The sequence below is a fragment of the Prionailurus bengalensis genome, chromosome A1 (assembly GCF_016509475.1).
Source record: "Prionailurus bengalensis isolate Pbe53 chromosome A1, Fcat_Pben_1.1_paternal_pri, whole genome shotgun sequence".
NCBI lineage: Eukaryota > Metazoa > Chordata > Mammalia > Carnivora > Felidae > Prionailurus > Prionailurus bengalensis.
Genome location: NC_057343.1, coordinates 20,435,724 through 20,724,081, shown reverse-complemented (window position 1 = coordinate 20,724,081; position 288,358 = coordinate 20,435,724). Strand labels below are relative to the sequence as shown.

The 288,358-nt window shown below is 42.4% G+C and overlaps 3 protein-coding genes and 1 long non-coding RNA gene across 5 annotated transcripts; 2 read left to right on the top strand and 2 right to left on the bottom strand.

Moving 5' to 3' along the window:
• Positions 1-64,968: 64,968 nt before the first annotated feature.
• DLEU7 (deleted in lymphocytic leukemia 7) lies at positions 64,969-136,451 on the bottom strand. The gene is given in 6 exon segments (XM_043570272.1): positions 64,969-66,327; positions 82,531-82,663; positions 82,665-82,795; positions 82,797-82,980; positions 136,145-136,267; positions 136,351-136,451. Coding segments are annotated over 6 exon segments (939 nt in total). The 3' UTR covers positions 64,969-66,060.
• On the top strand, positions 136,066-193,352 carry RNASEH2B (ribonuclease H2 subunit B). Of its 2 annotated transcripts, XM_043578265.1 has the most exons (11): positions 136,084-136,501; positions 160,976-161,047; positions 162,916-163,023; positions 166,537-166,613; positions 170,900-171,014; positions 180,893-180,957; positions 182,550-182,655; positions 185,001-185,082; positions 186,655-186,697; positions 191,115-191,195; positions 192,903-193,352. In XM_043578265.1, exons 1-11 carry the CDS (start codon positions 136,450-136,452, stop codon positions 193,008-193,010), a joined length of 909 nt encoding a protein of 302 aa, XP_043434200.1. In that variant the 5' UTR covers positions 136,084-136,449; the 3' UTR covers positions 193,011-193,352. The 2 variants fall into 2 exon arrangements, with proteins under 2 accessions (XP_043434211.1, XP_043434200.1); XM_043578276.1 differs by lacking the exon at positions 191,115-191,195 and having other exon boundaries at positions 136,066-136,501.
• Positions 193,353-220,516: 27,164 nt separating this feature from the next.
• On the top strand, positions 220,517-248,860 carry LOC122481955. Its single transcript, XR_006296965.1, has 2 exons — positions 220,517-221,781; positions 248,579-248,860. It is a non-coding gene; the product is annotated as an uncharacterized LOC122481955 (long non-coding RNA).
• LOC122481937 (guanylate cyclase soluble subunit beta-2-like) lies at positions 244,220-247,189 on the bottom strand. Its single transcript, XM_043578222.1, has one exon. It carries the CDS (start codon positions 246,509-246,511, stop codon positions 246,131-246,133), a length of 381 nt encoding a protein of 126 aa, XP_043434157.1. The 5' UTR covers positions 246,512-247,189; the 3' UTR covers positions 244,220-246,130.
• Positions 248,861-288,358: the final 39,498 nt, after the last annotated feature.

Here is a 288,358-nt window from a genome sequence, read left to right as displayed (position 1 = left end):
TGTTTCCCTTGCCTGAGGGGACATACCTAGAAAAATGTTTCTAAGGTCAATGTCCAAGAAATTACTGCCTGTATTTCCTTCTAGGAGGTTTATCATTTTAGGTCTCACATTTAGGCTTTAAATTTATTTTGAATTTATTTTTGTACGTGGTATACGAAAGTAATCCAGTTTCATTCTTTTGCATGTAGTTGCCCAGTTTTCCCAGTACTATTTGTTGAAGAGACTGTCTTTTCCCCCTTGTATATTCTTTCCTCCTTTGTCGTAGATTAATTGGCCATACAAGTGTGGGCTTATTCCTGCGCTCTTTATCCTGTTCCATTGATCTATGTGTCTGTTTTTGTGCCAGTACCATAGGGCTTTGATTGCTGCAGCTTTGTAGAATATCTTGAAATCTGGGATTGTGATACCTCTAGCTTTGTTCTTTCTCAATTGCTTTAACTCTTTGGGATCTTCTGTGGTTCCATACAAATTTTAGTACCATTTTTAGTTCTGTGAAAAATATTGTTGGTATTTTGATAGGGATTGCATTAAATCTATAGATTGCTTTGGGCAGTATGGACATTTCAACAATATCGGTTCTTCCAATTCATGAACATAGAATATCTTTCCATTTGTTCATGTCACCTTCAATTTCTTTCATCAGCGTTTTATAGTTTACGGAGTACACAGGTCTTTCACCTGCGTGGTTAAGTTTATTCTTGGGTATTTTATTCTTTTTGGTGTAATTTTAAATGGGGGGGGTCATTTTCTTAATTTCTCTGTTACTTCATTATTGTTGTATAGAAATGCAATAAATTTCTGTATATTAATTTTGTATCCTATAAATTTACTGAATTTGTTTACCAGTTCTAGTAGTTTTTTGGTGGAGTCTTTGGGTTTTCATGCCTTCTGCAAATAGTAAAAGCTTTACTTTTCCCTTTTGGATACTTTTCCCAATTTGGGTACCTTTTATTTCTTTTTGTTGTCTGATTGCTGCAGCTAGGACTTCCAGTACTATGTTTAATGAAAGTGGTAAGAGTGGACATCCCTGTCTTGGTCCTGATCTTAGAGGGACCCTTGAGTATGATGTTAGCTGTGGGTTTGTCATATATGGCTTTTATTATGTTGGGGTATGTTATTTCTAAACCTACTTTGCCGAGAATCTTTATCATGAATGGATGTTGTACTTTGTCCAGTGCTGTTTCTGTGTCTATTAAAATGATCATATGGTTTTTATTCTTTCTCTAGTTGATGTGATGTGTCACGTTGATGGATTTGTGAATATGGGTCTATCCTTACTTTCCTGGAATAAATCCCACTTGATCATGGGGAATGCTTTCTTCAGTGTATTGCTGGAGATAGTTTGCTAATATTTTGTTGATGATTTTTGCATCTATGTTCATCAGAGATCTTGGCCTACAGTTTCTCTCTCTCTCTCTCTCTCTCTCTCTCTCTCTCTCTTTGTAGTGTCTTTATCACTTCTTTGTATCGGGGTAATGTTGCCCTTGTAAAATGAATTTGGAAGCTTTCCTTTCTCCTCTATTTTGTGTGCTAGTTTGAGAAGGATAGGTATTAATTCTTCTTTAAATGTTTGGTAGAATTTACTTGTGAAGACATCTGGCCCTAGAGTTTTGTTTTTGGAGTTTTTTTATTACTGGTTCAACTTCATTGGTAGTAATCCATCTGTTCAAATTTTCTTTTTCTTCCTGATTCAGTTTTAGACAGTTATGTTCCTAGGAATTTATTCATTTATTTTATGCTGTCCAATCAATATGTATTTTTCACCATAATTTGGGCTAACACATTTAAGGGGATAAATAAACTTTTCAGTTTTGTGATTTGGAAGCTTATCGTTAACAGTGTCGAAGGAAAGTTAAAAACAATCCAAAGTTTGTTTTCAACACTGTGATACACACTGATCAAAGGGAGAAAGCAATTAACCAAGATTTCTTTCATCCTTATTTTCATCCTTGTATTAGTTACCTGTTGATGAAAACAAATTGCCCAAAACTCAGCAGTTTAAAACACTACACAGTGATTGTGTCACAGTTTCTATGAGTCAAGAATCTGGGTGCCACTCTCTGAAAGCCTTTGGCTCAAGAGCTTTTATGAGGCTTCAGTCAAACTGTCAATAGGGCTGTAGTCTCATCTGCAGACTCCAGTGGGGAGGGTCTGATTCCAAATCTATTCACTTGGTTGTTGTCAGGCCTCTGTTCCTCATGGGCAATTGGACTAAGGGCCCCTGTTTCCTACTGGCTATGAGCTGAAGGCCTCCCTCAGTTCCCTGCCACGGGATCCCCCACAGTGCTGACTGAAAACATGACAGCTAGTTTCCTCCAGAGTGAGTGCTGAGAGAAAGAAACTGAGACACAGAGAGTATACTCAAGACAGAGCCATTGCCTTTTTCTAACTTAATCTCAGAAGTAACACTCCATTACTTCTGCCGTTTTCTCTTCATTGGAAGTGAGTCACTGAGCCCAATACATTCTCATGGGGAAAAGATTACACAAGGAGGCTGGGATAATTGGAGACTTAGAGGCTTCCTACCACAGCTCTTATTTCTAATATTATAATGTGTACTCCATGCTGGAGAATGTCTCCTATTAGGGCACTGAGACTTCTGTAATAATTAGATGCCACAAGCAAATCTGAGCTCCTTTGAAAATTTGTTGTATCAGAATTTCTCCACCAACTTGCAAACACATGCTTTTAGATGAGGGTCAGTTTATCCCCATCCCCTCTTTGTCTCCTTCCTCACTTGCCCCCATATACATACTTTCCAATTAAAACCCAGTATTTTAACTGGGTTTAGCATTGTGAGGAAGTAAAAACCACCAATCCACCAGACAGAAAACCTGACTGACATTATCCCAACTAGCTGTGTGGCTTTAGTAAAATCATTTAAGTGTTTCGGGTCTCAGTCCCTCATTGGCTGAAAGGAATAGTTTGAGCCCACTGATCTCTCAGGTGTCTTAAAGCTTTAGAAGTATATGAGATTATGATTCCATGTGTGACAACTTGGAATGAAATAAAATGCATGACAGAAGTAAAGATCTCAGAGGTCTGCAGTGAAGGTTAAGGGGATGAGATTTAGAGATTTTTATAAAGTACTTTGTACACTGTAAAGTGCTATACCCATATAAGGGCTTATTATTGTTTAGCTGTTAACATGAAGGGGTCAGGGTAGGACAGACAGTAATGGAAACAGTCTTACTATTCAGCCAGTCAGTTTCAGGTGTTCCCTCCTTTTGGTCCATTTTTTCCCCCAGTGAAGAAACATCAGCATTAGTAAGGGAGTAACAGGGAAAAACTGGCCTTTTCCCCTCACACTGAAGTTCAAGATATCTTCCTTGACTTCCATGTATCAAATTCACAGTGTGCTTGCTTCGCACTCAGGAGGGTTCTTTGCCTTACCTGTCTTGCCCCTGACCTCTATTCATGTTTCTCTGGCCGCCCCCTCCACAACAAGAGCTTCTCTCCTGGACCCTCTCCTGCAGATTCTCTCTTCCCTCTACCATCCCTTCACTCAGCTTTCTGTTCTTTGGACTCCTTCTCTGTGAGATCTCACTCTCCCTTAGGTAGTGACTCCAATGTGGGTCATTTGTCAGTGTCAGCTCTACCTGGTCCCACAGCAAACTGCTAAATATGAAGGCATTTAATTATCTTTGACTGTAGATTTTATGCACAGAAAAGACCTTTCAGGGTTTGGGCTGATTATAGAAAGCACTATTAGATTTATTAAAGTCATGTTAATAAATGCATTTCCTCCTGAAGCTGTTGAGTGCATCTTATAAATCATATTATTTTATTTAAAAGTCTAGCAAATTTTAGGAATCACAGTTAAGGATCCCTTGAATAATATTTGGTCTCGTTTTATAAGCCAAATTAAATTAAACACCTTTGAATATTTTTAATTAATTTATGAATGTACATACCTTTAAGTACTTGAATTATCCAATGACAAACCTTCCCATGCATTTAAGTGTTTCCTTTAAACCTAAGTAAGGACATTTTTTTTGCTCTTTTCATTTTATTTTTTTATTTTTTTTCAATATATGAAATTTATTGTCAAATTGGTTTCCATACAACACCCAGTGCTCATCCCAAAGTTGCCCTCCTCAATACCCATCACCCACCCTCCCCTCCCTCCCACCCCCATCCACCAGTAAGGACATTTTTTAATGTGATGAAACCTAAGTTCAATAAAATATTCCAATATTGTTTATAAATTTAGCAAATATGTTCATCAGTATAAAGTAGGGTATGATGTGATAGTGAATGAGACCTGCAATCTTGATGACTTGGCACCATGAAAAAAAGTTAACCAGAACATCATTAACAGAAATCTTGACTCAAAAATTCTAGACATAAGTCCAAATGGGATTTCTACCTTGAAGGAGAGCAGAAATCTTTATAGAGCTTTAGAAAGAAGAGATCTGCTATAGTTAAACCAGTTTCAGGAATCATTAAATCAAGGAGAGTTTTCAGAAGAGAGAAGAATTGCTATTGTGGATTAGCAGCCATGGTTTGAACAATTTGAATTTATCAGAGAGGGTGGAGAGAAACAAGGGGGAAAAAAGTGGTCGGGGCACAGCTATTGGAGACAAGGATGTGTGGGAGTCACAGTGGACAATTCTATCTTTCATGGTCTCCCACAACACAATGGGGGTTTATTTCTCCTTCAAGTGGGACCAGTATGATTCACATAGTCCTCCTTCATCTGATACCAGGAGGTCACATGCTTCCAAGGTCACCTTTACAAGGAAAGGGGGAGGAAGAAGACATGCCTACTTTGACAGCTTCTACCCAGAAGTAAATACCAACTGGGCAGAGGTTTCTTAATACGAAAATATAAATGATAACATAATATAATGATAATATAAAAATAAGATAAATGGTAATTTTGATTCTTTAAAATAGTTCTACATATCATTTTGTGTCTTCCCAGGGTTTCTGGCCATCCAGGGCCAGGAATTTGGAGAGTTACTTTCTGAGACTGTAGCACAACTGGAAATTTTAGCCAAGGAGCTAACTGTACGGATTCGTGCTTGTCACTGAGGCATTATTTAAAAACAGGCTTGTCACGCTCAAAGCCTACATAGCACATATCCCTGTGGTGCTCATGGAATAGACCAGAACCCGGGTCATAACCTCTCCTGGCCACCGCATCACTTATTTGGACTTTGCATTTCTTCAACTCTGAAGACAAATGTCTTTTTTATCTAATTCGAATTTGAACCTTTGGAACCTGATGGAAATCTGCATTCTTTTCACCAGCATTTATAAGTTTTAAAATATTAAGTGGGGGAGAAAGAATGTGTAGTCATCTTCAAGGTGGACAATAAAGAGGGAAGATGCTACCAAGGTGGTTTAAGAATGAAACCCTTCTCTGGGGCGCCTGGGTGGCTCAGTCGGTTAAGCGTCCGACTTCAGCTCAGGTCATGATCTCGCGACCTCCCGGTTGTGAGTTCGAGCCCCGCGTCGGGCTCTGGGCTGATGGCTCAGAGCCTGGAGCCTGCTTCCCATTCTGTGTCTCCCTCTCTCTCTGCTCCTCCCCCGTTCATGCTCTGTCTCTCTCTCTGTCTCAAAAATAAATAAACGTTTAAAAAAATTAAAAAAAAAATGAAACCCTTCTCCCCAACCCCCAAAACAAACACCAAAAACACACTTTTACACTTAGAGCTTAACCCCCGGCCCCTTATTGTGCTTGAAAAAAAGAAAAAGTATCGGTTGCCTCCCCATCATTACAAAAAGTACTACCCTACCCTTGGAAAGATCCACATCCAAGAAAGGACACTGGATTGAGGATAGCAATAGATCAAAAATGAAAAGGTAAAGTCCTTCCCACGCATGTGTCTCAGATTGGTGAGGGGAGAGACCCGCAGACCAACAAGAACATATGTGATGAGAGCGTGGGGAGGGGAACCCTAAGTCTTCCCAGGCCAGTAGGAAAGGAGACAGTGCCCGGTGAAGAGAGGTGGGGGGTGGGGGCATCCGCCTGGCAATGAACTGGGTAGAGTGGGAGACAGAGCCAATTGCAGGCAGAAGGACAGTGATGTGAAAAGACACAGAGGTGCATGAAAATAGGCAAGAGTTCAGCAGTGCTGTGAATTGGTCCGGGAGGGGTGGGTAGAGGTCGAGTTATGAAGGATATCGTATGTTGTAATAAGGAGTCTGGACGTCATCCCAAAGGTGATTGGGAGGCACTAACAGATGTTAAGTAGAGAAATAACATGATTGAATTTTCATTTAAGAGGAATCAGTCTAGTGTTAAATGCTGGGGAGGGGATGCTGGCTAAAGACAGGGGGACAAATCAGAAAGCTGAAAGCTGCTGTAGTTGTCTGTGCAAGATGGGGTGAAGGCCTGTGTCAGAAATTATGCATGTACGGATGGAAGAAGAGAACGCATAATGCTTTTAGAAGAGGAACATCAAAAGAAAAGCAATTCTTTGGCTGAAGCAAGAATTTTCAGAGTCAGAAGTTAGGGGATTATACAAGTGCTCTAAACAGCAAAATGCGAAACAGAACTCTCCGAAAATTCTGTAATTCCCAGCAAACAGAATTCAGCCTCTGTAGTGAAATGCTCAGCTCCCCAAATCGCCCTGCCTGCCCCACTCCCTTTGACCTGGCTTTCATCGGTCGTAGCTCCCTGTTCTGCCCTGCAGTCTCCCCAGTGACCTGGCCCACAGCCCATCTTCCTTTTGGAATCGGCTCAGACGCTGACTTGCTCTCTGACAAAGAGCCAATTCCATCATCCCTCCAGATCCCAGGTTCCACATCTATATACTGCACACCTACTGATACTGCGTCCCAGGGTTGCTGTGAAAGCTCCTGATAAATATCTGTAAAGCACCATACAAATGTGAGGTATTGCTATTGATGAAAGCAAAGTAAGAAAGGATATTAGGGAGGAGTTCAGGAGGAGCAGGAGAAGTGTGGGTGGAGAAATTTCTGGAGATGTTCATTATGCACAGTTGTCGCAGAAGAAATAAGTACAGCCATGCTCATAGTCCCGCAGTGAGATTAATGCACCACAGAGTAGAGTGTGCTGGAAAGCATGTGGGCTTTGGACTTGGCCAGGTTTGGGTTTGAATCCTAGCTTAACCATTCCGTGACTCTGTGGCCTTGAGCAAGTGACCTAACCTCTCTGACCCCCCATTCCATTAACTGTGGTATAAAGAAATAACTCCTCCCTTCCTTTCAGTGTTTTGAGGGTTTGGTTTTGTTTTGTTTTGTTTTAAGAATTAAATGAGTTACGAGGAGAAAGCAGGCAAAAAACTCTTTGATCTTGGCCACAGAAACTTCTTACTCAACACGTCTCCGGAGGCAAGGGAAACAAAGCAAAAATGAACTACTGGGACCCCATCAAAATAAAAAGCTTCTGCACAGCGAAGGAAACAATCAGCAAAACTAGAAGGCAGCTGACAGAATGGGAGAAGATATTTGCAAATGACATATCAGATAAAGGGTTAGTATCCAAAATCTACAAAGAACTTATCAAACTCAACACCCCAAAAAACAAATAATCCAGTGAAGAAATGGGCAAAAGACATGAATAGACACTTCTCCAAAGAAGACATCCAGATGGCCAACCAACACAAGAAAAACTGCTTGACATCACTCATCATCAGGGAAATACAAATCAAAAACAAAATGAGATACCACCTTACCCCTGACAGAATTCCTAACATTAACAACCCAGGCAACAACAGATGTTGGCGACGATGCGGAGAGAAGATCTCTTTTGCATTGTTGGTGGGAATGCAAGCTGGTGCAGCCACTCTGGAAAACAGTATGGAGGTTCCTCAAAAAGCTAAAAATAGAACCACCCTATGACCCAGCAATTGCACTACTAGGTATTTAGCCAAGGGATACATGTATGCTGTTTCGAAAGGACACATGCACCCCAATGTTTATAACAGCACTATCAACAATAGCCAAAGTATGGAAAGAGCCCAAATGTCCAACGATGGATGAATGGGTAAAGAAGATGTGGTATATATATACAATGGAGTAGTACTCGGCAATCAAAAAGAATGAAATCTTGCCATTTGCAACTACATGGATGAAACTGGAGGGTACTATGCTAAGGGAAATTAGAGAAAGACAGATATCATATGACTTCACTCATATGAGGACTTTAAGAGACAAAACAGATGAACATAAGAGAAGGGAAACAAAAATATAAAAACAGAGAGGGGGACAAAACAGAAGAGACTCATAAATATGGAGAACAAACAGAGGGTTTCTGGAGGGGTTGTGGGAGGGGGGATGGGCTAAGTGGGTGAGGGGCATTAAGGAATCTACTCCTGAAATCACTGTTGCACTATATGCTAACTAATTTGGATGTAAATTAAAAAAAATAAAATTAATAAAAAAATTTTTTAAAAAGAATTAAATGAGTTAACACTTGGCAGTTAGTATATAGAAGGGGTTCAACAACATTGATTTCCTTCTTCCACTCCTAATTTCTTTCTCCGTGAAAAGTAATATAGTTCGTGCAGGAGCTCAGCTTCTCTGAGAGCTGCTTTCAAAAAGGAAAATATGCTGGCCTGAATTTTAATCCTCTCCCTGCTATTGCCAGGAGTGGTTAGCTATCAACCAGCGAGATCTCCAGATGGCCCAACGGTCCAGATTATTCAGAAACATGTGAATTGCTGATAAGAACACAGCGAGTCAAAAGAATAAGGGGCTGGAGCAAGTCAAGCATCTTTTAAGTGAAACTTTATATATGGGTACGAAAACCCATAATCTCAGTAATTTCTGGCACAGTGATTGTCCATAAGCATTTGTTCATTGTTCAATAGAAGATCTGACAAATTTAGCCCATGGGGAGGACTTTGGTCAAATGTCTTGTGTCCTCAGGACATCAGACGGTCTGCCAAATGTGGATGGAGATATAATAATTCTTTGTAAAGTTTGTGCCTTCACTAATTAAGAATACTGAAAGATTAGGTTTATTAAATGGATCGTGCTCCGGAGTTCTGGAATGAAGAGCATTTTTCCACTCAAAACTAAGAATCGCTAAGGATGGGGGGTTAATAGGAAATGAGAATTAGCTTTTGTTTCTCTTACTTGAATCGCTCTGCATTCTTCACATTAATGTTTCAACGTGGAGGACTGCATGCAGAGAAGGGAAGGAAGAAAAGAAAGGAAAGCAGGGGAGATAAGGGGCAGGACTGGGAGGAGTCACCTTCTTCACAGATCAGTTCCCAACTTGGTCCTCTTCTGGCAATGAAGTGCCTCCTCGGGCACTGGAGGAGGAGGGAGGAAGCCAAAGGAGGGGAAAGAAGAAACGGGAAGAAGGAGATAGAAAAAAAGAAGAGGAAAAATCTGGAAGGAGGAAAAAGAAATGTAGAAGACTTCAGGAAGAACACATGTCACAGAGATGCTAGACTCCAAGTTAAGCTTTGTCAATCTAACAAATGAGCTGAGCCCCTACTGAGTGTCAGGCACCGTGCTGGGAGTCTGGCAATACGGAGCTGGGGACGCATGGTTGCAGCTGTGAGACACTTGCAGGAAAGCATCAAGGCTGGAAACAACTCAAGTGAAGGCCAAGAAAACTTGGCCTTGCATTGATTATTAGGAGGCACAGAAGAGGGCAAGCAAGCGCTTTTTCTCTTGCTGGTGAATTCCCTTTCATCGAATGGGGTTTCTATTGACATTAACTTCTGGACTTTTTCAAAAGATTTCTTAAATACACTGTTTGGTAGAGAGGCCGGGAGAGAAAGGGACGTGTGTGACTTCGCATCTCAGCACATTTCATTCCCCTATCCAAACAGATGTTGTTTGGCCAGAGCAGCACAGAGTAAAACATGACTACTGGATTTGGCATGAAATGGACCCCTTAACCTAGGTTGACTGAGTCATTTGCAAGGAACAGGACTGCATTACCTTTGGATACTGTCTAAAGAAGGACAGCGTCAGCCGAATTGCTCATCACCTGTCACGTTCATCATCACACTCACTACAGCTGTGTGGCCGTGCTGGGCTCGTGGTGGATGGACCTCAACACACAAAACTCCCAAGATGAGCCCGACACAGCTGCTCCAAGAGTGTCAGCCTTAGGACTCAAATAATGAGAATAAAAGGTCTCCTTGCTCCTCCTCCTCCTGCACCACTTACCAAATTTCAGGAACCTCTCTTTCCCTTCTCCCTCTTTGCTCTTACCATCCCCCCTGTTCAGCACCTTCTCTTGATGCTGGTGACAGACTTAGAGGTTCCCACACTCCTTGGGCCTCAGACGCTGGGTCTCTAACTGTTCATGAGAAATCCCTGGAAAGCTAATTAAAAACTCAGGCAGTCAGGCCCCACCACTTATGATTCTAATTAAAAAAGTTTGGCATAGGGCCTGAGAATCAACATGTCTAACATTCCCCCCAACCCCAGGTGATGCTGAGACAGGTGACAGATAGACAAGACACCAGGAACCCTGGGAACACCCGGAGCCTGCTGGAGTGCACTGTTCAGGAGAGAGATGGGTGAACACCTCACACAGGCCACTCGGGTTCCCTCCAGCCTGTCGGACCTCTTTGCATTGGCTCTTCTTCCTGGGCTCACCTCTTTGACGTTGATGGTCCCACAGCTCTAGTCTCAGTTCATTTGGCTTATTCTAGGCATTCTTCCTCATTGCCCTCCACCACTCCTATGCCTGGAAGCACCTTGCAGATTGAAGACCGGAATGTTTATTTCTAGCCCAGATCTCACTTCAAAGCTTCAGATATATTTTCAGGTGGTTGGCCCACAAGTACCTCGGGTGTCACATGCTCACAACGTAATCCACGGGTTTTGATTCTAGGTGAGATGAATGTTGGCTTGCAACCTCCAGTGTGTTCCTGGGGTAAGTTGAAACTGTTCCCACTACACGAAGGGCAAGGAGAGGCTGAAGAAGAAGGAAGAACACCCCAGATGGTTAATAAGCAAGGGAACTCACACAGGAGGCTTTTGTTGGGCTGCTGCAAGACTAGTGGATCGCTGCACCTGCCAGCCAGAATCTCAAAAGTTTATGCAGAGGCCTAAGGGGACTCAGCCCTGTACACCATCCAGATGATCTCAACACACATTTCTCTCTCAAGGCTGCATCCCTGAAGTGGCTCCTGGTGCCACTTAAGGTGAACCAACAGTCTCATCCTCTTAACGACCTCCTCCAGCAATGGATAAACACACTCCATCCGCCCTGTCTTTCTCACTGAATGCAGCTCCAAACCCTGGACCAGCCATTGGAGGACTCTGAAAAGCAGCAGGTGGACTGGGAAAGAAGACCAGAATTCTGAGTGCCACTGAACTGGTGGTGGTGAGTTCCCCATTTGTACTTCTGTGTCCCCCAGCCTGGATGCAAGACAGCCTGAAACCCAGAAGTGGGGACCAGGATGCACCCAGAGAGCTCCAGGGACACCCTTGGCCCTGGCTCAAAGAGCGGAAAAATGGCTCCTGAGAGAAAATCTCCCGTTTTTCTTCTTGCTGTTCTAGCACCCAGCCCAGCCTCACGCCATCCCTCCTGAGTGGCAGCAGTGAGATCGGGGGCAAATGCTTTCTGCCATTCACTTTTCCTAATGGTGCTTTTTGAAGGACAAGCATTGATTGTGACAAAAATCTTATATATCCTTTATATTTCTTCAAATATTTACCATTTTTAATGTTCTTCATTTCTTCCTGTAGCTCTGAATTTCCATCTGGTATTATTTTCTTTAGCCTGAAGAACATCTTTGAGAATTTCTTGTAGTGTGGGGTCTGCTGGCAAAAAATTCTTTCAGCTTTTGTTTATCTAAAAATGTCTTTATTTCATTTGCATTTAAGAAAAATATTTTTGCTATGTATAGAATGTCAAGTTGGCAATGTTTTGCTTTCATTGCTTTAAAAAGATGTAGCTCTATATCTTCTAGCCCCATTTTTTTCCTAAAGGGAAGTTAGGCATCATAAATATAATTATTCTTCCTTTTATAATGTTTCTTTATTTTGATGCTTTGAAGATTTACTCTCACTCTTTGGTTTTTAGCAGTTTGACTATGACGTGGTTAGGCATGGTTTTATTAGCTTTAACTGTTTAGGGCTTGCTGTGCTTCATGGATGTCTGGGTTGCTGTTTTAATTTCTGGGTTGCTGGTTTTTTTTTTTAATTTTAACGTTTATTTATTTTTGAGACAGAGAGAGACAGAGCATGAACAGGGGAGGAGCAGAGAGAGAGGGAGACACAGAATCTAAAACAGGCTCCAGGCTCTGAGCGGTCAGCACAGAGCCCGACACGGGGCTCGAACTCATGGACCGTGAGATCATGACCTGAGCCGAAGTCGGATGCTTAACCGACCGAGCCACCCAGGAGCCCCTGGGTTGCTGTTCTCCAACCAGTATAATTGCCATTTTTTTCCTGCCCCATTTCCTTTGTCATCTCCTTCTTACATATGTGTTAAACTTCTGGAGACAGTCATACAGTTCAATGAAGCTCTGCTCATTTAAAAAAGTCCCTTTCTCTCTGTCCTTCAGCTTCAATGACCTCTACTGACCTGACCTGTCTTCGTGATCAATATGCCTTTCTTTTGTTGTGTTTAATATATTGTCAATGCTAGGAAATGAATTTTTTTTTTCAGATACTGTGTTTTCCAGTTCTAGGATTTAAATTTGATTCCTTTTTCCATTTACACATCACTGCTGACAATTTCTCATGTCGTCACTCATTATAACCATGCTTTCCTGAAATTAATTAACGTATTTACCATAATTCTGTTACAACTCTTGTCTGTTAATTTCAACATTTAGTTATTCTTTGGGTCTCCTTTTTTTTTTTTTTTTTTTGAATGAGAGAGAGAGAACACAGGCCCTTGCACAAGTGGAGGAGGGCCAGAAAGAGAAGTAGAGATAGAATCTCAAGCAAGCTCCACACTCAACATAAAGCCCCATCAGGGCTCAATCTCATGACTGTGAGATAAGACCTGAGCCAAAGTCAAGAGTCAGACACTTAACCGACTGAGCCACCCAGGCGCCCCTCCGTAGGTCTCTTTTTATGATTGACTTTTCTCTTGACTATGTCACATTTCCCTGTATCTTTGCATAACTAGTAAATTTTTGTTTTACAGTAGGTGCAGTGAATGGCACTTTGTAGGGACTCTGGATTCATGTTTCTCTGAAAAATATTGACTTTTGTTTTGGAAGGCAGTTAAATTACTGGCCGTGACCTTCTTTTGGGAAGGCTTGGTTTTAGGCTTTGTTAGGGTCGTTCTATTTCAGTTTTGCAACTATCTTAGGGTGAATCCTTTGACCTTAAGGCCTAAGGCATAGCTTCCAGGTTTTAGTTTTAAAATCTGGAGGCACTTTTCACATCTATTTAACTGGCAGGACTTGAATTCCAAGCTGTATCTGTGACGGGCACCTCCGTAATCTCTACTCAGCTCTCAGATGTTGTGCCTCCCTGGGCACCTCTGAGTCTCATCCCACCCATGTGTAGTCCAGGAGCACCCAGTGATTCAAATGGAGTTTCTACATTGATTTGGGGGCCATCCTATGTGGCTTCTTCCTTTTGGGAATTCTATCCTCGCTCTCAATTGTGGGTGTCTCCAGCAGTCCCAAACTCCATCTTCTGTTTCCGAAGTACTCGGAGACTGCCTTCTGCTTCCTCTCTGGCTGCCACACTCTGATGGGCCTGGGTGTACCCTTAGAGGAAACACCGTATAAGTGCACATCTCACTCTGGAAGGATCAAATCCTCGCCAGTTTCTGCCAGCTTTTGTTCTTCTCCCAGTTGTTTGTTTGCTTTTTACCCCAGAGTCTGTAATTGTTGTTGGCCGGAGAGTGTCTAAATGTTCCATTCTGCCATTACTCTTTTTCATACTTTTCATCTGTTTTCCCTCTGTGTTATGGTCTGGATAATTTCATCACATATATCTTTCCATGCATTAAATTTCTCTCTGGCTTTGTTTCAGTGACTATTTAATCTGTGGGTTGAGTTTTTAATTTCAATGACTGTGTTTTTCATTTATAGAAATTCTATCTTTTTGAAATCAGCCTTTTTTTGCCCCCCAAGGGCCTTGTTCTTTCTTATGTTTTTAATTCCTTTTTAAGTTCCCCATCATTTCAACTATACTTATTTTATAACCTCTATCTGGGAGTTGTATTATCGGCACATCATGGGTGGGGGGATCAAATCAAGTTACCTATTTGGTTAGTTGATTTCTGTTCATGATGGTTTGCATCATTGTGTACTTGAGTTTTTGACTCAAATTTGGATTTTGAATTTATGTTCAGCTGAGTTTTATCTGTGGAAACAATCCTTGGTGAAGGGTATATCCATCCAAAGAGGCTTTTCATTGAATTACCAAATATCCCAGTACCATTGCTGACCTGGGTACACTTTTAAACTAATTTCTTAGCCTCAGGGTTCTTGTACCTTAGCAAACTTTTTTCCAACCAGATAGAAATAGACAATTTTCCTTGACATATCCTTATGCTGATAGGTAGATTTACTTATAGTTCTTCTTTTTAATAAGGGATTAGCCATTTAAGAATACTGGTTCTGGGGCACCTGGGTGGCTCAGTCGGTTGAGCATTTGACTTCGGCTCAGGTCATGGTCTCACGGTTCGTGAGTTCGAGCCCCGCGTTGGCCTCTGTGCTGACAGCTCAGGGCCTGAAGCCTACTTTGGATTCTGTGTCTCCCTCTCTCTCTCTGCTCCTCCCCTGCTCACACTCTGTCTCTCTCTCAAAAATAAAGATTTTTAAAAAATTAAAAAAAAAAAAGAATACTGGTTCTGTAGAAGGTTTTGAACCTCTCGTGGGTCCAAGATCTCAATTCCTGTGTTTAAGTAGTCATAAACCCAAGCATCCTCATTCCACATCCATTAATGTGGCTGTTATAAACAAAATAAAACAGAAAATAGTAAGTGTTGACATTGATGTGCAGAATCCGGGACCCTTATGCATTGCTGATGGGAATGTAAAATAACACAGCCACTGCGGACAACAGTATGGCAGTTCTTCAAAAAATTAAAAAGAGAATTACCAGTTGATCCAGCAATTCCATGTCTGGGTATATACACAAAATAATTGAAAACAGGGAGTTGACGTGATATTTGTACAACCATGTTCATTGACAGCAGCACTATTCACAAGACCCAAAAGATGGAAACAATCCAAATGTCCATTGATGGATAAATGGATAAAGAAAATGTGGTCTATATCTATACCTCTAGGTCTGTATCTATATCTGTATCTCTGTATGATATTGTTCAGCCTTTAAAAGGAAATGAAATTCTGATACTTGCTACAACATGGATGAATCTTGAAGATATTATGCTAAGTGAAGAAAGCCAGTCAGTCACAACAGGAAAAATACTGCATAATTCCACTTATGTGAAGTACCTAGAGTAGTCAACCTCACAGAGACAGAAAGTAGAATGGTGGTCGCCAGGGTCTGGGCAAGGGGAGGAGGAGGAGGGAGTGGAGCCATTGTCTAATGGGTACAAATGTTCGGTTTTGGATGATGAAAAAGTTCTAGAGATAGACAATGGTGATGGTTGCACAACAATATGAATGTATTTGACATTACTGAATCGTACACATAAAAATGGCAAAGATGGTAAATTTCATGTTATTTGTATTTTACCACAATAACAAAAAAAATAACAAAAATTACAAAAAGTAAAATTAAAATAAACTTAAAAATAAGAAAAAAAAATTTTAATCAAACCTCTTAGATTCTAAAACTGGAAACTATCCCCAAATCCAGGGAAGGCACACTGTCAGCTCAAATGCTCACTACTCTAGGGACTTATTTTATTCTTTAAAGAGCTTAACTATACATTTAAACATTTTCTTTTAACATTTTATCTACAGTTACTCGATGTTTTGTTAAGGGACAATTTCTGTTATTTCTACGTTTGTTCATAAGTAGCCTAGTCAATGACGTGAGGATTTTAAACAGAGTTTGCAAATTGGTGGCTTACAAGTTTTATTTTGTTTGTTTCTAATCTGGACATTTCACACAAAACTCCAGATTTCTATCTTCTCTTGAAAATTTGGAATCTTGGTCCATATTGGGTCACATTCTCACCTGGCAATGACAAGCTGAAGCTGAGTAGTGGCCTCCCCTTTGAGATGGGATAAATGCCCTTGGGATTGCCAGTTGCCAAGGTAACTGACACACGAACCACTGCCCTGTCTTGCATTCCTGACTTCTGGAAGTATTAAATTTGGCAGGCACAGGGCTAATAGCACTCTATCAGATTTTTATGTGTGGCAATCAAGTAAATAATTTCTTCTTTTAAAACAAGCCTTTTTAAAGTCAAACTCATATCCATTCTTGAAAGTGCTCCTTTCTTGTTACCTAACAGAACTAGAAGTCTGATTGAAGATGTCCCCAAGAGTCAAAGAGGTGTCACAAAATTTCCGGCAAGGAGGGAGCTTTAGTCTTTGCAACCTCCATCATTCCATAGGCCTGCCTTCACCCTTCTAACCTTTCCTTCTCATGCGTTAGACGGTATTGTATTTGCTTTCATTAGAAGGGCTGTGATGAAGTAGATAGAACACTGCAACTGACAATCAGAACACCTTTGTCCTATTTCCAGCCCTGTTTGTTACTAGCTGGGGACATCGTTCCCGGAAAGATCAAGTGACAAGCCCAATCTCTCAGGATCCATCTCTGACTTCATCACCTATCTGCTGCCTCTTTCTTCCTTCCCTCCCACAGGTATTTTGTTAAATGACCCCAGTGGGTCATCCTCCATCAGTCTAATAAGCTTCTTTCAAGGGCACAATTGCATTGAGGGAACTTAAAAAATCAGAAAAACTAACCAGATAGTCAGTGTCCCTTGAAAAGCATAATTCTAGAGATTAAACAAGCAAGTAGACAAAAACCAGTATTCATGTCAGAAAATGGCATAGTTATCGCTGCCCTTAGCTGTCAGCTCTTTTAACTTTTAAGGTCAAAATCTCCCAGTTTTGTAAATATTGTCAACGAATTCACTTAAACAAAACCCTGTGTGGGCAAAGTGAAACATTTCTATGGACCCAGTGTGGCTTATGAGCCACTAATTCAGAGAAGGAAATCCTAGATAATGGAAGAATTGCTTTATAATTTATGTGTTTAATAAGTTAGATGTATTAAACCTCAAAATGTAGCACTTCATGCTACATTCCCTAATGATTTCCTACATAAATCTTTAGCGTCTTGTTAGTCCCAAAGAGAAATCAAACCATTCACTCATTTGTTTTTCCTCATGAGGACTCAGCAGGATGTGAGATAAAGAACAGATGCTTGTTCTAGCCAATGTTTTCATGAAATTGTAGATTTAGGAAGTACCTCGAGAGCTTCTGGTCCAGAGATGGAGAATAACATAGCACATATACAGCCGCCCTGTCTTCATGGCAGACATTGCCTGGCACAGTATCTGAAATTCCCACCCTTGGGGTTTATATTCCCTTAGATTAACCTATGAGTCTCCCCAGGTTCTCTTTGAAAAAGAGCATTTCCAAACTTGTATTCCTTGAACCACTCACTAGTTTTACAGGATATTCTTAAGTATTTAATAATTTCTGTGGTTGGAGCAGTCAGGGTTTACTTGCAACCTGGATTCCGTCTAGCTAGCTTAAGTAGCAAAATAACTAGTATGATTGCTATTGTTATTATTATGTCCTGGGAGGTCAGACTTGTATGTTACTCAGCCAGAAACAATGCAACCAGGGCCAACAACAGGCAGAGAACAATGCCCAACCACACCGTGGCAGTTTTCTGGTACAAACACCACTGTTGCTATCGCCTGCCGTTTGGCAACTATTGCACTTGAAAGTGGACACTGGGTACCTTGCCAAGATCCCTTAGGAAAATCAGACACTCACAGCCCTATGCTTGCCAAGAGATGCAATTTTGTTCTAATGCGTTGACTTCCTTCACCAGGTACCGCCTGGGCACACATCTGATTAGTTGCCTCTAGGCTATGTGCCGGCACCCGGCCTGCAGGGGAATCCTGGGAAATGTAATTTTTGGAAAATGGAGGTATGCACACTGTAAGGGGCAGTAGGGTGAGAGGTGAGTGAGCCAACCCACGGTATCTGCCACCTGATCAAATTAGTTTAAGCTAAATAGCCATCTTGGCGAGTCTTCAGAGCTTTTAAATAGCTAGTATTTTTCTGACACTGCAAAGAGGATTTTTTTTAAAGTTATGCTACCAGGAACACTTTTTTTCCTGACCTTCCAGAGCTGGCATGTTCTATGGGACACAATTTGAAGATCACTACATGATGCCCTTAAGACATCAAATATGATTTTTTCTGTCGGTGGCAACAAGCTCATGTCTACAAAGGCCTAGGTCTTGGTAACTTTTGACAGACAGCTAGCAGAAGGACTAGGTGGTTAGAGCCCTCGAGAGGGTAGACTTGGGTGGATAGCCATGGCGGGAACTCTGAGCAACTCTGAGTCACTCAGGACGGTATGGCCTAGTTGTATTTCCTGGGGGTAAAGGGTGACTCTGCATTATTCCCAAGTAGTAGTTTCTGTTACACCACAGATTATTGTTCTGTGAGAATTTTTGAGCTGAGCCCACCAAATGCATTTCATCGAGGACTTTTTATTTAAATGGCACCCCCAGATACGAAGGGTCATTTTCTTTTCTACTGATGACTCACTTGTTGAAAGCCAGCGTTAGTGCTCAGATTATTGAAAAGAGCATTTCCTAGTGATTTGCAATACATTATCGTATGGGACTCTGATTACAGCTAAGGATTTCCTCATAAAACCAGCTTGAGCATTTACTACATTTCTGGAGAAATATATGTGTTCTTTGCCTCTGTGAGGACAAGGTTATGGGTTTTATATGGGTTTGGGGTCGGGGGGAGAGCACCATCCTGACGCTGCATAGTTGCCGAGATGAAGTAAACTCAGTCCAAAAAGTAGAATCAGCCTTGATCTTTGTCCAAAAGGATTCTTGAAGAAATGAAATAAGACACAAGGCAGAGGGAGGATGAGAAGGCGTTTGGTTGATCTCATGAAAATGGAATCTGTGAGCATGAAGACAGAGCAATGAAAATCTGTAGGCAGGCAGAAAATACAAGCAAGTCAGTGAACGCAGTGCCTTTTCTTCCTCTCCACTCCAGTCCTTCCATTTTCCTTACTGATGAGTCTCTATTTGCCCACCCAGAGTTAGCACCTGACTGGGCCACTGGGCGCCTGGACGTCTGGTCAAACATTATTCTGGGTGTGTCTGTGAGGATGTTTTTAGATGAGATTAACATTTGAACCAGTAGACTGAGTAGAGCGGATTTCTCTCTCCAATACTGGTAGGCTTTATCGGATCTGTTGAAGGCTTGAATAGAATAAAAAGGCTGAAGAAGGGGTAATTCTCTCTCTCTCTCTCTCTCTCTCTCTCTCTCTCTCTCTCCCTCCCTCCCTCCCTCCCTCCCTCCCTCCCTCTCTCTCTGTCTCTCTCTCTGTCTCTCATTCTGTTGGTTCTGTTTCTCTGGAGAGAAAACCCTTGGGTTTGTCAATCATTCGCTGATGTTCTGTTTCCTTGTTCAAATAATTGGGACATTTCTGCCTACATTCCTTAATTCAAATTCCTTGGCTATTTTTTCCAAATCAAACCAATAAAAATCTATTAAGCAATGATCCTTATACTTTTTGGTCCCAGGACCTCTATGTCATCACATATCACTTAGTTTCTGGGAAATTCCAATGTACAGCAGTGATAGAATAAGTGTGAAAAGGAAAATACCATCTTAATATTACTATGAGTATAGTTCTGTCCTCACAGAGCTCCAGGAAGGTCTTGGGAACTCCCAGGATTCCCAGACACTTTGAAAACTGTTGCTCTATGGCATCTACAAATGGTTTTCTTGCCTCCTTCCCTGGGACCCTATTATCCCACATCATTGCCTCACTGATCTTCCTAAAACAAACCTTTAATTGGGATATTCCCCTACCTAGAGATCTTTTTGTAGCTCCTTATCAACCAGAGGATAAGTTATAAGTCTAAACATGGCACAACAGCAGCAACCGTGATCTGGGCCAGGCCCATCTTTGCCTGGAAAACTCCTGTCTGTGCTTTAAGTCTCAGCCCAGTTAACTAGGAAATTATGATAATTTTCACATATATTTTACCTAAAATGCAATAAGAAGTCTAAATTATTTTACGTGCAGACACTTTGAGGATAAGAAATGTATGGCTTTGATGTTAAGGTTTTATATTAGAGGTTAGAAAATTTTTAAATTTGATTCCAGATGTCCATTATACACTTTAATTTGAGCCTCTGTAAGACATTAGTGCCCTTTGACATTTTGTCAGTCCTCATTCGTATATATCCAAACTTTGGTTGTATTTATGTATCTCGGGGTTGCCTTCTAGGATAAAAGTATGACATCTATTAAAAAGCAAAAAGTGAAAAACAAAAAACCTTCACTCAAATGTCATCTTATGCCTTCCTTACAACCTCTTTCCTTCCTTTGGTTCCCTTCCCTTAGAGAGTCTTCCCGTGAGCTCTTCACATACCTGGATATCTACCTCCTTCATGAAGGGTCTGTAAGCCCCTTGAAGATATTTTTCATTTGTCTTTGTAATCTGACTTCAGTACAGTTGACTGACGTGGCCCCTAATACTCTTTAAACATGTTTGTTAATAAATGGCTAATGGAAATCAGACCTGTATGTATGTTGTCCATAGTCATCATTTTCCTAGTCTCCATGCTATCTTCCAATATGGCTTTTCTCGCTAATATCCAAGATTCTGTTCTCAGCAGCATAATATTCTCCAAGAGTCATTATCAAAACTTCAGCCATCTGTGAATCCTTCTTCACTCAACATATTCATCCAACTAGCTGCTGAGACCCCTTCAGTTTACCTCTGCCATGCCTCTCATGTCCATTGTCTGCTTCGTACCGTCCCTTGTCAGGCTTCATTTACTTCATCAACTCACTTGACCAGTAACATAGCTTCCTCATCTTCCGAGAGCAATAGGACAGTGAGCTTCTTGAGGGCAAAAGATTTACTCTTTCACATACTCTTGGCATTTTGCATAGGAGTCAAGAAGTGTCTTTTGAATGAAATGTGAAATGCCACCTATCATATACACTGTCTCCATTAAAAAAATCTTTCCAAAGAAACTTCTAATTATGTCTTTTTACCAATTTAAATTTTTTCTGTGTATTCCATTAATTACCAAATGTAGGGGATACTGTTGATTCCCTGGGCCCACATCCCCTCACTCCCGAGGTCTTCTGGAGCCATGGGGTACACTTCCCAAGACAATTCGCCATCTTAAAGTCTTCATCTCTTATTTTCCTGAAAGTTTTCTTCAGCATCAAGGGTGTTCTGCTAAAGGTATAACCCCAAATTTGGGAAAAGTTGACACCCTTGAGGGCAACCCTTAACCAATGTGGGTTTCGGGGGGGTTGTCACTGGCTAGATGTCTTATTCTCCTCATCCCTTAGTTGGTCAACTCTGAAGCATACTCCTCAGTTTCTCTAGCAGGATTGATCACCAGTTGCCTCAGCAGTAAATCACTAATAAACATTTCATTGGCTTCTCTCCTTTCCCTGTCTCACCCCCTTTCTTCCCCTATGCCTCCTAATATCGCCTCCCAAAGAAACTATTTGAACCCAAGCAATGACACTGAACAAAATCTAAACTTCTTGACTACCTCCTGTCATTTGATTCTAGCCTACCTGTTTAGGCTACATCATCTGTTCTCAACACATACTCCATCCTCTGGCCTGAGTGGTCCCCAAACCATCTCAGTCCAAGTTGTAATCATTCTACACTTTCATCCATTAGTAATGGAGTGAGATCTGTATGATTCCCTTAGACCAATATAACTCCTCTCCCTAGTGTGGGGAAAGGCCTAGCCTCTTGTAAAAGAGGCCTCTCAGAAGAGGGTGAATACATCCTGGTCCTCTAAGCAAAAGAAAATGGAGGTTATCACTGATGAATTGATAGCTGATAATGTCTGCCACAAACAGGTAAAAGGAAGGTAAAACAGAAAGAAAACAGATGTTGGAGATGTATTGGTAGACTGAGGTGAGTAATCTGACATTTACAACAGGAACAGACACTTTTTAGGTACCCACAGACCCAGACCCATCCCCATGGACTGCCTCCCTGGTCCCTGCCACAGGCCTCTCCCAATGCTGGCCCATACCTTGCCCAAGTGAACACCTGTGGAGGGGTAGCCAGGCCCCCTAGGCCTCTGCTATAACTGCTTCTGCCAGAATGAGGATCCCAAACCCACCACTCCTTGTTTTTCAGAAACTGACACCCCCCGCTGTAAAGTCTCCTTGCAAAGCCATAGCTTTAGCTTCAGTTCAGAAACCCACTGCCAAGTTGCCTAGGGTTGGGCCACCGAGAATTTCCAAACATGTCTGGAGCTTCCACGGGCTCTGAGATGTTAATCAAACACCCACCTGAAAGTGCTTTAGAAGCACCTCTGCTCTCTGGTTTATGATGTGCTCATGTTGAATGAAGATATATTTCTGGTCCAATCATGAGTTCATATCAAGACATATTAGAGAAGGATTTTTCCTAACGGCTTACTTTAGAATATTGTTCCCTAGAGACCAGGTGCTTTTCACAGCTCCTCGGAGGCCTGTAAGGAGTGATGGAAAAATGCAGCTCACATAGAAATCAGACATACTGGAATTCAATATGCATATCTACCTTAATTTAGCCTGCTTATTGATTCTCTTGGGGTGCTTACTTCACACCTTCGCTAGTCTCCCTTAGCTTATTTCCATCTCAAAGGAAAAAGGAATTCTCAAGCACATTTTCTTCAAGAAAGATGTGTGTGCTCCAACTAAGTAATAAACATTTCTTTCCATAGAGCATGTCACACTCAGGAGAAGTGTTCAAGGATGTTTTCATACGGGCATAAACGGCAGCCAGTCCTGGAGACACTCATAGATTAGATCACCATGCATTTGAGAGCCTGGACCTTCATCCCTGATCCTTTTTTCCCTAGAGGTGACCTCAGATAAACCACTTGAATTGACTGAGCTCCTTTCTCTGATCTGCAGTGGGGAATCAATCTAACTGTTCAATTTCCTTCCCTGGATCCCTACCATATAATCCCTTCCCTGAATCTGTGTAAACACTTCAGTGCTTTATAAAAGTAGGGGATTCATATTCCTACCTAACGGGTAGCTCTGGGTAAACTCTTTCTTTTCTTTTTTTTAAATTTTTTTTTAATGTTTATTTATTTTTGAAACAGAGAGAGACAGAGCATGAACGGGGGAGGGGCAGAGAGAGAGGGAGACACAATCTGAAGCAGGCTCCAGGCTCTGAGCCATCAGCCCAGAGCCTGACGCAGGACTCAAACTCACAGACCACGAGATCGTGACCTGAGTTGCAGTCGGACGCTTAACCGACTGAGCCACCCAGGCGCCCCTAAACTCTTTCTTCCTAGAGCTGTCAGTCACCAACCTGAAACTGGCAGTCTTCAGATGTACAAATTAGCACTTCCTCGGTGGAGGACAGTCCGGGATTCTTTGATCTCCAAATTTATATGATGGGCTTCCAAGGGGGTCAGTTATAGGAGGAGAAGTAATGACCCCTCAGTTAACATCATACACAACAGAAGTGCTATGACTCCTTTATGTTGCCAGCACACCATTCGGTTCACTATAGCCAGAGCTTGCCAAGGAGTAATCTACCAGGTAGCCTGTGTTAACATTCCTCCTGCTGACTCAAGTGGAAGAGTGACTCGTCCAGACACGATATGGAATCATTTGGAGGAAACTCAAATTCATGGGCACCTGGGGTTAGAACAAGTGAAACATGTAGATGGACACACCAGGAATCAGGAATGAGGCAGTCACTCACTAGCATTTCAGTTATTAACATCTTGGGGAATTTAGCTCAAGTCAGACGAGGTAACAGTTGATAATAGCAGCTGTTATAATGTCATTGTTTCCTTACATCTTGTTGATTAATTTGTTGGTGGGGAGGTTCTCCTAGAGTTTTGCTGTGTTAGAAGCCTAATATGGTAGTAGATGCTGGAGTCAACATAACCCACTGGACACTGGAAATCGGAATGCCAAATAGTCATTACAGCTCTGTCTCCAGCTATAGGAAGGATCCCCCATGACAACTTGACCAAGAGACTGCAAAGCTAAAGAACAAATGGGGCATCTATCATTGTCAGACAGGCTGAGTGGAAAACACTCCTGACACACCACTTTTTTCCTCTCTTGGCTATAGTCAAATTTCCTGACTTCGGGAGTTTGAGTTGTCATCCATGAAATGGCGATAAGCATCTCAAAGTATAATGGGGAAAAACTGTTTTCTTCAAGAGCAGATCATTTATCACCAATACTCGCTGGAAGTTCTCAGGGGACAATCTGCTGGTAGTTCAGTCAGGGCAACAGCTATCTTTCCCAGGTCTCTTTATCTGATGCTTTCGTAGCCTAAAGGCAGAGACACGGTTAGAACAACAATAGAACAATAGAACAATAGACCAATAGCTTAAATAGAAGGAAACCACCAATTATAATTGCTTCAAAAGATTCTAGCATAAGAACCAGAATTAACGTAAGAATTAGGTATGGCAACTGAATGCAGCTACTACATTATTTTCAAGGAGAACGTGGATGCTGGAGAGTTGGCAAAAGGGAATCTTTATATAACATCATTTTGCATGTCCAACTTTCCAAATATGAATTCCATGGGCACAGGGTTCAGAAAGACACCTAATCCTTGGAATTTTCATAGGCCCTCACCCCATCATCAAGGAGCCTGCTTTTTACTTTTTCTGGTTTCTCCCTCTACAATGGCAAGTATACTCGGTTCCCCATATGCAGAGGCAGCCATAGACACCAACTGAAAGAAAAAGGCAAATTCTATGAATGCCCAGAAGAGTCCTTGCCTGGCTGCTTCTAGAGCCTGGGCACATGGACAAGAGCTTGCTTTTAAGCTTGTGCTATACAGCCTTAATACAATATACCATGAAGTAGATTAATTCATAACCTGCCACATAGTAGCAGATCCATATATATCTGCTAAATGAAATACAAAAATCTTTGCATTCAGTAGGAAGGGAAATATAGAAAAGTCAAGAATAGAGAAAAGTGTTCAATAAATATACATGGGGAATGAATAAGGAGACTTTTCTGGAACTAGAATACCTGAGTTTAAATCTCAGCTGCAGTACTTGTATCTCATTGACCTTGGGCAAGTTCCATAACTTTTCTGTGCCTCAGTTTACTCATTTGTCAAATGGGGATAATGATTTTCAAAATGCAATTTTCAAAAAATATGAAATCATTGATTTTTACATTCATTAAAAATGAAATAACTAGTAAGATGTTATGACTGGTTCAAAGAGCATCTGAGAAACTAGGACACTGACAAGAGAACTTAATAGAGAAATAGTAGGATAAGGTCATTGGGTTACATATGACCTGAGTAATGCCCAACATGTCGTAAATCACTGGGGCTATGTGTTCCACTTATGATAAATTATTTGTAAATCTCCTGGGTCAAAGTCTTCAAGTGCACAAATGACTCCCTAAGTCTGGGAACTTGGATCAAGATTAAGCAATGTGGCAAACCAAGAACATTCCTGGAGAAAATCCTTGGGCGGCCTTTTCTCTCTTGCATTGAAAGGACATGTTGTCCACCTTTTTGCCTTCATTCTAACTTTTGGATAATTTTTTCTGACAGCACCTCCCTTAACGGGTTATTAGGATTAGAAGGCTATGGGGATTAAATGAGTTAATATGCGTACAGTCCTTAAACCGGGGCCTGGCATTTACTTAGTAAAAGCTTTTAAAGTTACTCTCTGAGTTTGGCCGGTTAAGTCATGTCCACCTAATAATGCCCAGGAGGGGATTTAGAGCAAGACTCAGAAGTGTTATGACTAGCTACATTGCCTTCGCTTCGCTCAGGAGACTCCCCACTATTTAATCAGAGGAGAAATGAATACCATTATCTGTTGTTATTACCAATATTAAAACTAGCATTTTGGGATGGGAGTAAACCAAACATCAGAAGATGTGGAGGGTGAGCAAGAAGGGGTCAAACAGAGAGAGAATCAAAGGGCCAAGGCCTTCCCCATCCAACCAGCCACCAAATCCTTGGAGAAGTCTTCCATCACCTCCCCACTATCTGCTCTGACGTTTGTTGCCCAGGGTGCTGAGGCGGGTTCCTCACCTGGCTCCCTCCTCCTGCTGCTCTCTGACCACCCCTTCATCCTCCACACACCCCCAGAGCCTCTGCCTGTAATATGGATCCATCTATTCTTGGCACACCAGTTCCACCCTCCGTGTCCCCCAGCTGGTTCGGGTGGCCTCACTCCCCATTCACGCTGAAGTGCCTGCCACCCTCACCTCTCCTCATAGCCACGGCCCCCTTCTCCTCCCCACAAAGTCATACTCACAGACCCACTTGAAAGCAACCTCTGCATCGAGACCCTCCCTAAGCCCAGGGAACAGGCAGTTCCCTCCTGTCTAGTCTCACGTCTCTGTTGACACCACCATCTTGCTGTATTATGTACATGCGCTTAGAGGAACTGAGAGCCGGCTCTGCCTCTGAACTGTGAGTTTCACTTCACCTCCTATTTCCCGCCTGTAGCCCAGTGCACGCAGTCACCAGCAGTAAATACTCACTCGCCGAGTGGTCTAGCCTTGCACCGGTGCTCTCACTAGGGCACAGCCTGGCTGGATGCTTAGCAAACGTGTGTTCTCATCTCTCAGGGTGCCTGGCGAGACCACATGGCTCAGCCTCCCTTTGGAATATGAGCGGAAAAGTGTGCCTCAGTTCCAGGCTTGCCCTTGACGTCACCTACATTCGCCTCACCCCTAGTCCCTCTGTGTCTCCGTGTGTTTCTGGAAATGCTGACAAATAATACCGAGGCAGTGAGAAGAAAGGATGAAGGCAAGAAAAGCAACTCCTGGCCTCTAATTGAAGGAATTCTTCACTGCAGGTATACTCTTTAGATACTGGGCCTCTACCACCATCATGCTTTCTGTGTCTCCGGCTCCCATACGTCACTTAGAACACGGAACTCTTAACACCGCCCTCTGTTCTCCGGACTGAAAAGAGCAGTGGAACTATATCATTTTCGTGGGGTCAAGAAGTGAAAATATTATAAGGGGAAAAATATTTCCTGAGAGGAAGAGAGCATCAAGGGCCTGAGCCTGGGGTTTTCAGATGTGGGAACACAATACATGGGAAAGAACCTCATGCAGGGCTGATAGACAATCGGTGGGTCCAGACGTCTACCGGGACTAAAGACTTGCTTCTAATGCAGGTGATGTGAGAAGGGCAGTCTGCTCCCTGTTTGTCAGAGTCCTCACTGAGGGCCGCAGCCCAGGGGAAAACACGAGGAAGCAAATCCCGCGGGCTGGGGGATATCCTCTACGTGACTCTCCCAGGGACAGTTGGGGACCGCCACACCACCAACAGCACCTCACTGTCAGCCCTAGACAGAGACGGGGAGCTCGGGTTATGTCAAGGGGGAGAGCAGCTACTAAGAAGTCTGCAGCAGATGGACGTTTATCTTCCCTTGGTATGTCTGTAAATAAATGGTTTTAATTTGGGGAAACATACATCTGGAGTATCGCTGCATTGCCAAACAGACAGAGTCTTGTCACAATACGACAACGGCATCCAGAAGGTTGTCTGTTTCTCGTGAAATGTCGCCTAGAGGGTGCTCGGTGTCTCAGAATTCGGCGTGCTCCGTGGATGCCCGTCACGTGGGCACGTTAACATGTTATTTGGGGGCAAGAGTTAGCCAGGGAAGGACTCGGGGGATGTTAGGGTCAGGGTGTGGGTCTAGAGTCTCCAGGGTCCTGGAGCTGCCCTGACTTCTCAGTAACCCCATTTAACCTCTCTGTGCCTCAATTTCATGCCCGGGGAAATGAGATGTAAAGCACCCTGGATTAACATACCTCCTTCTTTAAGAAAATTGAATTTGACATCCGAGACAAATAAGGCTCTGCAAAGCTTCATCATGAGATTCTTGAAAGCAGAAAACCCCATGGTATATATAAAATGGATGTTGATTCCTTTTCAAAATGTAGATTTCATTCACATTCTCAAGAACACAATTGTTTCCTACAGAAAAGTGCTTTTCTGAGTTATACAGCCCTGTTAGTGGTTAATCAATGCCTGGCGACTCGATTACAAGGCACTTAAAAATATATGAAACAAGACAAATGTTAACCAAATGTCAAGATAATGTTAACATTATTCGTATGAGATCATAGAGCATTAGCCCTAGAAAGGATCTCGAAAATTGTTTTGTTCTAACTTCTCACATTGCCGCCGAGAAAACAAAGTAACATGAAATCACTGGCCACTTCTCCTATATCAAAATATGTTGCCTGTATAAAATTCTGCATGATGCTAGTTAAAGTGCTGCTCAGGTAAGCTGAAACATCTTAGAATGGAAGAGACTTCCACAAGCCTCTGTTTCCCCAGATTATCTATTCACACAACTATTGGGTGTCCACTACCATTAATATATCTTCCTTTGGCTGAAAAAACAAACAAACGAAAACAACAACAAGATCTGAAGGGGGAAGGATCCAGAGTTGTGGGGAGAGAAGTGTGTTTTTCTTCCTACAGATCCTTTTTTACTGCTTCCGTGGAACATTGTGGATGTTGAGATTTCCTCTTCAGCCCACAGGGTCGCGTGTGAACCCAAATAATGCTCCTTGTCTAAGGAGACCCCTGTTGCGTTTGCTTGTGATCTCTGAGGCATGTGCCATGAAGTCTGATGTCATCCTTGCTCAGAGTCAGCTCTGAGAAATGTTCGGTCTCACAGACACTAGTGGAAAGGAAACACGTCCAGGGAAAATCGGGAATGGCAGGGAGTGTGGAAAAGTGGGATGGCCAGGCCATGGTTAGGCTGGGATGGTTGGCATGGGGGGTGCAGACTTGCTGGCTAGGAGAGGAAGAGGACAGTGGATGCCATCACTAAGCCCCTGTTACAGATGAGGCAATAGCAGTCAAAGAGGCTGCGTGTAGAGATTTGTCATGGGTGCTATCTATGGGGTTTCCTGCATTCTGGAAGGAACGGCCAGGACTGAGCTTCGGTGCCCATTAGAAAAAAGTGTCCCCTCCTCAAGCTAAAAAAAAAAGTGTTTCGTGTATTACTGGCCAACCTAAATAAACTGACTCGAGCTGTACGCAAGGAAAAGCATGATAGGTGGTAGAGAAGGAGTCAGGGCGAGCCCCTCCTCCATCTGAATTAGTGGCTCTGGACAGTGGCCTGTGAGGGGGAAAGGAGTGGGGGAGGGGAGGGGAGTAAGGACTTAAAGGAAGAGTCAAGGGCAGTTCTGGCTCTGGGGCCTCAGGGGTAAAATTTACCATAAATGTACCCAACCTCTGGTTCCTTGAGTCACTCTCTTTATTAAATCCATATATGAGTCCCATTGGATTCGGGAGAATTTCTGCTGCATAGACACGTCCTGGGCTTGGCCAGGCTCTTCCCTGTGCCATCTACAGGGACAGGCAGGGCTATGCACATGCCCAGGAGCCCCTGAACTCTTTCCCACTCACAGACCCAGCACCTGCCCTGTGCCCCCGACCCCACCCTAGCCTCCTACAGGAGGCGACCTTATGGGGTGCAGGGAACATGGGCAGTGAGGCTTGTAGCTCCAGAAGAAGCAGCCCTCGGGCCACCTGAGGAGTAGCTGAGAGAGAGTAGAGCAAGGTGCTCGCGTGGAGGTCCGAGTGGGTGTGTGCACCCTCTCGGCCACACCGGATACACCCGAATCTCCCCTCAGCTCCCCGAGGGGGCAGCTGCAGGGGTGGATTTGAGCTTTGTGGAGTCTTAAAAGTACACAGTTAAAGGGCTCTCGTTAAGAAAAAATTATAAAATTATGAATAGCAATTTGCGTGGAAATACTTATCTAGAATGAGCAACGAAATTGCCACAGATGACAACTTTAAACAGCTGGCAATGAAATATATTTTAATCAGTTAAAACCTAGAAACGTATTTTAATCAGTTAACAGCCTGACATCTTTATATGTTTCCCACATTTTCTTGGCTGCTTACTGATCTTCTTTTCCTATGACAATGATAATGTCATAGCATTTTCTACATAGAGAATGGGAAGATGATTCCGTTGCAGCCCCTCCTTTCGAGTTGAAAACTTCAGCTGCACAACTTATTGGGAATATTTTACATTTTTTTTCTTTTTTTTTTTTTAGAATTGCCACGTGTGGGAAAACCTCTGTGAACTTCCTTTCATATGTGAGCTGCAGGATTTAAGGTCATTTCAAGTTTTCTTGCGCAGTGGCTAAGCCTAAATATTCTTTAAATATAACATTCATTAACCAGTGTATCATACATCCTGTCGTAGTGGTGACTCTATTTCCTGATTTCCTCATCGGTGTCCATATTTATGTCAAAGAGGCAAGAAATGAAAACCTTTTCAATGTGTTTGAGGAATCACGTGAATGATTTACTCCGCTTCATTAACTGAATTATCAAATAATCCAAGTATCTGCCCATTACTTCTATTCGAAATTCCATCCCGGAGGATATGTCTACACAGGAAATGTACTAGCTCAATAACTACACAGAGAAGTGACCGTGTGTCACGTAAATATACCTCACCAAACCCAAACTAAATGAATCCCCCGGGGCAACTTCCCTTTAGCTGCTTCCAAAAACGTCCTCAGCCACTCCACCACCGCTCAACACAGCAGAGGTGTGATGGGGGGAAAGACAGAGTGAAAATAGACAGCAGGCTTAACTGATCGCAATTTAAATACCCGCCCTCTGCAAATCGTACTAAAACGTATGACCGTAGGACTGTGTGAAGACATTTCCTCCTTCCGGGGCCTTGGAAGTTCCCTGGAGATGAGGGGGCCCTGGGTCGCCAGCTCCCAGCTTCACAGTGAGTGTGCCCTGGCTAGTAGATCAGTGGCAGGTAGACGATGGAACAGGCAGTCTTGGGCAAAGCACCCCCCTGACCATACAGACGACCCGTAGGAAGGAAGGGAGGGGTGGAGGAAGCCTTTCTGAAATAAAGCTCACCCTGCTCACTGGTCACTGGCAATTGTAGAGCCTGCTTGGGCAGAAATGGCAGTCAGACTCTGAAAGATAATTTTGTCAACAGGCAAAATGTCATGTCGACACTAGTCTCCTTCTCACACCCCAAACATGGCCTGTGGCTCTCTGGAGGGAAGATAACTCCCCTATCCTGGTAGCCGAGGCATTACACGAAGAGACGGGGATTTTAGTGACAAAGCTTGCCCCACAGTTCACCACTGGAGGTGCCCGGTCTCACGAGGGAGGGAAGGTGAGGCCACACCAAGTGCTTGCTCTGCACTGCCCCGCCCTGGGGCAGAGAAGGGTGGAACCTCCCTGAGACACGATGGCCCCCGGGCACAAGGGTTCTGGGACATTGCTGACCCCCACTAGCAGTACTTTCTCCTTGCCCCGAGGGGGTGGCTGATTCTCAGAGTGTGCGTGATAATCATACCCCTCAGAGCCTTGGTTACATGATTGCATCTAATCACGTAACACACGCAGAGGCATGTCAAAGACTAGAAGGGAATCTAAGAAAAATGGAAACATCTGTGGTGGCGAGGTAGAATTATGGGTGATTTTTAAGAATTCTTTTAATGTCATTATAGTCTTGCTACAATAAATGAAAATTGAGAAAGGACAAGTAAAAGGACTAGGAGATTTGGATGCAGAGAGAGAGAAAGAAGGACCGTAACTCAGACAATCCTAGAAATGTAGGTAGTAAATCGCCAAATTGTGAGATGAGAAAGATTTCTCCCTGGGGCCCTTCTGCCTTCTTTTCCTTGGTCTGTTTCTTCCTTTCGCTTTCCCGCCCTGCTTCTCTGGCCACTTCCAAGAAGAGAATTTAACTAATATTTGTGGAGAGTTGCTTGCACAATCACTTTCTGTCACTCTGTTGTGTATAAAGTTCTAATAACCGACTATGTCCTTTGTATCTCAGCTCAAATGTCACCTCCTTAGAAAGGTCTTCCTTAACTAACCAGTTTAAGCCAGACCATTTTCTCCATATTCACTCTTCACACTGTTCAGTTTTTTAAAGTTGATTTATTTGTTTTGAAAGAGGGAAAGAACGCGCAAGTGAATAGCGGAGGGGCACAGAGAGAGGGAGAGAGGTGGAGAGAAAGCAGGGGGACAGAGAGAGAGAGAAAGAGAGAGAGAAAGAATCCCAAGCAGGCTCCGCGCTGTCAGCACAGAGTCCGATGTGGGGCTCAAACTCATGAATCATGAAGATCATGCCCTGAGCTGAAATCAAGAGTTGGACACTTAACCAACCAAGCCACCCAAGTGCCCCCATGTTGCTTAGTTTTTGAACTACTCATAAGTATTTCAAATCATCCAGTTTATCTCTTAACTGGCTTATTGTTTATATCCTTCCACCCACCTTGCATCCACCACTGCATCCCAGCTCCTCAGTGGTGCCCAGCACAGCAGTAAATATTTGTTGAATGAACAGGTCACACCCCTTGGGCCCTTGTCATAAAAGTTTGGGTGATTTTTAAAGTTGCATCAAAGGACCCAGTTTAACATGAAGCGATTGATAGGAATGATAGAATTACAAGCACTGAGCCTTAGAGAAGCCCTGGGAGGTGACTGGAGCGGGGATTATGTTCTTTATTTTACAAATGAGGAGCTAAAGTGACTTGCCCAAACTCACACAATTGAATTGAAGCCAAGTTTGGTATAGAACCCTGGGGTTCTGACCCCTATTCCTGTGCTTTATCTACCCCATCAGGCTGTCTGACTACCGCGGGCTTGTGGTAAAAAAGTTTAATTCTTTTTCAATGAGGATCATGGCACTGACTTGCCACTCGTTGGAATTGTGCTTGTAATAGTGGTGAATTTGTGCTCAAGAGGAAAGAGCAGGTGTTCTTTACAGGCTCTCCATCCATTCTCGCAACAACCTTTGGTGTGGACATTGTTAAGTAGTTCCACCTCACGGAGGCTCAAATGGATGAATTTGCTGCAGGGCACGATAAAAGTCAAATATAGCATTCAGATTTGCCCCCCACAAATGATTCTCACATACAAACAAACCCCTTGCAGATTAAGGCCTACATTTAAAAGCCGACTGGCTGACTTGGGAATTAAGTACATGGTTATCCGATAAAATAAAATTATTTGATGAAAACTAGACTGACTGTGATCTCCATCAAATTAAGAATTAAGTGTGGGGGCCCCTGGGTGGCTCAGTCAGTTAAGCGTCCGACTTCAGCTCAGGTCATGATCTTGCGGTTCGTGGGCTCGAGCCCCACGTCAGGCTCTGTGCGGCCGGCTCGGAGCCTGGAGCCTGCTTCAGATTCTGTGTCTCCCTCTCTCTCTGCCCCTCCCCTGCTCACGCTCTGTCTCTCTCAAAAATAAACACTAAAAAAATAAAAAAAAAAAAAGAATTAAGCATGATAACACCCACGGATCTGGCTTCAAAAACAATACACAGTGGTCCTAAGCTGTGGTGTCCTTGGACTGCTTTGTGAATTACCATTATTAACCAAAAGTTGGAACTATAGCTCCTATCACGTGTAGAAAATCTATGCATGCTTTCCTGGAGAAGGGGGGCTGACGTGAGGAAACCAGCTTCTGGTCAACGGGTTATATATCTTTAGAACAAGATCTTCGTGAGCTCCAGTGGCCTTCTCCCAAGAGTCCTTGACTGTGAAACTAGGGACTACAGTGAGATGAAAGAAGGAAATTCACCTTGAACTTGTGCTGCCACGATCCCCCCAATGCTGTCCAGTACCTTGCTTAATCTCCTAGTCATCAAATGCAGCTTGATAGTAAAAGAAGAGTGGTAATGTGGGATGAGTCTAAACTAGGAAGGGACATGACTTCATCCTGGTTTTGTTCAGCATTTCTTAATTCAAATTATAGTTAAAATATTGAAATTCTCACATTTCGAACCATTAGGTACCATAAGGATGTAACACGTATTTGGGTTTTTATTAAATTCATTAATAAATGGCAAATGCTCCTTATTTCCTTAATGTTTATTTATTTATTTTGAGAGAAAGAGAGAGGGGGAGAGCACGAGTGAGGGAGGAACACTGACAGAGGGAGAGAGAGAATCCCAAGCAGGCTCCATACTGTCAGCATGGCACCTGACATGGGGCTAGATGCCAGGAACCATGAGATCATGACCTGAGCTGAAATCAAGAGTCGGACGCTTAGCCAAGCAAGCCAGCCAGGCGCCCCACAAATGCTGTTTAATATGCTCTTAGATCTAAAACCTTAAGTGTTAACTCGCGTTGAAATTCTTTCAAAGCAAGTGACGGAATTGCGATCAAGTACATAAACTGGAAGTTGAAGATAATTAACACGATTGCTATGATTGATCTATGCTCACTCCTTTCTCTGTTCTTACAGTGAGAAAAACGAGACCGCGAATAAGCGTTAGGCGAGATCACGCGGCCATATCTAGTTAGGGGATAAGTTGTCTTATGCATCACCAGACACTCGCGGCCTAAAAGCGTTTGGAACTACTTAACTTTAGCGCCTCGGTTTGCTAGCACTCACCAACACGGACTCTCCTCTACTTGGTCAGCATGCGATCAGATTAATACTCCTTCCTTTTGAGGGTGGTTATGGAGTCAAGTTCTAGTCAACGCGGCGCCAGTAGAAGTGAGGAGTGCCACTACTCGTCCTGCTCATAAAAGACTCCCATGTCCGGTCCTTATTTTTCCAGCATCGTCTGGTTGACCGGAGAGGTGTCTGAAGACCCGCACTGAACGGTGTTGTGAGCAAAAAGTAAACGGTTTGCGTTCGGCCACTACAAATTTGGGATGCGCCGTTTGTGCAGTCAGCCTATCCTGGCTGATGCATGGAACAACGTGTGCCGCAGACATGCCTCAGGGAAATTCTGCACTTGAAAACGGGATCCATTAGAGGTTTTGCAACAGACTTGGGACACGGTCAGGTTTGAGAGGATGTAAGACCTGAACACAGAGCACCGTAGATGGAGTCGGTTGTTCTGGGACACCAGTATGCGGGCCCCAAGCTGGGCCCAGACAGTAGGCCTAGAACCTGGATTCAAACCAAGGGAAGCAGTTGGCATTACAAAGTGTGCGGAGATTCATCCCCCCGGAAACTGGGGCTCTGTAGTAAGAATCCCAGCCTGGAGTCCAGGGCAGGAAGCTGGGTCACTGGGGGAGTAGGGCATGAGGGAGGAAACTCAGCCAAAGTCAACCTTGAGAGAAATCGAATCCTTTTCTGAACCATGCTAATATAATAAGGGTTCCAGACACAGGGGCCTCATAGCACACTTTCAAGGCTTTAATCACAGAGCAGCACTTAAACAGGCATTTTTTTTTATTTGCAAGTTTTTATATTTTAGTAACAGAAAGTTACTAAAGTTACTAAAGTAAGTAAAGTTACTAAAGTAGGCATGGGAGATGGAAAAAAGGCAGGTGTTAGTTTCTTCTTTGTAGTATTTAAAAAGCATTTTTTTGCGTTTTGTTGGGGCTTGAGTTCAACAACAATTGTTTACTCCCAGGGAAGGAAAGATATGAAAAGATCTTTAGTCATGTAAGTAAGGAAAAGGGACAGAGATGCAGATTCACTTTCCTTTGAAAAGGGCTGAGGACACCGAACACCCCTTTGGCACCACATATTTTCTCTCTCTCTCTTTTAAATTATTTGCTCATTCACTCAACACATACTGGACCCTGATTCTGTGTCCCCAAATCTGCCAGAATATCATGGGGTGCAAAAGAATTGTAAGGATAAATCACTGCCCCTATCATGGGGAGGGTTCTTCAACTCATTTAGCAAAGCCCCCCCCCCTTCTGGGTCACACTATCTGAGCTTAGGGAAACACATGACTAAGAACTAAGAAGTTCGCACTCTATCAGGTGGGTAGATGAAGAATTAAGCGATTGTAAAAAAACAGAAACAAACAAAAACCACAAGCCTCGTCAGAAACTCAATGGTGCAAAACACAAAACTTTTTATATCTTTAATTACTTTGTATCCTAAGTCTCCTTTCAGCTAGTGGGACATACATTGCAACCTGGGCAAATTGTGATTCCATGTAAGTTCAGGGCAGCAGGGCGGGGGGGGGGGGGGGGGGGGGGCGTCCAGTACAATGCCAGGGCTCCCACAGAGCACTTGGTTCTTCATCATCATGTTCTGTGCTGGCTTCCACTGACATGGTCACCATGCATCAGTCATGTGTACAAGGTCTCATCCAGCCCGGAGTCTCTTTATGCTGTCTGGGTGGTTCTTGAGCTCACGAGAAGTATTGGCTACTCCCAAACTGCACCAAGGCATGAAAAACCCTTGGAGGCTGGCCAGGTCCTAGCTCTACTTCCAGGCCGTGGCAGAACTTACAAGCAGGATAATTCTTTTGCTCACTGTCTGCATTGGAATGCGGGGAACTCCGTGCAACTGTCAAAGCCCTCATACCGCACAGTCATTCCTTCTCCGGAATCTTCCTGCATCCTGGGACCCTGGGTCCCCACTTGCTCTGGGGTCTCAGTCCACTTGCAGAAAAGATACCTCCTCGCTAAGCACTCCTTGCTTCTCCTCCAATTCCTCTCCTTCGCCCAAGCTGGGAAAGCTTTATCTTTCTCCCGGACGTTGGAATCTTTGTTTTTGCTTTTCATCGTCTCAACTTTTATCTGGTTTCGGAAACTGAGAAGCCAGAAGAGGCTCCCCTCTCTCTGCTTTTGGTTAACACTTCCTTTCCCTAAGTCAGTAAACCACCAACAGTCAGCGAGCTTTGCCTGGTCGGGGTAGGGCAGCAAATGGGTCAAGATGTAACAATATTATTCTACTTACTATAAACTTGCACACGGTGCGCATACTGGGGCCTCCAAATTACACAGAGATCACTGTGGTCTAGATTCACCAAGTGCCCCTCTTCACTGATGCACTGATAAAATCTACACCACGAGTGACCATGTGAAACACTTGTGCCCTGTCCCTGTCTGGATTCTTGTATTTGGCTTTACTGTTTTGCGTTATTTGCTGATGCTGTTTTCTCTTCTTGTTTGGTCTATGCCCCAGCTTAGCCTGACAGATTGGTCAGACAAGTGACTGTCAGAGAGGTTTTGCTAACTACAGAGAATTCTGCTTCTCTGCGATGGTAAGAAGTTCTAACATTACAGTTAGTTCTAACTGTAAGAAGTTCTCAACAGTTCTAAATGTAAGAAGTTCTAACATTACCCTAAGCCTTAGATTCTTTAACGACGATATTTCTATAACACTTAGCTAATTCCACTCCTAGGTTATTCTGCACAGGTGTGGGCAAAGGCAGACACTTGGAGGAGGCTTGAGTCTCCTCCAAAATGGATTCTGTAAAAGGATTGCTACAAAATGTCTTATCTCTCTGCACTCTGATGGGGAGAGTAGTATCCCTAGGCCACTCTGATTTGGGGACCGCAGTTGAAAATGTTTCTGTTTAGAAAACTATTTAGAAAGGCTGTCTCCTCTTTCCTCCACTCATTTGGAGTCATTTACTCTCTGATTACAGCCAGCATCGCATTGTCTTCATTCTCCCAAGGGCAGCAATGGCCTGGGGGGTGTGGGGGGGGGGCGGGGGTTGATGATCTCTCTCCTGCATTGCTGAAGTTGTGTTCTTTAACTATTTCAAGTCTACACACACGTGTGTAAACACGATCGAGAAACACTCTTGGGGGATGGAAAAGGGAATGATGAATTCTGCCTGGGGACAAAAGGATTGGCAAGGGGCACTGGAGGCTCTGTGCAGGAGGTGACATTCGAACTAAGTTTGAAGAATGGATAGAATGCCACCATTCAGGGAGGGTACATAGCTTGGAGGTGGCAAGTCATAAAGAACGCAGGAAGGTGGCAAATGGAAAGTAGTATGAGCGAAGGCACAGGAGCGTGAGAGGGAGGCTGCGGGATGAAAAGAACAGAGGCAGTTTCTGGTAACTAAAGTACGTGGTATTTGTATCAGATGAGAAATATCTCTGGCCGGTACTCAGCCCTGGTTGACTGAACGGAGAAAAGAAACGGAAAATCTCCCAAAACACCAAAGTGTAAAAAAAAAAAAAAGAATACCAAACTCAGAAACGAAGAAAGCATTTCTTTCCCTTCTATTTGGGGGCGGGGGGGGGGGGGGAAGCCTTTTGCTTATCAGAGTTTTGAGCAGGAATCACATGCTCTGAAGGAATAAAGAGCACTTTGTTCAGCACTCTGTTAAGTTACTGATTGCTACCTATACCCCCAGGCATTAACACACACAGAGAGATGCCTTTGATCCTCCTCAGCTGCCCTTTGACTACGTAAGCATCTGAAAATATAGCCACTAGCAACCAGAAAGTTAAAAGCATACACCCTGGGGTTTTCCTGTACCCCGCCTTCCCCCCCCCCCCCCACCCCTTCAGCCAAGTCACTTCAGTAATGAAGACCGAAATAACAGTGCTGATATTCCGCAGAGTTCTTTATACCCTCAAGTCTCCAAATTACTAGGTTGGAGAGGTGAGAACTGTCAATGGCCCCTTGGAGTTTTCTGTCTCCGCATGTCCTCCCCATGTTAACGGGTTCGCTGGAGCTCCTCCCTCTTCCTTTCAATTTTCCCACACGGTGCAGTATCTAGAGGTGAATGAGGCAGGCCCACCCAGGGAGGGACACCAACAAGCCAGCAGCGCGGGTGGCTCTTCTTTTGGAATGATTGAGGAGGCTTTGAAACTTCCTAGAAATAAGGATTGTGGCCGTGAGAAACATGCTGCCTGAAAGTTACCTTTATTCTTGGGGAGCAGCTTTCAGCCTCTCCTCCCTTTTAAAAACTCACATAGATAAGGAGGAGACCAGCATGCTCCCTTTGGATCCCCAGCCCGGAGGAATGTGGGGAATTAGTTTAAAAGACAGGGCCTTCTCTCAGGAGCTGAAGCTGCATGTAAACATGGTCACCCCTCCACCCACCTTCTCGCTTCGCAACACCCTTCATGAGGTTGCCCCAAATATCATCAGCTACTCCCGGCAATCATTCTTCAGTAGCGTGGAGTTGCATATACACTTTGCAGGATGTCACAGCCCCACATTTGTCATCTGTACGTGTCCTCTTTATGTCTGTTTTATGAGCAAGAACCTGTCCACCTTAGTAACTTCTGCATCTAGCTACCACAAGAGATCAGTGACTCAACACTGACCTCCACTGGCTGGCATAGAAATCCTTAATCCCTTTCTCTCCAAATGTTGCACATTTTCACAGGCTGAGCGGGGAGCCTGCCAGCGCTGCGCGTGGAGATGCTAGCATTTCACTGTGGACTGAAATTTAAAATGATTATAAATCCACCTTATGGGGGTATGTATGCAGATTCTGAAAAACTCTGGTCCGATGTTGAGCTATGGGACCACAGACGTCGGAGCGCCCAACATTGCCAAAATCAAAACAGCGTGTGCCACCATTTTGTCTACCCCAGGTTTGGATGCTCAAGGTTGAATTCGCAGGGATCTGAGAAATCTAGGTCAATCTATTCCCAGGACGGTATTACTGACTATCCAATTGCCAAATGAGATTTTTTTTTTCTGTTAAATGCCTTGAACTTCAGTTGGTGATTGTAACCCCATTTTCAATTGGTATAATAACCTCAGCTACAAACTCAGTCTGCTCTAGATGCAATATTGCAAATGCCTTTGTTGGCTGCCAGGAGGTGGGCAAGGAAGGCCCACTTGGCTCAGTGCTGCCAAGGTTCGGTTGTGATTCTCTTCATGGGGACCAGCCAAGGTTTGGAACCAGCCAGGGTTTTCTGGAGACATGGAAAGCCAAAGTCAACAAGGGGACCTCTGCACCCTGAAAAAAATGCAAGCTCATTGCCTTTCCTGGAAATATGTCAGGAAATAGTTCCTGTGTACCCCTCAAGTCCAGAACAGCCCTTTAAAATTTGGGCACTTGCTGATTATAGTGGAAGCCTAGCTGAGGCCTCCCTACTCAGGAGCTTACAGTAAGATTAAGGGAGCGATTGGTGGAGGAGATTCTGATTTAGAAATAACTGTCATTTGGTCACAGTGAACAGAAAACTGTAAGAAGACAATACACCAGGTGTTCCTGACTGTTAAGAACCAGAGTCAAAAATGTAACTCTCAGAGAGCAAACCTGTGTTGTTCAGGTTAGTGCCTGCATTTGGAGCAAGATGTTGCCTTAACACTGCTATGTTGAGGTGAATTTTAACCAGAAATTTAAAAATATCCATTGCAGTAGATATAAAAAAAATTGAGCAAAACAGCTTCAGTAAATATCCTTATTGGTTCACGCCTTTTAACGGATGTAAATATTTTATGTAAAGGTTGAATAGGTAATACATGTTCATGGTACTAAATTAAAACCCATAGAAGGATACACAAGAAAAAGTAACTCTCCTTGTTATCCCTGTTCCAGAGTGAAGCAGTTCTTCGCCCCTAGACAATCTCTATTCCTAATTACTTATGGAACCTTCTAGATAGATTCAATATGCCTGTACATATATATATATATATACATTATTTTTTGCACAGTTGGTACTAGCCTTGGTATTTATACTTGTCTGTGTCTTGCCTTTTCCCTCTCATATGACAGTAGCTGGAATAGCTTCCCATAGCATCACCTGAAACACTTGCTAGTTAGTTTTGATTGCATAGTATTTCATTGTATAGCGTTCCACAATTTATTTAACCTGTACTCTACTGATACATTTCTAGGCAGTTTCCATTTTTTTGCATTTATAAACAATATCCAATAAATCGTTGGTACATAAATAATTTCTTGCATTTGCAAACACATCTGTGGGGAGAATTCCTAGAATTGGAGTTCATAGGTCAAAGATATAGACGCTGGTCATTTTGATAGATACTGCCAAGCCTCCCTCTACTGACACCAATTTACCCTCTTACTGTCAATGTATAAGATGGCTGACTCTCCTCTTCTTCATGGACACAGCATGTTAGAAAATGTATTGATCTTTGCCAATCTGAGATGAAATGTAATATTCTTTTCTTTTTTTTTTTTTTTTTTTTTAAAGTAAACTCTTGTGGTGGTGTCTGGGTGGCTCAGTCAGTTAAGCGTCTGACTTCAGCTCAGGTCATGATCTTTCAGTTCACGAGTTTGAGCCCTGCATCAGGCTCTGTGCTGATGGCTCAGAGCCAGGAGCCTGCTTTGGATTCTGTGTCTCCCTCTCTCTCTGCCCCTCCCCCATTCATGCGCACACACATGCTCTCTCTCTCTCTCTCTCTCTCTCTCAAAAATAAACATTAAAAAAATTTTTTTAATTAAAAGTAAAAAATAAAGTAAACCGTTATGCCCAATGTGGGGCTCAAACATACAACCTGAGATCAAGAGTTGCATGCTCTACTGACATAGCCAGCCAGATGCCCCTGGAATATTATTTTCTTACAGTATTTTAACTTGGAATTCTCTAATTTTTAGCAAATTAATAATGTTTTGGGGCACCTGGGTGGCTCAGTTGGTTAAGCAGCCAATTCTTAGTTTTGGCTCAGGTCATGATCTCCTTGTTGGTTTCATGAGTTCTAGCCCTGCATCGGGTTCTGCAACGTCAGCATGGAACCTGCTTGGGATTCTCTGTCCCTCTCTCTCTGCCCCTCCCCCACTCACACTGTTTCTGTCTCTCTCAAATAAAATTTAAAAAATTAAAAAAATATTAATATTTTGTCCTTTTTCGTTAGATTTTCTTACAGGTTTATGAGAACTCTATGTTAAGATATTCTATGATAAGGAGATTAACTCATTAAAGTGTCAAATATGATCACCAACTGCTACATGTTGCTATTGAGCACCTGACCAGTGGCTTATGCATATTGTGATGAACAATAAGTTATAAAATATACACCAGGTATATTACTACAAAAATAAAAAGTTTGGAAACATGTCATTTATAATATTTTATTATTGATTACCTATTGAAATGAAAATACTTTGGATATGTCAAGTTAAATATAATAAATCATTTAAATTAATTTTGTCCATTTCTTTTTACTTTTTTGATGCCACTAGAAAATTTAGACTTGCAAATGTATTTTGCATTATATCTTGATTGGATGGTGCTTTTATGAGCTGCAAAGTTTTGCCCAGTTATATTTTTATGCGGTCAGATGTATTAGTCTTTTTTTTTTATGACTTCTGAGTTTTGTGATATTCCATTTCCCATGGAAAGTCCTAGTAATTTTATATTTTTATTCTTTACATAAAAATCTTTGATTCATCAGAAAATTATTTTGATGCAAGGTGTGAGGTAAGAATCCAATATTACTTTGTCCAGAAGGCAACCCAATAGAATAACTGAGTCCGATTAAGCAACATTTATTGTTTAATCTCAACTTTTTTTCCCACTTATTTGAAATGTCACACTTATTACATCCTATGTATGGTAACGTGTGGTAGGGCTAGTACTACATATTTTCTTTCTCTTTTTTGCTGAATTTTTCTGGTTATTCTTGCTTGTTTATTTTTCTGTATGAGCTTTAGAATCATATATAGATCCAGAATTCCATTGTTATAGTAACTATATCAATGTTTACATTAATTTGGAGAGAAATGAAAGCTGCACGATATTGAGTTTCCCTTGCCAAGAACATCATATATCTTTACATTTATGCTAGTGCTTTTTTGTGTCCATGAGTAGCATTGTAAAAATTTCTTCATATAGCTCTTCCACAGCCGATAAATTTATTTCTAAATATTTTCTAGTCAAATTGTTATTAAAAATCAAGTCTTTTCTTCTATTAATACTTCTTTTTTTAATATATGAAGGATGATGACTTTATATATTAATTTTGGAACCAAGGGCCTAACTACATTTCACTTTGTTTTTAAAGTTTATTTATTTATTTGGAGAGAGACAGAGATGGTGTGAGCAGGGGAGGGTCAGAGAAAGAGGGAGAATCTCAAGCAGGCTCTACACTGTCAGTGCAGAGCTCATGTGGGGCTTGAACTCATGAAACCATGAGATCATGACTTGAGCAGAAATCAAGAGTTGGACGCTTAACCAACTCAACCACCCAGGCCCCCCTGTTTTGTTAATATTTTTTAGTTGGATTACTTTTTATTGTAATTCAATATTAAATCATATGATCTATGAACAAGGATGATTTGTCTTCTTTTTTAAATTGTATACATTTTATTTCCTTATTTTATGTAATTGAATTGGCCAGGATCTCCAGGTCAGTGTTTATTAGTAGTAGTAATAGATATCCTTGTCTTGTTCCTGATTTTAAGATGAATAGTTCTGAGGTTCCCCACTCAGCATGATGCTAGGTTTTAGATTGAGATAAATGCATTTAATTATATTAAGGCAGTGTCAATTGCCATTTTATTGATAGGGATTTTTTCAATTAAATTAAAAATTTTAAATCTTAATTCTAGTAGAGTTAACATACAGTGTAATATTAGTTTCAGGTATACAATGGAGTGATTTAACCCTTCTGTCCAACACCCAGTGTTCACCGGGACTAGTGCACTCCTTAATCCCCATCACCTATTTAACTCGTCCCCCGCCCCGCACACGCACCACGCCTCTAATAACCATCACTTTGTTCTCTATAGTTAAGAGTCTGTTTCTTGATTTGTCTCCCTCCGTCTCTCTTCTTCCTTTGTTCAATTGTTTTGTTTCTTAAATTCCACATAGGTATGAAATCATACGTTATTTGGCTTTCTCTGAGGGATTTACCTCACTTGGTATTAGATAGGGTTTTTAAAAAAAGACTCGACGTTGGGTTTTATCAAATGCCTCTCAACATATAGGCAAATGACTTTTAATCCATTTGTGTGGTGAAAAGAACAGATTTCCTAAATTGAACCATCCTTGCATCCCTGGACTAAATCACACTTGGTCACGGTGTATTAGTTTTCTAATGTGCTACTGGGTTTTGTTTAACGATGTTTTGTCTTGATTATTTTTGTGTAATATTTCTCAGATTGGTGTCTGTTATTTCAGTTTGCTTCTTTAGGGACACCAATTATGTATGCATTTAATTTATTTTGTATGTATTCCATATCTATCACATCATCCCTTTAACGTCTTGTGTGTTGATTCTTTATATTCCCTTTTTCCATTCCTGTCTTCCACATCCCCAGCTGTGCTTTCATCAGTACCCAGTCTTTATGCAGCTTCCAAGCTGCATTTGACCTTCATTTCTGTGATTTTTTTTTTCAGATCTTCCCTTAATCCTGTCAGCATATGTGTAATCTACTTCTGTTGCTTTGTCATTGTTTCCTGTGAAATTGCATATAGGTGATTACTACTCATTTATTTTTAAAAATTCAGGAATATATTTAGCCACAATTTTCATCTACCTCATTGAACATTTTTCCAGTAAATGTTTTCCTTTTTTTCCTGCTTTTTTTTCTTCCCTTAATATATTTTTATAGATCCTGAGTTGATTCCTTTTTGATTAATCACCCTGGAATAAGGCAAGTTTTTCTGAATCAGCTCTTTTCAAAAGACTTCTGTGAAAGAGAGGTGTGGGCCATATTCTAGCTAGCAAGAGTTGTTCTACTGAAAAAGCGGGTTATTTCAGCCTTTAACTTTGTCCAGCCAATTGATTATCAGCAGATTTGGGCCATTCATAAGGCAAAGTAACTTTCTTCCTCACCGGCAAACCAACAGATTGTTTCCAGCAAGTATGGCTTTTTTGTAGAACTTTTCATTCAACACCATCTCTTCTCCTTTTTCTAGAAACCTCACCAGCTTGAGATCCAAACCAGAGAAGCTCACACTCAAGCTGGTATACTTTTATTAGCATAAGACAAGGGTCAGCAAACTGCAGCCCACGGACCAGCTGCCTGTTTTTATCAATAAAGTTTTGTTGAAACACAGCCATGCCCATGTGTTTGTCTATGGCTGCTCGGGCTCTACAGTGGCAGGGCTGAGTAGTTGAGACAGAGACCATATGTCTACAAAGCCTAAAATATTTACTATTTGGCTGTTTAAGAAAAAGTTCACTGGCCTCTGTTGTAAAAAGCTCGGTTTACATTTCAATATGTATCGCTTATAACTCTTAAGACTTTTTCTGAACTCAGCATCCATGGACACCTTCACTCTGGAGCTTGCTATGTTTCAGTTTGACCTTCACTGATTTTGCAAGTCTTTTATTTTATTTTTTGTTTTGGGGTCTCTGTTGTTTCCTAGATTTATAAAGGGTAGGCTTTGCATTACTGTTTTTCTTGTTTTCCTTTCTGCTTTTGGGTGGTTTTTCTGAGATGTGAATGAGGAATTGCTGAGTTTACTCTGTATATTAAAATTAGAAATTCTCAGGGTGCCTGGGTGGCTCGGTTAAGCCTCTGACTTCAGCTCTGGTCATGATCTCACAGCTTGTGAGTTTGAGCGCTGTGTCAGGCTCTGTGCTGACAGCCAGTATCCCTCTCTCTCTGCCCCTCTCATCCTCTCTCTCAAAAATAAATAAACATTTTTAAAAAATTATAAATTCTCAAATGATATTCCAAAGAATTGGTTTTTTGTTTGCTTCTTTGGTTGGTTGGTATTTGGTCATTGAAGAGAGATCCCAGCATACGAAATGTCTTTGTCCTAGATACATGTAGATTTTTTTCTCTTTAATTTAATTTATCATGACACGTATCATGATATACGCATTTTCTCTTTAAATACATACATTTATGAGGCCGGATGTTGGTCCATGAAAGGTGAGCATATTTCTGGAGGAAATGTACCCGAATGTAGTTGCTATGAGAACAGGGATCCATATGTGTCTTGTCCGTGACTTTATCTCCAGTACTGAAAGCAGAGTCTGGCGCATAGTAGGCACCCAATATGGTGGAAAGGAAACCCTCTGGCTACAAGGTCTTGCTGTTGAGTAGGCAGCGATGCCTAAAGATAAGATAAGAACTCCAGAAGAGGAGTCAGTCTGGGATGGGTAGAAGTGAAGAGGAGGATTGGTTTACAAATTGGGTTTGGGAGTCAAAAATTAAGCTCTAGCAACTAGGAATAACATAAGGTATTCAAATGAGAAACTGTTGATATTCTTGCAAACTGAGTTTCTTTTAATCAAATCACGAAATTAAATTCTTTCTTCATCTCAAAACAAAAACAAAAAAAAAAAATAGAAAAGTCAATAGGAATAACAAGGGAAGTAAAAAAAAACACAAAAAGAAACTATATGGTGTCTTTGAGGTGTATTTCAAATTAGAAGGCACTTAAGCAAAATGTCTTCTCTGTGAGGACATTTTTAAAAATAAGATCAATTTCCAGTTTCCCAGGCAATTCCACATGTCGGGAAGCTTATCTACCTACTTGACTGACTCAAGTATGAAAATGATAGTAACAACTTGATGGATAAGATAGTCAGATAAAGCTTGGTAATTTTTCCTCACCAACCACTGGCCCCATAGGAGATATTAATCACTCCGGTTTTTATTTTGTATCTGATGTTTTAAAAGTAAAACCTAAGAAATTCATTTCCATGTGTTTAGGTTGAAAGAGAGAGAGAGAGAGAGAGAGAGAGAGAGAGGTTTCACTCAATCTATTTCAGAAAATATAGGCACCTTGAGACTGAACATTTCTTTCAGTCTTGGCCCAAAGGTAATCACATTAGGGACATTGCATGCATTTGGGGTGATAAAAATTGAGCTGTGGTCTATCCTATTGCATAATTTTCATTCTAAAATTACTTGCACTGGACATAATGACCCCATCAGTCAACCTATCATCTGGTTAGTTAAATGAAGTAAAATAATCTCAGCTGGTCTCAGAGGAGTGGGGCTGAGATTTCCTGTGGGTTTGTTCTAGATCTCTGTCAGCCAGCCAGCATTGGCTCTTACCTTCCGTCTCTACGGCAAAGACTACTCAGGCCAAAGGAGAAGCCGCTTTAGATGAGGTCTGTAACCCAAGATGGAAGCACTTAACTAAGCCAAGTTTTTTTTTTTTTTTTTTGTCCCCACCCCCCCTTCTGGTAGATCTAATGCACAGTGATTGTTCCTAATTAGGTGGTCTTACTTGAAAAGTACCCCCCCCCAAATGCCAAGAGGGAGCTCTCTTTAAGTGTCTTTGAAACAAAGATACATTGGGGTAGAAAGTCAGTTTTCACTTAAGAAATCACAGCTGCGTAAACAATGTTTGTTCACTACAAGAAGAAAATTTATAGTATTTGTCAGGAAAAAATAAACACATTGGGACTGTGTGTGACAGTGTCACACTTTGTGATCCTTTGAGCCAGGCAACACAAGAAACAGATCAACAATGGAGGCAACTTTCTCATAATGTTTTGGAGCAGCTTTTTGTTTCCTTACCCATCTTCTATTTCACTTTTCAAGAGGACCTATATTTCTATGCATGTTGGGAAAAAAAGAATAGAGTAGTAATGGACCCTTTACTATCCTCATTGTCTATGTTTTCCGGAAGAGAAGTTCTCCTTAAAAACAAAACAAAACAAAACAAAACAAAACAAAACAAAACAAAACAAAAAAAATAAAAAGATAAATTCTCTTATGAATTTTAGCGGTTGTAGGAATTCACTCCTGGTCTTGGGATTTGACCCAGCCTTAGAGCAATGTTTTCCAGACTAAATTTCATGGAGAGTTAAAATTGGTTTTAAAACCAATACAGAGTTTTCATCTTTTAATTTTATAAGGAAAGGTCATTTAAACAAAACAGAATATTTCTATCATCTACTATAACCCTCATTTTTTATAAGAAATGAATATTTTGAGGCTCCTGGGTGGCTTAGTTTGTTGAGCGTCCGACTTCGGCTCAGGTCATGATCTCATAGCTCATGGGTTCAAGCCCCATGTCGGGCTCTGTGCCGGCAGCTTGGAGCCTGGAGCCTGCTTCGGATTCTGTGTCTCCCTCTCCCTCTGCCCCTAATCCACTTACTTTCCGTCTCTGTCTGTCTCAAAAATAAGTAAACATTGAAAAAATTAAAAAAAAAGAAATGAATATTTTAATACCAAAAGAGAAAGGACCAAAATACCAAAAGAGAAAGAAAAAGCAAGTGTAAAAACCTCAAAACGAAAGACAGAACCTTTCACGGAATACATTTAACTCTATGAGACAACTGAATCTATTTTCCCAAATTTCTCATTTCACTCCAACTTTCAGTTGAAGACCATGTCAACAGCTGGCCCCGAGCCACGACTGGCATTTGGAATTCACTAGATTAGGGCAAGGCCACAGAGAACTTCTGGTGCCAAGGGCTATAGAAAGGGGAGGCGTTTTGTTGAGTGCTGCCCATGCCCTTTCGTGGTCATCCATCATTACCCCATAGCTCAGCAATCTGTAAGTGTTTTTAAGGGACCTTGGGGGAATTCAACTGTTGTGGATTTTTCAGTTTATTTAAAGGTTTGGCAAAATTTATATTAAACACCCCAAAAGTTTTAAATCTTTAAGCCCCAGTGGAATTTCAAAGAGCTTAATGATATTTTCTTTTTAATGACTGGACCCTAGAAAATTATTTTTAAAAGTAGGGTTACTATAAAAAGGGTTCTGAACGTTTTTAGGACAGCTTATGGTACCAGTGAAAGCACATAGACTTCTTGGTGGTTTCATGCAGGAAGGTGTGCGTATGCATGTGTGTGCGTGTACGTGTGTGTCTGTGTGCACGTATGTGTGGCAGCTGGAAGCACCTGCCAAGGAGCGCCCTGCTTTTATTTGTCAAGGCCACAGAAACTTGCTACCATGACCCTAATAGATAAACTCCATGCTTTGGAGCCTTGATAGGGGGCACGTAAACAGAAAAGGAAAGGCAGATCAGAAGAGTGTAGGCAGAAAGTGAATGTTGAGGACCCAGAGAAAGCAGTGAGAAGGGGACGTATGCACAAGAAGGAAAGATACCAAGGAGAAGTAAGGCCCATATCAGACTTCATACAATGAGTCCTCGGGTCTCCATGGATAATGGCTGTACCGAGTGGAGCCTCATGAGTTTGGTCCTTTACATAGAACTCCTATCTGTTTAACAGAAATGCTGACAATTGGCTGGAACCTTCTGTCCCTAAAAGGATTGTAACGATTGGCATTTCTGAGAGGGAAATCTGCTCATCTACAAAAATTACCCAGCGGGGACTTCTATGGTTAGGCCCAGGGAGAAAATGGACCCATTCAACAGGTTTAGCATTAACGCTCCCTTCTGCCTATCACCAGCCAAGCTGAGTAGGCAAAGACTAGCTATACCGGCAGCTTGATGTGTTTGAGTTTTGGGGTCTACCAGAGGGAAGCCTGAATCAGAAGTCAGAAGAACTGAATTGGTCTCTATAATCTTAAATATATTTAATTTTGTTTTGAATGTTTATTTTCGAGAGAGAGAGAGACAGACAGAGAACGAGTGGGAAAGGAGCAGAGAGAGAGGGAGACACAGAACTGGAAGCAGGTTCCAGGCTCTGAGCCATCAGCACAGAGCCTGACATGGGGCTTGAACCCATGACCTGTAAGATCATGACCTGAGCCGAAGTCGGATGCTCAACCGACTGAGCCACCCAGGCACCCCAGTCTCTATAATCTTGAAAAAGTCACCTAAATTTTCTAGCCTTATACTTAAAAATCTATAAGAAAAAGAAGGTTGGTGTTTGTCAGTTTTTTGGTTTTGTTTTTATTAATTACAGTATTTATTTTGTGCTTTTTTTTTCAGTAGCAGAATCCTGTTTTCACTAGAAATGCTATTTGAAAATTGATATAAATAAATAACCACGAAGCCAACCTGATATTGTGGAAAATACCATGGGGATGGGTTCTGGAAGCCAGACCTGAGGCACCCCTGTGGGCTTGGCCTGTCTTATCTTTTCTGAGACACTCTTGGTGAAATTGTGGGGTAGATGGGATTTGACATCCTTCCAGCCCCCACAGCAGCTGACTCTATGCTCCAGCTACAGAAAATCTATTTGGGTGTGTATGTGTGTGGTTAACGTTTCAAAGATGAGTGTTAGTCTATACCTGGAGATATAGGGTAAAGGGCAAGCAAGGCCATGGCAAGATATTTAGCTTACTCCTAAATAAGCACAAGAAAAATAGCTATGAAGGTCCTGAGGTCTAGCACAGGGCAATACCATAAGTTACATCAGCAGAAAGGCATAAACTTTCATCTACTGAATAAAAACAAGTGTCTTTCAATCAACCACAGTTGGGATTCAGGGTGTAACTTGTTGATATATGCGAAGTTATATATAGTTTTACATGCATAAATCTACTTCGTAGATAAATATATTTAAAACAATGGAGAAAATCTTGATATGAATGTAGCAAAAGCTATGGAATTAATGCAAAAACAATATGTCTTAAAATTAAGACTTCTTTTCCAAGTTGAATATGACTTGTTGCCTATGAAAAACAAATGCTCTGAAGGGATAAAAATGAAATAAATTATTCCTTTCCCAGAGTAATCTACAGATACAAGAACTCTTCAGTGCGGTGGTATGTGTCCGGCGAAAAAACACACTTAAATTTATGCATCTGAGGGGCGCCTGGGTAGCTCAGTCGGTTAAGCGCCTGACTTCGGCTCAGGTCACGATCTCACAGTTTGTGAGTTCAAGCCCCGCGTCGGGCTCTGTGCTGATAGCTCAGAGCCTGGAGCCTGCTTCAGATTCTGTGTCTCCCCCTCTTTATGTCCCTCCCATGCTCGTGCTCTGTCTCTCTCTCTCAATAATAAAAACGTTAAAAATTTTTTTTAAAAACAAAAAAATTTATGCATCTGAGTTTTACCAAAAGTGTTGTTAACCTTTAGAAGAAGGATTTAAAGAAGAGTTTAAATATTCTTTCTTGATTAACTAAAAAGTCTCCATAATTTCTTTGAAATTTTTGATATCAAATACATAAACACTTTAAGATAAATAATAGAGATCTTTGGGTTAAATATTAAAGTGATGATTCTGGAATAATATGGTAAAATAAGCCAGTGCTCTGTTTTATGACTCGCCATCTTAGGAGACAAAATGCATTATTTATAAATCTAGTATTTATAAATAAATAAGTTCTATTTACTCTCCATGATACACTTACCTTATATAAATTATACCAAATCTCCCACTGATTAGATTGAATAGATTTTCTTTTTTTTTTCTCATTTGTGTTTTTATTTTTTTAATATAATTTTTGTCAAGTTGGCTAACATACAGTGTGTAAAGTGTGCCCTTGGTTTTTGGGGTAGATTCCCATGGTTCATCGCTTACATACAACACCCAGTGCTCATCCCAGCGGGTGCTCTCCTCAATGCCCATCACCCACTTTCCCCTCTGCTCCTCCCCTCCATCCACCCTCAGATTGTTCTCTGTATTTAAGAGTCTCTTGTGGTTTGCCTCCCTCCCTCTCTGACTGCGGGTGAAATAGATTTTTAAAGAGATATTTCTGTCCATAAAGGCATTCTTATTATCTATTTTACAATGAAATAGTAAATGCCATATTTTGATCTTTGAAATAACCAATTTATATTAAAGAGATTGAGCTTTTCTATTTCATGGCTAGAATAACAAAAAAAAAACCCACAAAAGATGGCATTTTAAGCAATGTGTATTTTTAAATTGAATTGAGGTTCAGCATGGAAAGTGTTTAAATTAGCAAAGTATTATCAGCCATACCTGGTAAGATCAAACAGGCAGTTTTTTACAATCTAATTTAAACTCCAGAAAAATGTATTAGAAATGTAAAAGGCTGGCTCTGCACCTATTTGAACAAGGTCATTGTCACCACTATAATATTTTAAGAGGCCTCTTGTGAAGTGAAAATACGGGAAATCACTTAAAAGGAAGAGTCACACTTGGAAACATTTAGTTCATAATATGTGTTGTATGGGTTGGGGGAGACTAATACACATATGGAAATTCATTCTACCAGCCCAAGAAAAGAAAATACTTTCACTCTAATGATTTTGATGAGGATTATGATGGCAGTCATTTTCATTAACTAGAATTTACCAACTTAGCAGAATTTCCAGTTATGAACATTGTATAAATTTTACAAAACTCCTTCATTTAGGAAATGAATTTTGAAAACAAGAAAGTGGAACAAATAGAAGCTGACGCCATGAGTCCTTAGCTCTCTTCTACAACCCAACTTAGTCTCAGTCTAGAAAAAAACAGGCCCAACATTGATAGAACACCAAATAACACAGGCTGTCCATCCATGCAACCACCCATCCATCCATCTATCCAACCAACTAGCCAGCCATCCAGCCAGCCATCCAACCATTCAATCATCCACTCAAATTTTTGAGAGAACTAATTTCGTGACTGAATTGAGTTCTAAATTATGTGGTTTATTCATTAATACTCAATGAATGAGTATTTATTGATATGTTGTTTATTCCCATAAATTATGTTGTTTCTACAACAAACTAATAATAAACAATTATACCTAACATATGTAAATAAATCACAACTCTTCCTTTTGTCCTGGTCATCTCAGGTAATCCATGCTTCGTAACAGTGGGACCTAGAATGGAGTCATTATCATTCCCTTACAAGATTGAAAAGCCAGAAGCTAAGGGACATATAGAGCACTCTGTAAGTTAGCCCTAGAGCCAGAGCTAGAACTCACATTTTCTGACACATGAAGCTCTCTACTTTTTATTTTGATTCCCTGGTTCCATCTTTACTTCAGGGAGACAAAAGAAGCCATACCATCTCTCCCATGTCCCCTTGTGAAGAGGGGAGAAAAACCAGCCATGAGCCACAATGAGCAAAACAATGTGACATGGGAGAAGACCACAAGCATTGGAATCAGGCAGAAACAGCTTTATATCTTGGTGTCCACACTGCTTTCTGCAGGAGTTTGGGCAGGTTCCTATACCTCTCTGAGCCTCAGTTTTCCCAGCTTTATGTTTTTTAATATAATTTATTGTCAAATTGGTTCACATACAGTGTGTACAGCGTGCTCTTGGTTTTGGGGGTAGATTCCCGTGGTTCATCGGTTACATACAACACCCAGTGCTCATCCCAACAAGTGCCCTCCTCAATGCCCTTCGCTCATTTTCCCCTCTTCCCACTCCTCCCCATCTACCCTCAGCTTGTTCTCTATATTTAAGAGTCTCTTATGTTTTGCCTCTTCCCTCTCTGTTTGTAACTATTTTTTTCCATTCCCTTCCCCCATGGTCTTCTGTTAAATTTCTCAGGTTCCACATATGAGTGGAAACATATGATATCTGTCTTTCTCTGACTTACTTATTTCACTTAGTGTAATACCGTCCAGTTCCATCCACGTTGCTGCAAATGGCAAGATTTCATTCTTTCTTATTGCCAAGTAGTATTCCATTGTCTGTATAAACCACATCTTTATCCATTCATCTGTTGATGGACATTTAGGCTCTTTCCATAATTTGGCTATTGTTGAAAGCACTGCTATAAACATTGGGGTACATGTACCCCTATGAATCAGCACTCCCGTATCTTTTAGATAAATTTCCAGTAGTGTTATTGCTGGGTCATAGGGTAGTTCTATTTTTAATTTTTTTGAGAAACCTCCACACTTTTCCAGAGTGGCTGCACCAGTTTGCATTCCCACCCACAGTGCAAGAGGGTTCCCATTTCTTCACATCCTCGCCAGCATCTGTTGTTTCCTGAGTTGTTAATTTTAGCCACTCTGACCGGTGTGAGGTGATAGCTCAGTGTGGCTTTGATCTGTATTTCCCTGATGATGAGTGATGTTGAACATCTTTTCATGTATCTGTTGGCCATCTGGATGTCTTCTTTGGAAAAGTATCTGTTCATGTCTTCTGCCCATTTCTTCACTGGATTATTTGATTGTTAAAATTATTTGATTATTAAAATGAAGATAATAATGCTATTTTTGCAGGCTTTAAAATAATAATTAAACTGTGTTTATAACATATACATAGCTTCTGGCACATGGTAAATAACAAGTGAATAAGTGGGAGATATTTTTTATTAATAAAGGGGAAGACTATGCCTGCTTAAATTAGATAATAAACATTTTATTATAAACACTTTTGTAGAGTAGCTCACTGGTCTCTATAGATTTCCTCTGCAAATCCCAGCTTTGTGGTCGCCAGACCCTTTGGGTGACACACAGTTAAGGCCAAACAATAGCCACTCTGCCAAACCAACTAAAGGCCCACAGCATACAGTGCCCATAACATGATCCCAGGAACATAAGATGAACACTTAACACTGTCTAGACCAGAAGTTGCAAGCTTGGGAGCCAGCCTCATAAATTAAATGAAAGAAGCAGGCTGAGGCTTGACCGTGGGAAAGTTGAAAGCATGCATCCTCTCAGGAGGGAGCAGCCCTGAATTCCAGGAGACTGGAAGCCTCATTTAAGGGGGGTGGAGCGGGGATAGCAGTGTTTCCACCTCAGTGTTTCAAGAGAAACTGGAAGTCCTGATTATATGAACTCTCCCAGTGTCTGAACGTGGCTGACAAAATCACTCTCTCTGGGTCCCATAAAAGATATTCACAGCCCAGTTGGGCCCACAGACTATTATTTGGGACTCTATTCTGCACCTCCAGGTAAGGGGAAAACTCACTGGACTTCAAAGGAAAGCATAATAGCTTTTCAGTTCATATTTGTCTGCCCCTCCGTTCACATCCAATCACATGAACGACTTTTTCTGAACCCAGACCAGAATATCTACATCCCTATTGCCCTAAGATACTAGAGTGAGAAAGTTGGATGATCAGAATCTTGAATTGCTCAAGAAAATTCCTTGTGCTGTTAACACGCATCCTTTGATAGAGTCTTGTCTTATTTCCGAGTGAGGTGTCCTCTGGCCATAGTCTCCTGAGCCTGGGAAAGAATCTTTCCTCCAGCTGGAGTGCCAGGAGTGGCGGAGCTGCCCCTGGGAAACTGGTTTGCCCGCATCTTTAGACTATGAGATGCCTCGCCGGCTGTTTCTCTCTTGTGGTAACTGCCAGGAAGCTGAAAGCCAAATTTTCTAGCAACTGGTTAACCTGTGTTTCATGTGCTTATCTTCGTCCTGACTTCATTTTAGTTTTCCGTTTTAAATTTTAAATTTATCGTTGAAGTACAATTGGCATACAATGTTATGTTCGTTTCCGGTGTACGACCTATTGATTTAACAATTCTGGGCATTACTCAGTGTTCACCACGACACTCGGATAAGTATAATCACCATCTGTCACCATTGAAAATTATTACAATATTATTGACTATATTCCCTATGCTGTACTTTTCATCTCCATGACTTATTTTATAACTGGAAGTTTGTATCTCTTAATACCCTTTTTTTATTTCACCCCCTACCAACCTCCATCTGGCAACCACCGGCTGGTTCTTTGTATTTAAGTGTCTGTTTATTTGTTTGTATGTTCATTTGTTTTGTTTTTTATATTTCACATATAAGTGCAATCCTCTGGTATTGTCTTTCTCTGACCGACTTATTTCACTTAGTATAACACTCTCTAGGTCCATTTATGTTGTCACAAATGGCAAGATTTCTTTTTTTATGGTGAAGTAACATCCCACTGCATATATATATACAACATTTTCTTTATCCATTCATCTGTGGATAGACACTTGGGTTACTTCCACATCTTGGCTATTATAAATAATGCCGCAATAAACACAGAGGTGCATATATGGTTTTGAATTAATTTCCACTTTCTTCGAGTAAATACCCAGTAGTGGCCTTACTGGATTATACGGTATTTCTATTTTTAATTCTTTGAGGAATCTCCATACTGTTTTCCACAGTAGTTGTAACAATTTACATTCCTACCAACAGTGCATGAGGGTTCTCTTTTCTCCACGTCCTCACCAACACTTGCTATTTCTTATATGTTTGATACTAGCCATTCTGATAGGTGTGAGGTGATACCTCATGGTGGTTTCGATTTGCATCTCCCTGATGATTAGTAATGTTGAGTATCTTTCTCTCGTGTCTGTTGGCCATGTGTATGTCTTCTCGGGAAAAAGAAATGTCTATTCAACGTTCTCTTCTCACTTTTTTTAATAAAAGTTGATTTATTTCTTTTGAGAGAGAGTGAGAGAGTGGGGAAGCAGCAGCAGAGAGAGAGAGAGGAGGAGAGAGAGAGAGAGAGAGAGAGAGAGAGAGAGAGAGAAAATCCCAGGCAGCCTCTGTGCTGGTGAGCCAGACGTGGGGCTCCAACACACGAACCATGAGATCATGACCTGAGCCAAAACCAGGAAGGAGTTGGATGTTTAACCTACTGAGCCACCCAGGGGCCCCTCTCTTCTTACTTTTTAATCAGATTTTTTTTTTTTTGGTGTTGAGTTAGATATGTTCTTTATATATACATTGGATATTAACCCCTTAACAGGTATATCATTTGCAAATATCTTCTCCCATTCAGGTTGCCTTTTTGTTTTGCTGATGGTTTCCTGTTCAGTACAAAAACTTTTTATTTTGGTATAATCCCCCAAATTTATTTTTGCTTATGTTTCCGCTGCCTGAGGAGACATATTTCTAAATACGTTGCTAAGGCCAATGTCAAAGATTGCTGCCTATGTTTTCTTTTATGGGTTTTGTGGTTTCAGGTCTCATGCTTAGGTTTTTAATCCATTTTGAATTTATTTTTTGTGTGTAAAGTATAAGAAAGTGGTTCAGTTTCATTCTTTTGCATGTCGCTGTCTAGTTTTCCCAACACCATTTATTGGAAATTCTGTGTTTTCCCCATTGTATATTGTTGCCTCCTTTGTCATAGATTAATTGGTCACATACACGTGGGTTTATTCCAGGGGTTTCAATTCTGTTCTGTTGATCTCTGTGTCTATTTTTGGGCTAGTACCATACTGTTTTGATTTCTATAACTTTGTAGTAGTTCTTGAAGTCTGGTATTGTGATAGCTTCCGCCTGGTGCTTCTTTCTCAAGATTGTTTTGGCTATCTGGGTTTTTTTGTGGTTTCATACAGATTTTAGGATTATTCGTCCTAGTTCTGTAAAACTACTATTGGTATTTTGATAGAGATGACATTGAATCTGTAGATTTCTTTGGGAAGTATGGACATTTTAACGATATTAATTCTTCCGATACATGAGCATATTAATTCTTTATGCCAGATTCTGATTTTCTCACTTACATCTTTTATTTTAGTGAGCCCCCCAAATCCCATGGTTGGAACGTGTTGTGGCAAAAATCAATTTGAAAAATACATAGAGATCGAATGCTGCTCAGCAATTTAAAGGAAGAAACCATTGCTACATGGAACAGTTTGGAGGGGTCTCAAGCAGACTTTGTTTAGTTTAAAAAAGACAATAACAAAAGGCCATGATTCCATTTACGTAAGATTCTTGAATGGCATTATAGAGATGGAGAACACATTAGTGATTGCCAGAGGACAGAGATATGGTGGGTGGAGTGGGTGCATTCAACTACAAAAGGGAAGCACAAGAGAGCGCTTTGGATGGAACGGCTCTGTTTCTTGATGGTGGTGGTGGTGACAGAAATTTATAGTGGAATCAAATTGTGTAGAACTACACACACGCACGGAAACACACGAGCATATGTAAAAGCTGATGAAAACTGGGTAAGGCTTATAGTCCAGTTAGCACGATTGTACCAATGGTAGTTTCCTACTTTTGCTGTCGTGTCACAGTCATATAAGATGGCATCACTGGGGAAAGTGGTGTGAAAAGTGCCCAAAACCCATGTACTATTTTGCAACTTCTCGTGATTCTGTAGTCTCTGGATAATCTGTGAATATAATCTATAGGCCTATAACTATTTTAAAGTAAAATATTAAGAAATAAGTAGATGCAGAAAGACTTACCTGGATGCCTATAAAAGGGCCCAAGTTATTTATTTGGCAAATTCTTTTCTTCCCTAGTGATACCGGTTTGCTAAGGGCCACCCTCACTTTCCAAGGAACTCACTTTATTCGTAATGAGCAGTTTTAAAACCTGTGGCCAAAGGACCTCTGGGAAATTATGATGTAATCATTAGTCAGTGCTCAAAAAACCCACTTGGGAACACGTTAGATATGTAACGATTGCTCAGAACTGAATGGCCCTCGGAAGTTTTCATTTTTACCCGTTGCTAATAGAGAAATCTCTCCACTCAAAGACCTCTTTAGCCTACTGAAACGAGTAAAGGAAAATGAGAGGGGATGCCTAGAAAGTATGTGTTTATTAATATAGAGAATTACGCATATGCACATGCATACACACTCCTACTGAATTGATGGGATTTGCTATCAATTATTTTCCAGTTATTGCCATACTAACCGGATCAACTATTGATCAGATTGATCAGATTCAGTCATCAAAACGCCTGGAAACCATGGAACGGCTGCAGTTTGCATCTAGAATAGACGGTGTTTTGTATAGAGTTAGATCAAACTTAATGAGTACATTTGAAGTGAACTGTCCCCCGGGCCCACTTAGGCTGCAGCGAGTTGTGAATGTTTTGTGACTTAACGTTGAAGCAGGCCCCGAGAACAGGAGCAAAACAGTTTTCAGTGCAGCTTCCTAACGGTAATTCCAGCCCCATTAACTTTATAGCTCCTGATACTACTAAATAGCAAAAGTTCCTACCTTTTTAATAAAAAATTCAAAAATTTGGTTTTGAGAACAGAATATATTATTAAGGTGCCTACGAAAATGCAGAATTCCAGAATATTGAGGAATATAGGTAATGAGGTAACCATTTAAATTTGATTGAGCCGAAGTACGAGGGACATTTCATCGAGTACGATAATTTTGAGCACCAATTCCACTGTGTGTGTATGTTTGCAGGGGAGTGGTTCCCCACGCCACTGAGAAATTCTCTGACACCAGCGGTGTGTCCCACAATTCAACTGAATTCTGACACTATCTACTAGAGGGAATATCAAGTTAACCCGCAGGTCAAGGGCTCAGTCCCACAAAATGCCTCCCCCACTTCCGATGCCAATCACAAGCCCCAGGTGATACCTGTGCTTCAGACCCACCTTATAAATCAGATGTTCCCATCACTCCCTCCTTGAGTTCTATAAATCTCTTAGCGTGGCTCACAGAACTCAGGATACTAACACTCACTAGATTATCAGTTTATTACGAAGGATACGAAAAGATATGAATTAATAGCCCAGTGAAGAGATCCACAGGGCAAGGTCCCAAGCAAAGGAACTCTGCCCTCTGGAATCTGGGACCTGGCACAGTAGCACATGGACACCCTCTCGTTTGCCAACCTGGAAGCTCTCAGAACACTGTCCTTTTGGGGTTTTATGGAAGCTTCCTTACATAGGCATGATTGGTTATATCACTGACCACCTGCTATTGATTCAACCTCCAGCCGCTCTCTCCTCCCAGAAGGTTGGGATGGGACTGAAAGTTCCAACTCTCTAAACACATGGTTGGTTCCATTGGCAATCAGCCCCCATCCTTTGGTGCCATTCAAAAGTCACCTCATTAACATAAGACACCTGTATAGTCTCAACAGTTTGGAAATTCCAAGGTTTTTAAACCTACAAGGCTTATCTCATTCTGCCATTTTTTTTTTGTCTTTTAATCAACATTGCCTCAGGACAGGCAGGAAAATGGACAGAAAAGTTTTATTCATATTCCTCTAGGAAGAACTATTCATCCAATGTGAGTGTAAATAGTGTTCCTGCTATATACGCTTACAGTTTAATTCTGAGTTACACAGGAAATAGATGACTGACAAATGTCCTAAAGTCTGAAACCAGAAGAGAGGCAAGAGAATATATGAAAAATGGAAAGGACCAGAACCAGCATCCATTTGTTTTTGCATAAAATAATGTTTAGATATAAAAGCCATAATGCAATTAACAGTCTTATGAATGCCTTTGCCCTCAAACTCTAGGAAAGATGGTCCAAGACGTGGAGAAGGTTGAGACTGAGAGAGGAGAAGGTACTGAAGACAGACTAAGGATTGAGTGAGATCGTGTATAAAACACCTGTCACGTCGGGTATACAGGTGGCATGAACAACTTCATGTGAGGCAAGTTCTGTATTTTTCATTTGGGCAAATCAGCAAACCAAACAAACTCATTGGATATGCTCTTCAAGGTGAGTCTGGATACCCCCAAGGACGTTAACATTCCCAAATTATTCCACAGCTTTCTTCATGTGTGAGATTGCAGCACCTTGGGTGTACTTCTTTGCCTTCCTTCTAGTCCCTCCACCCCCACACACTCCAGATTGTTCCAAGAATATCCTGTACGCGTAAGCTACACTCAGAGATACAGTGACACATGCAGGGAAGAGAAGGGGGTTTCGAAGAACCTCTTTTCTCCTCTTTGCTCCAAATTTAAGTCAACACAGTTTTCTGTGACTTGTTTCTGTGATCACTGTGAATTTATTTCTCTGCCAGATACCTTTTACACTCCACAGACATTTCATAATGCTTGTTTAAAGAAAAAGAAAATGAAGCCACGATTATCAAAGACTTCATCAAAGCAAGGGGAACAATCACTGTTACTTCTGTGCTGGAAAAATTTCTGCCAGTCTTGAAAGTGTCTCCTGACTTATGACTGTAAACTCAGATATAAACTTGTCTACCAGAGGAGAAATTTATAAACTATGGGTCAGCTTTAAATATCACTTCTATTGAGCATAGCAGTAAACAAGTCACATCAGACAAAGGTAAGCTCTACTGGTAACACATGCCAGGGCTACAATAGCCCAGACCTTTGCTTCTGTTGTATATTTAAGTGCAACCAGGACTGTGGTAAATTTTTTTGGCTGTAAAAGAGAACACTAGGATCCCTGATGAGGATACCCAGATTATATGGAACACTTCTTGTTTGAAGTTCTGCTGAATTAAATGTGTCTTAAAACTCATGAATCCCAAGAATTTATACTCCTCTCAGATAGATTTACTACATAAGTATCTGGCACTGGAGCATGAAGAACAATGGAAATGGTGCTGACTGTTGGAGAGAACTTTTAGACGTGAAAGACACATCTTTCTGGCAATCCTCTGGTCTATAGGAAATAAGTATCTTACAGTTTTCTACTCTCCGAAGGCCTTCATCTAAATCAAGAAAACTAATCTACTTTGGGGAGTAACTGCCAGTTAGAAGAGTAAGAGAGCATTTATATGGGGAAAGGGGACCAATTCTGAAGAGGCAAAAGAAAATGGAACACAGCCAAAGGGACCTGAAGATAGTTACTATGTCAGCATAAGGCATGCAGTCAAAAGGATGTAGGATCAAGCTGATCTGGAAGCTCATGGAACTTCCAGAGAAGTAGAGAAGGCAGTGAGGAGACCATCTAAGGAAAAGAAGCGTGTAGGTACCATGTTGTCATTGCTTGTCTACCTCTGCTTAAAAATTCCCAGCATGGCCCCTATTTTTATTCCATAAGCAAATGTGTTTCCACCGTCCAGAAATCTATTGTTGTGGAGCATTGAAACAGAAGAGTCCAGGGACGCCTGAGTGGCTTGGTCGGTTAAGCGTCCGACTTCGGCTCAGGTCATGATCTCACGGTCCTTGAGTTCGAGCCCTGCGGCGGGCTGTGTGCTGACAGCTCAGAGCCTGGAGCCTGTTTCAGATTCTGTGTCTTCCTCTCTCTCTGCCCCTCCCCTGTTCATGGTCTGTCTCTCTCTGTCTCAAAAATAAATAAACATTAAAAAAATTAAAAAAAAAGTAGATGAAACAGAAGAGTCCAAAGGAATGGGAGCATGAAGTATCCAAGGGAATCCAAGAGAGAAAATATCAGATGGCTCAAGTTTTTCTCAGCATTATGAAGAGACATCCAGAACCTCTCCTTAAACAAGTATCACGTACTGCCCAAGGCACTATACAGTCTTAAACAAAAACCACCGCCTGACTCTGAGATGATCAAATCTCTCCAAACATTGCTGGAGCCACAAAAATGTGGGAATTTTATTAAGATCGTTGTCGTTGATGATGATGATGATGATTATAGAGCTATGGAAGAAAGTAGCCCACAATCATAAGTTCTAAAATGTGCCTTTTTAAAGATACATTTATGTAGCATTTGGGGTAAAGGGAAGAGGCAAAGGACTGCATGGGAAATCTGAGGAGAAAAAGACTACTCTTCAGAGTGACTTGGACTGGCCCCATCATTGTTACAATGAACATTATGATTATTAACCGTTTATTGAGTAGTAGCTACATGACTGTTTTTAACCCAATACTTAACCAAAATGTTCTGGATAAATTAATCCTTAAAATTGCCCTTTTAACTTTTCTCTTGGTGTTTAGGTATTTGCTGAAAGATGGAAAGCTTGTAAGCATACTGGAGGCATTTAGGGTCCACTCAGATGACCTTAAAGAATCTAATCTCATTATCTGTGATGTAATCACCTCTGTTACCATCCAAGGTCATATTCGCTTTGTTGGGAATATATAGTAACGGACACACATTCTACTGACTAAGACATGGACATACTCTTCGGGGGCCACCATTCAATCCACTACGCTGGTCAATAAACACATAAATTTAGGCATTAGAAGATGGCTTTATGAAGAAAACAGAGCAGGGAGAAGGGATAAGAGAGTGACAGGGGATACTACTTTTGATAAGGGTTAGAGAGAGCATCTGTAATGAGGCGTATTGTAGTGGAGACTTACTTGAAGTAGATGGGAGAGAATTCTTTCAGGCAGAGGAAAGAGTGACACAAAGGCCCTAAAACTAGTTGTGTTAGAAGTGAGGACAGCAAAGAGACTGGTATTATGAGAATAGAAGTGTAGTAGGAGACGGGTCAGAGGCAGAATTTGAACTTTATTCTGAGTAAAAGGGGAAGCCATTGGCGTATTAAGCATAGAGGAATAATCAGTCTGACTTTTACTACTGTGCCTGATATACAATATGGAGAGGGCAGCAAAGTAGTGTGACCATTTAGGAAGATACCGTGATATTCCAGGCAGGAATAGGGCTAGGGTAGTAGCCATGGAAGTGGTGAGAAGTGATTTGATTTGGGATATATTCTGAAGGCTGAGCCATTAAGATTTGCTGATTGAGGGGCTATATGTGAGAGTGATAAAAAGAGTCAAGGATGATTTCAATGTTCTTTTTGCGCATGTGGCCGGATGGATATAAGCCAGCACCAAGTGAGACTTAGAAGATGGGGAAGAAGCAGATTTGGGAGCGAGAATCCTGTTTTGGATTTGGAAATTCCTTTTAAACATTCAAAGAGAGATACTCTTTTGTGAGTTGGCTATAGGAATCTGGAGTTCAGGGCGAAAGCTATATATCTTGGCATCATTGGTGGATAGCTGGTATTTAAAATCACTGTAGAGTAAGTGTAATATAGAAAAAGGACTAAGACTGAAGAACTCGAAAATCAAGAAGCCAGCGTGATGTGGAGGAATTAAGAAACAGATCCGTGAAGTGAGTTAGTGGTGTAAAACCATGAAAGTCTGCTGATCTGGAAACCAAAATAAGAAAGTGATTCAAGGAGGAAGTAGTCAACTGTGTCAAAAGCTGCTGATAGATACAATAAGATGAGGATTGAGGATCTGCCATGGAATTTATCCATGGCCAATCATTGGGAGTCATGAGAAGAACATTTTTGGTGGAGTGAGGACACAAAACCCATTTAGAGCGAGTTCAAAAGGGAACTGGGAAAAAGAATCGTAGACGACTAATTTGGGCAATTGCGATGATTTTTGCTTTTAAGGGGAGGAGAGAAATCGAGTAATAGCTGGGGGAATTGTTTTTTTAAGATTGGAGGAGACACTATAACACCACGCTGATGAAAATGCTCCTGTTGAGAAGCAAAAATGCAGGAAATAATGCAGGAAAGTGTGCATTATTAATAAGTGTGCACTTCTTAGTGTGAAGATGTGCCTTCTAAGGGCTTTTATTTTCCCTGTGCAATAAAAAGCAAGGCCATCAGCTAAGAATGAGGAGAATGGAAAAGGATCAAGTGTGAAAAGGTGTGGAACAGCCTTCCTAAGGGAGTAAATTGTCAAGCACAGCACTGAATTGTCTAGTGAATTTTCTAGGACACCACTATCCTATAGGTACACGCTGTAAGCCAAGAATGGAATTTCCAACTTTCCAGTAGCCACCTTAAAAGGGCAAAATAAAACTGGTACAATTAATTTTAATAATATATTGTATATAACCAAATATATTCAAAATGTTATTTCAGCCATGTATCAATATAAAAAATTGAGAAGATTTTAAAAGCCAAAAAGTGTGCATTTTACAGTTTCAGCATACCTCAATTCAGACTAGCCATATTCAAGTGCTTAATAGCCACATGTAGCCAGTGGCTACCATATTAGATATGGCAGTTCTAGGGCATGAAATAGTACTAACTATTTGGATAGTGGATAACATGAGGGCCCCTTGAGATTAGTTGCCATGAACTGAAGTGAAATTTGCATGACTATGTGTTGTTCTTAAGTCACATTCAGAACTCACATAGAGATGGGGAGTAAGCAGAGTTGGTCTTGACCAGGGATGGAGTTTTGTGAGCAGAATTCAACCAAAGGAAAATGGGAGAAGGGAATTGGTGGCATGTACAACCAAATGATTATACAAATTAAGCAAAGAACATAAGCCACAGAAGTAAGGGAGGGGGGCAGTGTGAAAAGTGATAGAGACAATGGGAGTTCTAGTAGGGTCAAAGAACTTTCAGAATTGTAGCTGCTATGCAATATACAAATCTGTCCAAGCACAACATGTGTTTTATGTGAGTTCAGAGGAAGAAGAGACCATGCCCTACCAGGATGATCCAGGAGAGTTCAAGGAGGAGTTGATGGGTAAATCAGGGCTTGAAGGATGAAATAGGGTTTTTATTGTTCTATGCGAAACATTGCAAAATGAGGAAAAAACACAAGAACTGATACAAAGAAGCAAAGATATTCAATATTTCCTGGGTATGAGAGTTTAAAAAGCCTTAATATTTATTGAGATAGCTATTGATTACAATGGGCAAAGTGGCCTATAATGATGGGTCTTTAGAGAAAGAGTCCTGGGGTAATTTCACTGAGGAAAGAAAGACTTGACTATATAATATGGTGATAGTCCCAGAATACAATGTTTCTTAGGAATTGGAGAACCAAGGGCTAACAATTGTTTCCAAGAAATACATGCTCTTCTCTTCTGGCCCACCTCACCCTTATACACACACACACACACACACACACACACACACACACACACAAATACACACCTTTCATCTTCCATTTAGAATTCAGTCTCATTAATGTAATTCTCTTCTATGGAATAGTCAGTTACATCCAAAGAGAATCAATATATATACCTTTCATCATTATATCCTGGAATAAATTTTGGAACCAACTAGGATTAGAACATGTGGGATTAAAAAGGCTTTGATTACTACTAATACTTTATTTTTTAATAGCAGATCAACTCTCAGCATACAGACCTAGTTTTTCATTCCTTCAGAAAACAAGATGCACTGTTTACAATATACATTGTACTCTTTTTTTTTCTAAATACAATGCCATTTCTATTAAAATTTTAAGGGTAAGGCATCACTTTAATTTACTTTGGTTCTCAATACAGCCATTAAACGATACAATCATTAAGCAATAGGAAATTTAGTTTTTCCTAGCATGTTCAGATCATTGTTGCAAAAAAAGTTAGCCTCTCTTTTCCCAGCTCTAAGTATTTAGGGAAACCTGCCAGTATATGCACTCCCTCCTTTTTTTTCACAAGAATTTCCTACTTCAATTGGAATATTTAGAAACAGTAAGAAGAGCTACATGTTTCCACATGAGACTTTAATAATACTGTACTTTGTGTTTACATATCATATATCCTTGGTACTTCATAGCTCATTATCATTATAAATTTACAAATCAGTACATGAAAGCACAAGGCTTAGAAGCAACTCTTTTCCTGTCCAACAGTAAGTTATTAATGCCAGGATTGGAACTCATAATTATTGACACATGTGGTCCTACAACATCTAAAGATCATTTTCATAACATGAAATGAAGTGCTCAGTAAGTAGAACATATCAATTATCAAATATCCTATTTATTCAAGATAATTTTAAGAACCATGAAGCTTTAACCACATAACCATATATAAATAACCATATTAAATAACCATATTAAACCTCATAGGCCTACATTAATATAAGTATAGATTAATGTATCATTTGATCAAAACTAATCCTTCTATGGATTGGTAAATATAAACATATATGATACAATCAGCTCTACCAAGTGGAATACCTTTCAATCGAACAGTAAGCAAATATATCAACATACTTAAAAATGTGGACTACTGCTTTAAAAACCTGTCACCAACATGCTGTGATTCTGAAGGGTACAGATGCCACTGGTCAGACTGCTATATATGTCATCACCTCTCTCCTTCCTGGGAATAAAAGCACCCACTGTCTGCTGATTCAATTAGGAATGTCAGGTACCCAGTCCTCTTAGCAGTACTGGCTGTGGTTCTAATTCTGGTGTCTTGAGCATCCATATGTCTGGGAGATTCTGTAAGATCTGTCTCAAAGAAGCACAGGCTACCATGTGGGCATCTGAAGGAAGATTAGCAAGTGACTGAATCAGCTTCATGACTATTGTCTTCAAACACCGGTGGGCAGTATCCAGATCTCTGTCAAACTGTTGTCCTTGAATTTGTAGAGCCAAATGACTGCAGATGTGTCTAAACTCAACACGATCCTGAAATAAACAGCAAACACGTACAATTAGACAGGTTATGGGACATTTGTTATGTTTTGTGTACCTAGCTTCCATTCCCGTCTCTTCTCATCACAGGACCTCATTTTTTCTCTCAGAGAACCTCTCCCCTCCATTTTCAGCCTATGTGGTTTGACTAAAGCTGACCCCAATTCTACGACTCCAGGGACCAGACCAATCGGAGACCACCCCCCTTCAGCCACTTGGAGTGGTCAGGAATGGACAGGTCTAACACAGACCAATAAGCCACAGTTCCAGAATGTCTGTTAGGTTGCGAAAAAGAAGCTCTCTTGAACTGGGGCTTTTAGAAAGCATCTTGTCACTCTAAGGGGAGAATCCAAATGAGAATGAAGACAGCACAGAAGAAAGTAGAACAAATGTATTAAAAGCGATTGATTCTAATGACATTGTCTGAGCATATTGACCCAGCAATACTTGAACAATAAACCGCAGGATTTTGGGGGTATCTGAGTCAATAAATATGCCTTTTTACTTAAGCCATTTGGAGTTGAGTTTCTGTTATTTGTTCCTAGCAGAGCTTTGAAGAATACACAGATAGCCTTTGTTGCTATTATTCCATATTCACTGTCTTCAAAATTCCAATACAGGATTTGTATTTGATAACATCATCTCAAGAAGTTTCCAATGCAAATTTAGAAAGAACAGTTCCCAGGTAGTTAAAAATAATGAAGTAACTAAACAGATTTTTAATCCCCAAATGGTTCACATTCTAAAATCCATTATATAGACATGGTATACTAAAATTATTCCAATAAATAATCAAAATTATTCCATCTCAGCGATAATGTTAAATAGATAACTTATTTTAACTACATGTAAATGACTCTCCACAGGCTTCCGGCTCTGGTAACAAGGCACACTTAGTTTCCCCGAAATCTTTTGCTAACTGAATTCTAAATAAAATAGAACAAGCATCCTTTCTGATATTGCAAGAAAGCAATGGAAATTCCTAACAGCCAAAGATAAAGGAAGAGTAGATTATTTGAGCTGTGCATCAATACTCATCAAAAAAAGAAAGTCGGTCTCGAGCTGGGTTTGGGATAGAGGATAAAGTTGCCCCGAGGATGCATAACTATTGACCTTTACTACACGGCAGCTTAAGTTTGGAGCTGCCCTCTACACTCCATACCATATATACGTTACGGAAACACTCACGCTAAGAAATTAACTTAAAAAATTGGAACTGGGCTGAAATATCCACAGACACGTTGGTAAAAGCAAACAAGAGCCTAATCCATGGGGACACATCCACAGCCCATGCCCCACAGTAGTATTCTCATAAAGCTTTGTCAAAGACAAACTCAGAATATGAAATTTAAAACATAGTCCACCATGATACAGCAGATACCAATGCAGGGCAGGATTAAACTCCGAGTATTTCAGCTAGAAACTATACAATCTGTTTAAAGTGATTAAAAATATAAAAAGGAATCAAAACTATTTTAAGTAAAAACAGGCTTGAAAAAGAACCAAATACCATTTCTAGCATGACAACTATCATGACAAATTAAAAACTCAACAGACAATTTATACACCTGAATAAACCTCGGAAGTGAGGAATGGTAAACTGGATGGTTAATAGGAGAAAATTACTCAGAATTCAAGATGAAAAGTCAGGCATGGGAAATATGAATGAGATGTTAAGCAACATGGATGACAGAATGATGAAACCCACCAGATGCACTTCCAGGAGAGACGAGAGAGGCTGGGGGAGAGGTGGGGAAGCAATATTCAAAGAGAAAAATGGATAAGAATTATTTGAAATTGATCCAAAACATGAATCCAAGTTCATGAACAGAGATTCAGGAAGTAAAATAATCCGAGAACAGAATAAGTTAAATGAGATTAAAATCTAAACTTATTAAGGCAAAAGTACTTAAAAAAAATTTTTTTTCAATGTTTTTTTTATTTTTGAGAGACACAGAGTGAGTAGGGAAGGGCAGAGAGAGAGGGAGACACAGAATTCAAAGCAGGCTCCAGGCTCTGAGCTGTCAGCACAGAGCCTGATGCGGGGCTCCAACCCAGGTACCATGAGATCATGACCTGAGCCGGAGTTGGACGCCCAACCGACTGAACCACGCAGGGGCCCCAAGGCAAAACTACTCTTAAAGGCAACCAGAGAGAAAATGGCTGATGGCTTCAGGAGATGACAAGTCAGACAGCCAACTACTGAGCTACAACCACTGAAGACAGAAAGGAATGAGATAATTTTTCAAATAATTGTCAACATAGAGTGGTTTTTTTAGTCCAAATAAGCTATTATTTAAATGTCAGGGCAAAATAAATATACCTTCACTTAATAGCACAACAAGAGTTACCCCACTGTCATATTTTTCTAGAGCTCTAATTCAGAAAGGAAATTTAATTCAAAAGGAAAGAATGAGATATAAGAAGCAACAGTGAACAAAGGAACTTAAAAATATGACGCGAATCTAAAGAACTGATTAGACAATTAGCTAACAATGAACTTGGGGCTTACAAAAGCAAGATGCTTCTAAGACGCTGAATAGGAGTAGCATGTAGGATGGAGTGGCGTTCTGAGGCTTTGTACGTATTCAGAGAAAAGTGGCAAAATTGATAAATATCAGACTTGTTAAGTATGCATGTGGGAAATTCAGTGCTATCATTAAAGCACAGAAATAATACGTAAAGTTAAAACTCAGCAGACTTAAGAGGTATATTAAAACTTAATTGATCCTATCATTCGTCAGTAAAAATGAAGAAATATAAATCGAGGTGAAAAGAAAACATCAAATAAGCCACCTTTTGAAATATGGTGTTCACCAGATTGGATTTTTTTAAAAAATCTATTGGTACGTTCTTTATAAGAAACACATTTAAAACTAAAAACACCTAAAAACTTAAAACAAATGGATGCTAAAATATATACAAAGCAAACAGAAGCCAAAACAAAGCCAGAAAATTCATTATTGGGGATAAAATAAACAACAATTAATAAAAGAAATTATACCCCAAGATGTTATAACAGTTTTGTACCTGTGTGTGCCTAATATGATAATGTCAATTTACATTCAATCCACAAACATAAAAGCTGATTTTTACCCGGCTTCCTCAGGAACTAGTAAGTCAAACAACAAAACAATCAATCAACCTTGAGAGAAAAGATGGAAACACTAATCACAAGATGGAAACACTAATCACAAGCTTGGTCCAATAAGATAAGCAGATACACTTATTCTCAAAAACATACAGAAAAATTATGAAAGCTGATTATATTATAATAGGCCAAAAGCAAATTCTCAATGAATATCTAGAAGTCTATATCATACAAGTCACAATGCAAATAAACGAGAAATCAGTAACATAATCTTCCCAGTACATATATGACTTAAAAGTCGACTTCTAAATAATTCATAGATCAGTGAAAGAATAACTGAAATTTTAAAATTCTTTATACTGAACAATTATGGAAACAGTAGATCGCGAATTTGTGGGATCCAGCTGCGTTGAGAAATACATACACTTAATGCTATAGATAAGTAAAGAATAATCACTGGAAAGTCCTGAGCTAAGAATTCAACTCAATAATTTAGGAAAAGGAAAAAAACAACAACAACAACAGATAATCCCAAAGAAAATGAAAGAGAGAACTGAAAGCTGAAATTAGAGTTTGGAACTAGAGTTTTCTTCCTAATTCTGTACAGAAAGAGAAGGTATTCTTCTCCCTAACAAAAAATGCTGTCACTTGGGTTAGAAGGACGTGGGCTTCTGGCAAAGTGTTTATTACAGAACATCTTCTGGGAAACAAAACAAACATTCATCTATTCGATTCAGCAAACCATGGCAAACCATGGCAGCAGGACCCAGGTGACTTAGGTGCTGGGATAAAGATAAACACAAGACACCACAGTTCCCTTACTCAACTATTCACAGACACCCATGCTTCTTGTTTTGAATTCCTCTTTAAAGCATTCTCGCGTCCCTCCCTTTGTGTGTTGCTCCTTTCTGCTCAGAAGGTATCAAGGGGCTACTTAGATAATCTGTCCCCTACTTTATGGAGCAACCTATATTCCTGGAGCATATTGCTTGGGAATGGGAAAGTAGAGGGGGAAAAAAATGCCTCTGGACTACTTCCCCTAGATCCACATCAAGGGAAATTGTCCGCTTGCTTTATAGAAGTAATACAACTCTAAGTACAAAGTGGAAGGATCAAAGACAACATGCAAAGGGAAATTCAAAATTGAAGGAACCACCGAAATGTGTGCTGACGTGCGCCTATTAGCCAGTCTGCAAAGGCATTCATCACCCAAATAAGATTAAAATGCCTTTAAAAATATGTTTGTGGGCCTGAAATCTGAAGTCAATTTCACGTTTACTGTAAAGAATCAAAGAAGGCATCGTTTGAGGAAAGTATACATATAATAAAATTCCACTGCTGGGCTGTACTGGTCCCTGAGGCCCTGGGTAAACTTCAAATCCCTGGCAAGCTCTGCAAAGTCTCTTTATTTTACTCTTTTAGTACAGTATTTCTTTTTAATCCTTTCTCAAATATATTCACAGTCAAAGAAAACAAATTAATAGGCACAGGCTTTCCATGGGACTCTTAAGCCAGGGGATGGAAAAATAGAGCAGGTGGTTGCTTCTCTTCCTTTCTGAAGGGTCTGAAGGCCAACTGTGGATCCAATAATCATGGCCTCCAACTAAACCTCTACTGATTCTGTTGCACAGGCGGGGGCCAAAAATTCACAGCATAGAGGCAACGGAATATCGAATGGCTCATGGGCTTTCAGTAGAAAATCACATCATCAATATTCGTGATGATTTCCTGTATGGTGCTTTCCGTTCAATGACAGAGCACATCCTCCCGGCAGCCTTTATTTGACAAGTCCCAGATGCTTCCAGAAATGATGTAATATCCTACGTGGGGTTTTGAGCACATTGTCAGCATTAGCACTATGAGCAATCTAGAAGCAGGTTTTGGAGCTTCTAAAGCCTTGTGTAATTTCAGACTCTGGATATGAATTGTATTGATTGCTACAGTGGTCCAAACTGATAGCCAACATCTACATTTTATACGGACTCAACTAATCTACTGGGGTAATGGCCTCAGCCTGTTTGGCTCAGTTAATTTAAGTTAATAATTACGTTTATTTCAAACGTGTAAAATCTCCACTACATGCTTGCCCTCACTGGGTAAAAAGCATTAAGACATGAGTGCCTACTTTCTAAGGAGCTTCTAACCTAATAGGAGGATTGAGACACATAGAGCATATATCCAAGTGTCTAGGGAAATGGGATGGGGGCTATGGTAAAAACACGGAAACCCAATCCTACAGAAGACAAACATTTATAGACTCATAATCCAAGCACTGCAGAGGGTTCATACGAAGCTCGTTCCGATGTGTGAATCCTTTCTATGGCATACCTGGTGTCCCACCGCTTGCCACACTGGAGGCAACCCCTGGCTCTAGTCTTCAGAACATTTTTTCTTAATTCCTAGCCAAAGTCTGCCCTATAGTAGACAGAAGAGTGGCCTCCCGAAGATGTCTATGTCCTAATCCTCAAAACCTGTGAGCATGTTACTCTATGCGGCAAAAGGGACTTCATAGGTGTTAGTTAGGATGGGACAGCCCTCCGGGTATCTACAAAGACACCTGGAATGTGGGGTTGACTCCTTCCTGAGCACTGGATTTGCCACCAGAGCCCTGGTTCTGCCCCTCTAATCGGCCATCTGCGGACAAGACATTTTATCTATGGAATAGTCAGTATTCTAATCTGTAAAACGGAAACAGCGACCACGTGGAGAGACCGTGAAGGTCAAATAAGCTTACGGTCCCACAAACTCTGCATTTATAAGGCACTCCATCAACCTAAGCTTGTGCATAGGGTACTCTGCTAGATGGTGATATTAGCAAGAAGGACAGAAGGGGAAGGAAGGACAGCAAAGCATAGAAAAATATGTCCCATAGGAGTTGGGAATCTAATTGGTGAGATGAAACTATTTAAAGTGTTCAGCAGAGATGTCACACAGGATAAGATTAAGCCTCAAAAAGAGTGGTCGAGCTTACCTCATATCCGTTAGGATGACCACGGTCAGAAAAACCTGAACACAACAAGTGTTGGTGAGGATGTGGAGAAGCTGGCACCTCCGGGCACCGCTGGTGGGAAGGGAAAGTCACCGAGCCACTCTGGAAAACAGTATGGAGGCTCCCCCCAAAAATGAAACAAGGAATTACCATACGATTCAGCAATTCCACTTCTGGAACATACAAGTACAGCCAAAAGACGGAGTCAGGGTCTCAAAGAGATACCTGCACATCCACATCCACAGCGGCACTCTCCACCACAGCCAAGATGGGGAAGCAGCCCAAGTGCCCGTTGACAAATCGATGGATAAACAAACTGTGGTATATACATAGGAGGAAATACTATTTAGCCTTTAAAAGGTGCTATGATGTGAATGAACCTGGAGAACATTATGCTAACTGAAATAAACCAGACACAAGACGATAAATACCGTACGATTCCACCTATGTGTGGTACTTAGAGTCAAAGTCACAGAAACAGAAAGAATGGTGGATGCCAGAGCTGGGGGGGGAGGAGAAATGGGGATTTGTTGGGGTTTTTTTTTTTTTCATTTTTTAAAAATGTTTATTTTTTTTTCATAGTAGAAGCCTTTATTTTTGTTTTAATTTTTTTTATTTATTTTTGAGACAGAGAGAGACAGAGCATGAACAGGGGAGGGTCAGAGAGAGAAGGAGACACAGAATCTGAAACAGGCTCCAGGCTCTGAGCTGTCAGCACAGAGCCCGACGCAGGGCTCGAATACACGGACCGAAAGATCATGAACTGAGCCGAAGTCGGACGCTGAACCGACTGAGCCGCCCAGGCGCCCCATAAGCCTTTATTTTTTTAATGTATTTTTGGGAGAGAGAGGAGAGAGAGAGCGAACGGGGGAGGGGCAGAGAGAGGGAGGGAGACACAGAACCTGAAGCAGGCTCCAGGCTCTGAGCTGTCAGCACAGAGCAGACGTGGAGCTCGAACCCACCAACTGTGGGATCCTGACCTGATGTGAAGTCGGAGGTTCAACCCACTGAGCCACCCAGGTGCCCCTGGGGATTTGTTGTTTAACGTGTACAGGGTTTCGGATGTTCAAGATGAAAAAATTATGGAGATTAGTTGCACAACAATGTGAACGTTCTCTATACTGCTGAACCATACGCTTAAAATAGTAAACTTTATGTTATGCCCTTTTTTTTTTTTACCACAATAATCTTTTTTTTAAGTGATCAAGACCATCAGAGTTCTGTCCTGCCAGCTCTTGCAGAAGAAATGAGGCATCAGAGAAGTGGTGGGAAGAGTGTACCGATATTACGAGGCAGGTGATTCTAGGGAAAGCAGTATCGGCCCCCCAGGGAAAAGACGGCCCCCACAATCAGAATGAATAACATGAGCTACGGCCTGAAGTCAAGGAGGGGCTGGTACTGGGAAAGGGCCAGTCTGAAAGATCTCTGTGCTCCGAACCAGGACAGAAATTAGTGTGTGAGCCTTGAGCGCCACAGTAACGTCCCTGGACTCTTCCAAGCGTGAGGATAACAGGGCGAGCCAGAGTTTTAAGAACGCTGGTCTGGCCTAACCCACTAGATGCAGGATCCAAAGCCAGGCTCCTGACACACCCTGTCTCACTCAGTCCTCACAACAGTCCGTGAATGACAGGGGTTTAGAGAGATCAGGCAATGTACCCACCTCGCACAGCAAATGAGTGGCAGGGCTTGAGTTATCCTCTCTTCCCAAACTCAGATGTTCATCAAAGACCCGCCCCCAGATCAGAAACCGGGCTGGTACAGCAGTGATTCGCAAAGCAGAGTTTACTCTCCAGGGCAGGCAGCAGAAGGGGGTGGGGGCCTGGATCCCCCCCCCCCCTACCATAGACGCCACAGAGGGGTGAGCAGGGATACCATGAAAGCACGCAGCAGAGGCACCGCACTAGCTTCGGGATGGAACAACAATGTCTTCAAGTGAATGTTTCTTCTTTGGCCACAGTCACTCTATTTTTCTTAAGGCTGAGTGTTACGAACCTCAAACTGGCATTGGTCACATACAAACTGAAAATTGGTCCATTGGCCCATCCCTCCTCCCTGCAACATAATTGAGAGGGTTTGGCTGTCCGGAAGACGGTCAAGGTGTGGAACCTTCTACACCCCATGCAAAGCCAACCCGTAGCTAATCAGACACCTCCTAGCTGGAGCTCACTCTTCCGCCGCTCGGCCCTCTCCTACCTGGGAGAAAGGGAGGTCTCTTACAAAAACTGCCCACTTGCCCTTGGCTGCCTTCTGCGTTGTATTTATTAGGAACGCGCACATCTGGCACCCTGGAGCAACCGTAAATGCACCTGCAAAATCCAAAAGGGAAGAAAAGCTAAGCCTTTTTTTAGCTTCTTACTGAAAATAAGCACTCCCATCGAAACTGAAGGCTTGAAGGCAAAAAGAGTCTGGCAGCAGCAGTTTCAAGGCTTGTTTTCTGAAACCAACACCAACGGATAGTAAAGTCAAAAACACAATATGACTTTATAGGCTCTACAATTCAGATAACTTTTAAGCAATCCATGAGGAAGATTTTTGGCTTTCCCCCTACCTCATCACCTTCAAAATCACTTCTAGATCTATAAAAACTAAACACCAGTTCGTATAGGCTTAACCGCCGGCTTTAAAATAAGTCCATTCTTTTGGAAACAGCAACATTTTAAGCTATATTCTCTTACAAGGGCCTCCGCAACCTTGTTTCTTTTCACATTTTCCTTTCTTGCTCCCCATGAACCTAATGCCCTCTACAGAGAGGATTGAAGAAAGAGCTTTTTCCCAGCTTTCTGGGATGAAGCCTGACCTTAATGAACTTCAGCTTGGCCAGCAGGCCGCTCTCCACTAAAGGAACACAAACCCCCTCCCCCAGACCCATCACAACCTTCTGCACTGGATGTGTACATAAAATGGGAATGCCATTTCTTTATTTAGAGGCGTGTTGTGAAAACCACGCTATCAGAAACAGTGTACTACAAACTGCCCCTTGGTTCATCAACATCTGGCTTTGAACTACAAGTTCACAGGGCCCAGAGCAGCCTCCAGTTGCCTGGACCCCAGGTCAATCTCAAATAGATATGCAACTGTGTTAATAAAACACTCAGTGAAGAACCAAAGTATCTGCCAGTCACCATAAAAAGTCTATCGTCCACAGGAAATTAAACATTTTTACGTGTGGGATACCCAGTTTCAACACTCAAAAGTAACTAAGGTTCCTTATGCATTTGCTTTGGGTATGGTACCGTTTTCGTTAGAAAAGTCCAGTTAAAAGCACTTTGCGATGGATACAAGCACTTGATTCAGGTACGTTCACAAGGCAAACCTCGAAACTGTAAAATAAAGCACGGCAGCATTTCCAGCAAGATGTTATATATAAGTAGTTTTGTTTTAGGGCCTTCCTGCCCTATCTTTCCCCAAAGTTTCATTTTGGAAGCATAAATGCCCTGATTTTCTTATCATTCACATTATGAGCAATAACAAAGCTAGAGTTAAGCTACTTGAAGAGCAGTCACTGGGCCTTTCTGTCACAGAAAAACATGATTTTATCCCCAGTGAAGGGCAATTCTGTGGCTGTGCTACTAACCCTATAACCCTGAGCATTTATTTCTTCAATAGTATGTTCGTAATTTTTAAAGGCACAGTTCCCACATTTGCAGAAATTGGCTTCACAACTGATGTTAATGAGGAAAAAAGCCGTCATCACCAATGTCTTCCTCTGAGTGACCCAACATTCACACTTGCAGTTTGCAAAGAACATTAGCAGGGACCGCGAAGCCAAAGCCAATGGTTTTATGACCACCGCACTCGGTATGTAGAATGAGAAAACCAGCAAAGACCACTGAACATGAAGGAATGACTGCTAGTGGAATTAGCTCATTGAAATGAGTGAACCCACAGGCAGGTTTTTTTTAAGCTTTATTTATTTTGAGAGAGAGAGAGAGAGAGAGAGAGAGAGAGAGAGACCCAAGCAGGCTTCACAGTGTCAGTGCAGAGCCCGATGTGGGTCTCGAATTCATGAACAGTGAGATCATGACCTGAGCAGAAATCAAGAGTCTGACACTTAGCCGACTGAGTCATGCAGGTGCCCCTCCAAAGGCAAGTTGAATCTGTAACAGCAGGAATGTTCTCTTGCCTCCGAAAGTTGGCATCAGCCATAGTTTCCATGAAACTATGCTCCAGAGCAGAACTCTTGGAAACTGTAAATGGTTTTAACTCCTCAAAGGAAGACAGACAAACTCAATCAGAGTGACTTCATAATTGGCTTGGTTAATGGTGTCTATGTGAGTTGGTCATTTTCAGCAGCTCTTAAAATCCTAGACTGCGTGTTTCTATGTTCCCTTTGAGTGGTGAATGCCTAAAGCATCCTTGATAGTTATTACCAGTTTGATAATGATTTCCTACATTTGTCTGGTGCTTTTTGTCACTATGTAAAGTGGCCATCACATAAAGGGACACACGACCCAATATAATGAGCTAAATTGTGTCCCCCCACAAAAAAACTCATATGTTGAAACGTAACCTCTAGCGTGACTGTACTGGAAAAAGGACATCTAGGGAGGTAATAAAGGTTATATAAGCTCGTAAGGGTGAAGTCCTAATCTGATAGGATTGAGGTCCTTGTAAGAAGAGGAAGGGACATCCAAGATCGATCTCTCTCTCTCTTTCTGCATGTACAGAGGAAAAGCCATTCATGACATAGCAGGCAGTCTACAAGCCAGGAAGAAAGCCCTTAACAAAACCCAAATTTGCTTGCACCTTGATCTTCAACTTTCCAGCCTTCAGGACAATGAGGAAATAAATGCCCGTGGTTTAAGCCCCCCAGTCTATGGCATTTTGTTACACCAGCCCACGCTGACTAAGATACCCAGTCTATAAGGTGACTGTTGTAGTCCAAGCAGTGTGCAGTGCATGGCACATACGACTGTACCCCGTCAACTGTACACACTCATGTACTTGATTTCAGCATGATATTCATAGCCCCTCTCTAATTGATTTGGTAGAAAAAGTCAGCTAAAACCACGTTTGGATCATGGGCCATGACTTCCCAGCTATGAGATCTTTAGCAAAATCCTAAATTCCTCTGAACCTCAGTTTCCTCTTGTAACAGACGTTTGTCAAGCTGATTAACTCTAGGCTCTCCAACAAATTTAACAAGACTCAGTACCGTGAAGCATTTTTTATCCACTATAAAGAATCTCACTTCATGTACGTTTGGCGTGTGTTTGATAATCTCTAAATATTCAAAAAGAATATTGTGTTGGATTCTTTAAGAAAAGACTAAAATACTATTAAAAAATATCCATTAGTATTGTGCTGAGAGTTTCTCTGCCTTCGAGCCTAAAAATTTCACTTCCTTAATTAATCCTCAGTGGTTTGATCAGGAAGTCATTCAGTGATAACGTCTCTACGCTATTCATAAGAGACATGGGCTAAAGCTGACCTCTGGAGAGCGGAGGCTTCTTAAAAGTCTCCTTGGGTCATCCTGACTCTGCTTCTGTAAACTCAGAAAATTAAATAGAGTCCATGGGTCAGATCCATCAATATCAAGAATGCAACACAATAATAACAGTTGACAAGAACATGAGGCATCAACTTATTAATAATAATAATAATAGCTCAAAGGTATTGGGACTTTATATGGGCAGCCACTAGCTAAGACTTCATGTGCATTATCTTAATAACCCAGTAAGGTTAGATCCCTCTACCCCCACTTTACAGGCAAGGGGATTGAGGCACAAGAAGGATACTCTGTCCAAGGGCCTACAGCAGGCAGTGGCATAGTAGGTTTGAAATATTCTGGAAGACCAGATCACCGAGCTGTGCTGCACTGTCTCTGCTTTGGGTCCCTGCTGCCTATCACCTGGGCTGTGGGCTTCAGGCCAAGTGAGTCCTCCTCTCTGTGGCAAGTAACACTGTGAAAGAGACCTGATGTTGGAGACATTTCCACACACTTCCAAGTGACACACAAGTGTTATTTCCATTAGTACAAGTCCTCCTGAAATCATTCTGTGTAGAAAATCAATCTGCGTGTCCTTAATTTGAAAATATAGAAAACATGAAAGGAATTGGAGAAGACACACATAAATGGAAATATATTCCGTATTTAGGGATTGAAGGAATTAGTACGGTTAAAATAGCCATACGAACCAAAGCAACCTACAGGCTCAGTGCAGTCCCTATCAAAATTCATGGCATACTTCAAAGAACTAGACCAAATAATTCTAAAATTTGTGTGGAGTTATAAAAGACCCCAAATAGCCAAAACCCGATTAAAAAAGAACAAAGCTGTAAGGATCATGCTCCCTGATTTCAAGGTATACTACAAAGCTATACCACAATGCTGGTGCAAAAACAGACACACAGATCAATGGAACAGAACTGAGAGCTAGAAATAAATCCATACATATATGGGCAATTAATCTATGACAAAGGAGCCAATAACAATGAAGACAGGACAGTCTCTTCCATAAATGGTAATGAGAACCTTGGAGAGCCACAGGCAAAAGAATGAGACGGGGGGTACAAAACATAGGCAGTAAGCTCCCTTGACATCAGTCTTAGGGACACATCTTTGTGGATCTGACTCCAACAGCAATAGAAACAAAAGCAAAAATAAACAAATGTGACTACATCAAACTAATGAGATTCTCCTCCACAAAGGAAGCCATCACCAGAATAAACGAGCAACCTATTGAATAGGAGAAGATATTTGTAAACCAAACATCTGAGAAGGGGTTAATATCTAAATATATATAAAGAACTCATACAACTCAACAACACAAAAGTAAACTACTGGCTAAAAAACGTGCAGCGCATGTGAATAGACATTTCTCCAAGAAAGCATACAGGTGGCCAGCAGGCACAGGAAAAGATGCTCAACATAATTAATTATTAGAGAAATGCACATCAAAACCACAGTATCTCCTAACACCTGTTACAATGGCTAGTATCAAAAAGACAAGAAATAGCAAGTGTTGGTGAGAGCGTGGGGAAAAGGGAACCTTTGTGCACTGTTAGTGGGAATGTAAATTGGTGCAGCCACTTTGGAAAACGCTATGAGGATCCCTCAAAAAATAAAGAACAGAACTGCCATAGGAATCAGCTCTTCCACTTCTGGGTACTTATCCAAAATATATGAAAACACGAATGTGAAAAGATACATGCACCCCTGTGTTCACTGCAGCATTATTTTTAATAGCCACGATATGAAAACAACCTAAATGTCCATTGATACATAAATGGTTAAAGAGGTGGCTCCACACATGCACACACACACACACATAGCCATAAAAAATAATAAAATTTTGCCATTTGCGACAGCATGGATGGATTCAAGGGTACTATGCTAAGTGACATAAGGCAAACAGAGAAAGACAAATATTGTATGATTTCACTCAGATGTGAAATCTAAAAAACAAAACAAAAGGACAAACAAAATAAGGCAAAGACAAAAATCAGAGATACAGAGAACAGACTAGTGGTTCCCAGAGGGGAAGGGGGTAGAGGGGTGGGTGAAATGGGTGAAGGTGGTCAACCGTGTGGTGATGGGTTATAACAAGACTTATGGTGGTGATCACTTTGTAGTATATACAGGTGTCAAATGATAAAGCTGGGCACCTAAAACTTACGTCACAAAAAATATATAGGAAGACAACTCTCCCGACTTTTTCGAGTTAACACCAGTGATAATGAAGCCAACTCTGCATAACCAGCCCCCTGGAAAGACAAACTACTGTGTCCTTAAGTCTGAGTTCTTTATAATCATTACTCCACAACCAAATGGAGATACTACCTTCTCTCCAAATAGAAAACCAAGAAAAATCCCAAGATGTTAGTTAGCCAGGAGGCAAATCATCCAGAGAAACCTCTGCCTGTTTCTCTCCCTTCTGAAAGTACTGGCTCTTCTCAGGAGCTCTAAGAACTCACCCTTGCAGGTGAGCAGCAGACTCCGGGAGTAAGAAAGTTGACAGCTCTGTTCCTAATGAGCACTCTGGACACTTCTAGAAAGTGGAAGCAACACATGCAGATGTCTACTTGTTTTCTCGGAAGGTGAATAAAGGACTGGGACTCAAGGTGCGGGGAGGTAAGGGAAGCTTGAGCAAGTTTATGGACTGAGGAACCGGCAGAGTGCAGGCAGCAGAGACTATATGGATGGGAAGGGAATTGATAGAACGAGGTCCAGGGCAGATGAAGGATTTGCTCTAGCAGCTAAGAGGAAGGCTACTTTGGTTGGGGGTCAGGGGGACCAAACAGCATTTCTTTATTAGCGACGAGAAGGAGGATGAGTGGAAATGAGATTCTTCAGGTCGAGAGGAAGCTGTTTGTGTCTGTCGGCCTCCATTTTCTTGGAAAAGGAGTAAGGGGGTTGAGGTTTGGATAAAGAAAGCTTGAGGATGGTGGAACATGTTGAGGACAAAAGTCAAGTCGAAAGCGTTAAGAGGGTCACCAAGTAGAAGTGACAGCTGGGTGAAGTTCTGAAGGTGTGATTTGTAGGCCAGAGCAGAGAGCTCAGTGCGTCTGAGCTGGGTCAGGCCCTCGGACCACGGTCTCTGACCTGACCCTCAAACTGCGACCTCCCCGGCTGTGATTTATCCAGGGTCAGGTCCTCGCCTCAGTCATTTCAACAGTTGCCTTTGCCTGCAAGACGATTCAACGTCCTCTGCGTGACACACAGGCCTTTGGCCACCTGACCCCAGCATCAGACCCCTTAGTCTCCAGCATCCTTTTATACCTTCTGCCATAGCGAGCTCATTTCAGGTCCCCCAAAGGCCCAGGCCCTTTCCTTGCTTCCGGGCCTTGGATCACACAGCTCCCCTGAAATGTTTTTTCCCTTTCATGTCTGCGAGGCAAGCATTCATTTTGTTTCTTAAAGATCACTTCCTCTGAGAAGCCTTCCGAGATCACCTAAGGTGGAACTCATCACTCGGTCTCTCCTCTTGCCAACCTACCTGTGCCCCAGATAGGTTCCTGACATCACACAGAGCTTCCTATTCCGTCAGTTCTAAGATGCACCTCTTTTCACGAAGTTTCAAAAATCTCGGAAGTGGCGATACATCTTAGAAACGGTGCATCATAGTTTAACTGGCAGGAGTTTTTATTTCTTTGGGGTGCCAAATACAAGGTGCATTTCACACGAGAGAGCATTAGTGAAATGCAGCTGCTTTTTTAACTTTCTAACATGAGTAGAGCAGCACTTCCCATTTTTGCCCCAAACCCTGGCTTGTAGAGCAAGAAAAGCAACTCTTGAGGACGGCTCTAGGCTTTCTTCAACATCCCTCCCTCATTTCCTTCTGCTAGCCGCCTGGGAGGCAGCAATGAAGCAAAACTGGAAAGCCAGAAGATCTCAAGATCCGTGACCTTCAACCAATTAAGGTTAGTTAATGACAAAGCGGAGACTGGATCCCAAGCCCCCCCCCCCCCCCCCCCCCAGGTTTCCACAGCCCCACTCGGCCTGAGAGGCTGAGAGGCGGCTGCTATGTTCCCTGGCTCGACTGACTTAACAGTTTGGTACCGTAAGAGGAAACGTGCCCTACAGATATGAGCTGCGTGACTTAGCAGGAGTTTAGCATTAGTATTCACGCTTCAACACCCGAAACCCACCCCGCTCTCACCCCACTTTATGAGAATTTAGGTTGACTCTGTAAGGCCTCTGAACTCTGCGGGGAGTTGGATTTATGCAAAAATAATCGTGAGTCTTAAGTGTGAAGGAACTTTAAATAAATCTAGGTGATTTTGTCATGCAAAAGACAGAGGGGACCTCATACGTGTATGCAAGGCTCTGGAGAAAGGGCTATTAATTTAGAAGGGGGGCAGGGGGAGCGGTCCTCCATCCACAGACCGCTGCACATGTGGAAAGGGCCTTCAGCTGGGGCAGGAAGCTGATTTATGTGAGAGACAGAAAGGAGTTCCAGAGGCAGGTTTTGGCAAGGCTTCCCTGCGTCTCGGCTCCGCAGTCAGGTGGGCTCCAGGTGGGCCCGAGTTCCTGGACTCAAGTCCCCGGGGGTGTCGCCTCCCGCGTTCTCTCTCGCCCCGGCGGAAGGTCTGTGGCCAGCGCGGCCTCGCAGTGGGCGGCCCCGCCCTGCCCGGGGATCCTGCGCCCCACGCGGGTGCGGGAGGCCAGACTCGCCTTCAGATGCTTGGGGAAGGACCTCTCCTGCAGGAGGGGGCCCAGCAGCGTCTGCTCCACGCTGACCAGCTCCGAGGTCGAGGCCACCACGTGCGCCAGCGCGCTGCGCATGCCCATCTGGGCCAGGGTGCAGCTCCGCGCCCCCCTCGGCGCCTCGCACCGCTTCCGCTTCTGGGGAGCTGACCCGAGCCCCAGACCCCCCCCATTCCTGCCCCCCCTCATCCTGGCGCCCCAGGACAGGCCCGGCCGGCCGAGGGCCTGCCTATGCGACGCGCTGGAGCGGCGGACACGTGGTCTGGATCGCGCGGGCTCCCGGGGTCGCTCGGACCGTCCCCTCAGCCCCACTCCTGCTGCAGCAGCTGCAGAATCTGCAGAGCCACCATTTGGTGGCTGATGGAGGCCACTAAGGGCGCGGGGCTAAGCCGGCTTCCCTGTCCGCGGCTCCGCGCGCTCCGCGGGCAGGTGCAGCAGTGAGCGAGAGGGGCGGGGGCGTTTGGGGTCGCCAAGGTCACATTTCCTAACCCGCGGCCTCGCGGCCCCCTGGCCTCTCCCGGGTGGGGCCGGCCCCGCCCCCGCCCCCGCCCCCGCCCCCGCCCCCGCCCCCGGCCCCGGCCCCGGCCCCGGCCTGCAGTGGGTGACCCCGGCTGGCCGCTGAATTCGCTCCGTCCGCATGGGCGTGTGCAGACCCAAGGCTGCCCGAAGCGCTGCCTCTGTGCGCTCGAAAATCAGCCAAATGCTGAGCGCTGGTTTTACACCGACTCCAGGACTTTGCCGGGGGGGGGGGGGGGGGGGGGGGGGGGGGGGGGGGGGGAAGCGTGCTGCTTTGAGCGGATGCATCTACCTGCAGGGATGGCCAGCCCCCATCTCCTTTGAAAGAGGCCTGTCAGTGACCATTCGTGCCTCGGGTGCTGGAGGTGGCCGGTGAAAGACCCGCCCGGATCAAAAGTGCGAAGAGCCAGAGAAAGCTCACGAAAGGAAGACAGTGCCTGATCATGCCCCCGCCCCCCTTTCCCAACCCTGAGAATTTTCAGGAACTTCGTCAAGGCCTTGTGTTCCCCCAAACCAAACAAGGGGACTCGGGTATGGGAAGTCCTGCCCCTCTCTGCCTTGCCCCATGCCACGTGAGCTCAGAGGATCTGACCCCTAAAGTAGCATCAGGGCACAGCATGGCCGGGGGGGGGGGGCGCTCCTGAAGTGACTGGGGAAGCGCGGGTCTGGTAACTGCCCAGATGAGGGGCCTAAATGGCTTTGTGTGAAAGTCCCAGAGGACAGGGGCAGGGAGGTTTGAAGCTAAATCCTTTTACGAGCCATGAAGCCCGAGACAGCTGTACAAATAGTTGCTGCTTTTAATTAAACTTAACTTCGCCGCGTCCTTGACTTAGGAGAGAAGACTGGGACATTTAAGCTTTGATAGATTGGAAACTATTGGTGTGTGGTTACATGTTAGGAGGGGGGAGAAAAGCAACACACGCTTGAAGAGAATGGTTGGAAGAGTGTTACAGAGCAGCATGGTCTCCGCTTTCTTCCCGCATGGGAAACTGTTTGCATAACTTAGCAGGTAAGGAGGGTACAAGCCCAGGGACAGACCCATAGACCCTAGCCCCGGGGGAGGGGGGGGGGGAGGGGGGGGAGGTGATGGAAAATGGGATTTCATTCTTCCTTTAGAAGGGAGAGTCCACTCTTGGTGCCGTCCAGTAAGAGCTGGAGAGACCTTTGTGTGGGAAGGCTGCTCCAATGAGTCTGTTAGTCTAAAGGGGAGTCCTCAGAGCTATGGGGTGAGATTCAGGGTCCTTTAAGGTTTCTTCAACTCTGGGATAACATGACCCCATATAATCCTCCCAATTCTCCAGCGAAGGTTCCTTCTAGTTCTCAGTGTTTTCTTCGCCTATGAAAACAAATCTGAATGCCAAGGTAAAGAAAACCTTTCTTAAACAAAAACGAGCATGTTCACACTAATTATAACTAAGTAAAAATGCATGTCTGTGCATTGACAGAAAGGAAATTACTTTGGAAGGAAGTAAACAGCTTAACATTGATGAGATTCTCTTGATGAAGTTACTTAAGTTCATGATAAAAAATTAAAAAAAAAATCTTTGAGTTTGTGTGTGTTTTAGTCCTCAAACACTGAAATACATTAGGTTTAGCGGAGACTGACCAGGAATAGCAAAAACTAAGCCCTAATTTGCACAGAGCACGTCAGATCTCCAGGCGTGCTCCTCTTTCTAGATAGGCAGGAAATCCAGCCTCGTGGGCTCACTCTTCCACTATCAAATGGCTGACTGCAAAACCTCCTTGACAGATGAAATTCCAGCCAACAGCAAAATTGAAATGGCTAGACACAGCCTGACCTGAGGCCCCACTGTTCTACAGAGCAGGCTGATTCTGAGACCCAGGAGACCAGCTGAACTTCAGGGACTATGAGAGAAGGGGCCACAGAACCGTGGGGTCCAGGGGCTGGTACATACTGCTTATACTGTCTGGGTTTCCTCGTATCTTTCAGAGAGCCCTGGATCGCCCAGCAACTCAGGGCCATCTCCGGCATCTGTCTTAGCCATGGACCACATTTTTCTTTGCTAGGACCTTCTAATGGCTGATGTCCCAAAGCTGGAGATATGAGGCCCTAAGTGAGGAAAAGTATTCATAGGCTTATTGAGATGGGTCAGCAGCACAGCAGATCTACCTTTGGTTTAAACACCCCCAACGTTACACATGCTAGGCTACCAGACCAAGCAACTAATTACACACTCCCAGCTCACTATGGTGACAGTTTGAGGCCCCTGTGTAACAGAAGGCACACTCAAATTGGATGAGGTACTGGACACCAGATATTGTTGCTTCACAGTATCTATTTCACTCTTTAATGGAAACAACACCCTCATCACCCAGTAGCTATCCGTCCTCCTCCATGCTCAGTCCATGTAGTCAAGTAGGATGAAGCTGTCCCACTGCACAAGTGGACAGGGGCATCTTAGGCTGGGGCCACTTACACATCACATTCTCATTGTGAATGATCACATGACCCAACTGGAGCAAGTTTGACAATAATATTTAGGATGCCTTCAGCTGAATGTACTATATCAAATAAAATGATGGAACTAGAAGAAAGTGTGGACCAAAAGATGAAATAGCAAAAAAGATGAATTCCTCTTTTAACAAGAAACCAATATAAAGGCATTTAATCAATCAGAATAAGCTATTGTCTCGGATCACACACCTTAAGGTAGGATGGTTCCAGGGTTGGTTAATCTCCAGGGGTGTCGCATCTCCAGGCATGCTCCTCTTTCCAGATACCCTGGAAATCCAGTTTCATGCAGCTAATCCTTCTTCTATCAAATGGCTGACTGCAATGATCCCTTGTGGATGTGGAACTAAGAAGACGTAAGCTCTGGAGCTTCTGCAGCCATCTTGTGAGTCTGAGGGATGAGCCTGTCCAGGAAGGAGCCAACACTCCAGAGAGAAGAGCAAGGGGTCCATAGAGAGAAGCCAGTGGCCTTACAACACACGTGAGCCCTACATTTGGCAGCATAACAAGATGACCCCACCTCTGAGCTCTTCAATTATATAGGCCACTGAAATCTCTTTTTGTTTGAGCCCCTTTAGGTTGAGTTTATGGCCTCTTGCAACAGAAAGTCACAATGAAAGCAAATTGCTTCACATAGCTTATAGGGTGGATACGATGTTACAATGTTAACAGGAGTGATCCTGTAACCCAGTGCCCCTCAGGCAAAACACTGCTAAAAGGTCCTTCCAACCAGTTCCAGCAACACCTCTGTCATTCACCTCAACTTTCTATTACTTCAGCACTCGTGGGGAAAACTCTTGGAGCAAGTCCGGTATTCCGGACAATTGATAGGAGCATTATGAAATGAGCAGTGGAAACACTCATGACCCTGGGTGATGTGGGGTGAAAAGGAGAAGAGGATAGAAAACTCGGTGAAATGAGAAGCAATGTTCTATCTGTTAAGAAACATGATAGAGTGTGGTAGAGGAATACGTATTCCGGCGCCTCTGTTCATCCGAAGGTTCTTTTCCACATGAGCAAAAGATATGAACTTCTTTCTTCTTTTCTCTCTTTTTGTCGTTTCTTCTATTGGCATACAGTCAATGCACAATGTTACACTTGTTTCCGAGGTACGGCGAGTGTTAGACATCTCTACACGTTCCACTGCGCTCACCAAGAGTGTAGCAAGATACGAACTTGGATGTGGAATCTTGAAGAAGCCTGGCACAGTGAGGGGAAGGGAGGTGCAGCTACATGAGGCCTTCCTCAAAGGACTTGGTAGAGCCCAGATACATTTGAGCTCTCCTTATATACTTTGGCACTTTTCTCCAAAAGGGATCCAAGAGCACTCCAGAAATGGAGCTGGTAACCTTCAACACACCCTGGCAAAGTTCATAGGCGGGAGCAAAACAAAACATGTCCAAAGAGACCAAAGAGTTATTATTTTTGAATGAAAATTATGGTTGAGGAGAAACAGATGCTGAAGAGATATCCCAAGATAGGAAAATGTAGCGTAAAAGAGAAAACAATGGCCCTAGAAAGGATGGAAACCTGAAGAAGAAAGAGCAAAAAAGATCAAATTCCCTTTGTAAACATACAATTGTAATGTTTGAATATGCCAGGTCATAAAAATGCACGTGCAACTCCAAGTTTGGCCCAAACATTTGATTTTCAGAAAAAAAAAAAAAAGAAAGAAAAATGCAGTCCTGCCACGAAACCTCTGAACTGCCAAAAACAATTGTTTACATAGGGCAAAGTGTTTTCAGGACATCATATACGCACTGCCTGCCCAGACCCTATTAAACTGGTGAAGCTAAGTGAAGTTTAGTAAAACTGAGTGGAGAAAAAAAAGGGAAGTATAGTAAAGGGAGGGGGAGAAAGAAGAAGTTTAAAACGCTGAGTCTCACCTGACTGTGCCGACATAATCTGATGTGCAAGTCACATCCTCACCAGAAAATGCAATTCTTTCTGGACATGTAAATCATTTTACTTGGTTCTGTCTTTCTGACAAATTTACCTCCAGGAGGAATTCTTGATGTTGGCAGAAAAAAAAAAAAAATCAAAAGGGGATTTTAAAAAGCACAGATAGGATTTTTCCTAATTCTTGTAGCTTTGGTGGATGATTTTATGTTGAAGAGTGACAGAGTTGTTTTGGATTTCATGCTGCCTACACATAATTTCAACAAGACAACCTGGCTGGGTTTCCCCTTCAATTTCTGGTTACAGAATGTAACCCTTGAAGAATAACCTTTCCCTTGGAGGAAAAAAAGTTAAAAGCTGCTTAATTCCCTGAACTATTTGCAGGTTCTTTAATGTTAGGGGCGGGGGGCTCGTGAGGATGTGACCACCCTCATCACTTCCCATGGCCATCCTGTATTTCCAGTAGGTACTCTCTTAATACGATCTAAAGAAATATACTATTCCTGTCCTTATATTTATCCTCATTCCCCGATGCATTTTTTTTTTTCTCTAAGGAATTTTCTGTTCTTGTTCCCCAATTCCTCTTCTGTCAGGCTTTATGGTGGAGCAGGCGTTGGTGTTTTTATCTACGTTCTCATTTCCTCCTCTCTCCCTTCTGTTTTTCCGGAGCTCTCTTTCCTAAGAGAAATAAAAGAAAGGCGGGGCAGGGAGGAGGGATTTGGGGAGGTACACAGTTCTATACAAGATCACTGCAAGATCACTATGCTTATGTTTCTGCGAAGTCAGAACTTCTTACTGGGAGCTTCAATCCGGTTTCCAACTCTTAAACCCTGCGTGAGGGGAGGGGGAACTTGAGCAGTTTCGAGAACTGGATTAGTGCCTTCCCACATTGGCAATCTGTGTTAGGAAAACAAGCGAGGCTGACAGATCTGCTTGTTTTATTTGTTTGGTCATTTCAAACCTTTGTTTCAAAATATTATTGAGAATAGTCAGAAGAGTTGAAATAAGGTAAAAGACATTTTAAAAATAAAGATGTGTTGAATATGACTGGAAGCAATCCATTTTCCCCCCCCTTGGAGGAAAAAGATATAAACTATTTTAAAACTTCTGTTTACAGAAAAACATGACATTGCGTATTTTGGCATTACGAATGTCTATATTTTAATCCTCATCATCTGTTTCTTTGTTTTTGTTTTTTTTTTACTGTTCACTGTTAATTAGCAAGTGGGGTCTTACAGATGCTAATCTGACCATAAAACACCAATGGTCCGTAGAAGTGATCAAATTTCAAGCATTTGTTCAAAAAACCCATATATAAATTTTATTTGGTCTGTACTTCCCATTTGAAAATTGAAACCACATCCAATAGGATCTATAATGCTTCTGTTCAAATATCTAAGCTTACTCATAAGCTTAAATTGTAGTCTTTAATGGATCATTCATAGATAATGGTAGATAATTTGTTAAAGAAGTGTTGAAGGAATTCTTAACATCTCCTTCATTTCAGCTAAGAATGAAATTTAATGCTTTCTGAGTAAATGTTAATTTTAATACATGATTCTATTTTACAAAGGCTTCGTTTTCTTTTTCTTAATTTTTTTTAGCATTTATTTATTTTTGAGAGATAGAGTGTGAGCGGGAGAGGGGCAGAGAGGGAGGGAGACACAGAATCCAAAGTAGGCTCCAGGCTCCCAGCTGTCAACACAGAGCCCGATGCGGGGCTTGAACCCACGAACCGTGAGATCATGACCTGAGCTGAAGTTGGATGCTCAACCGACTGAGCCACCCAGGTGCCCCAACAAAGGCTTCGTTTTTAAAAAAAAATTTTAAGTAAGTATTATTCCAAAGTCAGCATAAAATATAAAATGCGTGTGACGGGATGCCTGGGTGGTTCAGTCGATAGAACATGTAACTCTTGATCTCGAGGGCATAAGTTTAAGGCCCATGTTGGGCATAAAGCTTACTTAAAATAAATGTATATGATGAGCAAAAATATATACCCTAAAAACTCTTATTTATCACAATTTACACTATACTTCAAAATAAAACCTTTTTTAGCTTTCTTAAATTTCCATGTTAATATTTTAAGTTCCCAAATTTAACATTCATGGAAGCTAACAGATTGGGCTTTTGTGGATGATAGAAACACCTGCCTGTGGAATCCAAGAAAATCAACTTAAAACTATAAGAACAAGTGAAATTTATTTCAGATATATATAGAGTCAACATACAAAAACTGATTAGCTTTCCTATATACCACAATAACTGATTAGAAGTGTCAGGGGGGAAATGGTCCATTTCATAATAACAGCAAACCTAGAAAATAGCTGGAAATACAGTAAACATGAACATTTTCAAGACTTGTGACAAAAATTATATGTAAAACAAAATTACTAAAAAACTGTAAAAGAAGATGTAAATTACTAAACTGTAAGAGAAGACCTAAAAAGAGAAAAATACTCCCTTAAAGATTCAACAGTCCAAATGTATAAAGTTATAGATTTTCTCTAAATTAATCTAATAACTCAATGCAATCCCAATAAAACCTCAGTAGGATTTTTATGAAGCTCAGCCAACTCATTTGCAAGTTCATCTAGAAGAGAAAACATCAAAATAGCTTAAGAAAATTTTATTTAAAAACTTTTTTAATGTTTATTTATTTTTGAGAGACAGAGAGACAGAGCATGAGCAGGGAGAGAGAGGGAGACCCAGAGTCTGAAGCAGGCTCCAGGCTCCGAGCTGTCAGCACAGAACCTGACACGGGGCTTGAACTCACAAATCGCGCCATCAAGACCTGAGCCGAAGTCAGACGCTTAACCGACTGAGCCACTCAGGCACCCCAAGAAAATTTTAAAATGAGAAAAGTTAGGAGGGACTTTCTGTCCTGTGTATCAAAATGTGCTATAAGCTATACTAACTTTAAAAGTGTGATAATGGTACCAAAATGGACAAATGGCTCAACAGAGTCAGAGCCAGGTATGTGTATATATACTAGAAGCTGCACATATGGTAAGGGCTTTCAACAGGAGCAGGGATCTGATTTATGTGAGAGAGGAAAGCGTTCCAGAGGAAGCTTTTGGCACGGACTTCCTGCATCTCTGTTCTGCAGTCAGGTGGGCCCCACGTGGGCCCCAAGTTCCCTGCCTACACTGTGTTCCCATAAATGTATACAAGGTACAGTATATATACCCCACAAAGGAAAAACTGGATAGATTTTATTACATAAAATTGTAAAACTTTTATTTGATGAAGACCGTAAATAACATTTGAAAACTAGTGAAGTCTGAGAAAATATATTTGCAGCATAAAAAACAGGCAAAGGATTAATATATGGACACACAAAAAGAAGCGATACAATATTTTAATGAGATAGATTTTAATAAAATATAGGCACAAGAGGGGCACCTGGGTGGCTCAGTTGGTTACGTGCCTGACTTCTTGATTTCAGCTCAGGTCATGATCTCACGGTTTATAAGTTTGAGCCCTATGTCGGGCTCTGACTAACTGCAGAGCCTGCTTGGGATTCTCTCTCTCTCTCTCTCTGTCTCTCTCTCTCTCTCTGTCTCTCAAAGTAAATAAATAAACTTTAAATATATATATATATATATATAGGCAAAAGAGATAGAATCAATGGTCTAATAAATATATGAAAAGATGGTCAACCTCACTAGTTCTTAGGAAAATCATGATCTCACGGTTTACAAGTTTGAGCCCTATGTCGGGCTCTGACTAACTGCAGAGCCTGCTTGGGATTCTCTCTCTCTCTCTCTCTCTGTCTCTCTCTCTCTCTCTGTCTCTCAAAGTAAATAAATAAACTTTAAATATATATATATATAGGCAAAAGAGATAGAATCAATGGTCTAATAAATATATGAAAAGATGGTCAACCTCACTAGTTCTTAGGAAAATGCAGGTGCAATCAACATTGAGATATGGCCTTCTACTCCTCAGCCCCTCAAACTGGCAGAAATAAAAGCTGATTAAAATACATGTGGCCAACAATGTAGGGTAATGCCTACTTTCATATACCGTTAGTAGGAGTATACTAAGTCAACTGTTTTGGAGCCTTTTATCCTCCAGAAAGAGTCACATGCGAGGACAGTTGTACATACACTGTGTGCAATAAAGGAGGAAAATGCAAATAAACGAAATGCTTATCTGTAGGGGAATGGGTAAAGAAAATCATGGGACACTGAGAGTATATGTCTCTGTTACAAAGAATGCTGATACGAAACATAAGTAGAACTATAGCCCTTAATATGGAAAGAAGGAAGTCACAAGGCAATGCCCTCACCTGACAAATATTAATACTGATTGAGCTTCTCAACTGGTCAGGCACTGTCGTAGACTCTGGGACACAGAAATAAGCAAAACAGGTCAAGTTCCTTCCCGGAGCAGCTTACACTCTAAGGCAAGTTTGAAAATTAACAAATCAACAAATAAATGTCACCAGTCGTGTTCAATAATCCCTGTGAAGAAAAAGCAAGCATTGTGTGTCATTTTACTGCGTTCAGCGGTAGGAGAGAAACGCAAGCAGCCAAGGCTTGAATAAATAAGGATTATTTATTTATCAATGTGTAACGGAAATTCAGGCTAGGGAGAGGGAAGCTGAGGGTAGCTTACCAAAGAACGACGTTCCTTCCAGCTTTCTGTTCTACCATCCTCATTGGTGGCTTTCGTCCTCTTGCCTACAAGAAGCATACTGGCTGTGTGATTCGTCAGCATTCCAGGCGGGGACTATTCTTTTTTCAGTAAGCTCTACACCCAGCATGGGACTTGAACTCACGACCCTGAGATCAAGAGTCACGTGCTCTACCCACTGAGCCAGCCAGGTACCCCTCATGGGGCCTATTTTAGATATGGCAGTCAAGGCAGTGACATCTGAGTAGAGACCTATGTGAGGTGGACGGAGTGAGCCTTGAGCTGTTGGGCCTGAGGGAAAGGCTAGCAGTGAGGCCCATGGCAGGAGCAGGTCCATGTGTTTGAGAGCAGCAGGCTTTGTGGCTGGAGCAGAGTGAGGGCCGGGCTCAGAACACACAGGGCGTTCTGCATGGACCTTGGAGGTTTTTTCCTAAAGTTTTTATTTTGGAAAATATTCAACAGAAAAGTTCTAAGAATAATGAAAAGGACTCACGTATTCTTGATCTAGAATCTGGATCAGTGGTTGGCATTTTTGCCCCATTTGATTTATCTCTCACTCAAATCTCTTTCACTACATGTATTTTGTATAACCCATTCAAGAGTAAGTTGCAGACATCAGGACTCTTAATCCCTACACACTTTTCATGAGTCCATTAAAACAAGGACGTGTTCTTATATAATCATGGTGTGATTGTCAAATTCAGGAAATTGAACATTGATTAAACACCACTGTCTAATACATCCAAATTTCACCAGTTGCCTCAGTAATGTCCTTTTCTTTCTGAATCAAGATTCAATCCTGGATCATACATTACCTGTAATTGTCATGTGTGTTTAGTGTGTAAGCTGGAACCATTCCTCAACCACTTTGTCTTTCATGACATCAATCTTTTTTAAGAGTACAGGCAATTTTGGGGGAGGTTTTGCCTCAATTTGGGTGTATAAACGCTCTCTCGTGATCAGATTCAAGGCCTGTGCTTTAGACAATGATGCTGCACAAACCACATGTCCTCCCCGGTGTGTCGTATCAGGAGGCACGCAATGCCGGTTTGTCTCGTTGCTGGTGGTTTATGCTTCCGATCACTCATTTAAGATGGTCTCCTCTGCATAGACACCTTTTCCTCTTGGTAAGTAATAAATCATTTGTGGGGAGATATTTGAGACTCTGTAAATATCCAGTTCCCCCCTCCCTCACCACCACCACCAATAAACTTTGACCCAATGGATCCAAGGACTTTAGACTTTGTATTGTGGGAAGCCACTAGAGGGTAATAGTGTGATTCCAATATTTTAAAAAATTACATCTGTATGTAAGTGCTCAGTGCTAAAGGCTGGGAGCATTGTTAAGCAAGTGATTAACTGTAGACTTCTACATTATTTAGGTATTTGAGAAGAATAACATGTCCTTGAACTACCTGGGTAATTTTTTTAAAAAATGTGTGTTTTTTTTCATTGAAGTGTAGTTGACACACAATGTTTCAGTCGTTTTGGGGATACAACAGACTGATTTGACAAGTCTATACATTATGCTGTGCTGCCAGTGTCGCTCCCATCTGCACCATAGAACGCTACTAAAATACCACCGACTATATTCCCTACCCTGTACTTTTTATCCCCATGAATTAGTCATCCCCTGACCTGAAGCCTCTATCTCCCACTCCCCTTCACCCACTTTGCCTATCCCCTTACTCACTTCCCCTCTGGCAACCATCGATGCCTTCTTTGTATTTATGGGTCTGGGTCTGCTTTTTTTGTTTGTTTGTTTCTCTGTTTGTTTTGTTTTTAATATTTCACATGTAAGTGAAATCATGTGCCATTTGTCTTTCTGTACCTGACTTATTTCACTTAGCGTAATGCTCTCTAGGTACATCCACGTTGTTATAAATGGCAGAATCTCATCTTTTTGTGGTTGAGTCATATTCCATTGTATATATGCCATGTCTTCCGTATTCATTCATCTATAGATGGACACTTGGGTTGCTTCCATATCTTAGCTGTTGTAAATAATGTTACGGGAAACACTCGGGTGCATGTATCTTTTCAAATTAGTGTTTGCGTTTTCTTTGGGTAAATACCCAGTAGTGGAATTGCTGGATCATATGATATTGCTTTTTTTTAAATGAAATTAATTTAAAATTTAAATTCCAGTATAGTTAACATACAGTATTATATTAGTTTCAGGTGTACAATATAGTGACTCAGCACTTCCATACATCACCCGGTGTCCATCACAAGTGCACTCTTTAATCCCCATCACCTATTTAACCTGTCCCTCCGCCCACCTCCCCTCTGGTAACTATCAGTTTGTTCTCTAGTTAAGAGTCTGTTTCTTGGTTTGTCTCCCTCTCCTTTTTCTTTCTTTGGTCTTTTTTTTTTTTCTAATTACTGTACACAAGTGAAATCATATGGTATTTCTCTGAGTTATTTTGCTTAGCATTATACTCTCTAGCTCCATCCATATCATGGCAAATGGCAAGATTTCATTTTTTATGGCTGAATAATATTCCGTGTGTGTGTGTGTGTGTGTGTGTGTGTGTGTGTATAACCCATTCATTTTCTTTATCCATTCATCTATCAATCAATGAACACTGGCTGCTTCCATAACTTGGCTATTGTAAATAATGAAGTATCATAAACATAGAGGTGCATGTATCCCTTTGAATTGGTGTTTTTACATTTTGGGGGAGTACGTCCCAGTAATGTGATTACTAGATAATAAGGTAGTTCTACTTTTAACTTTTTGAGAAACCTCCATACCGTTTTCCATAATGATTGCATCAGTTTGCATTCCCACCAACAGTACAAGAGGGTTCATTTTTCTCCACATCCTTGACAATACTTGTTCTTTCTTGTGTTTTTGATTTTGGCCATTCTGACTGGTGTGAGGTGATATCTCAAGGTAGTTTTTTTTTTTCCTTTCATTTCCCTGATGATGAGTGATGTTGAGCACCTTTTCATGTGCCTGTTAGCCATCTGGATGTCTTCTTTAGAGAAATGTCTATAAATTTCTTCTGTGCATTTTTAAATTGGATTATTTGAGGTCTTTTGGTGTTGGGTTGTATAAGTCCTTTATATATTTTGGATGCTAACCCTTTATTGGATATGTCATTTGCAAATATCTTCCCCCATTCTGTAGGTTACTGTTTAGTCTTGTTGATCATTTCCTTTCCTGTGCAGAAGCTTTTTATTTTGATATAGTCCCAACAGTTCATTTTGCCCTAGGAGATCGATCTAGAAAAATGTTGCTATGGCCAATGCCAGATAAGTTACTGCCTGTGCTCTCTTCTGGGATTTTTATAGTTTCAGGTCTCATATTTGGGTTCTTAATCCATTTTGAGTTTCTTTTTTGTTTTTCCTTTGTGTTGGTGTAAGAAAGTGTTCCAGTTTCATTATTTTGCACGTAGCTGTTCAGTTTTCCAAACACCATTTGTTGAAGAGACTGTTTTTTCCCATTGAATATTCTTCCCTACTTTGTTGAAGATTAACTGGCCATATAATTGTGGGTTTATTTATGGGTTTTCTATTCTATTCTATTGATCTATGTTTCTATTTTTGTGTCAGTATCATACTGTTTTGATTACTAAGACTTTGTAATAGAACTTGACATCTGTAATCCTGATACCTCCATCTTTGCTGTCCTTTTTCACAATTGCTTTGGCCATTCGGGCCTTTTGTGACTCCATATAAATTCTAGGATCATTTGTTCTAGTTCTGTTGAAAAATGCTGTTGGTATTTTGACAGGGATTGCATTAAATGTGTAGCTGCTCTGGGTAGTATGGACTTTTTAACAATATGTGTTCCTTCAGTCTCTGAGCAAGGAATGTCCTTTATGTGTCATTTCTTGGTGTCACCTTCAATTTCTTTCATCAGTGTTTTATAGTTTTCAGAGGACAGGCCTTTCTCCTCTTTGGTTAGGTTTATTCCTAGGCATCTTATTGTTTTCGGTGCATTGTAGATGGGATTTTCTTTTCTTTTTTTTTTTTTTAATGTTTGCTCATTTGTTTATTTGTTTGTTTAGAAAGTGCAAGGTGGGGGAGGGGCAGAGAGAGAGAGAGAGAGAGGGAGGAGAGAGGAGAGAGGAGAGAATCCCAAGCAGGCTCCACACTGTCAGCATAGAGCTTGACACAGGGCTCGAGCTCACAAATCGTGAGATCATGACCTGAGCCGAAATCAAGATTCAGATGCTTAACCTGCTGAGCCAGTCAGGTACCTGGGACTGTTTTCTTAATTTCTCCTTCTGCTGATTCATTGTTAGTATATATAATGTAACAGATTTCTTCATATTGCTTTTGTATCCTTTGACTTTACTGAATTCATTCATCAATTTTAGTAGTTTCTTGGCAGAGTCTTTAGGGTTCTCCCTATATAGCATCGTATCATCTGCAAATTGTGAAACTTTTGCTCCTTTCTTACCGATATGGATACCTTGGTACTTCTATTTTTAATTTTTTGAGGAAACTCCATACTATGAAAATAATTCTTCCAAAACATGAACAAAGTCTGGAGTCAGGCCGATATGGAGTTAGGCCCAAAACATCTATCACTAGCTGCGTAAATTGAGGAATTTATTTACTCTCTGTGATTCAAGTTCCTCATCTGTAAACTAAGAGTAATATTAGTTTTGTATGAATTAAATAAGAAAAAAAATATGTAAAACACCTAGTACACAAAGCAATCTCTGAATTCTTTTTTATTGTTTTTTCCCCTCATAAATTTCCAATTGCACTCTTTATAGTGGCTTCTTTCCATCAGATATGCTTGTTATTTTTCACATCTTAAAAATTCCATCTTCCCTCAGTCCAGTTTCTTTTCTTCCTTCACCTCTTGAAAGACCTGCCTATTCTCTGTGTGCTCACGTCCTCACTTCTAACTCTGTTCCCATGCTGCAGGGATTTGCCTGCCAAACTTCCTCCACTCCAGAAACAGGCCCTTCCCCGGGTCCTGTCAGCCTCCTGCTGTCAGTTCAGTGGTCACTTGTCAGTCTCTTAACCTTTCCATTCTTGGAAATCTCTCTTCTCATGGCTTCTGCTACCTTTGTGTATCGATGCTCTCCCAGATCTCAGGTTGGGCCTTCCCAGTCGTCCTTGTGGGATCCTGTCTCTTTGGCCTTTAAAAGCCAGTCTTCCTCTGGTTTCAGTCCTTGGCCCTCTTATCTCTTGGCTCCGATAATACAACACCTCCTCAGAGAATTCCTTCCCTAAACACCTGATCTGAAACACAGAGTCATTCACTGTTATATTTTTAGCACTAGGACGAATTGAAAATCTTATTTATTGATGTGTTTACATGTTTATTTTCTGTCCCCAGAGGTTCCCCCTCTGGATTGTAACTTCAGTGAGAAACAGATCTTGCTTCTTTAGTGCTTTTTCCTAAATGCTGACAGTGACTGACCAGTTTGATGAATGAATGAACTCTACACATTCTTTTTGAGCCATTTCTTTACTTCAGGCATTACCTGCTACGTTTATGATAGTGACATCCCCAAATAAGACTCACTTAGCTCTCTCTAGAGTTCTGTGGATGAATATCAACTTGCCATGAGACATCTCTCCCTGGATACATCATGATCACTTCAAACTCAACTTATTCAGGACCGACCTAATTTTCTTCACTCTTTGTAACTACTCTTCCTGCTGTGTTTCCAGCTCCTCTTCCAGTGTCCCAGACAAAAAACTAGATGTCATTCTTTACTCTTCCCTGTCCTTCACCTTCTCCACAAACTCAAGCCTTGTGATTTGTCCATCTGCCTCTGAAATATCTCTGTAACCAACCCACTTCTCTCCACCCACTACCTACACCCTACTCTTACCCATCATCATCATCTGACCTCTGGGTGGCTACTACTTTGTCCTGTTTTCTCAGCTTCTGTTGTTACTACCAGCTAACTCATCTTCCATATGGCACTCAGAATAGTTTTTCTAAAATACAATCCAACATTTAGAAAAACAAATGTTCACTAGCTTCTCATTACCCTGAAGATAAAGTATGAACACAGTAAGACAGCTTATATGATCTTCATGAACTTGACCATGTTCCAGCATGTGTCAGTTTCCAGCATCATGTCTCTCTCTTCCTCTTTCTCACATTACACTTTGGCCACTTACTGTCCCATTCACACTCAGCTCTTCGGATTCAGTATACTTTCTCTTGCCATTGGAGCTTTTTCCTATGCCGTCCTTTTTGTCAGGAGCAGGGAGCCATTCTCTTCCTAGTCTAACTTCTATTTCATCGATGCTTAACTTAAGTATCACTACTTCCAGGACACCCTCTCTCACCTTCTAAGGATGGCTAATTGTCTCTTCTATATACTCTCAAAAACCCCTATCATACCATTATATTAATTAAAAGCTAAAACAAGTAAATTTCAAAAATTCAGTAATTTAACACAATAGCAGTTTGCTTCTTCCTTCATTGACTGTCCAGTGAAGATGCTCCTGGTTAATGGGGACAAGAAAGAAGGGCACTCACTCTGCACTTTAGGTGCCAGTGAAGATGAGAGCTGTGGAGATTTTTAGCACCCTCAGTAACTTTGAAAGCTTCACAAGAATATAGCACGGATTTCCATCTCAGGGATGCCATTGTTGCATTTTGGTCCTGCAGGGACCTGAGGACTTTCAGTTATGAAATTTTAGCTCCAACCTAAAACTTTAGTCTGTGTTGTGGTTTCATGGCTAAATATTTTGCGTAAGATAGGATGTTGAGCATTATATGGCTTAAAGAAGTATCAGTCAGATAAAAGTAATACCCCTCACAAAGGAAAGACAAGTGTATGTGGCAGAGTGGGGCAGGATGTTTTCTTTATCCTCATCAATATCACCTCTAACTTGCTAGTACCCTGGGTTCTCACAAGGCCCGAGGTCTAGCTATGTCTCTGTAACTCATCATGTGTGAGATCTTGAGCAGCGAATTAACTCTTTGGTCTTCGTCTTTCCGATTTGCAGCCTTTACATGTGTGATTTCCAAATATCCCTGCTGGTTCTGATTTCTATTTTGTTCATTTTTTCATTCTTTTATTCATTCACTCAACAACTATTACTGAATGTCTCTTATGTATAAGGCATTGTTCTGGATATAGCAGTGAACAAAACCAGACAAAATCCATACCTCTTGGAATTTATGTTCTATAAATCTGCTTCTTTACCATTAATGCAATACAAATTATAAGTGGTCAGAATGCAAATGTTTTGATGCCTTCGTTGATTATGACTTACATTTCTTGATTTTTCTGATTCTAAAATGAACCCTCAATTGATAATATCCTGGATTAGTGAGGATGTAGAAAACGGAATGAGCAGTCTCTGAGCCTGTAGGTACAATGTAAATTAAGTCAGCCATTTTAGAGGATGGTTTGGAGGTATTATTAAGTTGTCAACCAAAATTTTAAATGCACATGCATTTTGATCCAGCAATTCCCCTCTGTGGAATATTCCTTATGGACACACCATGTTACCATTCTAAAAAAGGGAAACTATATGATTGTATCAACAGATACAGTAAAGGTATTTGACAGAATCTCACATCCATTCCTGATAAAACTTGCAGCAAACTAAGAGTGGAAAGGAATTTCCTTAATCTGAAAAAGTACATCCTTGAAAAACTTACTGCTACACCATATGAATGGTAAAAGACTGAAAGTTTTCTCACTAAGATTTGAGATGAGGAAAGGATATTATTCACTGTTACCACTTCTATTCAATATTGTTCTAAGAGATTCTAGCCAGTGTAATAAGGCAAGAAAAATAAATTATGCATCTAGTTTAGAAAAGAAAAAGTAAAACTATTTTTCTGTTTGCATTCAACATGATCATCTATGTAGAAAATCCAATGGGAACCTATTAAAAAATCACTAGAAGTAACATTAATATAGCTTATTTACAGGATAGAGGTCAATATTCAAAACTCAATTGTATTTCTATACATTAACAACAAATCATTAGAAATTGAAGCTTTAAAAGAAGTGTCATTTATAATACATCAAAAAGTAAGAAATAACTAGGGATACATTTAACAAAACATGTACAACACTTGTGTGCTGAAAATGATAAAACATTGATCAGGGAAATTAAAGAAGATCCAAATAAATGGAGAGATATGCCATGCTCACTGATCAGAAACATTAAATATTATTAAGATGTCAACTCATTGTAAATGGATATACAGATTCAACACAATCTCATTCAAAATTTTAGTATTTATTTGTATAAATTTACAAACTGACACTAAAATTTATATGGAAATGCAAAGGCCTAAAATAGCCATAATATCTTTGAAGAAGAATAAGGTTGATTTCACAACTTTTTGTAAGCTACAGTAATCAAGACAATTTGGTATTAGAATAAGCTAGGCAAAGAGATCAATGAAACAGAATAGAGTCCAGAAATGGACCCACACATATGATCAATTGATTTTTTGACAAAATTGCTAACGTAATTATGTGGGGAAAATCATTTTAACAAATGGTGTTGGAATACTTGCAAAGGATTTATAATAGTGAGAATTAATTCTGAAAAAGAAGAATGAAACTATAGAACTTCTATACAGACATTTCAGATAATTTTTTTGACAAAACATCTATCCATGGGGGAAAGGAAAGTCTTTTTACTAAAATAAAGTGCTAAAAAAAAATTGGATATCTATATTTTAACAGCAAACTTCAACCCCCATGTCATTATAAAGAAGAAAATTAATTTAAGATGCACCACAGCCTTAAATGTAAACAATATGTACTTATACAGCTTCTAGAAAAAGAAATGTTCTTAGAAAGGGCTCCAAAAACACTAAAAATAGTTGCAAAACTATTGATAAAATGGACTTCATGAAAATTAAATTTTCTGCTATTTAAGAGCTATTGTTGAGAAAATAAATAGGTGAATCACAGACCGGAGAAAATATTTAAAATTAATATATGACAAAGGACTTGTATTCTGATACATACATGTTAATAATTGAGAAAATCCTATTTTTAAAATAGGCACAAAATTTGAACAGACATTTCACAAAAGAAGCCATTAATAGCCAACAGGCACAAGAAAAGTAGCTGAACATCGTTAGTCATCTGGAAAAGACAAATTAAAACCACAACGTGCTACAATTTCACACTCACTAGAATGGCTTAAAAAAAAAGAAAGAAAGACTGGCAATAACAAATGTAGAGAGCATATGGCACAGTTGAAACTCTCATACATTGCTAGTGGGAGTGTAAAAAAATTGTACGAGCAACTTGGAGAACTGTTTGGCAGCTTCTTATAAAATTAAACATACATGTCCCCTATGACTCAGCAGTTACATTCCTAGGTACTTACCCGGAGAAATGCAAACATATGTTAACTAAAGGACTTATAAAATTATATTCACAGCATTCTTATTCACAATAGCCAAAAATTGAAAAAACACACATGTCAATCACAGGAGAGTAGATAAACAAACTATGGTATATTCGTGGAACAAAATACTTCTCAAGAAAAAAAAAACAGTTTAAAACTATTTATGATTGCAAAATATGCCTAAATCGTACAGGTATTAATCTGATTGCAGCAAATGAACCAAAAAAGAGGACTCACCACAGGTGACGGAATTTTGTCCCCATGACCTTGGTCATATGGTTATGCTTGTGAATATGTTACATAACTTGGGAAAGGGACTTTACAGATGCAATTGAGGAAACTCATCAGTTGACTTTGAAATAGGGAGATGATTCAGGATTATCCTGGGAGGCCTAATTCACCATATGAGCCCTTAAAAGCAGAGGCTGAAGGGAAAGTCGGAGAGGTTCAAAGCTTGAGAGGAACTCCGACTGGTTTCAGGGTGGAGGAATCCATGAGGAAACTGTGCGAAGGAAATGCATTCTGCCAACAACCAGCGCTTGGAAGATGACCCTGAGCCCCAGACGAGAACTCCCCTCAGCCAACACCTGGATTTTGGCCTTGTGAGCCCCTGAGCAGAGAATTGAGCCATGCGGTGACAGATTTCTTACCTACAGAAACTGTGAGGTGATAAATGTCTGCCGTTTTAAGCTGCTCAGTTTGTGGCAAAGTTTTATGCAGAAATGGGTAACTAACACGCTATGTGATTTCATCTATTTTAATTACTAGAACAGCAAAATGGATCTATGATAATAAAAATCAGAAAATAGTTGCCTGTTAAAGGAGAGAGCTAACTAAAAGGGGCACAAGGCAAATTTCTGGGGTAATAGAAATAAGTGTTCTCTATCTTATTTTACACAGTGACTGCATGGTTTAGAAAACCTTCAAAATTCAATAAACTTTATATGTCCATCAAAAACAAAGAAACACAATGAATGCCCACCAGAATGCCTAAAAACAAAACAAAACGAAACCGAAACCAACCAGACAAAATACTGACAATAAGCGTTGGCAAGAATGTGGAACAGTTAGAACTCTCCGGCATTGCTGGCCAGAGTATAAAATGGTACAACCAATCTGGAGAATGTTTGGAGGTTTCTTAAAAAGTTAAATGCACATTTTCCCCATAACCCAGCGATTCCACTCATAGGAATTTACCTAAAAAAATTAAAACTCTGTCCACAAAAAGACTTGTGCAGGAATGCCTGGGTGACTCAGTCGGTTAAGCATCTGACTTCAGCGCAGGTCATGACCTCGTGGTTCATGGGTTCCAGTCCCAGGTCAGGCTCTGTGGTGACAGCTCGGAGCCTGGAGCCTGCTTCAGATCCTGTGTCTCCCTCTGTCTCTGACCCTCCCCTGCTCACACTGTCTCTCTCAAAAATAAACACTAAAAAAAAAATGTTTAAAAAATATATTTGTGCATCAATATTCAAAGCAGTCTTATTCGTAATAGCCACAAATTGAAAAATAACCTAACATTCACCAGTAGGAGAATGGGAAAACAAATTGTGGTATATCCATACCATGAATACACTGTATACTAAGTGGCAAAGAACGATACAGCCACATGGATGAGTCTTCAAAATGGCATATTGAGGGGTGTCTGGGTGGCTTAGTTAAGCATCTGACTTCCTTCTGCTCATGTCACGATCTCGTGGTTTGTGAGTTCGAGCCCTGCGTCCGCTCTGTGCTGATGGTGGAAGCCTCCTTGGGATTCTCTCTCCTTCTCTTTCTGCCCCTTCCACGCTCTTTCTCTCTCTCTCTCTCTCTCTCAAAAATAAATAAATTAACTTTAAAAAATTTAATAATAAAATGGCATAGTAAGTAAAATAATTTCGGCACAAAAGAATGTATAGTGTTGATTCAATTTACGTGAAAGTCCATGAACAGGAAAAACTAACTATGGTGATAAAAATCAGAAAATGGTTGACTCTGGGTTAGGGGGATGGGTAATGAATTGGAAAGGGCCAGTAAGAAACTTCTGGGGTGATGGGAGTATTCTATATTTTGTTTTGGGTGATGATAACACAGGAGTAAGTGATTATTAACAATTATTAGACTGATAGCATAATGTATAAACTTGTCAAATCACTAAATTGTACACCTGAAACTAATGTAACATTGTGTGTTAACTATACTCAGATTAACAACAAAATTATTGGACCGAGCACCTGAGTTCTGTATATTATATGTCAACTGTATTTCATTAAAAACGAAAAAAAAAATCCTAAGGAGGCAGGGATAGTATTTATTTAATCAGCATTTACTCTTTTACATAGTTAATTGAGTCCCTTCTATCTGCCCAGCCCTGTGCTGAGCTTTGCATTGGAAGACCATTTTGTTTTGACATTCTCTGTCCTGTTTTCCAGACAGATGTGCCTCACACCAGACATATTCCCTTCCTTAATGGCAATTTCATAATTTCAAACAGATCTCTATCACATCCATAGTGGAAAGCTACACATTATAAATACACTACTAACATGTAACATTTGTATTTCGCAACAACTATGGTATGAAACAGGACGTAGCTTATTTTCCTAGGAAATGGAAATTGTGTATCTGCGAAACGATTTGATTTAGAATTCTGGGTCCAAGCAAACCTTATGGGTTTGAAAGTTTTGAGATTTACGTGAAGGAAGACCGTGAGATTTATATTCCTTTTTCACCTATTTTTATGCTGGCGGGTGTCTACTATGGATTATTTATTTACTGCTTCCACCTTTGCTGATACCATCCAAGATGTTTTTAATATATTGCAGTGATTATAAAGATTTGAAAGTTTGCTGCTCAGTAGAGGGATTATTACAAAGATAGAAAGTTTACTTAAAAATTCCACTCAGCCTTTGCAGAGCATTTTGCTTCAAAATTTAAAGCAGTTCAGGAAAGGAGAGATACAAACGATTAATAAACCTATGACAGATGTTAAGGTCTTCTAACAATAAAAGAAAACTAAATTACGAATTAGATACTATTTTTTTGCCTCTCAAATTATCAACGATTTTTAAAAGTGACATTATTCAGGTTTGGCTGGGATGGACCATAGGTTGCATCCTATGGTACCACTTTGGAAAAGCAATCTCGCATGTGTGTCTGTAGCCATCCGAAGGCAGGTGGCCCTCTCTTTTGCACACTGTTGTGTGACACTGAAACGCAATCATATAAGAACCATACAAAGTGAGGGGTGTCTTCACGGCTTTAGACACAAAAACCTCCACCCCCAAGCATCTGTGTAGAGGTATTAAATAGGGATGCCTGAAAAGATTAACTATATTTATTGAGGCATTGTTTATAATAAAAAATGGGAAGTAATCCACATGTCCAACAATAAGGAATTGGTTAAATAAATTCTGATGCTTCCATACAGTGGAACAGCACACTGCCATAAAAATCATGTTTTCAAACAACAGCTAAAGACATTTGGAAATGCTTATGATACAGTATTCAATAAGAAAGCAGGATGCAAAAAATTACATACAGAATGATCTCAATTTTATGTGCATCCGTGCAATCGTGCTCCCAAGGAATATACACACATGATACTATTTTAAATTGAACCAAAATGTTAAGAAAGCTCTTTCTGAGTGATGAGATTATGGGTAATCTGTGATTTTTCTTATAAGTTTCTGTACTCCCTGAATCTTTGTTATGAAACCGTACCTTTTATAGTACATTTTAAAAATCTGGACCTATACGGAGTAAAAAGTTCAAATTTCCAGCCTACCTCCCTGTACAGAGGTGATGGTCCAAACCATTTTCTGTGCCCTTGCATATGCCTGAAGTTGTATATCCATATTAAAAAAATGCCTTCGTTGAGGTGTAAGTTACGTATAATAAACTGCAACTTTTTTTTTAGTTAATTTATTAACAGAGAGAGACAGCATGAAGGGGAAGAGCAGAGAGACGGTGAGGAGAGAATCCCAAACAGGCTCTGCTCTGTGCTGTGAGCACACAGCCTGAAGCCAGGCTGGATCCCAGGAACCATGAGATCACAACTTGAACCAAAACCAAGAGTTGGGCGTTTAACCAACTGAGTCACCCAGGAGCCTCTAAACTACATCTATTTAAATTGTACAGTTTCATAAATTTGACCGATGTGCATCCCTGTTCAACTGGCACCACAATTAAAACATAAAACATTCCTATCACCCCCCCACACAAATTTTTTCACGTCCCTTGGCAATCCAATATTCCCTCCACTAATCGATTTTTTGTTACTATAGATTAATTTTTTTCTAGAACTTTATAGAAACGAAATTGTACAGTATTTAGTCCTTTGCATTTAGCTTATTTTACTCATCATTATGGTTTTTGAGAGTCATCTATGTGGTTGTAAATAGACGTAGTTCTTTTTTATTGTTGAGTAGTATCTCAATGCATAGATATACTACATTCTGTTTATGTATTCACCTGCTGAAATACTGGGGTTGCTTCTAGTTTTTGACTAATATGAGAGCTCTGCTTTATCATTTAGTGCAGAAGCTTTTTATCTTGATGAAGTCCCAAGAGTTTATTTTTGCTTTTCTTTCCCTTGTCTCAGGAGACCTATCTAGTAATACGTTGCCACGACCGATGTCAAAGGAGTTACTGCCTGTGTTCTCCTCTAGGATTTTGATGGTTTCCTGCCTCACATTTAGGTCTTTAACCCATTTGAAATTTATTTATGTGTATGATATAAAAAAAATAGTCCAGTTTCATTTTTTGCATGTTGCTGTTCAGTTTTCCCAACACTATTTGTGGGAGAGGCTGTCTTTTTTCCATTGGATATTCGTTCCTGCTTTGTCGAGTATTAGTTGACTATATGGCTGTAGGTCCATTTCTGGGTGTCATATTCTGTTCCATTGATTCATGTGTCTGTTTTTATGCCAGTACCATGCCGTCTTGATTACTACAGCTTTGTAATATACCTAGAAGTCCGTAATTGTGATGCTTCCAGCTTTGCTTTCCTTTTTCAAGATTGCTTTGGCTATTCGGGGTCTTTTGTGGTTCCATACAGATTTTTGGATTGTTTGTTCTAGGTCTGTGAAAAACACTGGTTGTGTATTGATGGGAATTACATTAAATGTGTAGATTGCTTTGGGCAGTATGAACATTCTATTTTTCTCCCAGTCCATGGGCATAGAATGTCTTTCCATTTCGTGGTGTCATGTTCCATTTCTTTCATCAGTGTTTTATAGTTTTCAGAGGACAGATCTTTCTCCTCTTTGATTAGGTTTATTCCTAGGCATCTTATTACATTTGATGCAACTGCAAATGGGATTGCTTTCTCAATTTCTCCTTTGCTGCTTCAATATTAGTGTATAAAAATGCAACAGATTCCTGCACATTGACTTTGTGTCCTGTGACCTTACTGAACTCATTCATCAGCTTTAGCAGCTTTTGGGTAGAGTCTTTGGTGTTTTGCTTTGGGTAGTATGGACATTTTAACAATACTCATTCTTCCAATCCAGGAGTGTGGGATGTTTTCCCATTTCTTTGTCTCATCTTCGATTTATTTCATAGGTGTTTTATACTTTCCAGAGCACAGATCTTCTATCTCCTTGGTTAGGTTTATTCCTGGGTATCTGATGGGTTTTGGGGCAACTGTAGATGGGATCGGTTCCTTGATTCCTCTTTCTGCTGCTTCGTAATTGTTAATTACATGTATACTGGATGATTTGCTATTTTCCCACAGGTGTTTTAAAACAAACTTTCTTGGGGCGCCTGGGTGGCGCAGTCGGTTAAGCGTCCGACTTCAGCCAGGTCACAATCTCGCGGTCCGTGAGTTCGAGCCCCGCGTCGGGCTCTGGGCTGATGGCTCAGAGCCTGGAGCCTGTTTCCGATTCTGTGTCTCCCTCTCTCTCTGCCCCTCCCCCATTCATGCTCTGTCTCTCTCTGTCCCAAAAATAAATAAACGTTGAAAAAAAAAATTAAAAAAAAAAAAAACTTTCTTAAAGGAATAGTTTTAGATGACAAAAAAAGTGCAAAGATAACATAGTTCCCATATACCCCATATCCGATTTCCTCTGTTGTTAACATTTGGGCCATCTGTGGATCTGCTTCTAATAACATTATTTGTATCTTGACTTTGGGTCACATTGTCCTATTACTGTCAGTAGCTCATGATATTGTTGTTTTATACTGGCCATGTGGTCTAATAGAGCAACAAGGTTGGAGGTAAATAATATCTACTCCTGTGCAGCATGGATCCTGCTCTTTTAGTCCTCTGTGTTTGAGGGGCTGGTCAACCTGATCTTTAGTTGGGCGGGTTCCAAGCTTTGTTGCAAGTTTTTGGATTCAGTTTATGACTGGTTTCATGAGCTTTAAGAGTGGGATCAGGACTTTCCTTTCGGTATGTCTTGAAACCCTAGAGCCTGCAAGACTCTGGAAATTTCCTCAAGCTTCACAGGCCAGCTCCCAGATTTCCAAACTATGGAAACCTGTCTGTGCTTTAGAACCCAGCCACCAAATTTTGGGGGTTGTTGTAGCATTTTCTTTGCCCCCCCCCCCCCGCCCCGCTCCCACTCTGCCTCTTCATCATAGAAGTTTGGGATATCTATTTCCAGTCTGATGCCCTCCCTCCAGCTTTCAGTAGGCAGCTGCAATGTGTTGAGTAAGGGCCTGCTGTGCCTCCAGTAGGGGGCATTCCTGTCAGTTCTCCTGCTTTGCCTCAGTTTCTACAGGCTGCTTCCTGGCCCCGGGTGAGAGCCCGTGCTCTGAGGAAAGAACTTCTCTCAGCTTTGCTGGCTACACCCAAGCTTTGCAAGCCAATGCCTAAGAATCAATGAAATTCATGTACCTAAGAGAATCTCTCTTCCCGCTCCGGTCGGCTTCCACCTCCAGCAGGCTGCTTTCCTGTACTGGGGAAGCCTTGATGTACCTCTGGGGGATATTTTTTGGCACCCCTGCCCTGGCATGAACTTTCAGTGTACTCAGCCCATGTACTCAGCACAGGTATCATGCCTGCCCACATACGATCATTGAAAGTGTGTTTACAGATAGGCTGGTCTCTCCCTTCCTTTGCTATACCCCTTCCAGACTGCCCTAGGGGTGAAAGCAGTGTGGGACTCCTCTTCTAGAAAGTACCTGATTCTTTCTAACATTTAGTTAATTTAGTTATTTTTGCCTCACTAATTCTCTGATGGGTATAAAACAAGTAAACAAAAACAGCAACAAATCCAACTATGATTTTTTAGCATTTCTGGCCTGTTCTTGTTAGGGTAAGAGTGACAGACTTGAGGGGTTCCTGAGTGGTTCCATCAGTTGAGTGTCTGACTCTTGATTTAAGCTCAAGTCATGGTCCCAGGGTCATGGGATCAAGTCCCATGTGTGGCTCTGGGCTGAGTGTGGAGCCTGCTTAAGATTCTCGGTCTCTCTTTCTCTCCCTCTGTCCCTCTCCCCCACTCACTCTCTCTCTCTCTAAAAATAAGATAAATTGTAAAAAAGAGATGAGTGACAGACTTGTAACTTTCTGCATCTTATACAGAAATTAAGTCTTGTCCCCTCATTAGATGTGCATTGTCCTGAGGAGGTGGGTTGTATACCTGTCACAAGGTTACCTGAAATACACACACACACACACACACACATACACTCACACACACACATCCCTTTTAAAAGTGGCTAAACAATGCTTTAAAGCCTCAAAGTTCAACATCCATACTAATGTAAAGGAGCTTAAACTTCCCTTTGTCTTCAAAAATGCCCTCTAGAATCTCCCATATTAGTGATGGACTTTATTCACATAATTCTTTATCCAACAAATGCTTGTTGTGTGCCTACTGTGTGCTGGGGGCCATCTCAGGGCCTGAAGGTACAAGATAAAAGTCCCATGGAGCTTACATTTTAGTGTACTTGTAGAAAAATAAAAGGGTCATGATTTAGATGGGAGAACTCCCACAATGTACAAGTTCACCATGCTCTAACATTGGAAACAGCCATTTCAGGAGCCAAATTATTAAGGATAATTTATTCCAGATCTCTGCTGAAATAAACAATGCTTCTGAGTTCTGTACAAATGCGTAGCCAGCAGGGAGCCGCCTGACTCCATCAGTTTCTAGGCATCTTTCAGCAAAGTCAGAGCTCCACAAGGAAAGCCGAGTATTCAGGGCCTCTGTGCATATGCAGGCATGCCCTGGGGTCTCAGGCTAATGAGGGGATTACACTCTTCTTTGTGTGCCATTATTTCATTGGTGACAGACTTAATGTGGACAGTAATGCTCACTTAATAAGCAATGCAGTATAATTTAACAGGAGTTGTGAGTGTACGTTAAAGTGAAGCTTCATCTGCAATTTGAAGAGCTTCATGTCTATGACAGAACAGTGAATGGAGAACTCACCTAAAAATAGTGACATCCCGAATTATGTTATTACATTCAGTTCTTTTACTTAAACTTCTTAGACGACGAAAAGTGGAAAAATATATTTCATGATTCGGGTATAATACTAAGAGCTTAAACCAGAAGATGGTACGATTCACTGAACGTATCACAAGACATGAAAGCATGTTTACTCACACAGTTTTAGCTTACCAACTGAATCAGGGTCATGCGTAATTTGTATTGATCCATAGCTGGCTACAGGCAGAAATCAGTGGCTGTGTGTTATGCATAAAATATGACTCTATCATGCAGATATATATGCAGACGTACATGATGGAATTTATGAGTGAGTATCATATCAGTACATAATGATGCTGTGCCTGAAGGTAGTCAGGGAAATAGATTTTCAATAGACTGATGTAGTAGCTTTCCTCTGGGTGGGGAAGAATTAATTAGATTAAGGTCCCTTCAAAGTTAGAGATGTTTTCAACACCTGTGAACTGGTGTTGTTCACATCATGCTAGGATCTGGGGATTCACAGATAAATAGAAAACAGTATCTGCTCCCAAGGGGACACAGTCTAGTGACAGAAAGTGATGAAAAACTAAGACTTAGAGGGATCTGGTAAGTTCCGTAGTAAAAGCATGAGCAAGGTACTCTGATATGGAGAAATGGAATCTCTCGACTTTTCCTGAAGATATTAAGGAAGACTTTGTGACAAAGGTGTCATTTATTTGGTCTTACAAGAGTCAGTATTTGCCAGGCAGACAAAGGGAGTAGATAATTTCAGACAGGCGGGCAAGTTCATGTCTCTTTCTTCACTTTTCCTTAACTCCCTGCCATTTGGCTTTTGTCTCCATACCTTAAACTATTCTGTCCTGAAGGACACCAAGCCATTAACAGTTTCCCGGGCTGCATTCTCTCCTTGACCGTTCTGTCTCGTTTCACTTCATTAACCACTATCTCCCCCACGCTTCTTTAACCAGATTCCTCCTTTTGGAAGATCACTTAGCCTGAAGTATGACAATGACTGCAGGGAGTATTGGTTAGGATTTTATTGTGTTAATCAAAGTGAGAAATGATAGGGCCTGACCCGAGACTTGGAGTGCTAATACAGAGGGGGAATAGGTTCTAGAGTGAGTCGAAAAACAGACCCTAGGGAGGAAGGGCAGATTGGAGGTACACTGTGGGAGGTGGGTAGGGTATGACCCCACCAGACTGGACTTAATGTCTTAGAACCTTGACAGAGCACTTAACTTCTCTCTCAGACGGGCTGTCATCCCTGGACACGTTATAAAACAGCTCCAAAAAATAATGTTACTCATTTCTTTAATTATTTTTAAAACTGTCTTAAAACACACATAACAAAATGTATCACCTTCCCTATTTTTAAGCGTGCGGTTCAGTGGCAACAGTTACATTCACATTGTTGTGCCACCATCATCACCATCCATTTCCAGAACTTTTCTCGTCTTTTACAAAACGGATACCCTGTATTCATCAAGCAATAACTCCCCTAGCAACCACCGCTTACATTCTGTCTCCATGGATTTGACTGTTCTAGGCACCACATATAGATGGGAGTCATACAGTGTTTGTCTTCTGATGACTGATTTCACCCAGCACAGTGAAGCCTCCTGGTTCATCCGTGCTGTGGCACGTGTTCAAATTTCCAGCGAAAGCGGAACAATATTCCATTGTACCTATTTAATGGATTTTGTTTACCTGTTTAATCATCGATGGATACTTGTGTTGCGTCCGCCTTTTGGTTATTTCCTTGCTTCTTAAGGCTGAAAATAACATTTGAAAGATGCTTATACTATTCCACACCGAAAATATCTGCAAAGTACCCATTCTTTAGAAAAAGCATAAATCTGTTTTTTTTTTTTTTTTCTTACTAACTCACATCATGGAAAAAAGAGGAAAGCACCAAGTTTGATCTCAACCAGCACAGATTTCTCAGGATCTTCACCTTCTATTGAATCTTTCTGTTCTTCTCTCTGCTTTGCCCTTTCTTACCTTCTATGGTATCGTTAAGAAGAGATTGGCTGTTAAATAATGGTTGGAAGAGCCGACGTGTATTATGATCATTGCTTGATGGTCGGTGCTTGTTTTGTTTCAGTTACATCTTTGCCAAATAAAGCAAAGATGCACAGCTTTTCTTGTGTCTTAATTCTCTCATCTGGTTTCAATTTTCTTCTGCCAGAGGGGTATCTTTCACAGTAGTTCTTTTAGCAAGGATCTAGTAAATGTCCCAGGCTTTGTTTCTCTGAAAGTCTACTTTGCCCTCGCTCTTGAATGAAAATAATAAGACCATAGCTAGACCTGCGACAGTGAAACTTCAGAACGCCAAAGACAAAGAAGTCTAGAAACTTAAGAACTTCGATATAGACATTTGAAACAGCATTACAAGTTAGCAGTCTTGAGGAAATTGGCTATTCAGACAGACGAAACACCTAAACGTCAGAAAAGCAATATTGTAAAAGTTTGGACGAGAATAGAAAAATAATATCTTTATGGCATTAAAATAGAGACGTAATTATTATGTAAAATTCAAGAGCATAAACCATGAAAAATATAGTATACTTGAATATCTTAAACTTTGAAAAAATCCTCCACCCAGTACCATATAAAAATAAAAGAGCAAATAAAACAAAAACAAAAACAAAAACAAAAACAAGACAAACAAAACAGAAGTACAAAAGCAAGATGCACACTAGGATATTTGCATAGTACACAGAAATTATTAGTATGTAAAGAATTCCAACCAATCAATAATAAAAAAAAAGCCCAACAGCCCAATAGAAAACCTGGACAGAGGATGTGAATAGGCAATTTATAGAAGAAGAAACATGAGTAATCAGTAACCAGGTGAAACGGTGGCTAGTCTCACCAGTACTCAGAGCAATTAAAACTAAAACAACATTGAAATGCCCAAGACACTCATTGGCTTGACAGAGAATACATTTTAACCTGACAACACAGAATGTTGGTAGAGATGTGGGAGAAGAAGAGCTCCTGAAAATCACTGGTTCTAGAGTAAATTGCTACACTCACTTAGGAAACAACTTAGCACTACCGCAGGAAGTTTACTGGGGAGTGACCGCAGGATCGACACCTGTAAGGGAACGAGAGGCGCCGAACCGACAGAGGGGCAAGTTGCATCGCAGCTCAGCTGCAAAAGAGTCTGTGTTAATTCCATGGGGTGGTCTGGAGCTGCCTCTCCCTTCAGAGTTCCCCTGCATTGAGGCAACTTTCCATTGGCTCTCCTCCCCCATTCATATGCTCCCAGGCAGGAGATGTGACTTTGGGCCAGGTATCTCCCTTTGGCCAATGGAAATTTTCAGAGAGGGAATCAACCATGGTCAACACTACCAAGTAGAGGAAAAGTACCTTGCATCTGACTTCAGCTCAGGTCATGATCTCACAGTTCGTGAGTTCAAGCCCTGCGTTGGGCTCTGTGCTGACAGAGCAGAGCCTAGAGCCTGCTTGAGTTCTATGTCTCCCTCTCTCTCTCCCGTTCCCCCGCCTCAAAAATAAATATATTTTAAACAACTTTAATAAATAAAAAATAAAATGAGGATAATAATAATAATAATACCTATTCTATTCTACATGTCTCCCAAGGTTATAATGAGGATCCAAAGAAGCATTGTGTGTAAAAATATCTGGTAAATGGGAAACAAATATTCTGTAATAGTACAAAAAGTTTTCCATTTGTAGTCAGCAGGGCAGTATTGGTGACTTGACATCTGTTTTATCTTTTCTGAGAATGTATCATGACTATTGCAGCCTTCAGGCCTTCCCTGGCCTGGAATGGCTTCTTGTCTTTCCTCCACATAGTGAAGTCCTCAGTGTCCTTCAAGCACACTTTCCCCACCAAGGTGCCCTTCTCTTGAGCTTTTCTGAGTCTCTTTAGTGGAGTTTGTGGGATCACTATTGCATACTATCTTTCTCTGGCCATTGCTTTCTCTGGCCACTGTGTCATGTCACAGTACATGACAAAAACAGCGGACTCACAGTAAGTAAATGTTTGTTGAGTAGCGTTAAAAGGTAAACTGAGACATATCAAAATTTTTAAGAGCATCAGCCAAAATTAATTCGAATCAGGAGGTAGCCAGGAGGTAGAAAGGAACTCTGAGGAGCCATACAAAATGAGAGACTTTTATAGCCAATGTAGCAGGATCAAGGAAATGACACTAGGCAAAAAGGATGTTGGTGATTGCAAGATTACTTTCCTTTGGGGGAGAGCATTGTTCCATCAGGCAGTCTACCTAACTAGTACTGACCAGGTGATTCCTGATTGGTTCAAGATTCCATTTCTGGGAGAAGATTCCATTTGTGTAATTAAGTCTCAGTTTGGTGATGGGGGGCTTAGCATAAGCAACTCCATTTTGGATGTGTTGTTTTTAACAGTAGTTTAATAATCTCTGAGTTGGCTCGTATCCGTTCCCAAGAGCCCATTATACATATCACTTCCCAATTTTTCACTTAGTCATGTCAAGTTGGTAGCTTGAAAGTGGCAGTTCTGGGAGCGTTTCTGCCACAGGAATTGGTAAATGCTACAAATTATAGCCCCATGCTCTACTATAGCCAACTGTTGACATTTATCAGCACACCGTCCACGAAGGTTCTGCATGAAGATGGTCTGCAACGGAGAAGAGAACACAGTTCCTAAGATGGAGTCACAGCTGGTAAAGGGTGCAGAAGGGTGGCCTGAGCCTTTAAAGGTAGCCTGCACTGGGGTGCCTGGGTGGCTCAGTTGGTTGAGCATTCGACTTAATTTCAGCTCAGGTCATGATCCCAGGGTTATGGGATCAAGCCCTGCATTGGGGCTTAGGATCCTCTCTCTCTCCCTCTGCCCCTCTCCTCGACTGTCATTCATATATATGTGTGCGTGTATATATATCTCCATATTACAAGTACATGTGAGAAGGCTGCCTGCTCTTTCTCCTTGAATTCCACTGATGCCCTCTTTTAATCAAGAGTATTACAACTATGATAGATATATAGGAATAGGGGAGGCAAGGTATTTTTATCATTACTGTCAGGGGTGTAGAAACAAAAGAGCAGTTTAAAAAAATCTTTAAAAGTATAGGTGGGGGGAAAATATAAAGGTTTGACCAAACTGTACAATTACACAATTAGTTATGGGGGGAAATGTGATTGCTGGGTCTTCGTATTTTAGCCTTACTATTCATGGCATTGAATATGTTAGCATATAAGAGATTTTGTTTAGAGTGAACGGGAAGTGAGAGAGGATATAATCTCCTGGAGGGTGCAAATGACAGCCTAAAGAAGGAGGGCATGGCGACCAGCCTGGGGTGATCAGGAGGAGAGTAGGTTGGGGCAGCATGATCCACAACTTTTTCTACTAGGTTTCTCAGTCCCTTTTCTTAATGCCAGTTATCCATTAGCAAAAGCAAGATAAAATAGAGATTTTTCCCTCAAATCAGGGAATAGGGTTAATCTAAATCACATGTTCCCCTTTTATGAATTAATACACTTTTTAAAGGCATTGTAAGAGACGAGTACTTTTTGGCAAACCTCCAGCCAAATGCCTATCAAGATAATGCTTTCCACATAAGTTTAAATCTTCAGTCACCTGATTGATTTCAATGTAGAAATTACAGTATCATAACCTATCACCCTTAAGGGTAAAATCAAGAATAAATAAAGGCCAGCCTTTTGGTCCAACCACTTCCCACTCAATGAGTGATCTCATTATTGTCAAAATATTGGCCTACAGTTGTGGGCATCTGTGCTGCCGTGCACAGTCTCGTCCTCACTGCCACACAGGAAACAAGGTGGGGGGGGGGTCCCTGGGCAGTGCAACATAGCGCTGGGATGGTGCCTGTTGTCTGCTTGCTCCTGCTCTGCTGTGTGGGCACTTGGCTGCAGCTCATTTTCTCTGGGAAATCTCATTTTCTCTGAGAAACCTTTCCCTCTGTAAAAGAAACATGAGTCAAAGAGCGGAAAAGAAATTGAGGTGATGGAAGAGAAAAGCAAGAAAGGGAAGATGAACTACAGGGTGTGGTTTGAAATGCAAAGCCTGGGAAACAGAAAATTAAAACAGAATAGAGGAACACACATTTAAAAGCTTTGGAACAAAGTAATCAGAGAAACCAAATTTTAAATCTGGAAAAAGAATCATCTGATTATAACAACGGGAGATGGAGACTAGAGCATCCTGAAGTCTCCTTGATTACAGAGAAGGCAGAACTGGACCGAAGCGTTTCCCATGGTCGTTTTATGTCGTAAGGATGGTCACTAAAATTTTAAATGATGAAAAATAGCCTTGTAGAAGAAATCAAAGAACTCGTGTGAGTTAATATGGACCTGCCTGAATGAGTTAAATACATTCCCTCCCTCCTAGTGCCCTGCAGTAGTCAGCTTTCCAATTCTACGGGACCATGACAATCTCAGCTATGCTTGGGATTCTTTCACTTTATAATGTTGGTACCAAAGCCTTATAAAATGCTGTTTGCGTAGAGAACTCAGTGATGTTAAAAAAGCAATCATTCGTAAGAAAAATTCCGAAGGGAGCAGTAACACGAAATGATGAAAATGCCAAAGATATGAAAAATAAAGACAATTGTTACAAGACGCAATAGCTCTGAATGTTTGCTTTTATGTGACAGATGTTTTTAACCAAAGCTCAACGTTGGCTGTTTGAGTACACTTATGATTTTAATTTGTGCTCTATTCCCTTTTCATATCGATGTCTACTTACAACATCTGTGAAGGCTCTGTAACCTGAATTTGACAGGGGAAAGTGAACAGACTGCTTTTGGAGTGTTTCCATTGGTCCACATAACAGACTGTTAACAAAAATCTTAAATAGCTATTCTAATCATCAACAGCAATCTTACACAAATTAAATTAGACCCAAAGGGCCCGATTAACTTTAAAATGCCTTACAGGCATGTAACATAAATTTAACTTTTTTTTTTTCCTTTGGAGAAGAAATAGGATTTTTCAGTGTGAGTCAGATATACAGTTAAAAAAAAAAAAAAAGCCAGCATGCATGTTAGACTCATAATAACGTGGAGACAGGATTTCATTTTCTTTATCAGGAAACCACACTTATGTGCATAGAAATTCAGTTAGGCCACAACCAAGCTCCCTGTTTACATGCAAAGTAGATGCATTGAATGAGGTCTTATTGCTGAAGAAAAGAGGCATGTATCAATTGGCCTTAACGTTAAAATGATGCCATGAGCAGAGGTAAAGCTGAGCTAGAATTTCTGCGGTTCGTCAACCCCACCTACCAAGAAATAGGCTGAATTCATGATTTAAAGCATAATTAGACCATGAATCAAGGAAAAACCATTAAAAAAGATATCTTCCCTTCTCTGCTTTAGCTAAATCCCCAGGGGGTCTGTCCAAATTCATTTCTTGAATTTTCACTTATTCCAAATCCCAGCCAGCAGGTTCACCATCTATATATTTAATAGCCTCCATTCCTCACACACATTGGATACCTTCTCTTAGGCAACTTCCTTCCAGCTGCATGAAACATGTGACTTCTGCCCAAATCAGTAGCAGCAAATGAGAAACTTCGTATTAAAGACCATGAACTGTCAGAATTACCAAAGCTACATTTTGGACAGCCTATTGGTTTGAGGAAACCGTGTCTCTTGGAAAACTATCACAGACAACCTCCTTGGCAGGCAACACCCCCTGTGTTCTGGTGCCCTCAACCACTCGGAGGTGCTCTCTTCTCCCCACCTCTCCAGATGCTAGGTAAGAGTCTTGGGAGATGTTCATTGCCTGCAGAATATTCATTGGTACCTTACAGTACAAAAGTGCTTTTCAGAAACCTACCCTCTTCCACACATTGCTGGGGGCTTTGACCGCCACCTGGATCATCAACAATAGGACCTGATTAGTTCAAGTTCACGTCAATGGCCGTCTCCCAGGCACTGTGTTGGGCACATAATCTGAGATGAGATAGGCATGAGGTATTTCATGCCTCAGATAGACCAGGAAGCAAGTAGCTCCCGTTGCCACTGGCAGCCAAACTGGGACTAGAAACAGAACCAGTCTTAGGAGGAGACTAAGGCTTCTCTACCTTCAGGATCTGGGTAGAGAAATAAGTATTCTGGTTATTTATGCCAGGTGGAGTCAGGTAGTTTGATTCCTCACAGTCGAAAATACTTGGGGCACCGGGGTGGCTCAGTTGGTTAAGTATCTGACTCAGTTTCAGCTCAGGTCATGATCTCATGGTTTGTGAGTTCAAGCCCCGTGTTGGGCTCTGCACCAACAGTGCAGAGCCTGCTAGGATTCTCTCTCTCTCCTTCTTTATCTGCCCCTCCCTTACTTGTGCACACTCTCTCTCAAAATAAATAAATAAACTTAAAAAAAAAAAAAAGAAAAAACTACTCCACTGATTTAAGTGGTCTTCTGAGCAATTTGTACACCAATATCTCAGAAGTTTTCCTAGAATTCAACCACGAGTCCATAAGTGCTGGACCAAAGAGGCTCTAAATAGCAGACAATGCACGGCATATTGTCTCCATTCTGCAGTGTTGAAGAACTGATTGTGAACCATGTGTGTGCGTGACTCTCTAGGACTGAGTTCTTTTCCCAAGAGACTTCCTCATGCAACTAGACCTCTTCTGCCCACCATCAGATATGTCCAGTGATACCCTAGAATATGCCAGGTTAAACTCAAGCTAGAACCCTAGGTACATAAATAAATATATTTAATGTATTTTCATATCAAGTTTGAACTGAAAAATGTTGTTTTGTTTTGTTTTCGTTTATCAGACTTAATTCCCCTTCGTTTTAGATAAAACCTAGACTGGAGAAGTGACTTGACCTGACTTGAGTCCGGAAACACTGAGGAGGCACAGAGGTAGGACAGAGCCCACATTTCCTGCTCTCCACTCAGTGCTCAGCCTGCTGCTCTGCAATCCTGAACCTTCGAGCATAACCCTCGTGCCCTTTTCCAGTAGCAGATGAGCATTCTACAAGCATTTTGGGGGGATCTGAAGTAAAACTGTTGAGATTCTATATTTTAGGAAGTCTGAATTTTTCATGGCTCTGCCGTGTTAAAACTGTTACTGCTACTTTCCAAGAAATTGTCCTCGGATGCAATGAAAACTTAAAGAAATACTAACTGTCAGGAAAAGAGTTTTAGGCTCCAGGTTAAAGGTCAGCCTAAACTGAATGATAAGAAGGTTATTCAATCATACCTAGGCTTCTTTCCTTCAGTGTGTTCTAAAGTAATTAAGAGTAGTCATTTAACAATAACAAAAATCCCAAGTTTTAACATAAAAAAGAAGCAGAGGGGCACCTGGGTGGCTCAGTCCCCGGGTTAGACTTCCAACTTTGGCTCAGGTCATGATCTCCCAATTCGTGGGTTCGAGCCCCATGTCGGGCTCTGTGCTGACAGCTCGGAGCCTGGAGCCTGCTTCGGATTCTGTGTCTCCCTCTCTCTCTGACCATCTCCCAACTGTGCTCTCTCTCTCTCTCTCTCTCTCAGATATCTCTCTCTCTCTCTCTGAAATAAGTAAACATTTAAAAAAATGCAGAAAAACATGCAGACCTTTTATGTTGTACCTAATCCATACGAAATATTTAACTGTGAAAATTGCTGCCAAATAAATCCTGGACACACGCTTTTCAGTACATCCCTGCCCGACTCAAGAACACACACAGGCTCCTTTCCCCTTCCATCCTTAATTCTAGAATTCTCTGGCTGGTTTCCAAAGCATTCCGTGACCACACACCACTAATCAACCATCTCACTTCATCACCTCCCATGTCCTCTGAAGCATCTGCACGATAGCCAGAAGCCTCCATGAACAACATTCTCTGATACTCATGAATATTCCTCCCTCAGGTCTGAGCCCACATTTAGCTGACATCTGAAATGCCCTCAACTCTCCTGTGATTGTTCAAGCTCCATCCATCCCATAGGGACTCATCATAAACCCCTCCTCAGTGACAGTGAGCCCAGCCCATAATCTTTCCTTGCGTTCAGAAGTACTTGCCGTTGATTATCAGTCAGTGTGTTGTTTTTCTAATTATTTCAAACATACGAGTCCTTTCTAAGTTGAGCGTACACTTTTAAGGATAAGCAGTAATGTTACTCTTCCTATATCCATTCTGCAGAGCACTTTGCACAGTATGGATTTCTAACGCTCCTCTACAAATGCTTATTGATGGGTGAGTAGAAATAACCTGTGGTACGGATGAAACCACACCTTACCCTGCATCACGGGTTCCCCAGAGCCCTGGTCACCACTAGTCCGTCGGTGTATGACAGCTTGTCATTAATTAGTACAGGCTCTTATAAGGGCTGAGGACCAAGTTTCTTGTTCTCTTCCTCGGTGTTCTTCCTGCCTTGCTGTAGATTCTGAGATCTGTTGAGATCTTCATATCTGGAGAGTTCATAGACCAAATCTCAAATTTCAAAGGACACCTATGACATTGATAATCCTTTCTAGTTCCAAATAGGCTAGGATCTCGGCTATTTCAGCAAAGCTCTTGTTCTCCAAATCCCCAGGCAATCTTGAATGTCTTGCAGAGATATGTAGTTATTTCTAATGTCTAATCTAAATCTCTTTGGCTGCAACTCAAGTCTGTTGCCTTTATCCCAACCCTAAGTGGAAACAGGGACCAGGACTTTCTTTGCTGAAAAGCATGTCCACATCATATAACTGATTTCTTTAAATGTTATTTACCAGCCTGTCTTCTTTACAAATTAAGGATGTGGTATAGTGTTTTATATCTGGTCTCAGTTTTGTTTTTTTTTAATTTTTTAAAAATGTTTGTTATTTATTTTTTAAGGAGAGAGAGAGAGAGAGCATGAGCGAGGTTGGAGCAGAGAGAGAGGGAGACACAGAATTCAAAGCAGGCTCCAGGCTCTGAGCTGTCAGCACAGAGCCCTACGGGGGGCTCGAACTCACGAACCGCGAGATCATGACCGGAGCTGAAGTCGGACGTTTAACCACCTGAGCCACCCAGGCGCCCCAACAACAAATTATACTTTAAAAAAATAATAATAAAATACAGTAAAATCTTGGGGAAAAAAAGACATTCTAAAAATTTGTGTGCTATCAACAAATTCTTCATTCTTGAGAAATCATTTTGTACTTTGTGCTTTAAAGGCTCAAAATCTTTGGATAAAATTGCCTGTTGAATCCAAAGTGAATCACAATTAATAATCACTAATGATTTTTCTTGTTGTAATTATTCTCAAGCAACTATTTTGGGTTTTTTTAGACTTTAAAAAATTTACTTCCCCATCCATTAACAAGCATTTACTGAGCATTAATTATATGCCAGGTCTTGCTATGGGAAAATAAGACAAGATAGACAGAGCCCCTGCCTCATGGAGCTTACAGACATTAAATAAATATGTAATCACAGGGCCAAGCTTTCACTACCACTGTAATAAGTGCTCTCCAGTGCCCTTCTTCTTAGGCCTCACGTAATGTGGCTTCTTTTCCTTCAGAACTTCATTGAAAATGTCATATCCTCTGAGAATCCTCTCCCTACCTGCCATGATTATCTGGTTTGGTTCAGAGCCCAGATGTAAGAAGTTTATCACAATTTACTATTATTGAGATTATTTATTCTAAAAAGTCCACCATCCTAACTAGACTGTAAGCTCCACAAAGACAAAGGGCCTGTTTTATCGTGTTCTGTTGTCTTTGCTGTCACTTGCTAGCATGACGCTTGGCTCGCAGTTGGAACTCTAAAAAATATTTGCTGAACGAATGGGTAAGTGAACCAATAATAGAAAGAGACCTAAGAAATGAATAGGCTCTGGCCAAAGAAACGGAGGACGTGAGAGGCGTGTTGGGTGGGGGTGGAGAGAACGTTCCTGTCAGAAGGAGCAATCTGTGTCAGGTCCTTGAGGGTGAAAGGAACATGGCATGTGGCAGGAACAGAAAGAAGACCAAAGAACCCTGGCATTACAGGAGGAAAGTAGTGGGCAGCTCAGCTCCTCTTGGCCCTGAATATCAAACTGAGGACTTCAAATTTTATTTGAATCATCATTGGAAGCCACTGGTGTGGTTTAAGTAGGGAAACGACTTGTTCAGCTTTTCTTTGTAAAGCTGCTCTATCCAATATGGCAGCCATTAGCCCGGCATGGCTACTTAGATTTAGATTCATTAAGAATAAATGAAATTAAAATTTCAGTTTCTCAGTCGTACAATCCACATTTCAAGTGCTCAAAAGTCACAAGTGGTTAGTGGCTATCTTAACAGAAAGCACAGAGTGCTCAGTGGTTCAGAGGACGATTCCAGTTTACTGTAAAACTTGAACCTAAAAACCTAAATGTGAGACGTGAAACCATAAAACTTCCAAAAGAAAACATAAGCAGTAATCTCTTGTACATTGGCCTCAGCAACATATTTATGTGTATGTCTCCTCAGGCAACAGAAACAAAAGTACGAATAAACTGTTGGGACTGCAGCAAAATAAAGTTTTTTCTTTTAATTTTTTTTCTTTTTTTTTTTTTTTTTGCACAGCAAGGGAAACCAATAAAAAGGCAACCTATTGATTAAGAGAAGATATTTGCAAATGATGTATCCAATAAGGGGTTAACATCCAAAATATGTAAAGAACCTATACAACTCAACGCCAAACAATTAAATAAATAAAATAAATAATCCATTTAAAACTGGTTAGAGAACCTGAATAGACATTGCTCCAAAGAAGACATACAGGTGGCCACAGACCCATGAAAAGATGCTCTATATCCCTCATCATCAGGAAAATGTGAATCGAAACCATAATGAGATAAATCCTCTGACACCAGTCAGAATGGTTAGTATCAAGAAGACAAGAAATAACAAGTATTGACAAGGTTGTGGAGAAAAGGGAACCCTTGTGCACTGTTGGTGGGAACGTAAATCGGTGTTAACTCCTATGGAAAACAATATGGAGTTTCCTCAAAAAATTAAAAATAAAAATGCCATATGATCCAGTAATTCACTGCTGGATACTTACCCAAAGAAAACAGAAACTCTGATTTGAAAGGATACATTCACCTCTACAGCATCATTTACAATACCCGAGATATGATGATGAATAAAGAAGATATATATATATATATACACATATATATATATACACATATATATGTGTGTGTATATATGTATATGTGTGTGTGATGAAATCAAAAAGAATGAAATCTTGCCATTTGTGACAACATGGATGGACCTAGATAGTATTATGCTTGGTGAAATCAGTCACACAGAGAAATATAAATATCATATGATTTCACTTATATGTGGAATCTAATAAAGCGAATGAACAAACAAACAAAAAACAGACTCAACTACACAGAACAAACTGATGGTTGCCAGAGGGCAAATGGGTGAGAGGATGTGTGAAATAGGTGAAGTTGGTTAAGGGGTACAAACTTCCAATTGTAAAATAACTAAGTCACAAACAAATAAACTGGAACCTATCCAACGGCAAATGTAAGAACTTTTTTTGCAGTGGAAAAAAAATATTTAAAACTATAGCCCCGATTTAAAACAAATTTTGAGTTTTGACAGAGCAATTTAACAGTTCAGAAAAGTACCAGTGCTTATAAGCTCATAAAAAGAAGCTGCTCTCAAACATGTTGAGAATCCGTCAAAACATTTTGAGATACAGTTCTAAAATTTGTATTATCTGAAAATAAATACATCTAAAGACTGGTCTGGAGATAATGAACAGAAATCTATTAGCAAATTTACTAATTAGGGTTACATCTATGCTTTTATGGAAACACTAAACATTTGTTTATTTGAAGTCAAATCTCTTTAGCCAACTACCACGAACATTGGCTGCCTGTCAAAAATGATGTGCCCAAATTTCATATGTTTTACATCTCCTAGTAGTGATCCAGCCCACGCAGTATTTTTATATAATGACAGCTGTCATGAAAGCAGAATATCGTATATATACATTGGATTTTGATTAATGAGCTAATGGTAGTTCCCGGTCAAAGTCATTAGGCCCTGTGTGGTGTCTGGCATGCTCAGAGTTGATGATGTCGAGGACGTCATCCATGTGTTAGGATGTAGCTAAAATGAGCACATTACTGATAGCCATGCTTTTTCAACGGCAGATCACAACCTATTACTAGGGTATGAAATTAATTTAGTCAGTGCTATCGGGGTTGAATAAAGAACAGAAACCTAATAGACTAGAATTAGAGTCCATTGAACGTAATGCAAGTAAGTATTGGTTTGGGAAAAGTTTCAGTTGTGTGTCTGTCCTGTGACTGCTGGGTCATACTGTAGAACATATTTCTTACTGTGGGTTACAGTGAAAATAGTTTTTTCATGTTTATTTATTTTTGAGAGAGAGAGAGAGAGAGACACACACACAGCGCAAGTCGGGGAGAGGCAGAGAGTGAGAGAGGGAGAGGGAAACACAGAATCTGGAACAGGCTCCAGGTTCTGAGCTGTCAACATAGAGCCCAAGGTGGAGCTCGAACCCACAGACCGTGAGATCATGACCTGAGCTCAAGTTGGACGCTTAAGCAAGGAAGCCACCCGGGCGCCCCCAGATGTTACCTTTTTTAATGAGGCCTGCTGTGACTTCTTTATTCAGGACTGCAACCCTCCTCATACTCTTTCCTCGTAACCCCCCTTTCCCTGCTGATTTCATTCCTCCATAGTACCAGCCACCCTCAGTTGTACCATAGAATTTATTTATTATGTGTATTGTTTGCCTTTCTCCCTCTACTAGATGTAAACTTCAGGAAGGCAGGTATCCTTGTCCCTTGTATTTACTGACAACCAGAGCAGGGTCTGGCACATAGCAGGTGTCAATAAATATTGTAGAATTAATTTAGATTGGCCCCACATCAAGAGAGACCAAGCATCAAATTCAAAATTACCAGATGGATTTTGCATTCATAGGTTATTTTCTGCATTTTATCAGAAACTTCTAACCCTTCTTAAAAAGCAGGCATTCTAACTTACATTTGCTCCTTATAAGGCTCAGTCCACATCTGGCTCTATAAGCCATTAGACCAAGAGCCTCCACTAACTTCTTAGAATCCATCCCAGAGGAGTATAGCATAAGAAATGAGCCTCTGGTGATAATTTATAGATTTAATACAGCTAATCTAGGTAAAATCATCAAAACATGTGCCTCTGCTGAACGCGCTTATTTATCCAACATGGAAAATGAAATAGTAAAGGAGGTCAGAAAATAAATTACAGTGTCACGTGGTTTACAACTTAAAACTTAAGGAGAAAAGGGGATCAAGGTGATGGGCCCTGAAATTTTGGTTCCGAAGCCACCCAGTTCAGGGAATAAAGCCACCCAGTTCAGGGAATAAAGGTCCCCAGTTCAGGGAATAAAGGAGTTGGCTCTGCCACCCAGGTAGGAGGGTTATGTTCTTGGTACATTTCATTTATCTTTCACCTCAAACTTTCCAACATAGAAGCAGGGACTACTCCTGGCATCTAAGGGAATCTCCAGTGTCTTTTTGTACTTATTCCAAAACAAGTTACCTTGATCTGGTTAGTGTTATGAGCATCATATATGAAGTAGTTTCCATTTTTAAAAAGCTGGAAGACGGTTGGGGCACCTGGGTAGCTCGGTCGGTTGAGCGTCCGACTTCAGCTCAGGTCACGACCTCGCGATCCGTGAGTTTGAGCCCCGCGTCGGGCTCTGTGCTGACAGCTCAGGGCCTGGAGCCTGCTTCAGATTCCATGTGTCCTTCTTTCTCTGCTCCTTCCCTGCTCACACTCTGCCTCTCTCTCAAAAATAAATAAAGATTAAAAATTTTTTTAAATAAATAAGTAAATAAAAAGCTGGAAGATTGTGAAATAGATAAATAATTTCTGGAAGAAATGGTAGAAATATCATTTTGGGTTTGTGCATGATTGCAGTATGGATGCCATTTATAAAATGGCTCACAGAAGACATATTTGATGTTAGAAATAACAAAAGGAGACTTCAAATAGATTGACATCATATAAATAGCAAAAAACTCCAAAACAAGGGCACCAGGGTGGCTCAGTAGGTTAAGTGACCATCTCTTGGTTTGGGCTCAGGTCATGCATGATCTCATGGTTTGTAGGATCGAGCCCCATGTCAGGCTCTGAGCTGACAGCACGGGGCCTGCATGGGATTCTCTCTCTCTCTCTCTCTCTCTCAAAATAAATAAATAAGCATTAAAAAAAAAAACCTTCCAAAACAAAATATAACCAAACACTTCACAAAAGGGATGCCTACACATTTGGCCACTTATCTTAATCATTATCTTAATTTGTGCTTATTTACTTACCACACTGTTGTGAGAAACTTAAAGCTATATTATTTTTCCTTTTGTCCCCAAATCTATCCCCCCTTCCTCCCAATCTGTACTGATATTTGAGGAATTTGAACATAAACTCAACTTGAAAGCTTTCTTCTATCTCCGTGTTTATCTCCAAAGCCAGAAGAATTGCACCAAATCTTATTCATACTTCTTAATATTGTTTTTATTTTAAGCTACATTTTAAATAAATGGAAACATGTCTGCGTGGTTCCTGTCTACAAGAAAGATGACAGAATCTGTTTCATTATAGGCTTGTCACGGTTCAGTCAATATTGCCAAAGCTGTGGAATAAATACTGCAGCCTTTCAGGGTAGGGCAATTCTTTCACATCTTAAATCAATGTTAAACTTTTAAAATGTCTCTGTTTTTTTTTTCCCCAACTCCAGAACAAGGGGTACTTACTTGGTTACAAATTCTTCACCTCTTGGCATGATCTTGATAAGAAATACATGGGATTAGGGGCGCCTGGGTGGCTCAGTTGGTTAAGCATCAACTTCGGCTCAGGTCATGATCTCACGGCTCATGAGTTTGAGCCCGGCATCGGGCTCTGTGCTGACAGCTCAGAGCCTGGAGCTGTTTGGGATTCCGTGTCTCCCTCTCCCTTGGCTCCTGCCCCACTCACACTCTGCACTCTGTCTCTCGCTCTCTCTCAAAAATTAATAAATATTAAAAAAAATTTTTTAATAAAAAAAGAAATACATGGGATTCATTTGTTTTGTCTAGAGGTCTTGATAGGTTTTTTTTTTAGTGTGTTTCATATTTACACTAAAACGTAGAAAAAATATATAAGCACTTTTAAAAGATAATCATTTTATTAATTTAACTAAGTTCTTAAAGAATTAGGGATATTTATGAGCTAACAACATTCATTTGTTCTGTCTTGAGACCTAGATGATTTTTTTCGTAAATTTTCTCCATGGTTATGCTAAAAATAGAGAAGTTATAAGCTCTTTTAAAGGACAGTCTTTTTATTAAGTTCTTAAAGGATTAAGGATATTTCATGGACTCTGAAGAAGACTCTAAGACCTAAGAAAAGTTACATGGTCAATGTAATTACAAAGCTTAATGTGAGGGATGCCTGGGTGGCTCAGTTGGTTAAGCATCCAACTTCAACTCAGGTCATGAGCTCATGGTCTTGTGAGTTCGAGCCCCTCGTCAGGCTGGGTGCTGACAGCTCAGAGCCTGGAGCCTCCTTTGGATTCTGTGTCTCCCTCTCTCTCTCTGCCCCTCCCCTGCTCGCTCGCTCTCTCTCTCTCTCTCTCTCTCTCAAAAGTAAATAAACATTAGAAAGCTTAATGTGAAATTAAATATCCTGTAGAAGATGCAGAAGTTCCTCTTTAATCAATATTACTAATTTTTGCTGTTGAGCAACATGTCGGGTGGACGCCACACTACCAGGAAAATTGTTCCTCTTTGGTGATGCATTAGTCATATTTGGCAGTTGCAGTTCCTGTTTTCAGATGGCCGGACAGGATGAGTTCCTAAAATATCTCATTACTATTTGAAGAATATTTTACTTGTAGGCAGAGGGCAGCAGAAACGTACTGCTTTGAGGTAATCCGCGAACGTGTATCCTCAACCCTCTTAATTGTGAGACCATTGGTAAAGGTCATCAAGACCAAAAGGGAGTAAGAATGTTATTCTTTAAACAGATTGGAGCGGGGGGGGGGGGGGGGGGCCCTGGGTGGCTCAGTCGGTTGAGTGTTCAACTTCAGCTCAGGTCGTGATCTCGCGGTTGCTGAGCTCGAGCCCCGCGGCGGGCTGTGTGCTGACAGCTCAGAGCCTGGAACCTGCTTCACATTCTGTGTCTCCCTCTCTCTCTGCCGCCCCCCCTCCCCAGCTCATGCTCTGTCTTTCCCTCCTCAAAAATAAATAGCCATTAAAAATAACAACAATTACTACAAAAAAAAAAAAAAAAAAACAGGAGGAAGCACAGAGTAAAATGAAACTAGAAATTAATAATATATTTTTAGAGTACACTATTTATTTATTTAATTTCAAGTTAGTTAACATACAGTGTAGTATTGGTTTCACGAGTAGATCCCAGTGATTCATCACTTGCATATGACACCCAGTGCTCATGCCAACAAGTGCCCTCCTTAATGCCCATGACCCATTTAGCCTGTCCCCCACCTACCTCCCCTCTGGCAACCCTCAGTTTGCTCTCTGTATTTAAGAGTTTCTTTTTTTATATATATTAAATATGATTTATTGACAAATTGGTTTCCATACAACACCCGGTGCTCATCCCAATGTATTTAAGAGTTCCTTAAGCTTTGCCTCCATCTCTGTTTTTACCTTATTTTTCCTTCCCTTCCCTTATGTTCAGCTGTTTTGTTTCTTAAACTCCACATGTGTGAAATCATATGATATTTGTCTTTCTATGACTGACTTACTTTGTTTAGCATAATACACTCTAGTTCCATCCACATTGTTGCAAATGGCAAGATTTCATTCTTTTTCATCGCCAAGTACTATTCGTGTGTGTGTGTGTGTGTGTGTGTACCACTTCTTTATCCATTCATCAGTCAATGGACGTTTGGGCTCTTTCCATATTTTGGCTATTGTTGATAGCACTGTTACAAACATTGGGGTGCATGTGTCCCTTCAGACCCGCATTTTTGTATCCTTTGGATAAATACCTAGTAGTGCAATTGCTGGGTCATAGTGTAGATCTATTTTAAATTTGGAGGGGAACCTCCATGCTGGAGGTTCTGGAATCACATTCCAGAGTGGCTGCATCAGTTTGCATTCCCACCAACATTTCAAAAGTGTTCCCCTTTCTCCTCATTCTCACCAACATCTGTTGTTTCCTGAGTTATTAATTTTAGCCATTTTGACAGGTGTGTGGTTGTATCTCATTGTGGTTTTGATTTGTATTTTCCTGATGATGAGTGATGTTGAGCAGCTTTTCATGTGTCTGTTAGCCATCTGGATGTCTTCTTTGGAAAAGTGTCAATTCATGCCTTCTGTCCATTTCTTCACTGGATTATTTACTTTTGGGGGGATGTTGAGTTTGATTAATTCTTTATAGATTTTGGATGCTAATCCTTTATGTGATACATCATTTGCAAATATCTTCTCCCATTCCATCGGTTGCTTTTAGTTATGTTGATTGTTTCCTTTGCTGTGCAGAAGCTTTTTATCTTGATGAGGTCCCAATAGTTCTGTTTTGCTTTTTTCCCCCTTGCCTCTGGAGATATTTCTAGTAATAAGTTGCTGCAGCCGAGGCCAAAGAGGTTGCTGCCTCTTTTCCCCTCTAGGATTTCGATGGTTTCCTATCTCACATTTAGGCCTTTCATCCATTTTGAGTTTATTTTTATGTATGGTATAAGACGGTGGCCCAGTTTCTTTCTTCAGCACCATTTGCTGAAGAGACTTTTCCCATTGGATAAACTTTCTTGCTTTGTCAAAGATTAAGTTGGCCACACATTTGTGGGTCCTTTTCTGGGCTCTCTATTCTGTTCCATTGATCTATGTGACTGTTTTTGTGCCTGTATCATACTGTCTTCATGATTACAGCTTTGTAATACAGATTGATGTCTGGAATTGTGATGCCTCCAGCTTTGGCTTTTTTTTTTTTTCAACATTACTTTGGGTCTTTTCTGGTTCCATTCAAATTTTAGAATTGTTTGTTGTAGCTTTGTGAAGAATGCTGGTGTTATATTGATAGGGATTGCATTGAATGTGTAGATGGCTTTGGATAGTATAGACATTTTAACAATATTTGTTCTTCCACTCCATAAACATGGGATGTTTCTCCATTTTCTTTGTGTCTTCTTCAGTTTTTTTCATAAGCTTTCTATAGTTTTCAGCATACAGATCTTTTACCTCTTTGGTTAGGTTTATTCCTAGGTATCTTATGGCTTTTGGTGCAATTGTAAATGGGATCAATTCCTTGATTTCTCTTTCTGCTACTTCAGTACTGGTGTATTGGAGAAGCAGATGCAACCAATATCTGTACATTGATTTTACATCCTGCAACTTCGCTGAATTCATGTATCAATCAGTTCTAGCAGTTTTTTGATGGGGGTCTTCCAGTTTTCCATGGACAGCATCACGTCATCTGTGAAGAGTGAAAGTTTGACTTCTTCTTTGCTGATTTGTATTCCTTCTATTTCTTTTGGTTGTTTGATTGCTGAGACTAGGACTTCCAGTACTATGTTGAATAATAGTGGTGAGAGTGGACATCTTTGTCGTGTTCCTGATCAGAGGGGGAAAGCTCTCAGTTTTTCCCCGTTGAGGACATGGCCTTCGTGATGTTGAGATATGTTCCTTCTATCCCTACTTTCTTGAGTGTTTTTATCAAGAAAGGATGCTGTATTTTGTCAAGTGCTTTTTCTGCATCTATTGAGAGGATCAGATGGTTCTTATCCTTCCTTTTATAATGTGGTGTATCACATTGATTGATTCGTGAATATTGAACCAGCCCTGCAGCCCAGGAATAAATCCCACTTGATCATGGTGAATAATTCTTTTAATGTACTGTTGAATCGGATTTGCTAGTATCTTGTTGAGAATTTTTTCCTGCAGCTTCATCAGGGATATTGGCCTGTAGTTCTCCTTTTTAGTGGGGTCTTTGTCTGGTTTTGGAATCACGGTTATGCTGGCTTCATGGAATGAGTTTGAAAACTTTCTTTGCATTCTACTTTTTGTAACAGTTTGAGAAGAACAGGTATTCATTCTTCTTTAAATGTCTGGAAGAACTCCCCTGGGAAGCCATCTGGCCGAAGAGTCCTGTTTGTTTGTAGATTTTTGATACCTGATTCAATTTCCTTGATGGTTATGGATCTGTTCAAATTTCCTATCTCTTCCTGTTTCAGTTTTGGTAGTGTGTAAGTTTCTAAGAATTTGTCCATTTCTTCCAGATTGCCCAGTTTGTTGGCATATAATTTTTCATGGTATTCTCTTATAATTGTTTGTATCTATGTTATTTGCTGCCTGTGTGGCTCAGTAGGTTGAGCGCCCGACTCTTGCTATCAGCTCAGGTCATGATCTCTTGGCTCTGAGACCCAGCTCCATGTTGGGCTCTACACTAGTGTAAAGCCTGCTCGGGATTCTCTCTCTCTCCCACTGCCCGTCTCCCCACCCCTCTCTCTAAAAACAAAATAAAAATTTTAAAAAATATTATCAAATTAAAATATTAATTGCACAATTTAGAAAATACACCAAAGAAAGAAAGAATGAAAGAACAACTCTGGTTAGATTTTAGCCACCAGTCTTTTATTTGTTATTCTTCTTAGTTGTGACCATACTTTCTGTATAAGTTTGTATCCTGCTTTTGAACATAAATATTTAAATGAAAAGTAGCCGATATTTGAAACATTTCTCAATTTATTGACTTGCTAGGTAATTCATGGCTTAAAAACACACATCTCAAAAGCATTGTACTGTTGAAATATTAGTATTATATGAGAGTAAATTAAATGAGTAATGAAGACATCAAGTTATCAAAATTTTCTGAAGTGTATGATAATTGCTTCATCTCTCATGCAGCAAACTATGTAATTATCTAATTATCTGATTCATGTGATCACGGTAGCCTATCTTTACAGATAGTTCAGGCACAAAAGTATATTTTGGAGTTTGAGTTGCCTGAGATTTCTTGCTACCTTGATTTTATGTAAATATATATGATGTTTATAACTCTATATGCACACCCAGACTGGAATGTGTAAGCATAGTGCCAATAAGCTTCAGCCAAAGACTACTAGAAACACACCTGTAGTTGAACAAGTTCAACTTGTCACTTGTTGCAGGGAGGGTGAATACACGCCATGGGAAATCATGGGTCTTAGTAAGATAGTGTTAGAAGGAAGTTTCAGTTGTGTGACCCGGGGGAGAACCTAAGGAAGCAGACATGGCCTCCAGATTGGGTGCTGTTGGAAAGTGGGACAATTCTGTGATTGAGGGTCTTAATTGAATCTCATCTGCAGGAAGGGAAAACTGGAATGAGGATAAAGCTGTACATGGTAAAGAAGTAGCAGTCACTCATTTGGTCTAAGAGAGGGGAGGTGTGTGGCATTTTGTGGGTGGCACAGTGACCTGTTGTTGTCTGTGCTTGGCCCAAACCATGAAGTGGTCTGGCTTTGTCTCATTTTCTTCTGGTTTCAGGGCAGGCTTGTGTGAGGCTGGTATTCTGGGAAATTGTTTTTGTCTCCTGGCAGAGTCACACGGTCCAGCTGTGAGCCCCGGGCCAGCTTCTCAATGTCAAGGGTGGTTCTTCTTCCTTTCCTAATAGCTTCAGTCATTTTTCTTCTAGAACTGGCAGATCTCACTAGTTGACACGTGCCACACTGCCCGTCTGCAACAAGTATAATCCAATTTTAGGTTGGGTTGGATAAGAGAGTGAACATAAAGGAAACATTCTCCTCAGAAAGGATGGTTCACTACTACTCATTGGTCCCCTTTGTAAACAATTGGCTCTTTTGAGAGCTGATCCCTTTCTCCTCCCCAGCTTATGCTCAATGTTGTCTTCTCTGTTGTCACTAGATGAACACTTGGCAACAAGACAAAAACAAGGCAACAATCTTTTCTTATGGTAAAAGTGATGATAGATGTGAATTTTCATTTGCATTTTGTTTTGAAAGAAGCATTCTCATAAGTTTTTAATAATCTCTAAGAGAAAGAAATTGTTTCTCTGCGCCTTAGCTCAAGGATTTTCTGCTCTGGTCACCACTAAGCATTGCTACAGGTCATTTGATTCTGAATGTCTTCCTCCCAGTTCCTTTTTTTTTTTTTTTTTTAAACTAGAAAATGAACATCTCTTGCTTTTGGCATTTAGAAGAGCTTCTGTGATTCTCTATCGAATTCTCTACTTGCTGTTTCTTTCTTATTCTTTGGAGAATGACCTGCTTGACTTTTTGCATGTTAGCATGACTAGTATAAAAATTAATTTCCGTAATATTTTTTGGTATATTGGAAAAATCCGTGTGTTCTTGTTTGTAAAACTTAGAAATACCAGAAGCCACACAGTTACCATAACTGCCTATTTATCTACATACGTATTTATTCAAAAGATATATGCTAAGCACATGGTGTGCCCATAAACTTCGTCCTAGACATTGGACACCAGGGCAGGAGGGAGGAAGGGTGAAGAGCCATCTGTGGGTTGGTATTCCTGCTCGGGCACTTGCTGGTTGGGCATGCTGAGCAATTAGTTATCTCTCTAAATTTACATTCTTCCTCTGTACAATGTGGGGATCCCACTAATACTTCCCCTTAAGACTGCAGGAGGATGGAAAGAGATCATCTGAGTTAAATGTTTAGTGCGGTGCTGTCACAGTTAGTACTAAAAGAAAGCCATTGTTATTTTTTGAGGATTAAGTGGTGAATAACTAGATGCTATCCTTCCTCAAGGAACTGGTGGAGGCTTGGGCTCCCCCACCTAGTGATGTACCTGGGAAGACTGGAGGCATCTCATTCATTCTTGGGGAGGGTGTTGGGGGGCAGCAAGACGAGTGCTGTAGAGAAGGAATTGCCTAAATAAGACCTGGTGGGTGAGTAAAAGTTGACCAAGCGGTGGTGGAGAGAGAGAAAGTGAAGGAATGTGGCTAGTGGAGAGCAGGGTGTCCCTGCAGTGGGAACACAGTGTCAAGTGCTCGATGTGACAAGGGCAGTTCCTTGTGGCTAGGCTGTGGACAGGGAGGGAGGCAGTGGGAAGTGTGGTTGGAGGGGCAAGTGAGGACAAGATCTCAAGGTCCCTCTGTTCAAAGCTTAGTATCTTGGACTTTATTTATCCTGAGGACAATAGGACTCTGGAGTCAGTTTCCTATATCACCACTGGTACCCCTTCTAAGAAGGTACTCAAACATTTTAAGTGAATAAAGGAAATCGTTTAGAAATGTTTGTTGGAACAGATTTTTTAAAAATGTTTTTATCCCTGGACGGAAACGCCAGAAAGTAAATTATACTCATTCATAAAACATAGTGACAGTTGCCCATGTGTGCCCTGGCTCCTCTCTTATTTGACTTTTCTTGCCCCCTCACTCTTTACCTGTCCCTTATCCTATTACCCTCCATTTTGAAGATGCCATTCCTTATGTGTTCCATCCATGGTCTTAAAATTGCATGTATCCTTTTAAAAGATACAATGTTTTAAGTGGGTTTTATTTTTTAATGTTTATTTTTGAGAGAGCCAGAGAGCGGGAAAGCATGAGCGGGGGGAGGGGCAGGGAGAGAGACTGGAGACACAGAATCTGAAGCAGGCTCTAGGCTCCAAGCTGTCAGCACAGAGCCCCACGCGGGGCTCAAACTCACCAACGGCGAGCGAGATCATGACCTGAGCCGAAGTCGAACGCTTAACCCACTGAGCCGCCCAGGTGCCCCTTATGTGGGTTTTTGATTTATCTACTGGGTATTCTATTAGTCCTGCATCTTTTTTTTTCTCTTGATATGAAGCATCCATGTTGCTGTGTGTACATGTAGTTCATCATATGAACATCTAGTCCATTGCTTTGAACTGCCGCAAAGTCCATGTATAGTATGCACTGTAGCATTATTTATAATAACAGTTTGAAATAACTTAAATATTGCACACTAGGGAATGGCTAAGTAACCTTGGTACATTAGCAGTATGAAATAATGCCTCCTTTAACAATACTCTGGATGCCATGGGAAACATGTTTATACAATGCTAAGGGAGAAATGCAGACAAAATTGTCTTTACTCTGTGCAAACTACCTCCTGATAAATACATATTCATACAGCCAATGGCTGGAAAGGATCAGAGAATGAAAACAATTCTGTATGTCAGAGCAAGGGAACTGTGGGTAACGTTTCTCTTGTAGCTGTTAATAGCGATTATGGTGTGCCTGGGAGTTTAGCCTACACACGCTTTTCCCCTAGTATAATCTTGGGGGAGGGAAGAGATCAGAGCAATACTAATCTACTGCCTGTCCCAGCGTTGGCATCTCGACGTCCCTCCTGAGGCAGAAGGGTGTGTCCTCCAGTCAATTTCAGCTGCATTTGCCACCACCACTCCCCATGGGAAATTGGACTGAAATTAAAACTCCTTTCAGAAGGCTGAGATAGATGGAGTTCTGCCAAAGTTAACTATCTTCAAGAAAAGTGAAGTGCATTAAGCTATGTAAAATATTATTCTTCCATTCGTGCAAAAAGACACGGACTTGTACGTGCATGGAAAATTTTTGGAAGAACAGACAAGAAACTGTTAACAGTAGTTGCCCATGGGGATGGAGATTGGGGATCTGGGGTAGGAGGCAGACAGATTTTTCTTTAAAGTATAAGAGAATTATTTATTATTTTCTTTTAAGAAACCCTGTACCAGGTACCACTTTTTCAATTAAAATTTTATTTTTCAAAGTTTAAATCACCAAATTTCATGAACTTAACTTCTAAACATCGCTTTGATTAAAAAAACAACTTTTTTTTACTTTATTTGTTTAGAGAGAGAGTATGGGGGGGGGGAGGGGGGTTGTGCAGAGAGAGGGAGAGAGAATCCCAAGCAGGCTCCACACTGCCAGTGCATGCAGGGCGAACTTGCGAACCCTAAGATCATGACCCGAGCGGAAACTGAGTCCCACGCTTAAGGACTGAGCCACCCGGGTGCCCCTTAAATATCCCTTTTAAAATGTCTTACATTTTTAACTCATTACAAAGATTCTCCCCAAATAACAAATTCGTATTTTGAGCACCTCTTTTTAGTGGTGAGAGCTAAGCCCAATTCGAAGACTACTTACAATGCATTATGAATCCACAAAGCACAAAATACTGTGACCTCAATTCCAACGCAGAATGCAACCGACAAACAAGATATACTAACAAGAATGACATCAGGATTAGAATCTGATGGCAGTTGTCCTTAACACGGATCTGCTGCAGGCTTTTTCCTCCACGCTTGGTGTTCGCGCTCCCCAACCCTCCGGGTGCGGCGGCCTCATCCGTCCCGGCCCCCCCCCCCCCCGCCCCGGCTCCCGGGGGGGGGGGGGCGGCCTCGCTGGCTCTCCCACCTGGGACTCCTTCCGCCGCCGGCCGCGCCACCACTTCGCGGGCCGAGGCTCCCCCGCCCGCCGCCGCGTCCCAGGGTGGCCGCCCCGCGCGCCGCGTCACTCCGCGCCCTCGGTGAGGACCTACCACTGGCCGCGCAGCGGAGGGGAGAGGCCGCGACCCTTCCCCTGCCGGCGGGCGACGCGCCACCTCTCGGGTCGCCTCGGCCTGGCGCTAAATTTAAAAACGTTCACAGGCGCGGCCGGCTGGCTGCGGAAACGAAAGTTAATTCGTCCCGCGGGCCGCCTCCCGGGCTCCGCCGGCCCCTCCGCGCGCCGCGCTAGCGGGGATACACCCTTCCCCCGCCATCTTCCGCCGGCTCCGGGCAGGTCCCGGGCTCCGCGGGTGAGGCCTGCTCGCGCCCCGCGCAGAAGGCGGGCGGCAGGGACGGCATGGACGGCGGGGACCGGGCTCGCGCCCGGCAGCACGTGTTCCTGCTTCCAGGTAAATACGCCCGCCCCGAGCGGCGGCGCGCCTCGCCCGGCCCTCCGCCCGCGCGGTCCGGCGGCGGCGGCGGCGGCGGCGCGCGGCCGGACTTCCACCTGGGGCGGCGGGGCGCGCCCCACGTCGGCTCTCGGCGCTCGCGGCCCTGCGCGCGCACCCCAGCGGGTCCCACTCCCGCGCGGAGCCCGGGCGCCGCGGGCACGGGCGCTGCGCGTCCCCGGGCCCCCGGTGTGGGACCAGATTCTCTCCCCGACGCGTCGCACCCGCTCTCGGTCACTCCTTACAGCTGACTGCGGGGTTTGCAACCCAACGCCGAAAGCGCAGAAACGGGCCGAGCGTTATTTCTCCCGCTGCGGTGGGCTGCAAGGAGCGGCCCAGGCCTGTGGAGAATGACGCGGGCTCAGGGTCTCGCGGCACGCTGTGGGGCCCGGAAGTGTCTGTTTCGGGGGGCAGTTTGCTGTCCCCGTCTCTCTCCCCACTCGGCAGCTGGCCCAGCTCTGGGTTCCTACTGGATAGGATCCAGTGAGCCCGGAAAGGCCTCAGACGCTGTGCACCTTTCTAACAAGGCCCAGATGATGGTAGGGGTTAGGACAAGTCTTCAAAGAAAGTCAGGTGGGTAGTTAATGAAGTGATGGAGCCAGGCCCTTTGTCAGCCTCCCCCTAGGTGGTGAGGGGCCATCCGGGGTCTGCAGAGGATTGGAGAAATAGATACCGCACGCGATGGGCTCCAGGAAGTGTCAGAAAGGCGTTTGGGACTAGGGAATGCAAGCCCGTCAAGTTTGGCCCTCTTGTAGGTTGATACATTGATATGATGGCATAACATTGGAAATAAGGAGAATCCTTGGTTCACTGTGTTTAATTTTTAGGTTTAGCTCAGCAAATGCAGTGTTTTTACAGCAAATAATGGTCTGATGATGTTATAGGTATCTAGCAATCTAGACTTTCATGGTGAATATCGAAAATTCTTACCTGACAGTGTGTCAAGAATATTTTTGTCTGTATGTTTCACTTTTTCTCCCTTTATAGTTATTACACACAATACGGTATACAAATTTAAGTGTGCAATTCAGCAAATACACTCCTGTATTTTCATTATGTACACGTACGTGTACACCTCTGTAATCATCCCCCAAGTCAAGATGTAGAACTTTTTCAGCAAGCTCATGCTTGCTGCTAGATAGCCTCGGGTCAGTGCTGACCTTTGTCACTAGAGATTTGTTTTGCCTGTTTGGGTAAGTGTGTACTCCTATAGGTCTGGCTTCTTTCACTCAGTAGTATTTCTTGAGATTCATCCATATTATGTGTAGCAGTGGTTTGGTTTATTGGTCGATTTGTGTTTTCATTGTTGTGTGTATTTTATTGTATGAATATCCATACTGTTTATTTCCTCTGCCGTGGGTGGACATTTGGATTGTTTCCACTTGGTAACTATTGTGAATTGCACTTTTTTTTTTTAAGTTTATTTATTTATTTTGGGAGCAAGCAAGAGAGAGGGGCAGGGGCAGACAGAGAGGGAGAGAGAGAGAATTCCAAGCAGGCTCTGCACTGTGGGCACAGAGCCCAATGCGGGGCTCAAACTCACCAACCTTGAGGTCATGACCTGAGCCGAAACCCGAGAGCCAGATGCTTAACTGACTGAGCCACCCAGGCACCCCATGAATTACACTTTTAAGAACATTCTTTTTTGAGGCTTTTGGTAGAAAGAGGCACTCATTTCCCTGGCGTGTGTACCCAGGAGTTCCCATTGCTTCATATCTTCACCAGAGATTTGTATAGGCAGTTTTTTTAAAAATTTTGTACTTGAGAGAGAGAGAGAGAGAGACAGGGAGAAAGGCGAAGAGAGAGGGAGAGAGAGAGAATCCGAAGCTCAACATGGGGCTCCATCTTGCGACCCTGAGATCGGGACCTGAGCCAAAATCAAGAGTCCGACACTTAAACAACTGAGCCACCCAGGTGCCCGGAGATGTATATATACTAAAACCATTAAAGCAAATTTCAGGGTTTTGATAGAATCTAGCAAAGGCCTACTCGTATACATGTTTTACATTAGAAAAATCTTCTTGTTTTTGTGACATCAATTCAGTGAGATTTTAAGGGTAGGAACTCCAATTCTTTCACAATCAAGTGCATTATTATTATTTGGATACACACAACAGCTGCTGATAATTTGAGTTTCTTATTTTGTTCTGTTTAATTGGTATTGACATTTTCATTCTTGAAAATGCATATATCCTCATCCTATTAAACACAAAAACCTGGGGCGCCTGGATGGCTCAGTCGGTTGAGCTTCCGACTTCGGCTCAGGTCATGATCTCACGGTCTGTGAGTTCGAGCCCCGCGTCGGGCTCTGTGCTGACAGCTCAGAGCCTGGAGCCTGCTTCAGATTCTGTGTCCCCTCTCTCTCTGACCCTCCCTCGTTCATGCTCTGTCTCTCTCTGTCTCAAAAATAAATAAACATTTTTTAAAAACCCACAAAAACCTTCATTAACTATTGCATCCCTGAAAATTAAAAAAAAAAATTAATGTTTTACCTATTTTTGAGAGAGAGACAGAGACAAAGTATGAGCAGGGAGGAGCACAGAGACAGAGAGGTAAACACAGAATCCAAAGCAGACTCCAGGCTCTGAGCTGTCAGCACAGAACCCGACGCGGGGCTCGAACCCACAGACCGTGAGATCATGACCTGCACCGAAGTCAGATGCTCAACCGACTGAGCCACCCAGGCTCAGGAAATATATGCAATTTCCATATCCCTGAAAATTTTAGGTTTAATGTGTTTACTGCTGGACTGTGAGAAGTTCAGTCTGCTTCCCATTCAAAGCTGAGATGTCCTGTGGCCTATGAACTCCTTGGAGAGGGCTGAGCCAGCCGCTCAGGAGCTGCGTTGTCTGGCTGGCTTGTTCTTTACCACTACTTGAGCTTCCTGTTCCTGCCTGTCTGGCCGGCCTTTAGTGCCACCTGCAGGCTTTGAGCGTACAAACATTGGTGGTTTCACAGTTCCTGCAGTGCAACAATGCCACTCAAACTTGAGGGCGTAGGTCACCTGGGGAACTGGGCCCCACCGCCAGGGTTTTTGATTCGGTGGCTCTTGGGAGAGGCCTGAGAATGTGCATTTCAAACAAGTTCCCAGGTGATGCTGATGCTGTCGGTCTGTGGACACCACTCCGAACCCCTGCACTGAGACAGCCCTTGGGAGTGGGTAGAGAGGAGTAGGAATGGCCAGCCCCAGGTTTAGCTCTTTTTTCATGGGCCGAAATTTGTATCCTTAGGGGTGTGCGTGTAAGTCCAGGGTATGAGGCCCATCTTCACAGACACATATTTGTGGGTTTTTTCTAGCAGATGAGAAATCAGCTACGGTAAGCTATGCATTTGAGACAAGGAGACTATATCCTCCTTGGAGTGAGCACCATAGCGCCAGTGAAATTGGGCCCTTAATTAAGAAAACAAAGATTATAGATTTTTCAAGAATATTTGGTGGAAGCCGTTTCCACTCAGTTTTAGGAAATTTCTGGGATTGGAGGAACTTACTCTGTTACTGGAACACAAGCTCATTAACCAACAGATGAATAGAACTTTAGAGATTTACCTATGAGGCAAATGCAAAGCCACTGGTCCTTGGGATGACACTTTTTTCTTGCCATTTAGTTCATGTTGTTTATCAAGTTGTCTACAATAACATTGTGTTATATGTTGAAGGATATATTAAAAAGGACTATTTAGGCCTCTTGCTTTTTAATTCCTCTGGAGAAGTCAAAACTCCCAGAGAAACAAAAACTGAAACTTGGAAAGGATACTTGTGAGGTAGTAAGGCTTAGGGCCTTGACTTTCCTAGGCTGCCAGGGACAGAACTGCCTCCCATGCAAGCAAGACAAGCATTTCTTGTAGTTTGGGATGGTCTTCAGTGTTTCTCCAAAAAGTCCTGTGGGTTCTAGCCTATTCACAGTTTTAGTTACTGTAAGAGACCATTAACATCTCTATCTTTTAGAATTTGGTATAAGTTTCTATCTCTCTTTGCTGCCCTAAGAATAAATGTTTAAGTCGTATTCTTAATATTTTTCTCTAGTCTAGGTTTTGTACACTTGTCAGCTCTACTAGGTTGGGATAGACCCTAATGTGAAAGGTGGGCTGGGAACCAATTCACCAAGTATAGGAGTCTGTGTGGATTGTTTGTGTGGCTGCACCCTATGGCTGGACCATCTCCAAGGAGATGTCAAAACATTGGAAAACCGTAATGTTGTGTGAGGGAAGAAAGGAAGGACAGAAATGATCTCAGGACCACTAAATTGATTTGGGTTAGCTTAGGCTGAAAGCATCCCTCATTCAGCCCCCTGATTAAAAAGCCCCCAGATCAAGGTAGATGCCACATCACATTTTCAGCTGTAGACAAGTTTTGCAATGAAATTATTCACCTTTATCTCCAGAAAACACACATTCAAAAGCATTTTAAGAAGAATTGTATTTGTTCTTTCCCCACAGCATGAATCGTGCCAGCTTTTGCACGGTAGAGGATGGGTTGCTTTTGGGGGGGAGGTAAGAATCACAGGCCGGCCTGCCTGCCTACCTTAGACATTCCAAATACATTAATGAACCTTTTATGAGAGGCAGCATGATGATCACAAACAATACGATCCTCTTTGTCTCTCCAAATAGAATACAGAAATAGATTTGAAAGCATTGTGAGAATGCAGGCTTTAGAACCATGTTCTAATTAAAGGATTAAAAAAAATCAACTTTAAAAGGCAAAAGTAGTTTTTGTAATTAATGTTAGAGACAATTTATATTCATGTTATTTCTGATTCAAGTCTTGTAACTTTTTAATAAGCCCACAAGAAACACCTCTTATTTGAATTTTTTTTTTTTCAACGTTTTTTATTTATTTTTGGGACAGAGAGAGACAGAGCATGAACGGGGGAGGGGCAGAGAGAGAGGGAGTCACAGAATCTGAAACAGGCTCCAGGCTCTGAGCCATCAGCCCAGAGCCCGACGCGGGGCTCGAACTCACGGAGCGCGAGATCGTGACCTGGCTGAAGTCGGACGCTTAACCGACTGCGCCACCCAGGCGCCCCGAAACACCTCTTATTTGAAAAAAAAAAATAATAATAGTGTGAAGTATGTGGTAAAGGAAGAATTGCTATAGACCCAAATGACTTTTTTTTCAGTGACCCTAAAATGCATAAATAAATAAAACTTTTTTCCTCCTTTACCTAAAGGCACATGGTTAATGTCAGAAGAAAACTATAAGCAGATTTTTTGGTTTTTTGTGAACACTGTTTACACGTATGCATGTTTGTGTTTGGAAATCTAGCTTGTGGGCTGAAAGCTTCCTTACTTTCAGAAGAGCTTATTCACAGGGCAGGAACCTGTACTGTACTTGGTAGGAGATGGGGCACAATTCCAGCACTGGTTTTAGACAATCTCTGAATAACTAAGCTCCGCTTCTTGGGAGATTTGTCTTTTACTGAATAGTCTTCTGCAGGCCGTCAGCAGCACGGGAGTCTCTGAGTTCCCAGCATGGAGCATGTTTAACGTTTTCCACACAAATCCTGAGGCTGGTTTTGTCTTTACGAGGCTTTTTTTGGTGGCGGTTCCACCGACCTTTTCTCAGACGGCCACTGGATCTGCCCTATCTGAGCACACTCTGAAGCGGGTGGACTTAGTCGGTTGTCAGTTGTGCAGTCAAGCTGAGCCTGATACTGTCCCGCTAGTAATTGTTCCGAAAGATTTGGGATATTTATAAGAACTTTTAACTCTCACATATTTATCCTCCAGGGCAGAAAAGAGTTTTCATAAAAGGAAAGTAAGAAATGTTCACAATTTTTATTTGAGTATGGTTGTCACCTAATGTTACGTTAGTTTTAGGTGTGCAACATGGTCTTCCAGCCACTCTGTGCATTATGTGTGCTGTGCCCACCACGAGTGTAGCTGCTGTGTCACATTGGCTGTTCTCCCCATACCCTACCTTTTATTCCCATGACTTGCTCATTCTGCAACTGAAACCTGGATCTCCCACTCCCCTTCACCCCACCTCTTCTCCTCTGGCAACCGTCAGTTTGTTCTCTGTATTTATGGGTCTTTTCTGCTGTTTGCTTTGCTTTGCTTTGTTTATATTCCACATGTAAGTGAGATCATACGGTATTTGTCTTTCTTTGTCTATTTCACTTAGTATAATACCCTCTAGGTCCATCCATGTTATTGCAAATAGCAAGATTTCATTGTCTTTATGGCCAAGTAATATTCCATTGTGTATGTATGTATACACACACATTTTACATACACACACACACACACACACACACACACACAATCACATCTTCTTTATCCATTCATCTATTGATGGACACTTGGGTTGATTCCATATCTTGGCTGCCGCAAATAATGCTATAATAAATATAGGGATGGCCATAGCAACCTTTTTCTAGATAGGTCACCTAAGGCAAGGGAAATAAAAGCATGTCAAAATAAAAAGCTTTTTTAAAAAGTTTTGACTACATCAAAATAAAGAGCTTCTGCACAGTGAAGGAAACTGTCAATCGAATGAAAAGGCGACTCACTTAATGGAAAAGTATATTTGCAAATCATATATTCAATAAGGGGTTAATATCCAAAATATAGAGAGAACTTATACAACACGACATCAGGAAAACAAATAATTTGATTAAAAAATGGGCAGGAGACCTGAATAGGCATTTTCCCAAAGGAGACATCCAGATGGCCAATAGACACATGAAAAGATGCTCACCATCACTCATCATCAGGGAAATGCAAATCCAAACCACAATGAGATGTCACCTCACAACTGTCAGAATGACTAAAATCAAAAAGACAAGAAATAACAAGTATTGGTGAGGATGTACAGAAAAAGGAACCCTCATGCACTGTTAGTGGGAATGCAAACTGGTACAGCCACTGTGGAGAAGAGTATGGAGGTCCCTCAAAAAATTAAAAGTAGAATTGCCATATGAGGGGCACCTGGGTGGCCCAGTCGGCTAAGCCTCCAACTTTGGCTCAGGTCATGATGCCTGTGTTTGAGCCCTGCATTGAGCTCTGTGCTGACAGCTCAGAGCCTGGAGCCTGCTTTGGATTCTGGGTCTCCCTTTCTCTCTTCCCCTCCCCCACTGCACTCTGTCTCTCTCAAAAAATAAATAAACATTAAAAAAATTAAAAAAATACCATATGATCTAGTACTTCCACTACTGTGTATTTACCTAAAAAAAACATAATTTTTTATTTGAATAGCAGAAAAGTGGGGCACATGGGTTTTTCCCATATCCTCTAGGCATTACCATGATGTTAAGACACAAACAACTTATCAGTATTTTCTAAAGTGTTGTAATAAAACATACCTAAAACTAGATTTATGCTATTTGTTGGCTCTATGTCCTTGGACAAATTGCATCTTCTTTGTAAAGCCTCTATTTCCTCATCTCTACAGTGGAGAGAACAGCTCTTTCTCCTAAGCTCCCCTTTGCGACCCAAGATCTTAGTCGCAGACCTGGGACAGAGTGGGCATTCGGTAAACATTCACTGAAGGATGCATGTCTCACGTGCCATTTTTTCCTGCGGTCTTGGCTACACTGCCCTTTGTCCTCCTTTTGCACTTCTATCCAAATCCTACCCCTTTCTTCAAGGCCTGGTTCAAAGTTAGTTTCCACAAAGCTAAGCCATTTGTATAGACCACAAATGAATTCCAGTATTCTTCAATTTTTCTCATTTTTCTATTTCTGCCTTTATTTCACTCTGCACTCATACTACTCGCTAAAATACTCAGGGTTATTGGGGTTATACAACATATCTCTGTTTGAATGCCCGTGACTTTGGGTTTGCCTGGACTCTCCTGCCTGCTCGTGTTCACGTCCTCTGCCTGCCAAATGCCTGCCTGTCTCTTAACCTCAGCCCCTGGCTCCTCCAGGCAACCTTCCCTCCGAGCCTCTCCCCTGTGAGTGTGTGAGCTCGCGGTACCTTCTCGGCCACCTACGCATCTTGTGATTATTCTGTCCACTATCCTTTTTATGGAAAGACGTATTGAACCCCCAGTACATGCCAGCAGCTGGAGAGAATCCACGTGTGTTCCGCCTGCATCACCACCACCGGCTCCTCAGTGCTGGGCACCTTGGCCTGAGGCTCCAGAGCCCTCCCCCTGCCCAGTGCCTCTGAAAGCAGAGGTGTGCCACTGAGGACTCCCAGGCTTTTTGTTCAGAGGTCCTTTATCTGTGCCTTTTAAAGATCTGCCTTTCTAGGTATACCTTGCCTTTCCAGGTATGACTGTTGCTAAAGTGGAATGGGCTGCCTGCTGGAGTGGTCAGATCTGCATGTTCTCATGCCTGTTTTATCATCTGCCTCTGAAACGCCGAGGATCCAAGCTGGCCGAGGTCTCTAGGCGGAGCTAATTTCTCTGTAAGAGTCTAAGACATTTGGTGAGGCTCTGCTTTATCAGTATAGAATAGTATAGGTTAGACTATACTGCGCTATACTATGCTATATTATACTGTATATTTTAATAGTCGAATATTATTAGAACAGTAATACAGACCCAGTGCTGTATGGAAACTTTACCCAGTTCCCAGTATGGAAACTTTAGCGATGCAGAAAAATATAAAGAAGGAAATAATTTATCTATCATCTTGCCACTGAGAAATAACAATTTTGGGAATATTTCTTTCCAGTCTTTTTATATTGTATGTATCCTAGTGTGAACTCGGTGTTTTTCTTTTTTTTCTCATTTTTCTATTTTTGGCTTTATTTCACTGTTTATTCTTTCTACTTATACTATGAATTTATTTCTTTTTTAAGAAAAAAATTTTAATGTTTATTTTTGAGAGAGAGAGAGACAGACAGACAGAGCATGAGCGGTGGGGGAGCAGAGAGAGAGAGGGAGACACAGAATCAAAAGCAGGCTCTAGGTTCCAAGCTGTCAGCACAGAGCCCGGTGCGGGGCTCCAACTCACAAACTGTGAGACCATGATCGGAGCTGAGGTCAGACACTTAACCAACTGAGTCACCCAGGTGCCCCTGAATTTATTTCTATTGTAACAAATATACCAAATAAGTTTTGCTTCAGGGCACCTAGGTGGCTCAGTTAAGCCTCTGACTCTTGATTTGGCCTCAGGTCACGATCTCATAGTTTGTCCCTGCATCAGGCTCTGTGCTGTCAACGTGGTGCCTGCTTGGAATTCTCTCCCTCCCTCTCTCTCTCTCTGCCCCTCCCCTGCTCATTCTCTTTCCCTCTCTCTCTCAAAAAACAATTAAAAAAAAAAAGTATTACTTCACAGCATAGACTGCATATTTTGAATGGATTATCTTTAAGAGTGGGTAAAGACTGAAAATACAAACAGATGCAGGAGAGGTGAACGTAAATTCACAGAACCATAATGGCCACAATGGCAAGCTGGGATTCTTTGAAAGCCATTTGAGGTTGAAGTTTTTAGGACAACCATGGCCTCCTGCAAATATCCCTTGGTGTGCTTACCATAAATAGGATGCCAGTTTGAGTAGACCATGAATCTAGCTTGTTATGGAAATTACTATGCATTTAGTGTTGAGACATTCATCCTAATTGTGTTACAAAACCTGGCTTATACTTCCTTAGGGGTTCCCTAGCCAGTTCATTGATCCCTGGGAAGGGCCGGCTGTGTGTTGGGGGTAGAGGCGAGGTGGAGAGTATACAAGCATTGGAACTAGGGTGTTGCAGCACTTAGAGGTCCAGGGCTTCTGTCCCCCTGAGAGTTTACTTCCTCTGCTCAAACCAACTTCCTCCACTTAGTAGATAATAGGCTGCACGCTGCACCCACCTCTCAAATCCCCCAGTGTCTACTGGGAGAAGCTGCCCCTTTTCTCCTCTTACAGCCTTTTGACTGGCCCCACTGTGATCACATGCAACCCCAGCCTCACCCCCTGTTAGCTGTAGCCTTGGAGGGGCAGCCTCCACTACAGCACCAGGTGGGAGACGGGGAGGACAGAGGGGTTCTGGAGGGGTGTGCCTGAGCTCTGGCCAGAAGCCTGCACTGTGTGTGACAGGGTGGTCTCAGCCAAGCATTCTCAGTTTCCCAGTTCTTGGGGGTCTCTTTGGCTAGATGGTGTGTAGGTGGGGCAGAGGTTTATCGTATGAAGAAGTAGATTTGGCTGTAACTTGTGCTCTTCTTCGTTTACCCAAGGTTTGTGTAATTTCTAGGAAGCCCATCTTCTAGGTCCTGTGTCTTCTAGCTCTTATACCTTTGAGTACACTTTGATGTCTGCTGTTGTATTTGACCCTCAGGATGGCCTTGGGAATTAGTCAAGGCAAGCTTTATCATTTTACAAGACTTGGAGAAGTCAGACAATCTGTCCCAACACCCCACAGGAATTAAGTGGCAGACACTCCAGGCCCTCCCTGGGTGTCTAGGACCCCTGCTGTAGGCCAGAGGCCACTCTGCTGGCCGAGTGGTGGCATCCCACCAGGATGGGAGAGGCGGGAGGATCAGAAAGGGCTGGGGTTCCCTCTATCATCAGTTTGATGACCAGGGACCAGGCACACCGCCTGTCCTGGTGCCAGCCCTGGTTATCAGTAGACATCCCAGTCGGGTCTGTCCTTTCTGCCTCTCTAGAATATTCCTGCTTCGCAGATATTTCAAAAGCTTAGCTCCATCTGTATGTGTCGTTGGTCTTCGTGACTCTGAATTGCCCGCCATCCTGAAGTTCTTCATCAGTTTCTTCTTCAGCGCACAGGTCCGTCCTAGAAACATGGCTATTGATAGGGGCAGCCTTGAGAAAATGGAGAGTTTATCTTCTATGGCCTTGGTGAAGGCCGATTTTTGGTTTTTTCTTTTTTCTTCAAAGCTTTAAAATTAAAAAGACATTCTTAGAGGAACCCATTACTTGAGAATTATTTTTCTGGTGCGTGCCTCTGTCTAGCTTTCTTGGTTTGCCTCCTGTGGCGTTGAAGGAAACAGAGTGCCCCAAAGCCAGGAAAGTGACCCAGATGGCAGTGGTTAACATCTTGGGAAGGGAAGTGACTTTGATGGCAGTGGTTAACATCTTGGGAAGGGAAGACATATAGTCATTGCTTAAATTAACATTCCTGGAAGTGGCAAGTAACTTAAAAATTATGCTGATTTGTCTTGCGTGCATTGCAAGTGTCCTAGCCAAGTGTTCCCAAGGAGCTGTCCCTGGCGATCAAACCAAAAGGAACCAAGGGGGGTGAATATGTTCTAATGGCTGAAGACTGCAAAAAAAAAGAACCAGAACCTATTTAGGACAAGGTATCGCACGAGCACGAGAGTGATGCTCTCATCTTTTTTTTTTTCCTATTAGATCTTCTTAAGAAAACTGAATAGCCTTGATATAGTATCTAAAAATAAAGTAAATGGTGCTTTGATGTCTGTCCTTTCTTCCCCATGTAACAGCGGGTGTGTGTTTCTCAGAGCTTATCTGCTGTGTGCCAAAAATCAGACAGGGTCACGGACAAATGTCCGTTGCTTCCAAGTCATAAGAACACTTGGCAAAAAGGTGGCTCTTTCTGCTGCCTCATGTCTTTGAACTTTAAATGATACGAAGAAACTTGTCTTAACCAAGAGAGGGATAAGAAAGAGCTGCCAAGTTTAAAAACTGGTTGATAAGTAACTTCGTATCAACGGCACAGCCCATACCATGTAGTCTGAAGATGAAAAATCATGTTGCATTTTGGCTTCTACAAGACTTCCTGACTAACTTTTCAATATTACATAATGGTTAAGTCTGTGCAGTGATACATGCTGTGTACAGGCAAGTTTTCTGTGAAAACTTGGGGGTGTATGTAACTGTGTAGAGGATGTTATATTCTCCAATGGGAAGAGCAGTTTCCTTTTCTTACCTTTGGTCAGACTTCTTTATCTGTTTTTATCACCCGATGTTTCTTGTTTCCCACGACAGATTTCTCTCTTCGTTTGTTCATATATTTTTTGATCCAGCCCTTTTTGTCTCTCTCGCTTTCCCCAGCACCCCCGCCCCTCTCTTCCTTCTGCTGCACCCCTGGCAGTGTGGGAAGCCGGCTGGATTGGAGTGGGGGCAGCTGATTAGACGACCCTCTGGTCCTCAAAGCTGAACAGGACACGACAAGAGAAGACAAATGGGTCTGCGACGTCTTCGTTGTAAGAGAACAGGCGTGCAAGATAGTCACTGCGCCTCAGAGCTGCAGTTTGTGTTTTCTGAGTTAATGCGGATGGGATTTGAGATTAAGAGTTTCTCTCAAGTGTCTCTTAAATCTCGGCTCTCTGTCCAGCTACATAGCTCTGTGACCTCGAACAGGTTTCTTAACTTTGGGCAAGGTTTTCACCCAAAAGAGTGGGAATCAAAATAGCACCTACCTTGTAGAAATAGTATAAGGATGACATCATGTAACTTGTATCAGGGACGTTGCCTGGTGTGGTAGCTGCCCAATACGTATTAGCTGTTATTTGCTGTTTTACATTCATCGGACACAGTTGTCTCTTGATCACTGGCATGTTTTCTTTAAAGTTCAAATGTCAGGAAGGTAGCAATGAGACTTTCCTTTCTGTTGAGGTGTTTAGATCGGGATGGTCAACAGATGGAGAATTTGCTGCTAGAGTTAATGGTGACCAGTGGGACATAAAATTGGGTCTTTATAGAAAACACAAAGGCCATAAGAAAACTGCCGTGGAGTTGGTTAGACAAAAGCTAGCAGGGCTTGAGACAATTGGCAATTAGCAAGTTTGAGATATCACTGAGTCCAAAATGGCCCAAAATACCAAGTACCTATGTCTGAATTTTTTTATTTTTCTGAAAACACTTTTGGCCAGCATGGCTTAAGTCATCTCTTACGTAAGAGAAAACAGTCAGAAAAAGAAGGGTGGGAAGCTTACTCTTTAAAAAATGCAATTTGAATCTTATTTTATTCAGCATAGCTTTAGGTGTTTCATATGAGTCAATTTTCTAGATAAATGAAGTTCAACTTGTTGGGTATCAAAACTTGTTTTACTGTTTCTTACTGAGCTTTTTCTAAAGTCAAACATCACATTCATGTAACATTTATTGAGCACATTCCATGTGCCAAAAACTGCTGGGTACTTTACTATATATTGGATTATCTTCATTTTCGCACCTAAAATGAATATTGTGTTTTGGCTTTTAGAAAAGGATATCCTGGTCCTAACTTAGTCTCTTCTTAACAAGCTAATCATTAAGCCCTTAGGTAATTCTGTGTTTAGAATTTTTAACCTTTATATTTTGATCTTATTATTCCCTGCCTATTCTTAATGTTTCCATGTCACTGAGAGAAAGGGAACTGATTTTTAATTGTTTATTACATGTTCTAGGCACTTTGACATATATTTAAGCTTAAGACAAACTTATAAAATTTGGGGGCGCCTGGGTGGCTCAGTCGGTTAAGCATCCGACTTCGGCTCAGGTCATGATCTCGCGGTTTGTGAGTTCGAGCCCAGCGTCTGGCTCTGTGCTGACAGCTCAGAGCCTGGAGCCTGTTTCGGATTCTGTGTCTCCCTCTCTCTCTGCCCCTCCCCTGCTCATGCTCTGTCTCTCTCTGTTTCAGAAATAAACAAAACATTAAAAAAAATTTTTTTTTCTTTAAAAAAACCTATAAAATTATTTTATAAATGAAACAACTGAGGCACACAGTTCATACTGTGCCCAAGTTCATACTGCTGAGCAAGAAAAGGAACTGAGAGAGGGTTATGCGGACCTCTCTGTCTCTGGATCTTGTACTCTTTTTTTGTGCTGACATTGTCAAAGAAATAGGCCTTAGTTACAACTAGGTTAATAGAGGACCACCCTTCTCCAACTCCCACTCTCATACACTTCTTATTCTTTCTAAAAGCAGATTTTTTTTCCCTTCTTTAATTAATTTTGCTATCCTTCAGCTGTGCTAGATGCAGGTAAAAGTTAGAAAAAAGATAGAACTTTTAGGCTTGTGGGTAAGGAAATAGTCCATAGGATGACCCAGAATTTTCCAGATTTAAATGAAAATAAAAAAAAACTGTAACTTTTATAGAGCCTTTAATTTATAGTCGCAAGTAACTTTGTGTGCCTAAGGCCAGGTATAGACTAAAGAATTTATCAGAAGTCTTATAGCAATATGAGTTCTTTCCTCATGCTAAGCCTTCAAGATTCGGTGGGGGTAAATCCACCCCTCCATAAAAGCAATGAAAACATTGGCAAAGATGGCCAAAATCAACTTTTTCAAAACTCTTGAAATTAGCCAAAGTCTTCCAACAATCTGAGAAGTGTTTATTCAAGAAAAACTGCTGAATCTCATTAAGCAGGGTTTGTGGCATTGTAACTTGAACTGCTCACATCTCCTTCTCTCCAGGTCTACAGGAACCTTGAAAACCAACAGTCTTGCAAACATGGTACTTGTAAAAACCATCAGCATTGCAACCCCTGGATGGGACAGGCCTTGTTGGAGCTTCTCCAAATGTTCCATTCCCAGAGCATTGTCCCTATTTGACCTGTCTTGCAGTTCCCTAGAAAAGCTAGATTGGAGCTCAGAACTTGCTCTGCAAGAAATACCCTGTCCCCAGGGCCTTTGTCAAAAATAATCAGTGGCAATTGTTAATATATCAGCTCCTGAGGGAGCAATAGCAGTTGGGCAAATAAGAACCTGGCCAAAAACTTAAAAGGAAGATATGAGGAGAAGATATCCATAAGGGACTTTGAAAAGCTCTGACATATTCCTAGGAAATTAAAAGGCCGAGCACATATTCAGGACGGTATGCATGCCCAGGAAAGACCTGAGAGGGCCCTAATCTCTCACAGTTAGGTAAGCAGTAAATAAAAGGTAAGGTAGAAGTTTAAATTGGTTGAGTGTTGAGGGCATGTCCCAAAACACATGCAGAACTCCTTAGCAAATGTTGGAAAGCTTCTTTGTTCAAAACATTTAAGGGAATCTCTGACTACTCATTAGCTAACCACTAAACTAACTGAGACATCAGTGGTTACAAGCGTAACAGACTTTATAGGATTAGTCCAGGAAGGTCACTAAAAAAACAGCAACAACTACAATGATGACAAAAAGCAGCAACAACAATAAATCTTAGGGACTTGGGGCAGGGGGTTCTGATTTTCAGAATTGTCACATCAATCATTATATTATCTAAAATGTCTAGCTTTTTGTTTTTTTTTTTTTTTAAGGGTGTGGGACACCTGAAGAAATAGGAAAGTAGGTTTATACACAGGAGAAGAAAAAAGTAGTCAATAGAAACTGTCCCTGAGGGGGCCCAGTTGTTGGACTTATTCTGTGAAGATTTTAATCAGCTCTTATAAATACATTCAAAGAACTACAACCAATTATATCTAAAAAATTAAAGTATGGTAATGAAGTCTCACAAAATAAAGTATATCAATAAAAAGAGATAGAAATTATAAAAGAATATATAAATTCCAGAGTTGAAAAGTATAATAACTGAAATGAGAAATTCATGAGCAGGTTCAATAGCAGATTTGAGCTGACAGAGGAAAGAATTAGCAAAACTCGAAGATAAGCCAATTAAGATTATCTAGCCTGAGGAACAGAGAGATAAAAATATTAAGAAAACTGAACATAGTCTCAGAGACCTATAGCATACCACCAAGCATAGCTGACATATGTATAGTGGGAGTCCCAGCAAGAGAAGAGAGAAAGAGGTAAAAAGAATATTTGAAGAATGGCCAGACCCAAATTTGATGAAAAACATTACATATCTAAGAATCTCAACAAACTCTAAGTAGGATAAACAGAAAGAGATCCATGCCTACACACGGCATAGTCAAACTGTCAAATGACAAAGAAAGAATCTTGAACGCATCAAGAGCAAGTGATTTATCAAGTACAGAGATCCTCAGTAAGATGAATAGCTGACTTCTCATTAGAAATCAAAAAGCCCAGAAGTTAGTTGGATGGCATATTCAAGATGCTGAGAGAAAAAGACACTCAACCAAGAATTCTGTATCTGGCAAAACTACCCTTCATAACTGAGGGATTCTCAGATACAGAAGAACTGAGAGAATTCATCACTAGTAAACTTGACCCTCAAAAATCATGAAGTTAGTCCTTCCAACTGAAAGGAAAAGAGACTAGATGGTAACTTGAATCCACACAAACAATGCAGAGCACTGGTAAAGATAAATATAGATAACTACAAAAGACAGTAAAAATGTACTTTTGTTTGTAACTCTTTTCTATCTGATTTAAAATATAACTTCATAAGCAAAAAATCTAAAATGGTTGATGGGCTTATCATAGATAAAGATAATTTATGTGTATATGTATATATGTACACACACACATAGATATATGGCACATAGTAATAGCACAAAGGAAGGAGGAGAAAAGGAATATATTGTGGGAAAATTTCTAGATACTATTGAAATTTTCAAGTTAATATTAATTTGAGCTACACTGTTGTAAGTTAGGTTGCTAATTATAACTCTCAAGACAACAACTGAGAAAATTGCTCCCCCAAAAATATAGTAAAAGAAATGACAAGGGAATTAAAATAATGCCCTAGAAGATATCTATTAAACACAAAAGAAGCCAATAATAGAGGAATACAGGATCAAAACCATATGATATATAGAAAATAAAGTTAAATGGCAGATATAAATCCTACCTTATCTGTAATTACATTAAAGGTAAATGCATTAAACATTCCTATTAAAAGGCAGAGATTGGCACAATGGGGAGGCATGATGCAACTATATGTTATCTACCAGGTGCACACTTTAAATTAAAAGACACAAATAGGTTGAAAATAAACAGATGGGAAAAGGTATAATGCAAACAGTAACCAAAGGAGAGTTGAATGGCTCTACTAATCATATGAAATAGACTTTAAGACAGAAATTGTTGCTAGACACAAGAGTGGATACTTTATAATGATAATAATGTTAGTCTATTATATAACATATATACACCTAACAACAGAGCCCCAAAATATACAAACCAAAAACTGATCAAATTGAAGGTATATATACACAATTGAATAATATTAGTGGGAGATCTAAATAATCCATTTCCAATATGGCTAAAACAACTAAGAGGAAGATCATCAAGGGAATAGAAGACTTGACCAACACTGTAAAACGACTGCAGAGACATCTATAGAACACTCAATAATTGTGGAATACACATTCTCCTTAAGTGAACATGAAACATTCTCCAGAAAAGACCATATCACAGGCCATAAAACAAACCTCAGTAAATTTAAAAGGATTGATATTATACAGAATATGCTCTCCAAAAACACTGAAGTGAAAATAGAAAGCAATAACAGAAAGAAATTTTGGAAATTCACAAATACGTGGAAGTTAAACAACACACTCTTAAAATAACCAATGGATCAAATGAATCGAATGAAAATGATACATTATATATCAAAACCAGAAGAGATGCAGACAAATGAGTGTTTAGAGCAAAATATGTAGTTGTATGTGGCTATATCTAAAAAGGAGAAAGATCTCAAATAATCTAAACTTCCAGTTCAAGAAACTAGAAAAAGGAGAACAAACCAAACCCAAAGCAAGTAGAAGGAAGGAAATGAAGAACAGAGCAGAAATAAACAAAGGAGAGAATAGAAAAACAACATAGAGAAAAATCAATGAAGCCAAAGTTGGTCCTTTTGAAGAGATCAATGAAATTGCCTAATCTTTAGTTAGAATGACCACAAAAAGAGAGGGGAGGGGAGAGAAAGAGAAGATTCAAATTACTAAAATCAGGAATGCAAGAGGGGACATCACTAATGATCTTACAGAAATTAAAAAGGACCGTGGGGAACGCTATGAACAACTGTATGCCCATAAAATAGATAATTTAGATAAAATGCACAAATTCCTAGAGTGGCATAAATTACCAAAGCCAACTCAGGAAGAAATAGACAATCTAAATGGACCTATAGCAAGTAAAGAAGTTAGTAAATTAAGTTTCCCATAGGAAAAAAAAAATCCCAATCCTACATAGCTTAACTGATAAAGTCCACTAACCATTTAACATATTGGGGCGCCTGGGTGGCTCAGTCGGTTAAGCGTCCGACTTCAGCTCAGGTCATGATCTCACGGTCCGTGAGTTCGAGCCCCGCGTCGGGCTCTGTGCTGACAGCTCAGAGCCTGGAGCCTGTTTCGGATTCTGTGTCTCCCTCTCTCTCTGCCCCTCCCCTGTTCATGCTCTGTCTCTCTCTGTCTCAAAAATAAATAAATGTTAAAAAAAAATTTAAAAAACATTTAACATATTAATATTAATCCTTTTTAAACTTTTCAAAACAAAAAAGGAGAAAGAACATTTCCCAACTCATTCTGTAAGGCCAGTATTACTTTCATACCAAAACCAGACAAAGGCATAGGAAAAGTATAGATCAATATCCCTAGCAAACATAGATGCCAAAGTGCTCAACAACTAGCAAACTAAATCCAGGAGTATGAAAAGGATTATAGACCATGAGCAAGTGGGATTTATCCTAGGAATGCACGGTTAGTTCAACATACCGAAATCAATCAATATACCATTTTAATAAAATAAAAGCCCCAAACCACATAACCATCTCAATAGCCACAGAAACAGCATTTGAAAAAAATACAGTGCTTTTCATGATTAAAAAAAAAAAAAGTTAAAAAATTAGGAATAGGGAACTTTCTCAGTCTGATAGAGCACATCTATAAAAAAACAGGTAACATGCTAACACATTTCACGTGAAATTTTTTTACATGTTATGAAAATACTTTAGGTATATTGGGTTAAATAAAATATATCATTGACACTCATTTTACCTATTTTTAATTTTTATTTTACCGATTTAAAATTTTCTAAGTGACTCACATTTGTGGAATGCATGTTATTTCTGTTCTGGACCCAGGGCCTCCAGGTTCTGGTACATGTGGGCCCTATCCCCTGTCCTGTAGCACTGGATGATTGAGAGGCTAAGGGTAGAGCATGGGGATTGATGAAATGGGGTGGAGAAGAAGTAGACGGAGATAAAGGGGTGTAATGAATGCAGTCTTGCTCTGAGAGCCGGGGCCTTGTTTTATTCACAGCTGTATCCTCAGGGCCTAGGTTAATACCTGGGCTGGTAACAGAAAACTGGTAATAAAATAAAATAAAGATTGGCAATAAAACAAAAAAGATTCGGTAAGAGGGTGGTGTCTATTACTAAATGGTTATTTATTCAGCACTTGATACTTGTTAGGTCCTGCTGTGGGTACACAGAATCTAGCAGACAGGAATGCAGTTCAGTGAGGACATATGTGGCATCTGTCAATGGTCTGACCATGGGATGGATGTACCAGCTGCCATAGGGGAATACGGGAACTAGAGAGTGGTAGTTGGGGTTTCACAAAGTTAGCTTGTTGTTGCCGGGTTTCTTTGATTGCACAAGGCAAAATCTTTGCCTAGTAATTTTTTTTTTCACGTTTAGGGAAAATATACTTAATTTGCAGTCTGCACTTTATGTCAAATCACCTGATTTCTGAATATTGGCACCTAAATTCAGATTTTTTTTAAAGGCGCACATCAAACAAAACCCTTCTGTGGCTTGGGTTGGGCCCAGGAGACAAGGGAAGATTTAGCTGGTGAAGTGAATGCATAATTCCTTTGACTTCTTAGCCATCAAAGCAAAGTACTTAACCATTGCTAGGCACCGGAGGCCTTAGACCTCCTCGTCTCTGTTGTTATCCTCTGTCTTAAGGTCTCAAGTTCCATGTATTTTTTCATCTTAGCAGCTGTTATATTTGGAGTCCGCATTTGTGTGATAATTTCACCCAATATCTTTCTCTTCCATGGAAAGTCCAAAAGCGTCTCATGGGTAGAGGCTGGGTCAGCTTTGCTAATCAATAGTTAATAAATGAATGACTGAAGTAGGGAGGAGAGATTAGTTTTAAAATCCATTGTGTCGTTGAAGAGGAAAAACAACCTGAGTATAGCATCTCACTTGGAATTCTGTGTTGAAAGATTGAGTCCAACAGCAGTTCATTTTATTGGCACGACAGAAAAGATGACTTTTTTTCCCTACCAAATAGACATTTCAGCATTATCTGCACTAATACCTCTCAAAGTATATTCCAGAGAACCCTGGCATTTGCAGCAGAACACATTGTCAGTATTTATTTGTACTTAGTAAATCCAAAGTTCTTACAGTTTGACATTTTAGGCCATACCTAATCCTCGGACTTAGTGCTCTTCCTGAGAAAAATGGAAACAGTGCTTCCCTCGTCTAGTTGTTAAAAATATATTTTTTGGCCCTTTGGTGTTTGTAAATTTTAATTATTTTAAGCTCTGCAGGAATGGGAAGGCTGAAGGAGACCTGGCAAGAATCACCACAACTGGCACTTTCTATTAAAAAAAAAAAAAAAAGGAAACAGAAAAAATCAATAATGATTCACCGAGTTAACGGTGAAAGATTTACTGTGGTATTAGGGTGTATTGCCGAAAGAGAGAGGTCGCCTTTTCTGTGCCTGGAGACACAATGGAGATAAGCGAGGCTGGACAAGTGAGAAACGGCGGGGGCAAGGAGAGAAACCAAAACCTGTTTTCGTTTTGTGGAAAAGTTTTTAACAGTGCTAAACTTTATCCTGTACATTTTTACAAGTTGCAGAAAGGAAAGTCTTAAAAGATTCTTAAAATTAAATCGGTATGGTTCCATTTGTATCACATTCCCAAAAGCACAAAACTGTAGAGACGGAGAACAGATTTAGTGGTTGCCAAGGGTGGAAGATGGGGCAGAGGGTTCTCTGAGGGTCAGCACGTCCTGCGGCTCTGTATTTGTGAGCATAAACATTTAAGATTTTTTCCTCTTGGTCTTTTTCTCATTGTGAAATGACATGACCGGCTTTAAAAAAATTATTTTTTTAAATTCCAGTAGAGTTTTATTGGCACATACATACATTAGTTTCCGGGGTGGAATACAGTGATTCTACAATTCTATACACTACGCAGTGCTCATCATAGTACGTGTATTCTTTGTCCCCATCACCTATTTCACCCATCCCCCAACCCACCTCCCCTCTGGTAGCCGTCAGTTATCTGTAGTTCAGAGTCCGTTTTTTTTGTTTGTCCCTTTTTATCTTTTTTTGTTTTTTTTAAAATTCTAAATATGAGTGAAATCATATGGAAAACGGTATGGAGTTTCCTCAAAAAAATTAAAAATAGAATTACCATATGATCCAGTAATTTCACTACTGGAAATTGACTCAAAGAAATGAAAACACTAATTTGAAAAGATATGTGCACCTGTATGGTTATTCCAGCGTTATTTACAGTAGCCAAGATATGGCAGCAACCCTAGTGTCCGTTGGCTGATGAGTGGATAAAGAAGAGATGATAAATATATGACGGAATATTACTCAGCCATAACAAAAGAATGAAATCACCATTTTCAGCAACGTGGATGGAGCTAAAGGGTATAATGCTAAGTGAAACCAGTCAAGTAGTCAAGTCAGTGAGATGACCTTCTTCATTCCTGGTAATATTCTGTGTCTGTTATTAGCAGAGCTATTTCATCTTTGTTTTTATAAGTAGCATGATACGGGCGATGTATCTTCTTCCTTCATTGTAATCTGCTAGTGCTTTCAAGTGTGTCTCTTACAGGCAGCGTGTGGTATTACCTAACTTTTTTAACCAATCTGAAATCCTCTGCCTTTGAATTGGGGTGCACAGAGATTTATGTCACATGGGATGATTAATAGGGTTAGGTTTGAGTCTGTCAGCCTCTGTTTGTTTTCTCTTTATCTCATCTGCCCTTTGTAACTGCTTTTACTCTCTTTCTGCTTTTTTAAGACTGAGACGGCATAAGAAACTCACAACAGTATGCTTTCATTTCCCCCATCCTGGCCTTCGTGCTATTGTCGTCATGTATCTCATTTATATGTAGGTGGTAAGCCCCACACTAACTTGTTACTTTTGTTTAGTCAGTGATCTAAAGAGATTCAAGTAATAAAAAAATTCTTATTGATTTACCCCTGTAGTCACCATTAACGGCACTCTTGATTTCTTTGTTTAGATTCATATTTTCATCTGGTATCGTATTCCCTTTTTCCGGGACTTCTTTTAGCATTCCTTGGTAGTATGGGTCTGTTGGTGGTTATTGCTTTCAGCTCTTGCTGTCCGAAAAAGTCTATTTTAATCACCCTCATTTTTCGAGGGTATTTCTCTCGAGGCTCATCATGTTTTCTTTCAGTGCTCTAAAGATGTTTCTATTGTCTTCTGGCTTGCATTATTTCCAACAAGAAATTTGCTGCCATTTTTAGTTTTGCTCCTCTGTACATAAATGTGTCCTCTTTTCTTCTGTCTGTTTTTAAGATTTGTCTCTTTATTACTGGCTTTGAGCTATTGATTATGATGTATAGTTTATTCCTCTTTCTGTCCTTTGGGTTTATTGAACCTCATGGATGTGTGGGTTTATTGTTTTCATCAGATTTGAAAATACTTAGCCATAATTTCTTCAAATGTTTTTTCTGTTCCCCACATCCCCTTTCAGAACTCCAGTGACATGTATATTATTAGGATGCTTGAAGTTGTCCCACAGTTCACTGATACTCTATTTATTTTTCATTCTTTTTTCTCTGTGTTTTCATTTTACATAGTTTCTATTGCTGTGTCTTCAGTTCATTAATCTTTTCTCCCGCCGTTAATCCCATATAGTGTATTTTTCATTTTAATTTGGGTCTTTAAAAAAAAAAAAACTACGTCTCTCTATTTAATTTTTTGTGCATGAGGAATACTGTTCTTATGCCCTTGCCTGTTCATTCTAACATCTGTGTCTAATATCAGTACCCTTCCCTCAATATTGATTTCTTTATTTTTCTCATTGTAGGCCATATTTTCCCGCTTCTTTGAATGCGCAGTAACATTCGATTAGATGCCAGACATTGTGAATTTTACCTTTGTGGCTGATGAATACTTTTGTATTCCTATAAATAATCTTGAGCTTCATTCTGGAGCACAGAGGAGGTACTTAGAAACAGTTTGATCCTTTTAGGTCTTGCTTTTAAAATTAGTTTGCTGGGACCACAGCAGCATTTAGTCTAGGGCTATCTGCTCCCCACTGTTGAGGCAAGGCCCTTCTGAGTACTCTGAATTGTGAGGTTTTCCAGCCCATCTGGAATTTGGAGCCCTGAGTGAGTGTGAGGTCCTATTCCCTCTAATCCAATGCGGGTGGCTCCTCTCCTGGCCCTCAGGTAGTGTCATCATATGCCTGCACTGATCAGTACTCCGTTGAGTACTCAAGCAGTACCTTTGCACATCTATGGCGTTTTATTTCTTTGTAGCACTCTCCTTTCCTGTAAACTGCCCTGTGAACTGTAGCCGTGGTGTCTCTAGAACTCTCCGCTCCACCTCTAAAACTCAGGGAGTCTGCCAGGCTTCACCTGGGGGCTTCCATTCCGCTCTGTGGACCGGAATCTCTCTCAAAGCAATAAGCTGGGGCATTCACAGGGCGCACCTCGGTTGTCTCCCATCTCTCCGGGGTCACTGTCCTGCAGGGTTCAATGCCCAGTGTCTTGAAAACAGTTGTTTCATGTATTATTTTATTGTTGTTGTCATTGTTGTTACTGTTTTGGTTGCTTCAGGTGGGAGGATAAATCAGCTTCCTGTTACTCCATTTAGTTGCAAGTAGAAATCTCAAAATTAGGGTTTTTAAACCTTTGTATATTTAGTGTTACTATTATTTTAAGAAGAAAGTTGTATTTTAACCATGTATGAGTAAGCCGATTTCTAACCATGCTTGCTGTATTTAAGTTTATGAAGATCTGAAATGGGGTGAAGGGAACGTGGGCCACAGAAAAGAAAACACACCGAAGTGCCATTCCTTACCCCAAAGCTCTCCCATTTGCTGTTTGGTAGGTTGTTGCTCTGCTCGTTTAGTAGAGCCCCTTTGTTCCTTTTGGAGAGAGATTCTCCAAATGACTTCTATGAACGTGCATTTAAAACGTCTGGAAGAAATGTTATAAATAAAATTGTCATGATCTTTGTGTTTCGATCTACACAATTAAAACTTGGACAGGAAAATATTGTAGAGGAAACATACCGCGAGAACTTACTTCAACAGGTAATAAAGTGCATTTTAAAGCTATAATAATTGAAATATTGAAGTAATAATGTTAAAGCAGACACAGATTAGTGGACCAAAATAGAATTTCCATAGACAGACTTATAAATGTATTTTAAACATTCAGCATAAAGGAATTGTTTCAGTAATGAGTCCTTCAGAAGATAGTGTTGGGACAACTGGACAATTCACTGGAAAAAAAAAAAAAAGCTGGATCTCCTCTCCATATCTTACACCCAGATATATTTCAGATAGATTGAAGATACAACGTTAAGGTGTTTGGAGAAAATACAGGTGATTCACGTAAGCTTGAGGAAGAGAAGCCTCTCTAAGTATGACCCAGAAGGTCCAACTCTAATGAAGTTAAAGATTTTACAAAGAAAAACCATATAAACAGAAGGAAGAAAAACCAAGTAAACTAAATAAGGTGAGCAACAAAGCAAATGCCCTTTAATCTTACAGACTGATTGTTTCTTTCCAGAATATTTCAAAGATGCTTCAAAGAAGATGAAAAGTGGGCTTATGTTTGTCAAACTGGTGAACCCGTGTTCAGGTAAGCTTTCCTCCTCTCTCTTCCTCACCGCCTCCGAGAACTGTAACTTTAATGTTTTTTAAACACTGCTGCCCCAAAGTGTATATACTTATTACCGTGTATGTTTGTCCTTCCTTAATAGCTTTGAAAGGTAAGCTGCCATTACTGGATGATCAAAACAAGCTTGACCTATAAACATTTTTTGCTGTTGTAATTTAAATCTGTAGACCATTCACTCGTCAGAAATGCATGCAGGACAAAAAAGTGGCATGTTTGGTTTCTCTCGGAAAACGGACTAATTTTCTTTAGCTTTCTTAAGCCAACTCTTCTTAGAGTAGTTATCCAACATTAGCCTCCACTTATATTCATTTTATGTTGTAAAGTAAAATAAACAACCAGAGTGAAAAAAAAAAAAAGTTTTTACTTGACATGCCAAGATTTTGAGTGGTTTCATTTTTAGCGGTACTTTCCTTATTTTGTTCTGACCAAAAGGCAGTATATTCGTTCCCAGTCAAGGGGCGAATTTTTTATATTAAAAGCATTGCATACGGAGATACCTATTTTATTGCAAGCCGTTTTAGTTTAACTTTATATTCAGTGCATTTTGTTTCCTAATTTTTAGGCAAAAATGTTAAAGTATACCGTAAATATACTGTAATATTGATATTTGTCTTTATGTGGGATTGTTTTTTCATTAATTTATTTTACAAGGTTTATGTTATAAAGTTATTTTATAAGGCTTTGAGTAGACACCTAATACTTAGCAAATTAGAGCGTTGTGCTGGCGGGTACAATATTGAATAGTGAAAGCAAGGGAAAGCCAATGGGTAGTGCCTTGTTATTATTGTTGATGGAAAGACATACAAATAGAAGCCACAAGTGAGGCAGAATTTCCTGGCTTCCTCCAGTTTTCTTTCCTCAAGATGAAATTGAGTTTGAATTGAAAATGAAATCAGTCAGCTACGTTATGTGGCACTCCTCACTGGATGTGAGACTAAGCTGAGGTGGGCAGTTTTTTTCAAGAGAAGTCTTAGGTAGTGGTAAAGGTCGTAAAGAATCAAATGAAAATAAAGGTATAAAAAAAAAAGCTAAGCTTCTTGTAAAATTTCCATTTTGTCTAAATTGTCTGTAAACAACAGAAGAACAAATGTTTGCATCTTCTACGTTGGCTGTGGAAAAATAAAGGCTAACATTTGCTGAGCGTTTGCTATGTTCCGAGTACTGTTTTAGGAACTTTACATATATTCTGTCTTTCTACCCCTTACAAAAACCTGTGAGGTAGCTTCAGTATTGCTTCCGTTTTACCGGAATGGAAACAGAGGCACAGAAAGGTTTCCATAACTTCCCCAACGGCACACGCCAAGCATGTGGTACCCACGGACTCAAACTCAGGGTCCTTGACAGTGCTGCGGTTAGAAAAAGATTTCATGCCTTGAAGGGCCCTCGCCTTTTCTCACTTCGAGCTGGCCCTGGGGTGTGTAGGGTCCGTCCCTTTCTTGGGCCCTCTGTGTGCAGAGCCACACGCTGCACTGTTGACAAGGACCCACATGCCAGCTCAGTTCATCTGGCTGAACCATTAGGTTTGGGTAGTTTAATAATGGGCTTCCCCTCATGATCTAATGGAGGATTCAGTGAGAGGCTTTGTAGCAGTTAAGATGAATGGCTTGTACTTTTGTATTTATTGGTTTAAGTTCAGTGAGGATTATAGAGCTGGAAAACAAGCATCTGTATATAATAGCTATAAGCTTTCCTTGGAGTCAGTTTGTGTAGTATATATCTATGTATGTTTATGTTCATATTAGGAACATTCCTCAGAACTATGGGACAGTCTTTTGATTTTGTGTGTGTGTGTGAAAACTTACAAATAAAAAACAGATTTGTCTTAACAGGGGAAGGAACCATTTACTTGTTCAATATGTGTCTACAGCAGCTGTTTGAAATAAAAGTTTTCAAGGAAAAACACCATTCTTGGTTTATAAATCAGTCAGTTCAATCAGGTAAGTGACTAGCGTATACGTTTCCATTAACTAAACACATACTCTAACTTTTCCAACCTTCATGCGTGGTGGGGGTGTGGGGGTTGGTACAGGCCTGTCTGCCCAGTTTGGAGTCTGGTCCATGCCTTAGCCTTCCTTGGCACCAGAGCAGGGCTTAATCAAGGGGAAAGGAAAGATAATTTGAGCAAGTTTAAATCAATACCTACATGTCTTAGATAGTAGGAAAATTTAAACGAATACCTCTGCTTTGTCTCCTAAAACACTGACATGTCCTTAGTCAGAAATTAGAGGATCTTCCTACCACTGAAAGTACAAATCTTTCATTTTCGCTGCACATTGCGCAGACTGGGAACTCTTTGCTCTTCTGTTAGACACTTTTGAAGATTTTCAAGTTTTAACATCTTATTTCTTTGCAAATGGATACCGATATTGCTTCTAAAATAAGATAGAATATAACAGATTTTTTAATGCTTTGTCACATAAATCACTGCTGCCCCCACCCCAACATACCCCCAACACACACATACTCAACACCGAAGAAAGTTCTGTTTCTTTTATTAATGTTCTAATTTGGGGGTAGTATTGACTCAGAAGGAAAAAGTAAACCGCATGTTGTTCTGATGGTTCTGGCAGTTGCGGGGAGTCAGGGATAGTTGAGGTATTCTGTATTCTCTCTGCCTATTTTCTCATTGTTTCCAGAGAGTGCTTTCTGTTTCTTTCTAAGCCCTCTGCTTTCTGTCGACTGTGTATGTCTCCACTTAGTGCCAAGGTAGAAAAGCCACTTTGTCTTTCTTCTTCTCAGACATTCCAGAACAAGGGTTTATTGCTGGTGATAAATTTCACATGCTTGTGTGCATGAGAATATCTGAAATGGCTTTCAGTTGCCAAAATGCAATGGCAGTCTGTGTATAGTCTGGCAGGTGGAAAGTATATATTCCCTTTTATTGTCACTGCTATGCTTATTCATTTGGCAATATATGAGAGTTCTAACTTCTAACGTAATACACTTGCAGTTGGGTTCAGCTCGATAGACACAGTAATATCCAGATGAAATTGGGTTACATCGGGAGGCAGTGATTGATCATCTCTCCCTCTGAGCTGGTGCCTGCTTTTTTTTTTTAAATAGACCTTATTTATTTGAGTGGTTTTAGGTTCACAGCAAAGATGTCTGCTTTTTTCATCATTGTCTTCTTTTAAACTTAGCCTTGAAGAAAGAGCTGTTTTTAAGAATAGCCACCAGGATATTAGAAACCTGTTCCTAATTTCTGACTATCATGGATGCCTCCTATAAAATGAGCTTACAGCTTGTTTTCATAAGTTTCTCTTCTACTTTTAATAAAATAATCAACTAATATAATATGAAGTTACTTTCTTAATTTTTCTTTTACTTGCTATGAAATGGATTCACATATATAATTTAGGGTTAGAATTTCTTGGCTGTATAGATAGGTTGTTCTGCTAGGGAATAAAAGTAAGTACACGTGTTTCTGAAACCAAAATAAGGATTGGAGATAAAGGAATTGTTTATTGTTCCATTTGATGAAATTCCTCTTCTGGCTTACTCCCATGGGAGAAGGAGTCTTGGATGCTTGGAGGGGGCTGTGACAGAGGAAAGAAAAGTGGGGAATAGGTAGGCTAGTTTGTTTGATTCGCCTTTTTTCCCTTCAGCCTGGATGGTAGAGTTAGACTCTTACTGCAGAGTTTCCTGTTTCTTATGCTCAGTCTTGTTAGATTCCTTTCCTCTTGCCTTTTCTTCAGGAGTAGGATAGGGTAGGATGTGGATAGGGTAGGGTCTGGGGTGGGGAACCACCTTCTGAGCCTTCGATCATTGGAAGCTCCGAGCTGTGAACCCACAGACCATAGAAGGAGCTATGTATGGAGAGAATACTATTGCTTGCCCATGACCTCATCCTCAAAAGCGTAGGAAATTACATTTTACTGCAGCTTTATAGATAGACTTCTACAGGTTTCGTAATGTTTTGCTGGTTCACGTTCTGTCCATATTTCCCCCAATTCTTGCCTTTAGGGGTGGTGGGACGACCTCTGCTAAAAATGATTTCTAAATATTCCACACACACACACCCTATCTTCTTTATTCATTCATCCTTCAGTGGACACTTAGGTTGTTTCCATACCTTGGCTGTTGTAAATGATGCTGCAGTAAACATCAGAGTGCACGTATCTTTTCAAATTAGTGTTTTCATTTTCTTTGAGTAAACACCTAGTAGTGGAATTACTGGGTTATATGGTACTTCTATTTTTACTTTTTTAAAGCACCTCCATAATGTTTTCCACAATGGCTGCACCAATTTGCATTCCTGTCAGTAGTGCACAATGGCTCCTTTTTCTCTGCATCCTTGTCAACACTTGTTATTTCTCGTATTTTTGATTCTAGCCGTTCTGACAGGTGTAAGGTGATATCTCATTGTGGTTTTGATTTGCATTTCCCTGATGATGAGTGATGTTGAGCATCTTTTCCTGTGTCTGTTGACCATCTGGATGTCTTCTCTGGAAAAATGTCTGTTCAGGTCTTTGCCCATTTTTAAATCAAATTGTTTTTCTGGTGTTGAGTTGTGTAAGTTCTTTATGTATTTTGGATATTAACCCTCAATTGGATATATCATTTGCAAATATATTTTTCCATTCAGAGATTTCCTTTTGGTCGATGGTTTCCTTCACTGTACAAATCTTTTTATTTTGGTGTAGTCCCGGTAGGTTTTTTTTTTAATGTTTTTATTTATTTTTGAGACAGAGAGAGACAGATCATGAGCAGGGGAGGGGCAGAGAGAGAGGGAGGCACAGAATCTGAAGCAGGCTCCAGGCTCTGAGCTGTCAACACAGATGATGACATGGGTCTTGAACTCACGGACTCTGAGATCATGACCTGAGCTGAAGTCGGACGATTAACCAACTGAGCCACCCAGGAACCCCCCAATAGTTTATTTTTGCTTTTGTTCCCCTTGCCTGAGGAGAAATATTTATATACAATGGAATATTTTTTTAACTTGATTTGTTTGGGGAGAGAGAGCACAAGCAAGGGAGAGGCAGAGAGAGAGAGAGAGAGAGAGAGAGAGAGAGAGAGAGAGAGAATCCCAACCAGGCTTCATGCTGTCAGCACAGAGTCCAATGTGGGGCTTGAGCTCACGAACATGAGATCATGACCTGAGCCAAAATCTAGAGTCAGATGCTCAACCAGCTGAGCCACCCAGATGCCCCTCTTCTTTTTTTTTTAGATGTTTATTTAGTTTTGAGAGAGGGCACGAGCAGGGGAGGGGCAGAGAGAGAAGGGGCCAGAGGATCTGAAGCAGGTTCTGTGCTGGCAGCAGAGAGCCCAACGTGGGGCTCGAACTCGTGAGCCATGAAATCATGACCTGAGCCAAAGTCAGTAGGTTAACTGACTGAGCCACCCAGGTATATTTTTCAGTAAATGGTTTCCACACTGGGATTAAGATGAAATGACTAAGTTGTCTTTCCAAGACATTTAATTCCCTTTGTTCTCTTTTTAATCTATAGGAGGTCTTCTCCACTTTGCCACACCTATAGACCCTCTATTTCTGCTTCTCCACTACCTCAGAAAGGCTGATAAAGAGGTGAGTTCCCAGTTCGGGATATTAACAGTGAGGGAACAGAATACACTGTTTTAGCTTGATCTTCTCTCTCTCCTTTTAATGATCCAAATGTAGATTCCCCACAATTCACATTTGATTCAATTTAATTCAGGTTGGTATAGAACACCTGTATCACATGTGCCGGTATGGACTCGATCACTGACTCAGATCTGAGAAGCAGCACTAATCTCAGACTAGTTTTCCTGTGTCTTCTGAGAATCGCCTAGCCCTCCATGCTATGTACCTTACTTGTTTGACTCAGCCTGACAGTGAAACTTTTATCATTAACTACCCTTTGATACTACTCCAAAAATCAACAAGGAGTAGAGGTTTCTGAGAAGTTAGTTGCAGTGTGGAATCTGAAACCCTGTTAATGAACTTCTCATGCTCTGTTCACATGAAAATCGATTGGCCTGTCTTGCACTGAAAATGGATTTTTTTTCCCGTGTATGACTTTGTAATGTCATGCATTGATCACTTAGAAAATATTGTTTCACTGAATTATGCAGATCTTAAAAATGTTCACACATCTCATCACACACACATAGATTCTCCCTCTCTCTCTCACATTTGTTAATATTACCACTGGTCTCATCAGAAAACTATTATTATTATTTATTAGGAAGCTGTCATAGTGGCAGATATAACTTTTCTACAGTTCTAATTTTTGCTTAGAAGTTAAAGTTGTATCATTGGTTATAAGCACTGTCAGTCTTTTCCTTGAAGTGACAGGTTCCCTTCTTTTATGTTCTATCAAATACCTAAGTCTAAATAGCCATTGTCTGTAACGTTTCCTTTTTTTTCCAGTTAAAAATGGTATCCTACAAAAAATGATTATTTTTGCTTGTGACTCAGTGACGCAAGCACTTTTCCTTGAGGTGATCACTGGGCCTGGGTAGTGGCAGAAGGACTTTAGCATCTGTCTTAACACACAGAGTATTTATGTTTATTTATTTATTCTGAGTGGGGGCAGAGAGAGAGAGAGAGGGAGAGGGAGAGGGAATCCCCAGCAGGCTCTGCACTGTCAGTACAAAGCCCGCCATGGGGCTTGAACTCGCGAACGAGATCATGACCTGAGCCCAGATCAAGAGTAGGACACTCAACCAGCTGAGCCACCCAGGCGCCCCTAACACACAGAGTATTTAAAAGATTTGTACTCAGGCTCAAGGTTTAACTAAAAGTAGTTGCTTTTGCTCCTTGATCAAGGATATCCTTCAAGTGAAACTGGCTTTTTAAAAAAAATTTTCTTAACTGCCCTGCATGCCCATGAGGAGTACAGGGACTCCTGGGACAGTTTGTTGGCATGGCCGTAACTGGTGCTAAGGAGCCTGCAGTTTAACCCACCTTTGCACTTGAATCTTCAGTGCAAGTGTCAACACAGTGAAAACGCAGATAGCATCTTAGCATTATTGTGAAAATTGTTTTGAGTTTGCAGACCCCCTGACAGGATGCTGGAGACTCCCAGGGATCTATCAACCACAGTTTGAAAATCTGTGAATTAACAACTTTAAGGAGTAAGTTGTTATTCAAACTGCTCAGAAGAATCTGGATTTTCGTACCCTGGTGTTTACTTACAGTTTAAATGTTTATAGCTCATCTTATTTAGTCCTTAGACCAAATTTCCAAAACTTCCATATTGTAGGTGTGTCAGTTTAATTTGCCGTAAAAACTGGAAGTAATAAAACTGATTTCAAACTTCTCAAGTCCTGCTTTCTCCTGATGCAGCTTAACTTCTTTTGTTCTCCTCCTTTCCTACATCCTCTGTCCTTTAGTGTGGATTAGTGAAGTTGTATTCCTTACTTTATTCACGGTGCTCATTATCATGGAGCCAGTCTATTTAAGGCATGTAAGCAGTGAGGCAAGTAAGTCTTATATCTCTAACAAACAGAAATGGTTCTGGTCACCACCACGAAGGCCCTAGTAGTATTCAGGGAGGAAGCTGAAAACTTCCATTGGCTCCCATTTGCTTTCTAAGATACATTAACAGCGAGAAGGCCGTGAACCAGTACCTGTAATGATGCCCATTTAAAGTGCCTCCCCACCATGTTGTAGTGATGTTTCCCTAAGACCATGACTGGGGTGAATTAACTCTCACCTTGGCCATCTGTGAGTCCTGAGTGTGCTGTGGCTGGTTCAGAATGGCACAGAATGAAGCAGAAATCCTCCTGTTCAAAGTGGTGCTTGGCTTTCATTGTAAGCTGTCTTACTTCCTCTTCTGAAATACTTGAAATGCCCTATAAAATAACTCATGAGACATTTAGGTATTTCCTTCCCTGCATTTTAGACATGGTCTTTTCCTGTTTAGTTAAAAAATATCGGTATGCACTTTTAAAATGTTGACCATGGCGCCTGGGTGGCTCAGTTGGTTGAGCGTCCAACTCTTGATTTCAGCTCAGGTCGTGATATTGCAGTTCATGAGTTCAAGCCCTGCATGGGGCTCCGTGCTGACAGTACAGAGACTGTTTGGGATTCTCTGTCTCCCTCTCTCTGCACCTCCCCTGCTGGTACTCTCTCTCTCTCTTTCAAAATAAATAAATAAACTTAAAAGAAATAAAATTAAAATGTTGACCTAGTCTTTTTTTTTTAAGTTTATTTCTTTCTTTTGGGGAGTGGGGGCAGAAAGATAATTCTAACTAGGCTCTGTGCTGTCAGCACATGGACTATGAGATCAAGACTTGAGCCAAAATCAAGAGTCAGACGCTTAACCGACTGAGCCACCCAGGCACCCCAGACCTAGTCTTTTTTAATCCTGAGATTTAACATCAGGAAAATTCTTTTTTCTAGCTGTCCCAACTGTTGTTAACTTTATATTCAAAGCAAGTTGCCATTACATTTCCCTTTGGGGCATGTATGGTAAAGAAAATGAGAATAAAGCGTTAGTTAATTATGAAATTATTATATCATAACTGTGTGGCAGTCCATTGTATATAATTAAAATATTTTTTTAATTGCTAAATATTTAAGGTATTGGTTGATCATGGGATATAGATTAAGGTAGAAGTCTAAGAGAAAGCCACTAACCAGCCTTAGTACCTATAATGATGCACATTTAAAGTGTCTCCCTCCTATGTAGTGGTGATGTTTCCATATGTCCCCTTAAGACCACGGGCGGGGGATGCAGAATTAACCCTAACCCTGGCCGTTTGGAAGTCCTGAGTGTGCTGTGGCTGGTTCAGAAGGCACAGAATGAAAGTCAAATTAAGTAAGTAAGTGAAAGTAAGACTTGGAAAATCCCTGGGTTATTCTTACTATCTGAAGGAAAAAGATAGCATTTAAATTGAGGCACTTCTTGCCACTTGTTGACCTAAGAGAAAGTATGACAAGCTTTCACATGTGCTGCTGAATGAATGAGATTTCATCTCAAAACCAAAGAAAGCTGCATTTTCAGAAAGAAAGATGATCAGTTTTTCTGTCTTCAAATGGAGTTGTCACTAAAACAGAAAAGCATAGCGAGATAAAAGTGGGACACGGGCAAAAGAATCCATTTTTTATAAAGTCTGGTATCGTTAAGTCAGGGAACTAATCATTTAGACAGACTTCACCCCTCCATGCCCCTGTACAGTTAAGTAAAAATAAACCTGACTGAGAAGAAGAATGTTCTGAATTCCTATGTTCTGCCTTCTGGCCCATTGGCTACCAGGCCTTATACACGTATATAGATGAGCCTGATTTAATATACATGCACCTTCACTGTACTCATGCATCCGGCCATCTTTTCTTTTATTACGGTCTGCATTCGGAAGTACTTCAGACAGCTCTGGCAGGAGTGGATTCATTTTGATAATTTTCTTCTTGCTGTGGGATTTCTTTCTTCAACCTGGAGTAAGGATAGGGAGCAGAGCAGTTTGCTCCGGGCATGATCTGGGCTTATTCCCGAGTGGTGGTCAGGACTCCTGCTCTGTTCACTCAGCTGGTTCTTCTTCATGTTGAATGGGTCGGAACGGCCCCGGGTAATATCTGCCATCTTCGCAAGCTGCCGTGGCTTCTCGCATTTTTTTCAGAATTTTGTTCCCCTGTTTTATCCAGTGGCTATGCCTTTGATGTGGGTAGTATGCTGCTTGGAACCCCAGTGCTTTCAAGAGTTTGCTGAAGGGAGCCGAGAGTCCGTGCTGGCACCAGTCCCAGTGTAGGGGTTCCTTAGGTGGAACCAGTGGCTTTGAACTTAGTTTAAAGGTTCAGTTACAAGATGATGTATCTTTTCCTCTTTTTTATGTGTGAGTTTGCCGACTGGAGTGCCTACATTCTGACCGAATAAAGTCTTTTTTCAGGGCAAGTTCCAGCCCCTAGATCAAGTCGTGGTGGATGACATGTTCCCAAATTGCATCTTGTTGCTGAAACTTCCTGAACTTGAGAAGTTACTTCAACATGTGACAGAAGAGAAAGGTATAGTACGTGGCCTTTGAAATGAGGCTTTGGCTGCTGGAAAGGCTGGGCGTCCGTCCCACTGAATGTAATACTTGTTCTAGTTTGGTCATAGGAGAGGCCGACATTCAGACTTGCTTCCCCTTGTCAGTACTGGTCCTCTATTCTACTGGATTGTTCAGCCTGTGAAATTCCAACCAGTGGAATACAGTGGCCTGTCTCCTACAGGGCCAGGAATCGTGAAGCTTGGGCTTTGGTCTCAGTCCTTCTTTTAACTAGTCTGTGACTTTAGTTAGGTTTCTTGCCTACTTTCTGCCTTGGATTTCTCACTTGTAAAATTACATAAAATCTATACCTTCACCGAATCAAGAAGTGTTTATTGAGGGCCAACTAAGAAGCATATGTTGAGCACTAGGGTTAGACTCTAAGCTAGTTATAATTTTTTTTTTTTAACGTTTATTTATTTTTGGGACAGAGAGAGACAGAGCATGAACGGGGGAGGGGCAGAGAGAGAGGGAGACACAGAAGCGGAAGCAGGCTCCAGGCTCTGAGACATCAGCCCACAGCCCGACACGGGGCTCGAACTCACGGAACGTGGATCGTGACCTGAACCGAAGTCGGTCACCCAACCGACTGAGCCACCCAGGCGCCCCAACTAAGCTAGTTATAAATAAGACATCATCCTTTCCCTCACTAAGCTTTGAGTCTGCTGGGGACAAATGCAAGTAGGGCAATGACAGCAAGGAGTCACAGAAGTGAACTCTCGGTTTTCTGGGGATGCACAGGACAGATTCATACCCGGGCAGGTAGGGAGTGCAGAAAGTTGGGTATTGTGTTGCTCTCCTGGGGGAAATGACCTCTAAATGGATCCCTGAAGTGCCCTTAGAGCTCTAAGTGGAGCTCAAAGAGTAGCAGCATGACAGGGGCATCAATATATGGGAAAGTGTCATGTTTAGGAAGCTCCAAGGGGTTCAAGGTAGCCAGAGTATAGGATGCCTGGGATGCATTTAGGTTGGTAAGGAAGGAATGGGGTAGGATGTAGGGCAAGGGCTCACATGGTGAAGGGTCTTGTATGTGTCTGACTCTACCTCGTGGTAGTGGAGTGTCAGCAGAGTTGGAGCAGGGCAGAGCTATAACGTGGAAAACGTGCTAGAGAAGCCAAGTCCAGGTCCATGGAGGCTGCCACAGCGGTCTCGGCAGGAATGGTGGTGGCCTGAGCTTAGCACCTGCAGAAAGTAGCGCCGAAAGGGAAAACCGGCCTCATCTGGTGTTGGGCGGTGGTCAAGGAGAAGGAGGAGTCAAGGATGACTGCAGAGTTGTGCCCTGACCCGCAGTGAGGTTGGCGTCCTGGAGACACAGGTGAGAGGAGCAGGCTGGGGGTAAAGAAGAGATGAGTAGCAGATACTCTTCATTTGAATTCTGAGAGGAGGAAGTGAGTCGATAAGTTGATAAGTTAGAAACACTACAACCTTAGTGTCAGTGTCTCAAAAAAGTCATCCAGGTAGTTTCAGGGTTAACATGGAAATATAGCGTGGGAACCAAAACAACAGGCTGATGAGCTGTGGTTGTTCGGGGTCACGGTCGGTTTGGCAACCATGACGGATCTGAGACCAAAGTAGCAGTGGTTCCAAGAAGTGTAAGCTTACTGCGGGAGAGGGGAGAACCTTACTGACTGCATTTCACATTTTAGGTTCTGCTAAATTCACATTTGGCCAGGCTCAGGGCTCCCATTTTGGATATGGTGTGTGGCACCAAGGTTTTATTAAAACAGGCCCGTTAAAGACATTCCCTGATGCTGAGCTCGGAGAAGACGTCCATCGTTTTGTGGATGACAAATAGCCATTTCTGAAAGCTTAAGTAGTGGCGAATAATTACAAGTCATTTTAACTTTGCCAAGTTACCGGAAATTGAAAATGCAATTAATTCATTATCCCAGATTCTTACATTAGCTGAATAAAGAACAATTACCTTAAACCCAAACCCAGAAACCCAAATTCAGAAGCAACGTTAACACACTGGCATTTGTTAGCTTATAGCCTGCATTTCAAAGCAAGATCTTCCGTCTCTCTCATTCCTTCCTTCTTGTGTGCTGAACTTGTGACCGTTTACTGAGTCATTATCTGAACTCCCGTCGTCATCTCTTTCTGTCCTCGACATCGCCTGATCATTGGAAGTTCTACTGCAATAGAAAGCACGTGCCCTGCACTTCTCTTGTTTGACCAGCTCTAAGTAAACTTCAAAATACGATGCCTTTCCCTTTGGATCTTCCTGGAAAAAGATGTCTGACTCAGTATGCTGTCCTTGTATTCAGAACTGATGTAAAGAAAATATTTCACGTATTTGTGTCCTGGATTAGGGGTGAAATAAGTAATGTGAGATTGCTTATGTGTATTTTGATGAAGAGGCCTTTTTGAGGGTGAAAAATAAGAGGTCCTACTATTTCCTTTTTTTGTATTTGTTCTTAAAATTTTGGGTGTGGCTTTTAAGCCTTCCATTATTTGAAGATTTACAGAATGCAGTTCTTTAGGGGAAGAATTTGATTATGAAGAAACTGTCAAGGCTTTTAGAGAATTTCATACATCTTTTAGTATATGAAATGTAATCTGAATTACTTTATGTTTTGCCTTAACATCACTGAGACAGAAAGAAAAATTTGAGGCCTGGAATGTTTAGAAACCTGGTTTATGTAGAGGCTGATACTATATCTGCTTTGAAAATGAAAGTACATGGGCAGGTAAAATAATTATTTTAATTAAAAAAATCAAAGATACAGGAAAAACTCAAGAAAAAAACCCTGCAAATATTATTTGTACCCAACCCCAATAATCAACAAATGTTAATGTTTTGTTACAGTTGCTTCAGATATTTTTGAGGAAAGAATTTTTTAAGAACAGTCTGGTAATCTGATCTCAGGATCTGATGGCTTGCAAGAAAACTTAGAAGTGTATTTACTATATAGTTTTGAAGAAATCATTCAAATTTTTCATCATCTTTGGTTTGTAAGACGAAGAGTTTGAAGGGTTGAGAGTATCCCTCATACATTGTATTTACTACTTTGCAAAGTTGTTCTAAATCACAAAATAAAGCTTTTTGCTCTTAGCTTTATAGCATTGAGATTACTGAATGACCAGGAATGACCAGAATGTGAACATTATTTAAATATTGCAATTAATAGTGTCCGGTATCTACCTTAAAGAGATGTGTCTGGAATTAATAGTGTCTGGAATCTACCTTAAAGAGATGTGCCATGTCCTACAAGTAACTGAGTGCCAAGAGAGTACTGGATATATAGTAAGTGCTCAATAAGTGTTCATACCGTTAAGGCTGCTAAATTAGAAATTTTAAATTCTTTGCTGATGTTTAAGTACTATATACACTGATACACATGTGTTTTTGAAGGTCCATTGCTAAATTATATTCAAATGGTTTAAGTAGAATGGGGATAATCAGATAACAATAAAAATATCTACCCTATAATGAGAAATTATGATGTATCATTTCTGTGCCTACTGCTTTACATATGTTATGGTATCCTTACAGTAATTTCCTTTCACTATTATTACAACCTGCATTTTTACAAATGAGGAACAGAGGCTCAAAGAGTTGAAGTTACTGGACTAGAGTCACAGAGGTAGAAGTGGTAGAATCAGGATTTGAACCCGTGTCTGACAGCAACTCTTTCCTTTCCTTCTTGCAACTGCAAAACCCTTCCAGAACACTCCATTAGAATTGTCAGTTGGTGTCTCCTGTAAAAATAGAAACATCCAAAAAATCTTGTATACCCCGTCTTGAAAGGCAAAAAAAGATAGGAAAGAAGACAGAGAACTTCAATAACTTAAGGAAAAGACGTCTAAGTTTCTCATCCCAACAATGAGCTTTCTTCCATTCTCAGGTACCCATTCCCCTCTTTTTTAGTGATTGCCTTGGGTACTGGTTGCTTGTTTGAATTTGGCTTACTGTCCATTTATAAGTTAGTGTTTGGTTCTGTTCTGTGTTTTACTGCTAGGATTTTCAAAACAAGTAACAAAGAGGACTGCTAGGGAGTGGTCAGGTGATATCCATGAGAAGGAGCAAAGATAAAGAAGAGAGCTGATTATCTTTAATGTCCTTCTTTCCCCAGGCACTGTGCAGACAGAGCAAAACCTGAAACACTCACATTCCCCAGCCAGATGTTTTGATATTAGACTCCAGATGCTGTCTCAAAAGTCTATGGCATTAAAGACCTGGTTAAGCCTGCTAGGTTTATGAGAACCTCCCCCTGCTCGAGTCATCCCTGCTGTCCCTGTGTCCCTACCGAGTAAACCCAGCCATGGTTGTTTGCATCCCAAATGGTGATGGTGGTGACCTTAGTTAACATCGCCTGCTTTGTTAGTGAAGGAAATGATGTGTCTCTGTTTGCTAGCTCTGGGGCCCAGTATATTTTTTGCCAAAGAAGCTCACATTCAGTGGAGGGATGACAGAGGAAAGGCCTAATAAGGGCTTATGAACTTCATCTTGAGTGTAACACTGTTTCATATTGCAAGCCAGAGCTGCGCTGGGCTGTCCGATGTGATTAACAGGAAGAGCCAGGAAAACTTACCTGATTAAAATACCCCAAGTACAGTTGCCAAGTTTCTATCCCCAAGAGGCAGGAAAAAAAAGAGACCATATGAGTTTCTCCGTTATGGAAAACATTGAGAAAGTAGATGTGAGAATGTGCTCTAGGCAGTTTGTTCAACAGTGCATCAGGGAAATTCAAGATTGTGAGCCGATTACCCAATTGCTGAACATGTTATTTAATTGTGGACTCACTTTTATTCCATCTTTATTTTGTAAACCCAATCTTTCCAGATGTTTGAGACCAGTTTTATCGGCACCAGACACATTAGGGAAAGAAACCTTTCCAGCATGTGCACATATTATCTAACTCACCAACCCTTGCAAATATTAAATTTAAGACATGAGCAAACATGTTATGGTATTTTTCATAAGTGTGGGTAATTCATAATTGTGAGCCTTCGTGGATATTTTGAACTCCCTTGCTTATCAAAATTTGATAATTTCAAAATTAAGCAGTAGTTTAGCACTTGATCCTTTTGTAGCATTCTGGGATATCCGAGCTGGATGTTTTTTAGTGACCATCTTGTCCTGGGAATGTTTAGTTAGAAACAAATTTATAATTAAAACCTTCCTAGAAAAACTCCTCCAGGCCCAACTAGCTTCATTGGCGAGTTCTGCCATACTTTAAGAAGAAATAATACAGTGGAATAAAAACATACCATTCATAATATTATCAAAGATCATGCAGTTTTAGAAATAAATATAACACAGTATGTGTAAGACCAGTACACTAGATATTATAAAATATTGCTGAGAAATTAAAGAATTAAATAGAGAGATATACCATCTTCATGAATTTGAAGACTCAATATCGTTAAGATGTTCCTTCTCTCCAAATTGATCTATACCTTTAATGTAATGCCTATGAGGCTTTTTTTGACGGGGAGTAGAAATTGATGAGCTGATTCTAGAATTTAAATGAATTTGCAAAAACCTGCAATATCCAGAACAATTTTGAAAAAAAGAAGAACAAAGTTGTAGAACCTACACAATCCGATGTCAAGACTTACTCTAAAGTTATAATAACCAAAGTGTGGTATTGGTTTAAGAGTAAATATAGAGATAATGGAACAGAATAGAGAATGTAGAAGTGGACCCACACTTATATAGTCAACTGAATTTTTTTCAGTGGTGTCAAGATAATGGGAGAAAAGACAGTCTTTTCAACAAATGATCTAGAAAAACTGGATATTCACATAAAAAACAATGTTAACCCTCACCTCACAGTCATACAGAAAAATTAACTCAATATGGATCACTAACTTAAATGCAAAAATCAAAATTATTGAACTTCTAAGAGGAAACTTTGTGACCTTGGGGATAGGCGAGGATTTCTTAGGACACAAACCCACTAACCATACAAATTGTAAATGTAACCATAAATTACATTTCATCAAAATTAATATCTCCTGTTTTCTGAAAGATACCATTAAGAAAAAAGAAAAGAGAAGTCATAGTTGAAAGAAAATGTTTACATGGCACATCTGATAAAAAACATGTATCTCAAATATATAAACTCTTAACGCAGTACTAATATACATATACAGCCTAGTAAAAATGCAGCAAAAAGTTTGAACAGACACTTGGCAAAAGAAGATTTATAAATAGCCCATAGGCACATGAAAAGATGTTCAATATCATTAGTCACCAGGGAAATGTAAACTAAAACCACAAGGAAATGTCATTAGCATTCACCAGAGTGGTGTGAAATAAAAAGAAAAACTATAAATTGAGGAACAACTGGAACTCACCTACCTGGTTGATGGAAGCATAAAATAATATAACTACTTAACAATTTCTTATGACTCAGTAATTCTAATCCTAGAGATTTACCCAAGCCTTACAAAAACATATCTCCATGTAAAAAGACTTGTGCAAGGGTGTTCAGAACAGCTTTTTTGTTTTTATAGCAACTTTTCCAAAATAGCCCCAAACTGGAAAAAATCGAATGCCCTTCGGTTGGTGAGTGCGTAAACAAAATGTAGGATATCCATACACAGGATACTACTCCATAATACAAAGGAAGGAACTATTCCTAGCTGCAACACAATGGGTGAATCTCACAGAAATTATGTGGAGCAAAAGAAGATGATCACAAAAATATACTTACTGTATGATTCCATTTCCGTGAAATTCTAGAATCAAGCAAAAACGAAACTCTAATGACGGCAGATCAGTGGTTACCTGAAGTCTGGGTAGGTGTAAAAGCATTGACTACAGAACGGCTCAAGAGAACATTTTGGGGTGACAGTTACGTGACCATATGTATACATTTGGCTAAACTCCTCAACTTGTACACTTAAAATGGGTGTATCAACCATATGCACATTATTCCTAAATAAAGGTGATTTTTAAAAAACTAAAGTAGTTACTGATCCAGCACAAGAAGCTAAGCCTCCTCATTTCTGATACAGTGTGTTTTGTTTTGCTTTGTTTTGTTTTGTTTTGTTTATCCTACCCCACAGCTCCCACAAGGTAATGCTGGAATCCAGTGATAGAATGTGGGAAGCAAGGCAGGAGTGAGTAATGGCTTTGAGATTCAAGCCTGGTTGACCAGGAGGATGGTTTGGGAGGAAGCTGAACTGTCTGTCTTTAGATACAGAGCCTCAGCTCAAGCCTTTGGACTTCCTGATTGGGTTTGTTTAGTCTGAAACAAAATGAACTCCTCCCCCCCCGACCCCCCGGCAGAGAAAGGTATAGTTAGCCTTGGAGCAGGCGGAAGCAGAGCCAGGAAAGAATCAGAGGAAAAGTCATCAAAGACAGAAGAACCAAGAGGAAAATTTTTGTAGAACCTAGAGCCATGGAGGAGTTTTTCCCACAAAGAACAAGGTCAGAAGTACTGAGAAGGGTAGAAGACCTAATTGATCTCAATAAAATGAGTATCAGATCCACAGCTCTGAAGTCATCTGGAGTAGGAATCTGGTGCCTCTGCTTTGGACAGTGACTTTGGACAATCTAGTTAACTACACTCTAACCCAGTCTAGGAAGGTAGGGACAAGCAATGGTTTTGACCTGAGATCCATTCTGAACATTCAATGAGAAATGTATATAAAGAACTTACAAAGGCTTGACTGTATGTTTGTTTCTGATGCTGTTATCATTAACAAGCTGTCATTTAATCTTTTTTTAAAGTAATATTAAGTATTTGTTACATGCCAGGTGCTGTGCTATTGGCTTTGTATGGATCATGTCACATAATAGGTGACACTGTGCACTGGGTGGGTCGGAACCCAGGCAGTATGGCTCAGAGCCTGTGGTCTCTGCTTCTTCTGGTAGAGTATTAAGGAAGGGCCTACAAGGGGCTCAGGGAGTGGGAGAGAGGAAGGAAACTGTGGCAGATTGTGGAATGTTCTTGCAGGAAATGCGGAGGTGGAGGCCAGAGAGAAGTGAGCAGCCGAGTCAAGGTGGGATGTCTTAGGAGAGACCTGCACGCTGAGCTTCTCTGGAGATTTGTCTCAGGCAGTGACCAGAGCTTCTGTAGAAGTTTTAACCCATGCAGCAGCATACATTTATTAAGTGATTGCTGTATGCTCTCAGAATGCCCCTTACTCTTGCACATGGGTAGGACACTGTCTCCAGGGAAGTTGAGTCCAGCCTCGCCTGGTTCCACAGCAGACTGTTGGCCCCGGTGGTCCTGGCTCCAGCATGACAGACTTTGCCCCTTGGAATTCTCGGACTCCTGACAGTGCCACTTGCAGCGGTCTCCTTTTCATTACGCCAGTGACACACGCCGAGGGGATGGATGCAAAGGCCCAGCCCGTGTTCCATCACGCCTCCTGTTGCCCACAACGTGAACAACCGCAGGCTGCAATGGGGAGGAAGACTACAGGTGCTGAGGCCAGCCCCTCTCCCATCTAAGCCGTCCCAGGAATGCAAGCAATTTAACAAACTGCAGGAAACGATCCCTCCCTAAGCATTTCCACTTCCCACGATGATTATGGAAGAAAGAGAAATTGTCATTCTGCGTGGCTAGCAACATCACATGGGGCAAGTCTGCATCTGGCTTTAGGATATTGAAGGGTCCCCAAGATAACTCCTGCACTGGGCAGGAGGCTGGGAGTGCAAGCCCCGCCTCTGCTGACTGCACAGAAAGCAAGAAACTCCATGAATGAAGTGTTACCAAGGAACTAACAGCTCAGGTCACAGTATGCAAGGCTGGGTGGATTGTAAGGGGGGGCAGTATAACTTCCAAGAGGGGAACCTTTTATCCCACATTACGGGCCAAGTCAAGCCTATCATAAATCTAAATTCCCCTGAATAGCTATGGTTAGACTGGTGATGTGTTCAAAGATAGGCATATCTTTTCTTCCTTCTCACTAATCCCACCAGGACAGTACTAAGTAGTGAACGAGATTTTTTTTTTCCCTGAATGTTTGCAACACACTTCATATGCATCTCCTTTTAGTTTTTGTTTTCTTTCTTGGGATTTCCATTTTTATTTTAGAAAAGAAGTCTTTCGGGGCGCCTGGGTGGCTCAGTTGGTTAAGCATCTGACTTTGGCTCAGATCGTCATCTCACGGTTTGTGAGTTCGAGCCCCGCGTCGGGCTCTGTGCTGACAGCTCAGAGCCTGGAGCCTGCTTCAGATTCTGTGTCTACCCCTCTCTCTGTTCCTCCCCCTCCGACACTCTGTCTCTGTCTCTCTCTGTCTCTCAAAGATAAATGAACATAAAAAAAATAAATAAACATTAGAATTTTTTTTTTAAAAGGAAGAAAAGAAGCCTTTCATTGAAAACACTGAGGTAAGCTTAAACTTATGTCGACAAATGAAGGTTGCTTGGCATGTTCATTTGCTGAGTTTTAAAAATCACAGATTTTCTACAGATTTGTTGGTAACCTTTTTTCCAGTTTTACTGAGAAATAGATGACACACATCACCTTATAAGTTTAAGATGTACAGCATAATGGCTTGACTTACATATATTATGAAATGATCCCCACAATACGTTTAGTTAACATCTATCGTCTCCTATAGGTGCAATAAAAAGACAAGAAAGAAATTTCTCTTTGGGATGAGAACTATTAGTATAATTTGATGATTTTCTTAAATTCCCATTCATTTAACGGTTGGATGAAACCTGAGTCACCCAAGTTCTGGCTTGCGATGATTTTTTAACTTCTCAAGTATGTTCTCAGGCTTAGAGATTGACTTTTTTAAGAATATAAACTGTTACAAAACATTTTTAAATTATTGTGGATGTTACATACATATCTTGTATACGCTATAACCTTATGAGTCTATTTTTTTTTTTTTTTGCTTAATCCACGCTTCTGTTTTGTTTTGTTTTTCTCTTTAATCCAGAAATAGACAAAAAGAAATATTACAAGTACAGCAAAGAGAAGACGATAAAGTGGCTGGAAAAAAAGGTAGAGTACGCCTCCAGTACCTTACAGCAGAAAGTTTTAATGCTCCTTTTAAAAAATATTTACAGAAGGAGGTAAGTGTGAATCTAAAGGGCCATGTTGTTTATCCAGCTAAAATACAGAAACTGTATAGAGATACCCAAATACTCTTCATCCTCCCTAACTCATGTATCTCTGGGTTTAGCTCCATGTTTTCCTTTGACCTGCATCCTCATTTCCCATGATCCTCACCCCTGAATGAAAGAAGTTCCCACCATTTGGTGATGGATATTTGAGTCTTACAAGCCAGATAATACCAGGCGTGACACGCACTTACTGCTTTCAGTCCCTGTCTCAGAGGTTCCTTTTGCTCACACAGCGAGGCAGGGGGCTGAGGCAGACGGGATTCAGGCCTAGGGGAAGTGTGTTTCACCTTCAGCATCCGGATGCTGGAGGGAACTTAGTGATCCTAACATCCCAGAACTAATCTCAGGTCTGGGGCAATGGTTTTCAAATAGATTCTGTGGGTCACAGCCAGTATTTCTCTTGAATGGAATGGGATTGGGGTGGGATGGGATGGGATAGGATAGGATAGGATAGGATGTATTACAATGTAGCACAGAGTAAGGGCAAGTATTAAGTATGGTTCTATGAAGCATATATATGTGTTGAAGTGCTGGGTTGCTGGGTATTGCTTACTGTAGGTGTAGTAGAAACAAACTCCTTTGAAAGCCACCGGTCTAAGAATATTGTGGACTTTCATACTGATTAAGAATCTCACCAGTCTAGGTCTACTGATGACAGAGTTTTTCAAGTTCAGTATAGTACTGATTCTGAAGATTCTCTTCTGTCTTGTATGTGGGAAACACACTTGTCGTACCATGTTACTGGGCACACGGGGAACCCAGAAACATGGAAGTGAACCTTGCGGAATTAATCAGGCTCCTACTATACAAAATAGTGGAAAGATTTTACAAGTGCCCCCGCGGTTCAGTTTTCATTTGCATGAGTAGCAGGTGAAAAATAAGGGTGAGTGCTGAGCAGGGTCTCGGCATTTAGGTTTTGTTGTTAGCAAGTGATGATGATGTGAATCGCAAATTCACATGTATATTTATCAATTGTGTTTCTTTTCTTAAATTCCTACGAAGTGGGATATTTATATGATTTATTCCATTTAGAAAAAAAATTATTGCATATAAACTTTGTGCCAGGCTCTTTTCTAAAGGCTTTACATATATGAACTCATTTAAGCCTCACCACAATACCATGCATTAGGTACTATTTTTGTCCCCATTAGATAGAGGCACAGAGAGGTTAAGTAAGTAGTCCATGGTCACAGAGCACAGCCAAGTAGCCTGACTCCAAAGGCAGTGCTCTCATACTGCGTAGGCATTTAGAGGTCCATGTTTTGACATCATCCCCAAATGCTGCCGCTGTTGCTCAACTCCTGTCCAAATGTGCATCTCTCTCTCATCTTCTGGTATCTGGTCAAGACATTTCTAGGTCCTCAGTTACTTCTTCCTGGATCTTAAATGGATCGAGGATCATCTGGAAGGTTGTGGATCTCTAAAGTTCCTTGGAAATACCCTGATGTTTCCCTTTTGGTTACTTTATAGGTTAATCAGATTGTGGCAGCCTTAAAAACCAATAATGTAAATGTCAGTGCCCGGGTACAGGCAACTGCATTTTTCTCTGGTGACCAGGCTTCCAGTGACAAGGAAGGTAAGGAAATCAGTTTTTTTAATATTATGTATTTATTTATTTATTTATTTATTTATTTATTTATTTATTTATTTTTAATTTGAGAGAGAGAGAGAGAGAGAGAGAGAGAGAGAAAATGAGCATGAGTGGGGGAGGGGGCAGAAGGAGAGAGAGAAAGAATCTTAAGCAGGCTCCACACTCAGCGTGGAGCCTGATACAGGGCTCGATCTCAAGAATTATGAGATCATGATCTGAACCAAAATCAAGAGTCTGACGCTCAACCAACTGAGCCACCCAGGCACCCCGGTAAATCACTTTATCAGAAATTACTTTTGCCTGGAGTAAGTTGCTGATTTACAAATGCCTGCCTTATGATTTTAAAATCTTCATGTCCCAGAAGCTTCGCATTCGTGGCCATGTGTTCTCATAGATCTTGTGGCCGTGTGCACTTCGTTTCAGAACCAAGTGGTATTTCTACTATAGATCGCTGCTGTCACTAATCGATGCTTAAATAATTCCTTCGGCAAGTACGTATTTTGCAAAAACAGTAATAGCCACCCTAACAACTCTGGCCGTCATTTGTTGAGATCATGTTGTGTGCCAAGCCCTTGGCTAATTTGCCAGTATACACACAGTATCCCAGCTAACACTCCCCTTAAGCTTCACTTTACAATGAGAGTCTGGAGGCTGCACCCAAAGCCACACAGCCAGTAAGTGGTGAAGCCGAGCCTGCCTGACTCTGGGGCCCACACGCTTCCCCTTTCTGTCATACTGCTGTGTGTCCCTAGGCTTCCAACGGGCTGCTTCTGTTTGCATCTTGGTCTCCAGAAATGTATGTCCTACATGGATCTTAATATTTTGATCTTCGATGGAAATTGATGCCCTTGGCAATTTTTTTCTTTTAGATTCTTAAGGTACATTCTTTTGCTTTTTCCAGTGTAGTGTCCCTTATTTTTGTACGTATAGTTGAATAAAAACAGCTATGTAATACAATTAACATTCTCAACTGTGGGACAGAAATTATTCTGGGGGCGCCCGGGTGGCTCAGTCGGTTAAGCGTCCCGTTCTTGATTTCAGCTCAGGTCATGATCTCACGGTTCATGAGACGGAGCCCCACGTCAGTCTCCGTGCTGACAACGCAAAACCTGCCTGGTTTTGCCCCTCCCCTGCACTCACTCTCTCTCAAAATAAATAAATAAACGTTAAAAAAGAAAAAAACTTACTCTGAGTTTAAACTCCAATTCAATGTTCCCCTGTTCTAGACAGGCATACCACTCCAAAGCATCAGAATTTCATCATTAAAAAAATTAAAACTAGGACCAGGGATCTGTTTGTGATTGAAGGTAATTCAGGCAGTCCTTGATTTGCAGAAATGTACCTTAAAACACCTTACACATGTAGATGTTAGCAGGCTTCAGGCATTCAGGAAATGGTGGACAGCTCTGCTGAGCTGAGTTGACTGAGTTTACCAGCTGTCACTGGTTTTGACTGGCTTTAACAAAAGAGAAGGGGTTGAGTCAAATGGATGGATGGACCCCAGATTTTTTTTTTTAAGTAGGAGAAGGGATGTTAGACATTATTTAGATAGACCTCATTTTAAAAGTGGTATCAGAGAAGGAGATGACTTATCCAGTGTCACCTGTCATAGCTAGTAGACTTCTGTCTCTGAATTCAGTTGGGCATCCGACTTCGGCTCGGGTCACGATCTCGCGGTCCATGAGTTCGAGCCCCGCGTCAGGTCGTGTGCAGACAGTTCGGAGCCTGGAGCCTGCTTTGGATTCTGTGTCTCCCTCTCTCTCTGTCTCTGTCCCTCCCCACTTGTGCTCTATCTCTGTCTCTCTTTCAAAAGTAAAATAAACATTTCAAAAATAATAAAAAGAAAAAGATGATGAAAAAGATCGGCCCCTCTTTGTTATGCCTAATTTTTCTACCTTGAAGTCACAGCATTCACATACCACAGACCATAGCGACTATTAAAATATATAAAAACAGGGGTGCCTGGGTGGCTCAGTCGGTTGAGTGTCCGACTTCGGCTCAGGTCATGATCTTGCGGTCCGTGAGTTCGAGCCCTGTGCCGGGCTCTGTGCTGACAGCTCGGAGCCTGGAGCCTGCTTCGGATTCTGCGTGTCTCTCTCTCTGACCCCTCCCCGCTCGTGCTCTGTCTCAAAAATAAATAAACGTTAAGAAAAAAAAAATTTTGTTTTTTAAATAAAAAAAGAACAAATGATGAAACTGAGGCTGTGAGCTTAAATGAGTCTCTAAGGCCAGCTAGAGCCAGAATTTTAACTCTGGTCAATTTGGTTGTAAAACTATCATAATTGTTACTAATTTTTTTTTTCTTTCACTCTCCATTCTGTTTCTTTCAGAGGATTATATTTGTTATGCCCATGGTCTGGTATCTGATTACATCCCTAGAGAACTCAGTGATGACCTGTGTAAATATTTAAAGTAAGTATCATTCCTATTCAGTCGTAATTAGGAAGTACCTCGGCGCTTCCTGGTCTCCCAGCAGTAGGTCCTTTATGGCTCATCACATCACATCACTATTTTTGATAAGAGAGTATTCTCGACTTACCTCCTGGACCGTGTGGTTTGAAGGTAATTTTTAGTGGACACTGGTGGATTGGAACAAATTGATTTGGTGGATACTGATTGCGGAAACTTGTGAATGTTAGGACTGGATTTTTGGATTGGTACGATTTTAGAGGGTAAACAGTATTAAAATTGATCCCCAGTTACACTTAACTAATTTGGTTCTTTGTGATGATTTTAAGAGAAATAAAGGTTAGAAGGAAAGAAGAGATGGCATGTGGAATATTCTTGAAAGCTACATGTAAAGGCTTTGTACCATATTTACCGTCATTGGATACTCACCAAATACCTTCATTTTGCCCAGCACTTGAAGCTGAAAGGATGAAACACAATCTGTGTCAGAGGGCAGAAAACGGGTTTAAGAAGGACCTGATTTGTGTTATGTCCTTCATAAAGATATTTAATATACTATAAAGACTTTACCTTAGGCTGAAAAGAATGTGTTTATTTTCTAGATTTTAGCGACTATTGTTAAGATTTTATGGGTGTGATAATAGCTTTCCCTGATTCTTCTAGTAGCTTTCTCCTCCGATACATAAACATAAAGCGACTTCTTAACAGATGCATAGTTGCTGTTTTTAGCAAATTACTTAGGTCCTACTTTAAAAAACAATCAGTGGGGGCGCCTGGGTGGTTCAGTCGGTTAGGCATCCACCCAACTCTTGGTTTCAGCTCTGGTCATGATCTCATGCATCGGGCTCTGTGCTGTGGCACAGAGTCTGCTTGAGATTCTCTCTCTCTCCCCCTCGCTCTCTGCCCCTCCCCAACTCACGCTGTCGCCATCTCTCTCAAAAATAAACTTAAAAAAAAAAAAAAACAACAGCGGGAACTGGTTTCTAGTGTAGTTAAAGTGCTTTCAAAGCCTGCTTTCAATCAATAACCCTATCTTTCTGTTTAATATTTCCCTGGGTTTCTCAGTGCCTGTTTGTCTCATTGGAGACCTATGTCTCTGTACTCCCATTATTTTTTAGATTCTTTTCTTTACTCTGAAGTGTTTGAAGATTTGGGGAGAAAGATAGGTCAATTAAAGTTCTCTTTAATTGAAGAAAAGTAAAGTTTGTGTGACTTTTTGTCAACAATTAAAATAATTTTCAATTTCATATATGTGCTGCATTCGTCGTTTTTGAAGAAAAAAAAAAAATCCTACAATGCCAGAATGCAAATTTCTAGAGGCTAAAGTAAAGCAATTCCATTTCAACAATGAGTTCTAATTTTGTTTTTTAGTTCAGACAGTTTCACTACAAGGAAAATGAAGATTTCTTCATTTAGAGAAATTTCATTCCTTTCACTGAGGCAGTTGTACAGTCAGATACATGGAGGTGAAGCTGTTCCCTAAAAGTGGGACTTGTAAGTCCTAAGCTGGCCCAGACTCTCTGTTTGCTTGTCTATGAAAAACAATGACTATGATTCTTATTTTTCACTCCTTAGGCTTCCAGAACCTTCAGCTTCATTGCCAAACCCTCCATCAAAGGTAAGGAGCTGTGACTAAGCTATCTTTGGGGCCCTTGGAAAAATATTTCATTTTTACCACATAAGTTTAGTTTGTTCTAGTACATTTGAAAGCTTTTTTTTTTTTTTAAGTTTATTTATTTTGAGAGGGAGAGAGCACAAGCAGGGGAGGGGCAGAGAGAGAGAGGGAGAGAGAGAATCCTAAGCAGGCTCTGAGCCATCAGTGCAGAGCCCGACATGGGGCTCAAACTCACAAACTGTGAGATGGTGACCTGAGCCGAGATAAGAGTCGGATGCTTAACCGACTAAGCCACCCAGGCACCCCCATTTTAAAGCTTTCTAAATCCACCTTGCATGGACTGATGTTGTATGGATTAAAGATTGTAATGAGCTGTCCATCGGTATTTTTTATTTTTGTAGATTTTACCTGAATGATAAAGTGCTGTGAAAACCAGATAAGAGCTGGTTTTAGCCAGATACCTACGTAAAAGTCTTATAGATACGTGACGAAATCTTCTTGAGTCAGCCAGATCCTGTAATTAACTTTATTAATCATCAGGAAGACTCCATGTATAACTTAAACTCACTTTGCCAGATCTAATTGTTACTGGCACAGAGGTGAGCAGAGCATGATTTTTGTAACACAGAGAATCCTTTGAACGAAGATAGCCGAACTTTTTTTTTTCCTCCGCTTGAAATGATCAGCGCAACTTTTGTGTTGCACAAAACCCTTCCTCTTCCAGCTGTTCTCCGACCGCCACCCACCGCTCCCCTGCTCCGTGGGCCGCAGCTTGTTTTTGTCTCCCAGATACAGAGAGTAGAGAAGGCAGCCATGAACCACACCTGATGGCACACTGTGGCGTCCCTCAGTCCAGGCCTGATCTCAGACAAGCGAGCGCTGCTCAGAGACAGGGAAATAAACACATGCATCAGCTTGTCAGTGAGGCCATTCTCCTGCCAACAGAATAATGGATGCCCTGAGAATGTACAGTGGACACGTCATGGATGTTAAAGCACTTTCTGTCTTCCCGGCCTTCACGATGGCCAACATACTCAGGGTTGTTTTTGTTTGTTTGTTTTGTATCATGTCCTGTTAAAGTGCATCAGTAGTAGCTATGGGCCATTTTCAGCAGATCGTCCGAGGAGGGGCATCCTTTTCTCTGGAGGAATAACACTGGGCAGAGGTCAGTTGCTAAGGTCATTCTAGGTCAGACCCACACTTCTTCCAGTCTGGTAGTTAATCTCTGACAGTAAGTAGCTCTAGGGGACAGAGACATGATTGCCTTCCTGTAACTAAGGAGATGGGCATATCCGTTTCTCTCTCATATCTCTCCTTCCAAAACCTAAGCATCTTTCTCCCAAATATCCGTCTTCCATAGTAACTTAGAGATCACTTGTGAACAGATCGAAGCCTGTTCTTGAAGCTTTTGGCCTCTGATAGCATCCGGGGTAATGCATTTCATACGTTTGCTTTTAACTCGGTTTTCTGTTTTCCTATTTTAATTTCCAAAATGTAAATCATTTGTGATGTCATTCATCATTTATGATTTAGATCGGAGTTCAGCAGACTTACTCTGCAAAGGCCAGAGAGTGAATACTTGAGGCTTCACGAAGCAGCTGGTTTCTGTCACAACTGCTCAGCCCTGCTGTGGTAGCACAGAGACAGCCACAGACGATTCATAAACGAAGGCGGGCGGCCGTGTTCCAGCCAAACTTCATTTATAAAAACAGGCGGCCGGCAGGGCTTGGCCTGTGGGCGGTTTGCCAAGCCCCTGATTTAGATCTCCCAGTCCTGTTTCCCCTAAATCTCAGCCTCATCTCCTGGATTGTTTAGTTGCTTTTTGAGGTCTCCCGGTCTATTGTGTCTTCCTGGGGCTCCGGCGTGCAGAGTGTGAACTGCACTGGATGATGTACCACGGCTTAAACAGGCTTAGGGTAATGTCTTCTGCTAGCTTTCTTGTCTGCGTCCAGGATTTGATTGATTTTTACAGTAATAGAGTTGACCGTTTTCAGGAAATACGTTCCAGTGGCTATTAGGTATCTTTGTATCTGTCTGTAACGATGGCACGAAGCCTGTCATCCTTAATATGTTTCGCATTATTTTCTTACTATCACATGTTTGCCTGTATTGAAACCCTGCTTCCACCCGTCGCCCCCTTCCATCCTTTGAATTTATCGCTGGCAGCTGGCAGAGCCGAATGCAGTCAGTAGGTTGGAGACGCTCCTGAGCTCCTTCTTGCAGCTCATTTGTAAGAATCAGACCATCCTAGCATGAATCCCTGTGGTACTCTTCTGTTTGCCCCCTCTCTTTCCAGAACTGTACCCGCTTAGGCATACCCTTTGTTACTGTCTTTCTGAGCCCTTTTCTATTTCTTCTGAAACATCCCTCCAAACCTGTAGTGATTTGGTCTTTTAAATAACAAACATTCGGGGCGCCTGGGTGGCGCAGTCGGTTAAGCGTCCGACTTCAGCCAGGTCACGATCTCGCGGTCCGTGAGTTCGAGCTCCGTGTCAGGCTCTGGGCTGATGGCTCAGAGCCTGGAGCCTGTTTCCGATTCTGTGTCTCCCTCTCTCTCTGCCCCACCCCCGTTCATGTTCTGTCTCTCTCTGTCCCAAAAATAAATAAACGTTGAAAAAAAAATTTTTAAATAACAAATATTCAAGTGAGTGTAACAACTATGACTCTTTCAAGGGTATTCAACGTGAGCTGTGAATAACACAAGAAAACTCCAGGCAGAGCCTTCCACAATCAATTTCTGTTATTGTGAGCACTGACAACTGGTGTCTTGCTTAGCAGTGAGCCATTAAAACACCTGGACAAGTCAGTCATCTTACGAAACATTTTATATTTGTGAAGAAGCACTTTTCATCTTAACCTTTACCTTGAACATTTTTCAGTTGACTTCCTTTTCAGTGAAAAGTAAATACGCCCAAGGGTTTATAATGACATCTGTAGAACATTTTGCCACAGAGAAGGAAAGCAAACCACCTTATAACGTTAAGCTTTTTGCAGTTTGCATCCGAGCCTTCATCGTTATTCCCTGTGAGTTCCACTCTCCTGGCTGAAGAGACTTTTCTAGTAAAAATATGCATCACCTAAATACCCCTTACTGATCTTAATTTAAGTAGAAACATGTATTCTTAAGTTCCTTGTATACATACTTTGCTGGTAGGTAGTTCATTCGTGATAAGCTAGTCTTTTTCTTTTGAAGGTTCCCTTCTTAGATTGTGGTGTGCCCAAGAGAAGGTTTTGCCTTATAGATTTCCAGGATGCCCCTGGTTTTTTTTTTGAGTGTCACATAATGTTATAGATTCCCAGAAGCGCTCCCCCCCCACCCCCCGCCCTTGTTTAGAATGAAGTATTTCAAGACCTGTTGTTTTATCCCCTTGGGTTTCATTCATGTGCCAGGGAATCTTTTAGCCCTAGCCCTGCAGTTCTTTGTTTAGCAAAAGCTGGGATATGAAGAGGGAAGCCGGGAACAAATCTGCATTTCCCAGGGAAGAGTCACGTTAGATCTTGTCAACCCAGTGTCTCCACAAAGAACCCAAAGATCTATAGAAGACCAGGTTGTGGTCGCTGTGCAGTTAGTTCTCTGTGTTAATCATCAAGACTTCCCTGCCCTGTTGTGTGCCTTTTACATAGTAAATGTGTCACGATTTCTTCTATAATGGGACCATTAAGGCCACAGTCTAGCTCTTGACAAGATTCTCCCATTCCTTGGTGCACGAGGCTCATGTGGATGGTGAAAATATGAGGTAGAGGTGGGCTTGGTTGCACCGGGCCTCATGGAAAGAGCACTTGTTAAGAAATGGAGATCCCAGCCCTTGTCCTCTGCTAGGTGGCCTTGATCATTTGTTTAGTCTCTCTGTGCTTCCTTCTGCTGGCTTCATGCTTTGCAAGGTTGTCCTTGTGTGGACAAACTGAGAGAGTTCAGTTGAAAGGAGGTAAGATCATGAAGCTATGCAAAAATGGTAACAACAGAATCATGGTGTGCCTTCTTCCTCAGTGGACGTTACACCAGCCCAGATGGTGAATGCAGTGGGGGTTCTGGCTGGACACCTGGCCCCCTTAAAGGAAATTCTTGTCTTTGACCCCTGTGCCTGCCTTCACCCCGTTAGACTGTCCTGGAAGTCAGCAGTCACCTAGATGCCTCCTGGTCCTGGTACATACAAAATATGTGATCAGTACCACTAGACTGCCCAAGGGGCTGGGTCGTGGGCTCACCTGATCATATCCCCCCATCACCAAGGCTGCTTTTCAGAAGGGACGTGTGGCTTCATTCCCCAGACAATTGGCAAAATGCAAAGTAAAGCCCTTTGCCGGGTCTGTTGTTCCATTTGGCCTTGATGTGGGGCCAGATTGGCCCTGTTGTTTTCTTTAAAATGGAGTGATGTGTCGAGGTGACATTTTATACCACTTTACTGCTCTAACATTGCAGAAAGTAAAGTTATCTGATGAGCCTATAGAAGCAAAAGAAGATTACACTAAGTTTAACAGGAAAGATTGGAAGACTGAAAAGGTATGTGTGTCCAGCTGTAGTGGCATATTCTTGGATCCCGTAGGTGATCCTGCATGAGGACACGTAGGAACAATTACATGCTTGATGGTGATTTTACAGTTTTAACCATGAAGAATTGTTAACTTGCATTTCTGCGACTCAGTAATTCAAAATTGTGAATGGCAATGGGTATGTCAAGTCAAGAAGACTTGTGAGGCACGAAGGCAATATGCTTCGCAAGAGTGTGCCTACCCTTTGCTCTATATTAAGAGTAGGGGGGCACAAAGAGAGGGGGCCTCCACAGGTCATTTTTTGTCAACTCTACTGCCTGGAAGCTTCCCGGAACTTATGACGAGGACCATAATTACTAATATGAAATAGGGTACAAATAATTTTCTAATCTGTGTTTATCCTTTTCATTTGATTTTTTAACAGCTTTAAGTTTTTCTGAGGATTAAATAATAGGAATTGTTTCTTCTTGTGATTTTCTCATTATTTTTATGCTTAAAAAGACCTTGCCCAATCCAAGATAAATTAACTTCCACTTGGATTTTAACATTTAACCCCCCACCTTAGAGCTTAATGGGTTTTTTTATAATTTTTTTCTTTGATCTATACGTAATTCATCTGGGCATGTGACGTCAGGGGAAAATCCAGGTTGAGATCTGGCAAGACAGCTGGTCACCTCCATGGCTTCTGTAAGCAGGGAAGTTTTGGCATTCTCTGTGAGAACTGCTTCTGCCCCACCCTTGGAACTGCTGCTTTCTCTTGTATCTGTTTGGGCACCGCCCCAGGGAAATGAGGGGCTGGACCCGGCTGTCTGTTAAAGACAGGGGATAACTTGTCTCGAAGAGACTGCCACTTTTCACCATCCCGTGAGAAAATAAGCCTTCTAAAATATAAGTACAGAACGTGAGAAGCAAGGTTTCAGGGATCAGACACCGAGCCCTTAAAAGGTTCTCTGTCAATGACTATCTCACAGTTCACAGGGAGACACAGGAATTTTTTTTCCTTCGCTGCTTCCCATCGCGTATGCTTCTGCTGAGAAGTTATGATGCACTGAAGGAAACTCGGCTACTATTTACCTCCTGTTAGTGCCCGTTCCAGGATGTGGCAACAAACCAAACCAAACCAAAACAAAACAAACAGTGACCATAAAGAGAAATTTAAAAGGCAGAGTCACTTGAAGTCACCTTTTTGAAAAGTTCTTAGTTGGAGGAATCCCAGGCCAGTGGTCCTGCTGGTCTGGGATGCTCTGCAGTACAGGTTATCTTTTGAATATTATAGTGTTGGCCTTGGTTTCCCGGAGAGCCTATGAATAAACTCCAACAGTAAATTGTTGTGAATTATTCATCGTGCTATAATACCAGGCTGTAATTCCTCCTCTGACAACCGCAGCCTATGTCAGTTCCTTTGTTGGTGTTATTGCACTTAAAACACCCTCCAGAATTATTCCCCTAAAGTAAACCATTGGTTACAACATTCCCCTCCTTAGAAGGCGGCCGTTTTGCGTCCTGGTTCTTTTAACGTATTTTGTGTCTTAGGTCTGAATTCTGAATAGAAATCAGAACTTAAAAAAAAAAAAAATTATCATTCCCTTATGAAGCGCACGTTACCAGCAAATACTTCTCTTAATGAACCTTGAGACATGCGTGGTCTTGTTTGATTTGCATGTATGATTCATACACGTTACATTTGTAACAATTGTTCTCTTATTTTCCTTAACAGAAAAATAACAAAATGACCGCAGCTCAGAAGGCTTTGGCTAAAGTTGACAAGAGTGGAATGAAAAGTATTGATTCCTTTTTCGCTGCAAAAAATAAAAAAAAAATTTGAAAAGACTTGAAACTTTGAAAATGAAATCTAGCAAAAAATATTCACCTTTTCCAGGTTCCGTTTTTGTCCTTCCTCCATGCCACTCTACCTCCTGACCCTTAATTACCACCTTTTGAAAAAAGAAAACAAAAAAGCTTTTTTAAAATGAGGGCAATTTTCAGAGTCGAACATTTCTTGGCATTTGATTTTTGTGTTTCTGAACAAAATATGGGAAAGTAATTGGGTAACTTCATGGCCTGTGGCCTTCAGAGTCTTGTCTGACATCATGAAAAGTCATCAAGTGAACAGAGCTGATCTGTAGCTAGCCTCACAGTTTCCTCAATAAACGAACATGTGACCATATTTGAGTGTATGCCTGTAATTTTGCACAGCTTTGCCACATGGTACCTGTAGCAATCTGGTTTTCAGGGTACCAAGAGAATTCAGATAACAGCTGTCAGAAACTACTAGTTTTCTAAAAGCCTTTAGTTTTTGGTAAATCTTTTGTTTAACACTGTCTGTTTTATCAGTACCTGTTCTTTGCAGAAAATAGAGAAAAGTATAAAATTAAAATTCGAATCTCCCACGTTGACACTGGCTGGAGATAATATGGCATGTGTTTTTATAAGAATAATTTTTTAAGGAATCATAGTAGTAATTTTATAATCTTTTTCCTTGACAACATCATTTCGTGAGCATTTTCCCAGGCTGCCAAAGTATTTTTCATAAATATGCTTTTTAAATGATGGTCATTTTAGGGGCGCCTGGGTGGCTCAGTCGGTTAAGCGGCCGATTTCGGCTCAGGTCGTGATCTCGCGGTCCGTGAGTTCGAGCCCCGCGTCGGGCTCTGTGCTGACAGCTCAGAGCCTGGAGCCTGTTTCAGATTCTGTGTCTCCCTCTCTCTGACCCTCCCCTGTTCATGCTCTGTCTCTCCCTGTCTCAAAAATAAATAAAACATTTAAAAAAATTTTTTTAAATGATGGTCATTTTAAATTATTTGGATACTTGATTAGTTCATGACCATGACATTTAGATTACTTACACTGTTTCACTGTTTGAAGAATCACATTATAAGTAAATATTTGTCCAAGCCTTTATTTATTTTTTTATTTTTTTAATGTTTATTTACTTATTTTTGAGAGAGAGCAAGAGCAAGAGAGAGAGCGAGAGAGAGAGAACAAGCAGGGGTGGGGGCAGGGGGAGCAAAGAGGAAGGGAGACACAGAATCCGAAGTGGGCTCCAGGCTCTGTGAGCTGTCAGCACAGAGCCCGAAGAGGGTCTTAAACTCACGGACTGCACGATCATGACCGGAGCCGAAGTCAGATGCTCAACTGACTAAGCCAGCCGGGTGCCCTTTGTTCAAAACGTTTAGTTCTCCCTTAGAATGGATTTTTAGATGTGGGCTTCCCAGTTTATAACTAAACTTTCCAAATACATACTTACAGGAAGATCTTTCACAGAAAGTGTATGGGATCTTGTACTGTATCATATGGTAGTATCAGTTCTTGTCTTATTCATGCCACCTGGTTAGCTTTGAATGTTATCTTTGCAAATAAGTGGGGAAAAAGGCATTTTATTGTGGTTTTAATTCGCATTTCCCTAATTAGTAATAATATTTAATATTTTTTCACATTTCCTTCACCATTTGTCATCTTATAGAGAATTGTCTGATTATGTCCTCTGTTAAATTGTTGGAGTGTCGGGGCGCCTGGGTGGCTCAGTCGGTTAAGCGGCTGACTTCAGCTCAGGTCATGATCACGCAGTCCGTGAGTTCGAGCCCCGTGTCAGGCTCTGTGCTGACAGCTCAGAGCCTGGAGCCTGCTTCAGATTCTGTGTCTCCCTCTCTCTGACCCTCCCCTGTTCATGCTCTGTCTCTCCCTGTCTCAAAAATAAACGTTAAAAAAAAAAATTAAAAAAAAAAATTGTTGGAGTGTCAGTATTTTTCTTATGGACCCTAAAGATATTCTATAACTTAAAGACATTCTTGTTTGTCCACTATATTCATTGTTAATTTTTTTCTTGGCCTGTAAATTGTCTTTAATTTTGTGTATGACTTTTTTGTCATGCAGATGGTTTTGGTTTTTAAGTAGACTTGTGTGTGTGTGTGTGTGTGTGTGTGTATAAACTTTTCCTTTACATTGATGTTATACTTAGAAGGATGTTTCCCTTTGCAGGAAGGCTAACCACTTATTTTCTTCTAATTTTTCAATAATTAATTTTTTGTTTTATATTTAATTACTTAAATCATCTACAGAATTTGTGTTTAAATGTGCTGTGAGATAAAGTTCTAATTTAATTGTTTTCTCACCTGTTTATTTTTCCATTGGATCTGTTGGATTATTTTGTCAGGTTCTAAGAATAAGCTCCAATGAGATTTCTATTGAGATGTTGTTAAATCAGTAATATTTGGAGGCAAACAGATGTGTTTATAAAATTCATTGTTGTTATTCAGGCATGTAGTAGTTTTGCATATTTCCTAAAATCCTAACCATACCTTTCACTAACATTTGGTTCTCCATCTCCATATAGGTTCTAGATATTTCTCTTAAGGCATATCTCAAAGGTATTTTTGTTGCTATTAATGAAATCTTTTTTTTTTCCTTTAGTTAGATCTTCTAACTGGCTATTTTGTGGCAAAGTTTTACATTTTTACATATTTATCTTTTAAATGACCAATTTACTAAACTATTAATTTAAATATTTTTATTATATTCATATTGGGGTTTTGATGCATAAGATACGTATCTTCAAAAAGTTGTGTGTAACTCTAATTATTATATCTCTTATATCTTTTATGTCCTTTTACATGGGTTAATACCTGGAACACTTAAAGTATAATAATGGTAGTCATTCTAATTTGTGATTTGGTTAATGTACGTTTCCATTAATTCTGACACTAGCTGTAGTTAATATAAGGAATGTCTATTTTTGAAATTTCCTTTCATACTTAGTTTCCTTAAAGTTTTAATTAGTAATTGGTGTTGGCTGTTATGGTATCTTTCTGGCATCTCTTGAGATGACAAGAGAGTTTTTATCACTATTGAACTGTACTTGAGTTCCTACCATAAATTCCACCTGACATTAGATAAAGAATACCATAGTGTATGCTTTCTATGTGGTTTAGCCATGTCAGTTTGTTTTTCTGGGCTTTTACTTAGAATTTTTGCATCTGTATTCAAAAGTAATATTGCTCTTATGTTTAGCGTTAGAATTATGCCACCTTTCCATATTGACCAATGTTCTGGAAGGAATAATTTTGCATAGGAATATTCTAGTATTGAAACATATTAAAGAAAACGTTTGATAAAACCACCTAGCACTGAGACTTCTTTTTCATTGTTGTTACAGTCTTTAATCTGGAAGAACTTCCCACCTTTTCTTTGTCTTACTTGATCTTGACATTATTGAATACAGGCCATTACTTGGTAGAATGTTCTGTACTTTGAGTTTGCCTAATGTTTCCTCTTGATTAGATTTGAATGATACCTAATGGGCACCCACGGAGGTGATGATGTATCTTTCTCATTGCACCATCTCAGGAGTCACAGTGTGACCCAATACCAATGATGTTCACCTAGATTAAGGTGGTGGTAACCTTTGATACAGGTTTATCCACTGTAGAGTTACTGTTTTTTTCTTTATAATTAATAGATAATTTACAGATAAATACTCTGGGATTTTTAACTATACTATTCCTCATCAAACATTCGCCCACAAGGTTTAGAATTGACTGGTGATTTTTCTAACTCCTTCATTTCTTCTATATTTATTTCTTTTTATTTAGCTGGCGTTTTTAAAATAAGGAACAGCTTTCCCTTCTCTACTTATTTTTCATCTATGAATTTATATCAGTATGGACTTGTAGATTTTTTACTTTGCCCACTGTGTTATATTAAATTATTTTGTTATTCATATTGTCCCAGAAGGGCCAGTGGGAGCCCCTTTTAGCTGGCCTCTGTATCTTCTTGGTGTGTTTCTATTATTCTTTAATACTTCCTTTCTTCTTCTGTGACAGTTTATTCCAGGCTCTGGTACTCCTTCTGCCCAAGCCATGAATCGGCCTTTTTCCTAAAAATCCAGGGTTCCTTATCATGGAGAATGGTATTTAGAAACCAAAATCTAGGCACAAAATGTGCTCATTGCTTCTATCAATCGATGTGCATGGTTTTTGTGGATTTCTCTCCTACCCCCAGTTCACCAAGAGTTTTGATCAAGAATGGGTATTGAATTTTGCCACATTTTTTTCCTAATTTATTGAGATGATCATGTAGTTTTCCTTTAATAGAGGAATATCTCTTAATATGTGAAGTATAATGATTGATTTTGGAAAATTAAAATATCATTAAATTCCTGGGAAAACCCCTACTTGGTTTGTAGTGTATTATTCTTTTCACATACAGTATTGTGTTTTACTTCCTAATATTTTGTAAAGGATTTTTGTGTCTCTGTTCATGAAGGATGTTGCTCTGTGGTTTTCCTTACTTGTAATAATTCTGTCTAGTTTTAGTGTCAGAGTAAAACTGACCTTAGAAAATAAATTGAGAAATATCCTCTCATCACCTATTTTCTGAAAGAGTTTATATGAGATTAGTAATTGTTGCTTCCTTTTATGTTGGACAGAATTCGCCAAATGAAGCCATTTGGGCCTGGAATTTTCTTTCTGGGGAAATTTTTAATTACTAATTCAATTTCTGTAATAGATAGAGAGCTATCCTAATTTTCTTCTGTGTGTGTGCACCAGTGTAAGTAATTTCTGTCTTTGAAAGAAATATGTGTTTCATCTGTATTGTGAAGTTTATTGACATAAGTTGTTTCTCATATTTTTATTATCTTTTTTATATCTGTGGATCTGTAGTGATATTCTTTTCTCATGCCTGATTGGTCGTGTGTCTTTTTTTGTTTTTGTTTTTGTTTGGTTTGGTTTGGTTTGGTTGATCCAACTAAAAACTTTTTAACTTCTTTGATACCTTCAAAGATTCATCGTCTTGTGGCTTGTGTGATTTCTGATGAGACATCTGTGATAATTTTTGTATTTCCTCTAGCTTATATAAAGTGTGTTCCCTTTCCTCCCTGGCTTCTTTTAAGATTTTTCTTTATTGTTTTCAGCAAGTTGATTATGATGTGTTGATGTGGGTTTCTTTGTGTTAACTTGTCTGTGGGCCTATCGAGCTGCTTGAATCTTTGAATTTGTAATTTTTTATCAAATTTGGAAAATTTCTGGTCAGTGTTTCTTTAAATATTTTTCTGCTTTTTTTTTTTTCCTTCTCACCCCCTCAGCTTCTAGGACTTCTATCTACACGTATGTTAGACCACTTGATAATAGCCCACCAGTGCTCTCACTGAGTTTCTGGATTTTGTTTTATGTTCCATTTTAGACAGTTCTCCCATTGTGTTTTCAAGTTTACTTTATCTTATTCTGTGTCATCTTCCATTAACCTCAGCTAGTAAATTTTTATTTCGAATATGGTAATTTTCAGTTCTGGATTCTCCATTTGGTTCTTTTTTATGTCTTTCCATTTCTCTTCTCAAATACTTCACTATAGTTACAATAGTTGCTTAAATGTCCCTGTCTACGGGTTGCATCATCTCTGTCACTTCAGGGTCTCTTTCTCTTTCTTTTTTTCTTTACTTTTTAATTTTGGAATGATTTTAAATATATAGAAAAGTTGCAAAAGCAATAGAGTTTACATATACTTTTCACCCAGCTTCCTCTAATGTCAACACCTTATGTAAACATAGTATAATGATCAAACCCAGGAAATTTACAGTAATGCAATAGTATTAACTGATTTACCACCTTATTTGAGTTTCACCTCTTTTTACATTAACGTTTTTCTATTCCAGAATCTTTTGAAAACAATTTTTAAGTTTATTTACTTTGAGAGAGAGACAGAGTGAGCAGGGGAGGGGCAGAGAGAGAGGGAGAAAGAGAATCCCCAGCAGGCTCTGTGCTTTCAGCATAGAGCCTGACGCAGGGCCTGAACTCATGAACTGCAAGACCATGACCTGAGCCAAAACCAAGAGTCAGACGCTTAACCGACTGACACTCCACGGCTCCCTAGGCGGCCCTCTACTCCAGAATCTAATCCACCATCACACATTGCATTTAGTTGCCCTGTCTCCTCTGATTTTTCTAACATGTGAGTCTCTCAATCTTTCAATGACTTTGACAACTCTGAGAATACTGGTCAGTTATTTTGTAAAAATGCTCCTCAGTTTTTGAAACTATGCTAATATCCTGTTTTTCATGTGATCATTTCATAATACTAAGAACTGATGATTCTAATAACCACGCACACTGTATAGCATTTATGTATTTCTGCTGTTCTGAGCACTTTACATATAATAACTCCTTGAATCCCCACAACAGCTACAGTCGTAGGGCAGGGTGACATAGGAGCCAGGATAGTGACGTCTAACCCAAAGAGCTTACTTAAATCTCTTGGTCCTTTGCTTCTGTTACTTAACATTATTTATCTTTTTTGATTCATGTGCTGAGTTCGGGGTGAGCTTCAAAAACTTCTGCAAACTATAAAACCACTTAGGTACTTACACAAGAGCCTCCGTTTTCACCAAACCATACATAATTCTGAAGCGGATCTCAGATTACCAGCGTTCTTTTCTTTTTTATGTCTGGTTTATCTTCGATTTAAATGTTCCCTGTACCCCGGCTCTCAGGCTCTCTCGTCTTTCGAGGCTTATACTTCTCTGGTCCTGCGTTCCCGAGGAGATTCTCCTCCATCCGCTTTAATGTGGATGTCAAGTGGATTGTGTTGTGTTAGTTCGGGTGTGTTTCTCGTGTGCTGTGCCCATTCCCAGGATCATGTTTCTCTCATGAGGAGACTTGGCAAGACCCGAAGGCAATTTGGAAGTGAGAAACTAAAAAGCATCCCTTTACTTATCCAATGTACAGTGTTGCTTTTGTTATATGCGAACTTATGACACTAACAGGAAACAGATATCTGAATCTGTAAAAATGTAATAAAGTGAAAAGTGACCAACAACCACCGTGTTTCCAACTGAACTAAAAAGTTTTAAAAAGTAAGAATAATTGGTCTAAAAAGACCGGTTAATTTACAGTAGCTGGATTATACTGTCCCTGGAACCTGCCTTAACTCTGTGGGCCCGGGAGCAAATCACTAGCTTTGCTGGCCCACAGCCGTGTGTTCCCCGTGAAATGAGTGTGGATCAGTGAGTCCTTTTATGTCCTTCCCTGCAGTTGCTGCTGGGTGGGGAGCCTCAGCTCCTATATACCCAGGAGAAAAATGCTTCAGAGTTAGTATCCATCCAGTACTTAGCATGCACCAGGCACTCCTCTGAGTTCTTTAAGTGGATTATCTTACCTGTTTGACTGGAAGAAAGTCTGAAGGAAACCTGCCAACATGCTCGTTCTGGCTCTTGCGGTGTCCCTGGCATAGACTTGTCTCTTTTCTTCATTTTCCTTAGATTACATTGCCTTGCAGCGAAAAACAACCGTGAAGAACACCACTGGGGGGAAGTAATAACAAAGGCTCACCAAGTGCTCAGCAGATCCTTCCAGAAACCGTAGGGCACAATTGGCTATTATTTCCCCCATTTTACAGTTGGAAAAGCGAAGTTCACCTTCTGTGCCTGAGGTCACTCGGCTGATAAAGAGCTGAGCCAGAAGCTCACCTCAGGACCCTGACTCCCAGACCAAACTCCCTCTCTCCAGAGGAACTGACTTCCGTCACACTCTAGGAAGTCATGCCATCACTAGATTTGAAAGACAGTCTCCTCACATGGTTAGGACGGACTTCCTCCGTTATTAAAGGAGATGGAACTTGCTAGACGCCGTGTATCACATACGTCCTCCCACAAGCCCTCTCTCCAGGACTAATGCAAGCTCTGGAGAGCTCCAGAGTCAGCTGCATTGAAGAGTCAAACCTCTCTGTAGAAGACAAAGAGCTCCTGGTCCAGGAAGGGAGGTGTACTGGTATTTTCTTAGTGTCCTTAGAGGATGGCCACAGGCTTTGACTCGTCTGAATAATGGGAAGAAGCGATCAGGCTTATACACCTTGCATACACTGGTGTTTATACACTGCTCAGGGTCATTAGACTGACAGAGCGGTTTCCTACCTTGTGTTTGAATAGCCCTTTATGGTTTCCGCAGCCACCACTTCTCAGTAGCTGCACTGATCCTTACAACAACCCTCTGACGTAGACCAGAAAGGGAGGGTGTCCGTGTTCCCAGTTGGTCACGGTGGGTGGCACAGAGTGGCTGAGCCCACCGCTGCCCTTTTACCCTCCGGCCCAGGCCTCTTTCCTTTCAGCCTACCTCAAAGGTACCTTATTCATACCGTTGTGTGTGTAGCTTTATGGCCATTTCTCCTTCGCTAGTCTGTTTTAATCGTGAGTTTCATCTTAAGGAAGGGACACTCAGATTTGCTGGGCTTCATCTTCTTGCCGTATTCAAAACGGGTTCTGCAGGTCCGTGCATCCTCAGCAGTGGTGAGCCAGAATTTAAGGAAAGCCTCTACTTAGCTGGTGCCTCTGCACGTCAGATCTTCAATTCAGCCTCAGCATTTTAGCCTTTCCTGTACTTTGGTTAATAAATGTTATTTTGATGGCCTCACGTTAGTCAAGCCCGTGTGAGAGGGAGGAAAAACACCATATGTGATTTATAGAGGAATCGACTTCTTCACACATGTTAGAAGAGGTGTTACCTTACACGTGTGTTTGAATCAGAAGATGTGTAAAGTTAAAGTTAGTCATGGTATTTGCTCTTTGAAAAGAGAAAAAAGCCAAGGGACAAGCGCAGATCCATTTATTCCTTTAAAAACATATACCGAGCACCTGCTACACGCCAAATGTCCTGGGCGCTGGAAATGCTGTTGTCAACGTGGCCAACAAAAAACACCTGCCTTCAAGAAGTTTCTGGTCTGTGAGCAGAGAGGTGGGCATGTCATGTGGTGCCAGGGCTATGGCAGAAGGGGAAGGGAGGGTGATAGTCCTGGGGAGGCAGGTGCTTAGGGAAGGTCATCCCCCATTATGGCACGGAAATCTGATTTCCATTAACTTAAAAAAAATCTTTGAGAACACAGCTCCAGAATAAATGATGTTTGAACTTGGACACGGAAAACAGCGGATCGTAATTACACGTGTTCAGAGTCAAGTCTTCTTTAGGGATGACAACTTCCGCCAACAAGTCTAGAGATACCTATTTTTTTATACACTGGAGTCCACATAAGGCCTCTCGCTGTCTCATAAAAGGATCTGCATTTAACAAAAAAGAAAAGGCAAAGACTAGAAGGATTTAAGAATCATTCATCGTAGAACCTTGTTTTCATAGGTTTCTTATATTTTTTTTTTTTTGCTAAAATGATGGTGTCCATTCCATAAATTCGGGTGAACTGAAGATTTCGTCTTTCACTCCATTTGAACAGTGGAAAGAAAATACGCTTCCTCCCCACCCCTGCTCCTGGAGGAGACTAATACTAGCTCCAGAAGGAGCTTGGGGATGGAGGCTGGCCACGACGGGAGCCCTGGCCCTTACCTGAGGTCTTCCCTCAGAGGCGGAAGTTTAACCACTGCTGTTTCTCAGAACTAGAACAGCCCGCCTCGCTTTTCTGTTCTAGAAGGTGCAGATAGTGCTGGGGGTGTCAGGTGACTGCTTCTCCTCGGCGGAATACAACATATGTTTTCCTTTTCTCTCTAGGTGGCAGCACAAAGACAGAGAAGGGACAAGTGACAGCCGTTCCACTCAAAGCTTGGCTGCTTCTTCTAGAACTTCAGATACTCTCAAAGGGCTAAGACTGTTTCTTCTGCGCCTCCTGGAAATTCTCCAAATGCCAAAAGGTGTATTTTAAAGAACTACCCACTGATGATTCATTTCTTCTTTGACGGCTACCGCCCGTCCATTGGTTAATGGCATGCCACCCTGGAGGCAATTCCATCCCTGGAACTTGAGAGCAGCCTCTGGGTGTGAATCCGCCTGAGGTCTGAGGAGCTCCAGCCACACCGCCCCTCTGCCCGCAGCCTGTCTTCTCTTCCACAGACTCGTGCTTCTGATTTCAAAGCAGTGGGAGGAGGAGGCTCTTTGTGAGATGGGGGTCCTTTCGAAAACCTGACCATGCTGGCCTAGAAGTAATGCCTCCCTGGGGTCAGGTGAATGTGTTTTAGGGATGTGTGTGCCGACCATAAGTACTTGATTTCCACACACTAAAAGCTCTGTTGAACCAAGTTTCTACCCCTACTTAAAAAAGAAAGAAGGGGAGGGGAGGGGAGGGGAGGGAAAGCCTGACTTTTCTTTACTCCTTATTAATTTGTCAGCTGCTTCTAATTCAATGTGGTAGCTGAACATGGGTATCTTACGACCTGCTGGAGTTATAAACATTGACATTTTTAAAAGAAGCCTAGTATGTGTGTTATTACTATTTTTAAAAGTGAGGACCTAAGACATGGGGGAAAGTGGCAAGTACCTGCCAGAAAATTTCATGGGGAAATCGATGCACAGTGAGTATGTTGTAGGGGGCAGTGGAGGGATTTGTGCAAAGACATCCAGGGATTTGAGCAGGCTCGTCCATCGGACACACAAGGGGAGCAGAGTAGAAGCCACTCGGTGATCTTCCTGCATTCAGACAGGACCCCGAACCTCTTCTTAAAATAGCTTTGTTTCTAATTCTCTAACTCCAGCAGGTAAGTAGAGCCTGGTTCTGGAAAGTACTTTGTAATTTTTTTACCCATCTCCTTCCACACAGAGAAATTTGCATTAACCTTGAAGGACTTTTAATATTCCCGTGCTCTGTAGTTGGTACGTGAGCCGTCCTCTTCAGAAACCCAACTCTAGAGAGCCAGCTGTGGAACGAGGGTGTACCTACAGGCTTCCAAGAGGGAGCACTTGGCAGAAATCACCTGTTTGGAATCCAGGCCATTTGGGTAAGAACCAAGAGCCTGACACCTAGTTCAACATACGGTTGCAGAGTTAAAACCTGGCCTTTTCCGTCCTCTCCTTGCATAATCTCAAGCACTGTCCTTGGGGTCCAGTGTATATTTTGGCCCAGAGCAACTGCCAGCCCTGGAGTTTTACTGAAAAGTGTGCTATGTATCCGGGAGCAACTCGGTTAGCCTCTCAGGACCTCGTACCAGGGCAGGAGAGCCAGCGGATGTGACAGCTGTCCCTTATCTCTTTCTCCTCCAGAAAGACACTGCTGGGAAACCTTGCGTGGGCACCAGGCTCCCTCATGGACGAGGCTTCCCCAGCTTGAGAAAGTCTTGTTGGAACAGTTCTGAGTCTTCCACTGGATCCACTTATCAATTGTGTCCTTGCTCCTCTGCTGTTTTCTTTTCTCCTCTTCTCCTCTCCCTCGCCCTGTCTCTCGCTACACACACACACACACACACACACACACGTACACATACAAATACACACACAAATATACACACACATATGTACACATACAAATACACACACACACACACACACACTACCTCAAATATAACCCACTCCTTGGTGGCCAAAGTCATGAACACGGGTGACACCTAACTTGTCACCGGATTGCCCCACTCTCTTACCTGTGCCCCGACCTCATATTTCATTGACCTCGGAACTGTGAAGAACTACCATCACTTTAAATTCAACACACCTAAAATTCTAAACATTCGTTACCTTTTTAATCTTTACGCAGCAATTCATGAGACATTCCCAAACAGTTAAAAAGACAAGAGAAGGTGAAAACAATCCCCACCCTCACCACTGCTCAGGCTCCTCTAGGTGACTGTTTCATTGGCCCTGAACCAGCTCCTTTTCTTAGCTGTTCCATTTCCAATATCGAGTTTCTACCCTTTTCCAGCTGGCAACCCCACACTCACTTTTCATGCAGTCTCTTTCATTGTTTCATCTACGTGGTTTTCATGTCATATACTTATAAATGCCGTATATATTGTATGTGACTATGTTGTCTTACTGGTTCCTTCTTCAGAAATAGTTCACAGGGAAACTAAAACTAAAGTAGATCAATGGCACTAAAACCCCAGCATTTTCAAAAAAAAAAAAAAAAGTCCACTCCTCCACACGCCCGCTGCCCCCAGGTTTAAGACTGTTGCCCACCTGGATTGTCGGCAGTCTTGAGGGTAGAGACCATGTGGCCCGTGTCTCTAGTCCCCACAGAGCTGAGCGTGTCTCACGTGTTCCCCGCTCAGTACAGGAGTCGCCGATGCACAAATACAAGGAGATCCTCCTTCCTCGTCAAATTGTCAAGGACTTTTAAAAAACAGTCCCGCGTAGAGCCAGAGAGGGTGCTGGAAGTGAACACTGCTGGGAGGAATATAAAAAAGGACAACTTCGGGAGGCCAAGTGGGAAAATAACATCAAAGGCCTTCAAATGCTGCATTCCCTTTGCCTCAGCTGTGCCCACGGTGAGCCACAGAAGAAATAATCACGAATGTGTACAAAGATTCAGCCACACTGTGTGACCCCCTCACTGGAGAGAGAGAGAGAGGAGCATGAGGAAGCCTGCACAGGATTTCTCCCGACCACCTGTGTCTTTGTCCCTTATGATCTGGCTGTATTCCCTCCATATGCCGCTGTAATGAATCTTAGCTGGGAATACGGCTATTTGCCAACTCCCATGAGTCCTTATAGCAGATCTTCAAACACGGCAGTGGTCTTGAGGACTCTCCCAGCACCATTGTGTCCCCAGAAACTTGCACAGTATTTGACATTTATTAAGTGCTTTATTATCTATTTTTTAAATGAAAGTGAACATGACTTCAGAGGGCTGGGGCTTAATCTATCCTGTGGAAATTCTCAAAAGAACTAAGAAATATTATAATTTATTAACTATATCCCCATGACCCAAATAAAGAATGCACAAACCTCCCAAAAAAGCGGAATAAGAAATGATTCCGGAAATTTAATACAGTCAAAGCCAGTCAGAATTTTTTCTCAAGACAATTTTCTGTGTCTAAAGTCGGGGGAGGCACAGGGAGCAATGGGCTAGAACCTTCGCTCTGGCCCAGATGCATCTTCCCTGGCTTTCCTGTCTCCCTGCTGCCCCACCACCCATTGGCTATCACATAGAGTGACACTCAGCGTGGGGAGCAGTGAGTGCGTCCCAACTTCGACTGCGCATTGGGAATCATCTGGAAGTTTTAAAACACAATGACGCTGGGGCCTCTGCTCTAGGAATTCTGATAGAATTGGTCTGAAGTGTAGTCTGGGCACCAGGATTTCAACGTGCAGCCCTCCCTGACACCCGCACTGCCCTTCTCCCCCCGCCCCTCAGGCCATGTTTTTTTGACAATCCTATTTCACAAGGTCCAGGCTTCCCGTCAAGGCCAATTTATCCTTATTTTTGAAAGACTTCTTAAAACTTCTGTTTTCTGGCGTCTTCGCTCACAACCAATAGGCAGGCACACTGATAAGAGGAAGAAATAACACCTCGTAATCTCGGCAGGGCAAGAAGAGGGGAAGAGTTAGGACATGCAGTTAGAAGAACTCAAAACCATAAAAATCGGGATGATTTCAGAGTGGGTCACTCCTAGGAACATCCCTGTAGGGCTGAACATCCTTCGTGAGAACGTTGTGTTCAACAGTGAGCGGTCTACACCACCACTTAGTGCCATGCCCATCATACTATCTCACTTTACGTATAAGCTGAGGCCAATTAATTTTAATATTGGTTGCATTTGGCAAGAGCTCAATATCAGTGATAAGGATGCGTATGTTACATACTGTCTTGGGGAAGCTCTCTCCTCCAGTAAATGTAAACCCATGCATTTGCTATTTTTAAACTTTTCTCTAGGGAAGACCGCAGACCATGAGGCGCAGCAGCCGTTAATTGGCAAAGCTGTGAGCTCTCCTTGCAGGACCCAGCATGGCTGCTCAGGGAATCCGGGAGCGACGTGTAGTAAATTGGGTGAGGTCAGGTTATCCAGGTCTTGAAAGCCAGGCAGAGGAGTTTGGCTTGGAAGTGGATGGAAACGTAGGTTCTCAAACAGAATAGAAGAGCCACAAAAAGAGATACGGATTGTGGGATACAGACTGGAAGGTTCCATGGCGAAGGTGCACCTGAGCTGGGATGATTGGGATCTAGGCAGGTGCGGCCTGAGGCGAGGCCCCAGGGAGAGTGAACTGTCCGTGCGCGCGCAGACTGCGTGCGCCGCAGCCCTTCCTCAGGATGAGAGGCAGATGAGAACTCAGGAGGAAACAGTCTCAGCACCTAAGGGCTTGGAGAACCTCTTTGGGATCTGATGTCTCTTTTCTCTGCCTGGTGCCATGGCCTAAAGGTGGCAGCGATAATTCCAAGTTGAGTGGTGGTTCGAACCCGTGCTCCAAGGAGACACCACAAAGGCTAACAGGTCTGTGAGGAGCGCCTGTCCAGGGGCCCCGGAGTCGGGCAGGCCCAGGCAGGGCCCCAGGAGACCCCATCTACCCAGGTGCGGAGGAGGAGTCAGCTTTCAAAGCCCCTCAAGTCAGCTCTCCGTTGTTAAGCCCAGAGGTAAGTAATCCCTAAATGGGCACTAATCATTTTACTGCTCATTTATCTTCCCAGGCGATGTTTTTCAACACAAGTGTTTATATTTCCAAAGAATAAAGACTTGTAAAAAAGGGTAGTGGAGGTTATGGCCGCAGGAAACTGGCTCCCAGTTTCCTCTGCTGACAGGTTTATAAGGCCAAGGAAGTTCATAAGGTAAAAAGAATTTCTAAGCAAATGTATTTTGAGGAAATGAATTTTTCGCCTTTTTATTCTTTTAATAAACATGAAGGTTATTTGCATTGATTTCATTAGTGAACAATCAAAAACGGTCGAAATGGGGTATGGAATAGTTTTTAAATGTGAACCAAAGTACCGATGGGTTTTTTGTTTGCTTTGTCTTGTTTTAAGAGATGAGCTCCGTGAAAGGTGCCTTGGGTCTTCTAATATATGTAGTTTGTCTAGTTTAAAAATGGCTGATTTGGCTTAAAATTAATTAAAGTTTTAGTAAATGAATACCGTGTTGTTTAGAATATAGTTTCCAGAGCATTAGCCTGAACAGGCATAATGTAGTTACCGTAACACAGCCTAGATGTGGCCATTGGGGGATTAATAGCAGAGTGGGTCCAATTAGCTTGGTTGCATCCATGATTGTATCAATATGATGTGTATTAAAACATCTGGTCTTTTAAATAATTACCATGGAGATGGGACGGAAGGCAGGGAAGCAGAAGGCCTTAGTGACTGGGAATGTTACCACGGCCCATGCAGTTCAGGCAGGACAGGCCTGCACACCAAAGAGAATTGCTCTAGAAAGAGCACTGAGCTCCAAAACCGAGGCCAGGATTTCTGTCTTGGTTCTGTCATCTTGAATAAGTTATCCAACTTCTTAGAACCTCATTTTCCATGACTCTAAAATAGAGCCGATAATAATACCTGCCCCCGTGAACATTAATGTATGTTAAGTTCCTAGCACAGAGCCAGGCAGATGGTAACTTCCCTGTACAACTTACTTCTCCTCTAATTCAGGGCCCCAAACCTCCCCCCCATCCAAGTTTCCTCATGCCCAAGTTTCACCGCTAGTCATTAATTTCTTGGAGTTAAGCCTGGGGTTGTCCACTCTGTCTTAAGGCTTTAGAGATCCTTTCCCTTCATTGGAGAAATGAGGTCCAGAGAGATAACTTGCCCAAATGATAAGCTAAGGAAATGTCCTGAATACTTTAAACCCATCTTGAGACTTCAGAACATCACACGCTCTGGAAAGTGAATCCCGTATTGTTTTTCCTTAAAAGATTTTCGAAATTAGCTGCTTGAATCCTTTAGACTGTTGGCATTGAATCTGAAATAGGAATGTCCACGAACTTTTCTTATAGGAGTGTAAAGATGGAAGGCCTGTCTGTCTCTCTCCCTTCTCTGAAGTTGTGGAACGCAAAAGTAAAATAAGAAATGAAAATAAAATACCCATTTTCAGCAAAAGGAGGAGGGAGTTAAGACTAAGAACAGCAAAACAGAGGGAAGGCCTGCAAATGCTGGAGAGCAGGGAAGGGGAGAGAGGAGCACGTGGCTTCAAATACCAGGACGAATCAGTAAAATACGTTTGTTAAAAGGGCACAATGAGGTGAGGAACAGAATCTGAGGCTCGTGTTTTCCTACAGAGGGAACAATGTACAAATAAGGGTGGCAAGAACTTTCTGGACCCAATTTGGTTGTGATAAGTAGAAATGATGGGGTTAACACACACACACACCCGCACGCACACACACACACACACACACTTGCAGGGAAAGCCCTATCTGCCAGCAGCAGGGAAGAGAGGAGTTTTTTGAAAACCCTACTGCTGCCTGTCTTTATTGGCTGGGGAGACTAGACCTAAAACTCACGCACAGGGGCGCTTGGGTGGCTCCGTCGGGTAAGTGTCCGACTTCGGCTCAGGTCATGATCTCACAGTTCATAGGTTCGAGCCCCGTGTCGGGCTCTGTGCTGACAGCTCAGAGCCTGGAACCTGTTTCCAATGCTGTGTCTCCCTCTCTCTGCCCCTCCCCTTTTCACGCTCTGTCTCTGTCTCAAGAATAAATAAACATTAAAAAAAATTTTTTTTAACTCATGCACAAACTCTTGATTCATAAAAAAAAAATTCCTACTAGGCTTGGATGGGACCCTGCAAATATTTGGTGCAAGAAAAACTCACTGGCTCCAAAAGCGAGACATCAAAAAGAACCCACCCAAATTATTCCAGAGACGCAAGACATAAAACAAGATCAGGAAAAGCAAATGGCAGATAAAATGTTGCCAAAGAGCAGATGAAAATAGTATAAAGTATTGTACTACAGATGTGAAATATTTAGTGATGAAGTCACCTCTACAAAGTTGGGGCACAACGCAGAAGCTCAGCCCTCCGTTAGCAGGGACGGCAAGACAAGAGACCGAGAGTGAGCTGGCGACATCCAGGGTAGAAATGGAAGAAAAAATGAACCATCAAAGAAAGGGATGAATTGGGAGAGAAAATGGATAATAATAAAACATAGCAAGGATCTTAGAGGGTCAAAATGAGAAAAGCAAACAAAATGAAATGGATATGGGTATAGAAAAGATGTATTAAGAAGAACACAAAAGTGAGCATAATATTTAATTTAAAAACCTGATAATAACTGTAATTTTTTTAATGAAATAATTTTAAAATACCGATGCAAAAATACAAAGCAAAGTTCTACCGAGTAGACTCAAACAACTCCTTAAGAGAATAGTATAGCATGAAAAAGTGGCATTTATTCCATGCAAAGATGGTTCAATTTCAGGAAGTCTACTTATATGAATTCACCATATAAGTGATCAAAGAAAAGAACTATGTATCTATCTCTTTAGGTGCTTTGAAGATATGTAGTAAAATTAAATTTCCATTCTTGATCTAAAAAATTCAGTGAAATAAGAATAGATGTGCACCTGCTAGGATAAGCCAACTTGAAAGTCAACATATGTTTAAAGGAGAAATACCAGAGCTCAGTCAGTTGAGCATTTCTTGATTTCAGCCCAGGTTATGATCCCAGGGTCCTAGGATTGAGCCCCACTTTGGGGTCCATACTGAACATAGAGCCTGCTTGGGATTCTCTCTCTCTCTCTCTCTCTCTCTCTCTCTTTCCCCCTCTGCCCCCTTCACACTCACGCTTTCTCTCTCTCTCTAAAAAATAAATAAAGTGGAAATACCAATATCATCCCTACTAATGTCAAGAATAAGCTAAAAATGTTACAAACAGGAAAGAGAAATTAGACACAGAAAAATTGAAAAGATATAAAATTATCATTATTTGCAAATTATATATTTGTATTTTTGGATGTCCCAAGAGAGTTATCTGAAAAAGATTCTGAAAATAAAACTTGAGTAAGGTGGCTTAATATAAAATCAATATATAACTTTCAAAAGCTTTCCTTCATTTATGCAGCCGATTAGGAGATGTAATGGAAGGCCTTTTTACACTTAGCATAACAACAAAAAAGCTAAAATAACCAAGAATAAGCCTAAGAAATGTTCCACATCTTTATGAAACAAAAACTTTAAACTGCTCCTGAAAGACACAAAAGCAGTTTTAAACAAATGCAGGCATACCATATGCTTGGATAAAAGGAGTGACTATCTTCAAGATGGCAAATCTCCCTAAATGAAATCTCCCTGTGTTGTAATTCCAACCCATATTCTGCCAGATTATGTGTGTAACTCAACAAGTTGACTCGAAAGCTCACGTAAGAAAATAAGTTAAGAAGAACATTCAGGAGAATCCTTTGAAATAAGAATAACAAGACACGGGGCGCCTGGGTGGCTCAGTCGGTTGAACGTCTGTCTGACTTTGGCTCAGGTCACGATCTTCTGAGATCTCATGGGTTCGAGCCCTGTGTCGGGCTCTGTGCCGACAGCTCAGAGCCTGGAGCCTGCTTCGGATTCTGTGTCTCCCTCTCTCTCTGCCCCTCTCCTGTTTGCATTCTGTCTCTCTCAAAAATAATAAACATTAAAAAAAATTTTTTTAATAAAAAAAGAACAAGACGTACACTAGCCGTCTCACGTATTAAACTATAGTTCTATGTTACAAAAATTAAGAGTGCAGTAGGAAATGAGTAGATGATAAAGAATCAGAATAAACATACTACGGGTAGACCTAAATGCATACTAAAACTTAGTATATGATAAAGGTAAAATTTCAAATCAGCAAAAATATGGATCTATTTCATACATGATTTTAAGACAAGTAGCAATTTAGAAAAAACAAAGTTAGATGTGTGCATCAGGATGAATTCTAAATGGATCAAAGATTAAATGATAAAAGATACAAGAAATGAAAGAAATATGGGAGACTTAAAAATAGAATTCTTCCTGGCAAAAACCAATATAAGCAAAGTCCAAATACAAAATAAATGGGAAAAACTATTTGTATCTCATTTCACAAAGACCCAAGTTTCTAGAAACTGAGAAGTAAAAGAACAAGCCAATAGAAAAATGCACAAGGAATTGGCACTTTAAATGAATGGAAATTCACCAAATTGCAAATGCATCTGTCCTTTGACTCACTATCCGGTTCTGAGAATTTATAAACCTGCAACTGTGCAAAACAGTATATAGGTAAGATTATTCATGACCTCATAGGCTGACACAACAGAAGACTGGAAACAACCCTAATGTGTGTTTATAAGGGGCTAACTAAATAAATTATGCATAGCTGCACAATGTGTTCCGGTTATCAGTTGCTATAGCCAAATGACCCCAAAATACAATAGTTAGAACAAAAACACATTATCACCTCTCAGTGTTCTGTGGGTTGACCGGACTCAGCTGGGCGGGTCTCACTTCGGAATTCTCGTGGGGTTGCAGTCAGATGTTGGCTGGGCTGAAATCATCTGAAGCCTCCACGGTCTTCATTGCCATGTCTGGTGCACAGGCCAGCATGGCTAAAATAGCTGGGACTGGCTGAGATCTCTCTGCACACGGTCTCTCCGCATGGCTGGCTTGGCTGCCACACAGCATGATGGCCGCAGGGTAGTCAGATTTCTCCCCAAGCGTCTTTCCCCCCCAGGGGAGTGTCCCAAGAGGCAGGAGGGGAAGCAGCCAACCTCTTCGCTCCTGACCTACATGCACGGCCTCACTCGCACTGTGTTCTGTTAACTGAGGAAATCACTACGACCGGCACATCTTCGAGGGGAAGGAAGTAGAATCTACCTCTCGGTGGGAAGAGGAGCGAAGAATGTGGGGCTGTCTTCAGCGTGTCACCTCATGAAAACCTACACAGTTGCAAGAAGAAGAATGAGGATGTTCTCCAGATGCCGACATGAAAAAATGTCAGGTTCTAGTGTTAAGTGAAAAAAGTAAGTGTAGAACATGTAGATAATATCTCTTGGGGAAGGTAGGTAGGTGTGGGGAATGAAAACACCTATGTGTGTGTGCTTCTAGTTTCATACAGAAAATATTAGCGAGAAGTTAATTTCAAATGCTGATCTATAATGACAGCAGTGGGTGGATAGGTTCAGAGATGGGAAAAAGACATCCTCACGTATGCCACGTTATGGTATTATTATTATTATTTTATGGTATTACTTATCTTGACTTTTGAAATAAATTGGAAAAAAATACTTAAAGAAATCCGAAGATGCTCCACCTTGCTCCTTTCCTCAGGGTGCCAGAGCTATCTGGGGACCCGTGGAATGGACTCTGCTTTGACAATCCCATTGGTTTCCAAGAAATCTTCATCTCACCATTGCAATAATAAAGACCAACCCAGAAAATAGTCCATTTGGCCACATGTTTAGTTATGGCTAATGGCCCCTACTAGTAATATTGTCCCCAAATTCACTGCCATATTTGTGCTGGCCCGGGGGTATGGAGAGGGGAGTTATTTTTTCTTCCCTGTCAATCCCAACCTGCCATTTAAAATGCAATGTTAGAGGTGCCTAGGTGGCTCATTTGGGTAAGCGTCTGACTCTTGATTTGGGCTCAGATCCTGATCTCATGGTTGGTGAGATCAAACCCTGCGTAGGCCCCCGTGCTGACAACACAGAGCCTGCTTGGGATTCTCTCTCTCCCTCTCTTTCTGTCCCTTCCCCACTTGTGCGCTCTCTCTCTCTCTCTCTCTCTCTCTCTCTCTCTCTCTCAAAATAAATAAATCAACTTTAAAAATAAATCCATCCATCCATCCATAACATGCAATTTTCAGATGTAGGAATCGTCAAAAAGAAGTTCACCAGTGCCATGTTGGTTCATGAGAGCAAATTGTTAAACATTCAGGAGTTCGCAAGCCGTTTGCGAAACCACTGGTAGCTTAAAACCAACCACGGTGACTACTTCCAGCACATATAAACAAATCAGCTAGGGTCAGGCTGCAGTGGGCGTATGAATGAAAAACACAGGGGAGTGTGGAAGAACAGGAGCCGGAGGAATGCTCACTTACACCAGGGATCAGGCAATGTGGCAAATGGAAATTATATTTGGCTTCATCAGTGAGACTTGGGGTTTCTGCTTTTTCTATTTCTGTAAGAAACCGTACAGACATGGGCCGTTAAAGGATTTTTCTTAAATGGTTAACGTTTATTGCACAGTTCCGTGCCCGAGACGCTATGTGTTTTGCAAGAATTATCCCACTAGCCATCCTAACAACTTTCTGAAACAGGGACTATGATGGTTGCCATTCTACAGATGACATGGAGAGCCCAAAGGTGGAAAGTGATTTGCATAAGCCAATGAGCCACAAAACCAGACTCCAAACCTGGGTGGCTTGGCTCCAGTGTCCATTCATTTAACCAACATGCTATAAGCCCTTTACATTATTCCTTGGAAAACTCAGAAACTCATGATGAAGAAAAAGAAAGTCGGCCATAATTCTAGCTTCTAAAGATGACTGCTATTAACATGTTGATCTAAATCAGTGGCTTTCAACTGTTCCTTCAATTCCGATCCATCTGAGAACTGTGACTCACTTCTGTGAGTGACTGTGGCTCCCTTTGAAAAGATTTTCTCAAGGGTGTGAAGGGTGTAATCTGAAAAATCCCACATGTGTTTTTTTATATGGTCTGCTTGCTGTCTCATTTTATTTCTTCTTCCAATAAACGGCACGGTTTTTCAAAGTTCACATTGTCCATAATCACGTGTAAAGAAAGTTGATATGTTTTTACTAGAATGATTAATGGAAAGCTTTCCTGCACTGTTGCATTCCCACTGTACCCTCATTATACAGCAATCTGCTTTACTTTTCTTAAGATGCTAAGTACTGTGGTGATATGCACACAGTCACATACAGAGTTACGATACCTAGATGACCTGAGAGCCAGGTTCATATTCACACACACACACACACACACACACACACACACACACACAATTTTTTGGAAGAGATGGGTCAAAATCAATTTTGATTTTGCCAATCATACTCACTTTGAAAAAACTCACAATCACAAGATGACCATAATATTTACAAACAAATGTGTTAGAGACCAGAAAAAAGCAAAACCAAAACGTAAAACAACTTTTTTAGTCAGAGGTGGTTTTTTAAAGAAAAACTTTCAAAATGGTAAATGGTTGAACCTGAAAAATTTTTAGAGATTTCTCTGTGAACTGATTTATTTTTTGTCAAATGTTTAATTAAAAATACTTTTGATATGGGGGTGCCTGGGTGGCTCAGTCGATTCAGCGTCCAACTTTGCCTCAGATTATGATCTCATGGCTTGTGAGTTCGAGCCTCGCATTGGGCTCCGTGCTAACAGCTTAGAGCCTGGAGCCTGCTTTGGATTCTGTGTCTCCCTCTCTCTCTACCCCTCCCCTGTTCAAGCTTTCTCTCTCTCTCTCTCAAAAATAAATAAACATTAAAAAATACTTTTGATAGGTAAAGAACATATAATGAAGATGTTAAAGTTCTTTGTGGAAAGATATTATAGGCTAACTAATCATGGACACTAGCCAGTGTCCAGCTGGTTAGCTATGGCATATATTTTGAGGCTCTTAACCTCTGTTTTAGCTCTTTTTGATTTAAAGAAAATTAATGTTTATTTATTTATTTTGTGGGGGGTGGGCAGAGGGAGAGGGAGAGAGAGAATCCCAAGCAAGCTCTGTGCTACCAGTGCAGAGCCTGACATGGAGCTCGATCTCATGAACCATGAGATCATGACCTGAGCCAATATTAAGAGTCAGATGCTTACCCAACAGCTACCCCAGTGCCCCAGCTTTTCTTGGTTTTTAATTAAAAAAAATTTAATGTTTATTTATTTTCGAGAGACAGAGACAGAGAGACAGAGCGAGAGCCCAGGAGGGGCTGAGAGAGAGAGACACAGCATCTGAAGTAGGCTCCAGGCTCCAAGCTGTCAGCACAGAGCCCAGCGTGGGGCTCAAACCCACGAGCCGTGAGATCCTGACCTGAGCCAAAGTCGGACACTTAACCGACTGAGCCACCCAGGTGCCCCGATTTTTTAGATTTTTTAGTTCCTGATTTTTAATTAGTATTCCCATTTTCTTTGCTCCTATTTTTCCTCCCTTCGGTCCTTAGTGCTTGGTCTCTATGACACAAGTCCTTGCTGGGCTCATGGGTTCATCAGGACGGCGGGCCCCACCCAAGGGATGAGGTTCCTGCTGCTTTGCTGAGCTCCTGAGTGGCCCATTCGCGAGTGATTTGTAACTTCGGTCTCTTGTGCTTGTCACTGGTGTTTTCAATCCTTTTTAATTGAGGTCTTTATGTAAGAGAATACTTTAATGATATTTTTTCACTTCTGCAATGCAAGCTTACCATTCTAATGTAGTATCTTCAAACAAATGTGTTCAGCAGAAATGAAAAAAGTAAGACTAATTTTCCATAAGCAGAAATGTAATTTATTTCCTAGCCTACGACAAAGCTAACAGTGCAAAGAGTTGTCAGTCTCCTTAAATGTTCTTCCACCCTCGGACAGGGTAGAACAAGTCACGATCAGAGGGCGACGTGCGTGTGACTGGTGTTTACTGATCACTAGCAAATTAGTAAACCTTTTGCCTCCCTCCGCCTCTGGTTTTGTTGGATTAATGTTTTCTCCCTGTCACGGTGCTTCAGGCACTTTCAAAGTGGCGTTTCCTGATCTGAGAACGCGTCAGCGATTCCTATGTAAAGCTGTTTTATTTCTTTCATCATATGCTTAGTTTAAAAATACGGTTTCTGGAAGATAAAACGTCTTCCCTTTTTTCTCAGTGTTATTTGGCATCCGCTTTCATGTTAATTTCCTGTTAATCCAAGGCAGCCGAGTATCGGGGGATCTTCAGGGACTGCTCAAGTCCAAAGCGATGGGCCAAAGCCTGCTCCGAGTTGTTTCCTCCCCGACAGGAGAGAGCAATGAGCAGGATTTGGGGACACTTTACTTCTTGGTAGTAAAAATGAATTTGAACTCAGTTTTACACACATCGAGCGATGAATCTTACGGCATGCTTCAGGCTCCAACTAGCCATTCGTTTAAACTGCTGGATATTCTATGGGGAAAAAATTCGGTCTTAACTTTCATGTAGGTCTCTCCTATTTAGTTAACTCCAACTATATGTGTATGACCTCGGGGGCTTTGTCGAGGGAGCAGGCGTGAGCACACACCTTTCCTCCTACCGTCTATGGAAGCATCAGAGAGGCTGCGAGGGGCCTGAGCCAAGACCAGAGTTGGGGTGGGAGTCGGGGGCTAGAGCCGAAGCCCCGTTCTCACACTCAGCTCTATGCCTCTTTCCCCAGCTGTAACGTCGGATGGTAACAGTACTCACCTCGCACTCACAGGACCGGGGCACCCGGCTGGGGCTTGGAGCCTAACACGGACGCAACCCCGGGTGGCCGCGAGAGCATTGCCACCACGGTTCCCAGCCAGCATGAGCACTCCATGTCTAACGCTGCATGTCGACAGGAAGCTGCTGGTCACGTAGACCTCAGGCTACAACCAGCCCCACTTGTCTTTAAGCCGACTGGAGCCCCCCCCCCGCGAGAGGGAGGCAAAACAAGGGGAAACACTCTGAAGCCGTGCATTGGGAAACTGAAAAACATGCAGAGAAGGGCGTCCGCCCGTGTTTGAATGCACATTGTGGTCGGTTTTCTAATGCTGCCTTCACAGGGATGAGTTAAGCAGTTCGTTGACATATCATTATCACATTTTGAAGTTAAACAGCCACAGGAGCTATGAACTCGCATCACACGGCTCATTATTCCTCGATTTTTCTGCACTCCTGCAACATATTCTATTTATTTCACCATCTCCTGGGAGCGCTGGTCGCCTTTGTCCCCGTGACACAGCCAGTGGTGTAAAACTTCTGCATCTGTCAGATGTCTCCATGTGGAGCATAATTGCCTGATTTCCATTTGAAAGTACGGCCCTGACGTTACAAGTACATAGACCCACCAGTGATAACAATGATGCCCTGACACCTACAAGGGGGCGGGGAGTGCATAATGCTGTAACAAACGTGCGCACTAAACGCGGGCTCGCCTTCGGAGGGACCAGGTCTCAGTTTACAGCTGCAGATGAAGTGTTCCTCGGGAACAAAAAAATGAAAAAATAATAATAACAAAATAAAAAAAAAAGACTAAAGAAAAAGAAACCAACGGATTAGCATCAGCGTGGGTCTGGTGCAGCCAGATGGCTCTCTGTGGAAATCGAGCTTTCCCGCTTTCTTCCAGTAACCCCGACTAGCAGACAGCAAGCCTGCTAAGAGGGGAGAGAAATGATCTCATTCCTCAGCCAGGCGCGTGATTCGCCTTCTTTCTCGGGCTGAGGGAAAGCTGGAAAAGAAGACAGGGTGAGAAAGAAAAGGTGGGGGAGTTCAGGCTGTTGTAAAGAATGAGCGCTGGTACCTAGAGGAGGGGTGAGACCCCAGCCCCTGCCAGGCCCGGCGTTCGAAAACCAGGCTCAGATGGCCCTGGAGAAAGCCAGGTGAACGGGCAAAAGGGTGGCAGGAGGGGCATCCCGGCATATTGTCGTCCCCTCCACCTGCGCCCATGAACCCCACCTCCAGAGGCTGGTGTGTAAGGGTTGGGAGGTCGGGCTGGCTGTAGAAGCCACAGGATTAAGCTCTGGGCTCCCGTGGGGAAGGACGGTAGATGGTGTTTTCAAGTTCTTGCTAATGAAAACGTCCACCTCTCTCCATGGGCTGGAGGCCAGCGAGTCCGTAATAGCCCTTGGCTAGCTAGACCGGGTCAGAAGCCATCTGCTTGGATCTAAATCGGCCGTGCCCAGGACTGTGGCCTGCGGTGCAGGGAGCCGAGGGGCTGGCGCCAGACAGGGTGACAGGATGAAATGAACCTAACAGGTGGTAGGTGTGGGAGGGTCCCTCTCCCCCCAAGGTCCTAAGGCCTGGAGGGGGCTCCGTGTGGACTCGTTGCGCCTTCCCTGCTGAGCAAAGCATTCGCGGCTCATAAACAAAAGTCTGTTTCTGGAGTGACAGCCAGATGTTCAGCGGATGGGCATCAGGCAGACCACCAGATGTTGTCGGGAGAGCATAGCACTTGCAGAGGTGTGCAGAGGTACAGGCGTCCCCCAAGCCGACCTGCCCTCTTAGTGGACGGGCACACGCCCCAGCTTGGCAAGGGGGCCCCTGAGGGCTCCAGCGGCGAGGAGGGCATCCAAGAAAGAACGCTCCCTTGAGAGTGCCAGGGGCTCACAGAGCATGTCGGCAGCCCGGCCGGGTTTCTCTGGGCGCCGAAGTTCGTCTCCACCAGTGTTTACTCCCGAGTAAATAGCAGGCTCCGGAGGGATACCAAATGCACGATGTAGTCATTCATTTACAGCTGGAAATAATTATTTCAATCATAATAAACACTGAACAAAATCCTCTCCATTTTCACGCAAGGCGAGGGCACCTGCTTCCCAGTCTCCGGCGGTCTTAGGTATAACTGAGCGTTCAAGGGGCACATTCTGCTGGGGCCAAGGAAGCGAAGCGAGCTGCGGGTGGGGAGCCCCTGGCTTCAGGCTCCCGCTCTGCGCCCTCCAAAACCAAAACAAAAAGCCGCCACTCTCCCAAACAGCTGTTTGCTCTCCTGTCTCCAGCCATGCTGCCACCTAACCGTGTTCATAGTCTTGGGCTGGGTTCTTGTGGCTCAAAGCTGAGCTAAAGGACTTCGAAGGAAAGTGTGCGCGGAAAGTAACAAGAATTGTGAGCCGGATCACTTTTGCTCGTTTCAGAGGCGCGTTTCAAGCACGTAAAAATTCCTCGCCTCTGAGGAGGGCTTGCAAAGCATGGCTACCTCTTCTGAATGCTTTGCGTGTAGTTCGTGACATTCCTATGAGGCAGGTCCTCTAATTATCCCTGTTTTACACAAGGGACACTGAGGCACGGAGATGTTAAGCAACTTTCCCAAACTCACACAGCCGGAACGTTGAATCCTGAAGCAGGATTCAGACCTGCCCCCGCCCTGGCTCCAGGGTCCATACCTCCAGGCTGTCCTGCCTTTATTTGACCTAAGAACGTTGAGCAGGGTGCGTCTGGCCTGGGCTATTTGCCAGCACCGTCAGTGTGATCTCGGGCTGCTGAATCTGTGTGAGCTGGTTCCTCGTCCGTTGAGTGGGAAGGGCAAGACCTGACTTATTATGGGATTGTTGCCAGGAGCGGAAGTAACGTGTAACGTACATGCGCGGCCAGTGCCTAGCGTGTGTTTGGTGGTCAACAAACGTCAGTAGCTACTATTATTGGGAGCATCACGGGCATATTTGTGCTCTTGTATTTCCCCGAATCCTCACCAGAAAACAAAACAAAAACCCTGTGAGGTAGGTGGGGCAGCTGTCACTAACCCTATTTTATAGCTGGAGAGATTGAGGTACCAAGAGGTCAAGCGGTAGAGTCAGGACAAGAACGCACATCTTTTGACTGAGCACTTTGCACTCATTCGAATCCTGGCTTGTTATAGCCCTGCACCTGCCCGTTTCTAGACACAAAGCACTTGCTTTGCGGGCCGCACCTGCCCGTTTCTAGACACAAAGCACTTGCTTTGCGGGCCGCACCTGCCCGTTTCTAGACACAAAGCACTTGCTTTGCGGGCCGCACCTGCCCGTTTCTAGACACAAAGCACTTGCTTTGCGGGCCGCACCTGCCCGTTTCTAGACACAAGACACGGTTGCCTCCCGGAAGGATAGAGCAAGGAATTCAGCTCTTGTTGCCTTCCCCTTCCCTTCTGCCCCTGGGATTGGCTGGGGGACGGAGTCGGGTCCTGCCCGTGCCCTCCTGGGAATCGTCGGAGACAGTTAATGCCTCTTGGGACAAGTCAGGTCCTAGCAAGGATGACTCACAGAACCACGCGTGCCCTCAGATTTTCTTTATTATCTAGGTAAAACATACGTGCTAAGTTTCTGGCCATCCCCAAACGCAGATGCATAGTCCGAAGACCACATCTCTGCCTCCCCCTGCCCGGGTCCATGCCTCTGAGAACATCTCCGGCGCTCTCTGCGGCGGAAGGTGTTTCCATGCCCGCAGCGACGAGTAGTAGAGGGGCCTTCTGTGTCGTGAAGGTGGCTGGCTAAGGGGCCTGGGTGTCTGACTTCATTCTGCTCTGCTTCCCTATCTTTCCTAAGTCTGCCCTTCCTGTGATTTTCACATTTTCCCCTGCATCCTACTTTCGGAAAGTCTCTGGGGATTGCAGCTTTCGTTCTATTGCTTCACATAATTCCCAGGGCTGGGAATGAAAATTATTTCCTTTCACAACCCCTGGCCGAGTGCCTTTCACGTCCCGGCTGTGTTATGGGGTGATTTATAAACTGCGGGGTCTGGGTCTCTTTCCTCCGCCTCTTCCTCCCCCTTCCCTCCCACCATCATTTAAAGCAAGACATTGCACACAACGCGCTCAGAGGTCAGGGTGTCCTCTGAAGCTGGCCACTGGGGCTTTTGCTCAGAGGCGAAGATTCAGTGGAACCCTAGCAATGAGAACATGGAAGCCATTCACCCCTGTTAGAAGAAAACAGAAAGGGGCCCCTCAGCCGAACTTCTCATCTGTGGGAGCAAACAAGACGCAGTCTCAAAGTTGGCGGGGGCCGGGGGGGGGGGGTTGGCTTCGAACTGAGAATGTAAAAGACACTTTCCAAACCTGTCAGGATTGGGTTTCGTTTCTAGACTTCTATTCTCAAAGGGACAATGAGGAAGAGACGCAGCTTAAGACGTTCTGAACTGAGAAATGAAAAGAAGTTACTTTCCTTTGTCTCCGTAAAACTAAGTTGGGGAAAAATTAAGCCCAGGCGTTCGTTTCCCCTCTGTTACAACAGAGCACAGAAACCAGACGGCAGAACGTCATTAGGAAAGCGAGGTGTCTCTGTCTGATCTGAAGACCGCTGTCTGTCAGCTGCCTCCACGGAGTCCTGTCCTGCCTCTGAACTCCCTTCAGGTGTCATTTCATCAGAAGCTGAAACAAGACAATGAGGTGAGCAAATCAGTCAAGCTTCAGACTGGCCTCAGTGGTCAGGGGGCTCCTGTCCGAGCCAGGCTCTGGGCTCCCTTTCCCACCTCCCCAGCCGGAGAACACCTTTGTAGCCGAGGCTGAGGAAGCCCAGGCAGACCTCGGCCTTGTTGCTGTTGTATTTCTTTCGGCCCACATTGTGTCATCTTGTTGGTCACATACCGAATCTTTACTTGTGCGTAGCTCACATAATCGCACCTCCAGACTTGCTGGCCTTGGGACTGTGTATGAGGTCTGAGCATCAGCAGGACCCAGGCCGAGGGTCACACCCGGTATGGCCACAGTTCATTGTTAACCTCCCTGGGCCTCGTTTGTCCTCATCCGAAGAGCGGGGAAATAATGATTACACCGATCTCCCAAGATTGTGGTATTATAACTAAATCAGATGATTGATACAAGGTGATTAACACAATGATAACGCAGAGTGTGAACTCAACATGCCAGTTCTTATTCTAAGTATGGAAAAGAGCCCGGGGAGAGAAGGCACTGGAAAAGAACTACCTCGGGGAATGAGGCACGCAAGGAGGGAGGGTGGGGAGCAGGACTCAGAGAAGGAATGGAAGCAAGAAGGCAGATGGAAAGCCTTGTCTCGATCTCTTCCTGCTTTCCCTGTGGTTTCATTTGGAAAAGTTAGCATCTAAGATTTTTAAGTCATATATCATTCCTGCTTCTCTCTTTCTTTCCCTTTCTTTTTTTTTTACACTAATCATTGCTCCAGAGACAGCCGAGTTCAGAGAGGTTCACGTATTAGATGTGCGGCTCTAGTGTTCTAGAAATTAGGAAATGCAGGAGGGGTTTCTATCTTCAGCCTTCTGCTCCCAAATTAATGAATGACTTCTTTTACCGTTAGGGACTGTTAGCATTTCAGACCTCTTCCTGAACCCGGTTCAGTGATTAACCTTGCTTTAAGATCTTAAAAGCGATGGGTAGTTTTCAGCACAAACAATTTGCTAATGTACTGGTCGTTAAAGAACATTAGTTCATGTGGAAAAATTTGGACTTACTGGGTCTGTCCCCAGTTTCTCCCCTGTCTCTAGCCCCGGATGAGGTGAGAACTTGGGAAAGGACCCTGGAGCAAACAAGGTGGGAGCTCCATGATTCTAGAACCATGTCACTGGGGCAACTCCTGGTGATGGCTCATATTGGAGTATTCGGCTCATGCCTAAGGTGGGGCTAATCTGACAAGGAATCAAGGTTTGTAACACCCTCAGATGTGACATTCTTATAGGGTATGGCCAAACAGGAGTTACTTAAGTGGAGATGTCATCAGCTATACGTTCATTGAGCTCCATAGTACGCCCTCCCCCTCCCACCCTGCCTTGCAAAATATTGAATCACCCTCAGCAATATTTTATGCTCTTTGGAAACTGTTAATTATTCAGATATGGGGTTTTTTTTTGTTTTGTTTTGTTTTTGTCTTTTGCTAATTCTCTACAAGTTTTTATTATCCCTTTCACTTTGAATCACAGAATTTATGGCGGTAGAGTTTTCTTTGAAATATAAGCACTATTATATACATTTTTTTAAATTAATGTTTATTTTTGAGAGAGAGGGAGAGACAGAGTGTGAGCAGGGGAAGGGCAGAGAGAGAGGGAGACACAGAATCCGAAGCAGGCTCCAGGCTCTGAGCTGTTAACACAGAGCCTGACGCTGGGTCAAAAATAGCCCCAGCACTATTACAATGTTTAAAAGAAAGCAAATTTCTCAAAAACGGAATATGCAAGATTAATTATAAGCATAATGTGTTTGAAAAGTTTGAGGGGCGCCTGGGTGGCTCAGTCGGTTAAGCATCCGACTTCAGCTCAGGTCATGATCTCACGGTTCATGAGTTCGAGCCCCACATCAGGCTTTGTGCTGACAGCTCAGAGACTGGAGCCTGCTTCAGATTCTGTGTCTCCCTCTCTCTCTGCTCCTCCCCCACTCGTGCTCGCTCTCTCTCTCTCTCTCTCTCTCTCTCTCTCAAAAATAAATATCCATTTAAAAACTTTAAAAAATGAAAAAGAAAAGTTTGAGATCAGTTTTGCTGTGGTATTATGGCAAACAGAGAGGAAAGTAGTTGATTACTATTGAGAGGACATGACGGCAGCCAGGTCTGTCTCTAACCATCAGCCCTAAAAGGGGCAACTGAACTCCCCAGCTAATGTCTCCCCATGCCTCAGTTTCTCCAGCTGTAAAAGGATCACTACACAACACATCTGCCTCCCACTCAACTCATAGGAAATGTTATGAGACCTGTAAGAGAAAATCTCCACAAGATAACATTGTGAGTGCAGAAATTTGTTTGGTGCCTTCGGAATTGGTACCAAAAGCGGGGGTCACCCTGACGAAGACACAAACCGACCAATACGGGGTTGGAGTTGCTAAAATAAGAGAATCCAGCAAAGGAAACCTTTTTGTTTACCTATCCACAGGGAGGCTCTATTTATGAGGTACCCCTGCATCCTGGCAGCACCATCATTTCTTTGTAGCCAAGGTGAATAATCTATTTTCTGGCTTACCTCTCGCAAAGAATTTTGGAAGTAAACTCAACACCAGGAAATAATATTTCACAGACCCTTTAGTCTCCCCATTCTTTGACACTTTCTCATGTTTTTCTTCCTTCTAATTTCTCTTCTTAGAAAGTTTTCAGCCTACCTTTCCTCACAGTTTCATTTCTCTTGCTCCCACGGCACATTTTTCTCTCTTCTAACTGGGTCTTTTGTTTTGTTTTGTTTTGTTTACTTTCTCGCTTGTGTGTAACTGTGGTCCTCTTTCTCCTCCATTCGTACCCATGTTTCCCTTGCGCTCTTATTAAACTCACTCATCTTCCTGTTTCCCTTTTCTGCCCCTGGAGAAAAAGTCCCTGATGGACAAGGGGAGAAAAATGACCAAGTAGCATTGTGTTGGGAGAACTGAGACAGCATATTGAAAGCTACCGGGCCAAACACAGCTTCATTTGAGTCAATGCCACCTGATGATTCAAACAAGCCTTGATCGGCATGGAATTGTAAGACTTTCCTGGAATTTCTACACATATATATTTGACATTTTACCCCAATCCCATTCCACACTCCAGATGGTGAAAGACTTTCCTTGTTTATTTGGGATGAATTCTCATTCATCCTCTTTCACTCTTACAATACTATTGCTCACAACCCCTGAGGACTGCCTACTGGTACCGTCATTTTGCTACAAGTTAATGTTCATTATTGCGCATCATTGGGAAAGGTAGTGCTGTGGTTGTGTCCTGATTGAGTATTACAATGTGCGTCTCCCATGGATGACTGATATCTAGGTACCTGAAATATTCTAGACATCAAAACTAAGTTGAACTAGGTTAGACTTTCTTGGAAACTTCAAAGGCAACTTGAGGACTCACAGAATATCAGCTACCTCACAGATGTATTCTGAATGTGCAGAAGTACACAATAATTGGAGTTTCCACTTGATGTGATGTAAATTGGCTTTTGGTGTACCACAGCACAAGTCGCATGGGAAACAACTATACCATAACATGTCAAGCTCGTTATGTCTTTTCCAAATATCCCTCTTCTCTTTTGAACTGTGTTTAAATATTCAAAGGAAAGAAATCCATCACCTCCCAAGTTACAGAACAATGTATGTGTGACAGTCCCCATTCTGTGCGGAGAAGCATCCATGCATATACACGCACGAGTACCCTAACACGCACAAGTGTGGAAGACGGGCACCAAACATTAGTAGTAGCCTCTCTGGGTGGTGGAATTACAGGTGCTTTTGCTTTCTTCTTTTGGTTTATCTGCACCTTCTGGTTTTAACGTAATGGTAATAATTAAATATTACTTCTATAATATAAATGAATAAGCAAATAATCTTCAGTTGAACAAACCAACACAACCCAGGAAACAATTAAAAGCAACACCAAAACCCACTTCGATATCTATTAAACATGAATTAAGTAAAAAAGAATGGTTGTAGAAAGAACCTTCCCTGGCTTGGGGAACAACCATCGCTGTGTATCATTGTCAAATGTGAACGTAGGGGATGCTGTAGTTCAGTAGGGGCAGCAAAGGCGAGTTCTGGGAAATATTCTCACCTTGGGATATATACGTGGAATTTGGGTCCGTGGCTGATCATTACAGACAGGACTCCATGAGTCATAAAGGATATGACATGGGGTTATAAGAAGGAATTCTTACATTTGCGATTGAAATAATTCCTTGTCTGCATTCTGCATCTGTATTTAACCTCCTAGATAGAATAAGATGTGGGAAACCATATCTTGGTTTCAGTACTGAGTTTCCATGACTGGGGTGGGGGCTTTGGCCTGAGCCTGAAGTCTGACTCGCAGTTGAATCTTCTCAGTTGTCCCCATGACTTCACCCCGTTGGAGTGCTCCCCACATGGAGCCTGCAGTTAGGCGTCCCCTCCCACCTGTACGTCTCACCCTGCACCCGGCCTGGCCTTTACCCTGAATGGTCTCCATGTGTGCAGAACAATTTATCTCCTCCTACTTGGTTCCATCTGAGTTCATTTTCCAACGAATCCACCTGATCTGGGGGACGGTCAGTCTGACCACACCATGCCGTTCATAAGTGTGAACAGAAAAAGGAGCCATGAATTCTAGAAGTGATATTCTTTGGGGGGAAACTCCACCAGTGATAGAATTTTATTCTAGTGATAAAAATGGTGCAGTGGGGTCACCAGGTTTCATGGGGGTGGTTTCCATTCTAGAATTCCTCTCCTCCTTGTCTCCTATTTCTGTCCACGGGCAAAAGAGGTCATGACCTGAAGGAATGAGATCTCCAGCTTCCAGAAGCCCCTGCATTCTCCAGAGATCAGAGTAGAGGCCGCATCCTTGATCTGCCTGTCCCTGCCATCACATATTTGTCAAGTGAGTGAATTCCCAACAATAGGGTCCCTAATTGACTAAGCAGCTGGCATATGTGACATATCTTCAGCACTTTACAGTTTCCAGATCATACACAGCCTCTTACATGTCCCTCAGAGCGACCAGGTAAAGCAGGCACTCGGCCTACAGGCTGAGAAAGAGGAAACAAAGCAGACTTGCCCAAACTGACACAGCTGGTTACTGGGCACCAGGATGTGGACATGGGCCCAGGAGTTCTGATTTCAAGCTAGTGCTCATTCTACCATGATGGTGGTTCCCTAGCCTGGCAGCTCGTCAGAATGCCCTGTGAAGATGGTTAACAAACCGGAGTTGGAAGGCCCCCTCTGAGCCCACTGAGGTAGGCTCTTGGGGTGAGGCCCAGCCATCCGAGTCTGATGCCTTCCCATGCCAATCAGCGCCTGAAGCCACATCCCAGTCGATGATGTCAAGGCTGACAAATGATTCTCGAGGCCAGTCCCAACACTGACAGTGTTCTTCCATTAGGAAACTCCCCGCTTGTAAAGAGTTCATTTATACTTCCCAGGATCTTCCTTCTACAGAACATTGTTGGGTTGACAGCGCAACTTCTAGAAAGCCTGAGGTTAAACACAGCTATGCCTCAGGGATAAAAGACACAACACGGGGAATATAGTCAATGGTATCGTAACAGCACTGCATGGTGACAGACGGTGGTGACACCGTGGTGAGCACAGTATAATGTACACATTCTCTTCGAATCACTGTGTCACACACCTGAAACTAATGTGACATCGTGTGTCAACAATACTTCAATATTAATAAATAAATACATATGATGACCAGTCTTCTAGCAAAAAACAAAACAAAACAAAAACAAACAACAACAACAAACACCCAGCTATGCCATTCATCAACCCCAAAGAGAAGAGGTCAGGAAGATCTGACAGCCATGCTTAGAAAGGCCTCAGATGGGCCGCTGAAAGGTCTGAGGGCCAGGAATACAGGCCCAGGCTCCTTCGCCTGGCTCCCAACCAGCGGGGCCCCAGCTCACTGGACACGTCTGGGAAAGACACTTGACTTGTATTGTCAAGACTCTGCAAAGTGAGGGGCGAGGACCTGCCAATTAAGTGACCACAGACTCCTGCTTGCGAGAATCACCCACGAGGAGGATGGCCCAGGGTGGGGAAGTTCCTCCTGTCAGGAAGACTGAGTCAGACTTGGGGGGAATCGGCGGAGCCCCCAGCAGGTAGACGGCTCAACTCAGAGAGGGACCCCTGTCGCCACCACCCTCCAGCGGAGCAGGTAGGAGTTGTGTAAGAAGTCCTTCAAACTGACTTAACCTGCCATGAACCCAGCAAGTGGTCTGGTTTATAAGACCTTGGGCTGATTTATAAGAAGGGGTCACCTCCAGAGAGGAGCCTGGGCTGCATGCCTAAGTGCTGTATACAGGTCAGCCTGGAACCCATTATTATAATTGCTGGGAGAATCAGTTAGGAGACAAGTCGAAGCAAGTCGAAATTTGAAAAACACAGTAACAGCGGTCTGTCGAGATGCCAGAAGAGCCTGCCAGCAGGGACAGCTGGAAGGCCAATTTTTTAGTCAATACTGAAAGGTGGTTGCTTAAATATCTGAGTCAACACACACTGATTTCTCTCCGGCTCAATACTCCCGTTTAATTGCACTGGGGAGTCTCTCCACCGACACATCTAACACCCAAAACCATAGTGGGGTAGAAGAAAAGAGTGTTATTCAAGTGCAAATCAGGTCCTGGGTGCAGCCTGCAGGCCTGGGTCCTGCTGGAGTGTTTCCTATTGCCAGGGCAGGCAGACACTTGGGCTGGGCCTCACAGAGATTCAGGGAGCCCCCCCCGCTTTGAAAGAGGGCCAAGGGAAGGGGTGAACATCACATCTCAGCCGGCCCTCAGAGAGGGGCCTGTGTGGTTTGCTCCCCGCCTCTGCAGCTCTGTGCACAGAGGGGGAGAGGGAGGCAGGGAAGCGCCTGCTTCCCACATCTGGGAGCCAAGTCAGATGGGAATGGGTGCCCCTGGAAAGCGATCAGAAGTGTGGCAACCAGGTGACGACCTGGTGAGGTTGATGGCGGACGTGATGGATGAGGTGAGTCTTCAATGGCCTTCCAACTGCCTAGAGGTCGGGAGGCAGGCAGAACCCTGAGGTACCAAGAGCCAACAGCCTAATCGTCAGGGTCCTGACAGGTTTTGGCTGCTAAAAGAAGCACTTTCCCGTAATGACGCCCACGTAGGGGCCGACCGGAATGGCCCCGAGGCTGGAGGTGAGAGTGGGGGCTCCTGCAGTGACCTGGCACCCTCAGTGCTAAGTGTGACATTATCACATGTAGCCCCAAACCCACCAGAACTGAGACCTAAATCACAATGACAAGGCAGGCCCTGGGAGCAGGTGACGTGAATCCTTCAAGGGGAAACTCTACGTCCGCTGTCCGCCATCAGAGATGAGGAAGAAGCCTGTGTGTCGCGCTAAACTCAAACTCCGATTCCCTGGGGAAGTTGTGCAAAGCAATTTCTGATCTGGTAGGTCTGAGTCTGGACGGCCAGACTGAGGCCCGGTGGCTCAGCTGCCCTCTGTCCTCATTTCCAAGCCTCTGGCTCATACCACACGTGTTATCATTCACCCACACTGTGTGAGCTGGTCCTCACTAATACGCCTGCTAATCACACTCAGAAACAACCAAAACGCTGCTCAGTCGGGGCCCAGAGGATCTGAGAGAAACACGGCGGGGCACCGTGAAGTCTGGAGGTCCCCAGGCCTACCACCTGGGGAAACCGAAATCGTTTGGGTCCATTGCTCACCTGAATACAGGCTGCTGAGACAAACAAGCATGAGGATCAAGTCCTACTTCTTCCAATTACTAGCTGTGGGACTTCATCGAAATTACATCACTTTTATGAACTTCAACTTTCTTACCTCTGTTACGGGAACAGTCACAGGACTCTTGTGTCAAATGAGATAAAGTGGGTAAAATGCCCAGGACGAACTTGTTGCCCAACAAATGCCAGTTCTCTACCCATCCAGTTTTCACCCCCAAACTGAAGTGACCTCAGTTTCTCCTTCTTTAGTTGTTGGAATTGGTGTATGTCCAGGAAAGCAGCAGTTGGAGGAGATACCGAATCAGGGGCCCAGCTGAGAAACTTCTGTCTCATGTTAAGCAAGAAGCCCAGCTCCTGCCAAGACCTGTTCATCTCTCCTGTGGAGGCATCCCCATGTAGCGCAAGTTTGAACAATGAATTTGTTCCCCTTCCTAGAGCACGAAGGGTTCTTAGACTTCCCATTCCGAGCTGTTTATGGAGCAGTCACTTAGGAACTCAAGTGGTAGAGACCTTCGCCCATGGAACATTTCCATGGAGCTCCCATCGCTCCCTGCCTTGCCCCTTACTTACACTCAGACTTTCTGTGTGTGGATAGGAAAGCTCAAAACCACACTGGCCAGGGCTTCTGCTTACCTCTCATCCCCTACTGCCCCCTTCCTCTTCTACTCCTCTTCAGACGTCTACACTGGCCGTTGTCGTCTTCTTCTTCTTCTTCTTCTTCTTCTTCTTCTTTCTTCTTCTTCTTCTTCTTTCTTCTTCTTCTTCCTTCTTCTTCTTCTTCTTCTTCTTTCTTCTTCTTCTTCTTCTTCTTCTTTCTTCTTCTTCTTCTTCTTCCTCCTCCTCCTCCTCCTCCTCCTCTTTCTTCTTCTTCTTTCTTCTTCTTCTTCTTTCTTCTTCTTCTTCTTCTTCTTCTTCTTCTTCTTCTTCTTCTTCTTCTTTCTTCTTCTTCACCATGCTCATGTTTGCTTACACCATGGCACTGTCTGAAAGTCCCCATGACAGCCGCATGGCTGGCTCTTATCCTGCACATTTCAGCTTAAATCCTGCTGCCCCGAAGGAGCCTCCATTGCCCTCTTCTCCATTGCCCAGTTTTTCATTTTCTTCCTAACATCGGTCGCTACCTAAAGTGATCTTATTTATTTGCTCTATGTTGTGTGTCTTCCACAACTAAAACGCAGGCCGTATGAAGGCAGGGACTCCACCTGAGCTGCCCCACCCCCCCACGAGCCACACCTCTGAACCCACCGATTCTCCTGCCCCGCGGCGCTGGGGGTGTCTGTAGTGGTCAGTGAACTCACCATCTGCTGTGTCACTCTTCAGGGACAGCTGCCTACTGTCCTTGTACTGCATGATGGCAACAGCTGCTCTGTCTTGACGTCCTTGAGTAGTTGCTTCTGCGAACAAGCAGGTGGGGAAGGGAAAGTGAGGGTGGCAAGCCAACCTCATGAGCTGCAGAAGTGGGGGCCTTTCTTTGGTGCCTCTGAACATCAGCCGCCCCGTGGGTATTTCCTCAGGTGCCCGTCGTGTGAAGGACTTGCTGGACAGTGGTTCCACCTGTTAAATGTCACTGCTGGGGAGATTATGTGACATTTAATATGTTTAATGCATTCACCAGCTAGAAGATGAATCAGTAAATGCACTTGCTTTGGAGAACAAAAGGGAGAAAGGAGAATGGTTTGAGCAAGAGCGCTCCGGGGTGCCATCCTTTCTTGCTCCTGTTACCTCCCGGGTGTCCCCTCCTGCCAGGTTGGGGAGGAGCTCGGACCCACAAGGGCACCGGAAGGTCACTGCTGAGGCCCTCTCACCCTGCTCCACTGCAGTTACCCATGGTTCTTAGCGTGGGCCTCAGTGCCACTCTGCTCACTTTCATCTCCTTGGACTTCTTCCCGTGCCTCCCCCAAATCACCCAAAACACCAGTGTGTGTGTCCTTTGGGAGATAATCTGAGGAAAGAGGCCAATTCAGGAAGAACATTAGCGTGCATATTAGTGTTTCTGCATCCCCCTCCCCCATCACTGGCTTTGAGAGGCTGGGTCTTGCTGTGTGGGGCAAAGTCCCTTGGCCCCTGCAGGCTAATAGGATCATGTTTGGGGGCCATCTCCAGCACTGGGTTGCAGTGGGGATGGGAGGGGCAGGCACTCCCTTCCCCAGGGCTCGAACCTCCGCTCCTGGCAGGAGATCCTAGGCTGATGGGGAGGGGGAAATGGAGAGAAGCATGGAAAGAAAAAAGGCTGAGATCTTTCTGCCATTTCTCTGCATGGAGATACCTGGCCAAGGAGGTCAGGAGTGGGGCTGATGTCAGCCCAGAGGAACAGGTGGCTTTCCTTTGCCATCAACCATACCTGGGGAGATATCTACCCCCCCCCCAAAGTGTGCTTTTCCCCAACTTGCACAGAGATGCTGTTTAGGGTCCAGAAGGGGCTAGCCCTCCCTCTCTTTCACACCCTTTCTCTTTCTCAAGGTCCACAGTGAAATCTTTAACTGAGGCACCTTACTCATATTCTACTGTTGGTTAGTATTGTTTTTCCAGCTCAGAACCGAAAGGAGTTTAGAGTCGACTGACCCACGCCATGTTCTAGAATCCTGTTTCTCAAACTTTCCCATCTGAGAACCCCTGTGGGGGCAACAAGGGAGAAAGCGGTATCGAGTTTCAGCTAGGTGCATCTGGGCCGGATGCTGTTGCGTCCTGGTGCTAAAGCCTCCAGCCCCGTCTCTCCTCTCGCACAATCAGGTGGCACAATGCCTCTCCCCATTTACGTTGTCTAGTTCTGACAACAAAGCAAAAAAAAGGGGGGAAAAACCTTGCTTCTCCCTTGTGGGGAGGGCATGCTGGTGGGAGGGAGAAGGTGATGTCATGGGCGAGGCACCTTGAGCCTAGAAATTCAGGCCCAAAACTCTGTTAAGGGTCCCTCTGGTCTATACCAGCCAAAGTTATTCCTAGTTTTTAACTTAGATCTCTCTATCTCAGTGTCTGCATCAGTCAATTGTGGCCCCAACCCGTCCCAGCTCACAGGGAGACCGATGCGAGGTGCACGTGCTATGAAAACAATATTTCAAGCTCTTCAAATACCCATCTCTTTATTGGGATAGCCCCACTTTAAAAAATAGTAACGTTAACCCGTGTGTCCCAAAGAGACCTCCCGCACGTATTAGCAACCAGAAACCCCTGGGTTTCGAGATTTTCCTTGGCAAGCCCCTGGAGCAGCTAGAGATTAGCTCCTGTCAGAAAGAATCCACTTCCTCCTCCACTTTGCTTCAGAGGTTCAGGGAGGTTTTCCCCCTGCTCCTGGGTTTCCCCGTCGGGTCAGCACCTCCCAGCATTAACCAGGGCAGATGTTAAGGGGCCCTGACCGCGTGGGGCGGAGGGGCCTGCCTGGCAGCCGATAGAAACCTCCTCATTGGATTCCATCTGCTGCGGCACCGTGAGCCAAATGGGGATCCCTGGGCTGGCTTAGCACTGGGTTGTTTTAACCTAAACTCACTCTCCTGTCATTCCTGGAGCTGTGTGAGTCACAGATTTTGTCCTTCTTCCCAGTTTTAGAAGCCAGCAGAAAACGAGAAAGGTGGATGGTTTCAGGGTGTGAGGAAAGCCAGTCCTGGAGTCTCCTCTGAGGCTGAGAAGCAGAGAGCTTCTAAAGGCGTCCCCAAACTGCAGGACAGACAGATGTGAAAGCCCCCTTGCGGGACCAGCAAGAACCTTGAAAATGAATGCATGAGGGACCCTTTAGGCTGGGCCCATCAGCCCAGCTCCAGGGGCATCAGACTACCCCGGATGCAAGTGTTCATCCTGGTTGCTCTGATCCTTGGGAGCCTCGACCCAAAGAAAGTCGTGCAAAGGGATGACCCACGCCGACCCCACATGCCCAAGAGCTCCACTAAACACATCTGAAGTTGTTAGTGGAAAAAATATCTGACACTGAGATGCAGCTTCTCTTTTCTGCTCACCCTTGCGATCAAGCCGGCTGTGAGGTCTGCCCATGATCTCGTCCTCCGAGGCATGCAGGTTCCGGATCAGAAAGTAGGTGGTCATTTTCCCTTTCCCTTTCACTTCGATTTCGCCCCTCTCAACTATTTCAAACCCTTCATTCTCCAGAGCTCTGCACAGAGAGAACAAATCGCACCAGGTAGCAAAGATCACGGATGTAGAACTTAAGCTTTGGCAACAATGGAGAGGGTGACGCGGAAGTGTGCGCCAGCGCCACGTGGTTCTGAAGCAGGAGGCTCCTTGGAGATCAGCGCTCTCCTTTCCATCTTCCCCAGGCACCCCGTTACCCCAGCTTGCTCATCCTAACCACCCAAGCTTGCTCCCTGACTTCTGGCTGCCAAGGAACGGAAGAGAAGGGTGTAGGGAGGGGGCCTGTGAAAAGAGACAGAGCTATGGGGTACCTACGGAACGCTTTCTTGCTTATTTATTTACTGGCTGTCGCCAGCTAATGGAGAGAAACCACAGAACAGTGCAGACCAGAGATTTTCTAATTCGTGGTCAGCTGCCTCAGCCAGGTCTTAGCACTCACTGACCTTCCCTTGTCCCTTCCCAGTTTTGTGGAGTTTTCAGACCTTCACTGTTCTCCTCAAGTCCCCCCACTTGGCACCTGCTTTCCTCACCCTCAAGTCACTGTGCTTCCTACCTTGTGATCTGATTCTTGTATGAAGTTTTAACCATTTATAGGTAAGACCCCACAGCCTCTCACCCCACCGGCGACACGCCCCCTTTTCCCCAGTCTTTGAGGATGAGGTGTCTCAGAGGATGCCGTGTCTTGTGCAGGGGCACCCGATCGATGTCCCTTCCCGCTTGCTCAAGGCCTGGCCCAACCAGCCACTTCTCACTTTCTCTCCGGCTCCCACCGTCTGCATCCTCCCTCAGCCTGCTAGCCTGCTAAGGTCCCTTCCTTCCCAAACAGAAGCAAAAACCTTCCCACGTTATCATCTCCTCCCTTAATCCTATACACTCTCTCCCACTTATCCTTCAACCCATATCCCAGCGTCTATCCCCACCATTCTACCACAACTACTTCTGATCGTGTCCTCAAAACCTCTGGTGCACGTGTCTCAGTCCCTGTCACTATTTTGACACTTTTGTTCAATTCCTCCTCCCTAAAAATATCTCCAAGGGTGCCTCTCAGCCTGAACTCTGCCGTTTCTTTCTTATGTCTTTTGCCTCTCACACGGGCCCCTCTTCATCCACCTGCCACTTAAATGTTGGTTCTTTGCGCTGCTCTTTTCCCACCGCACCTTTCCCAGGTGATCTCATCAATCCCCTGGCTGAATTACCAACCATATGTTGCTTTCGCCAAGTTGGGAGCCCCAGCCAATACCTCAACTCCATATTTCATCCATCCATGTAATGGCACCTCTACCTAGGATGCTCTGCGGTTCCTTTGAATTCAACACTTCCGAACCTGAACTCATCATCTGCCCCTGTAGACTGGAAGCCCTCTTACCTGTCCTGTCTCCAGTGGTGAGATTCAGGTCGCTGTCACCCAGGATGGAGGCCTGGGAGACATTCGAGGCTTCTCCCTCTTTCTCATTCTCCATTTCTAGCAGTTACCAGGTTCAGCTGATTTTACTTTCCCCCAAATTCCCACCACCAATGCTCTGGCTCAAACCCAGCTCCTAACAGGTCCTCTCTGTCCTGTTTCCTGATCCTCAAATCTGTCCTCGCACAGTCTTTTTTTTTTTTAAGTTTATTTATTTTGAGAGAGAGAGAGAATAAGTGGGAGAGGGGCGGGGAGGGAGAGGGAGAGAGAGAGAATCCCAAACAGGCCCCACACCATCAGCGTAGAACCTGATGTGGGGCTCTAACTCACAAACCATGAGATCATGACCTAAGCCAAAGTCCAATGCTTAACCAACTAAGCCACCCAGGTACACCCAGGTACACCCTGTCCTTGCATGGTCTTGAGTATCAGCATCAAATAAAACCCTGGGCCCCCTATTGTCTGCAATCTCACACTCCCCGGGGGCTCTTCTCCACCTACAATGCACACCCTTGCTCTTCGACAGGGCACACACAGCTCACGCTACTTTCTGCTCCATATTGTCTACTCTAGCAAGCTAAATTGTAGTTCTTAGCTCCTACTCTACATCTGTGCTGGTACTGCTGGGTTTTCTCCCCCAAAGCCTCAGCTTTGGCTAAATCCTACTCGGAACTCCTTGTTCAAGATTCAGCTCAGGAATCTCTTCCTCCACAAAGGATTTCTTTACTGGATGAGGCACCCCGCTTAGTCTCCCAAGACACACACGCTTGAATTACCTCAAGCACAAGAGTACAGTGGATAAAGCAGGGACTCAGAGCCTCACCCCACATTTGATCTGGGCTCTTTTCCTTCCTAGCCAACTTGGGACCCGAAGCGAGTCATTAACTTTTTTGTGCCTGATTTTTTTTTTCTCCTCTGTAGATAAGAATAATAGTACATTTTCACAGAGCCGTTGTGAGAGTAAATGAACATATACATATATAAAATAACTCAGAACAGAATTTGGTTCACCTCCTGTAAGGTCTCAAGAAACCATAAGTATTATTTTATGCTTATCTTTACCATTGTACTTACCACACTTTCAAAATAATTATTAGTGAACACTTCTTTCTTTTTCTGCGAGACCAAGGGTCAGCACACTTTTTTTGCAAAAGACCAGAGAGTAAATATTTTCAGCTTTGCAGGCCATACGGCCTCTGCCACAGCTCCTCGACTCTGCTGTTGTCCCATGAGAGCAGCCATAGACAATGTGTAAATCAACAAGCATGGCTGTGTTCCAATAAAACTTTATTTACAAAAAACAAGCAGCAGACTAGATTTGGCCTATGACTATGCTTTGCCAATCCCCACGTTAGACCATATGCTCCTTGGGAGCAAAACTATCTTATGGAAGAGGCTCGACAGTATTTGTTGTCTGGTACAATGTCTTCTATAAGCCAGCGTGGCACGGGAGAAGAACCACGGGTTTCCTTCACTACCCTCGATCCCACGGCTGCCAGGCACCGTGAGCATTCTATTCTGTAAGTAGGAAAAGACAAAGGAAGGAAGGAATAAATGAATGGCTACCTGTAGGCCGTGGGGCTGAGGTGCACTTTATTGGGAAGCCCGTGACTCTCCATCCTAGAAGCCGTGTTCACAGTGTCACCGAACAAGCAGTACCGCGGCATCTTGTCTCCCACCACACCTGCTAAGACTGGTCCCGTGTGGATCCCCACTCTGATCTGTACAAAGAGAATCTCACTGAAAAGGGACCGTCGAATACTCTTGCTTTTATTTTTAAATTAAGGTATAATATACCTAAAACGGAAAGACAGATCTTCAGCATTTAGCTCCGTGAGTTTTGACAGGAGCATATACCCTATAATCCACCATCCAGAATAAAACACAGACTACGTTCATTACTTCGCGACGTCCCCTTGTTGCCCTTTCCAGTTAAGTTCCCTGCCTCTCTGCAGGGGTAACGGCTTCCTCATTTCTTTTACAAAGAATTATTTGCCTGTTCTAGGACTATGCACAAATGGAATCATAGAGCATATTGTTCTGTGCCTGCCTTCATTTATCCAGTTGAATGTTTCTGAGATTCATCCATGTTGTTGTATGTTTCAGTTGTTCATTCTTCTATTACTGCAACTGTTCTATTGTAAAAACATACCGCAGTTTCTTTATCCAGGCTTCTAACTTCACGAACATTTGGGTTATTTCCAGTTTGGGGCCATTAGGAACACTCTTATACAGATCTGTTTGTAGACACCCATTTTCATTTTTCTTAGGTAAGTGCCTACAGGTAGAATTCCTGGATCACAAGGTAGATGCGTATTTAATGTTACAAAACAAAACCAAAAATCAGACCATTTGCTAGCAATTTTCCAGAGTGTTTGCACCATTTTACATTCTCATCAGCAATGTGACACTCCAGTTGCTCCACAGTCTCACCATCATTTGGTCTTCTGGTGGGTGTGAAATGCTACCTCGTTGTGGTCTTAATTTGCATGTTGCTGACGGCTAACGATGTTAAGCACATTTTCATGCAGCTTGTGTCCGTTCTTGTACCTTTTTTCTTGAAAAGTCTGTTCAAGAGTTTGCTCATATAAAAACCGGGATTATCTTTCATCGTTAATATAGAGGAGTTCTCTACTATATGCTTGGATATGGGATACACATATATTTCAAGTATTTTTCCCATTCTGTACACCCACAGACTGAGTGGCTTCAACAACAGGAATTTATTTTCTCCCAGTTCTGGAGGCTTGAAGTATGAGATCGAAGTGTTGGCAGGCTTCGTTCCCTCTGCAGCATCTCCCCTGGGTTTGTGGATGGCCTCACATAGTCTCTTCTTTGTGCCTGTGCATCCCTGGTGTTTCTTCCTATGTCCAGATTTCCTCTTCTTGCAAGGACACCAGTCAAATGGGATTAGAGCCCACCCTAACAGCTTCATTTTAACTTGACCACCTCTGTAAAGGCCCTATATCCACATATAGTCATATACTGAGGCCTGGGGGGTAAAGCATCGATATATGAATTTGGGGGGAACAAAATTTGGCCCACAATAATGAGGTTTATCAGGTTTTTTTACTTTCACGATTAATATTTTTTGTGTCCAATCTAAGAAATTAGTGCTTACCCCAAATTCATGGAGCTATTCGCCTATATTTCCTTCAAAAAGCTTTATGGTTCTAGCATTTATGTTTACATCTGTGATATATAGCAAATTAATTTTTATATATGAAGGATTGAGGTACATTTTTCTTTCCATATGTATTTTCAATTAAAATGAACCATTTCTTTTTTAAAAAAATTTTTTTTTAATTTTTTTTTCAACGTTTATTTATTTTTGGGACAGAGAGAGACAGAGCATGAACGGGGGAGGGGCAGAGAGAGAGGGAGACACAGAATCGGAAACAGGCTCCAGGCTCGGAGCCATCAGCCCAGAGCCCGACGCGGGGCTCGAACTCACAGACCGCGAGATCGTGACCTGGCTGAAGTCGGACGCTCAACCGACTGCGCCACCCAGGCGCCCCATCTTTTTAAAAATTTTTAAAAATACTTTTATTTATTTTTGAGAGAGAGAGTTTGCAAGTGGGGGAGGGGCAGAGAGAGAGAGAGGGAGACACAGAATCTGAAGCAAGTTCCAGGCTCTGAGCTGTCAGCGCAGAGCCTGAAACAGGGCTCGAACTCATAAACTGCGAGATCATGACCTGAGCTGAAGTCGGATACTTAACCGACTGAGCTACCCAGCTGCCCCAGAAACGAACCATTTCTTAAAAAGAAATTCCTTTCCCTGCTGACCTGATTTTGTGCCTTGGTTAAAAATTAATTGACTTTTGGGGCGCCTGGGTGGCGCAGTCGGTTAAGCGTCCAACTTCAGCCAGGTCACGATCTCGCGGTCGGGGAGTTCGAGCCCCACGTCAGGCTCTGGGCTGATGGCTCGGAGCCTGGAGCCTGTTTCCGATTCTGTGTCTCCCTCTCTCTCTGCCCCTCCCCCGTTCATGCTCTGTCTCTCTCTGTCCCAAAAATAAATAAAAAAACGTTGAGAAAAAAAAAAATTAATTGACTTTAAATATGTAGTTTCTTTCTGGGCTCTCTGTACTGCTCCAATGATCCATGTGTATCCTTCTAATTTCACTCTGTCTTTGTTAGTGTAGCTTTACAGTAAATCTTGCAATTAGGTAGTGCAAGTCCTCCAGTTTGCTTATTTTCCAACATTTAAAACTAAATTTAGGTAGTTTGTTTCTATTTCATTTTCCAAATTTTTGTCCTTAGTATATACATATTCAACTAATTTTTGTGCGCTGTCCTTATATCCTGTGACCTGGGTATTTTGATCTTGCTGAGGTTTTATAAGTGCACCACCGTCTTTGTAAAAAGATCATTTTACATCTTCCCTTCCAATCTTTATGTCGTAGATTTCTTTTTCTTGCTGAATTGCACTGAGTAGGGCTTTTGGTATTTAAGAATGGAAGTGCTTATCTCTGTATTTATCCTGTTTGGGTTTGCTAAGCTCTTGGATATGTAAGTTGATATCCTTCATCAATGTTGGAAAATTCTCAGTCATTATTTCTTCACATATTTCTTCCGACCCAGTCTCACTGTATCCTTCTAGGACCCTAGTTCCATTTGATATTGTCCTACAGATCTAGGATGTGCTGTTTCATTTTTTTCACCCTACTTCCTTCTCTGTGTTTCAGTGTATTGTTCATTTGCACAATCCTTGATCCTTTCCTTTACTGTGTCTAGAATCTGTTAAAGCCCTAAAATGAATTCTCTATTCCCGATTTCTGAGATCATGGTTTCCATTTCCATTGGATAGATAGATTAATAGATAGTTATAGATAGATAGCATGTATTTCCCATCTGTTCAAACCAGTTCCCCTTTTCCAGTAGATCTCCTAAAATCTTTATTGTAGTTATTGAAAAGATTCTGTCCCACAATTCCAACATCCAGGCCATTTTCAGACCTGCTTCTGTTGACTATTTCCTCTCTTGGCTATACACTAAACCACATTTCTCTTGATTTTCTAGCATCTCATATTTTTAATTATTTAGTTGTATGTTCTATATTGTATGTGAAACTACAGTAGAGACTGAAGTAGATAATATTCAGTGTTCAGTAAAGTTCAAATCTCTTTTTTGTCAGGCTGCTAGAGTGGAGACTGGGTTAATTTTATCTGTATTTGAATTGAGTCTGGGCTTCTTTTGCCAAGATACTGCTAGATTCCATGCAATATATGATTTCATATATTAAGAAGGCTAGATCAGGATTTTATCGCCATCAGGGCTCGGGATGTGGGGACAAGCAAGGATCTGAGAACCTCCTTATACTTTACAGTAAGTCTCCGGCTTTCTAAATTGTGGAAGATCTCTTTCTGATTTACAGCCTAATTGTGAGGTGAGGTGTTTGGGGGTCTCTTTGCTCTTTAGTCCCATGCTGGCTCTCTGCACATTGGGAGATTTCTCTTTACCATTCTTCTCTGCCCTTAGACTTCAAAGTGTCATTGTAGTGCACTTGGTAAAGGCCAAGAATACCTCACAGGGATTTCTGTCTGTTCTCTGACTCTAACCCTACCTTTTCATGGGCCATTGACTCGCGTTTGGAGAATGTGCCTCACACGCCTCAGGGACTGGGGGTTTCTCTCAGTTCTCCTCCTAACCCCATCCTTTGACTGAATAACCACATGTACTTGGTGAAGGCTTGTGGGAGAGTTGGTAGACGGGTACAGATTCTGTGGCTAGAACTGACGAAAGACAGGATCTTTGGGATTCTAACCTATCATTCTGGCCTCCATGTGGCCATTAAAGTTCGCTAAAATTCAGACTGGTTTCTTCTCACCCTCACCTGCAGCTCTACTAGACATGAACATAACTGTGGGTGTCCTCTTTGAAAGGGCTGGTTGCTTTCTGGAATCAGTTTATTTCTATTTCTTTGCTCACTACGTTTTTTTAACGACTAGTATGGGAAGAGCAGCCTATTGCAGCTTTCTATGTCCTAACCAGACTTAGTTATCTTTTCAGGCTAGATTTTCTTCTCCCTGAAATAAGAAGATGCATTCCTCTAGGAAAATGAGCCTGTCAAACACCGAGAATACTGTCTCATGCAGAGTAGGACCTCAGTACATGTGCGTTGAAGGAAATGTGAATAAAATAGTAGAAGATCTCAAAGAGTACTAATTTAAAAATTGTTGAAATGGCAGCACAGTTCTTCTAAGAGAGTGAAATGCTTCAAGTCCTTTTCCCTACTTCCTTAAATAAACCCACACGGTAGGTTGTTTCTGGAGGATATTTAATGATGCTCCTATGTCCCTATTCTTATCTTAAACTTGATAACATCTTTTCCTGCTTTCTTCTGGGTAAAATCCACCAGGATAGTTTCCAGGAATTCATTGTTTAATTTCATTCTTACTGGTATGACATTACTGTCATCTCTATAGCTATGCCTTTTACACACACTCACGTGCACACACACACACACACACACACACACACACTTTACACAATGGTATATATTCAATCCTTTTTTTCTTTAATGGCTTATATTAGAGCCCTTTAACTGAAACACATATCCCTTATCTGACCTTCTTATCTCATTCCCTCCCATCTTGATTTTTTTATTTATGATCCTGGGGCTTTTATTCAACGGATGTATCTGCGTGTTTCCAACGGACCAAATATTGTGGATATGTAGTTCCTGCAATTACGTAAAGCCGGCTTTTACTCAGAAGCACGCAGTGCATACCGGAACCAGAACCTGCAGCATTTCTCAGTGTCTGACTTGTGGTGAAGGTGAGCTGAACACATCTTCAGAATCTCCTACATAAGGGTCATAATTTAGAAAAATCCGATTCTGTCTTATACTTGTCTATTGAGTTTTGGTTGGCTGTGTAGTTTATTTTGAAGACCTGACTGCCAGGATCAGGGAAGGGATTGCATTTTAAAATGCAGAAGCCCTGCTCTAAGGCATCTCAGGGCGTCAAGGATCTGCTGAGCAGACAGAAGACGACACCTGCTTTTCATCTCCCAAATTGTCCATCTTTTACAGTGTGAACAAATGTCCATGCCTGGAAGAGCAGGTTCCTGTGAGAAAGGTGGGAAGACGTCTCACTCAGGGCCACGTGGTGGGAGGAAAGCTGTTCTAAATCTCTCATGGCATCGTGGTGTCCGAGCTGCTGGCTGGAAGCAGTTTCCCGCCTCAGCCTGACTTGACCTGGGAGAGGACATGCTGAGTACACAGTTTCCCCAGGGGCGGGCGGGGGTGAGCCACTTGTTAGGTTGGATGCTCAAATAAAAAAGCAGGCGTTACGAACGAGCCAGATACCAAGACGGATGGGGCCCTGCAAAGCAAGTGGAGAGGCTTGCTCAGCACCGTCCCAAGCTATCGAGAAAGACGCTCGTGGTAAATCACATGAGAATCCCACGCTCCAAAGCCTCCCCTGAAATTTAAGAAAAGTTGGGACGATGATATCTTTGCTAATATTTCTATTACTTAAAACATATTCAAGAGAAGACAAGAGTTGGGAGATGTTACCCATCGTACCTACTGTAACATGCCCAGCAGCCACGTGAGCAGACTAATAAACAGAATTCTACTTTGTAGTGTGCGGGATGGTCGATATCAAACAGAGTACTCGGTTTCTCTCTACCTGGATGGGCTCTCCAGTAACAGGATTCATCACTTCTTTTGCAGAAATTCTCATCCCCAGAGCAAAGTTAGCCACTCTTTGAGCATGACTCCCAATGGGCACTGGTACGCCCCCTACCACCATGTAGGCATCTCCTATAGTTTCCACCTGTAAGAGGGAAGAGAGGGTGTTCAGATGGTTTCCTTCATGCATTCAATATATCACTAAATATTTTTGTCATTTTCCACATATTGACAGAAGGACCATATCGAAGCTGGTGGTTATTGGCCAGGAGTATACGGAGCATAAGGGAGGGATGAGAGGAAAACTGACTCAGGAAACCACCAATGAGCTAGCCCAAAGGGCTTTCTGCTTCTGGTGGAAGCTCCATAGAAGACATGGCTCCTGAGTTAGCGTATGATGCTATATATCAGACGTACGTTATTCAGATTAGACTCTCTGCTGAATGGAAGGGTAGAATTACTCTCTGGGACAACAGTGTGCCCCTCAAAGGCCTTTTGGCACTGGATATTATAAAAGGATTTCTGAAAAACTAAAATTGCTAAGATATCTCCAATTCCCTGTTAGCTGTAGCTCCTCACCCCACTCCCATCCACACCAGACCACAGAGCAGCGAAGAGAGAGGCGAAGGAAGACCGATAACCGAGCTCCCGCCCTGCCTGAGCGGGACACACACGCAGTAGGTGAACACTTACTTTGTAGACCTCGTGGACACTGGTTAATCTGTCAAACTTGGAATACATGGAATTCAGCATGGTCACTATCTGGATAGGTTGGCAGGCAGCACAGATGTTAGTAAATGTCACCACGTCACTGAAGAGAATGGTGCAGGTTTTAAATTCTCCTGTAAAACGTAAACTGAGCGTCAGTGAGAGCCAAGGATATGGGATGATGATTCTCTGGATTCTAGACTCGAGTGCTCTCTGGGAACCAAATCTGGCTGAGCCTTGGGGAAAAGGAGCCGGGTCCATTCGGCCAACAGACACTCCCTGAGTGCCTGCTATGAGCTGGTCATTGTTCGGGGAGACGCGTGCAACGTGGAACAGACGGCACCTCTGCCTCTAAGGTGCTCCCAGTCCAGTGAAGAAGACGTAAGAGTAAAGGAGCACCCGGTAAGGTGTGATGAGAGCCACGGCAGGACAGGAATAGGTTGGGTGGGGTCTGGCTTACAGAGAAGCTTCTGGCAGGTGGCCTGCTGCGGAGCCTGAACTACAGGAGATCCAGGCCGGGGCTGACAGAGACTGGTCGTCACGAAGTGGCGACTTCCACTATCCGTGTCTGGCGAGAGGGCTACCGTGTGCTCAGTGCGTCCTCCTAACTCCTTGGGCTGCTTCCAGTCTTGCTAATTTTCATACGGCAGCCAGATGACCTGTTGAAGTCAGACCCTCCAATCCTGTGCCTCAAATCCGTGATTTCAACACACTGAGACTAAACTGGAAAATCCTTGGGGTGCCTGGGTGGCTCAGCCAGTTGAGTGCCCGACTCTTGGTTTTGGCTCGGGTCATGATTCCTGGGTTGTGGGATCAAGCCCCACATCAAGCCTTGTGTCAGGCTCCTTGCTACTTAAGATACTCTCTTGCCCTCTCTCTCTCTCTCTTTGCCTCTCCCCTGCTCATGTGCTCTTTCCTGCTCTCCCCACTGCCCCCCCCACCCTCAAAAAAAAAAGAAAAGAAAGAAAATCCTTACCATGGCCAGTAAGGGGTCCCCTCTGTCCCCACCATCTCTCTGATCTCACGTCTCCATGCTCCCTGGCTTACTCCACTCCAGCCACACTGGCCTCCTTGGGGTTTCATAAGTGCCTCCTGCTTAGGCCCCTGGCACCTGCTGTTTCCTCTGCCTCTTTTCTCCGACTTCTCTTTTCTCCAATATCCAAAGGGCTCTGTCTCACATCTCACACGTAACCACCTCAGTGAGAACTTCCTTTATCACTCTATCTAAAATAACAGTCCCTAGACTCTATCCTTTTGGCCTGATTTCCGCCCCCAACCCCACAAGCCTTACATGGCATATTTTATATGGGATTTTTTTATTTGTTTGTTGCCTATCTTCCCCACTGGACTGTAAGCTCCACGAGATGAGAGACTGTTTTCGTACTCTGCTGTATCCCCAGCACCTAGAGCAGGGCCTGGCACATAGTAGATCCTCAATAAATACTTGTTGGATGACCAAATGGGTGACTGCTTGAACACAGCTGGGCATTCTCTGTATTATTTATACGTCTGGTAATAATCTCTCCTTCACGTAGCTTCCTCTGCCCTCTGGCTTCTGGCCTGCCGTTCGCTCCTCATATTCTCCCTACCTTTCTTATCTCCTTGTTTCGCACATTCCAACTGGCTTTTCTTCCTCCTTAAATAATAGGTGTTCCTTAAGCTTCAAAACCTAACCCTCGTCCCTTCTCACCTCCTGCCCCCTGGATGACCTTATTTATAATTCATAGAGTCGGTGTTTAACCACCACCCACACTGCAATAATTCCTAGATCGATAGCTTACCCAAGGAACTTTCTTCGAGCTCTCCCCACAATTCCTACCTACCTACTCATGTCAAGTGGAGTATCCTACAGGCTGCGGTATTTATCTTGAGACTGCCTCACCTTTGCTCCTGCAATCCCGTTCTCCCAAAATGCCTTTCCCTGCTTTTCCTCTGAAATAAAGTCTCAAGGTCTAACTCAAGTGCCATACACTTGATATATACAAACCCTCACAGCCCCTGCCTCCTGTCTTCCTTTCTGACGCCTTTTTATCATGAATTTCCCTGGCGTCTGTGTTTCCACACCTTTGTCATGGAAAAAGTATGAATGTTGGAGTTAGACGGACTTCTGATTAGTCTTCAGCTCTTTTACTCATAAACTGGGATGAATGTGGATTTACTAAGCTGTTTTGGATAATAGCACCTCGCTCATAGAAGTGTTCAGAGAATTCGATGAAATGGCACGTCTAAAAACGTCTAACACAGATCCTGGCACAATAATTGCTCTTCAACGCACGTTAGTTCCCTTTCCTTTGGCTACCGCCACCCCTGTGAAATTATTCTGTATATGTCTGTCAAACCCGCAAGACTGTGACCTCCTTTGGGTCCTCGAGACCTGGCAGCACCCTGGCATTGAGTTAGTTTACCACACATGTCTGGGGGTGAACACGCACCCGTGACAAATGGGACGCGAGGTCAGAGTAAACATGGCATCGTTTCCTCCAGAAATGGCCTGCTCTCCCAGAATGGTCTTTAGAGGCCCATGATTTAGGTAACGTGTGGGTGTATTATTTCCAGCTAAAGAACTCTATTCGTGGCCACTGACGAAAAGGCCAGTGTCAAGCCATAGCTTTCGGGTCTTAGAGAATGTGCCACAGGTGGGTGAAGTTGACAGGCACTCTTACTTAATCCATGTTTCACTCCGGTATTACTTTCATTATTCTTGATGTTGGGAGGAGAAAACTGAGGACGTGCATCTCAAGCAACCTGCCCGAGATCATGCTGCTAACAAGCGATGGACCCAGAATCCAGACCTAGAGCTGTCTGGTTTCGGAGCCTGTGCCCCTAACCCCTGAGGCACACCGCTACTCTTGGCCAGAGGCACCCATGAAGGGGAGGGAATGCTTTACCCGCAGCGACCTTTTTGCCCTCCTTCAGCTGGTTGGCCACATGTTCCGGCAGCATGGCATAAAGCAAGGTCTCGGTTTTCTTCTTTTCTATGGCCAAGTGCTGGGAGAGGACCCGCAGCTCCTCCTTCTTCCTCTCCAGCTGGTTGGAGAGCTCAATCTCTGCCAGCCGCTGCTGGTTCAGGAGGATGAGGTCCCTGGTGGTGTCGTGGGGGGCGATGTCAGACAGGTGCATCCGGTGCGCCTCCAGCTCTCGCAGGCTGCGGAGCTTCGGGGAGCACAGGTATATCATGCACCGCGCGGACTCCATCCAGATCATCTGGCCTTGCCGTCACGAGAGAAAGGTGACAATGCAGCAGGTCACCCGCCGGTGCTACAGCTCGCCAGATCATCACCCACACAATATGCCCTCGTATCCACCGCACGGTCTCACCCCTTCCCTTCTAGCCAAATTTCTTGACAGCCGTCTGTCTATACATCCTGTCTCCACTTACCCATCTTCCCTGGCTCGCAGCGCCTCTCTTTACTTGGAAGTGGCCCCATCCCGGGCTTCCGATCTACCTACTCCAATACGAGTCTATCTGTCTCTCCCTTACTGAGGCCTTCTGCTGTTGGATGGCGTTGGGCAGAACCCCCTCCCTGAAACCTCACTTTCACGGACTTCCCCGACACTTCTTGCAATTTTTCCTTTAGGTTTTTTCGCCCATTCCTTCAATGCTGGTGTTCCCCGGGGTTCTGTCTTGGCGTTCTCTCTTAGTATCCCACAGCTGCCTCCGACACCATGCTGACAATGAATCTGAATTCCCAGAGAAACCTTGCTGCCTGGACTCAATACGTATTTCCTTAAGAACAGATCTGTTTATTATTTTATTATAAAAGTGGTACACATGCATTGCAGAAAATGAAAACGGCTGAAGACAATATTAAAAGTCACCCATAGGGGCGCCTGGGTGGCTCAGTCGGTTAAGTGCCTGACTTCTGCTCAGGTCATGATCTTGCGGTTTGTGGGTCTGAGCCCCGCGTCGGGGTCTGTGCTGACAGCTCGGAGCCTGGAGCCTGTTTCGGATTCTGTGTCTCCCTCTCTCTCTGCCCCTCCCCCACTCATACTCTTTCTCTCTCAAAAATAAACATTAATATTTTTGTAATAAAAAAATTTTTTTAAGTCACCCATAATCACACCGCTCAGATAACTACTAAAAAATGGGGTTCTCTGCCATCTTTTTCTGTAATCTGAATTTTTCACTTCAATTTTATAATAGATATATCCTTCCATGGCATAAATGGAGATATGCATCATACTTTTCGCTGGCCACGTTGATTATACTGTATTTTACTTAAGCAATTAGCTAGCACTGATTATGTTACACCCCTTTTATCACCCTATAAACAACATCGCAATGACCAAGCTTAAGGTAAGTCGTTGTGGATAATCGTGACAATTCTGTTAAGGATATAATCTCAGAAATGGAATTACTGAGGCGAAGAATATGCTCACTTTTAATGTTTTCGATGCGTATTGCTAAAACGCCCTCTAAAATGATTGTGACAATTTATACTCCCATCAACAGTGATTTTTTTAATTGCCTATTAATATTTATGCATGCGTGTCTGCAACTGAACTCGTCTTCAAGCTCCTTTGCAAATGTTCTGTTTAATTGCTTCATCGCACGTGCACTTGGTCTCTACTGTGAGCCAGGCACACTATTCTAGACTTGGAGGAGACAGCAGTGACCCAAATGGGCAAAGTCCCTGCCCCAGGGAGTTCACATGGGGTCTTTTCTGTTAATCACACCTTCACCACCCAGTTACCCGAGCAAGAAAGCTAATCCTTATCCTAAATATCCTCTCTCTTTTTCAACACCGACGTCCAGTCTCCAACTCCTGCCTTAATTATCTCCTGAATCTGTTCCTCAGTTACCACCCCAGTGCCACGGCTTGCTGCACTCAACACTTTGAAGCTTCTCTCTAGGGATGCCTGGTGGCTCAGGCAGTTAAGCGTCTGACTCAGGTCATGATCTTCTGGTCTGTGAGTTCAAGCCCTGCATCTGGCTTTCTCTCTTCTGTCAGCACAGAACCCGCTTCAGATCCTCTGTCTCCCTCTCTGCCCATCCCCTGCTCGCATGTGCTTTCGCTCTCTCAATGATAAAAACAGTTAAAGATTCTCACTAGTTCTCCCGGGGCAGCCTCCAGCTTTTTAGCCAGCTTTTCTGAAGAAATCAGAAAGCTCTGCCTGGTCCCTTTCTGAGAAATCTCCCACACTGCAGAGAGCAATGGGAAAGGGCTGAGTTCCTTACCTCGCAGTTTGAGTGCGGGCTGACTTTTCCATGCCTCAGGCATCCTTTCTCTTCGGACCTTCAGGACAAATTGACTGTTGATAAATTTGCAGATGCTGAAAATGTCGAAGGTAACTTGGGGATGAATGATGGAGAAATACTCATCCAATCGAATCTTCTGGTTTTGGAGTCCTGGGACATACTTCTGAATATTCACTCCGGCTTGCTTGACCCTCAGCTACCCACAGAGGACAGGTGTGAGACCGGGGAACAGAAAGCAACCCTCACCGTAAACTCTCCCTTGCAAATATCACTCCGCATGCTTGCAACTCACTAAAAGGGGTCAGTAATGGTCAGACACCGTGGAAGTAATAAATATTATTTTAAAAATCAAATCTGCAGCTCATCTCTGAAAGAGAAAAGGATAGCATGGGGTGTTCAACAGCAAACCTTTGACTGACAAGAAACAGAGGTTAAATGTTTCAGTTGGAGTAACAGTTCTTCCCCAGCTTTGTGGGACTTCTTAGAATTCACTAACAAAGAAACTAGCCAATTCTGTGACTTAGATCTGACACCCAGGCCCAGGTGAAGGCGTCCATCATGGAGGTGGGGAGACGTCTTTCACTGCTGTTTCCAGGGAACACACGGAAGAAAGAAGCAAAGAGTACATAAAATATCCAATGCCTGCACAGGCTGTCCAGGAATACATAACTTCACTAACCACGGGCACTCTGTTAGGCTACAGAAATCAACTTAACATTATGGAATAACTATCATTAAACTTACTGTTATTCTATGCCCAAAACTTAAAAAGGAAAAGGAGTTTTAAAAGTATGGGGCAATGGGGTGGGGGTGCAGGGGCGGTGAGCCTAAGTGGCTCAGTCGGTTAAGCATCTGACTTCAGCTCAGGTCATGATCTCATGGTTTGTGAGTTTGAGCCCCGCATCAGGCTCTGTGCTGACATCGCAGAGCCTGGAGCCTATTTCGGATTCTGCGTCTCCCTCTCTCTCTCTCTCTCTCTGCCCCTCCCTTGCTTGCTATGTGTGTGTGTGTGTGTGTGTGTGTGTGTCTCAAAAATAAATTAAAAAAAAATTTTTTTTAATTAAAAAAAAAAGTACATCAGGGACACCTGGGTGGCTCGGTCAGTTAAACATCTGACTCTTGATTTCGGCTCAGGTCATGATCTCAAGGTTCATCAGACTAAGCCCCAAGCCTGTCTCCGTGTTGACTGTGCAGAGCCTGGTTGGAATCTCTCTCTCCCTCTCTCTCTCTCAAAAAAAAAAAAAAAAATGAAAAGAAAGTACATCGGAATTTAAAACATTGATAATAGCAATAATAGTGTCCTCACGGCATTGGGGAAAAGCCAAAGTACCTTACTTTACAATTCCCTACTTGTTGAGGTCACGACCTGAGCCAAAATCAAGAGTCGGACTTTTAACGGACTGAGCCACCCTGGTGCCCCTCCCTAATTGTTTCTTATAGGAGTGTTTGATTTCCTCAGATCAATTCTTTGCAAGCAAAGATGACCCTCAAATGAGTAAATTTCATAGATTCTGTATCCAGCAGTCAACTGGTGGGTGATGATCCAAACATATCTCTGCATTCAAACAACTAGCAGAGAAGATCACAATTACCTGAAGCCATTTTAATTGATTTTTTAACCAAATTTATTTTACCTAACTGCCTTTGAAAGGAGCTCATAGTCACTTCAGTTGACATATATTTCATCCAAGGAAACTGATAACAACCAAACGTTTGTCATTAATGGTCATCGTCACAACTCCCACAGAACAGTGGCATGAGTTGGCACAGACTTCTCCCCTGCCTTCAAGATGCAGAGGGAGAACCCTACTGGGACTGAGACAACCACAGTGGCCACGAGGACGGCGAGGGATCACATCTAGAATCTCACCCTGCCATTACCGACTGCATTCTATTGTCTCTTGGCGTCGTGAACTTTGGTGTCACTTCCTTTTTCTCTAATGGCAAACCTTCCCGTGCACTCATCAGTGCAGACCCCTTGCTGCTGCCGCCCCCCCACCATACCCACGGAGAAGTTCCAACATTCTAGTTTCTGGAGGAGGCCACAATGAAAAGGAAGCCAATGGTCATGCCAGGCTAAACCCTAGTCCCCCAACCCCTGGGGACTCCTCAGGGACTTGACATGAAAGACTATACGACATACTCCCTTCCCAGCTTCGCCCCAGTCCAAGCTACAGCGGGAAAGGGCCTCTTACTGATTCATCAAATACAATGTGGAAAGGAAAAGCATTGCAGAATGTCTTCTGTTCAATCCAGAGACGCTCGGGATAAACGGGCACAAAGGTGTTCACAAGATGCCCTGGATGTAGAAAAAGAGAGTCCTGTTCAGAGGCCGTTCACGCCACCAAGCTGACACAGAGCAGAGCTTGGGGTAGTGTCTTAAATGTTTCATGGCCACAGCAGTCCCCACTCTCTATCAGAGGCCCCCTTGGCGTCTCCAGATGGCCACAGCGATTCTTCCAAATTAAAACAAACAGAAAACTTGCTACTGGGTTAAGAAGCACCCCCCCCCCGCCCCCCCAGCCCCTGCCAAGTTTCTGCCCGCCACTGAAGAGTCTCTGGGCCAATTGAGTACATCTCGCCAGGAAAACAGAGCCGGCATTGAAACGGTGACAGCCAGACAATGAGCTAGCGGAGCAGAGCGTGTGTGCCCGGCCCAGCGTCAGGGACATTTGCCATGGAGCTTTTTAGACTGACAGTTTTGGGTGGCACATGAAAATTTAACCAACAGCCCTATTTGGCAGGGGGTAGAGATTCGAAATGGAGCCTTTTTGATATGAAAATCTCCCAGACAAAGGATGTCAATTGCGTGTTTGACTCGCTTGCCATGGCTTGAGGGACTCAAAATGCAGCCTTTTGAGCCCTGCAGACCTCCTCCCAGATGCATGTCACCGTGACCCACAGGGCATGATGGGGAGGGCTGTAGCTCCCTGGCTCCCCACGGGGCGGGGCTCTCATTCTGGCTCAGCCATTAGGTGCTGATCATGAGACGGGCTCAGTGTCGACAAGGGCGCCTTGAAAGCCTGATGCCTTCATTTTTCACATGGAAGATGGGGGACCTTGTTCAAGGTCATTCAGCTCCTCAGGGACAGAGCCAGAGATCTGCTTTCTTGGCTCCTAATCCAGTGTCCTTTGCACTACTGGATACTGTGGTTATTAACCACAGGCTTCCTGGCCTGAATTGCATCCCAGTCCAGAAGGCCTGAGAAGCTGTAGAAAATTCACTGTTCTTGAGAATATGTCAGTAGTCATTCCTCCTTCCTTTCAACACAGTGACCAATTGGGACAGATTCCCCTCCTCTCTCCGGTGGCTTTCCCTGACTACTCGGGAGACTGTGTGTCTGTGCCACCCAGCGCAAATAAAAGGGGCAAAGGAAGGCAAGTTAGAGTCTGATGTTTGAATGCGTAAGACCATGCCCGCCAAATCCAAGCTCTGCAGAAATCAGTGACGTCATCGTCATAGACGACTTTGCCCAGTTGTGTGCACCAAACAATGATTCTGCTTTGAGAGCCAAGGTCAGGAGAATGGCCGACTCACCTTTTCCGAACATGACTATACTTCTCACAACTTCCCAGTGGGATTTCTTCACAGGGCAAACAGAGACACTCAAATATTTCTCCTTCATCCTAAGGAAAGCTGCCTCCAGGGCCTACAGGTGCCAGGGAGAGAAGCACACGTGTCTGATCATGTGACTGGTCGTGTAACTGGAGACACACAAGCCCCTTCTGCTGTAATTGGGACCAGAGGAACAGCAAGGCCTTGCAAGGTCAATGTTCGCAAGACATTGTTATCCCCAAGATTTTTATCTAATTAATCCTCATGTTGTTTCTCTGCCAAAGGCAGCAAGAACTTTTTTTGCAAATCTCAAGACAGGGCTGGCAGAAAAATGACACCTGACCATCTTGTCTTCTTGTGGTTGTAGATTCTGTAGCAAACAGGCTGTGAGGTGGGCTTTGAATGCTCTAAGATATCAACACCGTGGGCTCCAGGAACCACAACATTATCTGGATATTTGTATAAGCTGTGTGGACACAGAGAGCTGTGTACCTAATATATGTAGTACCTAAATAGATAATGTTCACTCCACAAGTTGCAACTGAGGCAGCCAATCCTAGGATGGCACATTGGCTCCAGACTCCTAACTGGCCCCAGCTACGGAAGTGGGCACTAAGGACTTCAAAAGGTCAATTTATTTTAGAAGGATTGCAAAATAAGCCACCAAATCCAAATTTCCGGCCTTTATACTGGTGTTTTCAGAGGTGAAAATGTTCCAGGCTAAGGTTCATCCCAGAATACTTCCCAATGTTTATCCAAGTTTTCTTAACCCAGAGGTTCTCAACGAGGAATGATTTTTGTCCCCCACCCCTGCCTTGGGGATACATGGTGATGCCTGGAGACATTTTTGATTGCCACAACTGAGGAGCGGGGAGCGGGGGTGCTATTTGCATCTAGTGGGTAGACTAGCAATGCTGCTAAACACACACAGGACAGGCCATCATAACAAAGAACGATCTGGTCCCAAATGCCAATAGTGGAGATTGAGAATATCTGCCTTAAATCCACTATGAGAAGGTCCATTTGGTTCTGTTCTTTGCACAGATTGTTCCAAGACCAGTAGATCCACTAGGAGGATCTGTGCTTTCTGAAGACATAGCAAACCCAATACCTCTTGGTCCCTCTGGATATCCTGATTGCCTTTTAACCTGTTTGGCTTTGCCCTTCCCATCTGGCTGTGAGACTTCTGTACAACCAGAAACACAACATGCTCTTTCTTTCCTGTCCTCTCCTCTTCCTTATTCATGCTGAGGATATCCATGGTCACATCAATGTCAAAGAAGTCTTTGGCCACAGCCTCAATGATACCTGCAGCAGAAGGACACCTACTGATGAGGGATAGCAAGAGGCAGTTATGTCAGCCAAAGTCATAAAATAATCAAGTTATACAACTTCAGATGAACATTCCAGGGTTCACTAAGTCCAGGCCTTGCATCAAGACAGGCAGCATACGGTAGATTAATAAAATTCAAAAATAAAATAACTTACAGGTAGAGGTTTACGTTGTAGATGTCTGGATACCAAATATATCCCTGCCACTCTAATTTCTAGCTCAGCATCTATTCATTTGTTTATTTCAGGAAGGCATTTCACTCACTAAACAAACACACTCTAGAAATAATGTAAACAAAGTTTAGTTGTAAAAGCATTAAGGATCATGTTTTAAAAAGAGGTTCTCCAGAAATCTATCCCCGGGTTATAATGTAAACATGGGAAAAGCACGCATGAAGATGTTCACCACAGCACTGGTTACAATAGCAAAAGAGTAGCGCCAACTACAAATTCAACAGTGGGGCCTGGTCAATTACCATATGAAATACCGTTCGGCCTTTGAAAATGAGTTTTAAATTTTTTCTTTAACGTTTATTTATTTTTGAGACAGAGAGAGAGCATGAACGGGGGAGGGGCAGAGAGAGAGGGAGACACAGAATCGGAAGCAGGCTCCAGGCTCTGAGCCATCAGCCCAGAGCCCGACGCGGGGCTCGAACTCACGGACCGTGAGATGATGACCTGAGCTGAAGTCAGACGCTTAACCGACTGAGCCACCCAGGAGCCCCTGAAAATGAGTTTTAAAGACCACGTAAAAACGTGGAAGGATGCTTTCTCCATAATGCTGAATACACAAGAAAGGTTGATACAAAATAATATATGCAGAATTATCATAACTATGTAAATACTTAGTTTAAAATGTTAAAATAAAAATGGAAATTATTCCTTCTTTTGGCACTTTGGGAACTTATTTTAAAGGCTCAAAGACTTTGGAAGTAACGGTCAAGACAGCAAAGACTCAGATTATGGAAGAGCTGGGTTGGCTATTAGCCATCCTGGAGAATTGTGAGGGGACCATCCCCCAGAGGCCTCGTAGCGGTGGGACTGGTTAAGACATTCCCATACCTGGTACGATGTGGCACAGACCCCTCCTATCAGAGTAGTAATGGAGAAGCATCCTCCCGTCTGCTTCTCTCTCCACGCGGAACGATGGCGCGTTCATCTCCTAACCAAAAGACACGACGTGTTTTCTCTCAGTGAACCCAGGTTGTTTAAATTATGCTCTTGAGGCTTTGTGAAACAACAGTGCTTACCCATTACAGCACACAGAACTATACCCCCAATCACATAAAATCCACTATGGTTTGGGGCACCCTATGTCAGGAATTTGATATTATCCCTAATTCCCTAACCCATCCTAGATGGCAAGTATTATCTCCCTTTTAAAGAGAAGAAACAGGCTCAGTGGAGTCAAGGGTAAAGGAAGGGAGGAACAATGTTTGGACCCCAGTGAGCCTTCACCACGCATGTTGCTTCTGCCCACACTCCAGGGCGGGGCCAGCGGCCGTGCTCGGCCTGTGACCAAGGGACCACGGGCATCTTCACCCTCAGAAAGATCAGGCGCTCAGAGCAATTTGGAGAGGAGTTGGTTTCTCATCCTGGAAGTAGATGCCGTCTGCGGTCTAAAGTCACTCATTTGGAAAATCAAGATATGTCAGAAGAGATCCTCTTTCTCTAGGAATAAATGTTGACGCTTAGGTACGCACCATCTCACGGTAGATGTACGTCAGGAAATAAGGATGAAGACTTCACCTGGGGGATCCCCGAGAGAAGCACCTTTCTCCCCGACCTGATGTGTAGGCAGCTGAGTACCCCGGCTTACAGCTTGTGGTCTGAGCGAGGGAAGAGTTTAAGGAGCTGGGCTCCTACCAAGATCTTTGCTTCCTTCTGTGGTGGGAGGGTTTCTACTTAAAATGAGCTCCTTTTTTAAAAAAAATTTATTTTATCTTTCAAAAGCATATACATAGAGAAAGTATATGTTTGTATGTATGTGTGTTTGCATCTTGATTAAATCTTCAGAGGATTTGAGGTGGCACATATAAAAAGTATGAAATAAACCGGGAGATTAAAGGCTATTTCAAAAACTTCCATCCAAACTCTCCACCGTGAAAAAAATAACCAGAGTCCAGAAGGGGCTAAAATGAAAATTCGTATGTTCTTGCTACCTTGTCTCCCCTCACTCGTCGCCCCCAGCCGAGGCTGCTTCCCAGAGGCACTTCCCAAAATTTGTGCTTGTAATTCTTCTGTTAAGTGTATCTGACTCTCTAAATAGTAAGATTGTACTTCTATTTCTTAGTTAAAATAGGGTCTTGCGAAAGTAGAGAATCAGGGAAAAGGGAAAATAATGGGAAACAGACCAGAGCATGGTCTTTGGAAACAGACACGTGGGGTCATGTCCTGGCTGAGCCACCACAACCCAGCCACTTAGGGCAAATGTTTGACCCTTCTGGACCTGTTTGCTCATCTGTATCATGAGAAAAAAAATCAGAGTACCTAATCTTGGTGTAAGGAGGACAATTCAATGTTTATAAATTACTTAGCCCCACACCTGCTTCATAATTAGCACCCAATGAAAGTTAGCTTAAAAAAAAAAAAGAAAAGATTAAAGGCACAGCTACAACCAGAAATGTATGCCCTAAGGCACTGGCAAATTACTAGAGGCAAACGTAGAGAAAAGTCAGCATTCCCTTATTTTATTTTTGCTTAAAGAGACAGAACGTTCCGTCCAGTGTAAAACACTACGGAGCTACCAGGTTATTATTGCGTGTATTTTATTACGGCTTGCATATTATAACACTGATATATTTTATTCATCTCATTATGTGCAAAATGTCCTCACTTACACCCTGAGAAGTTCTCTTCTTTAGCGTTGACTTTGGCACGGGAAGGAATGACCGATGATTGCCCCAGAGGAAAGGTAGTGGAGCTGTGTGCAAACAATGGGCGGGGACTTCAGACTCTCGGTCCCATTCACACTTATTCACAAGAGTGGCAGTAATATGGTAACTACAGTATTTGGAGCACATCCATGAATTAACACGAATGGGAGACTATTAACATTCTCCAGAACCGTGACTTGAAATATTAGCCAAATTTTCAGACGAAAGATGTTATATTAAGGAATCTTATGGGAGATTCTGGAAGGAGTCTAACTGTACTTCTTTGTGTCTAAGTGCAGTGCTGTAGCTAAGAAATTGGAAAGGAAGCTGCCACATAAATTATTGTAATTTTTAAACCGGCCGTATTGAACAGAGAGAAAAGAGAAAAGAAGGAAGTTATTATTATTTATGAAATGCCTTCTGTAAAGTGATTATGATGCTGGGGACTTCCACATGTGATCTCTTTGAATTCACACAATATATGAGATAGGAGTTTTTTTTCCTATTTACTCCTCTTTGTGTTTTCCCAATGCCTAAAATAGGGCTTATTACAGAGTAAAGCCTCAATACATATTTATGAAATGAGTAAAGTGAAAAAATCAAGGGCCAGAGAGGGCAAATAACTTGTACAGGATCACACAGCTAGTAAATTGCAGAGCTGGTCAGACAGCGCGGTAAGTGCATCTGACCCCATATCCAGGGCTCTTTCTATCCCGTTGCGTAGTTCCCTTCATTGACAACAGGACAGACCCACCTACTCATCCTGTCTGAAGTCAGTTAAGCTTTTTCTTATTCCTTGAACTATGGAGAAATATTCCGTGAAAAATTGAGAAAATAATAGTTTTCCCATTGAACACGTGTAAGGGTGCACTATGGTTGATGAGTCACTTTAGCACACACAACCCCATTTTACCCTCACGACAACCCTTCAAGGGTGGTTAGGAGCATTAAATATAAAAATAGTGGAGAAAGAGCCTGGTAAACTATAAAGGGCCCTAAAAATAAGTACAAATAATTCATATAAAATAATAAACTATTATTAAAAGCTACGTAAATGCCTGTTTGCCTTTTTAATAAGGCTGTCTCTTTTCTAAAAAAGAAGAGGAAGTCTAGGCGTTTAAATTCCCAACGATGCCTACAAACAAGAAAGCCAAGGAATGAATTCCAGAAGGATATATCCCAATAGGGAAATTAGTTTCTTAACACCTCAGGCGGTCACCCGGCGGGTTAATCAGCATTGGACGATTTCCGACTCTGGCTCTTGGCCCTATCAAATCTTTCCTTCTGATACGTGAATGAATGAATCTGGCTACAGAAGCTATTTCTCAGCTCCATCAAAGCCGGGAAACCCGAGGGGAGATTTTGCCAGTCCACTACAACCTGATTGTTTCCCCGTCTTTGTCCCCACTGTGATCAGTCTTCCAGATCTAATTCCAAGCCCACACCAGCGACTGTCAGAATAGACCATCCTCTGTCACAAAGCCGACCTCTTCAGCTTGTCCCTCATTGGTTGTTGCCGGCCAGTTAATAAAAGTGGCCAACAGGTTATCATTTTCCATTCCTTTCCCCAGGGGACTCCTGACACCTCGAACCAGGGATCCTGCACGTCCCTTCCAACTGCACCCCTCTCGGGGGTTGTGGGAAGATGGCCCAGAACTCCCACAGGCATTTGCTTCCTCACCGAGCCAACAAGACTGGACTCAGATAGCCTTACCTGATAAGATAGTGCGAGGTAACTGTGGAGGGCATCTAGGTTTTCAATAAACTCCGTGAGGTTTCCTCCCAGTGTCCGTAACATCCTATCGTAGCCAGACATCTTACAGAATTTAAAGAAATATTCTCCAAAGAGTCTCAGAATGGCTTCCATGGAGACACCTGCGGAACCCAAAACACACCCCCAAAATAAAGGCACCTGCAAAATGTTTGTTCTCATTCTGGGGGTCTTCAGTGATTCCCAAAGAGTTCAAATCCCGGCTGTGTGATAACACGACTGAACATCTCCCTGAGGTTTTACTTTCGCCGTCAGTAAAATGCCAATAACGACATCCCCGTCTCGGGGCCACAGTGAGGCACCCAGTGCAGCCCCGGCGTCTGGAAGGTGCTCATTAAATGTGAGTTCCTCCTACCCCTACTCCAATCTTTTCTGTGGTCCCCGTGGCATAAATCCCTCTCTGGTCCAGAAGGGGATGGGAAGCTGTCGTATTCCCATGATGGCTGAGTCTGGCACCCAGAAGGAGGCTCGCCCTGGGCAGGGCAGCGGATGGTCCTCTGCGGTCTTCCCTACCACCTCTGGACATCTTCAAATACTATGGCTTTAAGCAAAATAAAAAGCTATCTCTGAGAAAGAACTAACACTGTGACTACAGAACAACACTGACAAACTTATCTCCAAATACCCGCAGTGGCTTCCCCTTTCGCTCTCACCCTCTCCACATCCTGGCGTCCCTGTGGGGTGCACTTTTCACATCGCATCCTTCATAAAGATTTCTCTGAATATCCCACATCACCCTGAGCACCCTCCCGAAGCGCAGCATTTTGTTTTCTTCCCAACTCTGCGATAACTCTGAGGGGCGATGACGGCACACGACACGTTTTCTGGGCGATACACAGCACAGGTGCTTGATACATACCTGGGGGCAGATTTGCAGCTCTAGCTGGAGCTGCTGCCCCTGTCTGCACTGTGGCAATAGACAGCATGCGATCGGTGGCTTTCTAGAGGGGCGGAAGTGTTTTTTCAGGATGTTTTGTAATTCCCGAAGCACTCAGTCATTAAACGCTCAGTAATCAACATCATCAATTATTTTGCCCAGTGCTTGCCAGAACCTTGTAAGGGAGATGATCTTATTATCGTGTCCCCTTTCTGAGGGTGAGTGTCAGCTTTGTAAATTCACCCAAATCATGCAGAGTGGCAGAGTTTCTAAGTCTAAATTCGGTAATTCCCATACCAAATCCCGTAGCCCCTGGAGCAGCAAAGAAATAAGAGGTCTCCCCCAGGGTGAAGGCTACTGATGGGTTGTCATCATTGACACAGGAGACAGGTCGTTCACTGATGTCGGTGGCCTGGCACATCTGTGAGAGAACACTCTCGTATTTCCTGTGGTGTGGTGACTCTGGTAGGTCTTGGGGGCTGGAAGAAGGTCTGGAATGCCCAGGTTTATGGGAGTCCTGAGGAATTCACAATCACCATAATCCTTGGCTGGGTCCTGTGATGCTCTGGCTGGATCTAGAATTCACAGCAAGGGGCTTTCCAATTTCTTTCTCAGTGTTCAAACACACACAACTGAACTATGTCTGTAAGAGCAATCCTTGCGCGGGTGGCAGGGGACCAGAGAAGGTCTGGGCACTTCCCAGCCTCTACCTGCTTCCAGAGATGGTCTGAGCAGCTCGTCCCTATAGCTCGTGTCCATACCTAGACTATTGGGCAGATAATTGTTCTGCGGTCTGAACAGGGTAGAGTCCCCACTGAGTTGGCCTGGTCTTATCAGGGATGAGTTACACATACATCCCAAGAATCTATTAGCCAGCTCTTTTGAATCTAGACAAAGCTTGGGATGGCAGGGCAGAGGTGGTAATGGCTTACGTTAACTGCCTCTATTGGGTTCTCTGCTTGTGGGTCCATCCCTAACTGGATGCAGGCAGGCTTGTCTATAACAGCAATCAAGAGCCACCTCCTAAGCCCCAACGAACTGAGAAAAATTCCACTCAAGTCCTTTCCACTGCCTATGAGTCCCTGGGAGGAGAGATCCTGAAAAGGACACGGACAGGTGTGGAATCGTTCCTTCCTCTTCCCTCCCTCCCCCCCTCCTTTCCTGCTAAATCTAGCTTGTTCGGGCTGAGAAAAAACAGCTGTGCTGTGCGTCCCCCAGGCTGGAGCTCTAAGCAGGTGCATCCTGTTACCGGCCAAGAAAGCACACGTCCCAGAGGCCTCCTTCTCCGGGGGAACCACGCTCAGGAGGACTGGGCTGTCAGCAAGCAAGGTATAGTAAAGTGACGGTGGCAGGCTTGTGTAGAAAGAGCATCTGCTTGACTTTTCTTTAAACCTACAAAACTCCGCGAAGATGCCCGTTCCAGACCCTGTTATTTTGTTTCTGGGCGCCCAGCTCTGTTAATAGGAAAGGACGGCTGGCTCGGAGACTGTTGCTTAAACACGGATCTCGGGTTTGGTTGTGGCATTTTCCATCCGTGCTGGGTTTGGGCCTTCTTCTCAGATTCTTGACTGAGAATGTTTGTCTAGCAGAGGACAAAGGTCACTAAAAAACCAACTCCTGTGGTGTGTTGTTACACAGTTTCATCTCTGTGAATTTAGGATTGCGTGAGTTCTCTTAAGTCATAGGGAGTCAGGGACAGATAGGAAACGGCAAGAAAATGTGAAAACTGAACAAGCCATAGGTGCCTTAACATATTTTTTAAAAGTGCACGTGAGCATGAGCAGGGGAGGAGGAGAGAGAGAGGGAGAGAGTGAATCCCAAGCAGACTCCACACTGTCAGTGCGGAGCCTGACGCAGGCTTGATCTCAGGAACCTGGAGATTATGGCCTGAGCTGAAATCAAGAGCCAGATGCTTAACTGACTGAACCTCCAAGTGCCCCCATATTTTTTTAATGTTTATTTATTTTTGAGAGATAGAGACAGAGCATGGGCAGGGGAGGGGCAGAGAGAGAGGGAGACACAGAATCTGAAGCAGCCTCCAGGCTCTGAGCTGTCAGCACAGAGCCCGACGCGGGCTCGAACTCACAAACCATGAGATCATGACCTGAGCCAAAGTTAGATGCTTAACTGACTGAGCCACCCAGGTGCCCCGTGTTTTTTGATAGTGCAAAAGAGAATCTGTAGTATGCTTAGTATTTTATCTTTTGTGTAACAAATCTGGGGAAATAAGGAAATATGCATCTATCTGCTTATTTGTGCAAAATTAAATACCAGGGACTATTGAGATGACTTACCTACAGGGCATTGGTGGGAATGAGGTAGAAAGGCTAAAAAAATTGTAGGGGCTGGGGGTCTGACATGCTCTGAGCATAACTATTTGAACGTTTTGGTTTGGGGAATCATGTTAATGACTCATATAGTGAAAATAAAGAAGATAAATACAGTCAATAAAGATTGGGAAAACCCTGAGATAGAATACAAACAGAAACAGATGAACAGAACAGTATTTGAACAGAATAGTTTTGAATGATCGAATTACCCAGGAAAAAAAATTAACCCAGTGACATTTGAACATAGGATTCAGACTGCTTTGTCTTCGGGCTAAAGACAAAAACAAAACCAAACTTTAAACAAATAATTGACTGTAGTTTCTACGCTTCCTTCCCAAGATGGTGGTGAGCAATTCTGAAATAACTTCCTGAACATTTGAGGATTCATCCTATAAGTAAATATACTATGAATAATGGGGAGCAGGTTCCTCACTGTGTGAGAAGGAAGTTACAATTATGGAAAGGGGAAGAACAGAATGAAGTCTGTGGGAGTGAATTAGCAAATCTACCATAATAAGACCACAGGACTCATCATGGTTTTAGTTGGTTGGATGGATAGATGGATGGATGGATGGATGTGTGTGTGTGTGTGTGTGTGTGAGAGAGAGAGAGAGAGAGAGAGAGAGAGTGAGTGAGAGTTCAGGTCTCCTTGAAGAAATGGCAGATTTCAGGTCTGGAACACGGAAAGGATAAGATGAGCCTATAGCATCTAGTCATGCCAGAAAGTTAATAAGTAAAGGGGACCTGGGTGGCTCAGTTGGCTGGGTGTCCAACTTCGGCTCAAGTCATGAAATCACGGTTCATGAGTTTGAGCCCCACATGGGGCTCTGTGCTGACCGCTCAGAGCCTGGAGCCTGCTTCAGAGTCTGTCTCCTTCTCTCTGCCCCTCCCCCGCTTGTGCTCGCTTGCTTGCTCTCTCTCAAAAATAAATAAACATCAAAAAAAAAAAAAGAAGTAATCAAAGAATGATGATGTGCCTAAAGTGGAAGGGCTCCCATGGGATAAATCTTGGAGAATTTGAGCGTCAAAAAAATAATGAAAGCAAAGGTCTACAACCTTTTTAAAAAATAAGAATCAAGGGGCGCCTGGGTGGCACAGTCGGTTAAGCGTCCGACTTCAGCCAGGTCACGATCTCGTGGTCCGTGAGTTCGAGCCCCGCGTCAGGCTCTGGGCTGATGGCTCAGAGCCTGGAGCCTGTTTCCGATTCTGTGTCTCCCTCCCTCTCTGCCCCTCCCCCGTTCATGCTCTGTCTCTCTCTGTCCCAAAAATAAATAAACGTTGAAAAAAAAATTAAAAAAAAAATAATAAGAATCAAGAGTTCACACTGCTACAAATAAATGGGAAAGAGGGAGAAATTCTTCTTTATACTATAAATCCAACTAATAAACATAAAAAATGATGTACCATTTGGTCACCATAATTATGGTTTCAGGCAAAAATCACCAATGAGTACTAAAATTGGGGAGGGAGGGGTTTGAGAAACAACAAGATATTTTCATAGTCTCGATGTATCCTCTCACAAGCTACTGAATTTAAAAGGGAAAGATAGGAACTTCCAGTAGAGAAACCTGGCAGATCCCACCTGGCAGATCCAAGTTAGTACCCGTAATGGGACAATGGGACAAACGGACATCGTATACCCCCTGCTATAATGAACTGGGAAGGACAAAATATCACTTCTGTGGTCTTCCTGCCAAGAAAGCATAACCTGAATTGAATCTGGAGGAACGGTCAGATAATCTGGAATTGAGGGGCCTTCTACAAGATAGCTGACCAGAACGTGCCAAAGACACGAACGTTATAGGACACAAAGAGAGACTCAGGGACTATTCCAGATGTCAGAAGATGAAAGAGATGTGACAGCTGAGATGATCCAAGGTTTTCTTTTGTTCTGAAGGATGTCATGGGGACAACTGGAAAAATCTCAATAAGGTCTGCAGATTAGATAATAGCCCTACACAAATGTTCATTTCCTGAGTTTGATAGTTGTACTGTAGTTATGTAAGAGAATTTTTTAGGGATACTGAGACATCATATCTGTAACATACTAATGATTCAGGGAAAAAATATATAGATCTAGAGAGAAGGATAAAGCCAATATAGTAAAATGTTAACATTTGGGCAATATAGATGAAAAGTATATAGGAATTCCTTGTGCTATTCTTGCAAACCTCCTGTGAGTTCGAAGTTATGTCAAAGCAGAAGTTTTTGCCGATTGTCCTGAAAAGACCTTAGTAAATCTAATACAAAAAGACCACAAAGACCGCATTTATCCACGGCCAGCTGAGATACAGCTGGATTCTGGGCCTCTGTAATATTATGAATTTTGTTAGGTATAATCAAGGCATTATGATTATGTTTTAAAATGTCTTTATCTTGTTAGAGACTCATGCTGAAATATTTATGGGTAAAATTATGGGAAACCTGAGATTTGCTTTAAGACATTCCAGCAAAAACAAAACCAGAAAAAGGGTGGAGGGACCAGAGAAATGAGACAGGATTGGTGAAATATTCATAATTATTGAAGCTGGGTGAAGGATACAAGCGCTTGAATGTACAATTCTCTCTGCGTGTGTGTGTGTGTGTGTGTGTGTGTGAGAAACATTCTATTAAAAGGGTTTGGGGGGTTCTTTTAATGGAAGACATCTCTGCTGGAAGAAAAACAGCTGTCGGGAAGGGTCCATTTTCTAAATGCTTGCCTTTCTAGAAGAAGTATGGAGTCTTTTAAGAAGCTTTTCAATTGGAATGATATAAACTCAAATTTTCTGACTTAACAAGCCTGGGTCTTCAGCAGCACCAGGAAATGTTTACTTCTTCCTGGTGGCAGCTCAAGGGACAGGAAAGAGCAGAGGTGGGCTGTCCAGGGGACAGGATACCCTCTAAACCCCGAGCGGGGGCTCACAGGCAGAGGGAAGCCAGAGACACAGTTGCCTATTCTGGGCCTCCTGGGCATGGGGTCCACCCTTATAGGGACCCACCTCCCATCACCCAGATACAGGCAACAAGAGCTATTCCTCTAAGGGACCCACCTGAGGCACCCAGAGAAACACGTGTTCTTCCACAAGACAGGCAAGTGTACGTGGTATGTTTTACAAAATTTTCCATCGAAAGTGGGCAGTTTTTCCCCCAAGGCTTATGTATCCAGAAGAATAAATCTTCAGATGTCTGGAAGGAGCCCTTCGTCGAGCATACTCTCCTCAAATAATCTCAGGCATGAGATAATGGGTGGGAGAAATCTTGTTGAGTAGGAAAAAGGAGTTGAAGAAAAGCAGGAAACAGCTACCCACAGGTTGCAAGGAGGAAACAGACTCTAAGCTCGGAGGGTTGGGGTCTAGAGGTAGCAATAAGTTTACCAGGGCATAGAGAAAAGGCAGCTTGGCCGTGGACCACACCAGCTCAGGCGGGAGGTCCTCTGCGGTGATGAAGCAGTCTCACATAAGCCTGGTAGGTAACAAGTTGCCTACTTCCTGGCAAACTTTGGAACAGAGAAGTTGGTCTAACCAGGACTCCACTGGGTCGGGCTCGGGGAGGGGGACAAGGAGAGGCGTCTGCTCCATTGAGTATCCACTCTGTGTTAGGCACTTTGCTCACATGATTGTGCTTCATCTTTAGGATGGCCCTCTGAGGTAGGGGCCGTAGGCATCGTGGCTAATCACCGATGGGGGATTTGCCCTACGTTACATTACTAGGGGACGGTACGGCCAGGGGTTCTACGCAGGTCCGTCCGACCCCAAAGTCCTTGCTACAGACCTGGTGCCCATCAGTCAGCTGCTCCTCTAGCCCGTGTGCTTCAGCACGGGGTTCGGAGCCAGGACGCCAGAGTTCAGGCCTTCTTTTTCAGTTAGTCACTTTCCTCAGTTACTTGTCCCACCTCTGGGGGTCGTGGGAAAGATCAAATGTTATAATGCCTGATTTGGGGACTTTGTAAATTTTATGGTGTTACTCTTCTTTTAAAGGAAGTGAGTGCAGAGAAGGCTTGTTGGCATTTGCTGATAGCTAACTGTTGAAACACATTTTACTATTGGTTTCTTAGCAAGCAAAGTCTAGACCGACACAGCTGTGCCAAATGGCTGTTGTGTGTTGTTTTGCATTTTGTCACTTCAGATCACTAATAACCCACTTACACACTAAGTAGGCACTTATTCATGTACAGAACAATGCCTTATGCAATGCTTAACCTGCCATCTGGTCCCATCCTGAATTATGCTAATTGAAAGCACAGAGCTATGCAGTGGCAGAATGGTCTGGAGAAGTCCCAACAATTGCTTAAAGGTAGGGAAATTGCATTCTGGAGCTCATTCAGAAAGCAAAGCATGGACTAGTGGTAACTAGCGTGCTTTTTTCTTTGTCTAAGGGAAGAGTTTGTCTCAATTGACCAGTGTATTTTGTTAAACAGTTAAATGTCCTTCCTGTAGACTTCCCCACCACTGGCAGGGCCATGTTCCCTCTCTGACTCATGGAATGTTATGTGTATGTATGTATTTGTGTGTATGTGTATGTGTGTGTGTGTGTGTGTGTGTGTGTGTGTGTGTGTAGAGAGAAACCATACAGCCCGTGTTTCTCAGAGCTATCTAGATTCCAACACTTACGCACATGTTCCTTTGAGTTTGCATCCTAACTTTTTATTTGAAAAATGCATTCACCGTATGTATATACCCCTTCAGGTATAGGCCAAGAGATGTTATGGAAATAAGCAACAAGAAGCTAAAGAGAGAAATCTCAGTGATAGACTTTGGCTTTGGGTAGAAAGCCCCACACACTACAAAATCTCTAAAAGTCTATAAAATCATTTCTGCCTCCAAATGTATTGGTTGGTTTGGAATTATGAACGCCTGAGGGCAGGTATGGGAAGGCATCTCTCTACTAAAGGTACCACCACCCCAAACGGTGTTCACATTCACACAAGTACAAAATGGCCTGAGTGTGATATCAGACATAGGAAGTGTTTCTTTCCGGAGACGTAAAGCTTACTTGAGCTCCTAACCCAGTCTGCTTGGGCTACTAACAACATACTGTGAGCTGGTGGCTTAACAGAAACTTACTGATGCACAATTCTGGAAGCCGGAAGTGCAAGATTAAAGTGCCAGTGTGGTCAGGTTCTAGCAAGAGTTCTCTTCCTGGTTTCTCATCATGTCCTCACATGATGTGGGCCTGGGAGTGTGAGAGAGAGAGAAAGCACACACCCGTGCTTCCTGAGAGCGAGCGAGCTAGCCGTCTGATACCTCTTTCTATAAGGGCACTAATTCATGACCTCATGTAAATCTAGTTATCTCCCAAAGGCCCCATCTCCAAATACCATCACTTTGGGGGGAAGGGCTTCAACGTACGAATTTGGTGGGGGTTGAACATAGCTCGGTCCATAGTAGTTCTCAAATAAAAAGGGCTTTAAAAAAATCTTGAAAAAGATCCATTCTCCAGAGAATTAGATGACAAACCCGTTTTTTGCAAAAGGCAAGTAGTAAATATTTTCAGCTTTCCAGGTATCTGCTGCAATCCCTCAACTCTGCCACGATGACACAAAGGCAGCCATAGACCATATGTAAACAAATGGGCACAACTGAGTTCCGAGAAGATTTTACTCACAAAAACAGGCGGGGAGCCAGATTTGGCCACCAGGCTGCATGTGGTTTGTCAATCACTGCCCTAGGGCCCAGAATATTATACCACAGCTGTTTGAGGTGAACAGCAAAGCTTATCTCTACTTTTAAGGGACAACAGCCAGAGATACAAGACATAGAAATGTCCCTGCCTCCCTTCCAGAGTCACCATTCTGTTTACATCTGCTGAGCACCCGCTTTAGGCCACGCATGTTGCCAAGTGCCTCACGTTTGTTGCCTGATTTGATTCCTTCCTTCCCCATGACCGTTTGAAGTCAGTATGATTTCTTTTTGAGGAGGCCATCAACTGCCAATGAACTTTTTTAAGTTTATTTACTTTGAGATAACACGAGTGAGTGAGTCAGGGATGGGCAGAGAGCAAGGGAGAGAGAATCCCAAGAAGGCTCCACACTGTCAGGACCTGCCCAGCGTGGGGCTTGAACTCATGAATCGTGAGATCATGACCTGAGCCGAAAGCAAGAGTCAGACCCTACACTAACTGAGCCGCCCAGGCGGGCGCCCCTGTCAATGAATTTCTATCACTGGCCCAAGGTCACACAGCTGACATGACAGAGCAGAATCCGACCCCTGGCCCCCATTCTAGAATATCGACAGGACCCCCTTTGACAGCGGGCTCGGGACCAAACGGAAACTGCGTGATGTAGCCACTACAGGCCCCTGCTGCTGGGATCCCTTGAAAGCAAATCAAGAGAAGTCTGAAGGAGAGCTTCATTCAACCATCCAGTGCAAGCTGTACTGCTCTTTTATTTCCTGAACTCTGTCAAAACTCTAGCTTTTCAGGTCAATCTAGAGTCACTTCCCAGTACAGAACTCCCACCTCATGATTTTTATTCTTTCTGTGGGAGAAAAGTAACCGGATGCTTCCCTGACGTTAGCTGGGAGAAAGGTGGCCATCGTAAACACTCAGACTTGCCTGGGGGCCCGCAGGACTATTTGAGGGCCAGGTCTCGCATATGTGGCGTAGAGCAAATCAGAATAAGGAAGGAGTCTGCCTGCGTGGTTTGAGAATCATATTTAATACCATAATCACATACTTTAACAGATTAAAAAGCGGTGTTTAAGGAAATAAACCACACAATCTCTTTGGCAGGTGTGCTAAACAAGAAGGTCGAGAGGTTCACTCTGGTGCGGACAGGCTGCTGGGTGATGGGCAGGAAGACTGCTACCCAGGAGGTGAGCTGGGTCTAGAAGGTGGGTCTCCAGGATCGCAGCCCAGGGCGGGCCCCACAGCACTATGAAGAGTACATACCCTGGGGTACGACTCCTCCTGAAATCCCGACCCCACCTACTTTTTGATAGCCCGAGCTCCATGTAAATTCCCATTGGCATCAACTGTAGGAGAGGCAAGGGGCCCAAAGGAGCCCCCTAAAAGCAGGTTGGACAGGGTAGAGGTGGGGTTCGCAGGTGTTGCTGATACAGCCCAGGCCCTGGCCCGTCTTCTTCATAGAAACTCTCTCTGTGAACCTCTTTGGAATGGGGAATGGGGGACAGGTGCTCAGCTATGATTCTGAGAAGCTACATGAGTGCTGTCTGCCAACTTCCTTTGCCTTCCTTCGAGGATCACTGCAGGGGGAGGCTGTGCACTGTCTTTAGAAGGCATCCAGGAGATGTTGCTGCTCTTGGGGCCAAGCTCCAGGAGCTGAAGGAGCAAACGAACCGTTCATTCCTATACCTTATGTCCAGTCTCAGACACAACCTTGTCTAGTTCGATTAGGAGGTATGGATGACAAGTGACCAGGAGCTAACACACATCAGCTTGGAAGTTCATGACCAGTTATAGCCTGGATTCCTCCCAGTTCCAACTGTCATCATCCCACTAACCCTTGTTGGCCCCTACTTGGCCCTGTGGCTCCAAGACAGACCCAAAACAGCCAGATGAACCAGCGGCAGCAGGGGACAGTCCCTTAACAGAGAGGATCTGCTCATCATGCACACTCAGCTCCTTGAGCCTTAAAAGCTTCCCCCACCCAACTTTGCAGAGACTTGGGGCTTCTCCCAGATGCAGACACCTGAAAGGTTTTCCGTATCCAGGAAATGACCAGGAACATGAGAAGAGACACAGATGTCAAACTGCCAGGTGATAACAAGGGGGAAACCTTTTCTATTGAATCCAGGTGCATGGGGTTAAAACCGGTGCAATTTTTTTTTCATCAGAGAATTCCTCTGATATTCAGGGGAAAGAGAAACAAATTCATTGCCTCGCCCAACACGGGCACATTACACGGCTGGGCTCTGGAGAAGCCACCTGTCTCTGCAGGCTTAGTGTCAGCTAACTGCCCTCGTGTATTCTCAAGCACATCTGCTGGGCTGGTTCTTGTGCGCTTGGGGCTGGCTTTTCCCTGTGACCACCTGTGAAGGAGGCCCTAAGGACAGAAGGCCGACTTGCTGTGCCCTCAGAGACTCCAAGAAAAACAGAAACCACAGCCCCTGCTGCCTGAACCCCTGTGGGCTGCACAGAAACCAGCCTAAAGCTCCCCAGCCTCACTCACACTTGCAACAATTCTGCCCCAGGGTCTCGGGTACCAGGCAAGAATGCTGACACAGGGTCCGCCAGCAATAATCCCTAGACGCCATCGCAGCACGACCCAAAGCCACAGTGGCTGCAGGAATAGGCAAAGGAAGATCAACCGGGACCCAAAGAGGGATGTCATGTCGTCCAAGAACCTGAAGGCACCAGAGGACTTTCTCTGCTTTCTGCACAAGCCCCCTGGAGCCTGGGCAGCAGAGGCTGCTGGCCTTTCCTTCCTCTCCAGGCCCCAGCTCACTGTGTGCTCCATGCTGGTGAGAAGGGAGGGTAAAGGAAAGGAGGGTATGCTGGGTCAAAGTGTCACCTCAAAGTCCATGTCTACTTGGAACCTCCAAATGCCACCTTATTTAGAAATGGGAAATGCAGAAAGAAGGAAGGAAAGAAGGAAATAGATTCTGAGAGCATATAATTATGCCAGAGACCACATTTGATATTTTCACATATATCATCTCATATAATCCAAAAAATAACTCTGAGGGGTAGATATTATTATTCTCATAGACCAATGAGAAAACGACAACTGAGTAAGTAATTGCCCTCAGCCATTAAACTAGAAAGAAGCAGAACTGTATTCTTTCTTCGTCCTGACCCTCTTCCCGTCTGGGCCAGGGGAGTGAGCAAATTAATATAATAAACCATCCCTTGCTGAGACATCTGCACCAGGAATCAGCCTGAAAGTCCACGTGCATTGTAAGTGGGACCATTCACAAGCGTTCCCCCATTATGACCCCGCCAATGGCATTTTAATATCTGGATAGATGGGAAGACCTCCCGTGGCAGAGCAGACGGGGAAGAAGGGCCCTCAGCTCCCCCCACAAAGTACACCGTGTCTATTTCTAGAAAAATGCAAGTGTGGTTGGCATAAGAGGATTTTCAATGCCGTTCCTCCTGTGAACCCAGGGCTAATTGTGACGATCCATTTCAAAGTTATTACCTCTGTCAAAGCCATCATCAAGGCCAAACATGAAAGTGGTGTATAGATGATAAAACTCAAGAGTGACACTCATGATGTTCGTCGGCAAGAAGCTATTCAAATGGAAAGGATGGATTACTGGATTAGGGTGGGGCCTGATCTAATCCTTATAAAAAGAGGGAACGTGGACACAGAGACACGGGCACAGGGAGAAAACGGCCACATGAGGATGGAAGCAGAAAGTGGAGTGGTGCTGTCCCAAGGAGCGCCTGGGGCCCCCAGAACCTGGAAAAAGAACGATCCTTCCCTAGAGCCTTCAGAGGAAGCCTGGCCTCCCTGATGCCTTGATTTCAGGCTTCCAGTCCCCTGAACTATGAAAGAATACATTTCGGTTGTTAAAAACTATCCAGTTTGTAGGTACAGTCGATCCTCATTATTTGCAGATTCTGTATTTGCAAAATTTACCCACTCACTAAAATGTATCTGTAACCCCAAAATCTCTAGCACGGAGCCTTAGCCGTCGCTCCTGAGCAGGTGCAGAGTGGCAAAACAATGGAGTCCCCCAACACACATGTTTCTAGCTAACATCAAATGAGGCCGTGTGCTCTGTATTCTTGTTTCATTTCTCATAAATAAGCGGCCTTTCTGCAATTCATTTAGCGCTATGGTTTTACATTTGTGCACTTTTTGTTGGCGATTGTGCTGTTCAAAATGCCCCAAGAACAGTGCTGAAGTGCTGTCTGGTGTTCCTAAGAAGGTTGTGATGTACCTTACAGACAAAATACGTGTGTTAGATAAGATCCATTCAGGTACGAGTTATAGCGGTACTGGCCATGAGTCCAATGTTAATTATATATATATATATGTATATATATATATATATATATATATACACACACACACACACACAATATATAACTGTATATAAGCATTATATTATATATAATATATTAACAACAATATACATATTATATATAATATATATAAATATATTAAGATCTTTAAACAGAAATGCATAAAACAAGGTGATTGACTTATTGGTTGATGAAAATATTGTGGCCAAAGGCTTTCAGGAATCTAACCTGTGTTTCTTCTCGGAACAATGGCTCAGTATTGCTAATTCAGTGTTCGCAGGGACTTGGCAGAGCAGAACCACTGTGGCTGATGAGAATCGATTGTACTTTGTTACAGCAGCCCTAAGATACCAAAACAAAGCCCTCTTCAGACTTACCAAGAACCTTGCAGGCCTCTTGGATGAGCTTAATGGTGATGATGTCATCATACACCGTGTAGGTCATGAAGGCATCTTGCACTTCTGCGGAAGTTCTGAAAGATAAACCATGAAGCAATGAAAACCCAGCAACTGGAGCTTTGCCTCAAGGATATACTCAGTAACTCGCGAGATATAATATAGCAAGAACACTCTTGATCATGAGGAACAGGAGGCAGTGGAGTATTTAGGGGTCCTCTCCTCTAAGATGTCTTCTCCGGACACCAGCTTCGGGCAAGAGCCCCCTCCTCAAGTATCTACGGTAGGCTAGGTGTTTCCCTAATTTATATCAAAATTATTAGTCTTCTCCTCTAGACTGTGCCCCTTGAGCATGGGTATTATGACTTATTTTTATCTTTGAACCCCCAGCAAGAGGTACAGTGGTTGGCACAAGTCAAGAACCTAATATGTGTTAGTGAACACGGAACTCTGTGGTCGCAGAGCCTCATTCTCTAAAGCAAGTAAGACAGCTGCTTGAGAATCTCGCTGCTTTGCAACATGGTAGCTTTGTTTTAGGAGCTGCCGATGGACTTTAGTCTTAAAACAGTTAGCCAAACCTGGTAAAAAAAAAAAAGGGGGGGGGGGCTTAACCTGGGAGTTAGGCTCTTGGCTTGCTTCTTGTGTGAACCATTAAACTGCATGTAGCAATTCAGTCAATTCAGGAGGCTGGGCTTGGGAATGCTTCCCTGAGAAAGGGAGATTTACTGAGACCAGCATTCTGGACAGAGTGAATAGGCTCCAAGGCAGCAGAGAGAATGAAGAACCAAGAAGAATACAAAACATTTGAGTTTATCCCAGAACACGTCGCAGAATCTTGGAAGAAGCGTGAAATTTCCTAGCAGTCCAATTCTCCCATTCTATATTACCTCTGACTGCTAGCCTTCTAGTTTCTTCTTAAAGGCTCTCAGTGCCAAGAATCTCCCTCTTCTGCAAGGCAGCACCTTAGATTTACAGACTGCTCTCTTGGACAGAAAGTCTCTTCTTACGTTGAACCAAAACCTACTTCTAGACCTTGGTAATGGGCATCTGCTTTTGGCCATGGAGCTGACAGATTATTTCTGATCATCCCCCTTACTGTTGAGGAAATGGGAGCTCAGAGAGGTTGTCTTGCCAGCATCCCCCAGCTGACGTGTGAGCGATCTGGGTTCTGAGCTCTGAAGCCCACACAGTCCTGGCACCTCGCCATTGTAGTTCCACTCACCGGTCTTGGATCTGCACCCTGGGGACACGCAGATGGTGTTGGTCCCACCTCCAGATACCAGCCCTCTAATACTTGAAGATCTTTATTCATCCCTAAAGCTTTCCCCGCCCCCCACCCCGGGCTAGACACTCCTTTATCTTCCTGGACTTCCTCTTTCTCACTATTAAATGGGAGAATAATACCTGTCCCACATTTCTGGCAGGAGTAGTGATGAGGATAAAAGAGGGTAGCCGGAGTGAAAGGAGAGAATAAATACCACACGGATGCAAGGAGGAGCTGCAGTAATAAAACAAGGGCACGGAGAGGGCATATGCTGTGTCAGGGGTGACCCAGCCAGGAGTCGGGAAACCCTGGTTCCAAATCTATCCCCGATACAAACAAGCTCTGAGTGAAAATGACTTTCTCTCTTGGCACCTCGGTATCCTTACTGGTAAAGTAAAGGAGGTGGTTGGTAAGATCAGCGTTCCTTAACATTTAAAAAAAAAATTTTTTTAAAGATTTTTTAATGTTTATTTATTTTGAGAGAGAGAGAAAGAGAGTGGGGGAGAGGCAGAGAAAGAGGGAGATAGAGGATATGAAGTGGTCTCTGTGCTGACAGCAGAGAGCCCGATGCGGGACTCGAACTCACCAACTGTGAGATCACGACCTGAGCGGAAGGTGGATGCTTAATCGACTGAGCCACCCAGGCGCCCCAAACCTTTTGTTTCAGTCCATGTTCCCCTCCTAACCCCACACACACTTGCTAGAGCTTCTCAAACAGCCCTGTAGGGGCACTTGACCATCATGAACTAGAAGCTCTCTGGGTTTCTCTCCACTTGTAAGATTCCTATTTTGGCCCGTGTCTGTACAGTGTGTTCTAAGCATCATCAAAGGCAACCGTTCAGAAAAGCTGAATGTGACGCCCAGGGCAGACAAAGGATGCCCTTAACCACCGCTACTCTCTTCAGCGGGGGGCTCTCTGCCGTGTTGTCATCACCCTCCATCTACTTGCCCAGGGCCTGCGGGCCTTTGTGAAACCTTGGACCCTGCTTCTATGCCTGTTTCATAGAAACACCATGAGCGACGTCCAAATTTAAACCTGATGTGTTATCATCATTTATTCAGAAGGCCCCCAAAGGCATTATGTCATCTCCAAGACCCTTGGAAATGTAACAGACTCCGCCGCACCTCCCAGGCTTCTGGTGGGACCACCCACCCATCCCTGTCTGGATCTGGCAGCTTCTCCTTTCCTATAGGCTGAACTTGTAATGCTTTAGTGTCAAATATTGATTTGGTCTGTATATATGTTGCACATCTCTGGGATGCCAGACATGCCCAGACTGTTAGGATTACACAGGAATTGCCAGCCTTGCTTATTGATCTCCATAATCTTGTATATGACACCTCCCACAGGGTCAGTGTCTGCTCGCATATATAGTCATTCAAAGTGCTATAGTGAAACAGTACATTCGCAAAGAATAAAAGTAAATAAATAAACCAATTGGTAACCTTCCCACAAGGTGGCAAAACCTCCGCTAAGAAGGGAAGGAGAGAGAAATGGCCCTCAGAAGACATTTTTAAAAGACTGGGGGCTGGAAAAAGCAGTGTGGGAAATGAAGTAAGTTGACGTTTCAAACTCACACAAAGAGGAGCACGTTTCACGTGACGTGAAAAATGCCAACCACAGAGGTGGCCACACGTACACATATTCAGGAGATCTGGCGAATCAGTCTTTAACTGGAGTAGTTGGCCATTAAATGTACGTGCCTCTGGGGGCGCCTGGCTGGCTCAGTCAGTTAAGCGTTCCAACTTCGCTCGGGTCATGATCTCATGGTCCGTGAGTTTGAGCCCTGTGTTGGGCTCTGCGCTGACAGCTCGGAGACTGGAGCCTGTTTCCAGTTCTGTGTCTCCCTCTCTTTCTGCCCCTCCCCCACCCATGCTCTGTCTCTGTCTCTCTGTCTCTCAAAACTAAATGTTAAAAATCAATAAATGTACATCCCTCTTTAGTTAGTTTTAACTAGTGATACCCAGAGTAACTGGGCAGGAAACCAGGGCCAGGCTGTCTACTCCAGAATAACTTGGGGATCTAAATAAACATACAGATTCCTGGGCCCTAGAGGCGGTGCCTGGAAATCCATATTTATTTAACCACTCATCTCAGATATCTCTCCAAGGCTTGGAAACCACTGCTCAGAAACACTTTCTAGGATTCAATCTGGCAAGGCCACATATTACAAATTATAGATCTTACATTGTTCAGCATTACACAACTGATGTAATGGTTTCTAAGAGTCCAGAGCGAGCCATAAAGCCCACAGGAAAAATAAATAGCACGTTGTAACAAGTTTCAGGCCAAGAAAATGGGATCAGTTCTAAGCCATGGGAAATCACTCCCTCAAGAGCTCCTTTCTGGTAGGTAGAGAATCCATGTAACAAACTTGTGTAAGCATGTGACTCAAGGTGTAGTTGGGGAAGAAGAGGCCCTGAGAGTTGCACGGCCTGTCCTAGTGTCGTGACCACCTGGTATTTAGAAGAAGCCCCAGCTTGTCATTCCAGCCAAGCTGGAATGTCACAAAAGCTTTTGTGACCGAAGTCCAGACCTGCTGGGTTGACACACATAGCTCTCCAGAACCTAGACCCTGCACCCCATCCCTTACCTCCAGCCACCTCCCGTACTCATTCCTCAAGATGCTTGAAGTTCCTGTGACTCGCCATGCCAGATCCTTCCCGTGGATTCTCCCCCGACCGGAGGAGCCTCACTCTCACTTATCTGGCCAACGTTTGTTCCTCCTTCCCAACTCAGCCTCAGAATCACCAGCTCTGGTCAGTAGGAGCTGAAGTCCGATTCTAGCACCTCTCCTCTGAGCTCCTGAATCTCCCCCACTTACCTATCTTAACACTGGCTGCACCGTAACCTTTGATTTACCTGTCCACGGGCTTCCTAGACTACAGGCTCCAAAGAGCAGGAAAATGGCATTTGATTTCCTATCTTTAATATACCTGGCACACAATAAGAGCCTGGTAGGTCGTCATAAGAGGTGTGCAAAGTGTGTGTGAGAGACCTAACTTGATAGAGGCTTACGTATCCACTGTGTGAGTCGGGAGACCTGGAAATGAATCCTGGCCCTACCACAGTCGAGCTGGGTGACTTGAAACAAATCTCCCTGTGCCTCCATCTCTCCATGTTTACCCTGAGCGTATTGGGTCAGGTCAACGTTTCCAAGGAGAATTTGATGTGCAACTCTCCTCTGCCCTCCCCTCCCATCTCCCCAGCTACCATACAATGTGATTCACTGAGAATGACTCTGGCACCTAAACCAGCAGTTCTCAAAGTGTGTTCCATGGAAGCGTGGGGGGGGGGGGGTGCCTAAGAAGCTTCTCAGGGTCCATGAGGTCAGAACGATTTTCATAATAAAATTAAGACATCGTTTGCACTTTTGGCTGGCTAAAATGTGATCTACCCGTTCCAAAGCATTGGTAGGTAGATCTGTTAGTGCCCTACGTAGCGTGAATCAAGGCAGTGGCTCTAAGCTGCACTGAGTAGTTATCATATTCTTCACTGCCACACACTCGTGGTAAAGAAAAACAAAACGGGTTCCACTTCAAACTGTCCTTAAAGATGCAATAAAACTGGGCGCCTGGGTGGCTCATTTGATCATACATCCAACTTTGGTTCAGGTCATGATCTCACGGTCTGTGGGTTTGAGCCCGGTGTGGGGCTCTGTGCTGACAGCTCAGAGCCTGGACCCTGCTTCGGATTCTGTCTCCCTCTCTCTCTGTCCCTCCCCCACTTGTGCTCGCTCTCTCTCTCTCTATGTGTCTCAAAAATAACGTTTCTTTTAAAAGATGCAACAAAATGGTCAATTTTCTTAAATCTTGGCCCTGAGTACACATCTTTTGAACATCCTGCATGACAAAGTGGGAAGTGCACATCAACAGAAAGCACCTCTCCTGTGTATGGAAAGAGGATGGTCAGCTCGAGGAAAAACACTTTTATGATGGTCTTTGTGAGCCGAAGTAGCTACCGTCTTCATGGAACATCATTTCTACTGGGAAGAACCCCCGACAGACGGACCACGGTTACTCAGAATTGGATACTTGGCAGACATTTTCTTAAAAAACAGAACAAAGTTAACTTGTCACTTCAAGAAAAATAACTGACAGAATGTGTTGCCAGTGATAAAACTCAAGCTCTCAAGTGAGAATTGGAATTTTGGGGAACTTGCGTCTGCTACCGTGAGCTCATTAGCTTCCCATGATGAGAGTGTGGTGATATTAACAAGTGTGATTTTGACATTGTATAATGCATTAGGGCAATAGTCACAAGATCTGCATAACTCTGTCAGCTCATATTTTCCAAATGACTAATGATGATAGGACAAAATGATGGTAAAAGACATTTCAATGTACACCACAGGCCAAAGGAGTCGCACTCAACATTGTAACTCATCCTTGAGAAACTACCCCTGGCAGAGCTTTTGTGAAGTTTAAAAGAACATCCACCGGTATCTGAAAAGAGCATTAAAGTACTTCCTCCTCCTATATTTTCTTCATACATTTCACCAAAAACACAGATCGCAACAGATAAAGCGGAGAAAATAGAATCCAGCTAGGAAGGCAAACATTGAAGACATTTGCAAACAATGTAAAGCGATGTCTCCCTTCTAATTATTTTATTTGGCTAATAGTTATTTTTCATAAAAATATTTATGCTCACATGTAATAGGTTTATTATTGCTATTTTTAAATCAATAAATAACCACTTATTAAAACTTCTCAGGTTTAATTCCCAATATAGTAAAGGCCAATAGATAAAAGTTCTTAGCGTCTTCAATAGTTTTTAAGGTTAAAAAGTCTTCCTAAGGCCAAATTGTTTGAGAACTTCCAATTTAAACCCAGAGTGAATCGGGTTTGCTTTGGGAGCAGAGGAAGCTGAGGCTTCTGGGGAAGAAACAGCCCTGCCCAGCCTCCCTTGTTTGGAACCACCCCAGCCTGGGAGGGTGGTGGAAGGACCACCCCGTATGCCCTGATGATGGTTCTAGGCCCTTCTGGAAGGGACTGCAGACCAGCCAGCCCCCAGAGCCAGCTCCTCCTGATGGACTCAAAAGCATCCAGACCTTAATGTGACCCCTAAAATAGGCATCTGAAAGAGAGGCTTCAGCTCCCTGATTGGGGACCACCTGCTACGTAGGGGAGCTGCCCTAAAACAACAGTGGGAAGGTGGGGAAAGAGAGGTGAGACACGTAGAAGTAGACAAAGGGCTGGCATTCTTCTAGAACTTGCCATCGGGAAAGAAGCACATGTGGTAAGCAACTGCCTAGAAAGTTACAGGTGGACAGAAAGGAATTTGTCTAAGCTATCAATAAAAATAAAACACGATAAAAACAATTTTCAGCCAACCGTGTTAGGGATACATTCATTCTGTTCTCTTGATGGAAAATGATCTCATTAAATCATTGTCATATGAACAGGTAAGCCAAAAGCAGCCAAAGATGTGGGGAAAAATAGAAAGGTGGGTCAGGTGTTAATAAATATGTGTTACCTTTTGGACCATTGATATTAATGTTATCTGTCAACTTTAAAATTTTTATTCTCATTCTAAATAAATACTCACTTTTGAGGCCAAATTTTTATTTGTAATTTTTAAAATTTATTTATTTTTTAATTTAAATCCAAGTTAGTTAACATATATTGCAACAATGATTTCAGGAGTAGATTCCTTAGTGCCCTTTACCCATTTAGCTCATCCCCCCTCCCACAGCCCCTCCAGTAACCCTCTATATTTGTTCTCTATATTTAAGAGTCTCTTATGTTTTGTCCCCCTCCCTGTTTTTATATTCTTTTTGCTTCCCTTCCCTTCATCTGCTTTGTACTGTAAATTCCTCATATGAGTGAAGTCATATGATATTTGTCTTTCTCTGACTAATTTCTCTTAGCGTAATACCCTCTAGTTCCATCCATGTAGTTGCAAATGGCCAGATATCATTCTTTTTGATTTCCAAGTAATACTCCATTGTGTGTGTATGTATGTGTGTGTGTGTGTGTGCATATATATATATATATCACACACACACCACATCTTCTTATCCATTCATCAGTCAATGGACATTTGGGCTCTTTCCATAGTTTGGCTATTGTTGATAGAGCTGCTATAAATATTGGGGTTCATGCATCCCTTCGAAACAGCACACTGTATCCCTTAGATAGATACCTAGTAGTGCAATTGCTGGGTCGTAGGGTAGTTCTATTTTTAATTTTTTGAGGAACCTCCATACTGTTTTCCAGAGTGGCTGCACCAGCTTGCATTGCCACCAGCAGTGCAAAAGACATCCTCTTTCTCCGCATCCTCGCCAACATCTGTTGTTGCCTGAGTTGTAACTGTTAGCCATTCTGACAGGTGGAAGGTGGTATCTCATTGTGGTTTTGATTTGTATTTCCCTGATGATGAGTGATGTTGAGCATTTTTTCATGTGCCGGTTGGCCATCTGGATGTCTTCTTTGGAAAAGTGTCTATTCATGTCTTTTGTCCATTTCTTCACTGGATTATGTGTTTTTTGGGTGTTGAGTTTGTGAAGTTCTTTATAGATTTTGGATACTAGCCCTTCATCTGATATGTCATTTGCAAGTATCTTCTCCCACTCCGTTGGCTGCCTTTTAGTTTTGCTGATTGTTTCCTTCGCTGTGCAGAAGTTTTTTATCTTGATGAGGTCCCAATAGTTCATTTTTGCTTTTATTTCCCTTGCTTCCAGAGACACACCGAGTAAGAAGTTGCTGAGGTCAAAGAGGTTTTTGCCCGTTTTCTCCTCCAGGATTTTGATGGCTTCCTGTCTTACATTGAGGTCTTTCATCCATTTTGAGTTTATTTTTGTGTATGGTGTAAGAAAGTGGTCCAGGTTCATTCTTCTGCATGTCGCTGTCCAGTTTTCCCAACACGACGTGCTGAAGAGACTGTCTTTATTCCATGCATATTCTTTCCTGCTTTGTCAAAGATTGGTTGGCCATACGTTTGTGGGTCCATTTCTGGGTTCTCTATTCTGTTCCATTGATCTGAGTGTCTGTTTTTGTGCCAGTCTCGCACCTTCTTGATGCTTAAAACTTTGTAATACAGCTTGAAATCTGGAATTGTGATGCCTCCAGCTTTGGTTTTCTTTTTCAGGATTGCTTTGGCTATTCGGGGTCTTCCCTGGTTCCATACAAGTTTTAGAGTTGTTTGTTCTAGCTCTGTGAAGAATGCTGGTGTTATTTTGATAGGGATTGCATTGAATATGTAGATTGCTTTGGGTAGTAGCTACATTTTAACAATATTTGTTCTTCTATCCAGGAGCATGGAATGTTTTTCGATTTTTTTTGTGTCTTCAATTTATTTCATAAGCTTTCTATAGTTTTCAGTGTATAGGTTTTTCACCTCTTTAGTTAGGTTTATTCCTAGATATTTTATAGTTTTTAGTATAATAGTAAATGGGATCGATTCCTTGATTTCTCTTTCCGCTGCTTCATTATTGGTGTATAGAAATGTAACTGATCTCTGTACATTGATTTTATATCCTGTGACCTTGTTGAATTCATGGATCAGTTCTAGCAGATTTTTTGTGAAGTCTTCTGGATTTTCCTCATAGATTATCATGTCATCTGTGAAGAGTGAAAATTTGACTTCCTCCTTGCCAATTTTGATGTCTTTTCTTTCTTTATGTTGTCTGATTGCTGAGGCTAAGACTTCCAACACTATGTTGAATAACAGTGGTGAGAGTAGACATACTTGTTGTGTTCCTGACCTTGGGGGAAAGCTCTCAGTTTTTCCCCATTGAGGATGATATTAACTGTGAGTCTTTTGTATATGGCGTTTATGATCTTGAGCTATGATCCTTCTATCCTTACTTTCTTGAAGGCTTTTATCAAGAAAGGATGCTGTATTTTGTCAAATGGCTTTTCTACACCTATTGAGAGGATGTGTTGTGAGTTCTTAACTAGAGGCTCATGGATGGGCTTGAGAGGGTCTGAGAACATTTGAAATCATCTTTGAAAAAGTACACATGTGTATACATGTATTTTCTGGGAAAAGGATACATGGTATTCATCAGAATCCCTAAGAGCTCTGTGACCTAAAATGTTCAAGGACCCCTGCCTCTACATTTTTGGGATCTTGTTCTTACTAAATAAGAAAAGCACCTGACATTATAACATCTTAAAAAACACCCTTTCAGGGGCGTCTGGGTGGCTCAGTTGGTTGAGTGTCTGACTGTTGATTTTGGGTCAGGTCATGATGTCACAGTTCATGAGTTCGAGCCTCACATCGGGCTCTATGCTGACGGCATGGAGACTGCTTGGGATTTCTCTCTCCCTCCCTATGCCCCCTCCCCCTCTCTTAAAATAAACATTAAACAAACAAACAAACAAATGCTTTCGAATGCATGGAAAAACTATTTGAGCCAGAAACAATCAGGAGGGCTGCTATTCATCCCCCTTCTGCTAAACCACCTCCATCCCATGGACTCACTAAGCCTCACTCACTCCCTCCATATTCTCTGCTTTTCCCATAAATAAGGTCTGGTTAAAAAGTAAGTAAAAGCAGACAGTTTCTATGTTTTGACTTAAATCGAGAAATGTTGGCTATATCCCACTCTCACTCCATTCCTGGCCATGAGTGTGTTTCCTGGTTTATCTGGCTGCCTAAAATCATGTCATCAGAACCACAAGGGCCTTGAGAAATCAATTTGGTTAGTATGTCTAAGTGGGTGGACTCACTCCCCAAAAGATATCAGAATATTCAAGTGCTTAGAACATTTTAAAAATATTTAATATCATCATATTATTACATATATAAAAAGAAATTAATTTTCTAATAAAGGCCATCAAAAGTAAAGCTTGAAAATATTTTTGTTTAGTGGGACTATATGGAAGATAAATTTAGCAGGGGTAGAAACAGATATTATAAGGCCTGAAGTTTATGTAATTTGGAGATCCTCCTTTAAAAAAGAATATAAAATAAAAAGAATATAAAATTACAAATAAAGCAATCCCTATCAAAATAACACCAGCATTCTTCACAGAGCTAGAACAAACAACTCTAAAACTTGTATGGAACCAGGGAAGACCCCGAATAGCCAAAGCAATCCTGAAAAAGAAAACCAAAGCTGGAGGCATCACAATTCCAGATTTCAAGCTGTATTACAAAGTTTTAAGCATCAAGAAGGTGCGAGACTGGCACAAAAACAGACACTCAGATCAATGGAACAGAATAGAGAACCCAGAAATGGACCCACAAACGTATGGCCAACCAATCTTTGACAAAGCAGGAAAGAATATGCATGGAATAAAGACAGTCTCTTCAGCACGTCGTGTTGGGAAAACTGGACAGCGACATGCAGAAGAATGAACCTGGACCACTTTCTTACACCATACACAAAAATAAACTCAAAATGGATGAAAGACCTCAATGTAAGACAGGAAGCCATCAAAATCCTGGAGGAGAAAACGGGCAAAAACCTCTTTGACCTCAGCAACTTCTTACTCGGTGTGTCTCTGGAAGCAAGGGAAATAAAAGCAAAAATGAACTATTGGGACCTCATCAAGATAAAAAACTTCTGCACAGCGAAGGAAACAATCAGCAAAACTAAAAGGCAGCCAACGGAGTGGGAGAAGATACTTGCAAATGACATATCAGATGAAGGGCTAGTATCCAAAATCTATAAAGAACTTCACAAACTCAACACCCAAAAAACACATAATCCAGTGAAGAAATGGACAAAAGACATGAATAGACACTTTTCCAAAGAAGACATCCAGATGGCCAACCGGCACATGAAAAAATGCTCAACATCACTCATCATCAGGGAAATACAAATCAAAACCACAATGAGATACCACCTTCCACCTGTCAGAATGGCTAACAGTTACAACTCAGGCAACAACAGATGTTGGCGAGGATGCGGAGAAAGAGGATGTCTTTTGCACTGCTGGTGGCAATGCAAGCTGGTGCAGCCACTCTGGAAAACAGTATGGAGGTTCCTCAAAAAATTAAAAATAGAACTACCCTACGACCCAGCAATTGCACTACTAGGTATCTATCTAAGGGATACAGTGTGCTGTTTCGAAGGGATGCATGAACCCCAATATTTATAGCAGCTCTATCAACAATAGCCAAACTATGGAAAGAGCCCAAATGTCCATCGATGGATGAATGGGTAAAGAAGATGTAGGGTATATATACAATGGAGTATTTTTGGCAATCCAAAAGAATGATATCTGGCCATTTGCAACTACGTGGATGGAACTAGGGTGTATTATGCTAAGCAAAATTAGAGAAAGACAAATATCATATGACTTCACTCATGTGAAATTTAAGAAACAAAAAAAAGATGAATTAAGGGAAGAGAAGCAAAAATAATATGAAAACAGAGAAGGAGACAAACAATAAGAGACTCTTACATACAGAGAACAAACTGAAGGTTGCTGGTAGGGTGTTGGGTGGGAGGATGGGCTAAATGGGCAATGGGCAACAAAGAGGACACTTGCTGGGATGAGCCCCGGGTGTTATTTGTAAGTGATGAATCACTAAATTCAATTCCTGAAATCATTATTACACTATATGTTAACTAACTTGGATTTAAACTTAAAAGAAGAACCCACAGCACATCTCTCCTAAATTGATTAGTTTGGGCTTGATAAGCATCCATCCATCTGCCATTCATTTATTCCTCTTCCATTCATGCATACATAAATCATGCAGGCATCCATCCCTTCCCTCTGCACTTGTTTCTACAGTGGAGAAATATGCCATTCATGCTGGCTGTATCCAGAACCTCTTCTCAGGGACCCTACGCTCTGAAGTCCACCTGATCGGACCAGGTATTGGCTCCTGACCAAAGTCAGTCTGTCAAATCCTCTGTCTCAAGTGAAAGAGACAGTGTCTGGAATTGAGACACTGAGAAACTGAGTCTATCAAATGATTGTAACCTCTTGAATTGAAAGGGCATCTAAAAAATGGGGAGAAAAATTAAGATATGTTCAGAGAGAGACAGGAAAATAGAGGCAACATAAAAAGATACATAGAGACGGAGAGAGCTCCACTGACCTTCTATTTCCTCTGTGGTCTCTCTGCTTTCCACAGTTGAGCTCTGTGAATTCTACTAACCCTACCCTCTGACTCCTAACTGACTAGTTCATTAAACTTTAGCTCACAGAGTGAATTGCTGATCCCTGCAAGCAAAGTCCTGGACTAGGTTCCAGACTCTTCTCTATGTCAGTCATCTCAATCTTCCCAAGAGGATAAGGTGAGTACCATCATTATCTCCATTCAGAAGTGAGGGCACCGAGACTCAAAGACCTCAGTAACCCATTGCAGTCAGAATAAAATTCCCGTTCCTTTCCTTCTTTAACCACATGGATATTCTGGTCCTTAACCACGTCTCCACTTCCATCTCCTACCAGACTCTCAGTCATGATACTCCAGTCACAGTGAGGTTTCTTCTGGGTCTCAAATTTACTAAACCCAGTCCCACCTCAGGACCTTTGCACTTACTGTTCTCTCTGCCTAGAGCACACATACTTCCCTAACTCAAAGATGGCTCCTTCCCACCTTTCAGCTCAGATATCACCTTTGTAGAGAAGCCTTTTCTGACCACCTCAGAGAAACTGACATTTTCCATCCCTGGTCACTAACAAGTACCATGTATCTTACAGCCCTTAGCGTGATACTTGCTTATTGTCTGCCTCCAGCCCCATGCTGGAATACACATTCCCGAAGAACAGAGACTTCATCTGTTCCCTTCACAACTGTTCCCAGTGCCAAGAATTCAGTTTGGCGCATACTAGGAGCTGAAGAAATACTTGTTGAATAAGTAAACTTACCCACATCAAACAGCTAGTAAATGATACAGGCAAAATGTAAAGGTTGATCTGACTCCAGAGGCCCTACTCTTCCCGACCTATTAGCTGCTTCTCATTGTTCAGTCTTGATAAAGACTTTAGCCAGAAGGTTATAAAAGAGTGGTTCATAATTAGAAATCTATAAATCTAGGTTACATGAGAGAGAAATAAACAATGCAGGCAAAGGAGGAGAAACATCTGTTTCTGATTATATCATATAAAATAAAATTTAGGTCATAAAGTCTGGAGACATACTTCATTTTACCTAATCATTCCTTCTTAAAATTCGTGTAGGAATTGATGGGCTTTTCTTTTTCAGCTAAAATTCTATTTTAAAAGCACCAGGGAACTTGTTATTTAAATGTACCCTGAAGCAAATCCTTTTGCACGGCAAATAATCCTGCCTTAATTTGCATTTTATAAGTTGAGTTTTCTGCACTGTAGTTTTTTTTTTTTAATGAGTTCTAATATGATGCAATTTTCATTGCTGGTTGAGCTTGTTAGATAGGCTTTGCTTTTGGTTTAAAGATTTTTTCCAATGTGATCACATACGTGTCTAGAGCTGTATTTGCAAACATATCCTCTGAGACTCAATTAAGCAGAGTTGGTACTTCAAGATTAAAAAATGTAAAGCCTAGTTGTACAGACTCTGGATATGGCCTCACTGGGGTCTCTGTTCCTGGACATATTTCTCTGATTCTTTTGCATCTCTCCTTCCAATGTCCTGTCATCTTGGAGTTCCTGCGGATCCCAGGGCTTGCTGATTGTTTGGGTATGCCATAAGAAATATTCCTCAGGAGCAGGAGAAGAATATGTCCTATTCCTCTCAGCGGGGGTACCCCAAGGGTCCAAAAGGAAGAAATCACTTCTATCTACTTACACATGGAAAGTTGCTTCATCTGCTCCATAACATTGGGGAACACCAGAGACCTTCCATTAACAGTGCATCTCAGCTGGACACACTTGCTGTTTTACCTCTACTCATGTCTAAATGCTCCAGGTATATATCTGGTTATTTCCAGTTATTCCCAGAGCCCTGGCCTTTCTCCTGGGCAGGACAGACTATTTGGGGCCACCTGCTAAGCTGAGGCTAAAAGTTCTAACCAGGAATTCAGATGGTGCAAGCATCATGAGTCAAAAATCAGTCAACAAAAGTCAATCCCTCCCTCCCTCTTATAAGCTGGTCACTGGTAGTTATGGGGGTCCTCAAGATGGAGCTGGACAATGCCTTTACTGGGTGTTGGGACGACCAGTCCGAAAAAGGAATAGTGGCAGTTCCATCCACCAAGTGATGCTAAAATCAGGTCTCCTCCTCTGGGCAAAGAGAACAGCTTAGAGGAACATCCTGTCTTCAAGATGGGAGGTGTAGTTATCTGACCAGCCGCAAAGTACTGCCTATTAATGTCAAATGTAGTCTAATCCTAATGTCACTCCTGCATATCGGAGGGGAAGCAACGCTTACTGAGCATCCACTCGATCGTCTCTCCCACCTTGGAAGATGGGTGCATCACTCGCCTTTTATCAATGAGGAAGCGACTTCAGAGAGGTGAAACGACCTGCTCCGGGACACATAGTTCCAAGAAGCAGAGCCGGGACTCAGTCCAGTGGGATGCTCACCTTACTGCCCCCCACCTCTCCCCAGCCCGTCTGAGGACCAGCATCTTGAAAATATGGGAACGATAATCATCACCTTCACTAACAAACCTCACATTTGTTGAGCGCTTACCGTAGGTCAGGCATTTTTCCTAAGTGTTTTCTTGGTATTATCTCATTTAATGCTTGCAACCACCCCATGCTACTTCCATTGTCATTGTTTTATGATGAGACACTTGGGTCACAGAGTGGGTTAAGTAACTTGCCCAGGGTCCCAAGGATGGTACTTGGGCTTCATCCCCAGGTGCGGTAGCTCCAGAGACCCTGCTGAAACCAACTGGGACTTCCTAGGGACTTGTAGCCGTATCTGGTGGCTTCTCATAGTACACGTACCATATTTCCCAAGTTGGTTCCCAGTCCATGTCAGTGTCCACCCAACGGCCTGGCTGCCCTTGCCACATCTTCCTTCCTCCTCCTAAGATTGACTGTACCCCGGTAAGGCAGCTGGCCCTCTGGCAGGCTGACCTGCTCTTTTCCAGGTTGTGGAGGAGCAGGTGATCCCAGTTTGCCATCTGACATGGGCCTTTGGCACCCAGCTTCTATGTTCCAGGTGTGTGTGTGTGTATATTTCTATGGATTCCAGGTATATATATATATTTATATAGATTGTGTATAGTTCCACACACACATACACATATATGGACATATATATATACACATATATATATACACATACATTTCTATGGATTCCAGGTGTGTATATATATATATTTATATAGATTATATATAGTTCCAGGTATATATATATATATATATATATATATATATATATAAATATATATATACACACACACACACACACACATACACATATATACATACACATATATATATGTATTTCTATAGATTCCAGGTGTGTGTGTATACATTTCTATGGATTCCATGTGTGTGTATATATATATACATATATATATATATATTTATATAGATTATATACAGTTCCAGGTATACACACACACACACACACATACACATATATATATATATGTATTTCTATAGATTCCAGGTGTGTATACATTTCTATGGATTCTAGGTGTGTATATATATGTATTTATATAGATTATATAGATTATATATAGTTCCAGGTGTGTGTGTATATATATATATATATATATATACACACACACATACACATATATACATACACATACGTATTTCTATAGATTCCAGGTGTGTGTGTGTATATATGTGTGTGTATGTGTATATATATGTATATGTGTATATATACATATATACACACATACATTTCTATGGATTCCAGGTGTGTGTGTATGTGTGTGTGTGTGTGTGTGTGTGTATATTTATATAGATTATATATAGTTCCAGGTATATATATATATATATATATACACACACATGCACATATATACATACACATATATATATATATGTATTTCTATAGATTCCAGGTGTGTGTGTGTGTGTATGTGTGTGTGTATATATCTTTTTTTCTATGGAATCCAGGTATATATGTGTATATATATATATTTATATAGATTATATATACTTCCAGATGTGTGTGTGTGTATATATATATACACTATATACACACACACATATATATATCTATGTATTTCTATAGATTCCAGGTGCATGCGTGTGTGTGTGTTTGTGTGTGTGTGTGTGTGTGTGTATATATATATATATATATATATATATATATAAATAATATGGTTCCAGGTATATGCGTGTGTATATATGTATATATATTTTTTCTATAGAATCCAGATATATATATATAGAGAGAGAGAGAGAGAAAGAGAGCGAGAGAGACACTATATAGTTCCAGGTGTATGTATGTGTGTGTGTGTGTGTGTGTGTGTGTGTATATATACATACACGTATGTATATATATATATACACACATATGTATATATATATATTTCTATAGATTATTAAATCACCCAGGCAGAATGGCTTACTTAATTACTTAATCCTCCAGTGTTTTTTGCAGAGACAGTAACCTGCTGTGCCGTGTTCTTCTTGAGCTTTAATAAGATCCTTATGGAAAGGGCCTGACCCAAAGTACATGCCTAAAATAAGGCTATTTCCCTCCTTTCCTTGCTGAGTTTACTCTCTACAG

Coding starts and splice junctions, on each gene's coding strand:
- RNASEH2B (XM_043578265.1), top strand. CDS start 136,450: ATGGACGGCGGGGACCGGGCTCGCGCCCGGCAGCACGTGTTCCTGCTT. Junction 136,502..160,975: donor GCACGTGTTCCTGCTTCCAG/GTAAATACGCCC, acceptor GTTTCTTTCCAG/AATATTTCAAAGATGCTTCA. Junction 166,614..170,899: donor TCAGAAAGGCTGATAAAGAG/GTGAGTTCCCAG, acceptor GTCTTTTTTCAG/GGCAAGTTCCAGCCCCTAGA.
- LOC122481937 (XM_043578222.1), bottom strand. CDS start 246,511: ATGATCTGGATGGAGTCCGCGCGGTGCATGATATACCTGTGCTCCCCG.